The sequence below is a fragment of the Pteronotus mesoamericanus genome, unplaced genomic scaffold (assembly GCF_021234165.1).
Source record: "Pteronotus mesoamericanus isolate MK-2021 breed Mesoamerican mustached bat unplaced genomic scaffold, CSHL_Meso_final scaffold_21, whole genome shotgun sequence".
NCBI classification, from domain to species: Eukaryota; Metazoa; Chordata; class Mammalia; order Chiroptera; family Mormoopidae; genus Pteronotus; species Pteronotus mesoamericanus.
Genome location: NW_026555310.1, coordinates 17,546,352 through 17,834,709, shown reverse-complemented (window position 1 = coordinate 17,834,709; position 288,358 = coordinate 17,546,352). Strand labels below are relative to the sequence as shown.

The 288,358-nt window shown below is 39.7% G+C and overlaps 9 protein-coding genes and 1 non-coding gene across 15 annotated transcripts in view; 6 read left to right on the top strand and 4 right to left on the bottom strand.

Annotated features, from left to right (window-relative positions):
- Positions 1-11,815: 11,815 nt before the first annotated feature.
- LOC129085134 (60S ribosomal protein L31-like) lies at positions 11,816-18,774 on the bottom strand. Its single transcript, XM_054591529.1, has 2 exons — positions 18,703-18,774; positions 11,816-12,193 (listed from the first exon to the last, which is right to left on the bottom strand). The coding sequence occupies exons 1-2, from the start codon at positions 18,772-18,774 to the stop codon at positions 11,816-11,818; spliced, it is 450 nt and encodes a 149-aa protein (XP_054447504.1).
- Positions 18,775-26,180: 7,406 nt separating this feature from the next.
- Positions 26,181-41,675, top strand: SMCO2 (single-pass membrane protein with coiled-coil domains 2). The gene is made up of 7 exons (XM_054590893.1): positions 26,181-26,311; positions 26,928-27,077; positions 31,949-32,039; positions 34,864-34,920; positions 36,413-36,469; positions 37,691-37,866; positions 41,477-41,675. Exons 1-7 carry the CDS (start codon positions 26,181-26,183, stop codon positions 41,673-41,675), a joined length of 861 nt encoding a protein of 286 aa, XP_054446868.1.
- On the bottom strand, positions 32,873-32,976 carry LOC129085164 (U6 spliceosomal RNA). The gene has a single exon (XR_008530665.1). It is a non-coding gene; the product is annotated as a U6 spliceosomal RNA (small nuclear RNA).
- Positions 41,676-65,730: 24,055 nt separating the features above from the next.
- Positions 65,731-219,387, top strand: PPFIBP1 (PPFIA binding protein 1). 6 transcript variants are annotated; one of them, XM_054591299.1, is made up of 30 exons: positions 65,731-65,918; positions 115,824-115,917; positions 165,560-165,658; positions 167,303-167,508; positions 176,052-176,138; positions 177,718-177,831; positions 178,698-178,829; positions 182,916-183,008; positions 184,805-184,919; positions 186,615-186,647; positions 188,151-188,212; positions 191,845-191,929; positions 194,652-194,806; positions 199,391-199,506; positions 200,114-200,173; positions 201,441-201,501; positions 201,889-201,918; positions 203,709-203,880; positions 204,346-204,378; positions 206,491-206,641; positions 206,954-207,082; positions 208,609-208,759; positions 209,478-209,589; positions 209,709-209,797; positions 213,436-213,558; positions 214,330-214,455; positions 215,033-215,221; positions 216,473-216,652; positions 217,336-217,401; positions 217,543-219,387. In XM_054591299.1, exons 3-30 carry the CDS (start codon positions 165,595-165,597, stop codon positions 217,627-217,629), a joined length of 3,021 nt encoding a protein of 1,006 aa, XP_054447274.1. In that variant the 5' UTR covers positions 65,731-65,918; positions 115,824-115,917; positions 165,560-165,594; the 3' UTR covers positions 217,630-219,387. The 6 variants fall into 6 exon arrangements, with proteins under 6 accessions (XP_054447274.1, XP_054447277.1, XP_054447278.1 ...); XM_054591302.1 differs by lacking the exon at positions 186,615-186,647; XM_054591303.1 differs by lacking the exon at positions 204,346-204,378.
- On the bottom strand, positions 129,950-132,298 carry CUNH12orf71 (chromosome unknown C12orf71 homolog). Its single transcript, XM_054591528.1, has 3 exons — positions 132,253-132,298; positions 130,829-131,406; positions 129,950-130,283 (listed from the first exon to the last, which is right to left on the bottom strand). Exons 1-3 carry the CDS (start codon positions 132,296-132,298, stop codon positions 129,969-129,971), a joined length of 939 nt encoding a protein of 312 aa, XP_054447503.1. The 3' UTR covers positions 129,950-129,968.
- A 183-nt stretch (positions 219,388-219,570) lies between the features above and the next one.
- Positions 219,571-220,828, top strand: REP15 (RAB15 effector protein). The gene has a single exon (XM_054591305.1). It carries the CDS (start codon positions 220,041-220,043, stop codon positions 220,746-220,748), a length of 708 nt encoding a protein of 235 aa, XP_054447280.1. The 5' UTR covers positions 219,571-220,040; the 3' UTR covers positions 220,749-220,828.
- Positions 220,829-225,762: 4,934 nt separating this feature from the next.
- Positions 225,763-262,742, top strand: MRPS35 (mitochondrial ribosomal protein S35). Its single transcript, XM_054591297.1, has 8 exons — positions 225,763-225,914; positions 229,427-229,473; positions 230,624-230,791; positions 232,707-232,767; positions 241,095-241,234; positions 246,182-246,291; positions 247,953-248,022; positions 262,193-262,742. The coding sequence occupies exons 1-8, from the start codon at positions 225,803-225,805 to the stop codon at positions 262,460-262,462; spliced, it is 978 nt and encodes a 325-aa protein (XP_054447272.1). The 5' UTR covers positions 225,763-225,802; the 3' UTR covers positions 262,463-262,742.
- On the top strand, positions 252,377-252,775 carry LOC129085067 (nucleoplasmin-2-like). The gene has a single exon (XM_054591488.1). It carries the CDS (start codon positions 252,377-252,379, stop codon positions 252,773-252,775), a length of 399 nt encoding a protein of 132 aa, XP_054447463.1.
- Positions 262,743-266,673: 3,931 nt separating the features above from the next.
- On the bottom strand, positions 266,674-273,061 carry MANSC4 (MANSC domain containing 4). The gene is made up of 3 exons (XM_054590892.1): positions 272,833-273,061; positions 270,298-270,432; positions 266,674-267,347 (listed from the first exon to the last, which is right to left on the bottom strand). Exons 1-3 carry the CDS (start codon positions 273,059-273,061, stop codon positions 266,674-266,676), a joined length of 1,038 nt encoding a protein of 345 aa, XP_054446867.1.
- Positions 273,062-279,516: 6,455 nt separating this feature from the next.
- Positions 279,517-288,358, top strand: part of KLHL42 (kelch like family member 42) — a 15,356-nt gene continuing 6,514 nt past the window's right edge. Inside the window, exon 1 of the mRNA XM_054591296.1 lies at positions 279,517-280,397. Within this exon, the coding sequence (XP_054447271.1) occupies positions 279,523-280,397 (875 nt within the window). The 5' untranslated portion in view covers positions 279,517-279,522. The remainder of the gene's footprint in view (positions 280,398-288,358) is intronic.

Genomic DNA, 288,358 nt, shown 5'->3' with positions numbered 1-288,358 from the left:
ACAGAATAATCACACAGAAATGATTGCTGGGGAGACCGGCATAGCTGAGACACCTGGAGGTGGCCAGGAACAAAGGCGAAGGCTGAGGGCTATCAGTATCACCAGTATGGTACTTGCCACCAGTCCTCAATGGCCTCCTCTGCAAAGGACCCCAGAAGCTTTTCCCACTGAGGACCTCACCGCCCCTGCCATAACTCCTGTGGACTCCTACAGAGAGGGAGACACTGCTCTGTGCCCCTTTCAAGAAGGATCTGCCGTTACACTGCCTTGAGACCAGGGCCGGCGCCAACCTCCCCAACCCTGCACATACTCGGTACCCAGAGCCGTGCCCACTCCACTCTGACTGTGCTCCACTCTGACTGTGCTCCACCTCCACAGCTTCTCCACAAGCACCTTGCATGACAGGACCAGTGCTGTGGCAGCGGTGCCTGCACACCAGGCACCTGAGCCTCCACCTCCCCGGCCCCAGGAGCCTGGTCTCCCCCTGCAGGCCAGCGCTCCATAAGGCCACCAGCAGATATTTTAGCAGGAGCTTTGCAGGCCAGAAGAGAATGGGATGATATATTGAAAGTGCTGAAAGGAAACTGACAGTAATGTTCTACTGAGCAAAGATGACCTTTAGAATTGAAGAAACGAGTTTCCCATACAAATAAAAGCTGAAGGAACTCATTACCAGTATACCAGCCATACAAGGTATGTTTAAGGGAGTTTGAGGGAGCGCATACTGAAATGAAAGGAAGCTAATTAATAACAGAAAAAACATATGAAAGTATAAAGCTCACTGGTAAAAGTAAATATACAGTTAAATTTGGAATATTCAAATGTAATGGTAGTGGACAAATCCACTTATACTCCAAAAATGATTAGAAGTATTAAAAATAACTATATAATAATTTGTTAATGGAGATACAAGGCAAAAAAGATATAAGTTGTGATATCAGAAAAGTTTTGCTCTATCCCTTCACCCTCAAATGTGTTTCTGGTAAGCTCAGTAAGAGTAAGGCTCTTACTCAGAAAACATGGGGGGAGTGTAAATATCTAGAGCTTTTGTATTGTGTTTGAAGTTAAGTTGGTTTCAATTTAAAATACTTATAAATGTCTCATGTAAGCCTCACAGTAACCACAAAGCAAAAATATGTAATAGTTGCCCAGGAGATAAAGAGAAAGGAATCAAAGCATACCATTGCAGAAAATCAAATCACAAAGGAAGAGAGCAAGAGAGAAAGAAACAAACCACAGCAGTACAAAACAACCAGAAACCAATGAACAAATTACCAGTAGTAAGTCCATACCTATTAATAATTAGTTTAAGCGATTAATCGATAATAATGAACAATTAATAAATAGTGGACCAAATCCTCCACTCAAAAATCAATGGCTGCATGGATAGACAAGGCTCAACTCTAAGCTACCTACAAAAGATTCATTTTATCTGTAAGGACACGCACAGACAAAGTAAAAAGATGGAAAAAGATACCGCAGGCAAATAGGAACCAAAAAAAAGCGGGGTAACTAAACTCGTATCAGACAAAATAGACTTTAAGCCAAAGTCTGTAACAAGAGACAAGGAAGGTCAGTATATAATAAGAAAGGGGTCACTTCACCAAGAGGCTATATTAGCAAACATTTCTGCAGGCAATATAGGAGTACCTAGATATGGGCAGTAAATATTAACAGATTTGAAGCAGGAAATGGACAATACAACAATAAGAGACTCCAATACATGACTTTCAACGATGGATAGATCATCTACAGAAAATTAGTACGGAAACATTGGACGTAAACTATACATCAGATCAGATGAACCTAACAGATACTGCCAGGACATTTCACCAAACAAAAGCAGAATAAACATTCCTCTCAAGTGCAAATAGAATATTCTGCAAGACAGATCATATGTTAGGTCACAAAACAAGTCTTGACAAATTTAAAATACTGAAATATCAAGCATCTTTTCTGACCATCTGGTATGAAACTAGAAATCAATTACATAAGAAAACTGAAAAATTCACAAATTTGTGGAGATCGAGCAACATGCTTGTGAATAACCTATGGTGCAACGAAGAAATCAAAAGAGAAGTAAAAAAATATCTTGAAACAAATGAAAATAGAACCATACCAAAATTTATGGGATGCAGCAAAAGCAGTTCTAAGAAGGAATTTCATAAAAGTAAATACCTACATTTAAAAAAAAGACCTAAAAAATAAAACTTCACACCTCAAGGAACTAGAAAAAAATTTCTTGCTTCAGAGAAATGTACATTCTACTGCTGTTCAGTAGAATTTCTATAAATGTCTGTTATAGTTATCTAATATGTAGTTTAAGTCCACAGTTAGCAGAAGAAAGGAAATAAAGATAAGATTGGAAATAAATGAGACTAAAAACACAATAGGAAAAAGCTAGTTTTTGAAAAGAAACAAAATAGACAAAACTTTAGCTGGATTTCCTAAGAAAAAAAGAGTACTGAAAACCCGAAATAAAAGAAGAGACACAGCTGAGACAACAGGAATACAAAGGATCGTAAGAGGATACTATGAACAATTATATGCCAACAAACTGGATAACACAGAAGAAATGAATAAATTCCTAGAAACATAAACCTACGAAGACTGAATCATGAAGAAACAGAAAATCTGAATATACTTTTAACTAGTTAGAAAATTGAAACTGTAATAAAAAATCTCCCCCAAAAGAAAAGCTAAGAAACAGATGGCTTCACTGGTAAATTCTACCAAACATTTTAAAAAGAACTAATATCTATCCTTCTGAAACTCCTCCAAAAAACTGCAGAGGGAATATTTCCAAACTCATTTAAGAGGCAAACATTACCCTGATACTGAAGCCAGATGAGAACACACACAAAAATAGAAGCCAATTATCTGTGATGAACATAGATGCAAAAATCCTCAACAAAACATCAACAAACTGAATTCAACAGCACATTGAAAGGACCATACAAAATAATCAAGTCAGATTTATTCCTAGGATACAAGATGTTTGACATGTACATTTTACTTGTCAATTATATATCAATGAAAGTAGAAAAACTATTTTAAAATACTAAAAAAAAATGAATAGCTAAAGATGATGTGGTACATATATACAATGGGATATTAACCATAAAAAGAGTGAAATCTTGCTATTTGCAACAACATGGATGGACCTAGAGGATATTATGTTAAGTCAAATAAATCAGATAAAGAAGACAAATACCATAGGATTTCACTTATATGTGGACTCTAATAAAACAAAATAAAACAAAAACAAACTCACAGATACAGAGAACAAATTGATGGTTGCTAGATGGGTGGGGACTTGAGAGATGGATGAAGAAGGTGAAGGGATTAAGAAGTAGAAAACTGATAAATAAAAAATTAAAAAACAAATGGAATCACTAAGAAAATGATACATGTACACTTTAAGCATTTTGTTTTTAACCTGAATAGTAGTGTGCCCCCATTTGTTAATCTGAATGAGAACCAAAGCATTTTTAAGGCAATCCATTAATTGGAGTTCTGCAGAAATCTGTCAGTAATTTATCATTTGTGGAATCCAATTTAAGTTTCTTTTGATAAGCAACTGGACTGCATAATCCTACTAGATTTTAGTTTTAGTTTTAGGCCCTTTATTCAAACCTTTATAGCTGTACTGCCCGTAACTACTCTGACAAAAAGAAAAAGTAGCCACTTACATTTAAGATTTTTCTAAAGATTGGCTTTCATAAAAACAATCATTTTATTTGAAACTCTTACTCCCTCACTTTCCATCATTCACTACATTATGCACTGCACAACAGGCATGAACAGGTCACAACGGGAAAAGAGTCGAGGCCCCAGCGCTGCCCCAGGTCCGCGGCGCTCCACCCGGCCGCCCCCCGCCCGCCAGCACGCGCAGCCACGCCGCCGGGACAGAGGAGGCCCCCTCTGCTTGTCCGAGAGCCCTTCTCTCGAGCTCTGCATCCAGTCTCCCCACGCCTCAGGTACCTCAGCCTATCCTCTTTGGTCGTGTCAACATTTGCCATTTTTGTCTCTCTTTCCTGGGGCATTTAAACCTATGCTATTAACTCGTATGAAGACAACATCCATAGGTCCGTGTCTTTCTCCAGCGACCATCTTCCCCTTCACCCGCGGGTGTGTCGGAGCTTTTCTTTGTAACTTGCCCACACTTCCTGCTTTCACTTCCTCACCTCCAGGGACTGCACGTCTCACACCCTCCACGAAAACTCTCATCCAAGTTCTCTCTCGTAGGGATCGCCGTCGCTGCACACCGCTTCCTCCTCTGTCGAACCCGCCTCCCTCCGCTTCCGGGCCTTCTCACGCCTCGCTTCTCTCTCTGCTCTGGCTGTTCCGACACTAGCCGTCCTTCAGGCTTAGTCCCGGGCCCCGCTCTCCTACGCGGCCCCTTTTCTGTGACCTCCGCCCTCCTAGAGCTTCCTACCACCCCACTGCTTACGGTTCGTACCTCGGTGATCCCATCCTTCTTTCGCCTTAGCTCCAGAACTACATTCCCAACAGCCTAGCCGTTACATCACCTGTATGTTCCAGAAAGATCTTAATGTCCGTGTGTCCAAAATGTAACTCATCCCTTTGCCTTTCCTCCCCGATTAGCGTGGCCTCCCGTCTCCCTTATTTTCCCGTGTGGTTCCAGGATTCACCCAGTTCGTGAGCCAGGAACCTGTCCTAAGGCATCACTAACCCAGCGCGCGCCTCCTCCCACCCGTCCAGTCAGGCCCACCGCTCAGTCAGCAGTCCCCTGTCCATAGCAATGCCTTTACGTTCCAGGTGTCAGTTTAGCAAATAAAAATACCCAGTTAAGTTTTCATTTTAGACAATTAATGAGCAATTTTTTTTTTGTTATAACTCATGCACTCTTTGGGACATATTTAGATAAAAAAAAATATTTGCCGTTTATCTGAAATTCAAATTTAAGTGGTCCATCCTATATTTTATCTGGCAACTTTATCATAGGTTTTCCATTTTAATTACTCATACCACTGCCTTAGTCTCAGATACTGAAAAAGGAAACATAAGCTACAATTGCAAAACGGATAGCTTGCAACACAAGCTAAGTTCCATTTTTTAGAGCTGAAGCTCATTCAGACGTACGTGTTCCAAGAAAAGACAACTAAGTATTTTGACAGTAACTTGACGGAATCCTTAAGTCTCAAAAAGGCTGCTTACTGTTCCAGAAGTGTCTTAGGCCAGGCTGCCACAACAAAATGCCATAGGTTGGTGGCTTTAAAAAAAAATGCCCTTTTCTTACCGTTGTGGAGGCTGGAAAGTCCCAGGCAGAGGAAGAGGTACCCGCACGGCCCGCCTCTGCGGAGAGCTCGTTTCTGGCTTGCGGGCCCACGGTGGGAAGGGAGACAGAGCGCGCGCGAGCGCGGCGCAGGCGTCTCTCCTTATACCGGCGCCAGGGCCGTCCCACTCTCTGGCTCTCGTCTGAATCTAATTACCTCCTAAAGACTTCATCTTCAGACACCATCATGTTGGTGGTGAGGGCTTCCACATGTGTGTTTGGAGGGACATAATTCAGACTACGACACGGAAGTTTACCTAGTTTAAATGACCAGTCCCTGCCTAAATGGAACTTGCTAACTCACACCCAGATACCACCCCAAGATTAACCAGACTCCTAAGGTCCCCGCATTGGGACACTACAGGAACGTCATCAAGATGGTGTTCCGCTTTGCTCAATAAGGTAGATAAAATTTGATGAGGGGTTGCAATAATGCCATCATCTCTCTGCTTCCTAATTGTTAACGTAGCCTCTCTTCTCTCCCTACTTTTCCCCTTCGATGTTTGGTTTTCAAGTATTAGCTGCACGGCAGTCACCTGGGGGGTGGGGTCTGGAACTTGTTAAACCCAGAATGCTGGATCCGTCTTCAGAGCTCTTGATTCAATAAATGTAGGATGGAGCCTGAAAATGTGCCTTTCTCACAAGGTCCCAGGTGCTGCTGATGCTGCGGTTCCAAGGAGCAGACTTTCAGAACCTCTGCTTGACAGACTCTAGGCAATTGTCTGGGTTGAGGGCTGAGCAGTGCTGTTCAGGCGATCGTAACATGCAACATGCGGCAGCGCTGAGAACGCTGTTGTCATGCATTTCCGCACTGTAGCCAGTTTGCTCTTTTGAAAAGCACAAACCTCAGAAAGGAGCTTATCAGCCGAAAACACTTAATGGTGTCTCGCTGCCCTCAGGGTCACACAGTACACGGCCCCTTACCAAGTCTTAAAGGGCCTGCATAAGGCACCTTGGTCATTGTCTTATCGATAATTCACCCTGAGCTCGCTCCAACGACCTCCACCCCCTTCCTCCAACCACATGATTCTCATGCCCTTCACCTTCCACTCCCACACTTTATCTAACCGTTGAGCTGATGAGAAGAGAAGGGTGAAATTATCAACATCAGGATTGAAAGCTTAAAAGGACCAGGGGGGTTTGAAAGAAGAGAAAGAAACAGCAGGGTGGGGAATGGACCTTCTGTGTCCTGCACACTTGATTGCATGTTGGTTGTAAGGCCACTGGAGATCTTAGCCACTCTATAGGTCAAAACTGTATTAATCAACTTGAGGCCACATCCTCCTGAAGAGTTGTGCTAAACTGCTAACCTGAAGATGCTTTTGTTATAGATCACGCTACCTCCTACTTCCATGATCAGGAGCAGAGAATAATGCTAGTGTTACTGGATAAACCACAAATGTCTTAAAGATGTTTCTTTGAGTTATTCCATCCAAACCAAATACTTTGCTCTGGTCTTTGCATAAGCAACATTTGGATAAACAAACATTTTATGCTTTAGTTACCTTTATCTGTATAAGGAACAAAGTAATCCATCACCTGCTGCATGCTTATAAAAACATAATGAATACAAGCAATTTGACAAGATTTCTCAATTACAAAGAACTTCTCTACAAGAAGTAAGTTATTGAAATTAACAGTGAGTAATGCAGGTAATGGCTAATTTTATGTGTTATCTTAAATGGAGGTACCCAGATGGAATGTTTCTGGGTGTGTCTAGGAAGGTGTTTCTGGATGAGATTAGCATTTGAATTGGTGGACACCATGAAGTGGATTGCCCTCCCCAACGCAAGTGGACTGAGGATATGAATAAAACAAAAAATGGAGGAAGGAGGAATTTGTCTATTTTTTCTGCCTCACTGTTTAAGCTGGACATACCTTCTCTTATCTTTGGACTTGGATTTACAACCCTAACTCTCCTGGTTCTTAGGCCTTTGGACATGGACTGAATTATACCACTGGCTTTCCTGGGTATCCAGCTTGCAGACTTGGATCTTCTTATCCCAAAATTTATTATAAGGTATTCACTCATGTGAATATGGAGGATGAGAAGACGCAATGTGTATAAGAGTGTATATACCTATCCTGCTTATCAAGAGTTTTGATTAAAAGACTGACATAGGAAATAATAATGCTCTTCTTTCTGCTTTGCTTTCCTGGGAACCTTTTCTGCATAGAGGAAATTGGGTTTAAAAATCTATTGTGCCTTTGATGGAGTTAAATATAACACCAGAGGATTTATAAAGAATTAGTCCTCATCTGGTCCTCTGAAGAGGGAAAAGTTAAAACCCCTGATATAAATCCATTGAGTAATCCACTGGTAACACCAATATGTCTCACTTTGCTTCTTGCACATTATAATTCCATTTCTGTGGCTAGATATTTCCATGTGTCTAGCAGTAGAACCACAGGCTCCAAAAAAGGCAGCCTTCTCCTCTTGGAGACCCAGAAGAGAATGATCCCCTTTGTCTTCAATGCCTGGCTGCCTGGGCCTTGGATCTCTAGTTGAGCATCTTCCACAGGACTTTTCAGACCAGAGCAGCTGGCTCCCTGCTTCGGGCCCCCCTTCCCTCCCTCACCTCAGTCTTCCCATTGATGCAGTTTTAGCTCCTGGCCCCTGCCCCAACCAGAATAGCCTCTTAGGGCAATCTTATCAAATGCAGTGAAGAATGATCCCATGGACCTGGCACAGGGACACAGCATTCATCCAGGGCTCGCCCTGTTCCTCCCAGGAGAGAGGCCTGTGGAGGTCATTTCCCCTGGCAGCCTCGGCCTGTTCTACCTGAGGGTCATACCTGGTCACCTAATCATATTCTCCTGAAGGCTGTTGATCCTCTCTCTACTCCTGATTCAGGCCTTCTTGTCCCATCCTTGAGTATGAGAGAAGCATTCAACACCTTATTTCTTCAGTATGGGCCGCTCACACTACCCTCCACCCCCACCTCTGCATACAGGGCTGAGTTGTCTGACAAGCACCACTTGACCTGAGCTCTTTTCTTCTGATGCCCGGTGCTCACTGAGCCACTTGTGTACTCATCACAGTGGATGTCATCAATTAGCTGAGGCTTCTTCTTACTCAAGTAAGTTGGTTAGAATCTAAGACGACTAAGACTGCTAGGACAGTTACTGCAATATAAATTACATGATGGACGTGCATGTCAATTCACATTAATCTGTACCCCCAGGGATTCTTGGGAAGCCATACTTCAGCACTCGTAAATTAGCGTGCTCAGGTCTGTAATTCAGGGTCCTCCCAGACAGGGCCGCATTTCACATCTTCACCTAAATTTGGAACAGAGAATTCCCTAGTTACCAAGGGGATGTGAGACATAATGTTCATTGCTGGAGGACTGTTTCTATAGTTATTTAGAAATGGCACTTTCAGGCAACTTAGCCTGTCATATAAAACAAAATTAGAGGGAAATATTGAGGTAAAATGGGCTAAATCTTTCTAGGTGGATGTTTCTAGTCCTTTTTGTATCACAGGCTTCCAGCAGTGAGTACAAGTCCATGTCCATGAACAAGGTTATCTTCAGAGGGAAAGAACTGCTTCCGGAAATGATTTCTTGGGGGAAGAGAAAGAGAAATTTTAGAATATTTATGAAACACTGATATATTCTAAAGAATTCTAGCACTTTTTTTTAAATGATTTTTTTTTCCTTTTACTGATTCCAGAGAGAGGAGAAGGGAAGGAGAAAGAAAAGGAGAGAAACATTGATAGGCTGCCTCTTGCATGCACTCAAACTGGGGACAGAACATTCATCCCAGGTATGTGCTCTGACCAGGAATCGAACCTGCAGCCTTTTGATTTGCAGGACAATGCCCAACCAACTGAGCCACACCAGCTAGGGCAAGAATTCTAGGTTTTGATAAACTTTACAAATTGCCAAGCTGATTCTCTCATTCATCTTTTCTTATGTGAATAATAGAAAGATACAAATACAGTTATTTATTTTATCACTAACAATAGCTATTTACTTATTTGCCATTTTTTTCCTCCTTCAAAAATTCATCTCATAGTTGATTCCCATTATTTGTGGTAGTTATGCTCTGTAAAATTGCCATGAATGCTGAATTAGCAAATATTGACCTGTTGCTCCTATAGGAAATACAGGGTTAGGGACCTGCAAACCTCTGGTCACATTTTCATGAACCAATCGATACACAATCTTGTTATGTATGTGTCTCTATTTAAAGACTCCATATTTAATATAGATCATTGATTCATTAATGTGAAGTCCCTGCCAACAGCACCATAACTCATGCCTGAATGACACTTATCTAACACACGTTTTTCTATAAGGCACATTGCTGCTTTCTTGTGCAAAGGAACTCTAGACAGCACTTCAGCACTATGTTTGGGAGACCTTATAACAAGTGACAACAACAACAAAAAAACCCACAAAAATGCAGAAACATGGCACTGTATAGACCCCAAAAGGACACTTGTTTACAGTATAAGAGCTGAAAGGAGAAAACAGACCATCACCTTGTCTAACCTCCGCTGGGAGCATGTGGTCAGGGGACTCAAATTTTTCACTGCTCTGCGCAAGGTCACAAATGACAGCAAAAGTGCCAAGAGGATCAATTTTAGGTTTACAAATAAATTTTAGTGAGTAGGTCAATTTGCAAGTATGGAATCTGAATATGAGGATGACTATATATATTCTAGGTTCTCTGACTCCCTCTCCCTCAAATACCCTCATGCTTGCCCTTCTCTGCTAGAAGCCTCCAGGGTCTGCTTTCCTGAGGTAAAGTCCTTATAGGATCCCTTCCCCCCCACCCCTGGTCCGCCACCACTGTTAAAGTCACTTAATATCTATGACACTCTGCAGGGAACATATGTGAGCTAACAGGAACTGGATGCTTAAAGTCAATCACACTTAAGAGGTCATATTTGATACAGTTAATACCTGTTCCAGAGGTGTTTATGATTTTGTAAAATCTGTTCCTCAATGATATAGGATTAAATTTTTATAGAAAAATTGTGATTCTATTGAGTAGTAGGGTGGATACTAGGGGAAATGAGGGTAAAGAAGGCACATTTCTGGTATCATATAAGGGACCACCTACTCTGGGAACTGAAGCTTTCTTCCTAGGTCCATGGATGTAAAATGTGTCCTGTGAAGTCTACGGTTGTGGAGTTCTGTTTGATGCCAGCTGTCTCAGAGCACGGGAGCCCACAGTCGACGCTTCCTGACGTTTCCATGAGTATTTCAAGCTTCCATCTCAATGTCCAAGGAGAGACATACCTGTCTATCGGCCCCAAGTTTTCGACCAGGTGGGATTCTGGGGTTGAACATCCATCATATCATAGGAGATCCCTGGTCTTAGAAGTACTTCCTCCAGGAGCTGCCGGGATGGGGAAGTGTGTTCCAGCCTTTCAAGTATGGTCAAGATCCTTTACTGTGGTTTGAGATGGCTGTCTATTGTTTAAAGGTTTATCATTATAAAAAGATGATTCTGACCAGAGCCTGCTGAGATAAAAGCTGCTGCCCCATCCCGTGCTGAGGCATCTGAGTGTTATTTTAGTGGCTGTGTATACAGTTCTGTAAATCTATACCTTGGATTAGAGCCCAACTAAGGAATGGAACATTCCCTTGTATGTATTCTCTGAAAAACAGTCACATATGCTCAGACATGAAAGAACAGCAAGGCTGCCCATGGCAGCTCCCCGCATTGCAGAATTTCAAAAATGCCTGTGGCCTCACCAAAATGAACTGTCTGAACAAAAGGAGGTAGACAAAGTGAGAGGAGACTGGATGTTGGCTGATTTCCTGGCCTCTCCTCCCTTCCACCCCCAGCCTCCCTCCCTACAGATGTTTTCGCTGAGCTTCTGTCCGCCTTCTTGGCTTACTCTTTGGCTCATTCCCCAGGGAGCTGTATTCAAGCAAGTATGGCAGATGTTGCATAAATCAAGAAAAAAGATTGTTTTTTCCCTAGCTAAGTAATTTTAGTTTTCACTTATTTTTAAACAACACTTTTTTCCCCCTAACTATGAAAGTTGTCAGGCTCATTGCAGAAAGAGTTGGAAAATGCAGATAAGCAACAAAGCAAATAACAAAAAATAAGTGTGATCTCATCAACTAGATATAATTGTTATTGACATTTTAATTGGGTTTTTTTTTAGCCTTTCTCTGTGAGTCAGTGTGAATAGATTGTGTTTTCAATGGGATTATAGGAGATATACTGCTTTGTATACTGACTCCCCTTCCCCGCTCCGCCCCCCCCCACCGCATTGGCAATATATTCTAAACATCTTGCCATAATATCACGTATCTTCAGAATACCACTTTTTTAGAAAACAGATTATTTTTTTAGATAGTTTTTAGGTTTAGAGCAAAACTGAGCAGAAAGCACAGACATTTGACATTTGCACTCTGGCTGCCCGCACGCGGAGCCTCCGCCACCGCCAACATCCCCTCCACCCCCCCACCGCCATTTGTAATAGCTGTGCGTTCTCCCAGTACCATAGTTCCTTTTTCCCCCTTGTTTTCTTTTAATTTTGTTCAACATTCAGCAGTTAGTTCCCATCCACATTATTTGTAGGCATTTTAAAAGAGTGACAGGTATGTAAGTGACCCATGTCCAGAGCTCGTTTGGCGAATCTTCATCCTCATTACGTTTTCTGGACAAGCGCACCCGGATACGGACTGGGACATTCCTCACGTCTTTGGCCCAGGCAGCCTTGTTGAGGCCGAGAACATCTGGCGTTCCCATCTCCTTCATGGCAATTTTCCAGATCTCTCTGAGTGCCCGAGGGACGTGCTTCTTGAAACCCACTCCAGGGATAAGCTTGTGAATGTTGATAACGTACTCTCTGGTCACTACCTCGTTGATGGCGGAATGGCCCTTCTCCTCACGGTCCTTCTTTGCGGGAGCCGTTATGCCAGGCTGAAGTTGGAAAGAAATAAGCCAGTATCATAATTCTTTTAACCAATTTTTCAGGGCTTACATTCAAAATGCATAGAAAGCACTTAACAGCCAGAAGGCATGGACCAACCAATCAGAATGTCCAGCCAGTCAGACCAGTACTGAGTTCTGGATGCCCAGACTGTGCAAGATGTGAACCTTAGTTTAGCATTCGAATGGCAGGGAACTGTCGGGGGTACCCAGGAGACAGGGTGCGCTGGGGTACTCCCGGGAAGGGCTGTCACGCAGCACCTATTTATCAGTATCACAAAAGGTTTTCAATATTTGAACAACCCATATGGGCATATTGATGCAAATTTTCTGAATATTGGGATATGTATCGATATTATAAATAGAACAGCTATAAACATCATTACAGATAGTTTTACGCAGATCTCTGATTATTCCTACGTGCACCTTTGCTGAATCAAAAGATATAATACATTCATAGGGCTTTTATTTATTTTTATTTTTTTCTTCTCCCAAGAACATTTTTCATTGCTTTTAAAGAGAAGCATCTATACAAGAGAGAGGCATCAGTTAGTTGCCTCCTGTATTCACCCAGACTGGGGATCGGATGCTCCCAAACTGGGAATTGAACCCTCAGCCTTCAGGTTACAGGATGACACTCCAACCAGGCCACGCTGGTCAGGGCCATTCATAGGGTTTTTTGTAGGTAGTTCCAAATTGTTTTTCAAAAGTTACCACAATTTATGTTTTTACTAATCTTATCTTTAAGCAACTTTACTATTAAAATCTATATGCTGTGAGGTATGTTTTTTTTGCATCTCAGTTCCTTAACCCAGCAAATCTATTTAGAGGTATGTATGTATCTGAGAAAAACACTTTTGTATTTACAAAAATACTCTTATGAAAAGAGGCACATGCATGAACATTCACTGTAGTGTTGTTTATAATAACAACTCCCCCAAATTGAAAACAAATGAAATATTGAGGAACAGGGAGAAACATGAGAATCTATATTACGAAATAATATGCAATGATAAGAAAGATGAAGAAGGTTAAGACTGACATAGAAAGTTCTGAGATATATTGAGGGGAAAAAAGGAAGTTGTAGGACAGTATTGCAGTATGAGCACAGTGATGCTATATTAAAAAATGCTCAAATATGTAAGGTAAGATATATGTAAATATATATGTGTCTGAGAAGAACATACCTCAAAATATTGATATCTATGAGGATTATAAGGCAAGTAAAAGGTTTTCTTATTTTTTCAGTCTGTATATTTATGATGATAAGCTACTCTTTTTGTGATTTTTAATGATATTCTGTAATATGAAAGGTTTGAAGTAAGTTGTTTTCTTTTTGCCGTGTGTGCTCTTTTTTCCCCAGCAGAATTCTTTTCCCAACCCAAACTTTTAAATGAAATTCCAACATATCCATACAACCTAAAATTCGTACTGATCTAATTACAAGCCAGCTTCCAGAGCCTGAGACCTGTGCAGTCCTGCAAGCCCCACACTTGATTTAATGCTCTGCCGCCTGTGCCTTCAAGTTCTTAATAATTTTTGAATAAGGGGTCCCACATTTTCACTCTGCACTGGGCCCCACAAATTATGTAGCAGGTCATGACAGTAGATTAGACACTCCAAGAGTCTTGTGAGCTTTCAAAGTATCAGAAGCACTCATGAGCCAAGCGGGGGCCTGGGAAATCAAGGGGCCTGAGAAGCATCCTGAGCAGCCCTCAGTATGCAGGTTCCCTGGGTCATGCTTTTAAATGACTGCAGGACATTTAAATGCCTGAGGATTGCAGACAACTTCTGGGCTCAAGTTTTCACAATCAAAAGCACATCAACGCTAGCTACCTCTGTAGCACTTTCATTCCATAGCCTATCTCCCCAAACGTCCTCCTAATTTCTGTAGGAAGTCCTCAGGAGTACACATTAAATGCAAAATCTGCATATGATGTAATAAATACAACTTTTTAACCAGAACTTCTGGTTAGAAATGAAATGTAATATTTTGTTATCTCGCCCTAGAGGAAATAGGATGGCTGATGTTTCAGGTAGAGGAAGAATATGAGAAAAATCTGTATTCTACCTCTTTTTTAAAACATTTTTTTTATGGCCTACTTCCTTGGGCCTCCAATAATTCTGGTTTTCTCACTCTCTGTCAATCGAATTGTGAAATGTTTGAGATACGATTTTATGTGCAGGGAAGACTAATTGCCTCTCTGTCATGCAAACGAAAATGAAGTGAATCTTACATGCTTGTCTTGGAAAACCCACACCAGCAGCCCCAAAACCACTGCTTCCTTTTCTTACAGGTTGCTTAGAAACCTTGTATTCCTTTTGAAAACCTTGCCTGAAACTGTGCACGACAGGGATCCTCACTGACTCCCCGTTGCAGCCAGGCCTCTCTGCTTCCCCCGTGTCTTCCTGTTCTTCTCCCTTTCTGAAACCTGTGCGGTGCAGAAAGCTCACAAAAGTGTCTGCCACTCAAAAATAACCACTTTTATCCTTTGAGCGAAGAGCCTGAAAAATTATCTATGTAAAGAAAAAGATAGCTATGGCTATAAACAACTATTTACATAAATGTATCTTTCACCATTGCCTTCTCTTCTGTTGAATTGTCAAACATCAATTAAATGACCATTGACTAAAATACAATGAAATTAAGTCTGAAAAACCTCTCATCAAATTCAAGTTTGAACTCCTTACATTGGCATTTAAGACAGTTTGCATTCCCTGGAAAACTTTCTTTCCGATTCTTCATTTATTCAAACAATATTTGATTACAGTCGCACATACTAGGCAAAACTGTTTAAAAGTGTTAGAAAAGCTGCCCCTACCCCCGTGGAAGCATCCTCCCAACAATCCCCTTGCTCTGCAATCCTGGTGTGACCTCTGTATATGCCACTCAGCATTTGCTGTTCAACCTACACTGCCTGCTGTGTTATTTCTCTTTCCTAAACCGAAGGAAAAACTGTCTGACATCCTTTCGTCCTCTGCCTTATTTAGCATGGTGCCCTAGATTCAATAAGCAGCTGATGAATATTTGATAATAAAGACAGGGATGCTGTTACCACCACATAAGGAAACTTCACATCGATGTTTTATTCCTAAATGTCTGTGAAGCTGGAGACCCTACTGTCCCTATTCTTTCTCACTGTATGTGCTTTCTATTGATTTCTATAGCTCCACACCTGGCATGATTCTTGCTTAGTGTCTAATGGGAGAGTTTCAGCTACCAAGATTTCCCTTAATATATTAGCACACAGCATGGTTTTCCTCCCTCTCCCTCTTACTCCCTTTCTCTCCTTCTTTTCCTTTCTTTCCACTCTGTATCCTTAAAAACAGTGACTTGATCTTTTTTAAAAAAGCACGGAACACCAGGAGCTTCCCAGATGTAGACAGAAGAATGTTTTCCTTATCCTGGTGGCCAAGGCCTTTGGCACCTGAGGTTTTACACATTCTCTTCCCTTGGCAGTCAGTTCTCTTTTGTAGCGACTCCTATGTTCCAGGGACTGTACCAAGTGCTCTGTACACAATCATTCCAATTCCTATTCACAGTGAACCTGCAAGGCAGATGTTCCCCCATTTTGTTGGTGAGTAAAGGGAAGCTCAGAGACACTCGCAGATAGCTCTTCTTCCAAGCAAAGTTGAAAAAGAGGCACAATCAAAACAGGTTAGCTGATGTAACTACCAGCTTCACAGCAATGTTAGAGACTATATTAAACTACTACAAACCCCTTCAAGAAAGGTGCTCATGAAAGCTTCCAATTCCTTTGAGAATATATGTGAACACGTATTCACTCAGTCTTACCTTTACTTTCTGAAATCGCTAGGCCCTTAGTGAGGACTTTGCTAACATATTCAGGGCTTAGAGTTTTCACAGGGATCCAACATCTTTCCTGATACCAAGTGTCACATTTCAGGGTTCACTGGGCTGGGGGAGGGGGCTGGTGACAGGCTGGTAGGACAAGCTGGGACCACAGCCAGAACCTCTCTCTGGGGTGGGGCAGATGCTGGGGGCTAGACCCAGCTGCAGGCCTGAGAACCTAGAGATTAGGACACTGGGTGAGAAGAAGGGGTTCAGGAAAGCTCTCAGGGTCGCAAAATCCAGGGCGGGGCAACGGGGATGCCCCAGGACTGTGATTGCCGCTGTTTCTGTGAGCTTCCCCTGTGCCTGGAACTTCACAGTAATCCTGACACAGGGCTTCCCAGAATGTGCCTCATGAAACAGTGCTGAGAGCGCAGGAATAGATTGTGGGTCAGACAAGTGTGAGAAACAAAGTGTACTATTTCCACGCTGCCGAAGAAATGAGATGATTAGAGGCTCCTAAAATACAAAAATTAAAAAAAAAACTTTGCAATCAGGATGCCATACTGAAAGCATTTAGAATAAGAATATGTAATGAGCAACAGAAATGGCATCTATAGTCTCTGAAATTTTGAGACATTTTTGTTAAAAAAAGAAAAAGGTAAGATGGTCGCTCAAATACACAAAGCAAAGGATTTTTTTTTCCTTTCTACAAGAGGGAAAATGGGCAGGTTCACACACAGAAGCAAAGGGACCATGTAAAGGCAGAGCTTGAAGATGAAGAAATGTACCTTTATGTCTTGTTCCTCAAAGAAATTGTGAGCTCCTTCATGGAATGCCAAAAGGGGCATGCAAAACAGTATTTCACATGGCGAGAGCAATGACAGTTAATGGAATATAATCCCAAAGAATAAACAAAGGTCTGAATCATGGCAACCTGAGGACAGAGAGGAAAAATACTTCCTCTGAGCTAGAAGGGCAGTGGGAGAGGAGGAGGAAAACACAAGGGTGTTCTGAACGGACAAGAGGCTACACAGACGAGCTATTAGGCTGTGGAAAGGCTCCCATGAGGTGGCCTCGGTCAGCTCAGTGATGCGGGAGCCTGCTCACTGCTCTCGGAGGGAGCCAGCAGCATTTGGGAGCGGGCAGATGGAAAAGGCACCGAGCAAGACAGAAAACAGCTCTTGGGGCACATATATTTGGAGTCAACAAGAGATGCATAAAGTTATGCTGAATAAGAGTGAGGGCCCAATGCAAAGCGTAGTCGATACCACGGTGCTTCAGGGCATGGTCCCTGGAGTCAGTCTAATCAGGTTTGGGTTTGAATCCCAGATCCTTCCCTTTCTAAAAGGTGGTAGAAATTAAATTAGGTAATATTTGTAAAACACTTAAGAGAGTGCCTGGCACGTTGGTAAGCACACAGTAAACGTTAGCTGTTGTTGTTATTGCAGTTGTAGTGGAATCTTGAGATTTTTCTGAAAGGAACACGGGACAGCCAAAGGTAGGCTCACAGTCATGATACAAGATCTGAACCCAAGGCTGAGGACTGGCCCAGCAAGCACTGAGAGAGGTCACAAAGTGAGAGAGTCTGGACTCCTAACTAGGGAGGGAGTGCAGTAAACATCAGAAGAACAAAAGTGAGACATCTGAGTTTGAGTGCTTAGCTGAGGAAATATTCAGCATAATGACAAGTCTAAAATGTTGCCATAAAAACCATGGTTACCATCTAGGCATTAATTCAATTCCTTTGACAAAAATAATTGTTTTGAGCACCTACTATGTGCCAGCCATTTCTCTGGTGCTGGGGATACAGCAGTTAACAAAACACACCACATCCCTGTCCTCAAGGAGCCTGCATTCTAGCAGAAGCTTGACCTAAACTCCTTCCTCTTGTTACTGCCTTTATCTCCTCAACGAACCAATTAGTTAGGTATTTTCAAACTCACTCTTCAAAGAAATTAAACTTTGCCCCAAACCAAATAGCTAATGAATGACAAAACCAGGTTTCAAACAGCGCTCTAATTTTAAAGTTTATGCTTATAAAATCTGTTCTGTATTTCATCTCTGTGCTGCTGAATAATGTTGGTAGGTGAAGAGGAAAGCCTAGGGGTTGAGGGACTTAGGACCTGGAAGGTCAGACTGTTAGGCCCTTCTCATGAGTGCCGAATGATGGGAGAACCTGAGGCGCGGGGAGAAATGTGATCTTGGCCCTGGGGCCCTGGGCAAAGTAGGAGTGGGTTGCGGAGGGTGATGAGAGGGAAGTGTGGACTTCAAAGCTGAGTAGGTGACAGAGCCGTAAAGTAGGAGCTGCTCTGGCGGGCAAGATCAGCGGCTGCCTTTTGTGCCTGCTCAGTGGGGAAGGGGCAAGAGAAGTCCTGTCCTCCATAGTAGAAAGTCTCAGGGGCTTAGTTCTGGCAGGGAGGTGAAAGGGGCAGGCACGGCACAAGCAGCTGAGGTTGGAAGAGCATCCCAGAGCGTCCCAGAGCATCCGGCCCCGAGGCTCTAGATGGATGGACAGAGGGCTGGGGTGGGAAGGACTTAGTTTTCAAAGAATTGGCCAGGAAGCTGGGGGATGGCCTGGAGATGCAAGTTAAAGGGGAAGCAGGAGCGCACTGTCTCCCTGGAACCCTGCCAGAGGGGTTGAAGGGTCGCATGTGCCACATTCCAAGCGGAATGTCAATGAAGGCAAGTCCAACTGCAAACTTACCCGCCTAGCTGCGTACCATTCATAAATGGCCTCTTCTCTACCTTTGGGTCTGGGAAAAGAAGAATCTGGCATCACCAGAACTTTCTAGAGAAACTTGACTATTGCCAGTCTACCTTACTGAATTCAGAGGTATTTGTTATTCCCCAACTGAGAAGAGCAAGGATATTACCAGGTATATACACTATTTCACAGCTGTACCATCTCAGTGTGACCTTGCCAGGAGCCTACGGTGGCACCAAGTCCTTGCTCAGAGGAACCATGCTTTAAAATTCCTGAGATTCCCCAATTGCACAGCGATCAGGTATTGAAGGGGGTGATCTGTGTGGTCTGGCCTGGAGAAAAGTCCCACAAAATGTAAGTTAGAGATTTTCATCAGCTGTCTTTTAAAATAGTTGACTAGTTCTTTCTGACTAATGCTTCTCCAAATTTGTAATGGTAAAGGATTTGATGGAGTGGGGGGAAGGAGGAGGAATTCACTCCAGTTTTACCAAGTCGTTCTGGACGCCAGTGGTGTAAACATACGGGAATGAAGACACGGGGTGTAGGGAGAAGAGAGATGCTGGTTTATAAGATCTAGAGTGCAAGTACTTCTAAACTTTAATATGTAAATGAGTCACCCAGGATCTTGTGAAAATGCTGAGGCTGGTTCAATGGGGCCTGAGATCCTGTGTGTTTAGTCAGTTTCCAGGTGAGGCTGCGGTTGGTGTGCAGGCCATACGTTGAGTAGCAAGGACCTACGTTACATAACTGCTCTGAAGTTAGCTTTAAAAGATGGTGTGTTTTCAAGGTAAGAGGGCTATGAAACAATCCATTACAACATACTGGGTATAAAATGTACATGTACCAGTAGGATGATTGTAAAACCGGCAGCCAGAATTTGCAGGTTTAAATCCTGATTCTATTGTTTTCTAGCAATAAAACTTTGGGCAAATCATGGACCATCTGAGTGTCAGTTTCCTCATCTAAAAGAATGGAGGCAGCAAGATCTGCCTGGGCTGCCTGCCACACAGGGTGGGTGTGAGGGTCAAACGAAGCAACTCAGTAAACGTCTTTTATAAACTGAAGGTGCTGTACCTGTATAACAAGTATTAGTATTATTATTTATTATATTTTAAGCTAAAGAAATCTTACTAACAGCTCCCCTTTCCACTGTTTTTACTTTATTAGATAGCATTGCCAAGTGTTTGCATCCATCTGACACTGTGTTAAACACAACAAGGATTATTTGGTTTATTCTTCACAACTCTAATAATATTAGCAGTACAATGTTAGCCACATTTTACAAATGATGAAAGTAAGACTTAGAACATTAAGATTATGCTTAGGTGATCCCTGGCTGATATGGCTCAGTTAGTTGGAGCATCGTCCCATACACTGAACGGTTGAGGGTTCGACCCCTGGTCAGGGTATGTGCAGGAGACAACCAACCAATCGATGGTTCTCTCTCTCTAAAAGCAATGAAAAAATGTCCTTGGGTGAGAATTAAAGAAAAAACAAAAACAAAAACAAAAAAACCTTGACTCTCCAAAACTCAAGCTCTTGTTCAGTGTATTCAGTTGACTCATTGGGATGAACACTCAGCATCACAGAAGAAGGTGATGTTTAGAATAGGAGTCAGCTGACTGTTTCTGTAAAGGGCAAGATATTAAATATTTCAGGCTTTGCATGCCAGGTAGTAAATATTTTAGGCTTTGTATTCCAAATTTAGGTCTTGTGCAACTACTCAGCCCTGTTCCCGCATGACAAAAGCAATGGTAGACAATATGTAAAGGAATGGGTGTGGCTGTGTCCCAAAAACATGGCATTTACAGAAACAGGTGGCAGGACAAATTTGGCCTGTGGGCTCTAGTTTGCTGATTTCTGGTCTGGAAAATTGTGACTTGTCCAATATGGTGGCTATCTAAATTTAAACCTAAATTAAAAATTCAGTTCCTCAGTTGCATTAACCACATCTCAAGTGCTCAGTAGATACATGTGGCTATGCCTGGTATATCGAAGAGTGCAGAGAACATTTCCATCATCACAGAAAGGTTTATTGGAGAGCCCTGGTCTAAACCTTCTTTGGGGGTGGGGGAGAAATCTCTTACAAGTAGTTGTCAGGGCATGGAAGTTCTGAGTCCTGGCTTTGCTCATTGACCAGCTATATGACTTTAAGCAAATCACACCATCTCCTAGATTAGTGCAAATATAAAATGGGGACAACAATACCTTCCTCCCTGTGTTGCTGTGGGAACTTACTAAGGAAATATGTGGAAAGCCCTTGGTAATCTATTAGGAGCTACACTAACACAAGCCATTGGTAGGAGTCTAACTGTTACTTGAGATGTGAGAAAATGTATGGAGACAGAATTTGTGTGGGTTCCTGGATTAAGAGAATCGTATTTTCTTTTAAATTGCCTGATGGAAGCTACTGGGATGTCAGTTATCAAAATAAGGGCATCTTATTATTTGTACAGTATTCTAATTTTTGAACAGAATAGAAGTATGAAACCAGGCAGATCTCAGTGGTCATTCATCAGTCAGAGCTTGGAATTGCCTTCGTAACGCTCAACACCTTCAGGAAACAGGTAGAACTGTCCCGATAGGGGCTGTGATGAAACTGGGCAGGTCCCAGTGTCCTCCCTGAAAGAGACCAACAGCTTATTCTTTGTGAAGCTCCAAGCTAATAAGGATGCAGCTATCTTGTATCAGAGGTTCTAGGCTTTTTCCTTTGCTTCTCCTTCACAGAGGTCCCCTTTGCACCTCAGCCACTGTGGATCCTTACATTGGTCCAGGACAAATCTCTGTTTTGCCAGAGTGATAGACCAGGCCCTTGGTGACCTGAAAGGTTCCAGTATCTCTGTGGTTCCCTATGCCTCTCTCCCGGCTATAAATCCCGGCTATAAATTACCTTTCCTGCACAATATCACTTCCTTTCCCATTGGCCCACAATCCCCTCTGACCCTCAGGGCTCTGTCTCAGGGTCTTTGGACGCCCAGCTACTCCCCTATTCTAGGCCACTTTACTAGTGTCACTCTTTCGAGTAGTCAGAGGAGAGGTTTCTTCCTGGTCGGTGGGGGGTATAATCCTGATTTCCGTCAAGAACCAGGAGTTACATTTCATATTCTTTTTTTACAATCTTTTATATGAACTTCCTAGAACTTGGCCCACACCTCTCCTCCTCCTTTCCTGTTCCCATTCCCTTTAATTTTTCTCACCGCGGAAGGACGCTCACGTTCCCTCCTTGGCTTTCCAGCTACACTTGCCTCCCAGGCTGGAGCGAAAGTTCCTGCTCTCCACCCGCTGCTGACAGTGCAGACGGGTTAAACGTTTAGAAGAGTAATTTGGGGCTGTTTTCCTAAATTCTTCAAAATCTGTATACTATATTGCCAGTAGTTTCACTTCCTCGGGACAGGGAAGAGTCCTAACTAGAGATGCACTGAAAATGACTGAATAAGGATATTCATTACTGCATTATTCATAATAGTGAAAAATTAGAAAAAACCTAATTGTCAACAATAGTTACAGAATTAAAAAAAAAACATAGAATTTAAAAATGGAAAGCTATATACCAAAATATTAACAGTGGTTTTGTCTGTGCTTTTCCTGGGGTCTCTGTAGTTAGCCCTGGAGTACCAGTGATTTTTATTTTCTTCTTTGGCATTTTCTATTTTTTACAATGTGCATATATATATATTAATCAGAAAGAGATTATACAAATGAAGGTTCCCAACTCCCTAGCCTGGCTATTTTGCATTGTTTGCTAATATTTCCATTCGAGGATTCAAAAAATATGCATTTTTGTTTTTATAAGGGAGGATCATAATATTTAAAGAAAAAGTTCAGAACATGAACAAAGTTAATTGAAGTTTAAAAAATCAATTGTTGGCTTAATTAATAAAATCAACTTTAGCCAGACTACCAAAGCTGTCTTATCTCACCATCAAAACCCCGCCAAATATTCAGAAATGAGTACTACTTTGCTCTGCTCTTGCATTTCCTGACCCCTTTTACTGTTCTATGCAGCGTGGATTTTGGATGCCAAGTGAGTGAACAGACTTTCCTATTTCCTGCTTTTGTCTACATCTCTCACAAGCAAAATGTATTTGCCTACTTCTGGAGTCTGTTTATTCCAAAGCCTCTTATTGAGCATGCATTATAGCTAGGCATTGTGAAGTGCAGGGGGTGGGTATATATATGGATATATATGTATTTTTTTCATACATATCCATATATATACATATACCTCCTTTGCCCTCAGTGAGCACTCACACTAGGGGGGACTCAGACCAGGAAAGAACCATGTGTGACAAATGCATGCTAGGAGGAGCAGATGTGTGGCAAAGTCACGGCAAGAGCCGCATAGGGTCTGAGCTGCAGGACTCAGTTGTCAAGTTCCCAACTGAGATTTGAAGGAAACGCTGGATGGGGGTAGAGCATTTCAGAGAGATGGGACAGCACATGCAAAGACAAAGGGGCCAGAGAGAAATTGTGTCCTGCGAGAGGAAGGGTGAAGAAAAGCTATGAGGGGCAAGCAGGCAAGCAGGACACGAAGGTGTGGAAATAGTGCAGGATGCAGACAGGAAGCGAGGACCCAGTAAAAGCCAAGCGTCGATAAAGACGGATGTAAGGCACTGACTGGCAGCAGAGACGCCATGATGATGTGTGAAAAACGACACATTCAAAAGATAGGTATTCTTAGGCTTGGGCTCCAAGTGGGTATGACATGGGTAATAAAGAGGGAAAAGAATGTCTTCCTTGAAAACTCAAGAACCTCTTTGGGGTTCTATTAGAGGCATCTGGATGGATAGGGAGACCATATGCAAGGATGCGGAACCTGGACAAGGTAGAGGGGACAAGAGTTCATTTTTTTTGCTTGCTGAACTTGAAGTGCCTATGGAATATCTAAATTGAGACGTTGTATAAGCTCTTCAAAGAGCTACACACAAATAGAGAGCAAGGCCCCTCAGGATGTGTATTTCATGCAGCACACTTTTAGTCTCTTATTAAAAACATACACATCCAACTTTTTACGTGTTCAGTCCTGCAGATTTGTAAAGACCTTTTATTTCTATTTCCTGCCCTTGGACTCTTTTGTGTTACATTAACCATCCAAGTGGGTTTGTTGATGAAAACAAGAAATGTCATCATAAATTATTGGATATAGAACCCTAGAGATGATCCGGTCCAATTTTCTTATTTTAGAACTGGAAACAGCATTAGAGTGGTTAGAAGGGGGTTCAGCACCCACAACAGTAGAACAAAGCTGAGAATTAAGTCCCCCAATCTCCAATCCTTCTCTACATTGCAGTGTTTCTGCTGCTTGGGCTACCTTGTCAAAAGGTTTTGTAGGAAGAAATTGAAATTATGGATGCTTTGTTTTTTTCATGAGGAGGTAGTTAAGTATAGTGGAGTCATATAACAGTTGGAAAATTTAGCCTTGGTTTCTTCATCTATAAATATGACAATAATCCTTGTATCACTGGTGAGGCACCCATTGGCTGTGAAAGTGACAGTTGTAAGGACTAGATATTTCTTAATCTGAATCCAAAGCCTGGATATGATGAAACCAGCCATGGTCTTGGAATCAGAAAAACGAGTTCCAGTTCTAGCCATACACCTACTAGCCATATGTATCGGCTTTCCTTGGTTGCTGTAACAAATTTCCACAGCAAAAAAGTGTATTCTCTCAGAGTTCTGGAGCCCAGAGTTCTGAAACCAAGGGGTCAGTGGGGTCGCGCTCCCCCTGAAGGCTCCAGGGGGAGAACCCTTCCTTGCGTCTCCCAGCCTTTGGTGGCTCCAGGCACTCCTTGGCTTGTGGCTGCCTGTTTTCACACGACCTCCTCCTCTGTGTGTGTGCGCTTTCTTCTGCCTCTCATTAGGGCACTTGTCTTTGAATTTAGAGCCCACCCAAGTAATCCAAAATTATCTCATCTCAAGATCCTTAACTTGATTGCATCTGCAAAGACACTTTTTTGAACTAGGGTCACATTCCCAGGGTCTTCATATTAGGACATAGATGTATCTTTTTGAGGTGACCACTTAACCTACTGTACCACACGGGCTTGGGCAAATCACAACATGGGAATACGCAAAGGGGTTTCAATACCGACCTCTACCCACCTCTGAGAACTAAGAGGAATAGTGCACAGGAAAAAAATTTCTAAAGAGTTATGTGAATGTTAGTTATTCCTACTGACTTGGCCAGTAATTTATACAGAGATTGCAACAAGAGATTGACCTGTTCTCCTGACTCCAACTTTTCCTCCTTTCAGTTTAAAAATAGTTTTGCTGAAACACAAGAATTTTAGACCAAATTTCTTCAAAGGGAAGGAGAAATATTTCACAACATGGTTACTAAAGATGAGAAATGTTCAGAGATAAATCATTGTCAATTGTGTGATGCACAGACTTGAAATATCAGAAAATGCCTTGCATGTTTTTCTAGAACAAGGCAAGGAATAAAGAAACAAAGAAAGAAATTTTGTAGGTCAGATTTACAGAGTAGGCTTTTCCCTCCAAACTCTTTATTATAAAAAGAAAGTTAAAAGAATTATATAATGATTACTCATATTCTTACGTTTGTATTTTAAAATTGTTGCCATCAGTCACATCATCTTTATCTTTGTAAATACATGGAATATTCTGAACCATTTAAAAGCAGGTCTAAGACAGCATGACACTTCATCCTTGTTTACTTCATACAGCATCTCTAAAAAAGCTTTCTTCTACATAACCAAAAGACCATTACTGCGTTAGAAAAATTAGCAATAATTCTATAAAATAATCTAATATTCTCAATTCTCTCAATATTCTAATTTTCTCAATGAACCTCCAAATGTCTTTTCTGGCTGTATGCTTTTTTGAAAAAAAATTTAAATATGTTTATTGATTTTAGAGAGAGAAAGGGGGAGAGAGAGAAAGGGAAACATCAATTGGTTGCCTCCCATAAAGTTGTGCCCCAACTGGGAATTAAGCCTGCCACCTAGGTACGTGCCCTGACCAGGAATCAAACCTCCAACATTTTGGTGTATGGGGATGATGCTCCCACCAAATGAGCCACACTGGCCAAGGCCTGGCTGTATTTTTTTAAACCAGCATCCAAACAAGATTTATGCAATGCATTTGGTCATTGTATCTCTTTAGACTCTCTTAACATAGAGCGGTCCCATCCCCTTTTTCTTTCTCTTGATGCTGACTTTTTTGAAGAGACCAGTCATTTTATTTCAGTGGAGTGCTAGAGTCCATGGACAAATGGAGTTCTAGTTCTCATCAGCACTGAAAAGAGCTCTGTGTAGGGGACCTTGGTGTCCTTCCTTTGTCAATGGAGCAGGAGAACATGTCTGCTCATCTTACAAATGAGCCAGAAGGCTCCGGCCTCAGAGAGGGCTGTGTGCTTGCCCCCAGAAAGGGGCCATGGGTAGGCTAGAGGGCCCACCAGCACCTCTTGTAATAGCCTTTTTGCTCTGCTTTGTTTCTCTCATGGTCACTGTCAGGGTATGCTGGAGCTGGAGGCTGAGCATGACCAGGCCTCACGGCGTGAACAGGATGAGCAAGAAACACGTCGTGTTCAATGTGAGGATCCTCAAGAGTCCACATCTTTGCCATTGTCAGAGAACGTCCCTGAGCTGTAAGCCTTGACACATGCAAGAGGGAACTTGTAATGATGTTTTGTGGAGGGGAAAATGAAATGTAGCAGAGAACTTAGGGAAAGCCCGGAAGATTTAAAATCCGTACATGAATTGAACCATGAAGCACTCACGTGCACAAGTACCTTTCTACAAGTGCCAGCAAGAATGCAGAGTAAGGACATTTCTAAGGATATAGGCAGAACCGTTCACTCTCAGATAATCTCCTAAATATGATAAATATTATTATAATTACATTAAAAAATATTACTAGGCTCTGTAGACCTTTTTCCTATTGTATACCTCTCCATCCCCCTAAAATGCCCCCCCTGTCCTGAAATCAATACTTAACATTCACTCTATGCAGGAAAATTAAAAATATATCTATTTTTTACTAAATTTAAAATGGTTTATTTTCTCTAGCCTTGCAAAGATCTGTTAAAATGGATATCAAATGAATCCCCAAATTTCTTTCTTGAGGCCTAACTGCCTATCTGTCCTATTCTGGTGACAGAAGACGAGTAAGCAAACCAACTTGCCATTCAAAGGAAGAGGGTTTGGGGCCACGTGAGATGTTTCCTGTCTACCTTAAAACTGATCATAATAATATTTCTGCAGGAGTCAGGAGAACATGTTTTTTCAGCTACACCACTGGAATACACAGATGGGCCTACAAGTGAAAGAACTTGGAGCTGATCACATGGGCTGGATGAAGAAAATTAACAATATTATACAAAAAATAAACCTCACAGAAAACACAGTGAAGAGGTAATTGTAAAGTGCTGGGGTTGGTCAGAAAATAACTAAAATTTTCATAGCCTCATAAACTTTAGGAACTCTGGGTTTAAGGTGGTAAAGACTTTAGGAAAGTCTTTAGGTCAAGAAGTATAAAGTCTTATGATTAGAAGTTCGTGTCACACCTGTCAGAATGGCTACCATCAGTAAATCAACAAACAGGCTCTGAGGAGCATGTGAAGAAAAGGGGAGCCTTGTGCACTGCTGGTGGGAGTGAAGACTGGTGCTGCCACTGTGGGAAGCAACGTGGAGGTCCCTCAAAAAATTAAAACTGGACCTGCCTTATCACCCAGCGATTTCACTTCTGGTAACATATCCAACAAAACCCAAAACAGTAATTTGAAAGACTATAAGCACCCCTGTGTTCATTGCAGTGTTATTTACTACAGCCAAGATTTGGAAGCAACCTAAGTGCTCATCAGTAGGTAAGTGGTTAAAAAAGCTGTAGTACATTACAATGGGATGTTGTTCAGCTGTGTTTAAAAAAAGGCGATCTCGCCTTGCGTGACAGCATGAATGGACCTGGAGAATGTTACGCTATGTCAAATAAGCCAGTCAGAGAAAAACAAGTACCGTATTTCGTTTATACGTGGACTCTAAAGAACAAAATAAACTAACAAACAAAATACAAACAGACACATAGATACACAGAACAGACGGACAGCTGTCCGAGTGGAGGTGTGTTGGGGGCTGGGTGAAAATGTGAAGGGATTAAGCAAAAAACAAAACAAAACAAGAACTCAGGAATATAGACAAGAGCATGGTGATTCCCAGAGCGAAAGGGGGGTGGGGGACGGAGGGAGAAGAGGGCGAAGGGAGACTAAATGGCGATGGAAGGAGACGACTCCGGGCGGCGCGCACACAGTACAGTGTACAGACAGTGATTACAGAATTGTACACCGGAAGCCTCTATTATTTTATTAACCAATGTAATCCCCTAAATTCAATAAAAACAATAAACTAAAAATTAAAATGTATTGCTTTCTCTAAAATAAAAAAGAAAAGTTAATATCACAAAATCTCAAAGCCTACATCCAGGTTATATGCATCTTTTCTCTCGTAAGAGAATCAATTTCTCTTATAAGTTCTTTTTCTGATGCCATTTTAATAGATGTCAAAGGGAGGTCTTCAGGTCCCCAATGACCCTTGAGGTTTATCCAGTATTATTTAAAAGGATCGAACCAATTTGACATTGAAAAAAGATTAAAGTATATTTGTTTAATGGACCTCTGAATGTAAATGCAAAGTTTTAAGATGAAGCAGAAAAAATCAAATTGTATCTGTCTAATCACGGGTATACAGAGAATGGGCTTTGGAATCAGAGGGACCCAGGCTTGAACCTTGGCATTGGCATTTCTTGGATAAGTTAATCAACGTTTTCTAAATCTTGACTTTTATGTCATGTAAAAGAAAGGACTAATGACAACCACCTCCCTGGTGTCTTCTGGGAATTAAATAATCTTCTGTAGGTAAGGAATTTAATACAATGGTACAAAATGAACAATAAATGCAAGCTGTTCTTAGAAATAAATCCTTCTAGCCTTGCGAAGCAGCCCGCCGCAATCCGAGCCCTTCCCTGCGGCAGGGCTACTTTTCTCCTGGACGTTCTCTCACCTCTCCGTTAAATACCTTCACGTGGAGGTAAACGCCACCATGCCTCTCAGTCAAACATCTCTTCCCAGCAGCCTTCTCCTGACCATCCTATCCAAAAGAGCTCTTTTGTTTCTTCCAAAGCATAAATATTTGCTTTTTAGAAGAGCCTGTGGTTTTCATTCAAATCCTGTACGTTAAATTGTCTTCCTATTTCAAAAATCAAAGCACAGTTTACGTACAGTAAAGCCCCGTTTTTTAATTGTACGATTCTGCAAGTTTTGAAAAATGTTCCTAGTTGGACAGCCACCACACTGAAGATGAAGAACACTTGCATCATTCACCAAATCCCTCACGCCCTTTTGTAGTCAGCCACTGTCCCCGGGCTCAGCTGCTGGCGACCACTGATCTGCTCTCTGTGCCAACAGTTTTGCCTTTTCCGGTCTGTCACAGAAATGGAATTAGGCATGCGTAACCATGTGAGTCTCCCTTCTTTCCCTTAGCCTCTAATACATTCAGAGTCACCCATGTTGTCACGTGTCATCAGTAGTTTGTTCCTTTTCGTTGTCAGATAGTATTCCATTATGTAAATATACCACAGTTTATCCATTCACTAATTGCAGCACATTTAGGTTTTTTGGCAATTATGAATAAAGACACTATGAAAAGTCACACAAATTTTCAATTATTTGAATTTTCTTTTTCATTTTCTTTTCTTTTTTTGCTTTCCGTGTAGATTTTAGAATCAGTTTGTCAACTCTGCTGTGATTTTTATAAGAATTACCATTAATGTACAGGTAAATTTGGGAATAATTAATATTTTAGTAATATTGACTCCTTCAATTCATGAATGGAGTATAATATCTCTAGTTAGGTCTTTGATTCCTTCTATCAGTGTTGTATAGTGTCCAGTGTACAAATATCTTAGATTTTGAAAGATTTATGCCTATGTGTTTCATGTTTTTGGTACTATCATAAATGATACTTTAAAAATTTCAAATTCTAATTATTAACTGCTATTATATAAAAATAAAGTTGATTTTTGTATATTGACCTTGTACTTGTGACCCCCTTAAACTCATTTGTAAGCTTCAGTAGTTTTTGTAGGTTATTTGGATTTTCCACATAGATAACTATATCATCTGCAAGTGGAAACAGTTTTTTATCGTCCTTTCCAATCTGTATGCCTTTTACTTCTTTTTTAATTGTATGAGCTAGAATCTCTCGTACAATGTTGAATAGGTGGAATGGCAGACAGTGGACATACCTTATTCTCAGTCTTACGGGAAAAGTATTAAGTGTGATGTTACCTGGTTTGTTTGTTTTTTTTAAGATGCCCTTTCTCATATTGAGAACATTTCTTATATTTCTAGTTTACTGAGATGTTTTCAATATCAGAATGATCTGAATTTTTAAATAGTTTCCGATGTATTTATGAATCATTATTTTTTAAATTTGTTTATATGGTCTCTTGACATAGTAATTTATTTGGCTAATTTTTGAAAGCTGAACCAGCCTTGAATTCCCAGAATAAGCCCCACTTGGTCATAATATATTATCCTTTTTATATATTGTTGGATTCAGTTTAGTAAAGTAGAATTTTTTATGTATGTTAATGAGAGATATTAGCCTATGTTATTTTTTCTTGTAATGTGTAGTGTTAGTATAAAAATAATACCTCATAGAAAAAAATGGGATGTTTTCCGACTTGTTTTATGGATGAGTTTCTGTAGAAGTGGCATAATTTGTTCCTTAAAAGTTTTGTGGAACTCACCAGGAAGCTATATTGCCTAGAGATTTCACTGTGGTAAGATTTTTTTTTAATTTAATTTTTATTGTGGTTTTTTTTACATTACCTTTTAGTCCCCTTATAGCCCCCTCCCCCCAGCAATCACCACACTGTTGTTCATGCCCATGAGTCCTTTTTCCTTTCTGCTCAATCCTTTCCCCACAACGCTGTGGTAAGATGTTTATCTTTGTGCTACCTCTTTATTGACAAAACCATTCATTCCCTCTCACCCATCTCTAACCCCTGACACCAACAAATCTGTTTAATTATGTTATTTCATGAATATTACATAAATCAAATCATGCAATATGTATCCTTTTGAGATTGGTTTTTTCACTTAGCATAATTTCCCTGAGGTTCACCCAAGTCGTTGCATGTTTCAATATGTTTCAATAGTTCCTTCCTTTATTGAGTAGTAATCCACAGTATGGAGATATATATATATATATATATAGTTTGGCTAACCATTTCTCCACCAAAGGACAACTAATACAATTTCTAGTTTTGGGCTATTATGAAAAAGCTGCTTTGAACATTCATGTACAACTTCCTATGTGAAAATAAGTCTTAATTTCTCAGTTGTTCAAGAGTGAAATCACTGGGTCATATGGTAAGTCTGCTTTTAGTTTAGTTTTGACAGGAACTGCCAAATTATTTTCCAGAGTGGCTGTACCATTTTACATTCCTACCACCAATGTATGAGTGATCCGATTTCTCCACATTCTCAACCTCACTACAATTTGGTGTTAAAACTGTTTTTCACCTTAGCTATATGATGTTACACATGCAGTGATATCTCATTGTGTTTTTAATTTGCAAAGCTCAAATGGCTATTGATGTTGAACATCCATCCTATCAAGTGTTTATTTACCATCTATATATTTTCTTCATGAAATTTCTGTGCATGTCTTTTGTTCATTTTCTAATTGGAGAGTTTTTTAATGTTGAGTTTTGAAAGGTTTTCATACATCCTAGGTATAAGACTTTTGCCAGATATGTAACATGAAAATCCATTTCAGAGTCATTGGCCAACCAGAAGTTTTAAGTTTTAATGAGTCCCACTTTACCAGTGTTCCCTCTTATAGGTAGTGCTATTGGTGTTAAGTCTAAGATCTCTTTGCCTAATCATAGGTCCCAAAGATTTTCTGTGTTTATTTTCTAGAAATTTAACTAAGCTTCTATTTTAATCATTTTAATTTTCTGACATTGAAGCAGAAAATTAGTAGCTCTTACACTTCTTTACTATTGTCTAAATTATTTAGAGTTTTTTGTTTTTTTCTTTACTTTTTTGAATTGCGTTTGTGTCTTCCCATTCACTAGCCAACACAATCACTACCCAAGAGTCTTCTGATAGAGGAAAAGGATTTCATTTTCTTTAAGATTAAAATGATCTTTCTAAAAAGACTGTCCATTAGGTGATTTTTCTTAATCCACAGACTTAGCCCATCCTTTGGTCTCTTTGCAGCTTATTAAATGAGGTGACGTCCTTGGAGGGCCAAGTAGAAAAGTTGGAGTCACACCAGGACCTTGACCCTGATCGGGGGGCAAACATCGAGGTAAGCTGGAGGCTTGGAAAGGACAATCTAGGAGGTTGTGGGGACTCTGACACAGCTTGTGTTGTTGAACAGGTCACAGCAGGAATTAAAACCCAAATATAACCAGAGACATTGAAATAAAGAACAGACTGACAGTGACCAGAGGAGGGGGGGTTACAAGGGGGAAAAGGGGAAGGGTCATCAAGAAACAGGTATAGAGGACTCATAGACAAAGCCGAAAGTGGGTAGGATCGAATTGCGGGGGGGAATGGGAAGGGCGGGGGGAGTTGCGGGGGGGAAATGGAGAAAACTGTATGTGAACATCAATAAAATAAATAAATAAATAAATACATAAGAGAATTAAAACACATCTTTTGTCACAGGTAGAAAGGTGATCTGGTGGTCAGTTCTGAGTGTCTTTCACCTGGGTGCCACCACTTCTATTTTCTGCTGACATAAAAAGCCTAGACTTTTTAATTCTACCTAGAAAATCATTCAGACAAATTTGATAGGTATATATCTTGATGCCATCTTAAAATAATGATAAGTAACTTAAGAGAAAACTCTTCATCTTTGTATCCCAGTGCCAAACAGCACAAAGAAAGCAGGAAATGAATACTAATGAAGAATGTAAGAGATATATTTGTATCTGTCTTTGTTTCCATGAAGAGTTCTTGTGTTGGTTTTCACTATCACCAAAGGTTTCCTATTGTTTAGTCTTCTTATATTTCTTAGAGACTCTTTTCTGAAATAGGTTTAATTTTTCCCTTTAAAAAGAGTCATAGAATGTTGCTAGAAATTTCCAGCCTCTGCTTTAGCTTAAGCCATAGAGTTCAAATTAAATGGATTTGGGAAGAAGTAAAGGAGAAATATCTTTTTTGTGTGTCTTCTTTGCACAGGGGCCATGCTAATCTCTGGAGCGCTCCAATTATGGTACATGAGCTGCTGAAGTGAGCACAGAGAAATATCTCTTTTATTGTAGAAAAGAAACACTATTTAGACCCCTCACATATTAAAAGCCATCCACAGAACAACACAGATTTATTAACACGGAAAAAATTCCTTTTAATCGTGACACGGTCCAACGTTTTAAAGTTAGCAACCTCTTTTTGTGCTAGTTGAAAAGTTAAGAGTATTTTCCACTATCCTTGAGCTTTGGAAATTGTGAATTATGAAAAGAGGGAAGAGGACAAAGGTCAAGAGATATTCTGCCTTAGAAAATTCCCTCCAAAAGTCAGCTGTACTACAGGAATGTAGATTTCAGCAGGAGTTAGGGCTAGGGAGGGATGAAATGTTAAAAGAGTGAGGGCAAAGATAGAAAAGCACAAAAATAAATGAAAGTGAGATTAAAAAACAAACCAATAAGGGCTTGGGATAGTATGAAAGAGAAAGACATCACAAATGTGTATGGAGAATCTCTCTGGAGTTACACAGTGGAGTATATACTTTTTAAAAAAAATAGACACAAACTTAGAAATTAAAAGCATCCCAAATATCCATCAATTGATGTGTGGATAAATTGTAACACAGGTTGTATAATGGAATACTACTCCGCAATAAAGAGGAATGGCCTTTTTAGTCATCCAACAACATGAATGAATCTCAAATGCATTGTGCGCAGTGAAAGAAGCCAGGCTTAGAAGAGTACATGCTTCGTGATTCCATTTAAGTAACATTCTGAAAAAGGCAAACAATGGGAACAGAAAGTAGGTTAGTGGGTGCTAGAGTCAAGTGGGTAAACGGAGGAGGATGTTGACAAAAGGGCACAGAGAATTTTGGGCACAGTAGAAATATCCCCTACCTTGTTGTGTGGTGATTATATGACAGTATGCATTTGTCAAAATTCATGGAATTGTACACTTTTAAAGGTAAATTTTACTGTATATAAATTATAACCTCAATAAAGATGACTTTAAAAAAATAACACAAATTCTGTCCTCAAGAGATTTAATGGCTGATGAGAAAGCCTGCATAAAAGCAAAGGCAGTAATTTAATGAATAAGAAACTTTAAATATAATCGTTACAGTTACAAAGTCAGTAAGAATGGCTGTAAGTTTACTCTAGTGAAGGGGAAAATGAACATTGTTAGAAACAGATATGGGAAAATTAAGGAAGACATAAATTAATGAAGTTTTAAAATATCACATGAACTGGCTCCTTTATTTCTCGTGAAGAAATGAAATGACTGGGCAAGCCATAAAGGGAGCAGGAGGGAAATTTCGTAAACACGCACGCACGCACGCACGCACGCCCCCCAAACAAATGTAAAAGAGCTTTAAGAGAAGAAAAGGCCTGTGTGGTGGCTTTTGGGTGTTGTCTGATATTAAGCCCCCAAGTCCATGAAGCTTTCTGAAATCACCACTAGAACATCTAGACTTTCATTCTGAGGCTGACTCCCAATCTCAGTTATCTTTGGTAAGTACCGTGTAAGGACATTTTCTTTATAAACAAACCTGAGCACCAGTAAACTAGGATTATCTTATCCTAACTCTTTTCTAAATAATTAAATATCACAATTCAGGGGTTGGTAATGAATGAAGGGTGTACAATATACATTCTCTATAGCTGTTTGAGGGCAAACACTCATTACTGGCATACAACCAGCACAATGCCTAGCTCAGTGGCCTCTTACACAGCTGTGGCTAATAGTATCCTGTTGGTTTAAATTAACATTGATTTTTGGAGATCAGCACCCAGAACAGTAAAAGGGAAAAAAAAAGCTGCTATTAAATCTCAAACTTTTTGATCATGAATTAGCTTTCTTCTAAAAATCATCATTTTTTTTTTGTTTTAATTCCATACATTATTCTTCACAACTTTTGTTTTATACCCTTTGTTTTAAAGGAGAAGATCATGGAAATTAAAAAGCAGTTAGGAGAAATGGATAACAAATTTGTCCAGGTAAGAATGAAATAGCTTTATAATTAAGGGAGAAAAACAGTACTTCACAGAAGCCGCAGGTTTAGAGAATTTTAGTGAATGAAATCTAAAATTTGATGAAAGATAGAATTGTAGGCCTAGAAGGGAAGTTGCTGTCATTTGCCCTCATTGTCAGAAGAGAAAAGTGTAACTCAGAGATATGAAGTGATTTGCCCATATTTCCAGATGAAAAGAACCAGTCTTGTTCTTGCCCTCCCATTAAAAATATAAACACGGGTATATATTATAGTATATACATGCATACATTTATATATAATATATAAAATATTTAATATATCTTTTAAACATATAAATACATGTATATATTTTTTCTTTTAACAAAAGTAATGCGTACTTATTCATCCTAAACTTTTTCATATTAAAAAATGAAAAATAACCCCAAAGATAAACATGATGAACATTTTATTATACTCATATTCTTTCAAATCTTTTTATACATATATTTACATATTGTATTTTAATGGTGTTATGTATATTATTTTGCAACTTGCCTTTTTTCATTTAGCATTTTTTTCTTTAAAACATTGTATTCAACTAGATGTCATTCTACCTTTTCACTGTTTATTTAATGCAGGTTATGATTCTTAGATTTATTAAATTCATTTTGTTGGATATTTGGGGCTTTATAATTCATGTTTGCCATTGCAAACTATGCCTCAGAAACTCATATCTTCGCTTGCCTTGGCAAATACTTCTTTAAAATCAATGTCTAGAAATGGCACCTCTATCTAGAATCTGTCTTTCTTGAATCCCAGAGCACTGTTCTTCCTACTCTAACTCTGCTTTTCAAGTTATGCTGCAAATCTATTATGAGATGATTAATTTGAAACCTTTAAAACATTTTACTCCAGACATATGTGCAACTGGCATTCATGTCTTGGAAGGTGATGGTTTACTTTCATCCTGTTTCTTGATCTTACTGACAGAAACCAACCAAAGCCACCTGTTATCTCTACCTGACAGCCGGTAGGGGGTGTGGGAAGGAAGAGGGAACACAGTGTGTAGGGAGGGCTCTTTTGCTAAGCCATAAGGCCCAACTATTTAAACTAACATAATGAGGACTTACGTGTCTATATTCTAAATTTTAAAATGTTTAAAAGATATAAAAGTTTATTTTTTTTAGAAACACACACTGTTTCTCTTGCCTCGTGGATGGTTTTTAAGGAGCAAGAAAAGAGTAATAAAAAGAGAAAAAGATAATTTATTATAAACAGCTGTTGTATAAATTTATACTTTTAAAGCATTGAAATTAATTTTATTAATCTTTTGGTTATTCTTATAATGTATCTTGATTACACTATGAATTTGCTCTAAGAGCAAGGATTTTACTGAGTAAAAGCAAGTTTGATTAAAGCCACTTTACCACTAACTGGTATCAAAATGAGGGAGATTTTATTGTATAAACAAGAAAAATATAATTTCTATTTTATGCCAAATTGTGATACCTCTTCAGGCTGACGCTTGTAATGAAGCTCATGAACTAAAGGAAAAACTTGTTGCAAGAATAGAGGTAAGATTTCACAGTTACCCAAGTTCAAATAATTATAAAATGATTTTAGTATAAATACGGAGGTGATTCCTAAGAACTTAAGAATGTACCACATACTTAACTTTTTCTAATCTTGTTGCCGTCTTCTCCCCCTCCTGGCCTTCTGCTCGGGGCCAGCAGAACCTCTCACGGGTCTGGCGTACTCTCAAGCCCTCATACCCCTGGGCTGCTTCCACATCTCTACCTGGAGCTTATCCTTTGTGCATACATATTACCCATTCTTCAAGGCTCAGCTCAAATATTATCTCTTTCAGACCTTCCCTAGCCTTCCTTCGTCAGAAAAGTGACTCAATTTCTGTGAATGCGTGTGAATGAAACAATGAATAAATTAATTAACCTGTCACCTGCTTAGAGGTGCTTAATCATCCTACTTTCTAGAATAGATGTCCCCCACCAAACCTCAGTTACTCTGCCTCATCACCTTATTTATTTTCTCTTTAGCATGTATCCCTTTAAAAAAATATTTTAATTGATTGAATTTTAGAAAAAGAGAGGAAGAAGGGAGGAGGAGAGAGAAAGAGAAAGAGGGGGAAAGAGAGAGAAACAATAGATTTGATGTTCCACTTATTTATGCATGCATTGGTTGATTCTTGTATGTGCCCTGACTGGGGATTGTACTCACAACTTTGTCATATTGGGGTGACGTTCTAACCAACTGACCTACCTGGTCAGGGCTCGCATGTATCTTGATTTATAGTATCTAATGTGTGTGTATATATATGTTTAGGTTTTGTAAACACACATGGAATTCCTTGTCTAGTTTGTTAAAGAACACACATGCACTAGAATGCCTATTCCTTGTTTATTCTGTTAGCTATTGTATCCTAGAACAGTGCCTGGTAAGAGTTGCTCAATAAATATGTTCTACATAGATGAGCAAATTTAATAGATAAATTTAGGACAAGGATAATTATCTTTCTACATGAATAACCCAGCAAAGATTAGCATGTGGGTTTTGGCTCATTTTATACCATGGTGCTAACTTACTCTGTCATTGTGTCTCTTTCTATCAATAACAGGTGAGTACGCCTGCCAGTGACCTCCTCAAGTGGCTCACATGTGATTTGCAGTGTGGGCCCCTGAGGAGTTCTGCAGGAAAAGCACTCTGCATCATCTGTATTAAGACTGGCAAACATCTAGAATCACATTGAAAAAATGTTAGTTGATTGTTGTTTTTTCCAGAACTTTTGCAAGGACATGACTGTGCTGAATACAAAGCTGGGGACGTACCAAATGCAAGAAGGGAACGCACACTCTCGGAGTCCCACAGAAATGGGTCCGGAGGAAATGGAGCCCCTGCTTCTTCGGGCCCCACCACCCCCTTCAGGGCAGAGCTCTCCTCCTCGCATTACAATGTGGTAAGTCAGACAAAGAAGCTTTTGGGGGCTGGGCAGAGGCCCTAGTATATGTGAACTATAGTAAGATTAAATTTCTTCGTGTTAACTAAAAATTTGTTTCATCTTCTCTTATAAATTATTTGTGTTCTTAAAAAGTCATAGTATTTCTTATTTTAGATATAGATCCATTGCATAGGTATACAGATATAAATAAACATTTCTTTCTTATTGCTTTAGAGAACTCTATGTACAGAAGTCATAAAGGACGGTGTCTGCAGACTGATGCAGCCACCCCCATAGGGATGCACACCTGCTAGGCAGCTTTGCCAAAACCTGTTTGCTGAGCAGGATGCCTCGCCCTTGTACAGTACTAAAGACATACATACTTCCAGATTCTGCCTCTTTGAATTCGTTTCTAGAGATGCCGCATGGAATCATAGATACTCTGAGTCTATTCTGATTTGCTGGCCCCAAGCATCAACCCAGAGGGAATCTATGGCTCTCTCTTCTGTGTGTTCAGTCTCCCTTGCATGTAACCCTGACACAGAGCCCACAGCATATTATTGCAATTAAATTATTTTAAATTTGTCTCTTAATACTTCATGGGCTACTGGAAGGCAGAAATGTTGATCATTTTGGGACTTGAAATATAAAAGATGTCCATCATGCTCAACACAAATTAATAAGTGAGGAGTGATGTCAATAAAAATGGTGGAGTAAAAACCACAGAAAATTTTCTATTCCAAAAAATCAATGAGAGAGCTGGAGAAAAAAATGGTCACAATCAATTTTTTCAGAACCCTGTAAATTAAGGATTCCAGTATCCAGAATATATAAAGAACTCTTATAACTCAACAACAAAAAGGCAAACAACCTAATTTTTTAAATGAACAAAGAGTTGAATAGACATTTCTTCAGAGAAGATACACGAATGGCCAACGAGCACATAAAAAGATATTCGACATTGTTGGTCATGAGGGAAATGCAAATCAAAATCACAAGATACCCCTTCACACCACTAAGATAGCTATAAAAAGACCGACAATTACAAGCATGTGGAGAATTTAAAAACCTCAGATATTATTAGTGGGATTGTAAAATGGTGCAGCCACTCTGGAAACAGCTTGGCAGTTCCTGAAAATGTTAAATATAGAACGACCATATGACCCACTCCTAGGTATGCACCCAAAAGAACTGAAAATCTATGTCCACAAAACACCTGTACAATGAATGTTCACGGTAGCATTATTCATAATAGTTAACAAGCAGAAACAATATAAATGGCCATCAACTGATGAAGAGGGAAACAAAATGTGGTATATCAGTCCTGTGGAGTATTTCCAGCCATAAAAGAGAATAAACTACTGATATATGCTATGACATAGGCGACCATCGGAAACATTATGCTAAGTGAAAGAAGTCAGACACAAAAGACCATACACTGTATGATTTCATTCCTATGAAATGTTCAAAAGAGGAAAATCCATACAGATAGAAAAGAGATTGGTGATTGGTAGGCCTGGGGGTAATGGGAAACAGGAAGCAGCTGTTCATGGGTACAGGTTTTCTTTTTGGGGTAAGAAAAAAACGTCCTGAAATTGGATAGTGGTGACGATTGTACAAGCTGATGTTTAGTTTAGTAAACTAAACCCCCTGAATTGTACACTGTAGAGGATAAATGTTATGGCATGTGAGTTATGCTTCAAAAACAAACAGACAAATAAATAAGTGAATACCTTTCAATTATCACTTAATAGTGTTATATGGGCAGATTATGACCCAGTTGAGTTGGTCATCTTTCATCACATCATTACATCCTAGCTAAGATTTCCCAAGGCTTACACCAATCTCTTGCAGAGAACTGGAAACCTACTAGTTCCACTGAGCATATTTATACATTATCTTTTTGAGGAAGTATATTTGGCAGGCTCAGTCCATCATAATGTATCATTTTTGCTATTTTAAGCTTCAGAGGGTGGTCTCTTCTTAATATTGTATTACGCCCAAACCTTCAATCCTCTTATAGTTCTCCCCTGTGTATTCACCACAGTAATGTGAGCATTTGGGAGAAGGTTAAAGATTTTATGCATGTCAAGTCTTGACAGAGAGATACATAGATATAGTATTCAAATATCAAAAGAGTATTTTAATTCTCTACAGAAGATAAATTCAAAATAAATAAAATTATTAATGACTAATTTTTGGTTCTGTACATGTAATATCATAAAAACTTATTTTGATTTAGCAGCTATAATGTTTTACTAAGAAAAATGTCTGAGGCCTGACCAATGTGGCTCAGCTGGTTGGGCGTAGTCTCACAAAGCAAATGATCAGTGGTTTGATTTCTGGACCGGACACATACCTAGGTTGTGGGTTCGGCCCCTGGTCAGGGTGACCTAGAGTGTTCACCGTGGGAAATAAAAACTGAAGGATACACTTTAACAACAATAGCAACAAAAACAACCAAGCAAAATTTAAAAAAGAAGAATGAATGGAAGGAAGGAAAGAAGGAAAGAAAGAAAAAGGAAAAAAAACTTACAGGAGAAAAATTGTTTTCCTCTTAAAAAATAAATGTTAAATGTGTTTCTTTGAAAATGTTCCAGTTTATTATTTCTAAAATGACTAGTTTTAGAATTTAAGAATAATAATGTTTATTTACTAGATATGCTTTGGTAGTGAGCTGTTTTTATTTTTATGAGAAAGAACAGATCCACGTTTAGTGCTGCTTGAGGTCAGGACATCTCTGCTTCATGTTAAGGACCCTCAAAGCCTTTTCCTAACAGTGTTTTAAGAACATTGGTTCTTTAATAAAAGTGTGAAGTAGAAGCAATTATTTGTATATCTATCAAGAGACAGCCAGTGGCAACAATGCCAAGAAACATGGCTGAGGTTTATAGAATCCACTGAGTTGGAGCACACAAAATATCCATAGTAAGCTTTAACTGTGCTCTAGGTTTTCTCTTCTGAAATGTATTATAGATGGTAATTATCTCCAGGTAACTGGATCATCTGTGACATTTCTTGTCTTCCTGGTGTTTTTCTGGATTTTCCAGATCTCCTCCCCAAATCATGTATTACATTTATATTTAGAAAATAATAATGCAAGAACTTAAAAGCAAATATATAACATACATCATAAGTACAGCCCAGAAGAAGGAGTCCACAAAGACTTGGAAAAGCTTGTATTACCTTAGAAGAGCACGTCTGATGCCAGGACAAAATGGGGGATAGAGAAGGCTGAATTTCATTTGTCACATCTTATTTCACGTCCTGGGGAAAATCTAACTGCCCTGCAGCTTTATTTTCTCCCAAATAGTCATCATATACCTCATAGGTGAGGTAAAGAGGGCACTCGCCTTCAAGAAGAACATTTCGGAGGAAACAGCCTCACAGGATCGAAGGGTTCATTGTTTCACGTCTGTGGAACCTTACAATTGCAGTGCCAGCCCTAAGATGAACATCAGTGATCGTCAAGTCCAAGTTCCTTTTGCAGATGTCAACTGAGGTCAAGAGAAGTTCAGTTACTTAACTTGAAGTTGTAGCGCTACCTGGGCGGAGGAGCCAGGAGTCACTTCAGTGTGGTTTTTCTTCAGAATGTTTTTTTTAACACAGGTGTTTTCTTTTCTTGTAGGAAACGTGCACTGAGGATTTTCATCGTGTTTTATGTCCTCTCCCTCACAGGACTTTCATGTTACATACTATTGTTCGATGCTACGTTTATCTTTGAAAGGGTGCTCCCTGCAATGCTTGGGCGCCGCAGAATGTGGGAACTACGGGAGATTATTGTGCCTTTCTTAAATTTGGAGGTGGAAGACTTGTTACCCTCCTAAAGATACTGAAGTTCCTGTTACCCTACTGACTTTCTCCACAATAAAATTCTGGTTGTTCTTGTATTACGATGGTTAGCTTACTTAAAAATAAAATACTATAGGGTGTTTGGAAAAGGACATTGTAATCATGGGGAAATTGGTTGATCACAAGAAAAAATGAGAACAGTTTATCTGAGCACTTAAAGGCACAATGACTTCTTGAATCATTCCACACATTGATTAAAACATTTACTTCAAACCACTAACCTCTCACCTCTCCCAACCCCCAGGACACTGAGGCTGTCAAGTGTTAGCTTCCTCTGTTATTTCACCCATCTGAACTTTGATATCTCAGAAAAGAAAGCACAGAAGTCCTCTCCATTGTTTCCAATTTTACTCACATCAGACTGCGGCCATATTTTGGGTGTAGTAGACATTTCTTAGTTTTGCTCCCTAACATTCACTTATGTGTTTGGTAATAGCGCCTTAATTTTGCTTTGAATTAAGTGTCTTTCCCCAATGAACATAATTGTAGGTGGTCTTCCAGTCGATATCCCATGTTACCCTATTAATAAGAGTTGGAATACGTTGAATCAGACAATCTCTAAGCATGAGCATCTTAAGAACCATAAAAAAAAGGGAAGTGATTGGAACTTCGGCTTTGTCAACTAGCCTGTATCTTTTTCTGCTTAAGTTAGCCAGAGTTGGTTCTGGTGCTTATAATCCAAGGAAGACTAACTGATGCAGTAGTTTTGAAAGCCAGTCTGGAGCATTTTCATCCCTAATTTTGTAGGTAACGAGGAAATAGTAAACTTTATTTTCAATATGAAAAGTAATTATAATTGAATTTTGCAAGATTAACAGAACCGTAAAGCATAAATTGTGGCGGGAAGGCAGATGAAGTGTGAAAGATCAGTTAAAAAGCCATTCAGGTGTTCAGATGAGCGAACAGGGTGGGAATGGGAATGGAAAGGAGATAATGGGGGGAAGCAGATATTCTAAGGGCAGAATTTCTATGTGTGTAATGGACGTGGGGTGGGAAGAGTGGGGACAGAGATCATGGAACACAGTTCCAATTCTCACTTTTGAATGGATCTTGAAGAATGGGTAATATTTTCATGGCAGAGAGGAAGAAAAAGCATTTCAGAGAACAGATATATCACGAATTAAACAGAAGCCATAAATATAAGGCAGTCAAGAAAGCTGGTAGAGCATATTGCTGAATATACCGGTCTGCACCTCCTTTCAAAACAAACACTATGCCTTATTCATTTTTGTTGTCTCTTGATACAGTGATTCCAAATATTAGTCCTTTCATCGCATGCATCAGAATCACTTGGGGAGCTTTATACATTCGAGATCTCCAATCCCAACTCCAGTTATTTAAATTTAATAGAGTTAGTGTGGCATCCAGGAATTTTATTTATAATAATCTCCCCAGCTAAATCTAATACAAATGTAAACTTTGGAACCATGTCTTGGTGCACTTAGGACGATGCAGGACACATATTAGTCACTCAAGAAAAAAATTAAATTATGTATTCTTATCTTTGGGGGTCCCCCCACCTCCTCCAGTGTTCCATTTAATATTTGTTCAATAATTTACCTCACGTTTTTCCAGTGCCATCTTCTCAGCCCCTTCTCAGTAACCTTTATCCCTTTTACTGTCTTTTTGTTTTAACATTCCAGAAATCACCAGATCTTTCCCATTCTTCCACAGCAATTTTTCCCAGGTCAGTCGCCTTTCTTTGTATTTATAATGTTTCCATTCTGATAGGTCTTATCATACAAATGTATTACTGCTGGGAAGATCAGCTTTCATAGACTACGATTAGACATACAACTTCAGAAAAGAATCAACTCTAAATGCCACTTGTAGCCTGGTCTTCTACAGTCAGGAAACTCTGTCAGTTGCTAGAAATGCAAAATTTGCTTGTGAGTGGTTCTCAAGCTGAGATGTTCCACAGAATTCCACAAAGTGACATTTAACTATAATGATACATTTGAGGAGAAATTCTGATTCTTAAGATCAAGGATGAATTTCTTATATGTTCTATTTTAACAGTTTCCCTCAACAATTCTTAGGAGTCAAAGTTTAAGAACTACCATGCTATGCTATGGGCCAAAAAAATTACAATTTGGCTGAGATCCCATACAAAGCTAACCAAGGGATGGCCTGCTTTTGAGGGGAGGAGAAGGGCTGGGGGGTGAGTGCGGGGGTTTCCAGGACACACAGAAAGGGAAAAAGCCCGAGGCTCCGGGAACAATGAGTAAGAATTCAAAAGGTCTTGTGATGATGAGAGGATATGCTGACAGACAGATTTATACGAAGTCACAGGTAGACTTGTTTCCAGGTAAAGGGGACGATTCAGATTAATCTGTAGGCAAGACGTGGTATATGTTTTATAATCTTTAGGTAAATTCCTATGGCTGGATAGAGTACCGATGGATTTAAAAACCAAAAAGAGGCACTGAGGTTAAGTAGCTCAAATAAAGCTAAAAGTATTGCAGTACTCATGTAACACTGTGAAGTAAGGCAGGAAACCTGATTCTCTGAAAGACTAAATTAATATTTTACTAACTTTCAAGATATATTAGGCTTTTGACTAAGACAGAATAATTTTCCCTGGAGAATGAATATCTTTAAAGTAGGAATGATACTATTTTCACATCAATGTATTTTCAATTTGTCAGCATCTCAAGCTGGAAAGCTGGAACGATGTGCTACTCTACTCAGAGAGGGAAACATTTAGTAAAGAACTGTAATATTACGCTGGTATAAATGTCTACATGTGGTAATTCAGCTAACTACTTTGGTTCATGGGGTCTTATTTCAGATCTTTTAAATGCCATATTCAATTGAGTCGATGGATATTTTCAAAATCACTTACTAAAAATGTCAGAATCACTTTGCAAATATGGTCTTGGTTTTGTGACTAGGAAGGGAAAAAATGAGTGGTCACAAAATCTCCATTTGTCTTTTTTTTTTTTTTTTTTTGAGTGAAGACAGCTATGATGTAGTGAAAAGAGCTTTAAATTTAGATTCAAAGGTGAGCTAATCTGCTGCCAACTGTATGTTTGGTGCTGTTGACTAATTCTCCCTCCCCCCAGGGGACCCCAGCTCTCCTTCCCCAGCTGCCCAGAGAACTGGCTGCTGGGAGTTCACAGCTAGGATCCTCCCTTAGACCTGTCTTTGGTCAAAGAGACCTCTTTTACCTGATATTCTCCTCCTTTCCCAATGGTAACTTGCATTCAATGACTGATCCAGGCCAGGGTACTTTTCTGAAGGGCCATCCCAGACTCAGAGCTACTCATGGGATCAGTTAAAGTCACCAGTGCAAATTCAACTTCTCCCTCTGTCCAGTCCTGTTCCCATCATCCCCTTCACAAGTGATGATCTTGAGAGTGTTTCCCAGTAAACGTACTCCCAAGTCTTCATGTCAAAGTCCATTTCCTGGGAAACTTGACCTAAGACACCTGTGGAAATAAATGAAGATTAACCAAATGAGAACAAGCAAAGGCTCTTCATTACGAGCTCGCTGTGGCAAGGAAGTCAGTCACCATCACTTGCGATTTAACACAAACTCAAGGAAGGCAGAGAAGTGGGGAAGATTTATAGCAGAAAAGAGGAGGCCTCAGGGATGCCCTGGCTGAAGGCTGTAGCACAGGGAAGATATGGGTGGGCTAACTAGAAGAAGGGTGTCCTATATAGTGGTTAAGGGGGTATATTCAACTTTTTCTGGTTGTTCCTAACTTGGAAGGGAAACAAAAATAAGGGAAGCTGTCAATTGTTTACACATGTATAAATCGAGGAAAATATTACCTGCCTTATGAGATAGTTGGATTAATAGATTATTATGATTATTATTATAATTATCAATCACCTTGGACAATATTTCTTTAAACATTTGAAATCACGTAAGAACTTTGGTTCTGGCCTAATAGGGAAGAAATGAATTCGAGTATATTTCTTAATATATTATATCTTGAAGCAAAAATCAGTGAACCACAAATATTGACTCTTTTTCTTCTCATGTTCCACTCACAGTCTGGCATGAAATCTTATTTATTCTATCTTAAAACATATGCAGAATTCAAGGACTTCTTACCACTCCCTGATTCAACTGCCTTACAGGCCACCATTATTGCAAAAATCTACCAGTTTTCTCTTTGATTCTCCCTGATTCCCTCTTTGCCCACATAATTGTAGATTTCAGCAATCAGAGCGATGCTGTTTGTTTTATTCTCAAATCACATTACCTACCTGCTCTAAAACCCTTCAATGGCTACTTATTTGTTTTAGAGTAAAAGCCAAAGTCCTCGCAATGGCCTTGAACTACCTGTGTTTGGCCCTCCATGAGCTCTCTCACTTCCATTGATCATATCACCCATTTTGCTGCCCCCTTACTGTTCCTGGAGCACATCAGGCGCGCTCTTACTTCAAGGGCTTTGCCCCGGCTGGCCCCTCTCCCTGGCAGGCTCTCCCCTTGGATATCCATCCACATGGCTCACTCCCACAGTGCCTTCAAAGCTTAGCTTAAATGTCATCTTCTTGGCTATAATAAGACAGATAATAGCAAGTGTTGATGAGGATGTGAAGAAATTGGAACCTTGACATATTGCTGTTGGTAATGTAAAATGATCTAACCATGTGACTCAGCAATTCCACTCCTAAGTATATACCCCAAAGAATTGCAAACAGATGTCCACACCAACACCTGTACGTGAATGTTCGTAGTAGCATTCCATAATAGTTAAAAGCAGAAATAATTCAAATATCCATCAACTGATGAATAAATACACAAAATATAGTATATCCATTAGACAGGATGAGAAGCTAGGAAAATTCCTCGGTAAGTAGAATGAGGAAACTGGGAAAGATGGCTAAACAAACTGGCTGAACAATTTATAGCCAGCTACAGGTTACCAGGGCGGAAGGCATCAGGCAAAACTGGTGTCAGACCACGCCCCAGGGTGGCCTTTCCTCCCCTGGCATATCGTTGGGCATGCTGTTTAATCCCCTGACCTTTCCTCCCTGGAGACAACATCTAGGCCTCAGTTGTATTTCAGCTCCAAGTCCAGAAAAGTAAGAAAACCAGGTGGGAAACGCCAGGACCAGATGTGATGACTAATGACCCTCTGCCCTGGCACGGACCAATCAGTGGAGACATCAATCCTGAAAGAGCACATCTAGAAAAGCTGATGAATATTCTGTTGAGATCCTTCCCTAAAGACCTCCCCTCAACTCTCAGCCTGTAAACCCTCAAGACCAAGGACCCAGCCCGGGAGCATGGCTATGCCTTCCCCTCCTCCTCTTCTTCCCCCACGGGCATGCATCCCCTAAACTCTAATGTCCCCACCGAGACTTGTAAGACTTGCAGCCAGGAGGGCAATGAGCAGTGGCGGCTTGTCCCCGGCTAAGCCCCCAATTCTATCTCCAAGGTCCCCTGGTTCTCTGACTCTCCAGTGAGTGGACAGCAGCCCCGCCTGGGCTCGCTTCTTTCCTACAACATTTTTAGAGAACCAAAGCAGCCCAGCCTCGCCTCTCTCCTGGTGCTCCTTCTATCCTAAGCCCTTCCTTGTTTCACTGTTGCCAGCTTTACTAAACATAATCTCAAAATCGCCTGGAATTGTGTTGTCGAATCTTTCCTGTACGAAGTCAAGAACCCACACGCTACAGGCTGGGCAGAGGCAGACCTGCTCTGACCCCTCGGATAATATCCATACAATGGAGTATTATTCAACCACAAAAAAAAAAAACAAAAACAAAAACGAAGTACTGATGCATCTGCAATGTATACGACCCTTGAAAATATGATGCTAAATGAAAGAAGTCAGACACAAATGGCCACATGTTATATGAGTCCACTTACATGAAATGTCCAGAATAGGTAAATCCATAGATAAAATATAGTATTCTGGCATTTGATAGTGGTGATGGTTGTGCAACCTTGTGAATATACTAAAAATCACTGAATTGTACACTTTAAAATTTTAAGTTTTATGGTATGTGAATTATATCTCAATTTTTAAAAATGGCACCATTTTAATGAGACCGGTATGAACACCATGTTTAGAATTGCAACCTTCCCGTCCCAATCTTCCTAATTGCTCTCTTTGTTCTATATTTTGCCATAACTTCTAATATAATATATGATTTACTCATTTATTAAATTGTCTATCTGTCTCTTCCCATTGGTTCCCAAATTCCACAAAAGAAAGGACTAAACTAGGAATATATAGACACCACATTATTTTATATATATACATATAAAATCAGAAAGAACTCCATTTGAAAGTGGGAAACATTTCCTAAGAGTGACTATTTTGCTCTGAATGCTAAAGGCTGAAGAGGAATAAGCTATACCCAGGGTGGGGGAGCCAAATTTAAAAAGGGTAGGTAATCACTAAGGAGGAAAGAGACTGGATCTGCAAGAGGCACCACAAAGAGAATTAAAGGAAGAGAAAAACATGTTCCATGTATGGCAAGTGTGTTTCCCAGGTAGGACTAAATTCATTTATACAGACGATGTAACCACCCTGGGCTACAGAGGTGAGAGCCGAGTGGTGGGAACAATGCGCAGGACTTACTGGGGCCCAAGGAAGCAAAATTAAATTCGCTGGCTGGTGGAATTGAGCCTAAGCTGCACACCTTGGATTGGGACTGGAGCAGACAGTATCTTTCAGAGCCCTATGGCTGAGCCGAAGTAGAATGATAGAAACTGCCCGCAGGACATATAGTTTGCGGTGGGGATGGTGTGTTTAAGGGTGGGTACGTGTGAGGGAGGATATCCCCTATATCATTAGAGAAGAGCTTGTTAGTAACCTAAGAGATTAGTTTCAAAATTTGGCATACTGCATGAAATGTGAAACCATTTTAGTCTTTATTATAATTTCAGTTTTTGAATCTCTTTTTCTACATGCATTTTAGGAGTCATCAATATCCAATGTCACAGAATAGTTACATACTAATCAAGTGACACATGGCTTCTGTTTGAATTTGACTGCTTGGGATAATTGCTTTTTCTCTATTTCCCTTAAATCTGAAACTGATTTTTACTACCATAGACCAGTCTCTGAGTGCTTTTGTTTAACAAATAAAGCGAAATGCAGAATAACGCAGCAGTGCTTATCCAGCCACCGTTCCTCACATCCCTTCGTTATGTTCAGGTGTCTACCCTCGGCCTGTACGACTCTGCGTCAGACCTTAATTGGCCTAAACCAATCATAGTGACCCTGAGGGCCCTGAAACCTTTGCCAGTGATTGATTGGTTTAGATGTAAATATGTCATTCAATCCTGACCAATGAGACTCGGAGGTATATCTATTGGGGGAAGGGAGGTTTTTCTGGTCAAAAGTTTTCTTTCTATTAAAAAGAGACAGTAGGGAGAAAAGATTGCTTTTTTTCTCTTTTGGCTATCACTGTGCACAGATTTGATGCTTGAAACTCCTTAGGTCATCTTGCAACCGTGGAGGGAATGTACAGTCTAGTTTGGGCTTGTAACCATGAGGACAAGGCTGATGGGCACCACGGAGAGCTAGCGAGGGCCTGGGTGCTCAGTGGCAGTTCTGTAGAACGAATCTACGGTTCTATTGCAGGTACCTTCTTCTTGTGCAAGCCTCTTAGAGTCAAATCTGAGAGGGGAAAGTGAGTAGCTAAGGGAGGGGTGAATGAGATCATTACTTTTCAAAATTTGGTTTGCTTTTTAAAAATCATATACATATATAGGATTTTTTTTTTTTAAATTGAGTGGTTTTTTTTGTTGTTGTTGTTTTGTTTTCTTTAAGTGGATCCAGAGAAATCTTAAGTTTATTTATGGGTAGCTGACATCTTGAATTTAAATGGCAGCAAATAAAGGCTTTAATAAGTTTGTCATCAAGTACATAATTAAATGTATTTGAGTGAAATTTGGGCCTAGGGGGAGGATGAAGCTATCTGTGTTTGAATTAAGGGAGTTCTTTTGGTGATTAAACTACTGCTTTACCAAATGCTGATGTTTGTGTGGTTATTTTGCTTTCCAAAATAATACCAAGCAGTAGTGACTATTGCGACATTTGAGTTTACCTAATGAAGAGCACTTGACTAATAAGCTGTCTCATACACGGCCAAATGTCCTACTGATTGTACTTGATGAGGTCCAGGCCTTTTCAAAACAATACCAAATGTGATATTCTGATATTCTGCCCACACTGCACAGTTAATGCTCCTATGTGTGGAGACAGGATTAATTTGTTTCTCATTTTCACATTTTCTCCCTCAAGATATGATCAGAGAGGCACGAAGGGAAAAAAAAATCTTTCATAATAGATTAAGTGACTGAAAAACCCCTTGTTTTGGAGGATTTTTTGATGATACTAATCCCTTCAAAAAGTGAACAATGTTTTCTTTGCATTTAGAACGGTGCATTCTTACCTCTCAGATTGAAGTAATCTCTCCAGGTGAGAGTATGGCTGGTTTGAGGGGAGAATTTTTCTGGGGTTTCTGAGATCTTCACACACTTTGACACTCAAGCTTTCATATAGTTATGTGAAGGGTGTTGAGGAAAAGAGAGTAATGAACATTTTTTTGACTCCAAGACTATGAACATATCAACCCATCCCACCTTCCTTCAGTGGCTATGCAGATAAGGTTATACTTAGCTTTAGTGCAGATTATGTTCAGAAAAATTCCATCCTCTTTAGCGCAACAAGAGCACAAATGTAGACAATAACATTTATAACAGTAATAATTATTGTTATTCACTAATAATACAGCAACAGCAATACACGCAGTATAAAAATACTAATACATAACAGTCATGTCGTTTATTTTTTCTTTTTCTTTCTTTTAATACTCACCTGAGGACATGTCCATTGATTTTAGAGAGGGAGGAAGAGAGGGAGAGAGAGAAACATCGATCAGTCGCCTCCCGCACACACCCTGACGGTGTTTGGAACCTGTATCCCAGGTATGTGCCCTGACCAGGGATCAAACCCACAACCTTTTGGTGTATGGGACGACGGTCCAACCAACTGAGCCACCTGGCCAGGGCAAGCCATGTTGTTTATTAATGAATACTATGTTCTATGCACTATGTTAAGCACTTCATATATATTTTATTATTTAATCCTCACAATTACTTTATAAACCAGGTATTATTCATATCCCCATTTTTATACATGAAGTAACTGAGGCACAGTGAGGATAAGTAGTTTGTTCATGGCCCTGCTATAAATGGTGAAGTCAGGATTTGAATCCAGATCTGTCTGGCTGTAATACCTGCGTGACACACAGCCTCCCAAAATTGGATTCAAATATCTGTGAGAGCAAGGAAAATGCCATATTAAGCCCTTTATATGAGGGGGGACCCCCCAAAAACAAAATTTACTTATAGAACTTGTGTATTTATTCTTACATGTTTAAACTTTAGTCACCTTCAAAGCACTCTCCATTTGATGCAATACACCTATTGAGACTTTTTTCCCACCCCTCAAAACAGTTTTTGAACTTGTTGATTTTGATACTTTTTAGTGCTTCTGCCATTTTTTTTGTTTCACTTCTTCCACATTAGCAAAATGATTCCCTTTGAGGACTTGCTTTCATCCAGGGAAACAAACAAAAAAAAGTTTCTCTGGGTGAGATCAGGTAAATAGGAAGGGTAGGGCCCAGGGGTCATACCAGTTTTGGTCAAAAACTGCTGAGCACAGCATGGTGTGGGCAGATGTGCTCATAAATCTCCCATCATGAAATAGGCAAATCTGTTGAAAGAGTCTTAAAAAAAACTCACTGAACCTGAACGCAACCTCTCACAACAACACCAGCTGGTACACTGATAGAGACGGGATTTTGGACCACTCGCCGAGTGGGCCTGCCCTCCAGAAGATAATTTTGGTTTTTGAGGGGGAGTGGAATTTTTCCCCCTTGTATTTAGCATCTAGTATATCATTTAGAAGATAGCAAGTGCTCAATAAGTATGTATTGATGGATCAACAAACTAACATTTATCAAATGTCGAGTGCAGCTTCCACTGGTGCTAAAGTTTTCAGATACCACCTGCCACATGCCCTTCTCTGGCATCAGCTCTGCCATTGACCATTACTCCCAGGAGCCATATTGATGTACAGGTCATTGAGATCGGATTGGAATGGTCAATGGCCCACTCTTCACCCAGCCTGTGTGTGAGGCACAGGTACCAAGCTACTACAGAGGCTACAATCTTTTCTGTTTTCTCCACTTTGCCTACTTACCAGATTGAATCCCCTCTGGAAGCCAAAGCAATTCTAATGTCCAATTCTTCTCTAGTACTCAAAGCCGCTCTGCACCAGAGAGTGAGGTTGGCTCTCTCTTTCTCACTTCCTGGGCACGAAGCCTGCATTGCCTATCTCAGTCTGGAAACTTGTGTTCTTTTTAGCTTCTGGCTGGTGAACTAACTAACCACATGTTCCAAACCAGATTTGGTCTCATGATTTTTTTTTTTTTCCCAGTTTGGAAGAGCTTTTGTACATGTGATTGATAAACAAGCAAAGCAAATGGTTGCATTATTGCATTTCAAAGTAGAGATTTAACAGCTGGGATGCTATTGTCTGTAACAGCACATTAAAATAATATTGGCTGGGAGAATAAGGATGTTTGTTACCTCATGTGCTGAATGTTCTGCAGCTGGGGTGATACTAATGTTGGTTAATTAAGCAGCTCAGTGATATCAGTGTCCTGAATCACTTAAACCTTCACTTCCGTTCTCTTGGCTTTCCCTTCATGATCCCAAGATGGTTGTTTTTTTTCCCTCCAAACGTCTTCATATGACAACATGCATCAGAAAAGAATGGCAGTTGGGGGTGATCTTTTCCTGAAGGTCCCAGCAGATTTCCTCTTGGAAACCATTGATCAGTGTAGATCACAGGCTCCAATGAACCAATGACTGGCCATGAACTGCCACCCTTCCCACTCCCCTGTACTTGAGAGTCAAAGCACAACAAACACCCAGTTGTCACCAATGAAATTTCTTCTTCGAAAGAAATTGAGTGCCACACATATTTATTCTTCTTTTATTTTGCTTCACTTTATTAAGCTTCACAGGTGTGTTCCTCACAAATTGAAGGCAGGACCCTCCGCTGGCAAAAAGATTACAGTTCACTTTATTGCGAGACTGGCTTTGTTGTGGTGATTGGGAACCGAACTCTCCATATCTCTGAGGTATGGCTGTGTATGCAAAAGGTTAACAGTTACCTCCGGGTGGAAGGATTGCAAGTGATTTTTCTTCTTCAGGAAATTTTATGCAATAAACATGTTACTTTAAAAAAAAACACTATTATTAAATAATTTCAAACACAGAAAATTTGCAAGACTCTAATGAGTCACTCCCATACATCCTTTTTCCCAACTTACCAATATTTAATGTTTTGCCACAAGTTGTCTTATTTCTCTTTTTTCTAATTATTTGAAAATCTGCATATATCATTCCCTTTACTCCATAATATCTAAATGTATATATCCTAAGAACAGTAATATTTACTTACAGCACAACAGCATGGTTGTAAAATTTAGGATATTTAACATCAATATGTTAATTAACAGCTCATATCTTAATTTTGTCAATTGTACCAATACCATCCTTTATAGAAATACTTTTTCCATGTAAGTTCTAGTCCAAGACCGTATCTTACCTGTCATATATATCTCTTTAATCTTCTTCCATCTGGAAAACTCCCCCAACCTTTGTTTTGCATGCCACTGACATTTTTTAAAGAGTATGCCCTATGTTTCACAGGTTGTCCTCAATTTGGGCTTGTTTGCTGTGTCCTCATGATTAGATTCAGATCATGCGTTTGGGACAGAATATTACTTAAGTGGTGCTGTGTCCTTCTCAGAGTGTCATACCTGGGGGCATTCAAAGTTTATCTCCTCTTTTTGGGGCTGTTAATTTTAAATACCTGGTCAGGGTGTGGTCTAATTTCCCCACTGATGTGTGATTTTTTTTTTTAGTCATAAAGGAAACGTATTTTACAAAATAACAATTGTAAAAGATCACATTGCAATAACTGGGAAGTGAATTTAATGAAAAATTGTATGTCACATGCCCTCTTGTCTGTACAGAGGGCACTTATGATGCCCCATCAATGATACTGACTTTGAAAGACAGAGTGGGGCTTTAAAGCATCAAGCTGCCAAGAATAAGCTAAGGTCTGGAGAGCTAAAGTGACCTGCCCAATGCTAGTATCAGAGCCAGACCTAAGACCAGAGCATTCTCTCCCTGACCTGCCTCCCTTCCTTCTCCACTGAATCTTTGAGCCAAAGCACAACAAAGGCTTTCCCTGCCCAGCTGTCACCAAAGAGCTCTTTTCTTCGAAAGAAGCCTGGTGCCCCCACCCCCTCCTTGCCACTTCGTATTATAATACCCCCAGGTCTTCAGTCCAGATTCCAGATCTGTTCACATTAAAACACTATCCATGTCCAAACTGGAAATGGGTTTCCTGTTTTATCATTTAAATGAGTTACCTTACTCCCCGGTTATCTCTTGCAAACTTCTCACTGCTCTCCTCTCACAGCTCAGAGCCAGCAAAAGAATGAGATAAGAGACTACGCCATGGGTATGTTGGATGCATTCCACAGGGGTGCCTTTGTAAAACTTGCGAGTCGAAGAGTAATGACACCCCCCTGCCCCAGATGGAAACAGAGTCAACTGTGCTATTTTGAAAATTACCAAAGGCAGACAACCTGAGAACCTATAATTGCAGAGAGGGACAGTCTTTTCTGGCAGCAGTGTCTGTGTGTGTACGTCGTAAAAGGCAGTACAAGTCCAGCAGTAGATTCGGTGCCGGGAGAGCTGAGGCTTGGACCCAGTGCTATTGTTATACTAATACATTTCCTGGATTGCCATTTTGTTTCATGATAACAAGTACTGACCTTTGAATGCCTCCTCTTCTCTTACTGGTGATAACAGGAGCTGGTGCTACGTGCTTACAGGAAGATTTGTGAAGACAAATAGTGAAATGAAGCGAATTTAGTGGCTTTTCCACTTCCTGGATGTTAATGGCAGTGTGATGGGCTGAATTATGTCTCCCCCCAACCAAATTTATATGTTGAAGTCCCAATCCCTGGTCTCAGAAGGTGACTGTATTTGGAGATAGGATCTTTAAGGAGGTAGGTTAACATGAGGTCATTCAGGTGGGCCCTAATCTGGAAGGCCATGTGAAGACAGAGGGAAGGCAGCCATCTACAAGCCAAGCAGAGAGGCATCAGAAGAAACCAATCCTGCTGACACAGTGATTTTAGAAATTTAGCCTCCAGAATTGTGACAAAATAAATTTCTGTTCCTTAAGGCACCCAATCTGTGGTACTTTGTTATAGCAGCCCAAGCAAATGAACATGAAACCTTGGGGAAGTTAGTTAACCCTTCAATGAAGGATAAACTGCATAATTTGCGGGGCCAAGTGCAAAATAAAAATGTGGGGCCCCTTGTTAAAAAAAAGTATTAAGTCCTGGCCAGGTAGCTCAGTTGGTTAGAGCATCATCCCAGCTGGAGAGCAATACCAAGGCTGAGAGTTTGATCCCTTGTCAGGGCACATACAATAAGCAATCAATGAATGCATGAATAAGTGGAACAATGAATCTATATTTCTCCCTTGTCTCTCTTCCTCTCTAAAAAAACAATCAATAAAAAAAATTTTTTTAATTATTAAGATGGCGGGAGCAGAGTATTAAACCAAGTGTGGGCCCTCTAAACATGGTGTGCGCCTCTCACTCATGAAGCCAGTTTTGCTTCCAGACGTTAGGTTTTTCCTCTGGAAAGCCGTGACAATAATTGCACTTAGGTTTACACTTATTGGGAAGATTAAATCAGATTCCAGGACTAGGTTCTCAGAGAACAGGAAAGAGTGACCGAGAAAGGTGTTCAACTTTTCACATTTAATGTCTTGCCCAGGTTGAGCCCCAGAATCACAAGAAAAAAGTTTTTCTTTTTCTCAATTTTCAGTCAATGAGCCATTCGTCGGCGGGCGGTGAGAGTTTGTATACGGGGGCGGGTGGATCGGTGGGTGGGACAGAAACATCTCAGAGCCGAGACACTCTGCTGGGATGAACAATGCAGGTTGATCATTTGATATTTATAGTTTTAGAGTCTCTGCTGCAGGGCATGTAATTTCTTTCTCCTCTTCTGTCTCCTTGCTTGTTCCCAAGGAGGTATGTGCCACTGAAAGTGGCATGTGAACCCCAGAGCTTCCACGGTGCTGCTTGACTTTCTGACAAAAGTGTTATTATTTCCACACATGACTCTTTTCTTCTATAAATAAATAAAGCTTTAGAAGGCAACTGAACACAACCCTGATGTCTAAACTACAGCAGGACAAATAGAGCTGATCCTTCTAAGAGTGATCATCATTAGGAGGTAAAGAAAGTCTGGGGATTTTGAGTGGCATTTTGGAAGAGGGTGATTATTTTCTTTGACATATTTATTATTTCTAAAAGAATTTAGAAGCCAGTGGGTTAAAAGGATTATAATAAAATGCCCAATACTAATAATTTTTCAAACAATAATATATGGAAATAATTTTTATTGCAAGGTGAAGTTCTAAATCTTCTACTAGTTTTTCAGCAGACTTCAATTTTTTTGTCATTCAGCCTCTCCTAAGGCAGGGTTGCATCTAGGCTCCAGCTCTTTTTCTTCTTCACATGACGATGCAGTTGCTAAGTTACAATTTCCATTGATTGCCCTTTTCATAGCAAACTCGGATCTTTCCAAATAAACAAGACAGTAGCACCTGTCCTCCTACCAGTGGTCTCTCTTACAAATGTACTCAATTAAAGCAAAATGAGGCTGATAGAGGGAAGGTTTTTGTTTTTTAGTGAAACAAGAAAATGGTAGTAAGATATTCACTTTGTTCTCATTATAATCAGAACAAATCTAAACTCCTTCAAGAGCCAATGCAGTCTGGCTGCTGTTGTGAGAGGTGGTAGAAAGATAAAACAATATTCATGCCCTTTTTCTTTTGGTCTTTGTTCAGTGTCCCTATAATTATAGCCTCTTCCTTTTAGTTGCTTAGGGAAAAAATAAGGTAGAACAGGGTCATGTAATTAATATAATTATATTTAATTAATAAGGAATGATAATTACATGTTGAAAACTAATACATTCTAAAATTCCCACAGTGTGTGACACAACATACCACCAAGACAGACTGAGGCTGGGTCAAGGTAGTGTCACAAAGGAACATGACTTAGAGACAAACTCAATCTTTTTTTTTTTCATCCTCACCCAAGGATATTTTTTCATTGCTTATAGAGAGAGAGAGAGAGAGAGAGAAAGAGAGAGAGAGAGAGAAAGAGAGAGAGAAACGTTGATTGGATGCCTTCTTATGCGCTCCCCAGCAGGGAATCGAATCCGAAACCTGGGTATGTGCTCTGACTGGAAATTGTACCTGCAACATTTCAGTCTGTGGGATGATACTCCAACCCCACTGGCCAGGGCCAAACTCAGTCTTGATCACTAGGACATATTTTCAAAAATTTCACCTCTTTTCAGAACAAAAACACTTCATTTTATCACATATATTATTTCACTTGAAGTCATAATGTTAGGCTCTTTCAAGAAGCATGCAGGGGCGTCCAACCTTTTGGCGTCTCAGCCACGCTGGAAGAAAAAGAATTGTCTTGGACCACACATTAAATACATTGTGACACGTAATCACATGCACACAAGATCTCATAATGTTTTAAGTAAATTTACAATTTTGTGTCGGGCTGCATTCACAGCCATCCTGGCATGCATGTGGCCCACGGGCCCCAGGTTGGACACCTCTGTAAGTGCTGGGGGTACTCCGGGGGATGGGGATTAGTGTGAGACTACCTGGGGAATGAAAGAAATGCAGGAAACTACTGAACCATTAAGCCTCATGAGAACTGGAATAAAGTTAAGAGTTCAACATTAACTCTGCTAGTCTTGTAACAGCTTTTCTCTCTTCACAGACTCTAGTGCCGAACTGGGTTGAATTGTGCTATGTCCTAGCATGTGACCTTGGGCAAGTTACTTAAGCTCTTTGTGGCTTAGTTTCCTCATCTGTGAAATGGACACAGACCCACAGGGTTGAATATATTTAAGACATTTAAAATAGTACTAGACACACAGAAATTGGTGTTTCTTATTACTTATCATTTTTTTTATTACTGTTGTTATGTTTTCCATTACTCTCCACTCCCCTCACAGTGTTTATTGCCTCATGGTTCCAATTACCAGCTTTTCTATGTGTGACTTTTAGCATCTACCCTTTTCTGCTTTATATTTTACCAGTTACTGACTTTCTCCTTATCTCATTTTCTGTAGTTCATGCTTCTATTTACCCATTCTTCTGTTTATTGCTTTTACTTATATCTACCCCTTTGCTTTTTTCTTTGCTACTCTATTTTCTGGTTTTCTATGTGTCTTACTTCCACTGTTTTGAGAGAGGATTTGATAGGACCCCTTCATGACTATTCAGCATACAGCTCTGCTGAAGTTCCTGTGTTTATTTGTTTCAGGCTGTTGGTAAATTTATACTTGACTATACTATATTTTGATTCAGGTGGGAATCCATGGTCCAACCAGTACTGTTCAAACTAGCAAGGGTCTCCGAATAGTAACTGAGAACCTTGTGTGTAGAGAACAATCTTGGACTGTCAGAAGGATCCTGTGGGGGCACAGCATCTAGGGCTTCATGACTCCACTGCAGTACACTCTTTCTTTAGCATCGTTGCCATCCCATTGACACATGGAGAAAGTGGGCCTCAAAGATAGCAAGTAATCCCAAGTCTTACAACTCAAAGTACATGCAGTGCTTTATCTAATTTTACCAAAGAAGAGGTGCTATTTTTTAAATTTATTTCTATTATGTTTGTGGATTTTTTTTTTATACACACACACACACACACACACACACACACACAATGTGAGAGAAACATGAATCAGTTGTCTCCTGTACATGCCCGACTGGGGATCAAACCTACAACCTAGGTATGTGCCCTGAGTAGTGATCAAACCAACCAAATGAGCTACCTGGCCAGGACAAGAGGAGCTCTTTCTTATACTTCCTTTTATTAAGAAATGGGTCATGATCTTTTTCAGAAATGGCATCTTGCAATATAAAAATAGTTCTGTGGCTACTACGTTATGTCCACTTCAGAATTCCAGCAGTATAGAATCAAATGGAAATTACCTAAGGTGACATAAGAGGAAAGAAGTTTAAAGCATTTAAAAGACATGCTAAAGACATAGTTGTAACTTTCTCTTTGCTTCCTTAATACCCTGGCCAGTTTAACAAACCACAGTACTAATTATCTGGCAATTCAAATGCTACAGAGTCAGCATCCTTCAGTGGAAAGCCTTTTCTGGAGATAGGATTAGGAGGAGCAAGGGAAAGCAATAGAGAACTTTTTTTTTTTTTGTAGGATTTGGGAGGTAAGATGCTCTAGCTTGAGTATTTGTTAATCGAGCAACTTGTTTCAACTTGCCAGGAAAGTTCCTTTAATGGCAGTATTTATTTAAACCAGTTGTCCCATCCTTATCTTACATGTGTTCATAGCTAACACTCATTTGTCTTAGTCCTCTTAGAATTTTCTGCATTGAAGTCTAACATGCCATTTTAAAATGTAAATTCTAGTTAAGCAAAAGAATTCTGGTTAAGGATTAGGAGAAACTAAATAAAGCCACAGTAAATTAATGATTGTCCAGCTGAAAAGGTGAGTGGACTACAAATTAATGGATCGGTTAAAGGACTGGGAATCATATATGGCATTGGTCTAGAGAATGGGGTACACCACATGTCAGACGGGGTAAATTTTGATTAACAATGAGCCATGATATATTATTAGGTTGGCCAAAAGCTCATTTCTTTCCTTTTTCCCCCCAGATGGCTCTAATAGCACTTCTAATGGCTCTAAAGACAACTGTCTTTAACTTTATTTGAAACAATTTTGTCAGGTTTTACTGTGACAGCTGTCATATGAGCATGCATTTTAACCTATTTATTAAAATTAGTGAATTTTTGTGTAGCCATTTTATTATTGAAACTGGAAGAAAATATGCAACATTTCTGGTATAATATGCTTTATTATTTCAAGGAAGGTAAAAACACAATTCAAACACACACACAAAAAATGTGCAGTGTATGGAGAAGGTGCTGTGACTGATCGAGCATGTCAAAGTGGTTTGCAAAGTTTCATACTGGAGATTTCTTGCTGGATGATGCTCCACGGCCGGGTAGACCAGTTGAAGGTAATAGCGATCAAATAGAGACATTAACTGAGAACAATCAACATTATACACTACATGGGAGATAGCCAACATCCTCAAAATATTCAAATCAATAAAGTTATTGGTAAAAATTAAAAATGTGTCTCTTATTTTACAGGAAAAACCGTATGGACTTTTTGGTTAACCCAATTCTTGAAACATGAGTTTTTCTTAGTATTGTGGCCAGTGAAAGATAAGGTGGGAGTTACTGATTATGAGTAAAGTTTTCTTGCTGACTGAGCATGTTCCCAGGACCTTTACAGAGGTCTGTCTGTACACAGTGCATGTTGGTAGGAAGGAACGGCAGTGACTCGTCAATTCTGAAAAGGCCTGACGGTAAGGGGAAGGGTCTGGCCTGCTTGGGAAGAGTGCTGTGCAGATCATCTGCATGGAATGGAAAATAGGAATTGCTGCTGTGTATTGAAAAGGCTGACTCCCCTCTGTGTTGGCCTCTTTCAGGGTATAGGAATCAGGCATATGCTTTAGGAAATTCAATTAACTTTGTTTGTAAATGGAATTAATTGTTTAAGGGAATTTAATTTGTTTACGTTAGTCACAAATTGAACATTAATCAAAGACTATGAAAAAGACATAGTTTCTATTTTTAATTAATTTTTTCCATTTTAAATAGAATAATAAATTGGGGAAGCTGCCTGACTGTAACTAGATATTTGGATTTATCTGGCAGGTAATCAGAGAATAACCAACACCGTCTTGGTTACAAGGAAAGAGTGATTAAAATAAAACTTTGCTTGGTGTGAGATATTGGGTAGATTTCTAACGCGTCTCCATGGGCCAAAGGAGGAGGGTTGGATTCATAAATGATATCGGTGCTGATAGCTGAGTAGTGACTTAGTATCCAGCAAAAGGATATTAAAATTGTGTCTGGGTTATCAGCAATGCCATACTTAGAATCAGACAGAATAAGCAGCAATTTCCTTTAGAAGGAATTCTAAAGCTAAGCTTGTTTCATCTGAATCTGGGTTCATGATTTATACCATGTGTTCAACCTTCACTGTGTTTGGCGACGTGACTGGGATGAGAAAAATCTGAGGCACCCAGATCCTTGTGTTATGGGTAAGTGACTGGGTCCGGAGCAGGTCTGCCTTGGGCCGGCCTGTGGCATGTGGGTTCTTGACTTTGTGCAGGAAAGACTCGACAACACAATTCCAGGTGATTTTGACAGTACGTTTATTAAAGGTGGAGACCGAGAAACAAGGAAGGGCTTAGGATAGAAGGAGCACCAGGAGAGAGGCGAGGCTGGGCTGCTTTCGTTCTCTAAAAATGTTGTAGGAAAGAAGTGAGCCCAGGCGGGGCTGCTGTCTGCTCACTGGAGAGTCTGAGAAAAGGAGGCCTTGGAGAAAGAGTCATCGGGGGTTAGCGGGGGACAAGCCGCCACTGCTCATTGCCCTCCTGGCTGCAAGTCTTGCAAGTCTCGGTGAGGACATTAGAATTTAGGGGATGCATGCCTGTCGGGGAAGAAGAGGAGGAAGGGAAAGGCACAGCCATGCTCCCAGGAGTGGGAAGAAGAGCACAGGCTGGGTTCTTTGGTCTGGAGGCTGGGAGTTTGGGGCAGGTCTTAGGGAAGGATCTCAACAGAATAGTCATCGGCTTCTCCAGGTGTGCCTTTTCAGGGTCATGGTCTCGAATCATCAGTCAGCGCCAGGGCAGGGGGTCACTAGTCATCACAGCTGGTCCTGGCATTGCCTGCCTGGTTTTGCTGCTTTCCTGGACCTGGAGCTAAAATACAACGGAGGCCTAGGTGTTATTCCTCAGAAGGAGAGGTCAGGGGGGGTCTACACTGCATGCCCAGCGATATGCCAGGGGAGGAAGGTCACCTGGGGGCGCGGTCCAGCACTAGTTTTGCCCATTGCTAGACACCTGGGGCTTTCTGCCCTGGTGACCTTCTGCATCTGGCTGTAATTGTTTGGCCAGTTTCTTCAGCTGTCTGTCTCAGTTTCCCCATTCCCACTCACCAAATGATTTTACTAGCGTCTTACTATTCTGCCTCACTTTAACACCACTTTGGTCCAGTTCTTTCTGAATTTCTAAAGACCTGGCCCTTAGCAGGTTAGAAATTTTTAAACAAAAGATGGTATTCATTCATTTGTTAAATTTTTATTGATGGTCCATAGGACAACACATGGTTCTAAATCCCATAAAGGACACAAGGATGAAAAAAATTGGCACGATGCCCTCAAGGACTATAAGACACTTACAGTGTGGGACATAAGCCTAATTATGTCATTGTTTTCCATAATTGTTTTATGTCATTAGAAAAAGGGAAATCCGTTTACCAATGACTTACTATGTGTCAAGCAACATAGTAAGATTACTCATAGTAAGATTACTCTGTCATCTTGCATGACATCTAGTCAGATTCTCGTAACAACCCTGTGAGATGAATTTTAGTAGAAATAGTCAAAAATGGGAATATAGTTGTAGAGTCATTCAGTTTGCACAGTGCAGATATATGGAGCAGAGTGATAATAAGTTCAGAAAGGTTGGTTGAGGCCCTAGCAAGAGCCTGTGTGGGACTTTGTTCCTTGGAATAGGCGAGACATTCAAGTGTTTTGAAAAGAGTCTAGAGTAATCAGGACTGTGCTTTGGAGAATTGCAGCTGGAAGCCTGTAGAGACCAAGCAGGCAAATGACATGACCTTGATGAGCTGGGTGAGCCTTCCCCGGTATCTGCATCTAAACAAAGTACAGAGAGTGTCCTCATGTGTGTACCAGTTTGGGGGTGCGGGTAAATAAAACAGTCAATCTGCAATCTGCTACTCTAGAAGGCAGAACTGAAAGAGAGTGGATTGTGAATAGTCAATGCTATATGTGTGTGTGTGTGTGTGTGTGTGTGTGTGTGTGTGTATATATATATATATATATATATATATATATATATAAATGGCTTGCAGTCAAAGATTAAGAGGGAGGGGAGAAGATGGGGAGAAGGAGCCTGAAATCTGGCGCATGGATTCCTCTCTGACCCACTTTGGAACCCCTGATTTGAACACTACTGCTCCAGCCTGGGCCAGTTTTCAGCTTTCCTCTTGAGTCTTGTTTTTCCGGACTCCGATGGCAGCTGTTATCACTCCAGCTGTGGAGGGGATGGGAGGCAACTTCCTGTTATTCTATCCTGCCATCCCTATGGGGGTGGGACATTCCCTCCCCCATCTTCGGCTGCTGATCGTACAGCCTGAGCCTGAGTGTAGCCGTCCTGTGACTGGGGCTGGAGGAATGACTGGTAGCCACCCAGCCACTGTGAGAGAACATTTGGGAGAGCAAGGCAGTCAACAGGCACAACAGACAAGTGTGTCCCAGTCTGTGGGGAGGGAAGGATGAGTGGCTAAGGGGCAGGTTAAGTGGTTGGGGCATAACATATCTGAGAGGGTGAAGGGTTGTTGCATAAATGGTGGGAGAGCGAGAACAGGGAAGGACTGCGGTCAAAACGGAGAGGGAGAGAGAAAGAAAAAGATAATTATGGTTTCTGGCTGTAAGATTATTTGGGGTATCTGGGGTTTGGTTTATTTAAGGAATGCAGGGGCGTTAGAGGTGATATAACGATCCAATTTCTGTCCTGTATTTTATTGAGTTTTTTCTTTGAATTGGGTATAAGGAATACAAAGAGATACTAAGCATGGATGTTGCTTTTCAGAGTTTGGGAACATAGAAAATGTATATTGCTAGACATATATAACTATATATTTGCACATTTGTACAATCTCAATAAAGCTTACAATAACCTTGGATGTATTATCAATTCCATTTCACAAAAGAGGTAACTGATGGATGTTTTAGTGACTTGGCCAAGTTACACAGCAAGTAAGCAGCAGAACTGGGCAGTGGACCCCAAGCCCTTTTCCTGTCCACTGTAGTGCACGGTGAGGACAAAGGCTTTGATTAGGCATTGAGAGAAGGGCAGGGCTTAACACGCAAAAGGGGGTCAAGAAGGTATAAACTTCCAGTTATAAAACAGTCATGGGGATGTAAAGTACAGCATGGTGACTATAATTAATAATACTGCGCTATATATTTGAAAGTTGCTGAGAGAGTAGATCTTAAAAGTTCTTTTCAAACAACAAGAATAACAACAATAACAACAACAGCAAACTCCTACACGCAGAAGAGTGGGGTTTCCAGTTTGGCCAGGAGATGAGAATCAAGCGTGTTTCCCAGAACCGAAGTGGGAGATAAAGTGGGAGAGGTAAATAGATGCCAGATTAGGGAGACTTAAATGGCTAACCAAAATTGCGGAGAAAAGGGGGGCCTGATTTAGGGAGGAAGATGTTGATGGCAAAACCACTGTTTTTGAAAACTCATCTAGGAGGGGTGTACAAAGCTGGGGAAAAATGGAGTGAGAAGTATAAGGTAGGAGCTTGGAAAGGTGTAGGTCTGACAATGGTAATAACATGAAGGGGGTCTGTAAGAGCACTGGCCTGGGCCTGTGGAATTTTTTTTTTTTTTTTTTTTTTTTTTAGCAGTATAGTGTTGGAATGAATGTAGACTGTGGGCCATCGCTGCTTTAAAGTAAAGAGAAAAAATGGCTTTGGAGTCAACTTGATCTTGGTTTCAACTCCAATTCTGAGTGTTCTGGAGAAATTTACTTAGGTAACATTGCTGAGCCTTTGACTTTTAGGTGAAAATAGGGTTAATGATATTCACTTTACCCAATGGTTGTGAGGATTAAATGAGGCACAGTGTTGGACTCTTCATCTCTCTACAATTTTTGGCACAGCGGTGAAATGTATGATGTTGTCATCTGTCAAAAACAAACGATAAAAACCAACAGAAAGTCAGTAATTCATTGTACTTCCAGAAGATGATGGATAATATGCTACCTATACCTCATATAAATAGAGCCACTTTTCACCACTCATTTCTGCCTTGGAGCAGATAGGTAAATTGAATAAACCATCTGAGAATCTTTCTGTTCTGTTAGCCAAGGAGATTATACAGCATGATATCTGTCGAGGGTAAATTGTTAGTTAATTCTTAATTGATAGCTCAGTCTCTGCAATTGGTTCCATTCAACAGTAATTATTCTCATGTGGCTTGTTCAGCTCAATTGTGAGTCCCCCTCCTTTTCAGTTGTGCATGAAAACAGCAGCTTTAAAGGTTCTGAAAAAGGTAAATAGTAATTTTTCTTATTTCAGAGGTTCAATTTTATTTGCCTGGAAGCTCGCGTGGTGTGATTAATTTTCATCGCTAACAGCAAAAGCAGCCACATGGTCGGATAACGCTACAAGTTAACAATTCAGAGCTGGATCGCCTTTTCTAGCATTTGCTTTCCAAATTTTTCCGAAGTGTCTTTGAAGTTCTAAATTTCCCATTTACGGGAACAGCCAGGAGTCCCAAAATAAAAGGGTAGCAGAGTGAGCTGGCGTTTTCCTTTATTTGCCTGACTTAAAGCTAGCCATTTTCTGCTCCACGCACCGCCGGACTCGTACTTGCCCGTGACATAGAGGCAATTGTTTTTCCTTAAAAAGGGGGTTTGGGTGGGTTAGTTTCATTTCTGTTCTGGGATGTAGGAAATACGCCAAGAAAAGTTTAAAACACGACCCGCAAGGTTCTTCCCCGTACATCTCCTTTCCTTAGAGATAGCAGGAAAGGCAGCATTTTTTTTCCATCAACACCCACTTCCAGCCCTAGTCTGGCTCAGCGAGGAATGTATAAAATTAGTTGACTCCTCTGAGTGACGGTCCCCGGGCCCAATCAGCGGGAGCCGGGGCGCCGCCGGCCCCTCCCCCTTGCGAACGCTCTTTGGCTAATTCCCGCAGGGGGGGAGGAGAGAGAGCGGCAGTGGGAGGGGGAGGTACCTGGAACGGGGAGTGATGTCAGCTCCCAGCTCGGTGTCTGCCCGGATTCCTGACTTGGTGTAGGGCCCGGAGGGTGGGGACGGCGGGAGCGGGACGGGACTGGATTCAGGTTTGCTAGCCTGCGGCGGGGCCAGCGTGCTGGCGCTTTGAACTGCGAGGGAAAGCGAACCAGAACTTTTGGAACTAGTGCCGGCCGCTTCCACCCCCCAGGTAAGGGCATTTGACTCCTCTCAGACCCGAGAGGAGTGGCACCGTTGTGTGGTTGCTGCTGGGTGTAGCAGCTGCGCCTCCTCCTCCCCGAGTCGATTTCCTTTTCCTACTCCTGTTTTCCAATGGGAACGAGCGCTTTTGGGGGGTGGTGGTGATAGGGTTTAACTCCTGGGGCTCCCAAGTAGCCTCTGTGTGAAAATACCTCCAGGATCGATCATGTTAATGTCTTGTCTGTGTCCTTAGACCCCCCCCCATATACACCCTGGTAGCCACTAATACTTGAGAACCCCAATCAGAGAAGTGAGGGGGTGGAGGTGAATGGGTGGAGGGTGTTATTGAAAAATGTCATAAAAAGTTTATGAAGTATTGACTAAAAAATGGTGCTCTTTGAGAGAGAACAGAATTTTATTTTTTCAGTTCCCATGTGGCTTCTTACATAGTGATTTAAATGAAAGTATATAATTATTATTCTTATACAGCAACATAAAAAATCTTTTTATGTAGTCCAGTTAGGATGTAAGAAATTCACTTGGGGTGTATTCATTGGGAGCTTGCGGGGGTGGGGGGAGCGGGAAATAGTCTCTTGAGGCCACTGTTCTAAAACTCCAACTCTTAGACTCACCGAAAGGGTTTTGACCGATAATCCCTTTCGTTGCCAACTTTGTGATCTGAAGGGAATAGGAAGGTTGCTGAGAATCTTCAGATTTGTGTTCTGTGGCTGAGAAAAGGATGAGGACTGGTAGTTGTGTTCTCCGGGATCATTTTTAGAGAAGGGAGTTTTACCAGGGAAATATGGCAGAAGGCGTGGCATACAAACTCTTAATTATAGGAACATGCATTTTTTCAGCATGTGGGACCAAAACAAATCCTTCCTTTCAATATGAAGTGCAGAGAGCAATAGAATGAGGATTTCATTTAGTGTCCAACTTTGGTAACTAAGGAAAGCAATTGCCTGCCCGGAGGAAAAGATATTTTGAGAACTGGAAGTATAAAATTTTTATTTTTGTTTATTTCCTGTTTCAAACCTTTCTTTTTTCTGCTTGGAGATTCGTGTGCCCCGGTCACTCACTGGGTGTGATTGATTTTTCTGGGGAAAAAAATTAACTACAAACTGATTCAGAACTCTCAATTATTAGTGCCTGAGGCCTTTTTTTTTTTTTTTTTTTAATAGAAGGAAAAAAAATAGATGGGCTGAGGCTCCTGAGTCAGGTTTCCCTTTTCATTCACTACTGTTCCTCACAGTGAGGATCCCTCTGTTGCCAGGTCTGGGAGGAAACAGGCGTGGACTTCATTGTGAGTCAAAAGCTGCATCCCCAGTGCCTGAGCGAAGGGGCATTTCCAGGAGATGAGGAAAGAAGTCACCACATTACATGTAATAAACCCAGTCAGGAAGTGTGGAGGTGCAGGACTGTATAGATGGGTTTCTCTATCTTTCTAGCCAGATGACAATAAAATTTCAGAGCTAGAAATAAATGTTTTGTTTGCCATTGTTTATAAAACCACCTGGGTCTATATTGTTCTCAGTTTCTGAAAAAAATTAATTAGCACAGGATAGAAAAAGCAGGATTTTTGCAAAGGAAAGGTGTGCTTTACTGGAAAGGCCAGAGAATTTTGATTTTTAGTTTGTATTTTAGATTCAGAACAGAAATTTCCTAATGGCTCTGAAATACTGGTGGACAAGCGTTTTCTATTTATGTTCTATAGGAAGCACGTAAAACATACTGTATTTCCCAGTAGGAAAGAGAAGGAGGTGATGAGGAATTCCTGTGGGCTGGTGTGAGCTCACTGGAGCCCTGGCCGATACAATGTTCAAACTGGAGTTTGTAATATCCTGAGATGGAGCTGCAAAAACCAGTCAAGTAAAGAGTATCTTTAGGATTTTATCCTGATGTGCCAAATTCAGATTTATGCTTTTTCCCAAGAAACTAATCCTGGCCTAAGGACTTGAATATGCCAGAGCTTTAAATTTCATTAACAGGTTTTTGAGTGATAACAGTCATTTTACATACTTTTAACCAGTATTCCTCTTTCTTGGTCCTTGTCTGTGAAGCAGATGTGGTAGAGTAAAACATGGCACTTTTAAAGGACAAAACTTGAAAGATGTTTGTTACCGAGAAAGGTATGTTCGGATTTTGATTAAATTATCTTTGACCAGCAACTGTCAATAGTTCTGGTATCTCCTTAAAAACAATTGGATAATGGCCTTTGTGGACAAAGGTGGACTTGAAATGTAGGGCACACTGTAGTTCCAGATCAATAGTGCCTAATTTCAAGGGCATGATAGACAATTTTTGGAAACAAGTTCAGTGAGGGAGAGTGCTTTCACTGCGTCTGTAGTCTCTTTGTCACTCAGTACTGGCAGGAGATAAATCAGAACAAAGTCATTTTTTCCCCAGTTACTGACTAGCTGACTTCTTTTTAGAACCTGCCTTTCGTATTCATGAAATATTTGCATTTTTGTAGTTCATTTAAGTTGATTATGTTGGTAATGTGTTGCATTATAATGAACTTTTTTATTTTTTTATCTCTCATTTTTATAAGTACCTATATCCCGAATAACATATTTTTCAAAGTGCTCACTGAAGGACCTCATTCATCATTCCATCCCTTCAAAGATATTACATGTTTCTGACCTGATGTTAATTACCTTTCAAAACAATTGAGTGAATGAGTGACTTAATGAATGAATGTGCATTCATCTTTGGGTCTGTGTCTTGATTCTTTATTAAAGGAATCTTGCTTTATGGTGAAAACACAGGCAAGAGATGTTGCATAATGATAGCTTTTTAATTCCCAAAGATTTCCCTAGAAAGCCATATTAGTTTGGAAATGGAGAGGAAAAATATATCACAGTTGAGCAGCCAATTGTGAAATCTTTCAGGGAGCCATGATTATGATGATTAGTTTAACCATGGCTAAACTGATGAGTTTAAGTATGAGATTCAAAGCTATTAAGGTTAGTGACACTGGGTATTGTTTGGGGATAAAGAGAACAAAGTGTCTGCTCTTTGGCCAGCATTTACCTTCTGCTAAAGGTTGAGAATTTCATGCTCAAATCAGTCATCAAACTGTCCAAGAGTTGACGCTATCCAAAAACTCCTCTGGGCTTGTGCAGTTCCTTGCATCTGTAGTATATTATGTCATTTGTTTCTCAGATTCATTGCTGTGCATGTCAGAACCTTTTCCCTTGTCAAAAAGCTTACAATTTTGTCACATATGTCACCACCATAAAGAATGATCCTTCATTAAATGGCGCGAATGGCTTAAAAAAACTGAACTGAATTAACCCACCCTACGAAATACAGACTCTTATTTCTTCTATACTCTTTGTTTTAAATATAGTCATTATTGGTGCCACTTTGGCATTTGTCGATAATATTTCAAAAAGCCAAGTGGTGAGAGGTTCTTTTACTTCAGTATTTTTTTTCCAACTTAAAGGATCTAGAACACCAAACAACTGGATTTTAGATTTAAAAAATGGGCCCTTCTAGGAGTTTTAAGTTTGCACATTTGCTAGGCATTTTTGGGGGGAGAGGAGGGTCTTAGTGAAACATGTACCAGTCTGTACCCTTTGAAGAGCTTCTATTTCTGAAATGTGGGCTTGGAGTCAGTGGTTCACGTGGGTGTGTTGTCACAGTTTGTGACTGAACTTTGGTCATATGTGTCCCAGGAACTTGGTGTGACTCACATTTTGACTGGCCCACACACACATCCTTGTTTTTGTTGGCAAGAGGAATGAGTTCAGAATAGAAAGATCATTTAGTGGGTTCTGTATAGTGGTGCACCTAAAAACGTCCATGACTTGAAGGATTGTACAAACTCTAATTGCACTGAATGACAGCCATTCTGGCAAAGGCTCATGTCTCAAATATGTATCATGGAGGAAGAATCAAGTACTCTAATGCTTGGGCCTGTTGTAGGTTTTATGGACTCCCTGTGAATTCCACAATAAGGCTAAGTGTTTTCTCTTCCAGCTTAGGGAATACAAACATTTGACATAATAACAGATGCCTGTTCAAGGGAGCAGGTGTGCTGATTCCTGGTGTGTGTCTTTGTTAACAAGGGAAAACTTAATTTTACCTGGTGAAGGAGAGACTGAGGATGCTGTTTTCAGTAGCCAGTCCAGTATAAATAAGTGACCAAATTCTTTAGGTGAGCAAGACATAGGTAGGCCCATTGGGAAGCGTATTAACTCTTCCCATGCTGTGATGTCATACTGGGTTGGCCAAAAATTTCGTTTGTTTTTTTCTGTACGATGATTCTAGTAGTTGTCTTTCTGTTCATTCGAAACAGTTTTGTTAGGCTGAATTGTGAACAGCTGTCATGTCAGCATGCATTGAAAAAAACTTATTAAAACTGGTGAATTTTTGTGTAGCCATTTTAATGTTGAAGATGGGAGAAAATATGCAGCATTTTCTGCGTATTATGCTTTATTATTTCAAGAAAGGTAAAAATGCAACTGAAATGCAAAAAAAAGATTTGTGCAGTTTATGGAGAAGGTGCTGTGACGGATGGAATGTGTCAAAAGTGGTTTGCGAAGTTTCTGGTACTGTTGACACTTTGGCCAAGTAGTACTTTGCTGTGGGGCTGTCTTATGCTTTGGAAGATGTTGAGCAGCACCCCTGGCTTCTACCCACTAGAAGCCAAGAGCAGGAGATAGCAACATACTCAGACTATCCAAATCAAGAAAGTTATTGGTGAAAATGAAAAATGTGTCTTTTTATTTTATGGAAAAAACTAAATGGACTTCTTGGCCAACCTGATACTGTACCATATCACTAAATATGCCTATGTTATCTCGTATTTCTGTGCCTAGATCTAGCTCACAGAGGTCTTTTTGTCATCCTTCTCACCATCTGTAATATTTCACACAAATGTCACCTTGCCACCACAGAGTTGTATGAGGTTTTTATGAGGAAAGTTTACTGAATTTATTTTTATTTGGGAGAAAATGAAAACAAGGCTGAAACTCTATGACCTACTTTCTTAATATAACTTAGTAGTGTGAATACAGTTGCATAAATAACATCCCTGCATTTGTTATCTTTTCCTAAAGATATAGCTTCTCATGACAGTGCATAGTAAGAGAATTTTGTTTTGTTTGAATCAGAATTTGAACATGCTCTACTTTTTCTTACGAATGCTAGAAGAGTTGAATGAGCTTGTAGGTTCTCATCGAAATTTACCATGCAAAGTGAGCCATGGGAGGAAGGGAAAACGTGACAACTCAGAGGAAACACTTTGGTTGAACCTGTGAGTCTGCCAGGATGATTTGTGCGAAGTCACCTGGGACTCAGTGTTTTTCCTTAGGATCAGCTGCTTGGATGCTTTTGTAAAACTTTCACATTCTTCTGGCCTCTGCTCCCATTGGCATGTGACTTTGCACAACCTGGAGGGCTTTTAAACGCAGATTTAAGGTTCTTTTATTGCTTTCCTATTCTCAGGGTACCTTGATTCTTCTTAGGATGACTTGTGCTCTACATTGCCCTGTGGGGCAGACACCGGTAGATGCCCAACCTATTGCCATTCCACCCACTTCTTCCCGACAGCTGAACCCCTCTTGTTCAATTCGCCACCATGGCCAGTTTAAAAAAAAAAAAAAAAGCATAGTCCTGGCCAATGGTATGTAAGTAGCTGGGTGGGGCTCCTTTATAAAGCTCTTATTAGGGGATGGACTCTTAAGTGCCCCCTTGTTAGATAGACCTTTTGCTCTTTGTTCTTCTTCCTCCCTGCAACTTGGATGCTGTTTTCTAAGGGGAGAAGCCATCTTATGACCAAAGACAAAAGACTCAAGGGGTAAGCAGGCTGGGAAATGGATGGCATTCTGGAACTGCTGTACCAGACCCTCTCTGGCCCATCCCTTGGCTTCCTGTGAGAAAAAGAAAACTCAGTTAAACCACAGAAGTTAAATTTGTTACTTGCAGCCACATATGCTCTTAACTGAGTTTAAATTTTGAAAAAGTCATAGTTCATCTTTTCTCTAAGAATTAAATGGCATCATTCTATATGAGAAAAAAAAGGGGCGGGGGGGGGGAGGTTGGACTTCACCCTGCAGACTCTGTGCTTGAATCCTGGCTTTGCTATTTATTACAGTCTAATTTTGGCAAGTAATTTAACTTCTCTGGGTCTCAGTTTTCCCATCTGTGAAGCAGTGGTACTGATACTTATAGATTTTTTGTTTGTATCAGAAATAATTAGAAATTATTAGTAAAAATAATAATGGCACATTTGGCACATGGATTTTCAACAAATGGTGGCAGTTATGACTGAAGGAGAGAGTGTGGGGAGCCTGAAGACGGGGAGGCAAGTAATTCAACTTTAGATAGCTTCTCAGTAAACAGGCGGAATGGCTGAGTGGTGGATTAGCTTTAAAGCTGCAACTGCTTGCCTCCATCTCCTTGCCACTTATTTTAGCACCCGCCTCTTATCCTCAGTCCTGCTTGCCTAAACCAGAATACCTGGAGCTCTTCTGTTCACTAACTTTGGTTGAAAAAGCCAAGGATGTCCTTAGGAAAAATGGATTAGCATAGCATAGGAATGAAGGGAGTGGGCTCCAGAGTCAGACACACGTCGATTGGAATCCGTTGTCCTTACTAGCTGTGTGATTTTGTCTTCTGTGAGATGGGAATAATTGGGCGGTTATGAGGAATAAGTATGGTAATATGTGAACACTAACAGCTGTTTTCTGGCACAGAATGAGCCCTGGATCGATGACAGAAATTGTTATTATTTCATTAAACACTTGTTAGGCAATTCTTGGCCTTGCTATGAGGTTCTCTTGGATATGTAAGGACAAATAAAAGATGCTTTTTACCCTTAAGAACATTCATATGCAGGAGATTGTTCGGGGGTGGGGAGGAGAAGGAGATGACCCTCCTTATACATAATTGTAATAAAAAACAGATTTAAAATACTATTTAGCTGTTAAAAAGTTGAAAAAAAATATACTGACTTATACAGATGTTTGTGATATATATTTTAAGGAAAACAAGCAAACACACATATATAACATATTTGTTATATATGTAACATATGTAACATATTTGTCAATGCATGAAAAATTCCTAAATGGGGTAATTTGTGGGGGATGGGATTAGGATGGCAGGGAAGACGAAAGGGTTTTTTTTTGTTTTGTTTTTTTTTTAACAGCATACTAATGTCTGTTTGATAACACTTCATGCATTACTCTTAAAATGTAGAAAATATCAAAGTTTAAAAGTCAGTTGTTTTGGCCTTTGGGAGATAGGTGGGGAAGATCACTCTATGAACTAGATTTGTCATTTGAGCAAAGGATAAGGTTCCACTGGAGGAAGTGGGCTTTGCATGGGCCTTGAAGGATGAGTAGGAGATTTTGAGGAAACCTTGGGGAGGAGATGAGCACACTTGAGTTTAGAGCTGAGTATAGAATCTAGTAAGATTTAGAGGAAGCTTTTAGACATAGATAAGTGAAAGATCAATATTGTTTTAGAGGAAGATAAGATAAAAAGATCAATATCATTAAGAGAGATAAGATATACTGGAGCCAGATCTTAGAGGGTGTTAAAGAGAGTGACAAGATTATGCTTTAAGATAAGATCTCTTTTTGGTGTAAGGTGGGGAGGGATAAGGGAACTGTTGTTTTATAAAGACGACTGTGGATACAGTATGCTGGGTGTTAGTTGGGGTGCATGTGGCAAGGGGAGTGGGGGGAGAGAGGACATCCTTAACCAAGAAAGGCATATAAGCAAAAGTTGAATTTTAATGGGGAATATGACAAATTAAGATTTGAATGCCTGGAACTTGAGATTCTGTCACGACCCACAATAATCTACCTTTGTTTTCTCAGTGTGCAAATAGGTAAAATAATAGTACCTGTTTTATTAGGTTTTTAGGCGAATAACCACAGTGATAATAGCTAATGTGTGCATAGAATTTGGTATGTACCAAGCACTGTTCTAAGCACCTGATTTTAATTTAGATTTAATTTCTACCTCGGCTATAAGCAAAGATACTGTTATTATATCTATGTTACAGTGGAGGAATCTGAGGCACAGACAGGCTAATTGAATCTCCCAGGTCGCACATTGTGCGTGTTGGGCTCGGGATTCAATGCAGATACAGTCTTTAGGGTCAGTGTCCTTAACCTGTTTATATTACTGCCTCTGGCTTAGTTTTGTACTTGGCATGTTAAAAGCTATTAAGAATTGCTAGTGGACCTTATCCTCATGAAGATGTTAAGCAAGAATTTAGAAATTTAGGTTTGGAGTTCAAGGAGAACCTTAGATTGATGGATCATTTTTGAAGAGCTATTACATAAATAATGAGAGGAGAATGAACTTGCCGAAGAAGAGGACGTAGAATAAAAAGAGGAGGAAGTATAGCAGATCCTCCAATAATGTCATTTCGTTATAACTTTGATGAAGAAAAAAAATTTGATTCCTGGCTGGAGCCACTGTTGAATGGAGTTTGCACGGTCTTCCCATGCCTGTGTGGGTTTTCTCCAGTTTTCCGGCTTCCTCCCACTTCCCAAGGATTTCCTGGTCTGGGTGGGTGTGGGTGTGAGTGCAGCCTGCGATGGGAGGGCGTCCCGCCCAGGGTGGGCGCCTGCCTGGTGCCCTGAGCTGCTGGGGTGGGCCCTGGCCCCCTGCGGCCCTGCACTGGAGTAAGGCGGTTGGAAAATCATCATCTTAATTTTTATTCATCTTTTAAAAATGTTTGTATAGCTCGCGCTTATTTCAGCATTTAATTTTAGAAGTGTTTTGCACTTTTATTGAGTTGAGTGATATTTTTGGGACCAGAAATAAGCCACAGGAGCTTAACTCTTAACGTATCAATTAGCCTATGGTAAAACTGGTTGCCTTCTATGTCGCATGCCTAAAGTGGCAGTTTCCAAGAACCCGTTGATGACGTTGAGTGGGGACTTAGCATGGCCTACAGGGAACTCCTGACATTTAGACAAGGTCAGCCCAAAGAGAAGTTACTAGAGGAGGTGGAGCAGGAATGCGAGAGAAGCAGAGGATGATGGTGGCAAAGGGAAGAAGCGCACCCGACTGAAGAGGGTGGTCTGTGCCACCCAGTGCTGCTGACTCATTACAAGGTCTACTCTGAGAAACGGCCCCTGCCCAGCCGCCCGGTCATTCGGGAACTTGGAGAGCAGTTTCACTAGCACAGGAGGGATGAAATCCAGAGTGCAAAGATGGGAGAAATACATGGGAGGTGACGAATTGCAGGTGGCCCTGTTAGCCCAGCCTTTCAAGGAGCTGAACAGGGAGAGACGTGCTGGGATAGCCTGGTGTCAAGGACGGTGCAGGTGGAGAGGGTGATGTGAAAGACGCAAAGGAGAAGGGGGGGTGGATACAGAGTCTGGACGAGAAGGACAGGGATCGATTCAAAATCAGGTGGAGAGTGGCAGATTAGCCTTGAAATCCACAAGAACCTTCTTCAGATGTCTGGGAAGAAAGGACAGGGGAAAATAGGGGGAAAAAATGTGATCGGAGGAGGTAATTGAGTGATTTCACCTCAGGCAGTCTGCATGTTTTCAGTCTAGCGGGAGGCAGTGAGACAACATTTATAGACAAGTAACTCAGGCTCCCGAGAGGCAGGCTCTCGGGGTCCTTGGTACGAGGAAAAATGTGAAAGAATGACAGAAGCGTCTCATCTACACGACACAAACTGACACGTTTGCCAGGATGTGTCTCCAGGCGGGAAATTAATTGAAGTGGAAAGTGGTGGTACAAAAAAGAGGAGGAGAATGAAATGAGACAAAGGAAAACTTGACTGTATTTAAAGGAGGAATTTTTAGACAACCAGACTTAATGGTTTGCAGAGCAACTGCTCGGGGAAAACCTGAGCAATCCTGAGGGGTGAGAAGCCGCCTGGTTCTGGAACCACACCCTGGGTCTGGTGAAAACCGAACCGTCGAAGCACCAGGAACACTTTAAGGAAGAGAGTTGTCAGCAGAGAGCCCTCTGCATTAAATCCTGCCCCTCGTAAGGTTTTCTTTGGTCTTCAGTTTCACTGGTTATTTCAAGAGAGATCTCGAGTTGGAAAGACATTGGGTTGTGATGTTTCAGCAGATTTGCTGCTGAAATGACATTTGGGGGATGGGAGAAAAGAACTGAAGCACTTCGGTGATTAATAGCATGGTACTAAAAATCAGTGCCGTTCCCATCAACCCATAAATGGGTCTCTTGGGGGTTGCTTTGAAAGACATCAGGAAAAACTTAACTGTGTGTAGAGTATTTAGATAGCCATCATGTTCTTGAGTTCAGTGATTCTCCGTGGGGCCAGCGGTGTAAGCGTGGAGCCCAGTGTAAAATGAAAATGTGTGGCCCCTTGTTTAAGAAGCAGGAAAAAAGTGCCGTTAAAGTACTAATATAAAAAGCTTTTCCGTTTTTGTCTACAGCTTCCCTCTTGACTCATCATGAGTTTATTTGCTATCTAATGCCATTGTAAGTGAAGAAAAATTAAAATTATTAGCATGAATTTTACTGTTCATCTTTATACTGTACAGGGCCAGTTTGAAATGCATATATAAGAGCTTTAAATGTGCATGCAGAATTATTGAAACCACACAATTCTTACTTTGTAATTTGCATATGTCTGTGTATATTGTTCTTACCGAACAGGAGAAACACTGCACAAAACTCACCCACGACTTTTATTTCACTTCTTGATTTGTGCATTTTATCAGTCTTTAATTTACAGAAGGAAGGACTGGCGGAAGGAAGGACTAAAAGGAAAAAGAGCTATGGGTTTCTCTACTTGCTGTTTCCTTCTATGCCACCATTTTCGGCATAAGTGGATGGTTAATACAGGGGAGGTAACAGAGGTAAGAGAGGGTATGATAGGAATCCTCGGTTATTTGTGTTTCTTAGAGAGACATGGGTTCTAATGGGAAAAGCATGGCCTCTTGGAACTGCTTACTCAGTTTTTGTAACACACTTTCAGCTAATGTTGCCGAACTCCTATGCATCACGAATCCACAGAAATTCTGTGCTCACGGAGCAATGCCAACACTGTGTAGGAGACGGGCGGCAAGGGATGGTGTGGCCGCACACGTTGAGTGGGACCGCCTCTGCTCACACTCTTGCTCCATTGTCCCATTAGACATCCTTTACAAACACAGGTTCACAGTTACAGTTATCAAGAATCTCAAGACGATGACAGCAGGGCATTAAACCCACTGTGGAGTCTTTCTGAGCGTAGGGTTCTGTGTGACTACACAGGTCGCAGACCCACGAAGGTGGCCCTGTTCTGAGAAGTCAGAGAGGTCTTCTCTGAGTTCTTGGTACTGAGTTCAGGTGGTGTTCTAAGGTTCCTTCCCGCCCAGTGATTCTGAGATGCTATGATTCTTTCAATGCCCCTGCCTATTTATTGCCACATGTTTGGTATGTAGTTGGTTTTCGACATTGTACTTTGTGAAAGGAACTTTGTTTGCACTTAGTTAAGAGTTTTCTCCAAAACTCTTGATTACCTCTGGTTTTGTCTTATTTCTTCAAATAGATCACGAATATACATGTTGAAAGCCATGACTGTGCCTTTCTTGCGAGGCCCTCTTATCCAGCAGGGATTCAAATACTGTTTATGCGATGAGAGTAATGGTTCACTTGACCAGTATGTATTGAGGCCTGGATGAGGCTCATGGGCGCACAAAGGACACTTAAGTAGAAAAGATGGGTGTGTATCAGTTACACTGTAAGATATGCCTCCTACTGTGCACATTGACAATATAGAGTTTTTGATCTTGAGCTTTGGAGTTAGTGGGGCTTTCGCCGGGTCTGAGTTTCCTCATTTGTAAAATGGGGCCAGTAGTGGTACATACTTTGTAGCATGATTTTCAACAGGGTTGGTTTTGCCCTGGAGGAGCCATTCGGCCATGTGAGGAAATATTTTTGTGTGTGTCACAACTAGGGATGCAGGGAGGACTGACCTTCAGTGAGTAGGGTCCAGGGATGCTGCTAAACATGTTACAGTGCATGGACAGCCCCCCATGACAAAGAACTGTCCAGCCTAAAATGTCAGTTGTGCCAAAGTTGAGAAGCCCTACTTTGCAGGGCTGTGAAGATGAAACAAGCTAATGAATGCAATGAGTTGGGCCCACTTAACTGTTACTCTAAGAAAACCACGTTGAAGATTGCAAAATGAACTTTCGAGAGGCTGAACTCCAAAAGACTGAATTTCAGCAGCACTTGTGATACTTGCCAAGGAAAAGCCTTATGCTAAGGATTTCATGTTCTCCTGTTTAGGGGTGGCGACATACTCACTGGAGAGTGTGTGTTACACTGTGTACTAACATAGCTGGCATGGATTTATCTGGGCTGTAAAAACAATTATTAATTTTTAGGGTGTTTCTGGTAAACTTCCTGCTTGCTTAACTAGTTTGTTCTGTGGAGATAATTTTGGTATGTGCTTGTTTAAATCCTCTCCTGATGGAGAATGTTTTGGTTCTTCAGTTTCCAAAATATGTTTGGATAAGTGGGACATAAAAAGGTTTTGTTTTCACATCATGACACCTGATGTTTTTCTAGCCCTAGACTTGACACAAAGGCACCTTTCCTTTGCCACCTCCCTGCCTGCATTGCACAGTGCTTTGGTGTTTGTGGGCGTGGCGTGCAGAGCTGTTGGATTTCCATCTATTGTTTATTGTAGATTTTCAGTTCAGGTTGTTATTTAAATTTTTTGTAATTATAAAACTAATAGGTGTACCACATAGAAGATCTGAGTCGTAGAGAAAAAAAATACAAAAACAAGAAGTCATCAGTAACCCCACCACTCAAAGGTACAACTGCTGTGTGTGTTTCCTTTCATTCTTTTTCATTCAGATGTTTTTCCATATTTGACGTATTCTGAGTGTATGATTTTTGTGTTCTACTTTTTTTTACTTAACACGTTTTATTTGCCTTTCTCCACACTATTATAATATCTTACATATTATTTCTAAGAACTGTGAAATAGTCCCTCGATATTTGTTTCGCGTTTTAACCGATCCCATTGCAGAGCATACAGCGTATTTTCAGTACTTGATGAGTAACTTTATGCAGTGAGCATTTTCGGTATTTCAGGTTGTTCTTATCTTTACAGTGGATGATCCAAAGTGGAACCAAAGGGTGTGGCCGTGTATGGATATCTCGATCAATGTTTCTGTTAGTTGCTGAAAGTTTCTACTAAACTGTTGCTGCCATTAGCAGAGTGATACTTTTATTTTTATAATATCTGATAATTTCCAGAGGTATTTTGTTTTTCTTTTCTTTTTCTTTTATTTGCTGTTAATGAGATCAAACATGACTCTTGGCTGTATTTCCTGTTTTAAAAAAACTATTCATGTACTTTGCCCATTTTATCTATTGGGGTATTAGTAATTTTCTTGTCATAAGTTCTAGTTTATTTATTTCACTTATTAACTAATCCTCTCTCATAGTTACTGCACTTATTTTCACCTACCTTTTTTTCCTATTTTTTTGTTATGCCTTTTAATTTTGTTTTTAGTCATATAGAAGTTTAAAATTTTTATGTAGTCAAATGTATTGACTATCTTTTCCACCTGGGGCTTTTGACTGTTTATACTGAAATGCTGCTGGAAGTCGCTATACTGTGTCATCAGTGTTTAAAATTCTATCCCAGAATGACCACTAAAGAGTTTCCTAATGAGGATAAATGGGCTTCAAGTGCTTATTCTGTTGTAATATGGTCACCCACTGTATACCATGGAAAACCGCGCGTGCACGGGGGTGGGGCGGGGAGAGAGAGAAGGGGGGCGGTGGAAGGAGGAAGAGGGGGAGACGGAGAGAGGGAGGGGGGACAGGGAGAGGGAGTAAAGAAAATTCATGTGGGCCTGGCTCCTTTAATTAACATGCTTTGAATTTACTTTCACTGAGGGTGCAAGTGAGCTTCCTGAAGGCAGGGGGCTTCCACAGTATCCCAAAGGGGCAGAGTGTCGGGGACCAACAGCTGGGACAGACTGGGATTATGCCTGGCACAGAGTTGACCCACAACACTTTTTTAAAAAAAAATCTGTTTAGTGCCTGATACGGTAGACTGAGCAGAGACTATGGCAAAGTCCCCTCCACTCCTTACTCCCAGCATTTTGTTCTTCCAGGCTCTGGGCTCTGTCCTGCTCAGCCTCCTGCGGGCAGCTCCCTGCCCGGAGGGTGGGATCACAGGAACCCACCGCCCGGCTGCAGTTCTCCTGCTGCTTTAGCCAAGAATAGGGAGATAACAATAACAACTAGTGTGTGTTTGTTTTGCACAGCCTGGTTGGTCACTGGGGCCTTTTTAAGTGTTTCTCACTTCAACCTTATGAGGTTAAACACCGTTTTAATCTCCATTAATTTGGAGGAGACTACCACTCAATAGAAGCACAATTAAAATCTAGAGCTTCTGACTCCAGCACTGATCCTCTCTACTTAAGAAACAACTCTATCCTTGTAATTTCTTGGTGGTGCTATTGGGCCAGAGGGTAACAGTAACTGTTTGATGTTTTGGAGTCAGGCTGGAATCCCAGCATAGCCATGTCTAAACATTGCGACTTTATTATGATACTGACCCAGCCTGAGCCTCGGTTTTCTCACTAGTGAGATGGGAACGATGTATACCTTATAGGGATACCAGAAAGATTAAATTAAAATAACACATTCAAGCTGCCTAACACAGTGCCTGGCTCTTTCATTATGGGAACTCAGTAATGACTGTTTCCTAGCCTCATAGCTGAAAATGCTGCTGTTCTTTTTTCTTTAAAATTTTTTAGGATAACTGGTAAACCTGCCCAATCTTGTGAGCTTTTAGTAAATATTATGGATTCTTAAGTGCAAGAAGCATTTAAAAACAAAATCTGACTTACTTATTTTCCTGTCAGGTAGTCTTTCTTTCCTGTTAAGGATATCACCTGATTTTCTGCAATCCATCTGCTTGGAGAACTTTGTGATGAATCCCCAGTTTAGGACTGTTCTCACAGCCAAAATAAAACATGTATTGTCTGGGTGTTATGTAAAAACCAGAGACGGCTCTTTGGAAGGGCAATAACTCAGCCATTCCTTTACATGTAGTTGAGATTTTTGGCATCATTCGTGGAGTTTATACTTGGCCATGAATAATAAAAACTCAGGTAACTAAGCAGTCTTTAAAAGAAAAAACAAGGTTGTAGAAAATCATGAAAAAAGACAACGTTGTTAAATAACTCAGGAGAAAAGTTGTTGAGTAAATCTTCATATATATATAAATTTCTATGTATACATATACTATATATATATATATGTGTATATATATATATTTTAATCCTCACCAGAGATTACACCCACAACCTAGTATGTGCTCTGATTGGGGACTGAACCTGCAGCCTTTTGATGTATGGGACGATGCTCCAACAAATTGAGCCACTCAGCCAGGGTTAAATCTTCATATTTTATACCGCATATAAATTGGGTTAGATTTGATTGGTTTTATGCCAAATCTTATTAACCACATAAAAAGAACTCTATGTTTACTCGGGCTTTTCCATTTTAATAAATTGAGCCAAGTAATCATATGTGTTTTTTTCTTAGAATTATAATCCAGTGCAGTCTAATTTCTATGGAGTTAAAGATAACACCCTTTGGGAATCTTTAAAATATGTCTTGGACCTTATGTTTTTGTCCCTGAAGCCAGGGTTGCATTTTCAATAATACATCATCTTAGTATATTGGACTATGAGGAAGGTTAACATGGATGGGTCTTCACTGGGTTAATAACTAGCCTTCTAGTTCCTGTTGTGGGATATTAAGATCTGTTGCCCTATGGTTTTCCCACCCCTCCATCCTATTGGTTGGAATAGGAAGATAAGGATGACAGAGCCTTTTAAAATATAATTTATATAAATTCATGAATTAGCTGCATTATTAAATAATGCATGCCATATGTTTGTATGCTTTGCATAAAACATGGATACAGTTAAGGTTCAGTGATCAAATGAAATGGACATGGTTTCTAAGTTCCCTCCTATGTCCAGAGTTCAAGGATCAAAGTGAGTGAACTGTTGGCCAAATCTTGTGACTGTCGCAAACTGCGTGTAGGGCATTGTAAAATGCCACACCCGATTTTCATGGTCAGTGGACACTTTATTTTCCTGAAATTTCAGGCCTATCATTTAACTTTTTAATTTGCAGCCAGAGTGGACATTTGGGGGCAGAGGCGGTAGTAGTGATAATGGTGAAGAGTTTGGAAGGATAATATTGGTGCTGACTTGACTATTGATTTACGGGATACAAAGGACTAAAGACTATGCTTTGTGATCCTGAGATAACAACCCAGTTGAGCAGCCCTGTGCTAATCACTTGAGCCAGATCATTTTGGCAACAGCCCTTTGAAACAAAGTCTGAGAACCCAGCAAGTTTTACCAGGCATTTCTTGTTGCTGGCTGGTTGGCTAATGGAGTAAATTGAGTAATTAGCTCTCATTAGCACTCCCACAAGCTGTAATACATCCACCTGAGGCAGGGAGCTGCTTGCTTCTGTTTCTTAAGCCATGAAAACCCCTGTCTGACTTCTTCAGTCCAAGCATTTACGCACTGCAGAAACAGAATGCCAGCTGGGCTGGAGTGAAACCCAGCAAGTGCTGCAAATAACAGGAGCAAAGCCTACCCGCCAGGGTGGAAAGGCTGTTTCCTTAGAACTGTGACCGTGTCTAAGAAATCGGTGAGCTGTTCAAAGCTTTTTCTCCAACCCCCTTCTTGTGTATGTGACTAACATGAACCAGGTTAGTCACAGACATTGAATGTGGGTGGTTGTATAACTTGATCCCCTTAGCTTCTTGTCATTGTATTTCAGAAGTTGTGGTCTGTATCAACAGAGTGTGGATTGTTTTGAATGAGTGAGTGAGAGAGAGGGGTAGAGAGAGAGAGAGATCATTGATGGTGATTTGTGGCCCCTTTTTAGGACCACTTGCCATTGATAGTCCTTGTTCCTATGAAAGATCTGCAGCATGAAGGTGGGGACCAGAAAAGGAGAAGGAAGGAGACAAAGTTTTGGGGCTTTGCACACAAGCCTGGAGAAATATATAGAGAAATTGCAAATTGGCAGAATTTCATAGGAATGAACCCTGACCCAAGAATCTGGCATTCTGATCCCAACATCGATCAGTTGTGTGATCCTGGGTAAGTCTCTTAATTGGTCTTACCGTTGAGATATTGATACCAACCTGGTCCTCACAGGGAGGGCTGAGAGGGCCAAAGGAGACCATGTGTAAAAAGCTGTAAGATGTTAAGCAGTAGTATGATTTTAAGTTGAGTTTTTCATATGGAATATATTATCTACATTTTTAACATCCTGAACCTAAACCTCTGGTAATAAAGTACAGACAGTACACAAGTACCTGCTTTTCCTTTGACTTGTACTCCTGTGACATCTCTAACTTGACCCCTGTAACATCCCTAAAGGACCCTGTATTGGACTAGAGCCGGGATGACTACTGGGCAGTTCCTCGAAATTTTCTGGAAGATGCTGCTGCCTCCCAGGCAACGTGATGGCAGTAGCTCTTGATTCCTGCTCAGGCCTGTCTGCCATCTGCTTTCCCGGGGGTGTTGAGAATAATACCACAAAGTCATCAATAATCTATCAGCTCTAGGAATGGTTCCCTCTTATTAAAAGTTTGAAATGCTGGGAATAAAGTGTTCTGGACTCATTTTCATACTTCCATGTAGAGCTGTTCTTTTCCATTAGCGTGAGGGTGAAGATTTGCTGGGATTTGAGGTTATAAAGCATGTATGTCTGAGAGAGGGAGGGGCATACTCTAGTGAAGTTATTTTCAATCCTTTTCATCTCATCCCAAACATAAACTAATGACTAAAATGCTGTAGCACACCAAGGATGTTTATTTTTGCCAGTCTGATAAAAAAGGAGGTATCATTTTGATTGATTCACATCAGACAGCTATTGTTGTGTTGGCTGTTACCTCTTTTCTTTTTCTTTTTTTCTTTTTTTTTTTTTAAATTTGGTAATCTAAGGGAAAAGAGGTCAGTGCCCCTGACTAAATAGTCAGGTACTGCATGTTTTAAAAGTTATTGTGGCTCACCAGTCGAGAATCGCTGCTCTGATGGTTAAGGTTGAAAACCCCAGATCTAGCATCCTGTGCTTTGGTGTCAGTTTTTGATGCCACATGATGTTGTGATGTGCACACCCCTAGCGCGGCCCGGTTGACTGTGCTGGGTTGGTGTTCAGAAAGTGATCTAAAGTGATTATCAAAAATTTGTAATTTTAAAACTGAATCACAAGTATTTTTTCAAAGACTATTTTCGCCTTCATAGGACTTCTGATAGAACATGTCTCTGTGGGGTCTGTCACTTTCTCCGAACAAGTAAAGGAATAAGTTTCCCTATTTAAAAATTGCCAGCCATTGACTGGGTTCATGAGAAGCACACTGAGACCAAGAGTTGGGTGCTGACGGATTTCAGGGGTGAGGAGAGGGGGGCTGCAAGTTTGGGCAGAGGCGAAGCTGCCCTTATGGGGAGCCCTAGAACTAGGAAGGCTTTCTGGGTTGTCCGTAGGTGAGGCAAGGGGTTGGGCCTCTGTATCCCTGAATCAGCCAATTGTTGGCAGCCCCTTTAGAGATATAACTTTGGGAGAAGCAGGTCCTACAGCTGGCTAAGACCTTCTCTGTGAGCAGCCGGGGATGGGTGCGCTGGCCTGAAAATGGGGTCTGTGTGGAGCACACCAGTGTCTACTGTCCTGTCCCCAAAACCTAACCCTCTAAAAAAGAAACAAACAATAATAGGTAGCACCAAATCCCAGTGTATGGTCAGTCCCTTTATCTGCAAAGTTAGAAAGTTGGATCCTTCAGCAAAACTGAAGGAAGAGGTTATGCTCCTTTGTTAATGGTAAATCAAACAGATCCCTTGGCTCTCAAAAGTTTTTGAGATACTTGGGTAGTATTTCCACCTGATTATGGTTTGGTGGGGCCAGCTTCTTTCTGTATTTGTGAAATGGCTGACCCATAATTGAATAATTTTTCCCAAGCATGAATTACTGCTGCATGTTTAGACTGTTAATTATATGTGTACATAAATACAGTTGTTTCTGGGATGTTTAACTCATGTTGAGTTTATAGAGTTGATGGGTTATCACCACAGAGGACATACAAACCATTAAACCCAGAACTTCCCAGAGGACCCTAGGAATGGAGGGCAGATATGGGAAAGTATAGCTTCTGTCAAAATTCCAATGACCTGATGCAGTATTTCAGCCATGGGTAAGGGTAATGATTTAGGAATTACATTGCCACAGGATAAGTTAATATGCTTTAAAGAAATGAATCAGTGTTCTGGCATTTACAAAAGCCAGTTGTATTCAGCAAATGTCTCAAACTGTCTGGCATGGTTTGTAGGATGAGTGAACAAGGCCAAAGTCATACATAATGTCTCTCCCAACTGCAGATGAAGTCATATCTATGGTTCTCTTTCATTTTCTATTTTCTAGAAAGTGAAGGAGGCAGTGTGTTCTGCTGACCCATCGTCTCAGTAGTTTGAGTGCGAGGACTGGAGGTAGGGAAGTCCGATGATGTGGGCCTGGCACACAGCAGAGGTGATAGAGTGTGTGTGTCCTGACCCAAGGACTTCACTTCCCGGGAAGGCCCCCCGCCCCCCATGGAGCCCTGTGGCCTTTGCCTCAATCTGCATTGCTCCCCAGCAGCTCCGTAATGCCAAGTCATAGAACATGTTACTAACCTGTTTCCATGCCGGGTGCAGTGGAGAGAGAGACAGGTCACTGTCATTATGCAGAAAATGAAAAACTCCAGCTGCCATGGTGATAGGTTCTGTGTTAAAAACACATGTCTCTGAACCTCTTGGAGAGGTGTGATGATTGGTGATTGCATGTGAGGTAGATAACCTGCCAGCTGGTTTATTGTATTGTCTAGAAATGGGAGACGGCATAAAATAAAAAGCTCTCACGTTTTCCTCAGATGAGAAGGAAATTAGGTAGCGAAGGGACTCTGCTGCAGAGTAAGGCTGAAGGTGAGACGGTTGAACAGGTGCGCTTTGTCGTCTTGAACTCTTCAACTGGGTGATCTTCTCTCTGGGTGACCCTGGTCTCAGGTGATCCAAGAGTGCCAGGAGCAGACATCCTACCTGGGGGCAAGGGAAATCATGACATTGTGCACGTCTTCCTCTGGCTTCTCCAGCTTTCTGACATGCATGCACATGTGTGTTTATCATCGTTCTGGAGTGTTCAGATGAAGACTTTTCAAATAATGATTTTTCATCGTGACTCATGTCTTCCAAGGATATATAAAGAGTTCAGTACTGTGTAAAGAGAAATAACTCTTATTAGGAGAGAAACTTTTGAAGAACCAGAATTTTTTTTTAAAAAAAGAGAAAAGAAAAAGATGGAGGAAAGCTTTCAAGAAAAGGACCAGAAGTAATTTACAGAGTGGTGCCTGGTGCCACGGGAAATAAATCAAGAACAAGAGAAATAGAAAAAGGTCAAAGACGTTGCTGTGAAAGGGCTGCTCAGACTTTGAGGGCGCAGAACCTACTAGGCTTGGAAACCTACTTGAAACTCAGTCCACACAGAACCGCCCTCTCCACCTACCCCCTTTTGCCTCCATCCACCTGGACTGGGAGGATCTGACACACTCGTGCGGAAGATGCTGTTTGGCTGTTTGGAAGGTAAGACCTTGCAGTGTGGGAAAGCTACGCTTGCTTCTCTGGCTGGTGTTGCATAACCTCCCTGAGAAAGGACCCAGTGGTGGAGGACACAGGCTTTGGAACCAGGCAGACTTCTGCCACTTACCAAGGTCCGGCTTAAATGCTGGGTGTCAGAAAACAGGAATGCTGATGTGAGGGCGGTTATATTTCATAGGGTCATTGTGAAGGGTTTAGTGGAGTATGATGAAGTACTCAACACTGGGTGTTGATTACATGCCAGCAGTTACAACTGGCTTTGTAAAAAGCACCCTCTCTGGCCCCACTATACAAATTTTGAACCTGAGCGCAGGCTCAGCCGGGTGTTAGACTTTTTAAATGGCCCCATGTGGACAGTCATCCAAGGCCCTGGGTGGGCTGTTTCAAGCAGCTGCAGTCGTTGTGCAAAGGGCTCTGAGTGTCCACGCATTGCTCCCCCAGAGGGTTCCTGTGCTTAAAGCTGCTGATCTTTTCTGTAGGCTGCTCCAGTAGGGACATCCATGCGCGTTAGCTTAAAATGGGTCCAGGCACTATTTTTAAATTTCCATGGATAATGAGTTGCTCCATTAAATACATAGAAATATTTATTCACCTCCTAAGCACCCCCTATACATAAGACACTGGATACAAAAGGGTGCGAAATGCAATACTGTATCAATGCTGCCTATTGTGTGTTAGGGGTTTGAGTGATGATGTTATTTGCACGATTATGTTATTTGTGCTTTACTGCAACTCTAGCAGAGAAGGGTACTATCACTAGTTTTACAGAGGTTAAATAACTTGCTCAAGATCAGAGATAATATCCAATTGAATGTAAGATGCCATTAATTATAAGACGTTCTAATTTCAGTCATATTAAAATGTGAAAAATATATATATTTTTTACTTAATCAAATATAGTAAATAGTAGAGCCCAGAGTCTGTATGCTACTGCACTGCTGTTTGATTGCAAAGCTTGTGTTTTTTGTCTTTGTTTTTTTTTTTTTTTTTTTTTTTTTGCTCCCAACACTTCATAATGGCTTATCTATCTGGCCAATAAAGAAAAAAACAGGCACAGATAAGAGGACAGCTAATGTGTTAGGACTTGAAAGAGCAGCAATATGAATGCTGATTCATAAGAGTGTTTTAATGTCTATAATTACTCTGAAGTGAGTACTGTTATATTCTCTTTTTTACAAGCAAGGAGAGTTGTAGGTACTCTTCCATTTTCAAATGAGAACATTGAAACAAAGAAAAACTCTCAAGGTCACGTAGCTGGTGCTAAAAGTAAATTCCATACCATGGTACTTAACGTGTTCAAGTTTTATTACAGTCATGACGCCCCTGGTTAAGGCTCGGGAAGAATGTGAACTGATAGAGGGGCGCTCGTCCCATAGGAGCATCCTGGCTCAGGCCTGGGGTCAGGAAGAAGTCCCAAAGGGGTGGCATCTGAACTAAGAGGGGAATGTCCATCTCTCCATCCCCAGCCTCTACGATGCTAAAAATAATTGTGGTTACCCTTGGTTACAGGCCTCTGCTAGTACCATCTTTCTAACCTGGCACTAGCTAGAAGAAATGGGCTTTATTTATAACTTACATCATTTCCATTTCCGAAGAGCAAATGACACGGTTTAAAAGGATGATCAGAAATTAGACAGTTTGAAAACTAGGAGGATGGCTGCCCGGAAGTTCATGGAAATCCAAATAATGGGAAAAAGACCCCAAACACCTATTTGATGTCATTATGTAGTGTCAGTCAGGTGACCGGCCACGTACTAGTACTTTCTCTGCAGCGTTTAGGTCACGTCCTGCCTTCTCAGGTTCTGGGGGAGCCCCGTCGGCGCTCACACGCGGGCCGGCCAGTCTCTGTGACAGCGCCATCACTGGGCTTTCCATTTTTTCTATTTTTACAGAATTCATGATTTTTATTTCAAGTTAATGTGGTGCTAAAGGATGTGAAGATTGGGGGTCAGGCTGTCATCTAGAAGTAAAGCAGAATGTTTTTAAATGGATAGGTTTTCTGTCACTGAAAAATGCATTTTAATAGACTCTGGGTCATAAGTAGACAGAAATATTAGAAGACTTTGACCTAGCAATTCCACTTCTGGGACTGTATCCGAAGAAACCCGAAACACTGATTTGAAAAAATATGTGTTTGTTTCAGCACTATTTACAATAGCCAAGATTTGGAAGCAGCCCGAGTGCCCATCAGTAGATGGGTGGGTAAGAAAGCTGCGGAACTTTAAATGGAATACTACGTGGCTGTAAAAAAGAAGGAAATTTTAACCTTTCACAATAGCATTGATGAACGTGGATAGTATCGCTAAGAGAAATAAGCCAGTCAGAGAAAGACAGATACCATATGATTTCACTCATATGTGGAATCTAATGAACAAAATAAACAAAATAGAAAGAGATTCATTGAGATGGAGAACAGACTGGCAGCTGTCGGAGGGGAGGGGGGCTAGGTTGCTGGGTGAAATTGGCGAAGGGGTTAAGCCAACCCCCCCCCCAAATAAATCAAAACAAACCCCATGGAATCAGACAACAGTGTGGTGATTACCAGAGGGAACGCGGGTAGGAGCAGGAGGAAGAGGGTGAACGGGGCAAATGGTGATACAAGGAGACTGGACTTTGGGTGGCGAGTGTACAGTGCAGTGTGCATATGATGTATTGTAGAATTGTGCACTTGAAACCTATATAATTTTATTAACCAATGTAACCTTAATAAATTCAATTAAAAAAAGAAGACTTTGAAAGAGGCTGCAAAACATAGGATCCTAATTGCCGAGTAGCAAACTGCTTGATCCAGGCATCTGTTTGCCCCACCAGGAGCCTCTCTAACCCCTGGTTTCCTTATCTTTAAAATGAGGGCATGGGTTAGATACTACCAGATTTTGCAGGCTCTAAAATTCTTTTGACTGAAACATTTTGGATCAATTCTAACATAACTTTTGTTCTGACTAATTCACCAGGGGGGCCTGCCTAACGCCACGTGTTGGATTTGTTTATTGCTGACTTCTTTTATCAGTGAATTGAAATGGATGCTGTGTTTTATATTTTGATCACCTGCAGATTGCATTTCAAAGGGAAAGTGTTCTGGACATTTTTCTTCCACATCTTGTGAATAGAGAGCTTTATTGTTAACGCAGAGAATTGAGCTGCAGTAGGCTTTTTTTGGGGGGCGTCTGGATGCCCTTTTGCTGCAGTAATCCCTGATAGTCAACCCCCACAGCCGGCGTCCAGCCGCACCGCCCTGAACTGCGGTCAGGAACACTGACACCATGTGTAGGTTTATGGGAGGGGGCGTCTCGAGCAGAGAACAACTGTTTGGGTTGCTTAAGAGGCCCAGCTGTGCAGGGGAACATTGCGGTTGGGACTAAGGGACAGACAGGGCTGAGGATGAGAGAGAAAAAGTGCATTCATATTCAGCCCACCACACCCCAGGTGGGATTCTAAACGGGGTGATTCCAAGTCTGTGTTTCGCAGGGGGACAAGGTTCTCCTTTCCTGTGGTTCAAGGATATTTGATAATGCTGAACTTAATATATTGAGGCATGGTCCTGGTTACTTCCACGTGGGTCGGGGGTGGGCGGCTATGGAATATAATGATGAACTTGGGCTTGCAAGGGTATGAAGAGAGTGAAATTTCTTTAAATTGGTGACTGACAAGTCCGATCTCTCCCGCGGGTCTTCGACAATGCTGCCTCTGTCGTCACTCAGGCCAGCTGGGTTGGGGAGCGTGCTCATCGGGGCTGTGTGTGAATGCTATTTTATGCCCTGCTATGTTGCGTTCTTCTGCAGCCCTTTCTGGCTCACAGAGAGGTTGCCCCCACTGCTCTCTTAACTGTCCAGGGGCCAGAGAACCTTGGCTGCCCTGCTGGATAACCTGTCTGTCACATATGAACTGCCACAAATGAATTACCGTGCAGAAGCCAAGAATGCCCAGCATTACGGGGCTAGTAATCTGTATGACACGGGTTGGAAAAGTCCCTGGTCCTTGATGAGTTCTCGGTGAGCAGCCGTCAGGTTCTTTGGCTCTTTAGGGGACATTTTTTCATAGGAAAATGAAATTGATTCTATGAAGGGAATAGGAAACAATTCTTGTCTACAAAGTTTCTTTGGGATGATTAGGAAAAGGTCCCTAAGGAAATTCACTGATGACTTTGAGCCTCATACTCAGGGACTCAGCATGCACACCTCCAGGGGGTGCCACTCACATCGTTTATATTGCTAGCCAGCGTTTGATTCCCTTAGTGATTAATTCTCCATGCCTTTGAGAACATTGTCTGGCGTCCTCTCCTAGAACAGGGAGATGGAGCGGGCTGCAGACACTGACCAAGTGGTTTCTGCTTTTCTTCCCTCCTCCATGTCTTTGATTAACCAGAATACTTTCTGAATTATGTTATTAAAATATTTGATTAAAGAGGCAGTTTACAAGCAGCTCTTATAAAAAACTCTATTAAATTTATATAGGTGACATTGGTTAATAAAAGTCTATAGGCTTTAAGTGTAGAAGTCAGTAATACACCATCTGTGTGTTGCATTGTGTGTTTGCCACTCAGAGTCAGGTAGTCTCCTTTTGTCACCGTGTATTTGGCTCCCTTTACCCTCTTCAACCACCCCCTCCCCCCCAGCAACCACCATACTGTTGTCTATGTCTATGAGTTTTTGTTTGTTTGTCTTTATTTATTGCTTTCAGTTTTATATCCCACATATGAGTGAAATCACATGGTTCTTATTTATTTTTTTTTTTTGGCCTGACTTGTTTTGCTTAGCATGATCTTTTCCAGATCCATTCATGTTGTCACATAATGTCAGTATTTCATCTTTTCTTATGGCTGGATAGTATTCCATTGTACGTGTATATATGCACCCTATTACAAGCAACCCTTGCTAAGTGCCTTGGATAAACCGTCTGTCACAAAATTGAGCAGGGCAGAAAAAGGTGTCTTTTAGGAATGGCACTATTTCAACAAAAGTTAATTTGATACCACAGGCTGCTTAATAATACCCTTCTGGTTAACACTGAGTGCTTAGGTGTATATTACGGCAAATGAATTAAAACTGGCAACTTGCAGACTTTAGCTGGCATTCTGTTAAGACTGCTTTTAAATCCTGGAGACAATGCGCGGCCCGGGAGTAATCAGGATAACAGCAGAGACACCAGCGCTGGTAGGGAAAGCTGTCACACTCATTCCTACAGAAACTGTTTTGAACTGGTTAGTCCTTACTTTCCTGTTGCTATTCACCAGATTTCTCAGCCTGCTGAAGCTGTTTATTCTATTTAAAATGATTGCTTTATGGAAATTTGTATTTTGGTTAAACTTTGGTTAAAAAACGATGCGCACCAGGAAGAAATGATTTGGCATTTAGAAGCACTCACCACCCTTCTTATTCAGCGTTTTTATCAGTGACTGGGGGTGTGGTTGAAACAAAGCAGGGGTCGGGGTGGGGGGATAGCCGATGACTGTCAAAATTCGGAAAATAATCTGTACAAGTCGACATGGGAAAGTGAAGCTGGCAATGTTTTTTCTTAACAACAGCTATTTGTCATGTTGTCAATTTACATTTTTAAAAAGTCAACTAAAAATGGAGACGACTTGGTTTGACGAAAACTGCCTGGGGGTTGTAGTGGAGCACAAATGTGGAAAGTTAAGGACAAATCATGTGTAGCAGATTTAATGCAAATTAGTGTCCTCTTTCCTGGAGATAACATTCTTGTTGTGTTTGTGGGAGATCCTTTTTTAAAAATTATTATAAAAATTTTTTATTTGATTGATTTTTAGAGAGGGAGGGGAGAGACAGATAAACAGACATTGATTTGTTATTCCACCTGTTTATGAATTCATTGATTGATTTTTGTATGTGGCCTCACCAGGGATCGAACCCGCAACCTGGCCATATTGGGATGATGCTCTAACCAACCGAGCTACGTGGCCAGGACGTGTGTGGGAAATTCTTGTGCTGGACTCTATACACTGCATTTGATGCTGCCAGTCTGGAAGGTTTCCAATGTAGGGGTGTGGAAATAGTGTGACCAGAGGTCAAGATATTGTGTCCTATTAGGAGTGGTTTGAATAACCAGATCCTGATGTTCTCTGAAGTTAAGGGAGGCAAGACTGCTATTAGAAAACTTCTGTGTGGTTGCCAAGAGGAAGAGGGAATAGGCTTGTATTGATTGGTCCCTGAGGACAGTCTTCAGCTGGTGCTGAGGCTGGGGTGGGACAGTCCCTTCCAGTAACCAAGTGAGTCTAGCTATTTGGCGGAGGTGGTGGAATTCGTCACAATGCATCAGAAAATATTCAGGCTTTGAGAGAGCACTTGAATCTAGTGTTGGCTTCAGTCCTTTCAACAATAAGTTTCTATGATTTTGTAAAAGAGCCAGCTCCTCTTGGTTCTTTTCAAAATTTATTTATTCAGAGAGACAGAATGGTGGAAGAAAGGCATCTCTTTCCTGTGGGACAGGTCACAGAAAAATACAATAACTGCTTGTTTCTGATGAGAGCTGAGAAAGCTCTGGAAATCTCTCTAAACATGGCTTTTGTTGTTTCTACTTTACTGCAAGCCTGTCAGGACTATAGATTCCTTATTCCTTTCTTTAGTTCTGTGTTTTACTTGAGTGGGCTGAATAACAGTGATTATTATATGCAAAAAGGATGGCTACTATTTTTTTCTTGATGTGAAAGCTAAGCCTTGTTTTTCTTTTCTTGGCAGAAATTGTGCTTTTCTTTAGAGGAAATCATAAATCAGGATGGAAGGGGAAGAGATATTTTACCCCAGCTCTTCCCCCGTTCTCTAAGGAGTCACAGTCACGTGGCAGTGGGGTAGCACCGCAAAGGCGCAGTCACGGCCCCGGAGTCTTTTACCTTTTATCACGCTTGTGCTTTCATCATCTCAGGTCTTTTTTAGAAATCGCGTGGTTGGGGGACATGTCCCTGTTTAATGTTAATTGTCTTAATCCTACTGGCAAGTATATTTATTCTTTTAAGCATGTTGGGCACCACTGTACATAAAACTATGAATAGCTTATTTAAATCATAGCCTTATGGTTGAAAGAGGCTGTGCACTGGGGGAAAAACGTTATTTGTCAACAGTAAACTTACGTTGTGTTTAGAACTTAAATTGTGAAATGTAAGTTGAATTATGAGTGACGGAGACAGAATATTTTGAAATTAGCAATTAGCCCTCTGAATAAAACTGCTTCCTGAATATGTCTGTTGCTTTTGGAGTAAAGTATTTTTTGGCATAGTAACTTGCTGGTTTTGAGTCATCCTGTTGTGGTTGATACGCTAGTTCCAAAATCTGCCAGAGAAATTAAAGGTCCAGTGTAGGTTTCTGATTTCCTGCATGCCTGCCTGTCAGGTTTCTGAGAGACAGATGGCTAATAGGGCAATTTCCGTGGCCACCTGGGAGCAACAAAGAGCCTTAAACTTCATTTCTGTATTTTAATGAAACACATATATATTGAAAGACAAAAACATTTTATGAGACTTAATCTTTAACAATGTTTTCATTCTTTGCCAGTGATAACATTTGTTATCATAAAGTGAAAAACTTTGGGATATCATCAAAGAGAAGTTACCATGGTAATGCCCAGAAAATTGATAAAAGACTGGCTCTGGTGGGTTTGGCTTGCATTACTAGTTATACTGATTTTATGAAAGATTTGATAGAGGTTACATTTACAGCCGTTAGGAATTAAAAATGGAGTCGCATGTTTGTTGCTTCTTTCTCACAAGAATTGAATGCCATCTATTAATACATTAGGATTGTTGTCATTTACTGAAGGAACAGGAAACCCCCATTGTGCTTTGCTGTCGGCAGTCTGGACTGCTCTTGTTTTCGAGCTTTCTTCTCGCAGGCTACTTGAGGCAGTCTCAGCCCCCACAGCTATCCTTGACCAGGAGAGAGCAAGTTGGAAGACTGACTCACAGAATTGGTAATAAATCTCCTAACCTTTCTGTTTCAGATTTCAAACTGGTTACTTCTTGGAATTACTGGATTGTTGGAAGCTAATAAATTAATCTGTGTAGGTCTGCATTTCTAAGAAGAGTGGTTATTTTACATTTGCTCCAGAACATTTATTGGGAGGGAGGAAGAGAGAGAGGATAAGTGTCCCAAAATCTCAGTAAAGACACCCTTTAGATCTCCCCTGAGGCCGCCCCTCCTCCCCCCAAGAAAAAAGCAGCTTTGAGACAGGGTTAACTGAATTGTTCAAATGTCTTGGATTTCATTTGTTTAATTGCAAAATCTGGAATTGCATTGAGCCCTCTGATTTGATAATCCTCCGTGACTGGTTTCATATGTATTTTAGGAAAAAGAAAAGTGAGTCTATTTTAGAAATCTCTTACAGCTTATTTTTAAATTAATGAAGGACAAAGTTTTTTTATCCTCATGCTAACCGTTTTTGGTATCAAATTAAAGTTTTTAGGAGTAACATAAGAATAATTTGAAAAGTTTAAAATGTGAAGCTATTTACTAAGTACCTAAAATACTTGATGTAGGTGTTTACATGGGGAGATTTACTACTTACTGTCTTTTGAATGCCAGTTTCTTTGCTTATGTTATTTTTGTTAGTTCAGATCGTAAGTTTCCCACCCTGTAGACATTACATTTTGTGTAAGTGCTAAATGCCCCCTTACAGGTTTTATGTGAGAAATGAATGTTGCAGGTTTTATTGGGGACACACCTGGAATTACTGGAATGTGAGCTGCCTCCTTGAGCTTCCAAATCCTCAAAAGGTTCTTTTTCCCTTACAGATTCTAGATAGATTCTCTAATTTTGTTTGTTTTCTGATAACCCTGGGAGCTGAGGAACACTGTTGTTTAAGGGATCTCATTTTATTTGAAGCTCCATTCCTTTATTTCCTGAGTCAGTTCTTTCCTTAAACATGGTCTTACCATACTCCATAGGGTTTTAGCGATGCAGGGCGTGTGTTTGAGTGTAAGTTGACCTTTGAAATATTTTGGAATAAAATTATTAGACGTTTTATATTTTATAAATACTTTATTAGTGAGTTCACATATTCTGTTTCTCATACCTTTGTCTTTTTCCCAAAGACCTTCCAGTTTTTTACAAGCTTATTTGGTGTTTAGAACCCGTAACTTATTTTAAATGAACAGGGCTCCTTCCAGGAATTAGATCATACAGCCAAGAACTGACAGTGCTTATTTTCATTTTATTGCCATTCTCCTCAGAATGGGAGGAGCACAGAAAAGTGGGAATCTGCAGTTATATAGGCCGTTACACATCACATATCATGCAGACTATCCTAGCGAGGTCAGGAAATACCGTCCGCATTTTTTGAGGGTGGTTGGGGAAACAAGATCAGTATAGGCATCCTCCTCCGCCGGCCGCCCCTCACACAGACACGCTGCTTAGGCTTGAAAATAAGACCTGTGTGTTGTATGTGTGTTTTGCCTTCTGCAAAATAGACGTATAAAGGAGCATGTGTAAAGTGCACAGTAGGGCCTTAGTTAGGAAGCTGTGTTATTGGTAAGGTCTTACTGACATCACCAGAAGGAAAAAGGTGAAACTCAGTTAACTTAAACTCACCAGTTACCTATTTTGCTGGACGTAACTCATAGTCATAACACTAATTTTAAGCATCAAGTATGTATGAAGTGAAGTCTTATCAACGATGAATCCTAATAATGGCTCGTATAAGCTTAGTTTCTTTATTAAAAAATACTTTTTGATAAGATTTTCTCATGCTTCCTGAGGTTTGAGGAATGTGATGGTTCAAGAGGGAAAAAAAGCCAACCCAATAACACAGTACTAGAACTCTGTTATTTTACAATTGGATCACTGGGGTACCTATGGTATTTGAAAACCTAATTATAGTCATACCTCATGGAATAATTATAAGCTCCTCTTCTTCCAGACACAAAAATTAAATGGTGAAATTTCTACGCACATACACAGCACCAGTGTGGAACAAACCCTACTATTTTCCTACATGAAAAATAAATGTAATTGGGCCAAGTTGACATTCTAGAGAGGACACATAGACTAGGAGATGGTAAAGCTGTTTATTCCTCCCCCTCAGAAAACAAAACACTGTAATTGTCATCTAAACTAGAATGTTGAAGGCAAGTGGCTGAGGCTTTTCTTAATGATAAAATAAAGTCTATATAATATTCTTCATCTGTGGAGAGAGTTTGTATTGACAGGTAAATATTACATGTGAAAAACCTCACACTTTTGAATATTTTCAGTATTTGCACAAGGAAATTTGTCCTTCTGTAAAATACAGTATTGCTTTTTTAATCTTTGGAAAGTCTAAGGTTTTCCCTCCTTTATTCTCAAACAGCAGTCAATAACTGTGTATTTTAAATTCAAACTATTGGCTGGTTTAGACCTTGACTGAAAAACTTGAGCGGCATAAAAGATTACAGTTTGCTTGAGGAGAGGTGAGTTCACAAACCCTCAGGAATGAATTAAATGCAAAATAAATCTGTTTTTTGGGGGGTTTAGATTTGTTGTCCTTCGCTGCAAAACCTCATGGATTCCGTCAGTTTGGGTTATGGTAATTAAGTAGGTTGGACTGGTGTTATCTTTGAGAAAGACTTACCAAGAGTACATGAAAAGAAAAGTCCAGGTTAGCACTTGATCTGCATCCAACACATGCTCCAAATTACTGCATTTTAGCTGTTTTCTTAATGCAGGCCTGGCCTGATCAGTGCTTGGAGGTGATACTGACAGATACCACTCTTTGGGCTCTTACTATGAGCTCAGTATTGTGCAAATGCTTTACTTAGATCAAAGCAGCCAGATGAGGTGGGTGTTATTACCTCCATTTTAAGCTCAGTGCATTGGGCAACTTGATTGGGCACAAAGCCAGCGACCAAATCCAGCCTCCAGATCCGAAGCCCATAAGCCCATCCGTGCTCTCTCCCTGGGACCACTGTTAGGTTCACGTCTGTGCACCTGGAAACTAACTCCCTATCCTGTGCACCAAACCCTTTCTTTTAAATAATAAATAAGTAAAATTGGAAAAGAAAAGTTTATGAATAATCTCATCGTGAAGAGGTAGTTATTACTAGATAATGGTGTTTTGAACTTTAATTCATTCTTTATGGGTAAACTATGCCATTTTTATTGTTTTATTGAATATATTTGACATGCAGTGTAGTGTAAATTTAAGTTGTACAATGTGTTAATTTGACACATTTATATATTATAATATGATCGCCATTGTGGTGATATTTAGCACCTCTATCACATTGCATAGTTATCCTTTCTTTTTAGTGGTTGACATAATTTTTAGTCTCTTAGCAAGTTTGATGACTGTAGTACAATGTTGTTGTCAGTGTTCATTATACTGTGCATTAGCTTTCTATTTACTACTTGTTGCTTTCTATTTACTACTTGTTGCAAGTTTGTGTCCTTAGTATCAGTCTTATCTGACCCCTTCCTGCCATTTTTCTTGTACACAGAACCCTCTTATCTTCCTCAAAATGGAATCACATTCCAGCTCTTCAAAATGACACAAAAGCCCTGCATCATCTCCCAACCCCACCTTCTCTGACTTCTTTGATCTTTCCTCCTGCTCCTCTTCCCTCCTTTACTTTGCTTCACCCACAATTGCTGCCTTTTTGTTCCTCTAGTTCTCCAAGCACACTGTTGCCTCAGGAGACTTTCACTTGCTCTTCCTGCTCTTGGGATACTTTCCCCCAGAGAACTGGGTGGCAGCCACTCATTTCCTTCAGGTCTGTGTTCCGATGTCACCACATCGGTGCAACCTTCCCCGAGCAGCTTGTATAAAATGACAGCCCTCCTCTCTGAGCTCTCTGTTTCCTTACTCTGCCTTGTTATCTCCACAGTATTATCACTGTCTCTTATATTTTCACTTGTTTATTTGTATATTTGTTGTTTCTGGGCAGAGGCTTTGTTTTGTTTATTGCTGTATCTCCAGCAACTAGACAAGTGCCGGGGACATTAGAAATGCTCTGTAAATATTTGTTTAATAAAAGAAATAAATGAGAATGTGTGAAGATGTACACACATCATGCACTATCTTATACTTGGTATTTTGTAGTCTTATATGTGGTATTTTGTATTAGGACTAATATTCCATCATATGGCTATTTTATTTTTATTTTTAAAAAAAGACTATTTATTTATTTTTAGAGAGAGGGGAAAGGAAGGAGAAGAAGGGAAAGAGACATCTGTCTCAGTTGTCTTTCACATGCTCCCAACTGGGGCCCTGGCCTGCAACCCAAGCATGTGCCCTGACTGGAATTGAACCGGCGACCTTTTGCTTTGTGGGAGGGTTCCCAACCCACTGAGCAACACCAGTCAGGGCTTTATAGTTATTTTATAATTGAATTGTTGAGTTTTCATTGGTCCTACATGATTTGTTACCCTCAGACTGTCCTTCAGATGGCTTTGATTTTATTATTCTTTTACCTTTAATTTGCAGAACCAATTAGTTGCTAACTCTTTTGGGTTTCTTGTCCCTCCACTTTAAACATCAGTATTCTTATTCCTATTAGTACTTAAGCTGTTCTTTTCCTAAAGTCATAATTGTGCCATGTTTTCAGATATATTAAAGGAAATGGGCTTTTTAGACTGATAAAACTGGGTTTAATTCTGATTTTCTCACTTCCAGCTCTTGTGTTCTCAGGCAAGTTAATTTCTGAGCCATAGTTTTGTTGGTTATACAGATGGTATGGTAATATTTAGTAGAGTCATTTGTAGGTTGAATCAGAATAACTCGTGTGAAAGCAATGCCACTTCATTATTATACTCTGAAAAATTCAGGCAGATTAGAATCCTGGGGTCAGTACTCTTTTTTTCCCCACCTCAGCATATAAATGAATGTGGCAGGCATGACTCAAAAGGTGTCCTCCCAGGGACCCTGTCCTCTGGTTGTTCAGTCAGGTACTAATCTAGGTACTGCTGTGAAGGAACTTTGCACGTGGAATTAAGGTTAGTAATCAGCTGACCTTAAGGTAGGGAAGGTAGCCTCCATTATGCAGAGGAGTCCAATGGCCCTGATTACGTCTCTCTGACTCAGTTAGAGAGATGGCACAGAAGAGGGAGGCAGCTGAGAGGTGAGGCAGAAGGGGGAGTCAGAGAGACTGAAGAGTGAGAGGGACTTGACCTCTCACTGCTGACTGTGAAGAAGGCTACAAGCCCAGCGGTCTCCATATGTTGAGAACGACCCCTGGTTCACAGTTAGTGAGGATGTGGGAACATCAGTCCTACAGCCACATGGAATTACGAATTTTGGCAGCAATCTGGAAAGGAACACAGCCCTGTGGCCTCTGTGATTTCTGCCTGTGAAGCCTGGAGGGGACATCCAGTCCACGCTGTGCCCAGCCTTCTGATCCACAGAAACTGTGGGATAATAAACGGGCTGTTTTAGGCTGCTGAACTTGTGGTTGGTTGTTGTGGCAGCAATAGAAAACTAGTATAGTAAGTTTGAGTTTGAAAAATAAGACCTGTATGGGAAGGATGTTTGGGCGTAGCTGCTGTAAAAGACATTTCCTGATCTTCAGCAGTCACGTTTCTAAGTGAATGTTGCCTCGTGGAGCAGGGCTCCCTTCCAGAGGTTTATCTGCTAGAAAGATGGGAAATTTCAGTGGAATCAGTGAATGCATCCTTCCCCTTGATGAGCACTGGGGATAAAGGGATATTAATGCATTGCAATAGTCTAACACTCCTTTTTTTTTTTTTAAGCAACGTTTCCATCATAGCACTTCCTCATCACAAATGTTCTTGGATTACAGTTTATCTTCTACAGTTGATGTCCACCTTTTCAGGAAAGAGGTTTTGGCTTCTGGCCAAAATTTAGAAAGGGGACCTTGGAAACATTCCTGAAGCTCTCTGGAATTCCTGTATTCAGGAATATCAGATCTCCTTTCCACGTCCGTCACCTCTGTTCATAGCCAATAGTTTCAGTTCCTTCTTGGGTGTATACGATGAGAAAGAAGCTTGCATTTTGTGGACAGCTGGGCCCTTTTCCTTTCCCTTACCAGGAGCCCTTAGCGCACATGATTCCTCTTCATCCTTTGATATAACCATGAATTAGTTCATGCCTGGGCCTTTGGGGCAGCTCTTGAATGGCAATCCTGCGCCTACCACGTCTTCACCTTTTTAATAGTATACATGCAAAATATTTCACAGATGGCTATTTTCATCCCTATAATACTGATTTCTGTTAGCTTTATTTTTTAAACTTAATTCTTAAACTCTTAGGTTATCCAAGCAATATGTGCTCCTTGTAATATTCAAATTGTATCATATTAAAAATGGAAATCTTTCCCTCTACTTCCCCCTTTCCCATTTTTAGTCCTCTCTAATTAAGAGAAATTAAAAATTGTTTGAGTATCATCCCAGATATATACAATGGTCATACGCACATATGCATATCCAGAAATTTTTGTTGGCTTACAAAACTCTGTTGTACGATTATTTTGTTTAACAGCTTCTTTTTTTCCCCTCCCTAATGTGTTATGAAACATCTTTTTGTGTCTGTATATACAGCTCTCTATGTTTTACAATGACTACATAGTGTTTCATTGGACAGATATACTATATTTATTTACATTTAGATGGTTTCCAATTATTCATTAACTCTAAAATGTTACCATGAACATCTAGGTTCATAGATCTTTGTTTTTTTATCCTCACCTGAAGATACTTGTATGTTTATTGATTCTTTTTTTAATCTTCACCCAAGGATATGTTTATTGATTTTAAAGGAGAAGAAGGGGAGGGAAGGGGGAGAGAGAGAGAAAAAAAAAAAACAACCATCATTCTGAGAGAGAAAACATCGGTTGCCTCCCGTCCACGCCCGGACTGGGGACTGAACCCACAATCTAGGTTTCTGCCCTGACTGGGGATTGAACTGCATGCAGCCTTTTGGTGTATGGGACAATGCTCCAACCAACTGAGCCACTGGCCAGGGCCATAGATCTTTTTTTTGTAGAGTCTTGAAAGTGGAGTTGCCAGCAATGAGGTCTGTGTATTTAAAATGATGATAGATGCTGATAAACTGTCTTTCAATAAAGTAAATCAATATACAGTCCGTCCTATGATTTAGTAGATTCTCTGAAGGATACCCAAGAAACTCTTAAGGGTAGCTGATTCCAAGACGGGGAACCTAGGTATAAGGGGCATGGGAGACGGAAGGAGCCTTAATTTTTAGAACGAGTCCTTTTGTACCTTTTGAGCATTGTGCCATAAAACGCAACAACAGCAATAGCACGGTATTAGACGTCCTGTTTTCTCACAACTTTACAGATATGATGTCTTACCAGTCTTTTAGTGCATGAAACAGCAGGCCTCATTTTCATTTATATTTCTTTGGTTATTAGAAAGGTTGCTTTAGCTTCATTTTATTAAAGCTTAATTCACTTTTTAAAAATTCACGAATATGTTCTCATTGTAAAAACAAATAACTCAAGTATCGAAGGTAATACCTAAGTCCCCATCTCTGCTCCCTCGTGGCACTGCCACCCACAGCTTTTCTCTCCTGGAGCTGCCTGCCAGGCTGCCTGGTTGGGTGTAGCCTTGTAGGATTATTCTCTGCATTTGATATGTTGTTCGTGTGTGTTTCTTTTAAACATAAAGGGATTTAGGGAATATGCAGACCCCAAAGATTCAGGCACTGGGCAAGCTAGTTTTGAGCAGTGGGTTTCTCTCCTTTTTTTGTGCATTTGCTGTGTGAGACATTGAAGACTGTAACTTTGGACTTTTGATTTCCTTTCTTCCTTAAAACTTTAGATAATATATACAGCCCTCTGCATAAAAGAACAATGTGTCCTTTATCTCCACAATCGTATTTAAGGATATTTGAAAGGAATTCAAGTGTGTAGTTTAAAAATAGTCTTCTTTAATATTCACATGGCTCATTTTACAAAAACATAATTCTCTAAACTTACTTTATGATGATTTACCAAGTCTGGTCATGTTTTCACTTTTTTTTTTTGTAAGAGAAAATCTGTTCTGTTTTTTTTCTGGGAGGTGAAGAACATGGAGATGAGGAGACACTAACAGTAAATTTTTGCAGGACTGATTTTTCTCTATTTTACTAATTGTACTTTTACTTCCCTTCCAAAGTCATCTTCCAGTTTTTCCATTTAGCCTTTGATGTGTGTCTGTCTTCTAATATTTTTCTACAGATGACACTTTCAAGTTCTTGCCAGAAAAATTCCAGGAAAATCCTTTTTATCTTGTGTTTGAGGTCTCTCCCACCACCCTCCCTCCTCCAGAGCTGTTCCTTGTTCCCACGATGTCTCTTTTTCACTCTCCCAGGCCGCCAGCCCCGCACACTCCCCACAAGGGCAGGTGCTGGCCTGTCTCCCTGTTGAGGGCCCCGCCAGCACCTAGGACCTCCGTCCTCCTGCCTTGTGCCGTGACTGTGGGGACTGCCGTCTCCAGGCTGCAGGGTGCTGCCAGGCGACGTGAGGAATCACTGGTTTCCTCGGCGGGCTAATGGACGGCAATCATTTGATCATTCCTCTCTTATCGACTTCCTAACCTGTTTCCTTTGATCACTCTTTTTCCAGTGTTCAAGGCTCAGCCTATAGGGCTCACTCTCGAAAGATGACAGCATCTCCTTTCATTGAAAAGATCTAGGTCAGGAGCCACAAACTCAACTGCCGACAGGGCTGTTGAAATCACTAATATGAGTGAGGCGATACGTGGGGACGGTGGTGAACTGCAGGCTGCCAGCCATGTCTAAGGTGGGGGCTGCAGTGATTGTTGTCCTGTGGACTCTTGGGCCCAGTATTGTCCAATTTTCTGTTTTCTTTAGAAAAACTAAGTATCTAGTTTTCTAGGTGGAATCTCTTCAAGTTTAAATCACATTTCTTGAAACTCTGTGTAGGCCAACAAAACAGAGTTGGCAGCTTGTCATTTTGATTCTCAAGCTCTATTTTAATTTTTCAATCTAACGTGTGTCTGTATTTTCATTTACCTCCGTTTCTTTGATCGCTCGTTTTCCCTCCTGTCTCAGGTCAGTCGTTTCCTCTCTACCACCTTTTATTTATGTTAAAAACATTTAGGATTCCCCCTTTCTTTTCTTTCCTTTCTTCAGTGCTCTTGCCTGTGTTCTTAATATCCCGTCTTTTATTTATTCTTTTATATTGATTACATTAAAAAAGCAGTCTTCATTCATTCCCTTTACTTCTTTATTTCTTCAATCTCTGCAATATGTCTTTTGTTTTCGTGACTCTTCTGAGACTCTTTTATTCTTTGGATCCTATGAGTTATACTAACCTGAATGTTCCTTTCTGAACACTGCTTCTCTATTTTCACTAGTTCAGCTTGTTACACCCTAAATATGTTATTTCTCCAAGTGTTTCTCACTGGTTCTCTCTCTTACTTTTCATTTTGGTTCTGGTGGGCCACTGAGTGTGCTCAGCTGGTACATCAGATTCTACATATTCAAATGGGATTCATTATCCTAACCTCTCTCTCAACCCCAGCTGTTTGAACTGACTTAGATTTTTGTTAATGACACCACTATTTTTTTTTCCAGATGTTTGGGTTCAAAACTTTGAGGCCATCTTTGAGTTCTTTTTTACCTCCTCTATCATTTGAATCACCAGGTCATATTTTTTCCATCCAAACTATAGCTGGTATGTGCAGCTTCCTTTCTCTTTGACTTGACTCTCCCCTCACCCCCTTGCATCCATATTAATTTCTGTAAAACAGAACTCGGACCGTACCACTCACTGGCTCAGAAAACCTCAAATCCTCTCAATGACCAAATCTAGTCCCACCTCCTTACCGTGACTGGTAAGCCCTGGGTAGGGCTTGTAGGATGCCGCCGCCCCTCCCACATTTCGCACTCCATCCAACCAGAACTACGGCAGTTCCCCGAAGACCGCCCACCCCTCAGCCTCCATGCCCTGTGTCCCTTGCGGTTCTTTCTCATTGCGTCTTACAACGCTTCCTTTGCTGTTTTGAAATCCTATACATTGTTCAAACTTTCATCTTACCTATTATCTCTTTTTTAAATATTCCCTAATAACTGCTCTTAACTGTAAGTTATTTTTCCCTAGCATTTCACTTGCATCTCATGTTATATTATGTTAACGTTATGGATCATTAGTATATCTCTCTTGTCTTCTGATGGATTGTAAACTTTTTCCCAGAGACTGTGCCTTATTTTTAATTTTTTACCCTCTACAGCACGTAGCCCAGTAGTACGTAGTGAACACATAGTATTTAAATGAGAACTTTTATTAATAAGGCCACTGAATTCCTTCTAAGCAAATTAGAACCATGAAGTTTCGAGTGCTAAGGGCCGTGATTGGAACACGCTAGGCTCTTAGTCAAGGGAAAAAAAAATTCTCTGTCCCTCACTTGAATGCTTTGTAAACAGCCAAGAAGATTAGTTCCATGAGTGTTCAAGGACAGCTGATTCTGCCTGCTGTTTGCAAAATTTGGAAGATGTATTATCACACAGCAGGGGTAGTTTTGTTCAGAAGTACCATTTTAGACAAATTGGCAGAGCCTTTAGGGTAAAACTCAACTAGTAGTTGCTTAGAGGGGGAAGAAAAGAGGTGGCACCCCAAAGCTGAGCTTTAGTTTTGAGGAGGAGATTTTCACTGGTAGCCAGGAATAACAACAGTTAAAAAGGGATAATAATGGCAATTTTTTTTTTGAAAGCTTACTGTGTGCCAAGCTCCTCTTCTGCATTTTCGCTGAAATCTCACACAATAGGTGTGAAGTGTATCATCTCCATTTTATGGATAAGGACCCTGAAACACAGAGAAGTTAAGGAAGCTCATTGAAAGCCACACAGCGAGAGAGGGGTGGAGCTAGGAGTCAAAGCACACTGCTTGCTCGAGCCTCCACGACCCTCTCTGTGAGGTCAGGAGGCTACCCCAGCGGTCAATCGTTACTGTGATTGAAATAGTACTACTTTATAGGCCCAGGGTTCAACTTCTGTTTTTGCCCCAAAAATAGTTTTATAGAATACTTGAAAGTCATCCCTGTTTCTTTTCCTTATTACTTAATGTCAGCGGAATAGAGAAGCACGATGCTTTTGTTCATTGTTCCATGGAATATTTATATATACATATCTATCTATCCACAAGGGGCAGGAGAACAATTAACCAACCTGAATTTTGAAGGGGAGCTGATACATGTTAAATTATACTTATGAGTATAGTTAGTTTATGGGATACTCTCCAGGACAAACAACCCAGTTTCTTTAAATAATTTGCAAGGAGAAAGAAAAGAGATGTAGGGCAGAACCCGTAGATGAAGAAGTTCCTAATAGACCTATCAGCTGTCCACGGTGGTGGACCCTGATGAGAACAAACAAATGGTTTTTGAAAATATGACTTTTAAAAGACAGTTGCAAATGTGCCCATTGACTGGAAACATGATGGTATTAAAGTAGAAAAACTTCTCCCTAACAATAAGAATTCTTACTAATTTTGGGGGTGTGTGATAATAGTCTTGCAGTTAAATTACCTTTTAGAGAAATATACTGAAACACTCATAGAACATATGATATTAATATATGAGACTTGCTTCAAGGCGCTATGTGGGTGTGGGTGGGCGAGAGTGCACACAGGTGGGACAAGCTGGGCTGTGAGCAGTGATTATTGAGGTAGTGATAGGGGCGTGGTACTCATTGTATTAATCTACTTATGTTTGTATCTTTGAAAATTTCCATAAGGCAAAGTTTTGGAGAAAAAGTGAGCTGGTAAATTAAGCTTATGGTCCTATTTTAAGTCCATGAGGGTGGTTTAGCCTATGTGAGATTTTGTCCTGGTTCAATATTCAGACCAAGTAAATGTGGTGAGGACAGTCACTCAGAGCCAAGTTCAAGGTTATATCTCTTTATTACTATGGACAAATTCCAGGTTAAATACTTGTAAGGCATTGGAAAAATAGTAAAATTTACCTTTAATATAGCTTTTATTTCCTCTTAAAAGAAGGCACTGAACAGTAGTAAGCTCAAAAAGCCAAAGCCCACCCTGACCAGCACAGCTCAGTTGGCTGAGCTTCATCCTGCAAAGCAAAAAGGTTGCTGGTTTCATCCCTTTGGGGGCATGTGCCTGGGTTTCAGGCTCAGTCCCCAAGTCCTATTTGGGGACATGCAAGAGGCCGCTGATTGATGTTCCTCTCTTGCATATTTCTCTCCCTTTTTTCCTCCCCCCCAAAAAAAAATAAAATATTAAAAAAAAAAACTGAAGCCCATCTTTACATCATGAAGGAGGAGGGTTGTTGTTAGTGTTTGAAGGGAAAGAGGAATCATTGGTTACTGCTGGTCAGGCAGTTGAGCAAATGTAGCAAGCGTTAGCACCAGACGTTGTTTGTTTTTATCCCCATGTTTTCTGGGTCATGGGTTTTGTTCTTAATCTCAGGATGCACTTCTATATTTTTTTTAATATTTGACTATTTAAAATCAAGGTTTATGGGTAAAATGTTCTTTTCCTAGTAGTGACTTGATGCACCAGGTAGTTATGGACAGCTTAATTCTAACTGTTGATTATGCTTATTCACTCTGTTCACTCATTCCTGTGTTCACTTATTCCTCTGTTCACCCAGTTTATTTTCTCCAGACATCTCTTTCAGCTCCCTAAATGTGTGAGGATGGGAGGAAGAGTGGTAGCTGAGAGGCCCCCTCTGCTCTAGGAAGCAGGATGTTCTCCAGCCGCTGATGGCATGAAGGGTGGTGGTGATTGGTCACTTAGACATGCTTAATATATATTTCTGGTTACCATTGAGAATAAAGTTTCCCTCATGTTTTTATTTATATATGCATTTTCCCCTCTGAGACTGGGTTTACATTTTTTCCCCCTGAAAGTATAAACACTTAAATAAACTTGTATTTTATATAATATATAGCATTCATTTCTTTTATCCAATACGAGGTTTCTGTTAGCTTCTCTAATAAAAAGGAACCTCTCACATTATTCTGCCCATTTGTTGAAGGTGGAAACCTGAGGCTTAGACGGGGTAAGTACGTTGGCCAACATCATATAGCTACAGAGTTATATATGCACCTGAGATAGTAAAACACAGGTGGATCTGTTCCAAGTTCTGCACTCTTAGTCATCATGCTGCTTTGCTCCCTTTGACAGAAACATTACGTAGTCTTTATTGTAAAATATGAAGTACAGATAAGCAAATAGAAAAATCCCATTTATCTGAAATTTCACCACGCAGAGACAACCACTGTCAGCATGTTGGAGCCGATAGCATATCTTCAGGGAGCAGGAGGCGGAAAAGGTTCTGAAAAAACATGTGTACACCTTGCCCTTCGCTCCCCCACCCCCACCTCTCTCTGAAGATGTGCTTGGTAGCAGACATCTGTGGGCTCAGTGGTGAAGAGGAAGAAAAAAGTATTAAAAACCATAAATGGTTATCTTTCCTGAATTTTTACTTTGTTACAAGTATATTTACAAAAATCAATGACTATATCATGAACGGCCTGTGTGTCACTAACCATTGCTAACGACCCCTGCAACCTTGGTCTGCTTAATACGCAGTGTAGCTACTGTTAGATTCATGTAGATTGTTTCCATATTTTTTCATATAAATAACACTGTTGTGAAAATTATATACAAAAATCTTTGCTCATTTGTCTAATTATTTAGTTTAATAAATATGGAATGCTGAGTCAAAGGCTATTACGTTTTTAGGGCTTTTGATAACCGTTGCTAGTTGCCAGGATACCCTGGAGAGAACCATCTACCAATTTGGCCTCTGTTAAAGTGAGAAAGAGAACAAATAATTTCATGAGGGGGTGAAAAGGAGAAGAAAAGCTAGGGCATTAACCTTGGATGGACAGTTTGGAAGAAAATGGGGTTGCCTTTTACTGGGGTAAAACCTTTCATGATGGAAGTGAGCTGTATTTTGTCCCATGTAATTTTTTTTCTTCTTGTGAGTGGTCAGGGGTCCATGGGTAGCAAAACGTTAAATGTTTCGGCCTATATCCTTTTCCAGAATTGCAGTGATTTTGTCTTGATATTTAGAGAATTTATAGGTCAATGTGTCTTTCTGAATGTGGAAGCTGAAAACCAAATAGATATTTTAAATGCAGTTTTTATAAATGAATATATTCTATTCTAGTTTAAATTAAGTCTATAAAACTTCAGGGTCTTAGGTTGATTGACAGGATTTCTAAAAGGCAGTCACTGAATTAGACCTATCAGCTTTGAATATAAGCTTTGGGCACATCTAAAAGATGGTCTTATATTACATTGTTTTGAATGTCCTGCTATAAACCCATACACATACACACACACACACACACATGCACATACATATGTGTATATATTCAATTCTTTATAATTCAGTAGCTTAATTCTTAGGAAATAAATTGGCGAGCCCACCAATCCATTTCCTTCTAAAACACACATGTTGCAGAGGTCATGGCCCTAACCGGACAATGGAAATACGTCTGTTTCATGAGGGGCAGTTTACGGGGAGGTGTCCTCTCTGTTCCTGCTGGGTCAGCAGAGGCCGAGTTCATAATGGGGCAACCCGCTCCCCACAGCAAGGTGATCTCAGTGAGGTATGTTGGTTCTCGGAGCTCTCCTGGCGTGATGAAGTGTCATATACCAGTGGGTTCGAGTCACTATTTTTATTCAAATATTACACATCTCACAGTAGTTCAGAATGCTCTTTCAGAATGCTTGTAGGATTGAAGTGGTTTGACTTCATATTTTTTGGATGATATTTGTAATAATGTGTTAGTGACAAAGGTGGAAGGACTTGATTCTTTAGGGTTTGTTGGCTATACGGACTGCAGTTTTAGGGGTCCTGCCTACGTTTTTATCCTACATTTTTAACAGTGATAGGACAGATTTAAGAAGATTTATAGAAATTTTCTCTCTGAGGACGTGACTGACTACGTATATATAGTTAGTAATTTCTGATTTCTATTAAATTACCCTTATGCTTCAAGATGTGTGCAATTAATAGTGACATTTATTCTAAAGTTCTTGCCCCAAATTAAATTGAAATCCACTGTTTAAATATATTGTTAGGGAAATTTAACATTATATTCCCCTTTTTTTAATGTTTTAAAACAGTGTTACATAAAATCTTCACTATAGGTCATAATATTTGTCATAAAAAGATAAAGTTTAAAGTATTTGCCACAGAGAGTTGGTGTGCTAGGACAGGGAGCCATGTTTATTTCCTCACCCCCAGCCCCAGAATACCACCCTCACCACATGCAACTGTGATCTGTTTATTTTTATATATAAGTTTATGGCAGACTTCAATAATTTTATTCAATTCAGTCAAAACTTTAAAAGATTACTTTTGAATTCTAAAATTGTTCAGCATCTTTGAATTAGAATCCTTTTGTGGGAAATAAAAAAGAATTATTTGCCAATACTGGCAAAGAAGGCTATGCATGAAAACTTCAGAATTAAAAAAAAAAAGGCAAGCTATTACTAAGCACTACAAATATGACTGTGAAGTAACATGCTAACTTTAAAATATGTGGGCTTTATATGATGTCACATGTCAGGAGACATTGCAAATACTAAAATTTTGGAATCTTGAGGGAAATTTGACTATAATCAATTTGATTGTGGCATGAAAAATAGGTTCACTAAGGACTGTGGAACATCAGAGATGATCACATTCAATTCAGCTAATATGTACAACACAATGCTTGGTAATGTGGGAACACACACACAAAAAACCGTACGCTAACCCCTTTTAAAGCATAAGGGATGAAGTCCAAGCCCTTTGTTCATCCTCAGATTTGCAGATATACTGTACCATGTAATTTATTCAACTCTTTAATGCCTGTTTATTTTTTTGGCTAAGAGCCATCACTTTCTTGCACCTGCTTCACTTCATCTTTCCTTCTATCGCTAGCCCTAGTCATTAGCCTTGTTTCTGACCACTGCACAAAGAAAGAGGTTTTAAGTCAATTCATATGAGTTAATGGACAGGCAGAAAACAAAGCCATGTTGGAATACAGATGTTTATGGCTGGCTGGGCATTGTGTGACTAGCCAAACAGCCCAACCTCCTCATTTAAATTTGCCTCTTAGCTAAACTAGCATTACTTGTCAGAACCCTTGAACCTAAAATTTGACAATGCCAAGGGTCTATCTGAAAGAATCTATTCTTTGATAACAAAGTCTTATTGAGGAGGCCAAACATACTTGCAGAATATTTAAACAGTGAAAATCCGTATGTGATCAAATGCCCAAATCAATGGATGGGTTGAAATACTAAATGCTGCTGGCAATGAGAGAAGGGGAAGACTATGTAGGGACGTAATAGGAAAGGCTTTGTTATTTGAACAAGACATGGAAACTGGCTACAAGTTTGGTTTTCAGCATGGTAGCCATCAGCCTGACAATTTGATTGTAGCTCCTGCAATTCCTGTTTCTGGTCAAAGGGAGCCAGAATTTTGGATCCAGGTCTTTTGGGCTCTGAAGTTTCTAATATAAACTTTTATCCTGTGTGGTTGCTCTACAACTTTGTAAACTTAAGCACACTCTGTTTCCCCCCTTTTAAGGTCCTACCCAGTGATGGCTTGTCTCTGAAGTCTTTTTATGTGTCCTACTCGGAGTCCTGTAGTACTTTGACCCTTGAATGTGCAATCTTTAGTGTCATCTTTTGTGTACCCATTTCCTCGCTGGATTGTGAGAATTCAGTCCTCCCAGGAAATACAAATTGCATCCTACAATCTTTAGCACAGAGATGTGGCCACCTTCCCAGATGTGAGGTTGGTAGTAAAAGGGAAAATAGAGGAATACAGAATATGTATGTTGTCAAGAGGCAGGAGCAGATGTGATGTGCTAAAGAAAAATAGAAACAGGCCAAAAACTAGCCTGATTTAAAAAGATGGTTAAGACCATCTCTAACTAAATGTGAAGTTGGTGATGACGAATCTAGCAGTATATTTTCCTCTTATTTTATTTGGATCCTATGAAACCGTCTTTTAGTACAAAAGAGCACCACAAAAGAGCACTGGGTCTCATTTAGGTGACACATTTCCTCTAAACATCCTGAAGAACCTCAGGAAGTGGGGATGATTCAGCAGGAGGACCTTTTCCTGAACCATGTGACAGTTGCTATCTGGATAGAGCTCTTCTTGCCAAGCCATTAAAAATCTTTCCATTACTTCTGTTGGTGTTTGCTCAGCCTTTTCCCAGATGGAAACTAGGCAAAGGGTAAGACTAGATGGGAACAAATTTGGAAGATTTAAGGTCCCTCTGGTAAGCCTGTATCTGAAAGGCTTTTTGAAGAGCTGAACTGCCCAGAGAGGCATTGCTCACCAAGGGGAAGACAGACATTGGTCAGTTAGTTTGATTTTTTAATTACTTGTGGTAAAAAATAAAGAGTATTGTGGGCTTTTATATTCCCAATACCCCAAGATTAGCACTAATCTTAGAAATCAGAAGGGTCTTAAAACTCTATGGAAGTCCATTTATAGTCTTATTTTAGGTATCTTTTGTTTAAAAAAAAAAAGATTCTATTTTCTTTATTTAGAGAGAGGGAAGGGAGCAAGAAAGAGAGGGGAGAAACATTGATCAGTTGCCCCTCGCACACGTCCTGACTGGGGATTGAACCTGCAACCCAGGCATGTGCCCTGACTGGGAATCAAAGTGTCGACCCTTCACTTTACAGGATGACACCCAACCAAGTGAGCCACACGGGTCAGGGCTTGTTTTAGATATCTTATTTTAATCCTTTCAGAGGTGTACATTATTGTCTTTAACATTTCTAACCAGCATACCTTTTAAGATTTCATTTTATTATCTGCAAACTGTATAAAATTAAGATTATCATCAGTCTAGCACAGAGAGGAATAATACCCACTCTGGACTAAGGTTGTGATCCTGATTTTTTTCGCTTAATGGTGATATGGCCGCGGGCAAGCTATTTAACCCCTCTGCCTCAGTTTCCTCATCTATAAGCTAGGATAATCATTTCCTCCCCTCACAGGGTTTTAGCCAGAATTAAATGAATGACTTCATTGTTAATTTCCTTAAAGTAAAATCCTTAGATTAGTGCCTGGTACGTAAGTTCCCAGTAAATATTATCTACTATTTTATTGTAAATGAGAAAATTAAAGTAGCCAAAGATTAAATGACTTAGGTAGTTATCTAGCAAGATGACAAAGCCAGGATTAGTGTTTCTTATTTCGAGATTTAGTTCACTAACATGGCCGTTTCCTAGACCAGAGGTCAACAAACGTTTTCTTAAAGGGTCAGATCAAATAATAAATATTTTATACTTTTGTAGTCTTACCATCCCTGTTGCAACTGTTGAACTCTGTGTCATTACAAAAGCAGCTATAGACAAGTAAGTGAACAGGCATGGCTGTGTTCATAAAACTTTATTTACAAAAACCGTGGCAGGCCATCTGTGCTCCTGTGTTCAAACCGCTGCTTTAGATGCTTATGTCATACCTGAATAGAAATTTTGGATTTTGGTTTAGTTTAAAATATGAAATATGGCATTATTATTGTGAACAGTATAACTTCACTTCCTAATGATTATGTCTAATGTATTACTCTCAATGGTGATGGGCATGCTTTAGAATCTCAAAGGGATTTAGAAAATAAGCAGTAGTAGTAAGTGTGTTATCCATTGCAAGGGGATATGCAGAAGTCCTCTATTTAATGGTTTGGAGGATTTTCTTGGAATTTGTAATCTGAGGTTTGGGCAGGATGTTAAGGGTTTGTTTTTATTAAATGAACACAAATACAGACTGATTTTGGTTTTTGTTTTTTAAAATTGTAAGAAAAGATTGTGAGTCAGATAAAAGGCTCTTCGTAATTATCTTTGTCCTTACACTATGGGTTTTTCTGCTAAGAATGTTGTTTGCATGGGTTTGGATTCTTTTTATGGCTTATTTTTCGGTTTAATAATGCGTTCTTGTTTTTATGTTAAACTTGTCAGTGAGCCTTTTTGCGAGTGGCTGGCTGTGTTGGTTGGTTCATATTTACAGCTTGCGTCTGTCTCTGAGGAAATGACTGAAGTCTCTTGCATTTGATCAAAACTGTGTAACAAAGGACATCTTTGACTTACTTAAACAAGGCTCATGATGGAAACTCAAAAAATCTAGTGGCTTATGTTTATAAACGTTTTTCTGTATTCAGTCCTGGTTGGGTCAAATAATCGGAGCTTTGTGCTGAAGGAGGGATGAATATACCGGTGCCTCTTAGTGAAATGAATTCCTCTGGAGCAAATTCAGGCAATACTTCCTTGGAATACTGTTTTAAAAAATTTTTTTAATTTTTCATGGTGTTCTGAATTGGGTCTTACAGAACATAGGTTTGTGTTTATTCTTCTCTTTAAACGGTGCCACTGACTTTCTAGTCCCTCATTCCTAAGAGGCCTGGATGTATGTGAAGTATCTAGACCTTGCACATGTCACTGCTTGCAAGAGGGCTCATGGGGATTGGGGCGGGGTCTGGGGAAGTGACTGACTCACAGAAACCCGCTGGGCCTTGCCCCCTGCTGGAGCCCCTCGTTCCTCACTTCGGGAATATCCACAGGCTCTCCCCACCCTCTCCTCAGCCCCTCACTGTTGGTTCAGTACTGACGGAAGCATAGGTGTCCTGCCTACTGCTGCTTGTCCCAAGACCAGAGACAAAGGCATTGCGTAGGAAGAAAGAGAAGGCCTGGCTCCTGCCTGCATGGACCCAGGCTGACCTGCGTTCTGGGACCCAACCTAGAACTCACATTTTCCCGTAAAGGCTCTGTTAGGAATAGTGGTAGGATTTCCGTGGGATTGCTATTCTAGACCAGCTATATTATGAACTCATTGGGAGTTTTCTGCACTCTTTAATCACCATTTAGTTTCAATCCTTGCATAAGCAGCACAAGTAACCTCTTCTCTAAGCAAGTTTTGGATCGAATTATAAAAGAGAGATAAAGGTTAAGTTGCTCTTCCCACTACAGTGCACCCACTCACTCCTGCCTCCTTTCTCAGAAGCACCTATGGGAGAGGTTCCCAGACACTCACCTTGAAAACTGATGATTAATAAAACTTTACTTTTGGAGCACAAACTAATCTTAAAATCAGGCTTCCCTATGTATGCATCATAAATTGCTTAAAATTTACCTAGACTGGTGTTTATACAGGGGTGGGCAAGAGTAAGTTTACAGCTGCAAGTACACAAAACAGAGTTTATTCTTGTATTATTTATGACTATTGCATTGTTTGTATTGCAACTGGAAACCTACTTTTGCCCACCCCTCTATGTAGATCATATATGAAGCCAGCTTTAGGGGAGGCCGAATGGACAGATGTGAACCTGAGTTGAGAAATTCCTTCAAGACAATCTGTATTCTCCATTTGTGCCTGAAATTCCACTGTCAGTAATTCATTTTATTTTGGTGGTAAGCACCTGCTTTCTGGAGGGTGTTTTTTTTTTTTTTTTTAACATGAAAATGTCCTTAGGAAGGATATCCATCAAGTTGTTGGAACTTTGGAGCCGATCCTGTTTTTTCCCTACTTAATTAAACATCTGGAATCACTGAGTCAAAGGTGCAGCTAGAAGAAGGAAGCTGCTACACTCCTACTTCATTATTTTGTCTGGGATGGCCTGACTATGTATACATTTGAAAAGCACATGTGAGGTAGTATTTCTAGTATTTAACTTGGAGATACTTTGCTTTCTCATTTAGATGGAGGTAGTTCTGAAGTACTCAAAGAGTGAGCACCTCAAAAGGAACTTACACTTTCTAAATATTCCTTTACTACCAAAATTTATTTTATTACTATGATGGTGGGATTCCACATGTCCATGTATATACTGTTGGGACTTTTTTCCTAAGTATAGATATTTAAAAGAGATAGGGAGTCAATCAAAAACCAAGTCTAAAAAGCAGTGTATTATATTTCTACATATTGCTCCTGTTGGACAAGAAAATAATAAATTTCTTCGTTTTTAAAATCTGAACTAAATATTGTAAAATTGTGGCTAATTTATTCAACAAACAGTCATAGAGTAACAAACATGTATCAAGTACTTTGGGCTATAAAAATTAATGATGGTTATTTCAGCAGAAACTGAGGCTTCAAGGAACATTGAGGCTGCCCTGTAACCCAGGTCGTAAGGGAGAGTAGCGTAGTGAGGGAGAGCAGAGGGAGGGAGTGCTGGATGGGGAGGAGGGAAGGACAGAAGGCTAAATGGGAGGAAGTTAAATCAGCTAAATGTATTGGGCCTTAACACATTTTAAAAGTTTAATCACATATGTTATCTAGTTTGATGGTCTTGGTGTTTGCAGCAGCTTACCAGCTACAGATTTTATTTTATTTGTTTTTTGGTGTGCTATGATTTGAAATTAGTTTTAATTTATCTTTTTTATATTTGTTTCTTTTCAGTATTCAAGAACTTTATGGATCAGTTTGCTAATAAGTGCACGTAAGATTTGAAGAGCTGAAGAAAAAAATCAGTATTAAACCTGTCTTTTTTAATGTAAGTGAACTCACTCTTCACCATTTTTCATTTCTGACATCTTTAAAGCCTGCAGTTGCCTTTCTGTATACTTGGAATGTAATATTTTCCCAGTAGTAAAGTCAGTGTACTTATTATGTAGGTGAGAATTTATGACCCACCCCAATCTTTAAAATTTTAATTCCAAGACTAATATGACTGACATAGATGGCTGTAGAATGTAGGCATGTTGCGGCAGTCAAGGAGCAAATCATGTTTTGACACTGAGAAGGAAAACACAGACCTGGTAGCATGTAAAAAGCACCGCCCTCCCTTCAAATCTTCTATTGCTCTTTACTGAGACCATTTCAGTGCCCCATCTAACCCAGTGAAAGTCATTGGTCCTCCCATAATGACTCTATAGAAAAAGGAGGTGTTTTCATACAAGCTTATTTACGCCCTTTTTCCCAGTTTCTCTTGCTTAGTAATAATAATACTTAATTACGTATTGAGCCTGTACTGAGTGACAAACACTTGACTAATTAAATTCAGTTTTCATTCAATGACTGTTTTTTGAGTACTTGCCAAGTTGCCAGGTAGTGCCTTGACACCACAACCTTATATTATCCTCCTGCCAACCTTGCAGAGCAGGAGTTAATATTTTAGGTGATTTAGATGAAGATGCTGAGATTCACAGAGAGGTAAGAAGCGTGCTGATTGATGGTCACACAGCTCGTAAGTGGCAGGACTAGGGTGTGAGCACAGCGCCGTCTGACTTTCTGATGTGCTATATCCTAAATAGTGTTTGAAGCTTTTTCTGGTGCATCTCTCGGTAGGAGACTGGAAACTTCTGAGCTGTGCTCTTAATACGAATGTGATCCTCATCCTTCTAAACCTTAGCCATGGTCAGAACAAGGAACGAAATTAGCAAAACATCCTCCCGTGTCTGACGCGTAGCTTTGGTACCTGGAGGGGGAGTTAAGAGGACCAGTGTTCAGTCTCAGCTTTTCTTGGATTTCCTGTGTCCTTGAGATGTTTAACCTCCATGGGAAACAGCTACATGCTCTCCTGTCAACCAGGGAGGGCACACCAGATATTCTCCAGGATCTCTTTCAGTGAAGCTTTTTATGGAAGTAACTGGTACGCGGAGGAAAGAGTACAGATCATAAGAGGAAGACTTGATGGAATAATTGTGACAAAGTAAACAGACACACCTGTGTAATAGCACCCAGACTGGCAGAAAATCACCAGCACCCCAGAACCCCCCTCTCCTAATTCTCCCAGGAGTAGCCTATTTCCTAATTTCTAATGCCACACCAGTCGATTAGTTTTGCCTGTTTTTAAAGTTTATATAAATGAAATACAGTATACATTCTTTTGTGTCTGGCTTAATTTCCTCCTTAATGTTTGTGGAACTTGTTTAGGATGTTGCCTATAGTTTAGTTTATTTTCCTTTTCCTTGCTATTATGGTATTCAGTTGTCTGTCTCTTTTACAGTTGCTGGATATTTAGGTGGTTTTCCAGTTTGGATGTATTACAAATAGTGCTCCACTGAGTGTTTTTGTGCATATCTTTTGGTGATGATTGTATTTTGCGTGTTCAGGGCCCTGTCAGAAATTTAGATTGTACAGCCCTAGGGAGTGATGCTGAAATGAACACCTGCAAAAGCAGACAAGCTGATTGTAGGTAGTAGCCAGGTGATTTGTCTGCTTCAGTGGGCTGTGCTAATTAAGCATGAGAGGAGAGAGCAAGATGTTTTCACAGATCAGTTTGGGCTCTTGGCGAGGTGGAAGCCCTGTCTGATGTGTACGTGGTATGGTAAGGCTTGCTCCCCTGGCAGAGAAGAGCGCCAGGTACAAGGTGGGATTACAGAGAGGAAGAGAAAATAGATCCAGAAGAAAGAGGTGCCTGGGGTCCCCTAGAAATGATGAGGATATTTCACCAGTCACAGCAAGAGCCTGGAAAAGTGACAGCCCCGGGGAAGAATCAGCTTGTGAGACCTGAAGAGTCTAAGAAAATGAAAGAGAAATAAAAATGGATCCAAGCCGGCAGGCTGGATCTCAGAAGGAGCTCTCAGAGCAATTTCTAAACAAGCTTATTAAGTTTAACTTTTGTTGTAAGGGAGCTTTGTAAAACAGTGCCCAAAGTATGAACCTTGAAGCCAAGAATGAACTTAATAAAATTGCTAAACTAGGAAAAAGCTATTTCTTAACACAAATATAGGATTGATGTGAGTGTGTGGGCTTTGCTGTGAGACTGCTTTGCATTCAGATCACTGCTCCACCACCACCTTTCCCGTGATCCTCTGGGCCAGCTTCCTCATGTGTAAAATGAGGATTTTAACATGCCCACCTTATAGGTTTGCAGTGACAATTTACTGCAATTCTCTCAGCAGCGACTTTTGGGTACAATGCACTAGCACTAAAAATAGCCATTTTTCTGATCTTGCTACTGTTATAACCTGTTTGACTCTGTATTTGATGCTTTGCAGGAGTTTTCATATCATGTATTAAAAATATATGAGCTTAGTTTGCTTTTTAAATATGTCAAACACTAGCAAAAATATTTTCCTACTTGCCTCACCTTCAGCTGAAACTCGGAGCAAAGATGAAGGAAGTAATTGTCCTTGTGTCCCTGGCAGGTCCCTCCCCTGAGTGAGTCAGTGAAGACACTGGTTTGTGGAACTACTTTACTCAGTTAGTTGAAGGAGAGGCCAGTGGAGCTGAGATCCATGGGAAAGCTGGGTCATTTTGCACAGAGGAAAATGACCAGACATTTTATAAACCAGCGTCCTTATTTCCCAAGGGACTTCAGAGAGAGGCTCTGTGGGTGATTCACTACAGACCCCAGCCGTTGCAGAGCGAACATTCCAGTTGGCTGTGGTCAGTGACATCTTCCCACCTGTTAGCAAATTCTGAGTTAGCTGTTAGGGCATATGGTGTAGATTAAGCTTGATTTTGCTCTCAAAGAGATTAGGAACTAATAAATGAATAACCTTGTAATCTGAAAAGGAAACCATGTGAGTGACTTGAGTCAAAGAGAACATTTGACCCAAGACTCTGAAATTGTAGCTCTGACTTCTCTACTAGTTAGCTGTGGAACTTGAGGTATACTGCTTACCCTGGCTTCTGTTTCCTCATGTGGAAACTCAGGAAGTTAGCTTTGGTTGAGACTATGACACAGAGGAGCATTCTGTGAATGCTTTAAATGGAATGCTCAGTTTCGCATGTTATTTGTGTTTTCCTAAATGCTGGATTCTTTCACAGGTTTTTGTCTCAACTCAGAACTTTTTGTGACAGTAGATTTTGGTACTTATGATTAAGATATGTCCTAAATTCACAAAATAGTTAATATCCACAGCAGGAAAAAAGCACATGACCAGACTGTTTTGACTGATGTAAGGCTATGTGTGAGTATATATAATTCATTTTCATACCGCCATTTACTTTATCCATCTCTAATGCTCTATTCATTAAAGGGTGTATATGCTTATATGTACACTACATAAATATGCAAGGCATTACATATCAATAAGCGAGTATGGCACAGCTGGGTTATGAACGCTGTATTTGGCCTTCTCTAATGTCTCTGTTTAAATTCTCAGTTCCCACAGTGCAGTTACACAGGTGGCAGTGTCCCAAATAAAATTCGAGTCTGTTTCACCATTCCAGATGTTGAAGAAAATATTTATTACAAAGCATATTTTAAAATTAGCATTGAGCCCCGCCCGGTGTGGGTCAGTGGGTTGGGCATTGTCCCTCAAAGTGAAAGGTCGCTGGTTTGATCCTTGGTCAGGGCACATGCCTGGGTTACACGTTTGGTCCCCGGTTTGGGAGCGTAGGAGAGGCAACTGATCGATGTTCCCCATGCACACTGATGTTTCTCTCCCTTTCTTTCTCCCTCCCTCCCCCTCTCTCTAATAATAAATAAAGAAAATCTCTAAACAAAAAAAATAAAATCAGCATTGAAATTAAATATTGGATTAAATTGAGTTAATAAATTAGAGTAAAAACTAAGGAGTGTTATCGCTTAATAATGACTTTTAAGTTCTGACCTCTATCTTATACCCAGCAGTATCTGCATGAAGCTGATACATGTAGGAAAAAATTAAGATTAAACTAAAAACTTTGGAATATTTGTACTTTCCGTTATTTACATGTTCTGGCGCCTCGCAAAGAGAAAAGAATATCATTTGTCTTGGAGCACAGGCAACACCCTAGTTTCTCCGCTGTGGTTATTGAGATCCCCGGGGATGGAGGCAAGAGCTCTGGCCGTACTGCTTCTGAGGCTGAACGGACGCAGGTGCAAGACTGAGGCAGGACTTCTTATGTGGCTGCATTGCTGCCTCCTCTTCATTAGGCCAAGGAAGGCCATGGGAGTGTGCCGGTCATTACTCAGGCGTGCCTACCTGTCACTTCAGCTGGCCGTGCAGTGGTTTCTAAGCTGGCAATGCGTAGCGGCTGAGAAAATGTCACCCCCAAGAACAGCTCCACCATGTGCCCTCTTCTCGTTACCCTTCTAGAAATCTTCATCAGTTTAATTATTCTAGGGGGGTCGAAGTTTTCCACTCTTGACGGTCTTTTATGGATCAAACATTATTCTAGGCAGTTCATACTAAAAATTCTGAAAATACTGCCTGAGGGTGACAGTCTTCCTTGGACTTGTGTGTCACACAGGTGGTTTCCTTGGTTCATTATGACTTGAGACAGTACATAAATGAATGTCTTTTCATCATGAAACTTAGACAAGATTTTCTTTTTCATTTTTGCCCCTTCGGTAATCTCTCCCTCTCCTACCAAATATCTAACATCACCTTTACAATTGAAAAGAAATATAGTTTTGCTTTTAGAGCCATTCCTTCAAGCACATTTTTTTTTTCGTGCATGAGGGTGTGGATGGAGTTTGACAGCTGCTGAAGCTCACAGTCTTTATTCTCACCTCTTAGGAAATTGGCAGTCAGTGACTTTGGTTTATTTTTCTCCTTTCTACGGATATGCAAGCATGTCACTGCAGACACAGAGAAAGGCACGTTTAGCAAATAAATGATCAAAACACATGGGGGTGTTTGTGTGTGGGTGTGAGCACATACCAGATCCATACTGGACAGGTGGTGTGCTTTTCTCTCAAGTTGCCACGAATGTATACATTTAACGAGGAGGCCTTAGCATCTCTGGTGGTACTTAGTTATGTAGTCTTAGTAATTTTTTAAGGAAGGAGAGGGTTCAAGGGAATTTTGACTCTCACTTAGTGGATCTGTGGTTTAATCTTATGATATTTTGGGGGAACCAGGGTTCTGCCACCAGAATGTCAATTAGCCAAGGCTCTCTAGTGCTTTGGGAATGAAGAAGTGGGAGAAGGGATTTCAGTCATTCTTAAATCATTATTTAGCAAGGCTTGTGCATTATAATCAAAGAAGTGAGGCCGGGTCCCCAGGGTGTGTTCCGTGTTCCTTGCATACCGGAATGCTGTCCTCCTCAGCTCACAGCCCAGGGCTGGTTCAGCCAAGAGGACACTTAAATTAAGGGTGTGGCAATTTACAGCCATTGTAGCAGGATAAAGTCTTTAGGAAAAAAAATAATACATGCTCTCCCTTTAGAAACTGTGGTAGTTTTCAGAGCATGAAATAGCCTTGACAGCTTCCTGTGACTATGAACACACCTTAAACCGAGAGGTAATCCATTGGCAATGACCAACTCCTACATATAATACAATAATTGTATTTGTCTTCAGTGTTTCAGTTTGTATTTCAAAACACAAATTATCATCGTATATTCAACTCTTACTTGTATATTTGTTTTTACTTTATTCCTTTACCTTCATGCTAGTAATTATGTGCTTGGCTTTAGATGCATAGGCCATTTGACACAGTGATATTAAGAGATTTTAGAAGAAAGGTCATCAGCTGTCTTTCTGGGCTATTCTGAGATTTTGTACTATATTTATTTTGGATCCAGCTTTTCTTGCCCATGATTAGCTATTCCTCCTCCTTGCCTTGGCCTCTCATCATGCTTGGAAGCTTTTCAATAAGTCTGTAATTAGATGACTGTTTTGTTCAGCAAATAAACACAATGTCAACTTTGGGAGGGAGTCAAGAAGACAGGATGGGACTCTCCATCGATGCTTCTGGTCCAAATGTGTGGAATTCCTGGAGCAAGGACGTCGGCTTCCAATACACTGATGTCTGAAGGTGTTTCCTGCTTGGGGAGGTTGCCTTTACAAAGGGAAACATGTTTCCTGAGGCATTCTCCAAAGCTTTGGATGATTTGGTGGGACTTAAATTGTCTTGTTGCTTATACAGTTCTAGAAATTAAGGAACAGATTATTTGCTGGGAAAAGCTGGCTTTCTGGCTTCATGGCCTAAATTGGTCTTCCTTGGGGTTTGGCACAGAGCAAACACACCTTTTAGGGACTTTGCACCAGGTTGGGCTTCCTGTGTTGCTGGGGGAGGTAAACTGAGTGTCAGGCAGGAAATAAGGGGTCCTGACGAAGCAGCAAACCTTCGGGCATAAGTCTTCTCCCAGGATGAAGGAGCAACACCCAAAAGGACCTATTTACAGTGACCCATAGCACCCTCTGCCTGCTGACCCCTTGTCTTTCCTCCCCTTGTCAGCTGGCAGAGCAGCAGGCACTTCTTTGTGAAACGGTGTCCCAAGTGATTCTAGAGGCACAGAAAACGCCAAATTCACTGAAGTGCTGCCGGATCTGGAAAGTGACTTCTGTTTCCTCACTTGGTGGCCCTCCTGAATCTTAGAAGATAGAGCTGGGGGGAAAAAAATATCAGCATCTTCTGGCTGATTCTTTGCTCTTGTTACCTGATAGTATACAGTCAATTCTTACTATCATTTCTATTAAGTCTCCGTGAATACGGAAGTAGAGAGTCCTGAATCGTTCTTCCTGTGGGATATACAGGCTTAGGTTCTTTGAGCCCCTGCCAGCATTTTCTCAACCAATTAATATATAACCTTGTTTCTGTTTAAAGGCACCTTACTTAATATTATTGATTCATTGACAGTGAACTCGTGATACTATAATTCATGTCCATACAAAGCTTATCTAACACTTGTATATCCTGCATAAGGCACATCACAGCTTTCTTGCACTTAGAAACACTAGAAATGGCTCGAGGGCCATTTCAAACATCGAAATCACCAACAAAATGCACAGAAATGTGAAAAACAAGGACACCTGTTTATAGTATGAAAGCTGAACTGAGACAGGAAGTCGGAGCCTCACCTTATTTGACCTCAGCTGGGACCATGCTCACAGGCAACTCACACTTTTTGCTGCCCTGTGTATGTCTGTGAATGACCGAACGCAAAAGCACCACTGGTATTGATTTCAGGGTGACAAATAAATTTTAGTTAGTGGGCACATTCACAAATATCTACTGTATAATATAAAATAATACCAATTATTGTGGCAGGAACCACCCCACCGCCCAAGCTCAACTCTATAGTACATGTAGCAGACTAATCATTTGAGGTAAAAGTGAGTTACAGATTGGTGTTGTGACCGACATCCAGAACACATTTTTAACCTTGTGTAAAGTGAAGTCCATCAAGGAGAACTTGCCCACTGAGTAAATCTTGTTGTTGAACAGATGACAGTTAACACTCTGCCAGGCTTTGAACATCTAGAGAATAGGAACAATGTCTTGTGTATCCCCGTGTCCTTGGTATGAAGGGTAATAATGGCCAGTGCATAGTGGGACTTCAGTGAGTGAATGAACACTAAATGAATGAATGAAAGAAAGGGCAAGGAGAAACCTGCTCATGATGCCTTAAAGTCCACTTCAGGGCACCTTAGGAGCCTGATGCGTATTTTCAGCTTAGGTAATTTTCTGTCCAGGGTTCATGTCAGTGGTCCCTAGTTGTTGAAAACAGTAGTGTGTGAAGGTGGTGTAGCACGGGGGTGCGTGTCATAGCTGGGGCCGAGAAAGGAGCAGCAGCCATACTGAGAAAACTGCTTAAGGGCTAGAACAGGATTTGATTCTTCTTTCTTACCATGGAACCTGGTTTAAACTTTGTTATTTCTTGGATATTTCTGCTATCAGTTTCTCTCCACTTCAGTCCTTTTCCCACACTGCTGTTATGAGAAACGTCTCTCCAAAATACAGGTTTGATGATCCCCATCTCTTGCTTCAAAAACTCCATTCTTCCCATAGGATACAAATCAGAACGCCCTACTGTTCTGGTTCCATCTCTCCACTTCAGACTTCTGTCTCTTACCCTTGCACTGAAACACACCCTCTGCTCAAGCTAATCTGGACTTTTCACAGTTTCCCAAACAGGCCTTTTAGGACTTAGGGACTTTGCCAGTGTTATCAGCTCCTTCTCCCAGGTCTTTTTTATCTTCTGTGCTGTGTCTGGTGAGAGGCCCATCACCCTGAGTACGAGCTCTTCAAGGGAAGGCTTTATTATTCTCATCTTTGTGCACAGCCTCTGACACGTTACTATTCAGTGAACGTATTTAAACCAGTGAATCAATCTAAACATTATCTGGAGGATTTGGAAATTATTTCAAATTAAAAAAAGGATAGAATATCAGTAGACAAGTAGAAAGATGTGGCCCTTCTTTTGTTACTTAGCTTTGTCTAGTGTAGAAAACTGAGCTTTTCCACTCAGGAAACATCTATACCAGTGATTTTCAACCACTGTGCCACAAGAATTTGTAAAACATGCAATACCTGACTGTTCAGTCAGGGGCACTGACCTCTTTTCCCTGAGATTGTCAAATTAAAAAAAAAAAAAAAAAAGTGACAACAGCCAACATAATAACTGTGTGCTGTGAATGAAACAAAATTATACCTATTTTTTTTGTCAGATTGGCAAAAATATGTATGCTTTGGCGTGACACCGAATTTTAGTAACTTGTTTATTTGTGCCATGAGATGAAAAAGATTGTAAATCACTGCGTTCCCCTGCCCCCACTATAAACTTCCAGGGACTAGACTTAATTAAAATAGAAGCTAGTTAAATTTTATATGAGAGGAAATGACATTCAATTTCAGATATTATCTATTTAATTATTTCCTGCAGATTAACCATTTGTTTCAGCAAATGTTTATCATGGAGCTTCTATGTACAAGAAACTGGGCCAAGGGCTTTGGAGCATGAAAAGATAAGCAGAACACAGGGGCTTTTGTCTGGTGGGAGAGAAAGATATGGAAGCACATTTCTTTAAAACAGGATAAAATGCGCACTTACTACAGGTAGTGCTATGGTAGCATAAAGGGAGGTGAGGTTATCTCCAGCCTGTTCATTTCTGTAGGAGAGCTTGAATTTAACCTGGGCATTGAAGGGTCATTTGGGGGTAGGTAGGTAGCAGGGCAAAAGCGAAGGAGTAACATGGTTACGGTAGTTCCAAGGAGAGGGGACTGTATAAGCAAAGGCACTGAGGCAGGAACGTGCAGGGAGCAGTAGCACGAGACAAGTACTGCAAGGAGTGTGAGGGTCGAGGGGGGAGTGTTGTTAAATACGACTGGAAAAATATATCAGGTTCCCGTTATAGAGAGATTTAATGGTAGTTTCCTTGCGCTTAATTCTGTAGTCATTAAGAGTCATGGCAGATTTTTAAAACAAAGAAAGTACATGACAGCAACTAGCTGCAGCAAAAATTTGTAAGCACTTACTATGTGTCAAGCACTTTTACTAAATCCTCATTACTTTGAGGTTAGTACTATCAGTATAACATTTTATAGATAAAATGGAAAGCCCAGAGAGGTTAAGTAACTTTTCAAGCATCCGCTGCAAATCAGTGGGGACCTGGGGTTTGAAGCCAGGAAGTCTTGTATAAGAACTTGGGTGTTGAGCCTTGGCTTGATGAGAGGATTCATGGACACTCTGACCTTCCCGTACTGTTTGCAAAGTGTTTGGTGTATATGAATGTGTTTTAAGAAAAAAAAATCTAAGTCTGTATTTTTAATCATATAAGAGGTATGCACCAAAAAAGGATAATAAAGACCTTCTTTTCACCTTCTTTTCCTCCAGAGTGTTCAATGCACTGTGTAATGACTTTACACTTATGCTGCTTCTTAGGCTGGAAGAAGCAGAGCAATCTGGCCCTGCTCAAAATAAAAGGAAATGTCACAACAACTTGCGGGAATTGCTATTATAAGTAGCAAACTCTTCCTGATTGTGAGAAACAGAAGAAATGTCCAAAAGTTCTTTTGAAGGTAAACATGAGATCCAGGCCTTGAAACTTGTGATTATTTGTGGGCAGACAGCCTAGCTTTCCACTGGGCAAAAATTATTCTTTTAAATTTCAGCAAAAGCTAAATAAATTCCTGAAATCTAAAATGTTTTTGAAAAATGCCCAGATGCTAATCTGCTTTCAACTGGACCAAGTTGTCTTTTTACAGTGAGAGGGACTTATGGGGCGAATATGTATTAACCTATGAGACTGAAAATTCCTTGCAGCCAGTGGTGAATCCCAAGACAGGTGCCAGGATAAACGAATGAATGGAGATTAAGGTGCTGCTTGGCTTATATCGCTTGAGAAATCAAATTAATACCTAGGTTTTATTTAGGGTAAAAATTTTCATGCTTTAAATATGTAAATTTTAAAGATATTTCTATCACAAGTATGGCAAATATAGTACTCTATTTTAATAGTGGAGAGCTGGATTTCCTACTTAATGGATTTTTTCTTAGTAGTTTTCTCATTTTTCTTATTTTCTATTTTATGTTTTTTTCCTGGACCATTTGAAAGTATCTTATATACAGTCCGTATTTAGATCTTTCCAATTGTTAAAAAATATCTTTTATCATAGTTTTGTAGATTGATCAAGAATTCAATCAAAGATTATAAATAGCCATTGGTTGTCATGTCTCTTTAGTTCTCCTTTATGAATGGTCTCATCTTCCTGCCTTGTTTTTTCTTATTTGGTATTTCGTGACATTAACATGTTTTTAAAAGTCTAAGACAGTTGTCTGGAAGCATGCCTTTCAGTCTGGGTTCTTCAGACTTGGTTTCCTAGGGATCAGATTCAGGTTAAACCTAGGTAGCGAGAATACACTGCTTCTCTTCAGAAGGTTCCTGAGATGATGTTAGGTAGGCTCATTTTAATCACTTGGTTAAGTTGGTGTTCACTGGACATCTTCATTGTAAAGGTCCCTAATCTCCCCGATAACAAATAATATGTGGGATAATTCTTGGAGACCATATGCATGTTTTGTTCCCTACCTGTCAGTCATTCATCCAGTAGTTTTAGCATTCAGTCTTGATCCTTATGTGAGTCAGGTTATGTTCGTGGTTTGCAATAGGATGATTGCTGAATTTCTGAAGTCATGTTACTGGGCAAAAATTCTCCTTTTCATCCCCATCCCCATTTAGGAAAAAAAAATTAAGCCCCTAAGACAGGTAGCAGAAGAATTGATGAGAACAAAACTTGAAGCCAATTGTCAAAACATATGTTAATATTTAAAACGTGCAAAGTGTCTTTTACTTTTTTAGTGTGTTTTCAGGAAAGTTGCGTGAGTGAGGGAAAAGGGAGAGAGAGAGGAGAGCACGTGTGTGCGCATGAACGCTTAGTTTTGGGGATTTTGCACTTAAAATAATCTTTATTGATGCAGATGAGGAAAAACTAATGGCCATTCTTATTTCCTTCTACACTAAGACAATTCAATAATAATGAGATGAATTTTCATTCAGCAGTCACACTGTAAACAGATATTTGGTGTTTGCCTTCTTGTTTGAAAATATCCCAGAAGTAGTTCTTCAGGAGGCTTATTTGATTGAAATCAAATGGGCATCAAAACCATGGAATTCTTTTGAAAGGTAGGAGGGTAAACAGAAATTGTGTAGTAGGGAGATTTCTTGATCTAGGCTTATAATCCTTTTGGAAATTTATCCTAAGGCTTTTATACCCACCGTGCTCCTGACTGGCTCACTCAGTGACTCAGTGTTATCTGATGAGGATCTTATTTCACTTTTGAAAGCAGTGTTGTTCTCTGTTGGGGTCTTAGGGGGTAGCAGGACAAGATTGACTTTAGGCAATGCAATATAAAACCTACCCATCCATATTGAAATTAGAGAGCACCCTGCATGCAATATAAGTTCTCCCACTTGCAATTCATAATGAAAAGATGTTTATTTTTGAAGCACTTAACTATCTATCCTACTTAAACAAAACTATTCTTTAAATATTGGGGTAAAGACCTTCCCAGGCACTCTCTGTGAATTCATTTATAATTTGTTTCATTTTTCTTTTCAGTATTTTATAAGAGGACTTGGGACACTATTTTGCAGACCTAGGACTGTGCATCCTCTTAGCCATGAATTTTCACATTGTGCCCTTTAAGTCTGGAAAAAATGATTTGTCTCTGTTTTGCTGGTATGGCATGATCTCACATCTTCCCTCCGCCACCACTGCCCGCCCCCCCCCCCCCCCGCCCTGCCCCAGCCCACAATGGGATCCTGCTGAGTAAGGTTTAGTAGGGGGTGATTTATAAAACTTACTTTTTCCAATTCTGTTTGGTGAGAGCTGAATACTCCCTACATTTCCTTGAGAAGTGCTCACACTATGTTTCTGTCTTATCTTATGGCATTGTTATAGGCTCTAGATAGGCAGTACCTCACTAATTCAAGCAGCTGAGCTTTATGGGGTGCAAGGTTGAGCAGTTCACTTGAAGGAATTATTTTAGTTTTAAGTCTTGAGACAATGGATCCCCAAAACTTACTGGTTTATTAGATTAGCATGTGCCTGGCAAGTACAGTAATTCTGCAAGAGGCTTGAGGTTACAGAAAAGCCAGTGTCTTTCTGTGACTGCCTCCAGTGCACTTGATGTGTAGTGGGCCTCCTCCGGCCCCAGCCCCAGATATGTGACACAAAGCAGAGATCCCAGACACAGTCCGCATGCAGCCAATGGCTTCATAGTGTTTTTGACACCATAATGAGAAAGTGCTGAAATATTTCTTGTTTTTAAACACTTTGACTCACATTCTAAGCTGTAGGATGACAACGCCAAAGAATATTTAGCATTCCAGTTCTTTGCAAAGAATATTTATTGTAAGGGCTTGTAAAATACATTGCTTGAATCACAGAGGGTAAGTTCATACTTGTCAAGCAGGTTTAAACAACACTGAAAAATGTACAGGGTTTACTTATTTAGTGTGGGCAGTCCTTCAAAGCAGTTCATTTTAGTTGAGTTTTTCTTAGAGCTTGACTTAATTACTAGAGAAGGAATTAAAATAACAGCAAAACTGTGGTTACATGTGCTGTGATGGTAGATGCCATCTTTCTTTTAGGCATATCATAGTGACTAGTCTAAAGCAGCAAGAAGACTCCATGTATACTTGTTGAATTAAATTTTCAGCTTAGTTGCTAAATTCCTCTCGTCCCAGGTTTCACTGTCTGTAGTCACCACCTCACTTGGCCTTAAACAGATTGCCATTTTTTCTTCTTCCTCCCCCTCCCCCTCCCCCCCAACTCTATTCCTGCTCGGGAGAGAACAGATAACAACAACAACAGTACTATTTATGAAGTGCTTATATGATCTCATTTAGTCTCCCAATAACCCAATGAGGCACGTATCGTTGTCTTTCCCATTTCATGAATGAGGAGAGGCTGCTTAGAATGGGTAAGTAGCATTCCCAGGCCTCACATTGCTTCCAAGTGGGCCACTTATTTTATAGCCAAGGCAGCGCATGCTGGAACCAGCCAGGTCCCCTAGGAGCATCAGGACCATTGTCTAAACACCTGACGCACTGCCAGTTGAAGGCCTCCCTGATGGCTCAGTCCCTGCTGCCACTTGCTCAAGCCCCAGAAGGTCAACCCAAACCATACTGCCAAGCTGGGAATCTGATGGGTTGTACTATTGCCTTCTGAAAACAGGGGTTTAGGTTAATGGTAAAGTAGAATTAAATACAATAAGAAAGGGAGAGAGGAGAGAAAAAGAACACCTTCATGTTAGGAAGGATACTACTCCTTAAAATTCCAAGAGAATACATTTCCATCGTCTAGATAACATATATACCTTCCGTGAGCTGGAAGAGGAAGGTGGTGAGCTGGAAGAGGAAGACTTGGGTAACAAGAATATGTGTTTTGTGTATTGGAAAAAAAAAACCTGACGGGGATTGAAGAACAGGGGCAATCAATAAGTTTTAAAATCTGGCGACACAGGGTGTTCTAATTCAATGGATTCTTGAGGTTGGATTCTCTTGCTTCTGTGAAAGAGTCTTTTCTTCAGCGTTAGCTGACGGGGGTACTTGGTGGCTTTCTGAGGATGCTGTTGTCCCCAAAATGCGAGGACTTGCTGCCTTAGCCAGAGGAAGACCCATCTGAAGTTGAGACAGGAGAAGGCCTGTGTACTGGAGTGAGCGTCCTCCTCCTCCTCCTGGTGGTCCGATGAGCTTGAGGAGGTCTCTGCAGTGCTTGTTCTTTGGCTGCCACATGCTTGGCTTATTGTCTGCCAAGTAAATGAGTGATGTGTAAGTTACGTGTAACCTCGGCAATGTGGGGTCCATACTTACCCATTTATGCGGCTCAAATCCTTTTACCAAAAATAACCAGGCTGTAAATGCACAGTTTCCATACTCATTAATACTGTACTTGAACACACACACACTTTCTTGTTACAGATTGGTCATGATTGTTAGCCTTTCCTTTGTTTTCCTGTCCTTTTCTCTCCCTCAGTGGTTCTTAGTGTTTTCCCTTCAACTCCACCCTGACCCCTTTCCCTTTCCTTGCTGTTGTCCTTCTCTTGTTCCTGGCCATGTCAGACACCTAGAGGGCCACCCTGCTTCACAGCAGGTAGCAATGCTGCCTGCATCCCGCCCTGGCCCTTCCACCACACTGGTCCCCTGCTTGCCTGTGAGGCATCTCTGGGCTCACCTCTGCAAGTTCATGTTCCCGAATCTTTGGAGGATCCCGTGGAAACTGGATGACATCCTCATTTTCTGGTGGGCCGAATGTGGGCAAGTCTTGACAAGTGTCATGTTCATGATGACCGACCTGAGCCGTGGCTAGAGAGGTGCAGCCGGACAGCTGGACATCTTCCTTTTGAGCAGATTCAGGGAACACAGACTCATCTTCTGTGTCATCTTTCTGATTTTCTAGAAATTGCTCAAGCTTTTGCATAAGACCATTCAGTTTGCCGAGTGTCAGCTGTGTCTTCCCTTCAGGGCACTTGTTTGTCCACGGGTTGTCTCCATGTAGATCCCAGCCGATGTTGGAGTCTGAATGGTTAGAGCTCATATCAATATCCCAGGCCATGGTGATTCTTAGTTTGCAAAACTGCTCTGGGTCGTCCTGAATTTGGTCTTGTCGCTCCAGGAGTCTCCCTACACTTTCAGTCTGCCATGACCCTTGGAAAGGAGGGACAGAATAGACCAAGGGACCCTCGGCAGATCTGTCTTTGCAGGAGATTGTGTTCTCGTAGGAATAGGTGTCCTCACCAGGGTAGTAGCCCACAGAGAGGCTCAGGTTTGATTCGGATCTGTGGTCCTCTGTGTCAGCGCCGCTGCCCCTGGACAGCGAGTCCAACAGGGCATGCAGAGGCTCGGATTTTAGGTCTCCCTCATCCCAGGAATCTTCAAAAGAAAGAAAAAGTACCTGAGATTGGTAAGACGAAGAGGGGTGGCTGTGTATGTAAGCAGTGACATTATTCATTCCTTTTTCTATTTGGAACTATCCCACTCTGATGGAAGTTAATCCTGTTTTGCAATCCCCAAAGAAAGGGAAAAGGCGGCCCTCCTCCTTTAAAAATCTCTCTCTTTGTATAACAGTTCCTTCTCCTAAGCATCTTCACCTGATGCCTCACACCAGCTGTTTTAGTATGGCTGAAAGAACTTACAAAAGAAGAATGATCATTGTATAAAATTTGAAAAATATAAAAAATATAAAGATGAAAAATAAATATGCCTATGATCCCATTGTTCAGAGATAATGATAACCTCATAAAAACATTTTGGTGGATTTTCTTATAAATTTATCTTTCAATATATACACATATTTATACATATACATACTCCTAGTCACATACATATGTGGATATGAATGTCACATTCATTGAAACTGAGATTATTTTATGGCATAACCTGCAATAAACATACATTTGGGAATTCTGTCATTTTCAACCACTTTCTTTTTAATGACTATTAGGTGGTGGTTATTATTTTTAATAAATAAATATGCGGTAAACTCCCTTGTCAATGAATTTTTGTCTCTCTTTATATTCCCGTGTGTGGATTTAATGGATCAAAGATCACAAATATATTAAAGGCTCCTAATAATTGATACCAAATTGCTTCCAGAAGGGTTGTAGTCATTTAGATGCCCATCTCCCACCATCTGATGGCATTTTTTGGTCCAGCTTTTTCTGTGACGGCCCAGTAAGTAAGTGGGGGTGGGCCGGGAAGGAGGAGACACACACATACGTGCACAGTGCAGGCTCTGCTGTTCTCTGCTCTGGTGGCTGCCCATGTGGAATAGGTGCTACCAACTTAGTCCTAGATTGGATTTTCAAAATCCTTTAGCTCCTGTGTCTCAGTGGCTTAAAAGTCCAACAGCCAGAGGTCTGTGTTCTGGGACTGTTGGTTACCATGACAACACAAGGATCCATGTTATAGTTAGAAAAATGGAAAGAGAAAAAAGGGATAGAAAGCCACAAGAGCTACTCCTTGCTTCTAGAATATTCCATTACCACACCATCCCGGGCTGAAAAGGATCCCTCTTGAGGGCAGAAAGGTAGTTACTTCTGCAATGGCTATTACTTCCCTCTTATCATGCAGATGTCTAAGATGCTTCCTATTTCAAGGGAATTCAGAGCCTATTTGGTGAGATGGACATAAACACCCCATTGTAGCACCGAGAGGTAAGCGAGAGGTAAGCGCAACAACAGAACTTAAAAATAATGGTGTGGAAGGACACAAGGGGCTGCTTGTGAAGCCGAGGTTGAGGCTGGGGTGGGGGAATCAGGAAAAGCCTCCTAAGGAGGTTGTTTCTGATGTGTTTATGAGTGGACGTTAGTGAGGTGAGAAGCAGGGGCTTGGCTTGGGGGAGAGGGCCTCTCCGGCAGAGGGGACAGCGTGAGCAGGGAGCCTGGCGTGGGAAACCGCCAGGTGTGTGGCGAGATCAAGCAGGGGTCAGTGAGGCCATGGAAGCCCTTCCCCCACCCCACTCCCATTCAGCAACTTGGATTTTTACACTGTAAGCCTGCACTTGGGTGACAATGTTCATTTATCAGGCACCCGTCCAGGCAATTCAGAGTATATTGAAATACTTGACGTGGTTAAAACAAACAAAACGAAGCTTCCAGTGGCCTAGGCAGCATGAGAATTATTGGTTGGCTTTAATGAGAGTGGGATCAATAAGTTCGCACTGGGTTGAGGGATGAATGGGACGAGAGGAAGTAGAAACAGTGGGTAGAGGCTGTACTTCAGGAGCGTCTGAATGAGAAAGTGAGAGGAGGACGCGGAGCTAAGGTTGGTTTCCGTACCCTCCTCCAAATAGAAAAGAGGTAAGGAGTCAATACTGGGGAGAGGCCAAAATATATCGCTTGGCTGATCTGTTTGGGAAAAGTAAGGGTGGGATCCATGGCATCGGCAGACGGGTTGGTTGTAATAAAAAGAGTATGTTGTTCCATGATGTTAGAAGGAAAAAAAATGAAGATGGATGTGGAAAAATTTGGAGAGATGCATTGTTAAGTACCACATTTTCTTCTTTGAGTTTTTCAGCTTCTGCCTTATTCCTGAGATTAAATCCGCATTGTTTTTTATACCAAATCTCTTAGCTGGTTCTCTTTCTTGTTCTCCTTGTTTCCGTTACCTTGACTGTCTCTTCAGTAACATGAAGTGTCTTGGTCCTTCTAGAATTGCATTCCTTGTCTTCCTCTGTGCATACCTGCTCTCACCAAGCCCTCTCACCTCCCAGGCTGTCCTTTCCTTAACCACTGGCATTAACCCTTTCCTTCCAATGGCATCATGAAATTATTTGGGGACTGGTCAGATCATAACTCCTGAGTGATCCAGTCTGGTCATTTTGCCTTTGCTGCTGTGATATTCTCAGTGGATACTTCATGGGTGGAGATAGTAAATCTTTTCTTGTGTGTTTCCAAATATGCGTTTCTGAAGACAAATGTGGAATCGAAGGCTCTCAGTTGCATAGACTAAACCAAATACACCTTTTCCATGAGCAGTTATCGTGGCCAGTGTCATTGCAGCAGCCTCCAGGCCGGTCTAAACTGTGAGGCTGTGGGAGACTGTTCTAGGTCATTTCAGTCGTTTTTAGGAAGGGAATAGGGCATGCACTCAGTTTCCTAGGGATGGAGTGCGTGTGTACTTTGAAAAAGTATGTTCTTAAATTAACATTGCTGGGACCTGCTTTTGCTTTTTGCTTTTTGGAAACATTTTCAAGTTTCAAATAGCATTCAAAGGAACCTTTTATATTTTATCAAAAAGAGGCATGGCTTTACACACACACACACACACACGTGCGCGCGCGCATGAACACACTCATACACACACTTCATTTAAAATATGCAACTCAAATAATAAAAGTCCCTGCAACTCCTCTTCTGCCCCAGAAAAAAGGATAATGACTGTTAATGGTTTGATATATATTAATTCACTCAGACTTTCTTTTCTGGAAGCAGCAGTGACACACAGCACCCTTAAGATGTCATGTTGCAGACTGCAGTCAGTTCTGCAGAACAACCGAGCTTTCACCTCTAATAACAGACAGGGGATTTTAGTTTTCATTTACAGTACCCTTGTGTTAATTTCTTTAAGGCCGATTTGACTTGCTGGCCCAGCTTCTCTTGGATCACAGTCATATTATCCATATAGTATAAGCTGTCTCACCATTACCTTTTCTCTTGAAGCAGAGCCTCTTGAGGCTACATAATAAAGCCTCTTGAGGTTTTAAAATGATAGTATGTTGTGAATTTACAATGTTTTAGGCCTCAAGCCAATAACAGTGGTAACCTTAAAATTTGGACCATTTCCTAAAATCCATTTGGCCTGATGGGATTTGGAAAGCTTGTAATTCAGAAATTAAGCTGCTGTTATGGTTAATTTTATGTGTTAATCTGACTGGGTCTGTATAGGGTAGCTCAGATACGTATTTGGTTAAACATTATTCTGGGTGTGTCGGGAGGGTGTTTCTGGATGAGATGCACATTGGAATCTTTGGGCTGAGTAAAGCACGTGGCCCTCCCCGGTGTGGGTGGGGATCGGCCAGTCCTCTGAGGACCTGAATAGAACAAAAAAGCTAAGGAAGGGAGAATTCTCTGTCTGCTGTCTTTGAGCTGGGACATTGGCCTTCTCTTGTCTTTGTACTCAGACTGGATCTGGCATCTTCAGCTCTCCTGGTCCTTAGGCCTCTGGACTTGGACTGCAACTTACAGGATCAGCCTTTCTGGCTCCCAGGTCCTCGGACTCTGACTAGAGCAATGCTATCAGCTCCCCTGGGTCCCCGGCTGGCCGATGGCAGATCTTGGGACTCTTCATCCTCTATAACTGTGCGAGCAGTCCCTTATGATACCTCTTTTTAAAAATTCATATACACACACACATTTTTGTGTCTTTATATGTATATACACACATATACATATTTGTACTATTGTTTCTGTTTCTCTGGAAAACCCAGACTAATACAGCTACTTGTTCTTCATTTTTTGAAATTATGAAATATTTTTAACTATACAAAAAGAAACATCATGGGCTCTGTGATGTGATGCACTGAGGACACAACATCATTTCTGTGGTAGTCTTGCTAGTAATGCATACTCTTGGCCTAATAGTGAGACACAATCAGACAGACCGCAACTGTGGTTCAGCAGAATAACTGTCAAGTGCCAAGGTCATAAAAGGCAAGGGAATACTGAGAAACTGCTCCAGACTGCAGGAGACTAAGGAGAAATAGCAACTACATGTGCTGCGGAACTCTAGGTAGGATTATAGAATAGATGAAGGACATTAGTGTAAAACCTGGGGAGACTTCAATATGTGTATTTCAGTTAATAGTATTATACCAAAGTTAATTTCCTGTCCTGATGATTTTTGTGTTAAAATGTTAACATTAGGGTGAAGGATGTAAGGATACTGTATTTGTACCTTCTTTGCAAGTCTAAAATTAGGTCAGATAAAACTTAAAACTTAACATAAAAACGTAAAACTGAAGGCCCCCAGGACTTCAAAGGAGCAGATTCCCTTTTTTCCCTGCTGCTGGTGTGATCGCTATGCTGAAAACAATGTTTGTCTCATGCCTGCTTGGTCCCATTTTACCAATTAATATATTGTTTTACCTTTGAAGACAAAGACCATCATAAATATGAATTTATTTAATAACACTGAACTTTTAAAATGGTTTACATTTAAAAATGGTTAAGATGGTAAATTTTGTGTTTTGTGTATTTTACCACAATAAAAATATTTGAGGGAAAAAATCCAATGTAAATAGACTGGAAGGGATGCTCTTTAGAAAAGAGGAAGTCCCTTATTCTCATAGTTTGTTTTGTTTTATAAGAATTATTGTGACCAGGACATCCTTTTTCCCAACCAGATTAGCTGAAATATTTACTGTGTTTATTTTGAGGGGTGGGCAGAAGACAGGTACCATTTCCTATGCTCTGTTTATATGTTCATTCCCAAATAGACAAAACCTTATCAGAGCTCATGCACTTAATTAAAGGAGGATGGCAGTGAGAATAATGTTTTGGTGTAAGCAAAGTTAAAGGTTACCAGGCGTCTGCTAGGTGCTTTCATATATTGTGTCATTTCATTTTCCTGACAACCCTCTGAGCGGTGTATTTTCACCGCTGTCCTAACTTGTGTAGCTCAGCGTCCCCAGGTCTGCCCCAGAGTCCAGAGGCCCTCCAGCGCTCGGCCACCAACGCTGAGAACTGGCCTCAGCTGACTGTGACCCTCCTGGGCTGATGTGATTTGTCAGCAGTTGTAGTAGATGGGAACCACGTGTCTCCTTTTTTAACAACTTCACTTCCCAGTATTCTAGCGAAAACAATGTATGGGCCAACCTCTGCCACACGTACAAGCGTTTAATGGCAAGCAGGCCTTGGTGGGTTTTTTTTTTTTTTGTTCTTTTGTTTTTGTTTTTGTTTCTTTGAGTTGGGGGAATGGAGGGAGAAAGAAAGGGAGAGAAATGTCGACGTAAGAGAGAAACATCGATTGGTTGCTGCCCATATGCTCCCTCACCGGGAGGGAACCCACAACCTAGGCACATGCCCTGACTGGGAATCAAACTCGTGACCTTTTGGTTTGCGGGATGACACTCCACCAATGAGCCACATTGGTCAGGGTGAACAGCCTTGTTTTGTAAGCTCCAGAACTGTGCTGTTTCACAGGGTAGCCACTAGCCACATGTAGCAGTTATGTGTACAATTAAATTAAAGAAATTTTTTTTCAGTCATACCAGCCACGGGTCAGGGCACAGTGACCACCTGTACTAGTGGCTACCTTATTGCACAAGGCAGATACAATACGTCCATCATCGCAGAAGCTTCTGTTGGAAAAAGTTGCCCTGGAAGTTCCCTGTGCTCTGTCCTTTTGTGTGTTTGGGCAGCACTCAGAACGAAAGAAAGTTTCATTAGAGGTCGATGGGGCAGTATTCTAGCATCAAGAGTTAGCTAACTTGTTTGGATATGTCATCCAAAGCATCTAGAAGCAAAACTGGTGGAAATCTTCCACTGAGGGCATCATTTTGAAAGGTTTAATAACTGTGTTGGATAGAGTCTTATTTTTAGTTTATGTAAGCGTGGGAATATCTGTATAATACTATAGCCCACTGTGAACACCATTTAAGTTACGAAAAATTGTTGGGGCAGCCATTATGCTAAAAAAACAACCCTCTGGTGTTCATCAGAGAGAAACAAGTTGACTTGATTTTCTGTTTATGTGAGCTTTTAATTAATTATGCAAATGGTAGCCTTAGAAAAGGTTAAAAATAATGATAATTTTTGTTTCACAACTGGCCATTTTGAAAAATTGCAGACAGTATAACAGACTGAGTATACTTTGTCTCATTCAGTTTGTACATCAACCCGTTCCAGTAGGTTTTGCAGGTATTAATCTCATATGGAGCTTGACTGAGTTCTTCAAAGTCCTGTGGCTGGGGTATTGCCTGGTGGACCCAGTTCTTTATTTCATAAGTGAGAACTAGGTGCAAATCATTTATACAGTTGCCAAACATAACGTACAGCTTTTCTTATTTCCTAATGTCATAAAGGCTCATACATACGTGAGGTCAAGGCTGATACCAATGCCCAACACCAGAACCTATAGGCTTCTCCTAGCTCTCTGTTAGAGTACTTCCTGTATTTTTAAAAATTTTTTATTACTTTAACAACTGTGTCCCTACCAGATGAGTGCCTGTCAAGTTCTAGGCTACTTCTAGCAGCAGCAAACCCATTTTTAACCTGGCTTTGCTTCATCTATAAAATTGAGATGATAATGTTTTCCTTGCAGTGTTTGTAATGATTAGGGATTGAATGTCGTGATTGGTGAATGAGTGCAGGGTGCTTGAGGAATGCTTTTATTCCATAATTTAGGAAACTGAAACTTCTTCCTCTTTCAATGGTACCACTCTGGGGACAATATTTTTTTTCCCTTCTTTCAATTTTAAAATTTCAAAGGTAGCTTCATGTCCAACCATTGAGTATAAAACTCATGTGCGCATTTAATGATCATACTTGTTTTGTGTGGTTTTCTGTCTCCCCCGCCACTAGACTGGAGCCTCCGCCAGAGAAAGGCAAACCCATGTTGTCCTAGGCAGTGTCTATATCCGCCCGCAGGATGCCTGCCTGGTCGCTGGACTTCTCCGGGATTCTGGAGGTCATGGGGAACCACCAGTTAGCATCCTTTCCCACTGTGTTGCTTACAGGAGCTGCACTGGAGACTTTTCCATTTCTAGTATGTTCTCCTGTTGGGGTAGAGGTGCCCAGAAAGGGTCCTTTTCTGGGGCTAAGCAGAGGTCTGGTGAAGTGACTGTCATCCAACCTGGATGTTCAGGCACCACAGATGGAAATTGTTTTGAGGCCAGCAATTCGCCCTTCGGCCCCTTTCTCAATTGGGTAGACAATACGCTTGGTGGGAAAAGTTTTCCGCAAGAAATCTTTGGGGTAAAGGATGGGGAGGATGTAGACTTCCCAGATGCTCTCGGAGGAAACAGGAAACCACGGACTGAAGCATTTTCCTTTCCCTTACCTTAAAGGACTAGCAGTCAGGTGCTCAAAATGTGAAGACCTTTGTCCTAGTTCTCTAGGGGACTGAAAGGAAAGGGCCAAGGTGGGAGTGAGGGGCAGAAATCTAAGGAGACATGCTCAAGGTTGATTATCCAAGTGGAGTCCAAGAGTTTGGAGGCAGGTAGACTGGCATGCAGTTCCCCAGCTAACCCAATGCGAGAAAATATGGATAGGAGGTAGCCTACAGTGTCTTTCTTATATTCTGGAAAATCAGAAGGATGGTATGCAGTATCTGAAGAACAAATGAAGAATGAATGTGACTAGGAGCAGGAAATGTGAATGCCTATTATAAGTAATAATTCAAGTTAATTAGAAGGGAGCTAGAGGAAAAGCAGAATGGGAACAGGTGAGGCTGGGGTGGGGGTGGGGCCAGGGTGGAGGCAAGATGCAGGTTGGGTGTTTCTCTGCATCTCTCTGACCATTTATCCTCAGCCATTTCGGAGTTCCCACCAGTAGATGCTGCCTGTGGGTCAAAATCTCCTGTCCCTGCATCCCTTTCCACCTTTAAAGGTTTACCAGTGCTGAGCTTTACATTTCTCTGCAACCTTTCCCTAGCACAGATAAAGCTTTCTCTCCCTGTGCCTGAGGCTAAAGAAAATTAAGCTACAGGAAGTTCTCCACCTCTGGCTCAGATCTCCCCCAGCATCTGTGAATAGATGCTCTTGTGTGTCTGCACAATGGTCTCTATTCAATTATGAATCACTTGTGCATGTCTCCTTTTGGAAAATAGTTTGTTACCCAGAATTCATTTGTGGTGGCCTTCCAGCTTAGGAACTGGTTAATGAAAATGACATTGATTAATGAAAATGACATGGGTTAATGAAAACTGTAGGAAATAATCAAAGCTTTTTCAAATATTTGAAGATAAGAATAACTTTTTTAAAACTACAAAACCAATAATAGGTGATTATGGAAAAATAGAAGATACAAGAAAAGAAGAAAAAATATTTTTCACAGCCTACCAGAAACAAAATTTTAGGTGTAGAAATCAGATTACTAGTTGCCAAGAGCAACAGTGGGGAGGTGGATAGGGACCGCTGCATAGGGACTAGAGGGGACAGAAACCACCTCTGTCGGCCTTGTCCAGTGAAAGTGTAATTTGAGCCACAAATGCAAGCCAGCACCTTTGAACTTCCCAGTTTTGGTGGTGGTTACCCAACTGTGTACATGTATCAGAACTCGTTGAATTGTATACCTAAAACAAGGAGGCTTTTACGTGTTAAGTATACTAAAATTTTTTAATAAGAAACCAGTTTCTATTAGCCAGAATAAGCTAGTATAGGTTCTTCCCATGAACATTTATTAAAATTATCGCCTTAAAATGAAGCTCAGGTATGGAATTTGTCAATTTTTAGAAAAATAAAATTAAGAGCATTTGTACAAATCTAGTAATTTTTACAGACTTCAGATGAATGTGTCTGTTTTTCCTACGCAGCTTAGTTTAGAGAGACTGGTAAAAGTTTAATTACTGCTATTTACAAAAAAAGATTTGTATGTGTTTGACAAGATAAAGATGAGCACAAATTGTTTTGAGAAAGACCTTATACTAATTCTAGGAAAGAGCTTGCCTTTTCTGTTTCATAACTACTTCTTTTGCAATATCATTTTAAGTCACTTGTCTCTGGACGTCTTTCTGCTTCTGTTATATAACATACTTTGTAGTAACTATTTTGACAGTGGATCAGTCTCTCTGTAGGAATTTTTTGGGGGGGGTGTATGTGGGGGATGTAGCTCACGTACCTACTTGATAGGAGGAGGTTGTGGAGCATTTGGTTGTGGGGGAGTAAGTTAACTTTCAGAACTAAAGCCAGGAAATATTTTTGGTTGTAGAACTATGTGTCACTAGTTATAAATAATGTCATTTGCCATTTGGCAGCTATTTTGGTGTTTTCTTTTTACACCTAAAAAAAAAAAAATCCAGGTTTAAGTTTTGTTAAAGCTTATGGAAACATTGACAATTTACAAATTCTAGGAATAATAGGTGGAGAGCATATCTTCTAAATAGTCTTAAAGCCCAAAGTCCTGGACTAAGGATAAAAAGATAAAATTCATTAGTGCTGGAAAAACAATTTCAGAAGCGTAGTCTCAGGAAGGAAGACGCACTGTTAGCAAATTATCCCAGAGCATTTGTAGAGCACAAAGTGTGATGTCCATATCTTACAATTTGACAAGCTGTATAATACTTTTAAGAAGTAGACCCCTCGCCCTGGTCAGGTGGCTCAGCTGGTTGGAGCATTGTCCCAGGCACCAAAGGATTTCAAGTTCGGTCTCCTTCTCCTTCTGCGTGCGTACAGAGGCAAACCAATTGATGTTTCTCTCTCTCCCCTGCCTCCCCTCCCCTTCTTCTTTTCCTCCATCTGCCTCCCTCCCTCCCCTTTCCTGTGTTTCTCTCTCTCTCTCTCTCTCCCCCTCCCTCTTGCACTCTCTCTCAAATCAATAAACATATCTTCAGGTGAGGATTAAAAAAAAAAAAGTAGTAATAGATCCCAGGTTAAGAAGAACGTAAGCTCTTCTCATTTTGTTAGTTCAGGGCTTAGTTCAAGTGTTCTGTGCTCAAGAAGCAGTTAATCTAAGTCTGTTGTTTTAAAGATGAAGTTTGTCCACCTCAAGAGTGATCAGATTTCAGTGTGCATTGAAAATGCAGATCCCTATCCCCACAAATTTCTAGTTTGATAGAAATGGAGCCTAGAATCTGCACCCTGGGCTTGCCCTTGCCGGTAGACTCCTCCTTGAGAAACACTAATTTAGAACAACCAGTTAGACTTTGGTTAGGTTTTCTCTCTATACTAGACACTAGAATAAATGCAAATAAAAGGCAGGATTCCTGTTAGAACGCACTAACATAGCTTACAGCACAAGGTGGGATTCTTTAGTGGGACAGTTCGCATGAAGTAAGGAGCTCACAACCCAAGGACTCAGGGTATGGGCTGGACTCAGGGTAGCGGAGGTGAAACTGGGTGCCTGGCTACCCTGAGGGAGGGCGTGTGAGACCCAGAGCGAGGGTGGCATCTCTTGGGGAAGGAGCTTCACTTAGGTATCGGCTGCCATTTTGGAGCACCAAGGAAATTGTAACAGGCAAAAAAGATGTATGGAATTTAGGAAGCAGACAGGAAGGAAGTCTAATTGTCAGTGGTCCTTGAACTTGAGTGTGCACCAGAATCCCCTGGAGGGCGTGTTAAAGCCCGGACAGCCAAGTCCCACTCCTAGAGTTTCTGCTTCAGTAGGTCTGGGGTGGGGCCTGAGACTTTGCATTTCTAACAAGTTTCCAAGCTCTGCTGATGCTGCCGGGTCTGGCCACCACACTGTGCGATTCACTGCCCTTAGTGAATTTGGTGTCTTGATTGACCAAAAATCGATAGGTGAGGATGGGAACAAATTGTGGGGGCACGATGGGAAAGGGGGTGGTCATCCAGGTGTTAGGTGACCTAGAACTCCTATCACATGGGCTTATCTTTTCCCCCTTCTGAGATTTGTTTACTCTTAGGGCAACTGGTCCAACAAGAATACTTTGCCGGTGGAACGGGAATGTGGTCATTGAAAATAATTTGAGAATTACAAATCCTATATTCAGCCTATAGCCACAGTGGTTTTAAAACTCTGGTCAAAACTGTGTTTCTCAGATTTTGTGAAGAAAAATGTAAAAATGGCATCATATTTTAGTGCCAACTTTTACTAGAAGGCATATTAACCCGCTGCTCTATGGGAGCCTTCACTCTAAAACTGAACTCATGACCTGGTCTCACCCCTCAAACTTGCTATTCCTCTTGTGTTCTTTGTAAACCGCATCATCACCTGCCCAGGTTTTTTTTTTTCCCTGGACATCATTCCTTCTCTCCCACATTTTCTTCCCTGCAGCTAGTCATTCACGAAGCTCAGTCAGTGCCCTCTTCTTATCTAGCCTGTTTATTTTGCTGTCGTCATTTTATCTGTCCACCAACTCTCACCTGACCTTCCCACATCTTCTCCGGCTTCCTTCTGACTTGTCATCTACATAGGAGTCAGGAAGATTTTTTTTTAAAGAAACACGAACACATCAGATCACCCCTGTGGTAAAGACCCTTCAATGATAGCCCTGTGTACGTAGGATAATCTTTCCATTCTCAGAATGGCCCACACGGGCCCTGCCAACATCTTCCTCTTTGTTCTTTAAAGTCTGCACCACCAGACTACTCCACTGCCTGAACTAAACATGTATCAAACCCTCCCCTTTGCTGAGGTGATTCTACACCTATATTCCAAGGGTAGCCACAGAGGAGAAGGGGAATGTGGTACTAGTTCTTAGGGGGTGTTTGTGCAGTTAAAAAAATGGCGGCCTTCCAGGCAGAGGCAGCCCTTGCGCTGGAACAGACTGGGTCTCAGCCTCTACTTGCCAGGGCAGGGCACCCTGTGCAGGACACAACCTGCTCAGCCAGAGTGGTGACCCTGACTTGAGATGTCACTTGGTTTGCCAAAAAATTAATATAGGTCTATTTGCCCTATTTAGAGGCAGAATACTGGACAAACTTCTGGAAATCTCTCATAGCCTGGCGATGTAGTAATAATTGTAAGTAGAAAAAGGCTTTTACCATGAAACTATATAAATTGTTGTTTTCATGACTAGGATACCATGTGTGTGTCTTTCCAAGCCAGCATGGTGCTTGAAAATATGTCTGCTACTTGCTCGTTAGCCCTGTCCCATAGTTGAAGATCAGGAGTGATTTACAATCCAGAATGTGTTTATCTGCTAGCATCTAAGTTTGGAACTGAACCCTCAAAGCCTGCAGACTGCTGTGGTTTTAGTGTGTGGAGGAGGGCCCCCAGCTCACTGGAGTGGCATGACATTCTTTCATATGACATGTTTGCTCTTGTGAAAATGGCTTGAAGTATTTGAGACCTGGCAGGAGAAGAAATGGGAGGAGACCTAATTCTTGGTAGGCATGAGTCATCTTATAAAAATTTAAATTGAACATTTTATTAAGCAGTTTCACTGTTGGTACAAAACTATTCCTCAATCCTAGATTGCTTTGATGTACATATTATATATCACATGTCCTCTGTCAGGATCCCAGCATAAGTCTCTCCCTGAACAAACACTGGCTAAATATCATTATGATGATTTTGCGTTTGATTTGGGGAGAGTTTCGTTTCTTGCCTTTAAACTCAATGTTGGATATTATTATTACTCTATTTGTCTTTTTTTTTTTAAGGTTTATGGATATGCCAACATTTTATTTGTGGCAAGGGGAGTATAAGAAAGTATGAAATAAAACCACACATATTTAATGCCTTTGTAATTTCAAACACTAATGGACACTCTCTGCAGGTCATTGCTGCATCTCTCAGTAGGAATAGAATTTGAATCTGGGAGCAAGTAATCACTCTGTAAATGTTTGTTTTGATATTGGCGTTGCTGCATATGCTGCATCTAATAGAATTAATGTATCATGTTCCTTACTGGGCTATGAAAGGCAGTTGTTGAATGTTGTCACTGAAAACAGTAACAGCATAGCCAGCAGATCGTTGCCTATAAGACGTGTCCTTCTGTAAAGAGCTGTGGCTGGGTTTTCCAGGCCAGTTGCTCTCTACACTCTGCCTCGTAGGATGCCCTGTGCCTTTGTAAACATGGGTCCTCGTCCTCTGGGCAGTTGGTCGGCCTGCGGCTGCCCCAAATCAGTATCTCGCCACTTGTATTAATTGGCTATGGCTGCCATAGCAAAGTGCCACAGACTGGGTGTCTTAAACAATAGAAATACATTCTCAGTTCTGGAGACTGGAAGTCCAAAATCAAAGTGTTGGCAGGGTGGGGGTCTTCTGAGGACTTTGAGGGATGGATTTGCTCCAGGCTTTTCTCCTTGGCTTCCAGGTGGTTGTCTCTCTTTCTGTATCATCTTACTTGTGTGCATATTTCTGTGTCCAAATTTCCCTTTTTCTCAAGGACACCAATTGTCTTGGAATAGGGCTCTGCCTAGTGATCCTATTTTAACTTTATTATCACTGTAAAGACCCCATCTCCAAATAAGGTCACAATCTGAGGTCCTGGGGATTGGGACTTCAACGTAGGAATTTTGGGGGAGACACAGTTCAACCCATCAGACTCTCTGTAGTTGAGCTTTGATACAAATTAGCCTCAGCAGTCTAGCCATGTTTGGTTTGGAATGTTTTGTAAATCACCAAAAGAAATCTGTACGTTAGCTCAATTTTCACCTCTTTTCCTGACCCAGCAGAGCACCTCAGTGTTGGTGGTGCACGTTCTGCAGATAACAGCACTCTCTAGGCCAAAAAGTATTAAATGAAAACAAGTATGAGAGCAGCACCTTTAGTAAGGAGACTTCAGCCATTCCCTTTCCATCCAAATCCATGACCCACGAAATAGCTAACTTATTCCAAGTTCTGAGGATTTAAAATATAACATGTTGATGCATAGCGTGTTTTTACTTGACACTTGTTTGAGTTACACCATTCTTGCATATCCTTTATTTTCCACGTAAGCCTTGTTCAGCTGAGCGGTTTTGGCGCTCAGCTCTCCAGTGCTTTGGGCTAGTTGTTTATTCCACGAGCTTGCAGCTGAATTTCCTGGCAGGTCATTGTGATACTGTCCAGTGACTCCTGAGATGTAGGTTCTTGAGCTGAAGGATGTCTTCCTTTTCTCCTCGGGGCCTTTCCAAGTTTCTGGAAGCTTAGGCATCTTCCAAACCTCTTTTTCTGCAGACCCCTGGCTCCTGCCATACTTGTATGCTCCTATCCTTGCTTACCTCACCCTCTGTTCCCAAGTGTGTCATGTGTTAATGTGACTGGTATATATCTTCTTAGGGCTTCTGGGTATGGGTATTGAGGCCCTACTCAGATTTTGTTACTCCTAGCCTAAGAGACCAGGTTGAATGGGCTCTCTTCTCTTTCTACTAAATGAGTCAGGTTTTGTCTCTCCTCAAGGATATTCTAAAATATCAGCAATCTGTTAATAAAACTACTATCACTCCTGGAAATAGAATTGAGGGCTGGTTAGATACCACACGGCATCTTCATCATCTGTGCCTCTGAGAGTCTGTGAGTATGGAAGGAGGTCAGGTCCTTTCTGACTCTGTGTGAAAGGCCCCACTAATCGTTACTGTTAAGATGAAGTAGGACATAAAATTTCTACTAAATAAGATTATATCTCTCTCTCTCTCTAAGACAAAAGTTCAGTTCTCCTATCATTAAAGAGCCAACTCTCCTTTCTTCCTGCCCTTCCCCTCAGACTGAATACCTTCTAAATGAGGAGTTTCTTAGAGGTGAAAAGTTCTTGATTGGCTTAGGGGGATCCCACTCTGCTTTTGCCTCCTTTAAGAAAGAAGACTGTTGCCCTAGCCAGGCGGCTTAGTTGGTTGGAGCGTCTTCCCGTACACGAAAAGATTGTAGATTGGATCCCTGGTCAGGGTTTGTATGAGAGGCAATTGATTGACATTTATCTTTCTCTTTTTCTCCCTCCCCTCCTCCCCCCTCCCTCCCCCCCGTGTGAGAATTTCACAAGAGGAATTCTCATATGGAGTTGGAATGAGCATGTACATCCTTCCTCTACTTGACCTCTTGTGTTAAAAAATGATTTAATAAATGAGAATCATTTTTTCTACCACCCTCATAAGAGATGCATTGGTTGTTAAAATAGGCTTTTCTACCTCTTGCTAGCCAACTGCAAAGAAGTGGGCTACTTATTTATTTATTTGTTTATTTATGTTTAGTTGTCACCTGAGGATATGTTTATTGATTAGAGAGAGAGAGAGAGAGAGAGAGAGAGAGAGAGATATCAATGTGAGAAAGAAACATCAATTGGTTGGTTGTCTCTCATACATATCCTGACCGGGGATCAAACCCGCAACCTAGGTATGTGCCCTAACCAGGGATCACCCCTCAACCTTCTGGTGTATGGGATGATGCTACCACCAGTGGAGCCCCCCAGCCCAGGCTGAAGTAGGCTACATTTTTAACAAAACTAATAAACAGTAAGGACATCACCCATCTCAGGTAGGCTTTAAAACATAGGTTTGTACTCCAGACATTCAGTCTCGGACTGGTTTCTTTTTATTCATGGAGCCTTCAGCTATTGATTGTACCTAACAGGAAGGTCTGAGACCCCATCTCTCCAGAGTCAACCAGATAGTTTGAGAGGATCATCTAGATCTAGATTATTCTAGGGCCGAGGACCAGAACCCTTCCGCAAGCTGCAGCCCATGCTTCCTGATTGCCATGCCAGGCTTCCTGCGGGAGGAAGTCCCAGAGGACATGGCAGCTCCCACGGAGCTGCAGAGAGGAGCCCCAGCTTTCCAGCAACCACCTGGTTAGATTGGTGCTTCTGGCATTTGACCTCTCCAAAGAAGAGAAGCCTAGAGGATCCCACATGAATTTCCAAATTGACTAAAATACACTTTCCAGAGGAGTTCTTCCTTCCGAGCTAGAATATGAAGATGCTTTAAATATTTCACCCAGAGACCTGAAGTATCAGGCTCAGCAAGAATCTTTTGGCCCTTGATGTCAATCCTCTGAACTAGTTTTCCACTTTGACTTATGAACTGTTCTTGAGAAGTTCTACTTCCCTCCGACCTCCTCTCTTGTTGGGTTACAGGACAATGAAACTTAACTCCCAGTTCCTTCCCTTGAGTGAATAACTACCCCATCTTCTTTGCATACTTCGGTACAGCTCTGTTCCTTGGACCTTACTCCCCAGGGCTCAAACATTTCAGGTGGCTACTTGAGGTTTAATCTCCCTTCCCATCCCCTGGTGAGATGGCTTTAGCAGAGATTTGTCTCTGGCAGCAGCTTCTCACTTGTCATCATAGCCGGACTTCCTAGCTGCCGTTAAGTTTTTGCTTACACACTGTAGCCTCCAGCAAGTCAAGAAAAATGAGAGGCCTGGGGCATGTTAATGGTTCTGCATAGCTTTTGGAGAGCTTCTCTCTCTCGCTCTCCCCCCCCCCCCCCTTCCTCCTTCTCCCCCCTCCCCTCCCCTTCTGTCAGAGTCCTGGGGCACTAATGCTCCAGCTCACACAGTTGGGTGAGCACTTAATAAATGTTATTTGCTTTTCTTCCTATTTCTTCCCTGTTTCTCCCCCCTCCCCAACCTTTTTGTTTTTCTTCTTTTTTTTTTATACCCTTATCTTCATGGTTTTTTAGCATAATTTGTAGGGTAGGAGAGGATTTTATTCTTTTTGGTCTCCCATGAGAAAGCATTTATGGGACCAGTGAAGGGTGCTAAGCTCCGGGCTTCACGTAGAGCATAAAAGGTGGACACACGATGTCTGAGCGGGTACTGGCAGGGGCAGAAATCGTGGCTGCATCGTTGAGACCTTAAAATGGACCAGGCACATGCAAGGCACTTCACACATTTTCTCAAACTATTTTCTGAACTCTGCAAACTCAAAGAGCTGCTGCCTTACATTGAGAAGATTATAGTTATAAAATAAATCATGGAGTTGTAATGTAGAGCATAGGAATATTGTCAGTAATATCATGACACAACTTTGTATAGAGACAGGTAGTTTCTAGACTTACCATGGAGATCACTTTGTAAGGTATGTACATGCTGAATCTCTATGTTGTGCACCTGAAACTAATATGGTATTGTATGTCATCTATAATTTTTAAATAAGTTAATTAATGAATTACAAAGAAAAGGTTACAGTCCTGTGCTCTGACCAGTAGGGTAGAAATTGAAGGGGGACAGACGATTCCCGTCACCTTTGTAGGAGTGGGATTCTTCTATTTTGTGAAATACAGTATTATTACACCACCAGGTTTTTTCCCCCCCTCAATTTAGTTACATTGCACTAATATTCTATGGAATTTTTCTTATACTCTAATCAGTGGCTCTCTCTCCACTTTTGTTTTCATAACCATTTGTTTGTTTTTTTTAAGCCTTTTTTATTGAGGCATAATTGACGCATGCCATTTTATTAGTTTCAGGTGTACAACATAATGATTCAGTACTTGTATGTACTATGAAATCATGGCCACAATATGTGTAGTTAATACCCATCACCGTACACAGCTACAAAAATATTTCCTCCTGTGATGAGAACTTTTAACTTTTACTCTGTTAACAGCTTTCAAATGTGCGATATGGTATTCTTAACTATAGTCACCATGATGTGCATGACATCCCCAGGACGCACTTATTTTATACCTGGAAGTTTGTATGTGCCTTTGGACCACCTTTACCACCACCATCCCCTACCTCCCCCGCATGCTAGCCTCTGGCAACCGCCAGTCTATTCTTTATCTATGAGCTTGGTTTTTTCTTTCTTTTTTTCCTTTAGATTCTACATACAAGTGAGATCATATGGTATTTGTCTTTATCTCATTTCACTTAGCATAGTGCCCTCGGGGTCCCACAGTGTTGTTACAGATGGCAAAATTTCATTCTTTTTATGGCTGAATAATATTCCATTGGATGTTGTTTCCATTTATTAGCTATTGTAAATAGTGCGGCAATGAACATAGGAGTGCATATATCTTTTTGAGTTGGTGGGGTTTTTTGTTTTGTTTTGTTTTCAGATAAATACCCAGAAGTCAAGTTGCTGGGTCATATGGTTCTATTTTTAGTTTTTTAAAAAGATTTTATTTATTTATTTTTAGACAGAGGGGAAAAGAGGGAGAGAGGGAAACATCAGTGTGTGGTTGCCTCTCGTTCGCCCCTTACTGGGGACCTGGCCCGCAGCCCAGGCATGTGCCCTCATTGGGAATTTAGTCTGCAATCCTTTGGTTTGCAGGCCGGCGCTCAATCCACTGAGCCACACCAGCCAGGGCCTATTTTTAATTTTTTGAGGAACTTCCATTCTGTTTTCCACAGTGACTGCATCATTTACATTCTCAACATTGTACAAGGGTTCCCTTTTCTCCATATCTTCACCAACACGTTATTTTTTTCTTTTTGATGTCACTCTTACAGGTGTGAGATGATAGCTCATTATGGTTTTGATTTGCATTTCCTGATGATTAGTGATGCTGAACATCTTTTCATGTGCCTATTGGTCATCTGTATGCTTTCTTTGGAAAAATGTTTATTCAGGCCCTCTGCCCATTTGAAAATCAGATTGTTTATTTTCTATTGAGTTGTATGAGTTATTTATATATTTTGGATAATGAACCTTTATTTTATATATGATTTGCAAATATTTTCTTCCATTCCCTTGGTTGCCTTTTCATTTTGTTGATGGTTTCCTTTGTTTTGCAAAAGCTTTTTTTTTCCCCCCCGTGTAGTTCTACTTGTATTTATTGTGTGGAAGAATTGTTTTAATATAATTTTTTAACCATTCCAAAATATTATGAATCAGTTTCACAAGTACATATTGAAAACCCCATTGACGAACATTTCAGGTGTTGTTATAGTTTTGCTTTGTTTGAATCCCTTCTCTGCCACTTTGCAGCCATGTGACCTACTCAAGTGATCATGATCTTTGATGACATTTTTGGTGATGGGGAAATTCCAAATTGCAAAAGGGATCAGGTGAAACAGTACACAGAGACCAGTCATTTCCACGGGGTGTCATGAAGAGTCAGAGCTAGATGTGTAACTTATGAACGACGGACACAAGGATTTGGGAGGGTTGGATTTTTTTTTTTTTTGTTTTTTGGTTTTTGTTTTGGCTGGGAATTTTAGGTGCAGAAGATTTGCGGTATTTTATTAGTCGATGAGAAGGAAACTGAGGAAAGGAAGAGATTGAGGGGTGGAGAGTTTTCCCTTGACAGAAGGCTGTGAGGTAGGAATAGGCAAGGAAGTACACATAGCAACTTTAGATAGGGGAGAGTTCCCTGGGACACTCTGTATGGCAGACTATGAACTCATCTACTGAGATGAAGGGTCTGGAGGAACAGGAATGGATTATGTGAGAGTTTTATGGGAATTATTAGAGATAGCCATTATGAGGAATGTGATAGGGAAGGAACTAATGATGAATGAAAGGACTGTTGAGTAACATTAAGTGCCCAGTCAAGATTAGGTATCAGGCATTTGAAATGGAGCCAACCCCACTTTCTCTAGCAAGCAGTACTTGGTACAGCTAAATCAAGACATAGCAAGGGGTTTCATAAGGAAAAACACATTTTTAATACAGTATTCCTTTTTAACAGAAGGCAGAACCTGAGGCATCCTGAGATTAAGATAATTCACAGGTATTCAGTACATACTCACAGTGTAAACAGCAAAAATGTAAAAAGCAAGTATATTGTTCCCTTGCCTGTTTTTAAGCTCAAGCAAGCACCATGTTAAGTAGAATGTGTACCCCAGTCACTCAGAATATCCAACTTTGAGGTTGCCCCCTGAAAATACGACAGATGCTGTACTTGGCTGTGAAAAAAGTATGTCCCTGGCAGGTAGACTCACTTAAGTCCATGAGATGGACTTTATTGGAAAGCAAATGTGGAAATTGGGGGGTGGCGACTGGAGTGGAAACTCCTCAGTGCCTGGAACAATTCCTGGCACACGGTGGGTGAGCGATAAATATCAAATATATATATATGAATAAATTTATCCATGTCATTTTGAATAACTAGTCCTACCAGATATAATAAAATCTGGAAAATGCTGGTTATACTGGTCATTTGGTAGCCCTGCCCTAGCTATTCAATATATAGCTGTAATAAAAGCAAGCTTTCAAATTTGTGTCGAAACAGCTCAACATATTTATACTCTCTGCTTTTAGTCTGCCTCCCTCATTCCCTCTCCTAAATGCTATGGGATACCAGGACTTTTATTAAAGTGAAAACAAAATCAAGGTTGACGATCTAAGACCTAAAAGAGCCAAACAGTCCATTGATGTACCATTGTTCCATAGGCAGTACTGCACTGCATGTTTGGTGCTGATTAATGAATAATTTTGTTGGTGGTTATTCATTTGTTCATCAAACCTTTACTGAGCCCCATTCTCTGAGCTCAGCTTGACACAGAAATTACTAAAATGGGACCTTCATTCTTTAAACACCCAGTCTGATAGAGACAACATTCCATGAATGCAAGTTAAGTGAGATAACTTAACTTCCAGAGACACACCTTTTCCCTGGCCAACTGTGGTATCTAGTGGAGATAAGCAGTGGTTCCACGGGGCACCTTGATGTGCTGGCAAGATTCAGTGAGTTAATACATTAAAAGTACTGCTAATAGAGATTGGAAAAAAAGAAAAAGGTGCTATGGGAGTGCGTAATGCTGTCTGTGATTGTGGGCTTTGCTTGGATATTCCGCCATGACATACAGCTTTCATGTACAAGACCCCGGTGTTTCATTATGCTTTACCGTAAAGGATGGCAGGTGATGACTCTCTATGAATGATAAGTTCATAGTTCTTGTGTCCTTCCTTTGGTGGATGGGGAAGTACTTGTTATGCTTGGGGCTGGGAATGGGCAGTTGGTTGCCTTGGTAAATGGCCACTCCATCCATCTATGGAATAGGCCACAACCCTCAAGTCATTGTTTTTTCCTAAACGGTGTATCAAATTCTGTTAGCTTTTCTATCAAAATATGCACAAGGTGATAAGAATGTTGATATGTGCTACATAGGTGTGTGCATTCATCAGAACTCACCCAACTGGACAGTTAAGACCTGTGCATTTCACTCTGTATAAATTCTCCCCTTCTCCTAAACATCAAATACAGGAAGCTCTCCCTCCCCGCTCTCCCCTTCCCCCTCCCCCCTCCCCCGGGCCTTTGTATTGGCTGTTGTTTCTACCTGGACGCTCTTCCTAGATAGTCACATGACTTTCCCCCCACCTCTTTCAGGGCTTTGCTCAGTGTCATTTGTCAGGGGGCCCCTCCCGGATTGTCTTAGTAAAGTGGTAACTCCCTGCCGTTGCCTTTCTGTGCAAAGAGCAGCGCAGTGTAGAATTAAGAGAATGGGCCCTGGAGTCCGGCCGTCTGGCTTCACATCCACTTTCCAGCTGTATGACTTGGGTGCCCTTTCTGTGCCTCGGTTTTATCACCTATAAAATAGGAGTAAATATTGTGTCAACAAGGTTATTGTGAGGACTCCATGAATTAATACATGAAAAGCACTTAACCTGGTACACAGTAAGCTAATGTCACCTTTATCCTCCTTCCTTGCTTTGTTTTCCCATAATATTGATCACCATCTCATTTCCTGTACATTTCAATTTAGTTACTTATTTATGGTTTCTTGACATTAGAGCAACAACCCATTTTTACTTTTCCATTTTCCATCTTTTCTCTTTTTTTCTTTACCGTTACCTCATCACTAGAATAAAGCCTGGTATGTATCAGATACTCAAGAAATACTGCTTAATCAGGAGGTGAAGGAGCGAACAGGAGGGAGTCTGTGTACTTCGGGAGGCGGTGGGAAGGGTTGGGGCCGGGGCTGGTAAACATTTTCTGCAAAGGGCCAGATAGGAAACACTTTGGGCTTTGAGGGTTATAACTACTCAAATCTGCTGTTGTAGCATGAAAGCAGCCACTGATGATACATAGCAAATGAGTGTGACTCTCTTCTAATAAAACTGTATTTACAAAAATAGGCAGTGAGCCAGATTTGGCTTATGGGCTGTTGTTTGCCACCGCCTGGGTTGGGAAATAATTTTTGGCCTTACTTTCCTGGTTCTTATTACCTCTCCCTTAAGCATATCCCCGGTCATTTAAAACTGAAATATAAATCACTTGAAAAGCATTATTTTACCCATTATTACTTGGGTCAGTACTTGTTAATTGTACAGACTGTCCATATGTCTTTTAATATTTTAATAGTGAATAGAAATATTAAGAATATATTTTGTAGTTTCTATTAGATAATTTCAGGGCTCTGGTTTGATTTTTTTTCCCCCCAACAGCTGAAAACATATATGGCCAGAAGCATGTGTGCTGTAAAAGAAATATATGTTGACATTCTACTTCTAGATACAGCCACAGTGTAACTAACACTTAGTTAAAAGAGAAACCAACAGAAGTTACCCACTAGACAAAGAGTTTAGTTTTAAAAATTATTATAAAGTCTTATTCCTCCACAAAACTCTTCCCTAGCCCACAGTTGTTTATCACCCTTCCCCATCAACTTCGTATGCGGACAAGGGTCTTCCCTTTTTAAATGTCGTATGTTTTGGGCCATGTTGTGTGAAAGACAAACCGAAAATTTAGTACAGAATATATAGCCTTCATGGCTGTAACTGAAACAAAATGGATCAGAAATTATACTGTTTTGCTTCTGTGATGCATGGTGTAGTTAGACATGCAAGTAGTTCAAGTATATGACCGCTGTTACATTTTATACAACGAAAAGTGTTTTTTGTCTCACTTCTGAACTTAACCATATATTGTCAGTGTCAGTGCTAACAGTTTTCTATTTTATATTTAATTATTTTTTTTTCATTTGACATGTGTGGAGAGAGAACAGATCTGAAGCGTATTCTCCAGTTCTGGGGTTCTCTCACTCCTGTGTTGCTCCTTCACTGTCTCCGTCCATGGTCCACGGCCGCAGTTTCCGATCGAAGTGCATGTGGAGGACACGCATGCAGTGTAGCCCCCAAGAGCAGTGCTTCTCCAGCCATCTCTGGTGAAGGCCAGTGTTGTCTTTTCTGTCCATCGTAGATTGATTTCTTTCTGTAAAACTCAATTTAAAATAATTGATTGGGATAGAAAATTGTCACATAACAGTATATCACAGGAAGGTCCGATTGCTATAAAATTTTCTAAATACTTACTCTCAATTTCTGTACTTAATAGACTAGTAACAGTTGGTGGGCCAACACCAGTTCACAGATCACATTTTAAATAGCATGACTTTAGAGCAGCCTTTCTCAAATGTTTTTGACCCAGTGTGAGATATACTTTATTATATAGTATGATGTACTACGTATATATCCATGCCTACATAAACACACAGACTTTGAAACCACTGGAATGTCAGCTACCTAAAGGCAGAAATAGTTTTCTTTCTCTGCTTGTCGTTTTCACTGTTCTATCTCTATTACCTGGCACGTGGTAGGCCTTCGATATTTATTGCATGCAGATGTGTATGTATAACTGAAAAGAAAGTTTCACAAAACAGCATTTAACCTTTTTTTCTTGTTAAACACTCTGATGTTCTCTATTTTATTAAATAAATGTCTACGAAATTTATTTCACTTCCTGCTAATATTAGGGGCATGACCCACAATTTATAAAACGCTCCTTATAAGGTGCTTATATATAGGCAACTTATTGTCCTTTCCCTCCTTTTCGGAACCTTGACTAGAGAGCTCTTCTGTACTCTGTAGGATACAAGTCTGGCCCCGCATCCCAGAACTGCTTACCTCTTAGCCAGGTAAGGCTAGGTTGGTAGACTTGGGTAGGATACTAGGAGCCATGTGTGTCTACAGATTTTTAAGAACTACAGAGAAGAGATGGGTGAAGGTTAGGGTTAGAGCGAGTTGAAAAATTAGAAGTTAAAACCTGCTGAGGCCCCCTGGTAGTCCTGTCATACTGAAAACTAAGTTTGCAAACCCTTAGGAATAACATCATTCCAAAGTAGCCCGGCATATTGGGGTTCACCTACGTCTTGAAGAGCATGAAAATTCATCTTGTAAGATTGTAGATAGAAAGGGTGATAGCAATGATCAAGTTTATCTTAAAAGTTAAGGTGAGGAGATGGATTTCTGGCTTAATGCAGTTGAGAGGAAGGTCACACTCTGAAGCCAAAACACTGAATAAAGGGGTCAGAGTAGTGACATCATGAAAGTATGGGTGTTCGAGGAGCCCCTGGAGTGCAGCACCATGTGACAGGCCTTTGAAGTCCACCACACGAGGTACAGGGGATGCACAGATCCGGGACAGCCTCTGCGTCCAAGGAGCTCTCATGGTAGTCGAGGCAACACATACTGTGCAAGTAAGGCTCTCGTGGAGGTTGGTGATCCTAGTCACGGCAAACCAGCTGAGTGAGGCCTACCTACCAAATCAGGGAGAAGCACGCTTGGGAACAACGCTGGTTTTGTACTCAAATCTTCCTTCCTGAGTTACCTCGCACACATTCAAAACTTCTTTGTGCAAAGTACCAATAATAATAGCTAGGGAGAAATGGGACATTTTTTCGATTTATCACAAGATCTTCAAACTACTGAGAGCTAATACCTGCCAGTTTTTCAAATAGCAGCCACAGCCTTTTATTTAAGAAGTAAAGGATCTTGGCTTATCGTATGAACCTTTTTATCAACTCCTTTCTGGTTATCATTCCTAAATATTAATAGCACAGAGATGAGAAGCCCCCCCCTTTTTTTATCTTGTCTGTTTTCTCCTGTTGCTTCCTTTATTTAGATATTTACCAGCTTTGCCCCATCATTTTTGTTGCTCTTTGTTTCAGTGAGCAGGAGAGGTAGTGTTTGCTAATACGCAGTCATTCACACTCCCTGTTTTATGCTCTGCCTTTCAGTTCACTGTGAGAGGCTGGTCCATCCTCTGTGTTTGTGTTTATGCAGGTGGTTAAAATAACACGTATTTTCTTGTTTGGTTTGTAAATATTTGGTGAGCCCTTGGCATGCTTGAAGTTGTGATAGAAAAAATAAAATATATCATGGTCCAGGAGTTTGAAAATCCTATTATCTAAAGATATGAGTGAAAAAAATAAAATATTTTATTATGGAACATCTCAAATATATGAAAATATAGACAGAATAGTATGATGTTACTCCATGTACTTACCACTCACCTTCAACAATTATCAAATGATGTTTTATCTTTATCTTTTCCCTATTCCTTTCTCCTTTGTTATTTTAAAGCAAATTCCAGATATTGTATTATTTCATTCATGAATATTTTTCTAATCATCTCCAAAATATGAGATCTTTTAAAAAACTTTATTATAATGTAAAAATTAAAATAATTCCTTAATATCATCAAATGTAGTATTCAAATTTCCAGTCATATCATCAATATTTTACATAGTTTGCAGTTTGATAAAATTTTTTAATGTATAATATTAGATAATCACCCCGCTGCTAATATCCCCAACCTTTTCTGTTTTCCATACTTCCCCTGCCCCTGGATCCCCACTTCTTACCATATTTTCCTTTTCCTGTGATTCTGAATTGATTTTATCGGGATGTCAGCATATTGAAGGTGATCAAGATTTGGACTAGCACAGTGGGGAGGAGTAAGCATGTGATGACAGATATCTAGCAGGGAACCAGAACGCAAGGAGGATTGCTTAAGAATCTTAACACATTGCAGACACAGAGACTTAGCAGTTGAAATTTAAAGGGAGAGGTTTTTTGGGCTGAAACATCATTGCTTCTTCAGAGCTGTTATTTCTGGATTAAAAGGGAGAAGCAGGGACTGGGGAGAGGAGCTCTGCCATTGTTTACCTTGGTGGCTCATCCGGGTGGGGTTTGTTGTCCCAAGAGGAAAGACCACAGCCCCTTCAGTACTGCGATGGAGTGTGCGTGAGGGTGCCACGGACCGCTGGTAAAACCCAGGTTGGTGGGGCCCAAGGATTTACGTTCTAACTCACTCCCAGGCGATGCTGCTGGTGCAGGAAGCACAGCTCAATAGCCACTTGACAGTCCTTCCTATTCCCTTTAGGTCTCCATTTTTAAGATATTTTACCTTTTCTAAGATTGTATTGCTATATACATAGGAAATTATTGTGTGATTGATGAGCGTCCATAGAGAGCATCTGTGGGGAAAAATTTGTGAGAACTCTGTGGGTAATTTATATGAAAATATAATATATTGTTTTTGTAATGGCCACATAATAATATATAGCACTTCACTAGCCTTGCGGAATGTATGTAAACATTCTTTCTTCAATGAAGGATTTCATCTAATCTCAGTGAACTGTAATGTGTCTCTGGCATGAAATTAGAAGTTCTCTTTCAAACCTAAACATTTCACCTAAGGAAAGCTGAGGAAGCTAGGACAAATGTGACTCTTGCCAAACTTTGTAATTTTCTTAGAGCCTTTCTTTCTTTCTTCACAGAAGGACTGGGCAGCTAGCCTGACCTAAAACATCAGTTAGTCAGCAACCCTGCAAAAAAGTGTGGTTTTTGGCCAAACCTTTAGCCACCACACCCATGCTGGAACTTTCCCTTGTATTTGCCCCTTTCAAATCTGCTCTAAATGGGTCCTGACCAAGCTTGAAATATACCCCAAACTTGCTTCTATTGCATTTTTTTTGTCTTGTACTCTAATATGTAAATATTAATCCCAGGAGATTGCTTTTCTAACACTTTTCCAAACTTATTTTTATTAAGCCCTTGGAATAGGAAATCACTAGATTGAGGATTCCTGCAAACAGAGCTCATCTTCTCTGTTTACATCACAGGACAAGCAAGGGCTTTCTGCAGTTTGAACTACGACCTTGGATCCCAACCCAATCCCTTTGTTGTGGTAGTTGTATTTCCTGGTTCCTTTTCTTTCACCAAGTCATTCAAAAAAGTATATATTAGTTATTTAGAATCTAGAAATCAATTTGCTATTACCATTGGATGTTGAAGTTTCAATTTTCTAAATGGTTTTTGTCCACTCAAAAGACCAAATTATAATCAGCAGGTTTCTGGGTAAGCAAAGAATTAGATCAAAGGGACCTGAATATTCTGAGTCTTTTATTTTGGACCTCAGATCTGTAATTGGATTATTCATTATCCTTGATTTGTGATGCATTACCAGTATAAGTCCATGCATTCCTCCTTATATTAATTTGTTTACTTATTTAGTTCATTTTTAAAAATACAGTTTCATTTTTAATTTCTAACAGTCATTTGCATTTCTACTTTTTAAAATTTGAGATGAAATTTACATACAGTGAAACACATATCTCAAATGTATAGTTTGATGAGCTTTGACAAATTTATAAACTTGTGTAACCAACACCTCAATCAACTTACTGAACTGGAAGTTCCCTAGTATCTCCTTTAATCATTTGCCACTTCTTACAACTATAGTTCTACTGTATACCACCAGAGAGTGCCTGTTCTTGAATTGCATATGAAAGGAGTCATATAATACATATTTGTTTATGTCTGTCTTTTTTTGTTCAACATGATGTTGCGTGTGTCAACAGTTCACACTTTTCATTGTGGAGTAATAGCTCATTGTATTGGAATAGCATTTTATAGCATTAAATATGTGAGAATGCTCAGGGGCATCGTCCTCTCAGAAATGTTTTCAGGGATCTAGAAAAGTCTTTTTAAGAGCATGGGATTTTCTGAAGCCTTTTTATTTAGCCTTTCTATTTTTGAAAATACTTTGACCCAGCCATGACAATTGGCATAGCTTTATCAACACAGATGCTCACTCAATTAGGCTGCCTCGAAAATATCTCAAGCCATTGGCAAGTCAGAATTTTAATATACGTGGAAATTCTATTCTTAATATTAGTACTTTACCACTTCAGGTTTCTGTTCTTACTCTCCTATGTAGACCTTTAAACCCCATTTGGAATTTATTGAAACTTCTATTGTGGCCTTGCATATTTGGCCTATCATGGCGAATATGACATTGTAGACTTGAAAATAATGTATATTCTGTATTTGAATGTTTTGTTCTATAATTTGAATTAGGTCAAGATGGTTGATGGTGTTGTTCAAATCTTCTATATTATTACTGGGTGTTTTTTCCTACCTTGTCTACCATTGCAAAAGGTTGAAAATGAGGAACAGATGACAGATGAGACAAACAGAAGAGTAAACTTAAATCTAACCATGTCAACAATTATGTTAGCTATAAATTGACTTAATTTGTATAATTCTCCCTAATTGTGTGGGCTTTTTTTTTTAAATGAAATATCTCTCTTTCTAGTAATACTTCCTGATTGGGAGCCACTTTTCTTATGTTAATATAACCACTCCTGCTTTCCTAGGTTTACCATGTGCATAGTATCTCATTTTTTATTTTTTCACTGTATATTTCTGTATTAACAACATATATTTAAGTGTGCCTTTTTTTAACCCCCAGTCTGATTTTTAATAGTGTTTACTCCATTTACATTTAAAGTAATTATTTATATGACTGTTATTTTGCTTTTTAATAATAACTTTATTGAGATGTATTTCATATAGCGTACTCACTTGTACACTCATTTAAAGTGTACAATTCAGTGTTTTTTAGTATACTCACAGATATGTATATCCAACACCACTGTCAATTTTAGAACATTTCACCATTCTAAAAAGAAATCCTGTGTGCTTTAGCAATCACCCACTTATTTGCCCCAACACTCTCCCCAACACCAGCTCCACAAAACCAGTAATTTGTTTTCTGTTCCTATAGATTCACTGGTCCTGGGTATTTCATAGGAATGGAATTATATACGAGGGGGGACCCAAGAAAGCCGGAATTATCTTTGGGAGAGCGGGCCCCTTGTAGTACAGGCTTCCCCCGCTGGGTGAGTGTCCTAGGAACCCATCTGCATCAGTGTCCCAGCTGACCGTGTTGTGAGAGACTGTGTTTGACTTCAGTGAATTATTTTCTGAAGACTTTCAACACATTTTCCCATTTCATGATGGGTGTATTTATGAGTCCACCTGCCTAAACTGTGCAGAGTGTTCAGGTTTTGACTAAAAAAACAGCATAACCACCATGCCTCACTTTCCCTAGTCACCCAGTCTTGCCCTGAGTGACTTTTTTTTGTTTCCCCTGATGAAAAAATTCCTCAAGGGGCAATGTTTTGCTGATATGGAAGAGGTAAAGCAAAACAAACAAACAAACAAATAAAAACAAACAAAAACCCCCCACCAAAAAACAGTGGAAGCACTAAAAGGCATCAAAATTGATGAGTTTAAAAATTGTTTAGAGCAGTGGAAAAACCATCTTGATAAGTGTATTCTGTCAAATGGAGAGTACTTTGAAGGTGACTGAAGTTTAAACATGTAAGGATAAATACACAATTTTTAATAAATAAATTCTGGGGTTTTGGGGGGAGTGCCCCCTTTATAATGTAGTATTTTGTAACTGGCTTCTTTTACTTAATGTAATATTTTCAAGTTTCATACATGTTGATGTATTGGTACTTTTTTTCCCTACTTTTTTAGAGCAATTTTAGGTTCACAGCAAAATTGAATTTTGCGGAGTTCCCACATAGCCCTTCTCCTTAGTGGCAGCCTCCCCCACCATCCCCCACATCCCATACCAGCGTGATACCAGGTTGTCACCTCAACAGACCACCATTGCCACATCGTTGTCAACCAAAGTCCATAGTTTACATTAAGGTTCACTAAATTTGGCTGGAAAATGCTCCTTTCTATGGATATATGGTTGAGTTGAAATCTACCGTCTTTGCCATTTGGTTTCTGTTTCCCCCATTGGTCCATTGTTCCACCTTTATCACCTGTTGTATCAGTTGAGGATTTTATTAATATTCTACTATATCAGTCTACTTGGCTTTTATATCTCTTCATTTCAAAGTTTTCATGGATTACGTTATAGAGTATGGCACAAATAATGCCCCTTTTTTTTATTACAAAGCCATAAGCATGTAATTCTGTAACATAACAGTATCACACTCAAACACATCACATGACATTTTAGGTGAAATGTTCAAATTGTCATGAGAGACATTCACATACCCTACCAACCCCGCGCAAACAAGCCTTACTTCTGCCGGACCCTATATGTCATTAACTTACCGGTCTACCATGCGTTAATATTAAACATCTTTGTCTGTAATGTAAGAACTTTACCCCCTTCTATTCTTTGAACCAGTAAGACTCTGACTTTCTTCATGCGTCCCAGCCACTCTGCTCTGCATCGCGTGGACTGAGGAGTGCCCACAGGTGGGAAGATGTGTCACTGTGAGTCTCAGGAGTCCGATTGCCTCCACTTTCTACCTGCATTCGGTGGCTCTCTCATTTTTCAAAATCGTTTTTGTATTTTATACCCAGTGTTTTGTATTGCTATTTGTGGGACAGTTTGTTCATTAAAATCTATTCCACCATTATCAGAAGTGGAATTCCCATTTTGTCATTTTTAACACTATAATAAGTACTTTCACATCCATTACCTAACTCAAAAACTTGACAGCGACCGCATGTGCCTGTGTCTCGTTTGCAGTCTGTTCCCCTGTGTCCTGGCTCGAGATGGCCCTCACCCTGCGTTGCATCTTATCTCTCCCTTTTTTCTTTGCGGGTCTTTATATAGAATCTCTGTGTATTTCACACATATACTTATATTTAATTATTTTTAACTTTATAAAAGTTTTGCTGAATTTACCAGAGACTTTTTTACTTACTATTATATTACATAGATTTGTCCATACTGTACATAAGTTGCTTTAGTTCTGACAATTGTATGTAATTCCGTTGTGTGAATATTCATCTCTTATCATGTTGCTGGACATTTGGGCTGTTTCCACATTTTTGTCCTTGTTAAGAGTCCTCCTATGACCATTTGTGTATTGCTCATGGTTATATACCTTGGAATAAATATTGTTATATTGAAAATGAATGTGAATGTTTAATTTAAGCCCATTTTACATTCCCACTACCATTCTAGAAGAGATTCTGTGAATCCACATCCTCTCCCATACTTGATAGTGTTAGGGTTGTTTTTTTTTGCCAGCTGGTGAGATATAAAAGGGTTTCACATTTTCTTAAATTCCTTGCTATATGAAGCATCTCTTTGTATTTTTATTGGTTAGACATGTTTTAGGTCTGCTAATGTTCTCACCCCTCTCATTTTTTATTGGTTTGTAGGAATTCTATACTTGGAATATCACTGAACTTGACCACCTATACTTAACTACTTTTAATTTATTAAAGAGATCTTTGACCTTTGAATCTGTCATTCTCTTTGACCACCCTGTTGAATTTGCAGACCCCTCCAAACTCTTGACTCCCTTATCTTGCTCCATTTTTAGCCCTTAGCACCTACCACCTTTCCCACATTATATACATATTTATCATTTTTACTGTCTGTCATCTTCTTACTGTTACATGTAAGGTGTTGTGCAATATAGAGATCAAGAGTAAGCATTTATAAGCTTTTATAATAGTGAAGTATTGTCATCATAGTTTTATGATATGAAACGAAGGAATCATCTCTAAAGAATTGGAAATCTTTTTAAAAATGGGTTCTTCATTACTTTGAAAAGCATAACCTAGAATCTCATACTTCCATGCCAGAGCATTTGAAAGGCTCTGAACAGAACAGAGAAGAAATCAATAACCACCTGTCATACCTCAAAGTGTTCAGGCTCTACACAAAATATAGTTGCTAACAAAGAGGAGGATTTGTTCTTTTAATTTAGTGAGGCACTGAGAGTTTTTTCAGTGTAAGCATTACTTTGTTTTATTAGCATTTCCCATGTTTATAGCTGAGCCTGACATGTGTCCCTTTATATATACCTCACGGTATCTGGAGCCCTTTGAAGTACAACTTTTAAAATGAAAGGGAGTGCAAGCTACTTAATTATATGAAAGTGAAGTACTGTATGCTGTTCAGCCTAATCCTTTATGTTCTCAATTTTCACGTTTTAAGGTTTCCAGCCTGGAGTGTGATTATTAAATTTGTGCCCCACCTCTCTGGACTAGCTAAAGGTGCAAGTTAATTTTTGAGAACCACCTAGCTTTGTGACCTGGCGTGTTAACCCCCTGATTTCTGGATAACTAAATGTGTGCCTTGGGTACTTTTGTGCTGTAGTATCTCCACATAACATGGTAGTGGTACTGTATACCTTCTGAAGTGAGTAACGTTCTGGGAAATTCTTAGATGAAATCTATAGGAACTACAAACTCCAAGTAATATTTCACAGTGATTAAATGGCATATAATTAAAATGAATGCACATAAAGAACTGATCCAAGAAGCTGTTTATCAGAACTGTAAATATGTTTGTAAAAATAAAGTGGTAAGTGAGATCTGGCTGCTTGGAAACAAAGGGCAAAGGTTTCTGTTAAACAGCATACCCTTTATTTCCCAGGCATTTGTTACACAGTACCGCAAAGTAGCAAGAGCCTTACTTAGGCCTGTTGGGAGAATTTATGTGGGTACTTTACCTGAAATGCATTAATTATATTGAAAACCACGTAATTTGACTTTTTCCTTCTATGACCAAATTTTTTGCAAGGCTAGTTTCAATCTTTTTTTTTTTTTTTTTTAATGGATAAAAGAGTGAGTAGATTGTGACAATTTCAGCATAAACCTATCTTTCACCTAGAATCAGATAAACAAATTTAATATTGTAGTGGAAATCAGATTTTGGTATATTTACTTGCCGTGTTTCCTTACAAAAAATCAACAAACATTTTTGATGTCATCTATAAAAGGAGATGAATTTGTCCATGTTACAAGGTTGTTGTCATGATTAAAGATTACAGATAATTTCACTAAATGTGAGGGAATACTATAGACACTGAATACATGGTAGCTATTGTGACATTAAAAAATAGCAGTAGATTGATGTGTGTTTAGTATACAAGGTCCATACAGAAAGTATCCAGCCTTGTACTATGAAAAAGAGACATTTATTGAAGAAGATACAAGAAACAAGAAACATTGTTCATAGGACAGTGACACCTCAGTCCCCTTCAAATTAGGCACCTTGTGACCTCACACAGTTCTCCCAGTTGCCATCAGCTGCCCCCTCGTATTTTCCTGAATCTTATCAATGGTCTGGAATCTCTTCCCTTTTAAAGGTAATGTTAGTTTTGGGAAAAGCCAGAAGTCACAAGGGGCCAAATCTGGGCTGTAGGTGGGCTGAGTCACCTGGGTGATTTGATGTTTTCCCAAAAAACTCTGCATGAGAAATGATGCATGAGTGGGCACCTTGTCGTGATGCAGCTGCCAATCACCAGTTGCCCATAGCTGTGGCCTTGTGAGTCATCCAGATAGTTTCCATGGAGGAATGTTCAAACTTACTGCAAAAAATGATACAGATTCGTTGCTATATTCAGTCATTTTGAATGCAGCAGTCACACAGGACACATGCTCACCAGGTGCACCTACCACCCCCACTGACTAGTACAGTGAAGTTGTCATTGTTCATGCGTGTGCATTCCAGTCCACTCTCCTTGGCTGCCAGGTTACATTGATGTGGCACAAACTGTTCTCATTATATTAACAAAGGCTGGACTTTTTCTGGACAGACCTTTCCTGGACACACACACAGTGGGAACCATTTTCTTAGACAAGTCTTATGGTAATCCTTATACACAAAAAAGGCAAAATTGAGAGAGTAGAGTTCGGGTGGGTCTGATTCACGCAGAAAGGTCTTGTGCACCCAGCATTCCTTAGGGCCCTAAGCAGGGCTCCGCAGCCACCCCGAGGCTCTTCACGGAGACCTCGAGTTCCACGGAGTGCAACACGGGAAGCATTCTGCTGGATTTTAGACACCTTGAGTACAAGAACGGAATCTTACTTATTGTATTAACTGACACAGGCATAGCATGCGGGCTTGCTGTACAGTAAGTGATGATTGGCCACAGCTTGTAAAATGATTCAGTTAATTCAGCCCTACTACTTCGGTAGTTCTCCATATTTGCCTGCTAGGTGGAGTTACAATTTGAAGTTGAGTTCTCAAGCCTGCCAGGAAGCATGTGTCATTTAAAGGATGTAGTGACAACATCATTATTTTTTCAGATCTAGGTTGGAATTTGCCCTTGACAAATAGCAAAATGATGAGTGATGCCAGTGACATGTTGGCTGCGGCGCTGGAGCAGATGGATGGTATTATAGCAGGTAACCTGCATCCTCTGAAAGATGGAATTAGGCCATTTAGTCTGCTGTCGTGGCTTTTTTCATACCATTGTTATATTATTACCTTTCCACTCTCTTATTTTCATTTATTGGCTTTCTCCAATGCCTTCAGGTTGTCCCTGGTGTCATCTTTGACTCTCTATTTCATTTTCTTCCAGAATGTGTGTGTGTGTGTGAGAGAGAAAATTTTAAATCCTCACCTAAGGACAAACCAGTTGATTTTTAGAGAGAGAGGAAAGGGGCGTGGGGAGAAAGAAACATTGGTGTGAGAGAGAAACATCAATTCGTTGCCTCCTGACTGGGGATTGAACCCACAACCTATGTATGTGCCCTGGCCAGGGATCAAGTGCACAGCCTTTTGGTGTATGGGACGATGCTCCAACCAACCAAGCCACCTGGTCAGGGCCAGAATTTTTCTTTAAAAAAATTATATTTATAAATACAATTGACAGTCAGTATTATTTTCTATTAGTTTCAGGTGTACAGCATAGTGGTCAGACTGTTACATAATTTACAAAGTGATACCCTGACAATTTTAGTAGCCACCTGGCGCCATACATAGTTACTACAATATTATTGACTATATCTCCTATACTGTACTTTACATCTCCATTATTATTAAGTAACTACCAATTTGTACTTAATCCCTTCACCTTTTTTACCCAGTCCCCACACCCCCATCCGCTCTGGCAACCTTCAAAATGTACTCTGTATCTATGTCTTTTTCTGTTCTGTTTGTTCATTTATTTTGTTTTTTAGAGTCAGTTGTTTGTAGATATGTATTTATAGCCATTCTCCTATTGTTCATAGGAGAAATGTTTGTATGCACTTGCACCCACATTCATCTACAAATATACACATGTAGCCCTGGCCAAAGTGGCTCAGTTGGTCGGAACATCATCCTGTAAACCAGAAGGTCACATGTTCGGTTCCCAGTCAGGGCACACACCTAGGTAGCAGGTTTGGTTCCTGGTGGGGGTGTGTATGAGAGGCAACTGATCGCTGTTTCTCTCTTACCCATAGATGTTTTTCTCCCTCCCTCCCCTTCTCTCTAAAAATCAATAAGCATTTTGTCTGGTGGAGAAAAATAAAGATTAAAACAAAAAAGCAACTGCCATGCTATTTAAGAAAATGTACATATGTAATTTGTTGAACTTCTTCAGAGATTTAAATTCTGGCAAGTTACCTAGGAGCTGGCCCTCTTCCCTTGGAAACTGTGCTATGCAATTTCCACCTCAATGCACAACTTGTTTATAGGAAAGTTAAAGACATTATGGTCCCTAAAACTTTGTGTTTTTTGTAATGCATGGCTCCACCCAGACTAATCCCTCTTATCCCTTCTTGTCAGCACATCTTACACCACAGCCTGCCATATTCTTACTGTACCACACAATTGGTGGCCTGCCTGTTAGCTATTTGAACATTGATATTTACCATCAGTTATATGGTTTTTATTTTTGCACCAAATAACTATGCCTTGGAGAGATTTACATGATCGAGTTATCTTTTCCCCGGTTCTTGCTTTCGTTATTCCTCACTGTGACTGGACTTGCTTGCCACTTTCAGCTTTGGTGTGTTATCTGATATAAATCCTATTACTTTCTCTGCAATTTTTTTTAAACCTAGGTTCTAAGGCCCTGGAATACCCCAATGGAATTTTCGATTGCCAGTCTCCCACCTCCCCATTCATGGGAAGCCTACGAGCTCTGCACCTTGTGGAAGACCTGCGTGGATTGTTAGAGATGATGGAAACAGATGAGAAGGAAGGCCTGAGGTGTCAGATCCCAGATTCAACAGCAGAAACGCTCATCGAATGGCTTCAGAGTCAAATGGTAGATTTCTCTCTCTTTTTTAAAAAAAATTTAATCTTTATTATATATTTTTTACATTACCTTTTAGTTTCCTTATACTCCCTTCTCCCCAGCAATCACCACACTGGGTGGATTTCTTCATGTTACAAATCCCATGCCATGAATCTTCAGTTGCTTATTCAAAAATTTCGGACATAGAATAGCCAAAGTAGAACAAGAAAAAAATTTACAGAACAAGTTTGCCCTTAAGATATCCAAATTCCCTTTTGACTCTCAGGATTGTTTTTTAAAAGTGTTATTCATATACATTTCCTGAGATCTAGCAAGTCACCTGATTATTCTTATAAAAGTGGACTAGGTTTTTGATTGTGACCGAATGACCTACTGTGGCTTTGAACAGATAGTCCTAGAAGAGAAAGAACCTTGCACATAATAGATGCTCTCTCAGTATTGGGCGGTTTACTGTAAGAGGACCCAATGGGAGTTCTAAGTAGGCAGTAGGGTGTCTAAACAGACACTCAAAAAGCAACAGAGGTTTGTAGCAGTATTTGATATGAAGTGCCATCTAGTGGTGTATGGCAGTCATTTCCATTCCAGTATGCAAGTTACGTTACGCAGCTGGGCTTTAAATACTTGTTTTCACTGAACAGTGAGGTCTCTTTCTAGACATTCTTCTCAAAAATTGATGACATGACGGATCTGCCCTTTGTCAGAAGACCATGGTAAATACTATAGTTTTAATATGTGTCAAAGACATAAAATCTAAAGATCACAAACACATATTCAAGGGGAAAGATAGGAAAGGTGTTATTTTTAAGTAATTAAAGGATACTCAATTTTTAGGAGTATATATTAATAAGCTTATCAGTTAACTGTTTATGGAAAAGCTAACAAACATTGTATGAAAGAACTAAGATCTACTTTGCATCTGTGATAGAAATGGAAGCTGTTTGCTTTGGGAACCTTAATACTACATCTTAGGGCTAAAACATGTCCACATGATGTGACATAAATACTGATGTTTCTGTCTAGTCCTGTGCTGAGTGTTCTTATGTCCCCAGCCAACATGCCTGTTTATTTTTTGTCATTTTTTAGTAGTGGTGCATCTACACAAACTTGACAGTTGGAAATATTTTATATTTTGTTATTCATGATACCTTATTATTATACTTTATATTTGCTTTGCAAACTTTATAGTTTCTTCCTAGAGATTGAAATATCCATGTTTTGCTGATTTTCTTTTTTTTTTTTAGAATTGTTTTGTGCTCTAAATAAAACATTTTCTAGCACATTCCTTAGGTTGTTTGTACTTCCCATTTCACCCCTTCTTTACTCCATATTTTTCTGATTGTCCATCATGTAATGGGAAAGGAATTTATTACTGTAGAAGAACCTATTCCTAACCCACATCCAGAAGTTGCCAAGGGCATCCATAGCTTAAGGCTTCCTGTGGTTGAGTTTTTAATTTGTGTCTAAAAACAAGCATAGTACAAAACAAAATCTATGTCCAAAAGCATTTCCACTAACACATGTTCAATCTGTTCTGTTAACATCTTTCTGCAAAAGAGTAAAAATGATGATGATAATCTGAATATAAATCAGCTCTTGTCCTTCACTCCTTTTTCAGAAACTTCCCAATGATAGTCACATCTCGCTCAAAGTAAACGCTGGATGCTACTCTTACAGGATCACAAGGCCTTATAGGAATCATTTCTCATTAGTTTTTGTCTTCATGTCTCATTATGCTTCCCCTCTTTCACGTCACTCTAGGCACAGTAGCTTCCTCACTGATTCTCATACATCCTTACAGATTCTCAAACATGCTGGGCAAGCTGGCTGCCTGGCTTTTGCGCTGGCTGTTCATGCTGCCTGGAAAGCTCTTTCTCCAGATACCAGTGTGGTTAGTTTTCTCATAGTCTTCCGATATTTATTTAAAAGTTGTGCTTTCAGAAAGGCCTTTTATGGCCACCCTCGCTAAAATTTTACCTATTCTTTGTTTTTATTACGTCTCCCTGCTTTAGTTTTTTCTTAGCACTTAGCACTTTCTTACGTACTATGGATCTGCTGTATTAATGTCATTTATTTTCTGTCTCTCCAACTGGAATGTAAACATCAAGAATCAGAGAATTTTGCCTTGGAGTTAGGTTACAGATTACACATTCAAGGTTTTTTCAGACTGTGCAGAAGTGTCCACAATATTTTAAAAATTTTACTTATTTTTAGAGAAAGGGGAGGGGAGGAAGACAGAGGGGGAGAAACATAAATGTGCGAGAAACATAAATGTGCGAGAAACATTGATTGGCCGCCTCTCAGGCCCTGAGCCGGGGACCTGGCCCACAACCCAGGTGTGTGCCCCGACTGGGAATCAAACTGGCGACCTTTTGCTTTGTGGGACATTGTCCAATCCACTGAACCACACTGGTTCGGGCGTGTCCACAATATTTTAGAAAAACTTACTATTAATAATAGCTGCATAATTAAGATTTCTTTCATGTTTAATGATGGCTAACTTGAGAGTACATTACTTAAGACTGATGCTAATTTTCTCATTAGTGCAACTGCACATTTGCAGTTCTAATTATTATTTTGCCTGGGCCAGGGAGATGCCCTGGTTTCCTGTAGGATGCAGGTTATTCTTTTACTACTAACTTCTGCTCTGTGTTTAATGGTTTTATAGGGGAAGCTGGATAAGAAAACAGAAAATAGTAACACTAGTTGCCTGTTACAGTGAAGAGATATTAAATCTACAAGAATAAATTTGTTTTAATAGTGTGGCTATAGCTGTAGCCTTCTGGAAATGAATAACTATTTTTTTAAGATTCAGAACTTTAAGACTAATATTAACAATGCTTTAGCAAACTCCAAGTTTAAGAGGGCAAACAGAAAAATATGTTTGTTTGAACCAAGCAAGTGATTCTTGCTTACTTTAAGTCTAACTTGATGAGTCGCCCTAATGTTTTTTTCCAATAGATGAAACTGAGAGGTTCGTGACCTTGATCAGGTCATGAAATCCCAAAAGTGTCTGATTATTTGGCATTTGTAATTATGAGGCAATCTCAAAATCAGCAGAGATTACAAAGATACAGTTTTCAACAGAGTGAGTGAAACTGCTGATGGTAGTAACTCCAAGTCAGGCGTCATGACCCATGAGATAAGTAGAGTATAAGTGTGGGGAATGAAGAGTTCTCTTCTTGCTTCTGACCTGTTAAATCAGCACAATAATGCTATCTTATTTCTATATTTTAAAAAACTAAGTTTTACTCAAAGTGTACCTTTTTAAAAAAGTTTTTGCAAAAAAAAAAATATTCATAAAGAGTTCAACCACGGGACAGGCTCTCTCCAGGGCGGCTGGCTGTTCTCCCCAGTCTCTGACTCTGAGCCACGCGGCTCATTCCAGGCCCGCCGTCCTCCGGTCCCTGCTGTTCTCTGACCAGCTTCTCGTCACATGTGCGCCTTGGGGGGATGTTTTCTCAAGCCTTGGCCCATCTTCAGATTGCATCCCATGTGTGGTCACAATGATATGAGTTATGCAGCATCTCACGGAGACATCCTGGCTAAAGTTGAAGCTGTCTTCCCCTTCGGCTTCTGGTAAACATCTATGAAAAGTATGCAGGCACAGGAAAACAAATGGACCGAGCCAGCAGAATTCTCAGTTGAGAGAGGCCAGTGCAGTGCGGTGTGATAAGTGAGACAGACACCTTCAGTGAAATCCCAGGCTACTGGTATTTGTATTCAATAGAAAACAATGTCTCTTCTTTTATGAAAGTGAGCTAAGAAAGAATAAGTAGCAAGAAAAATAGGGACAGCATTTTCTTCTTCTCATGTTATGCTTCCCAAAGTTGAAGAGAGATTCTTTTGCTATATTTGCATCCTGTCACATAGCTGGCTTTTCAGTAAATATTGAATAAATTCATGAATAAATAGATGAAGGGATGCATATAGTACACAACTACAATAGAAGTTGGGCTTTAGCTTCTAGGAAACTCCTCTGTCCTTCTGTAACTCAGGGGACTTTGGAGTGTACCTGTGACCAGGATAATGTAGTCTCAACGTGTACTCCCCTCCCCAGGGCAGAATCTTAGGTCATGGGCATGAAAATAGGCCAGAAGGCGTTCAAGCTCGTCTTCCCTAATCAAGGTGTGTAAAAGAAACTCTTAGGAAACAATAAAGAAATCTCTCTAACTCACCCTGTACACATTGGCTGCGGATGCACAAACGAGGAGGTGTGTGTGTGCCTGTGTTAGCTGTGTAACAGGATAGCCACCGAATCTTCGCAATTGATATTTGGGCAGCAGATACCCAAATTCTCCAAAGGAAGCGCTTTCGGGCTAGTTCTCATGTGACTGTCAGGTGAAAGCACTTGTCATTCGTTTCTCTTGCCAGCATTTCAGCTGTAAATAGTTATTTTTCTGGAGAGGTGAATCTCCAGGGGCTGGCCTACTGCTGTGAGGCTTCTCGCTCCGGAGCACTTATTTTTGCTCCAGTTGGCAAGTTAGTGGAGAAGAGGCTATCTATTTCTGGAAAATGATCACTGAGAAAATTTAAACCCAGAAAAACAAAACCCAGAAATAAAAACCGTAGTCTGATTTTGACCACATCTGCAATCTTGACTTGGAAAGTCCAGAATATATTCAGGCTTATTCCGAGTTTCACTCTTTGATGCTCCTTCTGACGTTGAATAAACCGATGCCTTTTCTGGGAGAGGGTCATGCTTGGGCTTTTGGGGTGTAACGAAGTATGTGTGAGATTTATTTTCCCTTTGGTTTTCTTTTTGTGCAGAGATCATGAGATTTTGGAAAAAAAATAGAGGGCTTCCTGAAGAGGTGTCCCTGTTGCCATGGCATCTTATTTCCTCTTTTGAACTGCAGTAGAAACGTAGGAGGGGAAAGTAAGTGGGCGATGGGCAAGGCTGAGCTAGAGTCAGAGGCGCTGTAGCCCAGGGACAGCGGCCACTCGGGAGGGATGTTCCGCTGGCCCCGAATGGCAGCGGTATTGCCCTGAGATGATGATTTTCAGCACAAGGGGAGAGGCTCGCTGCCACGATTTCGTCACATCACATAAGAGGACAGGGCAGCAGAGCAGAGTCTCTGCCTGGCTTCATTTCCAGTACCTCTGGTGTCGCGCTCTTGACTCTGGACAGTAGGGTGTGAGATGCCGTATTGTAGGGCTGGACCCAATGAAATAGGACTACAGTATTCATGGTCGAAGGACTCAGGCCTTATCTCAGTCTGTCCTCCTAGTGCGGTGTTGACTGGAGAGAAGGCACTAAAATGTTTGCCCTCCGTGGTAGAGATATTTGTGTTAGATATTTCTTTTGGTAGCTAGAGAGAACATTTAATTAAAGGAGCTTCCGTGGACTGTGTTTTACTTTCCCTTTCTTGCTACTGAATTTTAAAGACTAGAATCATGAAATCAAGAGTGTATTGGTGTAAAGTACATGATTTTGTAGCCATTAGGTTACACATCTGAAACAGAGAATATTCAATGTAAACTAATTAAAAAATAAAAGAAAATATTTATTTTAAAAGATAGCAATAAATAGCAAATGGATTGACAGAATATATTCATAATAAAACTAACGACACAGAGTCGACGTAAAAAACAAATTATAAAACCTACACCTTACAGTACAGCAAAGTAGTTAAGAGTGTAGGATTTGGAGTCAGGCTACTGCATTGTTGCCCTGCGTGCAAGATAGAGTTATGAGACTTAGAGGAGATAATCTCCGTAAACCATTCAGAACATTGGCCTGGGTTATTAAACACTTAAGCACTTTTTAAAAAGTGTATTCAGTGTGACGCCTGCTGTTGTGTAGGTTCACCTGGATGCTGTAACTGACATGTGAGGGAACACATAATTGAAGGAAGACTTTATACACAAAACTCCACTGAGGTGGACCTTTGGGAATGAGGAGAGAGGAAGACAGGGGAATACAGTCCACGCAGAAGGAATGCAATCAGTGTGAGACAGAGTGTTCTGTGTTCTGGGCGGTTTTGAGTGATCTGGTAGGGAGAGCACGGGAGCTGGGAAAAGAATGGAGGTGGCAGGCTCTCTGCCTAATGGAATTTACCTCTCTCTAGCATTTTCATGTTGGCAGAAATAAAAATAAAGGTGTGAATGGAATAGACCTTTGCCTACTTGAATAAGTCAATACGGTGCTTCAAAAGTCTATAACTACTTCTGTGGTAGTGCCTGAGTCTGGCTTTACATCCCTATAGTGACTTTGAATAGCTTGGTTGGTTAGAGCATCATCCTGATACTCTGAAATTGTGGGTTTGGTCCCAATCAGAGCACATACAGGAATCAACCAATGAGTGCACAAATAAGTGGAACAAAGAATCAGTGTCTCTCTCTCACATGCGCATATGTGCTCGCTCTCTCTTTCTCAAATCAATAATAAAAATTTTTTTAAAAATACTCTTAGCATTATGAGCATTTGTAAATATCAATACACTGTTGAGAAACGCGAGCATTATCATTGTAAGTCAAGTTTTAATATTTGTTACTCTTTTAGGATAACTTTGTAGAACTGATTTTGGAACATCTTGTATTTCTGTATCATATGCAGTCGCTTCATGAAACACTTCTGGAACTTGCTGTAGAAACACTTCTAATCTTACTCTAATTTACTTCAGGCAGAAGAAAGATGACTTTTTTTTTTTTTTTTGTATCTTCACTGAGCAGAAGTCTTTTCTTTTTTCCTACTTAATGAAATGTATTTGTTTATAAAATGTTGCTTGCCTGGGGATTTAAAAGCAGGTGCCTGCTAATATCCTTAATCAAAATGAGGACTTTAAAGCTGTGGAGGGCCAGTCTTGGCACTTGCTTAGTTTGAGAGCATGCATTATGCATCCTGGCTTTTTTCCAAAAAGCTGTCTTCAAGAAGTTACATGAATTTCATTTCATGGTAGTCCCCAGGGATGGAAGTCGTCCAGGCCACTCCATCAGACTGCTCATAATACTTGTAATTTAATTCTGGGTACTTCAGTTTACAACATGAGCAGAATTATGCTGCGGTGGTAGTGGCGCAGGTATGTGGTCAAGCAGCTGATGCTAAAATTTTATCCGTTCTGAATATACATTGAACACTTACTAAATTAGCTTCTCATTTTTTTTTCCTGTGGCCTCATGGGAAATATATCCAGTGTGTATAGTTTTTAGAAGAAACATCCTGAAATTTTCTTTTTTGTTAAAGCTCCTTTATGTGGGTTTTTCTGCCCCCTCCCCCCCCAAACACATAATTTTTGTTATTCCCAGAATATATACTGGAAACTGCATTAATTGGAAAGGTAGGATAACAATACCAGTTAATTCTGGAAAAATAATAGATGTCACATCAGATGTGACCTGGTCGTTAAAGATGCACAGTTTATACGTACTCCGATTCTAAATCTGAAGTTGTTACTTGCTTTTTTGATTGAACTCTGGGTGGCTCCATCTAACCACTTGGGACTCCACTGGCTTCTATCTCTGTTGTATTTGAATGGGGAATCAGGAAATTCTGTTGGGATTCCATATTATATGGTTGTGAACTATTTAAATGAGATAACAAGGGACATATCACATATACTTCTGTATTTCAGAATGACATTTTTATGTTGTCTGCTCTTAGCCTTTTCATGTGTCTCCTTAATGCCTTGTATATGTAAGATGACTGAGGGGAAAAAAAAAATCTCACTTGCTTTCCCAATCTCTACTTCCTTTAGCATTTATACCATGCAGGACTATCCCCAGGCCTGATAAAAAGTGGCGGGGAGGGGTTTGGAGGGAGGGGAAGGAAGAGTGAGCACTAGTCTAAGCAGAGCGCTGGGCCAGATGCTGTGGGGGTCATGGGGTGACTCCAGTTTATAGACTCTGCTCAGGAGCTTGGCATCATGTTATCATATGAGCAAGCAAACTCAAAAGAGGTAGCTAATTCAGGTTGGAAAGTGATAAATCTCTAATGAGCATGGCTAGTCGGTGATGCCAGGGGAGGTCATTGCGTACTGAGAGTTTAGGCTTTTGGGGTGGGGGAGGAAGGGGAGATTTGACCCCTGATTTGGAGCCTGGAGAAGCAGGAAGAAGCCTGTGGTATAAGTTGCCCCTGTTGTCTTCCTTTAAAGGGAGACTTTTGCAGTCCTGGATGTGGGTCTTTGGGAAGAAAGTGGGGGAACAAAAGGACACCTCAGATCATTCCCACTATCTCCACTCAGAATTGGTGGCATTGAGCATTTGGGGGAAAATAGGGGTATTGTGCCTGGCCACACGCTCCCAAAGCTTTGCGTGCCCCAGGCGTGCAGCTGGTGTCAGTGAATATCAGTAGCTGCTGTTCTTTCTGGTCGTTATTTTCTGCTTGACGAGAAGTTGTTTGGTTTGGTGAAAACATGGCTAATGTGTCCATCTGACCTACGTTGAGGTAAATGAACCAAGCTGTATTGTTATATTTTCTATCAATGGCAGTCCATCACAGCTGTGCTAAATCCAGTTCAGCTTCCTTAGTTTGAAAACAGATGCCAATTTTTACTTACCCGCAGTAGTTCTATCTCAAAGAATATCATCCTTATCCATATTACTTCCTTTTTCAGACCAACGGACACCTACCTGCAAATGGAGATGTGTATCAAGAAAGGCTAGCACGTTTAGAAAATGACAAAGAATCCCTTGTTCTCCAGGCAAGTGATTTTTAAATGTTGTTCTTTCTTCATGACATACTTCCAAAGGCCATTTGAAATTGGAATGACCAATTCAGGTGCTTATAGGAGCTAGACTGCTAATAGACAGAGTGCAGAGGGCTATCTGTGCACAATAGAGAGTGGTGGGGACTGCGGCAGAACAGGAGTGTGCATACGCAGCCTAGTGTGAGCAGCCCTTGGTCAGCCGCAGCCTCCAAGGGCCAGCCTGATGACGGGCACAATGCCGTCTGCTCTGATTTTTCATATGTAGCAGAAATTCTGAGTTTATACTATATATAATTCAAATACATACTCATAAATCTGAGTAAGTACTTCTGCACCTGAATATATATTTAATATTTCAGTTGAACAGTAACACCATGGGCTAAATAAAACAACGTGAGCGGTAGAGTCCTATTTGTAGGCTAACTTTGAGTTTTCTTTTTCAGAATGTTATTTTTTCCCTTCCTATTTACATATATATATATATATATTTTTTTTTATTAAAGTAGAGTTGACATACAATATTATGTTAGTTTCAAGTGTACAATGTAATGGTTCAACATTATATGCCTTATGAAGCGATCACCACGATGTCTCCCAACCATCTCTCACCATGCAATGTTATTGCGACATTGCTGACTAAATCCTCCATGCTGTACACCACATCTCCTTGATTTTCTTGTTTTATAACTGGAAATATGTACCACCTAAATTCCTTCACTTTCTCACCCATTCCCTGACCCTCCTCCCCTCTGGCAGCCATCAGTTTGTTCCCTGTACCTATGAGTCTGTTTCTGTTTTGTTTGTTTGTTTTGTTTTCGCAGACCCCACATATAAGTGAGATCATATGGTGTTTGTCTTTCTCTGCCTGACTTATCTCACTTAGCGTGACACCCTCTAGGTCCATCCGTGTTGTTTTAAATACTTGACAAATATTTTGACTTTGGTATTTTGAGCTAAGTGAAGTATGTTCACCAGACTGGTGATCGCTGGGGGAAACGCGGAGATTTGCAGGAAGCCCTGCGGATGAGGGGCTAACCCAGGGGCTTCTCCTGGACCTTTGAGTTACACCCCGGCTTCGAACACATTTGTGGGTAATGTGCTCATGAAATATCTCAGGGAATCTGAAGTCTGTGGAGGCTTTTCTTTATTTCTTATGAAGTCTCAAACTTGAATAGCCCTCGATAACTTCTCCTCTAAACATTAACTCCATTTCCTGTCTTAATCTCCAATATTACCTCCCACCCCAACCCCTAAACACTTCTCCTCACGCACCGAAAAAGATAATTTGTGTACGCGCTTCCTCTCTCAAATGGTTGATACGGTTTTAACCTACAAAGCATTGCACACCCTCAGTCAGCCCTAACTTTCTTAAATACTGAGTCAGAGTCCTCAGATCAGGAGGCACCACACAAATAGGGGTGTGAAGGGCTGCTGTCTTCTAATTCTCAGATTTTTTTCCCTTTCTGTCCAAACGAGTGGTGACAGTATTCCAATTGTTGTGTTTAGAGAAGTAAAGTTTGCAGTGGGACCCAAGTTCTCCCTAATCCATTGTAGTGTTTTGCTCTAAATACAGGTAAGTGTGTTAACAGACCAGGTAGAGGCCCAGGGAGAGAAGATTCGAGATTTGGAGTTTTGTCTTGAAGAGCACAGAGAGAAGCTGAATGCCACAGAGGAAATGTTGCAGCAGGTATGTACGAAGCTGGCCCCCAGGTGGGATTTTCCTGCTGAATTATTTGCAATGCTCCATTTATATGCCGTGTTTGTGCTGATGGAGCTGTAAATTCCGTGGTTCACTTAGCCGGGCATATTTTAAGTACAAACCTAGAATAGCAGGGTCCCAAGTTGCATAAACACAATAGAAAGTGCTCATGCAATTAGAATCTGAAATAAAATAATAATAAGATAACATGTAATTTTCTTCTTTATGTTTTCATGGGGTTTCCTAGCTCCCAACCATGAACATATTTGATTAAGAAAAAAGATAAATACCATATGTGACCTTTATTAGGGAAAAACTTGTACACATGCACTGTGCTCACATGAGAGGACCTGTAACACAGCTGGTAGGGCACACACTGGAGCAAGACTGCTTGAGGTTTGAGTCTCTGTGTCCCTGCGCTGCCTTTCCATGCTGTGTGACTTTGGGCAAATTCTTAACCTCCCTGTTCCTTAGCTTCCTCGTCTATTGAGCAAGGGTAATTCATGAGACAGTTCTCATGAGTTACTATCTCATAAGGTTGTTTGAGGCTCGAACCACTAAATACATGTCAGAACAGTGCCTGTCATGTGGCCAACATTTCATTATCATCATCATCAGTGCTATCATAATATATCAGATTTATATATGTGTGTATCTAGATAATATGTCTCCCCAATAAGCAGATGTCTGTTTAGTTCTGCTTAATGGAGGTTAACTAAAGTGTATCTAGTTCGTAAGGAATCTTCATCACATCCTCTATTTGATAGTTAACTAGTTTGCAGTCATAGAGGCACATCCACACGTGGCTGTTTATCATAAAACAACTTCTGAATATGTCTCTTAAATTCTAATAGGAGCTTCTGAGTAGGACGTCCTTGGAAACTCAGAAGTTGGATCTGATGGCTGAGGTATCGAACTTGAAGTTAAAACTGACGGCTGTAGAGAAGGACAGATTGGATTATGAAGACAGGTTCAGAGACACGGAGGTAAGCGGCACCCTTTCTCTCTGTCCATGTTCATATGCATACATGTGCGTGTGTATGTGTGTCTCACACACACATACTCCTAGAACAAGCTCAATTTCCCTGGAGGTGTGAGGTGTGCCCTCACTCATCTGTGCTGCAAGAATAATTTTTAATTACCTTGACTTTTTTAAATCATTAAATGCTAATGGCTAAATTTTTATTTTCAGACTTCTTTAAAAAAAGATTTTACTTATTTATTTTTAGAGAGATGGGAAGGGAGGGAGAAAGAGAGGGAGAGAAACATCGACATGTGAGAGATACATCAACCGGTTGCTTCTCACACGTCCCCAACTGGGGACCTGGCCTGCAACTCTCGTGTGTGCCCTGATGGAGTTAAACAGGCAACCTTTCAGTTCACAGGTCAGCGCTCAATCGACTGAGCCACATGAGCCAGAGCAGACTTTTGATATGAAATATTAATCCTTTCATTAGCCTTTAGAAGTACTTTTGATGTGAAGGCATTTGAAGCTTCTGTCTGTATGTCTGTACATCTATCCATTCGTACTGGTTTTCTTCTTTGTGGAAATAATGGGTTTAAGTGCATGATTTTACTATTTAGTTATTACTTAGGCACACTTGACTATTTACTATGTAATAAATAGGTTTCTAATTATGTATAGAGAACATGATTTTGTTATAGAATCATAAAGATCACAGATTTTTAGAGGTCATTTAACTTGACCTTCTACTTTTGGTCTGTTCCACACAAAAAAAATCATTCCAATTAAATAATGGTCACTATTCTTTTATGAAATTTAGGGTAGAATCTACAACTTGAAGCCCATTTTCATGGCCAGACATACTCGTTTGTTTTATTTCATTAATCCAGTTCTTCTACTTTGTTCATTTGCTTATTGTTTTGTTGAGGAGGGGCGCGCATACATTTGAGATTTATTTGAAAAAAATATAAAAGGCTGCAGAAGTTCCTTCTTTGCTAGGGCCATCTCTTCTTCTCTTTTTTGTTTCCTCAATTGGTATGTGGAGAGATGTCACATTGGATTAGCAAATGGGTACCAAGAAGAGAGAAGAGTAGAAAGCATGTACTTCTCCCCCGCTCTTCTTCATTTCAGACATTTATTTCATGGTGACTGCACCCATTACAATATGAGGTACATTACATGTATTTCCCACTGTTTGAAAGCCCTTCCTAGGTTTGAATTGAATGAAGTTTATCCCTTTGCTGTTTTTCAAAATTAAAATGTCAAAGATCTAACTATAATGGAAAGTCTTGTTGCAGGTATTACTTTCTCAGTAGCAAAAGGAAATCCCTAACTTGGCGCATGTTTTAATTGTTTTTTGTCAGTCAACCTGTATGAGTACATTTCTAATTTGATTGATGCTGGGGCCTCTTAGAACTTAGGACATTACCCAGTTTCTTTACAGCTTTTGCTTCTGTGCTTTAAGAATGCTTCCCCTTACTGTCATTCATAACACAAAAATGGAATTCAGTCACCAGGTAGGTGGCATGGTGTGGAGCCAGCTCTGGTGCAGGGGAAGAGGTCCACTCTTTGGTGACTGAGAGGTGGTCTTCTACATTATATACACAAAGTTTAGGGGATGTCTTCACCTGCATGACTGTGGGTAATTTGGATATGAAATGTTAACCAAACATTGGGACTAAATTGAAGTAGATTTTTGTGATTTTTTTTTTTTAAGGGGAGAAAAGATTTTATTAAAGTATCATGCATACGTATATTGTCCATTGTTAGGTAATCTCTTCTAAAGTAGAAGAATATAGATATAAAATATTGATGGTGTCATTATTAGGATTTTTTGTAAGACCCTTGGGATTGTCTATATTTTTATAAAATTTTTTTCTAGTGCTTCCTTGCTTCAGTCATGCATTCTCAGTCAAATGCAAAGTGATCTTGTCATCAACTTGAGTAAATTCAATCCCTGATAATTTTCTAATAAATATTTAACACTGTTGTTAAAATGTAGAATGAACATACCCAGAGATTATGGGATTGTTGTTAAACTTTGTTATATATGAACATAATTAAAATAGTCTTCATAATTAAAACTGAATTGAATATACTCATTTTCCTAATATTGTTCCCTTGATAAAAATAAAATGTTTCCCTGGCTGTTTCATGAATCCAGAATTCTTTAACTTTGTCTTAGAAGTTTAGATTATTTGAGATTAAGTTATAAGAATATATTGGAGTGGGAGAGAAGTATAGATACTTCCGAAGACAGGGTAAAAGTCTTGGAACCTTGGAAGACTGAGACCTGTCTGTCTCAGAAACTGCTGGCAGGAGATGGTTAGCATCATTCAACAGTGCCCCCTTCTGGTAAGAACACAGATGTTAGAAACTGAGTCCACCCTTTCTCTAGAAACGAAAAGGGAGAGGTAATGTGGATTTTCTTTCTGAAAAGGACTGAACTTCTGGTAAAAAATTAGTTGGAAATAATTTGTACTTCACTGAAGTTTCATATTAAGGAGCTAGTTTAAGATTTTCCAGCTTGAGTTTTCATGAGAAGATACATGAAACATTATTTTAGGTTGGAGGTTTACTTTCATATATACAAGTTTGCTACAAAGGATAATTGGGTAGGTTTTCTTTTTTAAGTAGGAAAAAATGGTCTCAATTTATAATTCTGTTTTCTTCAATTGTTTCTTCTTCTTTGCAAGTTGCTACAAAATTTCTAAAGGAAGTGGTAAAGGAATCCAAAGCTGTTCTTAACAATGAGAAAATGGGAAAATATATGTTTAAAAGGCTAGATTGATGAATAATATGAGTCAAGAACTCATATTATTGCAAGGATGATTAATAAATGGGAAATAAATGGAAGAAACAGACCTTTTTCTTGAACTTGTAGATAAGAAATCACAACTAAAATGTTATTAATGATGTCAAATAGTTCTTGACTTCATTCATAAGAGGAGAAAATACACATCCTCTTATTGAAACATTGTATTAATAATATTAATAATTATTATATAATAATGCTAGGTAATAATTTTAATACCAGAAATACTTCAAAACAATAACAATTTAAAAGCCTGTGAGTTTTCTGGAAAATGTATTTCATCATAGCGTCCCTTTTTCCAGCCGTCCTGAGGTTCTACTTACAAATTTAGATTAATTCTTGTTAACAGAGTTTTATTTCTTATGGCATTGTTTAATTTTTTTACTGGTATTTTTGTATAACTCTATTCTATCATCCATGAATTTGTGGCTCATCTTTTAAAAGAGATGAACAAAAACACAGTAACCATTATCAGGGCATTCATGGCTTATAGTTAAAAAAAATCATCTTCACAGAGTATTTGAGCCCTTTTTTGGAAAAGTTGGTATTTAGTGTTCTCATTTAATTTTTTTACTCTTGTGGCTCTGAACAAAAAAAATATATCATCATTTCTTACAATATTTAGACAACTTTATAAGCAAATCAGTTTCTTTAAAGGTGGCAGTAGAAAAAGTACCTGATTATATTTGTATTATGAAAACATTAGGATTGCTATGTTTTTCATTTTCCAAATATAAAATTACATTATGACACTGAATATATTTTCAGATAACAGGGCTCTTATCTATCCTCAGGTTGAGACTCTTTGGTTTCAAGGATTTAAATTTGATTTTATTCTCCCAGATTGATGAACAATCTGTTCATCATTTGTTATAGACAAATGAAGAAATTATAAAAATATTTTATATACAACCACCATATCACTGAAAACACTCTAAAACTAACTGACTTTACTAAAGAAAATTTCTCTGCTTTATCTTAAAAGAGTTTATATAGTGAATTTTAGTCTAGAAATATATGATCAATGATAGTAAGTGATTAGCTACCTTTTTTAATCAGAATGAGTCACCTTTTATTTTCATGATCCCATCATTTTAGACAGAGGCATTAGGAATTTAAAGCAGTGTTTTAAATGGAAAGATAGTTCTAAAGGAAAAAAACTTGTATATATTGGTCTGACCTAACTTACGTAAGTTGAACCAGGATTTAAGATTCCCAAACTGCTATTTTTGATATTTCCTAATATATTTCCTTGTTTTTTTGTTTTTGTTTTTGTTTTTTTTTTTTGGACAGGGGCTCATGCAGGAGATCAATGATTTGAGGTTAAGAGTCAGTGAAATGGACAGTGAAAAACTTCAGTATGAAAAAAAGCTGAAATCAACCAAAGTGAGTTTTCTCAATGACAAAAATTTTTAAGCAAATGACTCCACTACTTACCTGTGATAAGTTATATAAATGCAATGTGTTGTCTACTTAGTATATGATAAAGAAGGCATTTTTCAAGTGAGTGAAATTCTTCTCTAAGTTGGAGACCTTGATTTAAGCACTATTCTGAATAAAAACCTGGATTTAACTAATCTCATAGAACATAATCTGTCATTTCTCTTAATTATCTCACCTCCCTTATAAACTGATACTGTTTTCTTGGTTATTTAGCTTATCTTTTTCTATCTGTAGTTTTCTTTCCCTCCTCTGTCTCTCGACCAGTCTTTAATGGCCAAACTTTCTAGCATGAAAATCAAGGTGGGTCAGATGCAGTATGAAAAGCAGCGGATGGAACAAAAATGGGAGTCGCTGAAGGTGTAGTAGACGCTGGGTAACGGGGGCCCACGGCTTGTTGCTTTCTGGCTTGCATTGCTTTGCTGTGATGGTGTTCTTAGTAGTGTGTGCATTCATTTTGTCTGTGTCACCTATTTTTGAAAAAATGTGTAAAACTGATTAAAGGGACAACATGATCCTTAATTTGTTTTTAGGAACATATGAAATAATTAGTGAAAAGTAATAAACAGGTAAATAAAAGTATGTGTTTACAAATTAAATCTCACTCTCTTAGACTATCTAAGATCCAGGCTTGGTAAAATAATTGCAAAGATCACCTGTGGAAGAATTCTGTTACCTACCAATAGCAGACATTGCTTTCTTCCTTTGGGATTTTCTCGAAGGTATTCAGCAGTTAACTATGGCTGTGGATGCAAATTACTGCTTAGAATGATGCACAGTAAGAGCAGGGTTGCGCTTCTTGCCAGTGCTGCTGAAAATTTCTTGTTCTTGGTATTCACTCCTCCTGTAAGTAAAAACTTCCTAGTTTCATTGAAGAACTACATCTTCTCATAGTACTAAATGTAATAAATATCCTTAGAGACTGAAAATAAAATTATTAAAAATAAAGGTGCCTCCATAAGCATCACATGGAATTATTTTCTCTGTTAAATACAACCAGCAAAACTTAAATTTGCTAAAGCTCTCTACCAAAAGGAAGCTGGAAGTTAAAACATTAGTAAAAAGGTAGAACATGAGATGCAGGATCTTTAATAGTTCTATAGTTTACAAACAAAAGAAGACTTAAAATCTGTTTTCTAAATCTATTTTTTTCCATTGTTGTAGGAAATTCTGTCTGTTTTCTTACTAATGAGGATAAATCATTTAGTCCAAAGGTTTGGCTAGTTGTTCAGCACCTGCCACCTTACCCACTGATTAAGCTCTACCTTGTCCAGGGAACCTTAAAATACTGAATAAATGTCAAGCAAGTCTTTCCAATTTGCATTTTCCAATTTATTTTCAATTTATTCCAATGTATTTTCCAATTTGCATTTTATTTTGTTTTTATGACACTGAACATCTAATTCGATTATCTTTTTTGATTAGCTTGGCCATATTTTTAATTTAATATAACATATAAACCTTAGGGCTAACTTTAGTCCTACTTACACTTTAAAAGATTTCTTTTTTAATTTGGTTACAAAGAAACTTGAAATAATTATACCGTAATTATTATAAATTGGATTTTAATAATTGTCTTGCTTCTTGTTTATCATTGCCACTGTCTGATTTCTGAAGTTTGTGTCTCAATATTGTGGTTTTTTGTTTTATCCCCAAAAACTAATTATTGATTTAAGAGCATACTCTATGATATTCTCTTTTATTCGTAATCAATTCTTTTTAAATGAATTTATCATTTGTAGGATGAACTGGCATCTTTAAAAGAACAACTGGAAGAGAAAGAATCTGAAGTCAAAAGGCTACAAGAAAAATTGTTTTGCAAGATGAAAGGAGAAGGGATCGAGATTTTTGATCGGGGTAGGAATATATATTTAACATTGGTTATCTTATTTTTTAAAAATCCTCCAAGATCTACAAAAGAAACTGATGTTAGTTGATGTGCAGTTTTAGCATCAAAGAAAAGAGTAGCAGAAGCCAGCCAGGCCCAGGACCACAGGGCACCCCCCCACCGCCCCAGACTCTTCCCGGTGTCCGGGGCTGTATAAACTTCTTCGGCTGCTGGAGAAGGGCAGCTCTGCACTCTATTGGGTGTTTATTTTCAATTACTGATTGTAAATTATCACCGTGAGAGAGTTCTTGTCCAAATTGCAATGTAAGGGAGTGTCAAAAAGAATTAAAAGGAACCACTACTATGTCCCAAGATTATTTTTCTCCAAGCTGAATTTGAGACAACTTAGAGATTTAGAAACCTTGCCTGCCCTGTTGACAGAAGAAAGGCTCTGTATCTGTAGAAAAAATTAATGAAAATTTCTTATCATGCAGTGAGCCTTTCATCTTCTAGAAAGCAAAAATAGGCTAATTCTGTTTTTGGAAAAGTACATGACCTATCCAAAAATTGTTTTCATAATTAAGGAGGTTTGTCCTAGGTTCGTGTGGACTTAATTTTTAATAATGTAGCTTATATTGATAGAAAATAACGAGAATGAAATGTGTTTTTCTGAATTATATTTGGAAATATAAATGCATGTAACATTTGAGAACACTAGGTCAAATTTAACCTTTCTTTGTTGTTACAAATGATGACTGTGGCAGAAGCAACTTCTAATTCATTTCAAACAGAACAAACTTCATTTAGTCTAGCTTTGGTACATTTTTATCTGTTATGTGAACATTGGTTTCATTATTGACTGTTCAATGAGGGGCCTGAATTAGATTACCTCTCAAGTTGTCTTGGCTCTGGAATACCCTGCTTTATATACCTGTAGATATTACAATTCTACATCCATCAGAAAACTTAATTCATCAAATGTGAAGGAAAAGGATTTTTCTTCTCCCTCTGTAATTTGGCATATGTAGAATTGTATGTTCTTAAAGGACATTCACAAACAGGTCATGTGTTTAGGATTTTAAGGAAAAAATGGAACCATAGACTTACGAACTAAAAGTTATGTTAGAATAGTGCTACCCAAAGTCTGATCCCAGGACGGGCACCTGTCTGTGAATGGCCTGTTGCCAGTGCACAACCAAATAAACACAGGGATTGAGTGAGAGCAAGTGTTTAGAAACGTCTCAGCAATTTCATGTTGACATAACATCTAACTGCATGATCCGTGGACTCATCACTGAACAGAAGCTGCACCATTTTGGTGTCATTGAACCTGAGTGGTGACAGAAGCAATGTATGAGTCACGTTCAGGAGGACCAAATATCGAACTGCAATGGAAATACAAAAACAACCAGTGCAACATTAACTGGCTTTTCATCATACTGTGTTTAAGGAGCACTTGTACTCCATAGGCCTAATTTTAATGGGAGACAGTCAAGGTTCAGAAAGATGAAATAACAGAGGTAGCAACTCAAATTGGGGTCTTCTGGTTTAATTACTTTGACCTCACACGGAGCATTACGAAGTGTGATGCCAGTCCTGAAGTCACAGAATAGGTTAGAGTCTCTTCATTTGGGGGAAAACGAGACAAACTAATAGTGTTTTTAAAAGAATATTTATTGTTGTAATGTATGCTAACTTCCAATTCAATGGGTTTTCCTGCACAGATGAAAATTTTAAAAAGAAGCTCAAAGACAAAAGTAAGGTTTTTGGTGTATTTCCATCAGCCTTTACTTTCACCAAAAGTAATACTTAGACTGTTCTTTGCATGTGTTTTTAAAACATTTCTCTCACCAAAAATGTAAAGTTGCTTCATCAATAAGCTCTCCATTTCTTCCGATGGTACAAAATAGCGGGTAAACAAACAATAAAAACCCAGGAGTAAAAGATCCTTTTGCAGATTGTATCCGATTCGGCCTTTTGCTCCAAGGAGACAGCAGGGCGCCCAGAATGGTGGAGGGGAGAAGACCTTTTCCCTGTGGCCTGGGAAACACAGGGTCAGAGAGGAAATTAATGTTTATACTTTTATGAAAACCTGCTGTGATTGAGGGTCACTACAGTTGAAAGATCGTTTTGAACTTTGCTTTTGCTTTTCAATGTTTTGTAGCACACTTTTTCACTGAGATCTACTTTAAGAGTTTTTTTTTTTTTTTCTTTTTAAACAAATCCTCTTGGTGTTACAAAAGAGATTGTAATTATTTAATTGCATTGAATGATCCAGGCCATTTCTCGGAGCCTGGATAATTGAAGGCAGCATAAAGATAAACCCTTAAAGGGCTCTCTCCTCCAGACATTGAATTCTTAAGTCAAGGGAATTTGCCTAAAAAAATTTTTTGTTTTTTTTACAAAGAGAAGAAAAGAAAGGCAGTTTCCATGGAATATGCCTTAATTGCAAATGGTTGTATCAGTCCTGAATGCTGGATGCATCACTGTTTTAAAAATGATCTTCAGTTTTCTTCTCACAAGGAGGAAATTTTAGCTTGATTTTTTCCTCTGTTTTCAGATTGTTTAATTTGTGATTTCATTCTAGGTTAACTTTTTACCTTTAGAATCTTTGCTTTTTATTATTAAAGTAACATGCTTTTGTATTTGAATATCTAATGTTAAGGAAAATCGCATTCATCTTAGTTTGGCCTTTATGTTTTAAAATGGAATTTGGAAATGAAGTTTATAGATGAAGCAAAGTACTTAATATCCTTCTGTATGGAACCTACAACCAGCTTCTGAGCATGACTACCCACGTAAACATCACATTCCATCAGGCTCTTACCGTTTGTGTCTCCATCTTGGTTATAACTGAATATCATTTTGTCTGCTTTTGTCATTACATGCACTTTGTTCATTGCTTTTACCCACTGCTTTATTGGTTTCTTTTTTGAAAAGTCTGTGTTTTTATCGTTATAGCCCTGAAATTTCATCTTAATTGTTCTCATGAAGGTTTTGTTGTTGCTTTGAGAGAGGGTAGTTAGCTCTCACTTAACCTTTATTTTCTTTCTGGAATGATGACTATTCAGGTGAGAGAGAAGGTGTTCATTTTTCAGATTTTCTGTAAAAGAGTAGGGATGGTAAATTTTAAAAACAAACAAAACGAATCAGTAACATCTTTGCCTTAAAACATTTCAATCTGAGGAGTCAGTAGCTTCTCGTTACTGTCACACATGTTAACTAACCTGACCTCTGATATGATGTTGTGATACTTTCAGATATCGAAGTACAAAAAATGAAAAAAGCTGTGGAGTCTTTGATGGCAGCAAATGAAGAAAAGGTATCTAGGTGAAATTTAAATATTTATTTGTGTGCATTATACGCCATTTTGATCATTCCATGCGTTTTCTTGAGATACTGAAGTTTGAAAGAACACGCTTGATATCCTGCTTAGCCTAAGGGGCAAGTGTTCTCCCCTCCCTGCCTAGGTGCACACCCTGGCAGAGGTCGCAGGTGGTGGTGTGGCTGTGCCCAGGCGCGGAGTCCAGCTGTGCTGGCTTCCCTGATAATTCTCTCTCCCCTCCCCCCATGAATTCAGAAAATGTTTGAGCTGTCAAGTCAGTTCTTTATATTCAGGAGACAAATGAGAGAAAAGGTATAGTACATAGTGCATCCTTTCGGCAGTCACTGGAAATTCTGGGCTGCTATATGAACTCTGAAGGAGGCAGCCCGCGTCAGCTTTTAGCTTCCTGGTCATGTTGATTTTCTTCTCCATAGATATTGTTGGGTTGGCCAAAAAGTCCGTTTACTCTTTTCTGTAAAATAAAAGACACATTCTTCATTTTCACCAATAACTTTATCGATTTGGGTATTGTGAGTATGTTGGCTATCTCCCACGTGGTATAGCATTGATTGTTCTCAATTAATGTCTCAATTTAATTGCTACCATCTTCAACTGGTCTACCTGAACATGGAGTATCGTCCAGGGAGAAACCTCCTGCGTGAAACTTTGCAAACCACTTCTGACATGTTCAATCAATCACAGCACCTTCTCCATAGACTATACAAATCTTTTTTTGCATTTCAGTTGCATTTTTACCTTTCTTGAAATAATAAAGCCTAATATGCCAAAAATGTTGCTTATTTTCTTCCATCTTCAATATTAAAATGGCTACACATTCACCAATCTTGATAAGTTTTTTCAAATGCAGGCTGATACAATACAGCTGTCACAACACAGTCTCACAAAATTGTTTCAGATGAAGTTAAAGACAACTAAGCACTACTAGAGCCATCTTACGGACAAAAACAAATGAACTTTTTGGCCAACCCAATATTTCCTCCATACGCCTGACCATTTCCACATTGCTTGTCCCTGCTCCCCTGAGCAGTGAGATACCAGAAAAAGAGGCACAGGTGCCACAATATCAGTATGGCCTTAGGCTTTGTTCTGGCTCTGATGGCCCAGTGCCACGCCTCTAGGAGTGCGGTTCCCCCCGGGTTGTTTCTCCTCCCTTCATCCTGCTAACAGCGGGGATGCAGTTACCCTCCTAAGGAAATGTGTTTCTCCATGGCTGTCCTGGCCAGCGGTCCAGCAGGCAGCAACCGTTGGGTCCAGCTCCTGTCACCAGAACTGCTCTCCTCTCGTGTCCCTAAACGAATAGAACAAGGAGGCATTTTCCCAAGAAAAGAGTAATTTGAAGGAAGTAAAAATCAAGCAATGCCAAAGAAGTCGGTCTTGATCTTTTTCTCCCATGATAAGTTTCTTTTTTCTAACTCTTGCCTACTTTGTTTTACTTGCTGATTTATTTTTGCCTTTCATTCTCTAATTTGTTCTTTATTGGAAACAAACTCATTGTCTTACCCACCCAAAAATAAACAAACAAACAAACAAATAAATTTCTTGCTAGTCTTTCCTACTACTGAATGAAAATATGTCATTAGCAAGCTACCCACATAGCCTTTATTTGAAAAAAAAATTCACTGTAATTGATTTTGTTTTAATTTCTCCCTCAAAAAGCAACAATAACAAACATGACTCCCAGTGTTGAATGAGGGCTCTCTAGATGCTCAAACTGCTGTAGGCGTACCCAGAGTGACATAACATTTTGGTGGTTTCAGAAGGCTCCAAGAGGGCACATTTGAGCAAATTCTGAGGAACAGCAAGAGTTGTTCATCAGGAAAATGAAGGCTTCTAGGCAAAGGATCCATGAGTGAAAACGTTTCAAAATCAAGGCTTGAAACAGCCTAGTGCATACTGGGAAAGTTCGGGAACATGACATACAGGTGGAGGGGTGTATGAGGTAACCACAGAACTGCAGTGAATGGTAGGCCACCTTGTATGCTACGCTAGCGATCTGGAGTCTTAGGTTGAAGGCCATGGACAGTGACATAATTAATTAAATAGCTGTTTTGGAAAGCTAACTCTGGTGGCAGGGTGGAGGCAAGAATAAGGGAGGGTGGAAGGAGTGGAAAGAACAGTGAAGAAGCTGTTAAAATAATGTAGGTGAGAAATGAAGAGGGATTGAAATAAGGTAGTGACAATGAAGTGTTAAGGAGGGAAGATATTTTAGAGAAATTAATAGCTTGACAAGATTTTAAAACCTTTGGATTTGAGAGTAAGTTTCTGGTTTGGTCAATGGGGTAAATGACGCATGTCCTGCCAGAGTTAAGGGTATCCAGGCAGAGGCCGAAGTACTGGGGGCAAATAATGAGCTTCATCGTAGACACATTCAATTTGATATGTTCATGGGGCATTTAAAAGGAGATTTCTCATAGAAAGTTGAAAATAACTCGCAGTTATAGATTAATACAGAATTATAGTTTGGTGGGGAATGAATCTCATCAATTGTAGGAGAACTATAGGGTTCATTGTAGATTGGTGGGGACTAAACTGCAGTTGATGTATCAGCTTCTGCTCCATGACAAATCATAGTCATTACTTCTCATGCTTCTGTGGTTTGGCTAAGTGTTTCTTCTGGGATGGGCTGGCTTAGCTGATCTCTACAGTTAGCCAGTAACTGGGATGGGGCTGGATGGTGTCGGATGGTGGGACTCACATGTCTGTTGATTGACACACTGGCCTACGTTGGCCCCAGCTGAGATGTCTCTTCTCCAAATGATCTCTCATCCTCCAGTAGACTCGCCTAGGCTTCTTCACATAGTGGCCTCAGAGCAGCAAGAGAGAGCAAGCCCCAATGTGCAAATACTTTTCAAGCTTTTGCTTAAACCACTTTAGTTGATATCCTGTTGGCCCAGGTGGGTCAGATGGTCAAGCCCAAAATCTGTGAAAGAAGCTAGGGAGCTCATCTTTATAATCCACCACTGTGAGGGCGTGGGAAACAAGAAGAGGGCAAGGGACAAACCCTCAAAGCTCTATATTTCATTGTCTGGGTCGGGTACATGGTAGGGGTTATAGAGGTAGAATATCTGGTCAAGGGATTAAGAAATAAACACAGAAGAAAAGAAAGAGTGGAAAGAAAAATAGAACAGGAAGGGAAGACTGGAGTCAATCAAATGCCAAAGAGAGGTCAAATTAGAAAAACGATAAAATGTCTTTAGTAAATAGGACTCTGATGACTAATTGGAATGTTTTGAGGAGGGAAAAGCCAGGTGGTGATTAATGACAGCTGGTAAAGACAGCAGGTGCAGGTTAGTTTTTCATGATTTGACAAAGAAATTAGAAGAGTAATTAAAGTTGATTTTCTTCTTATTTTTTTATATCTTATTACCTTGTTTTGTTTTTGTTTTTTAAAGATGGCAGCTGAAGGATAGGATCTCTAAATTTAGAGGTACTTTTTCTATATCTCTGATGTACGTAGGAAAACTATTCTAGTTATTACATGTTTTACTAAAGTTTAGAAGTATTCTTTGAATAACGTAAATAATTCACGTCTACTTATCTTTGTGTTGCAATTACTTTCAGTGTTTTAAAATCATAGTATTAAAGATGATCTTTTATTTTATTAATAGGATCGGAAAATAGAAGATCTTCGACAGTGCCTGAACAGGTACAAGAAAATGCAAGATACGGTATTACAGACCCAGGGTAAAAAAGGTAGTGTGGCTCTACCTGTTTTTCCGCCTAACTTGATTTTACATGGTGGTGATCTTTCTTATTTGGTCTCGGTTTCTTTCGTGGAGCATACCCATCACCCCAAATTAGATACCTCATTCATTCGTTTGGCAATATCGTTTGGCATATCTGTTCTCTGCCTCGAGGTACACAGCCTCAGAGCATGCTGTCGTCGATTGGTTGGTCACGGAGAGTCTCTCTGAGGAGTCCATTAGACAGCATTCCAGAGAGAGAGAGTGCAGCAGCACAAGCTAGAACTTCCTTTGTGGGTGTGAGGGGATGCAGAGAAGCTGGTGTGTTAAGAAGCAAAAGATCAGTGTGACTGGAAGGTAGCGATTGGGTGCAGAGTGAGAAGGGCTCACAGAGGTGACTGCCAACTACATGAGGAGCTTTGCTCTTTCTTGGCCTGAGGGATCCACTGAAGAGTCTCAAAAGCTAATGCCATGCCCTTTGTAACAAACAGCCCATAGTGGGAGAGAGCGATGTTGGAAGGAAGGAAAGCTATTTAAGAGACTCTTGCAGTATTGCAAGTGGAAAGATCTGATGGTACTGACTGGAATTACATTTTGGTGTTAGAGTCAAAGTGATGATGTTGAATTAGATGAAGAGAGTGAAGAAGAGGAAAGAATCAAGAAAGATCTCTGACTAAAGCAACTAGGTGGATGATGGTTCCGTTTACCAAGATAGAGAAGCCTAGGGGAGGAACACTGGAGTGCTCAAGGGGGATTGTGTTCATCTCTGAATATGTTTAGTACACACACACACACACACACACACACACAACCCCTCTGAGACATCTAAGTAAAGATAGTTATGCAGTTTGTTGTATTTAGTACCATTTTATCTGTAGGTGGGCCAACCAGTTGTCCTCAAATGTAGGAAAGCTTTGGGAATCATTCAAAATGAAAATGTTGAGGACTTTAAAAGTTCTCTTGTTTATTAGCAATGCATAGAGAGGGATTATTTGCTCTGGAAATTAGCAAGTCTTTTGGAAGGTACTCCTGAAACACTCAAATTATGAAATTTTAATGCGTTTACAAAGAAAATCCTGCTTTGGACCAGAATTTCTGAAAGGGGAAAAAAAAGGGCCTTCTTTTTGTTCACAGGGTTTGGCATATATTAAGACTTTATAAATATCTGAATGAGCAAGTATACTTCTGATTATCAGTATTGACGTGTGGCAGTTCTCATCACTCTGCATTTCTATATCCTCAAAAGAGCTCTTTTAAGGAATATTGCAAATTTTCAAGTAGTTCGTTTTTACATAGGCATAGTACATAAAATGTTTAATTTTATAGAATCTCAACACTGTAATTTTTGTGTTTAAAAAACAAGGAAGAACAGATTAATTCCTATAATTAGGCCACATTATGAAATATTTTAAAAGTAGGGAAAGGGGTAAAAATCAGTTATAATTATGCTGGCATAAGCACATAAGCACTCTGGGCGTTTTTATGTGTTTCTTTCTAATCATTTTTTCTAAGCATATAAATGTGTAACTAAATGAGGTCGTTTTAAACCATGTACAACAGAATAGATTTTCATAAACCATTCAAAATGATGTCCTATTCTGCTAAAGAGTCATATAGCAGTGATTTCTCATTAGGATTTATAATTTATATTTATTTAGTTAATTCTTATACAGTTCTAATAAAACTAAATTGTAATAAAATTAGAATGCAAGTATGAGCCCTGGCTGGTGTGACTCAGTGGATTGAGCACTGGCCTGCAAACCAAAGGGTCGCTGGTTTGATTCCCAGTCAGGGCACATGTCTAGGTTATGGGCCAGGTCCCCAGTAGGTGGCGCATGAGAGGCAACCACACATTGATATTTCTCTCCCTCTCTTCCTCCCTCCCCTCTCTTCTATCTAAAAGTAAATAAAGTCTTAAAAAATGTTTTTTAAAGTCTAATTAAACCTAATTTAAGAAGCTATGTTTAGTGTAACATCGCTAAACAAGCATATGATTTATCATTTTGTATTCAGAGATCAGTTTTAAACATCATTCTTTGTGTTTTTTTAAAAAGAAGTACCTGCCACTGTGTTGTTCAGCACAGGTAATCCTTTTCATTTCTGGAGATGTGAAAATTCTCCAAGTTGCTGCTTTGACAGATATATGGTTGCTTTTCCTCCTTAGGCTGTTCTTTCTGCTTTAAAATGAATGGAAGAAAAGGGTCCTCTTGAGGGATCAAGAGGTTGTTATCTCTTTTTCTCCTTTCTATAGTCCTCCCCACCTTCCCTGCTGCCACCCCAACCCAGGAGCACAGTAATGATAAAACTGAGTTGTTTAAATGGTGACTCTGTGCTGTTTGGAATCAGTTTGTTGTACCACTGATATTCCTTAGCCTGGTTATTTCTAAACTGAAATTTGTAAAGCCCCAGGTTTTGAAACAGAATTACAGGAGGGTTGTTGAACTGAATTAACTTTTAGTTTCAATCTTGTGAATCTGTGATTGCTCCTGTCAACACCATTATCAGTTAATGCCACTGCTGGGTACTCAGGTGGCCCAGAAGTCCCTGGGCCTCTCAGGTGCTCCAGTGTAAGGTGTTTCCCAGGTCCCGTGTTGTTGCTTTTCAAGTGATGCCAGAGGTTGACTCTGGTTTTTGAGGATCAAAAAATTTTTTTACATTTAATACATTTGGGATTCTTTTTCCAAAAGTGAAATGTAAATGCAAATTTGCTGTTGTCCTTTGTCTTTTCCTAGGCCAAGAGGGTGACTATGAAGATCCGCTCACTTCCAGCTCCTTCTCCACTTTGCTGGATGTGCAGGGTTTTAGTGAACTGGAGAAAAGCCTGTCATCTACGCCAGTAACGGGCTCTCCCAGCCGCGACCCATTTAACGCAAGTGTTCCCGAAGAGGTATTTATAGACTCGCAGTATTTTCTTCATCCTGAAGAGACTGTGCCGTTGAAAGTTAGAGGGCTGTTGACAGCACGAAAGACATGGGCTTTTTCCCTCAGTCTGATTGTTGACTTGGTTCATTCTGGCAGCTTTGTGTCCTACAGGTTGTCACTTGAAGTGTGTGGGGGGGTTTTCCCTTCTTTTTAATAAATGCCCTGGGCAGTGTCAAAACTGCTTATATAATTCAGGAAAAACATACGAATCCGTTGGAGAGATGTGTCATCTTCAGTATGGGATTATAATCTACATTTTAAATACGCAGGGAAGAAATAAAGTGGCAATAAAGTGAGATTACATAAAGAAGTTGATTTTAGTCACCTCCGAAGGATGGTGGAATAAAACTTCCCTCTGACTTTTTTAGCTTTGGAAGGAGCAACTGGAGGGGAATAAAGTTGTAAACTATCTACTTCATTTTCACACCAAATTGCCACCAACACCTGTTGCCGTTACCTGTCGCACACCACCCCGAAACTTTGTGTTTTGAATGACAACACTTATTTTGCCAACGGATCTGCCATTTGGACGGGGCTCAGCAGGAATTTGGCGGCAGCGGAGTGGCGTGAAGTTGGGTGCTGAGTCACCCGAAGGCCACTCATTCGTCTGTCCGTTGGTTGAGGCTGGCTGTTGGCTGGGACGCCAGCGGAGGCCCTGGCAGGAACCACTGCGTGGTGGTGGCTGGGTCCTGAGGATGAGCATCCCAAGCAGAGGACTGGGCAGATCTGTATCACCTTTTGTGACATGTCTCAGAACTCACGTGGCATCCCTCCTCCTTACCTGCAGGCCGCTGAGATTCACAGAGAGGGAAACATCCACGACCTCTTGATGGACAAGTGGCAGTATCACAGTGGAGAGACACATGAGATGGGCTATATTGGTGCAACTATCTTTGGAAAATAGATCTGCCCCTCCACCCTCAGGCTACAATAGTTTACATCCCTCTCCCGTGCGCCGTATACCCACCCCCTCTTTGAGAGACCCCTTAGTCTCATTCCAGTTAGGCACCAGCATTGCAGGCCCTTGTCGTCCAGATCAGGTCAAGACGTAGGTGGACCTCCTCAGGTGAATCTTCTTGGGCTCAGCTTCTTGGCTACCAGTCCACTCAATTTTAAGAACCAGGAACTTAACGGACAAGCTCTCTGTCCCCCACACACCGGACATACAGTAGTGGGATAGGTAGAGCATAACTGTCCCAGGCACTCTCATTTAAAAAAAGGGGACACAGGAGGCACACAGGTGCCACTAGGTCATAGTACTTCCAAAATCCAGCCAGGTGCCTGGTTCCAGTTCCTTTATCAGGACTCAGTCCTCTGGGCTTTTGGCTCCTTCCTCTGAGTCACCTTCCCTTTTCCACAAGAAGGAAGGTGTATTTGCAGACTGTAGTTTTCTGTAAAAGTGTCCATCTACATCCAAAGCCTTCCGTAATTTTCTCCTGTCTCCTCCCTTTTAATCTAATTTGGTACAATGTTTTAAACATTTAGAATTTCTTATGAATCAATTTGTTACTCCATTAGATATAAGCATATCCACAAATACCTTCCCAATAAGCCTGTCTCTACCTTAGGTTCCCTGTAAGGATAGTGGGGACATCCCTTTATTTTTAGAGTTTTAGATCTTTTTTAAGGGTTCAGTGAAACAGAACCACCGCATATCTTCCTGAGATCATAGTAAAGCCACACGCATGTCTTCATTTTAAGAGTGTTTTCCTGACAGCACCCTGAATCCATTGCTTAATTTTAATGATGTGTGCTGTCTGGAAAGACAAGGAATGGGAAAGAGTTTTGTTTTTGAGCAAAACAACGCTGGCTGCCTTATGTTTACCTGTCCCTTCTTTGGTCATCTCTCTTCTCTACCATTTTACTATCAGTAATGAGAGGAAACCAAATGGCATCTTTATTTTTTACGTCTATTACTGATAATTACATAATGAGAAAGTGAAATTTGAATTGAATGAAAATGAATTCCAGGAGAAAACAATGAACATTTCTCTCTTAAATATAAGAGAGGGCTAAATTACGTCATTCACATGGAATTAGCCGGCGAGGGGATTGGTGGTGAAAGGGTACACGTTTCCGGTTAGAGGATAAATAAGTCCTGGGGATGCAGTGAACAGCCAGATGACTGTAATGCACACTGCTGTGTGGTGCATTTGAAAGTTGCAAGGCGAGTACATCCTACAAGTTTTCATCAGAAGGAATATAAGTCAATGCATTATGCTATAAACTTGAAACTTAACCAATGCTGCATGTCAGTTCTCTGTCAATTAAATTGAAAATAAAAGGGGGGGATTAGTTAAGGAGTAAGATATATTTTAGAGGGGGAAAAAAATCCCAATTGTTAAGTATACATTTATAGTGAAGGGAAAAGTTTCATTCGACAGCCATTGAATGCGTTACATTCATAGAGAGAGGCTGCTGTTACATGTAGGATATGCCCCGATAATTTCATATCCTTAAAAAAGGTCTTTGCTAGGTGCACTGTAGTTTTAATGACAGATTTTTTAGTCTGGGACAAGAATGATTCAATGAGGATTAAGGGTGTTCAGCCACATTTTTAAAGAAAAGCTGGGAGGGAGATTCAAAGTTGGATTTAAAGCCCTAAAGTTTGAAAAGAAATCAAGAAAATCAGTCTGCTAGTGGAGATTTTTTTTCCCCCCTGATTAGGCACCCAAGGAGATAAGAACTTTTGGAAACAGGAAGGATGGCTAAATTAGTCATCCTTCCTGTTTAAATTAAAGTTTCAAACTGAAAAAGAAATGGTAGTGAAATAACAGCAATATGACTTGCTAAAGAACAAAATTCGACGGAGTAAGTTTTAAAGTACTTGTTGGCTTTACTCAGCAATTCATGAATCCAGCAGCATCCAGTCTAGGAGACAGAAAGGAGACCCAATTAGCTCTACAACATGAAAGGCTTCTGTAGAAGGGAGCAGGAACAGGGAAGTCATATGGGCATTTGCTGATTGGCTAAAGCAGGGTTACTTTCCTCACATGGAGCAAAGGGAGGTCTTGGAGTCCAGTTAGGTAACTTGTGGGAGCACACAAATAGTGATTGGTTGACCTAGGCCTTCCTCTTCTGGGATGGCTGAGCACAGAAAGGTTGTTGAGTTCAGGTTTGCTGATGTGGGGCTTAGCATGAGCCACACCATCTTCAGCCCAGTCTGGTTACTTTAACAGACTTCACATTTGATGAACTTTTATGGTGTCAAAGGATGAGACCACCACTCAGTCACTGAAACAAAAATCACGAAGCTGAATTTATTGCTTATTTAAATGAAATCTGTTGGTCAAGGACATTCTCTCCAAGCTGATCATTTGTAGGGTTTTTAGGTGCTTGGAGCTCAGGGCTGAGTGGGCTTTCAGAGGTGGGAATGAGTCGACAGCAGCAGTCTGGCGATGAGAAGGTGAGATGGTTGTTGACTGGGTGGCATTTAGAAGTGTGTTTGCTGGTTTGATTCCCTGCCTGACTGACTGGCTGACTTCTAGAAGTGAATCATGGATTGATTGACTTGTAGCAGTGAGTCAACTCACTGAGATGAGTTTTGTTTATTTTTTTACTGGAATTTTTTTTTTTTTAGTGTTTCATTTATTTGTTCATGATGTGGCCTACAATCTAACTGCTCTATGGTTGTCAGAAATTATTGAATACCAAGAGTATACAAAGTCTTTCACTGGGTCCATCCTTAGGCTACACAAGGCATTTGTTTGGGAAAATGTTATGTGTTTTGTTGTTGTTGTTGCTGTAATATTGTTACTATTAAGGAAAGTGTTTTAAGTGGTGTAGCCACACAGTACATTATAAGTTGTTTTAATTAAACTTTCCATCAGTTCTATTAATTGAAGTTAGCTTGTTCATACATAGAGTAATAATTAACTGATTTGACCAACAATCTATTTTAGACTCATGGAAACTAAAGTGAAAATAGTGCTGTGTTTACATAGCATTTTTACCCAAATCTCATCATAAATCATTGCAAGCCTATAATGTAACATTGTCATTCTATTTTTATTTATTTATTTTGTCCTCACCTGAGGACATGTTTATTGATTTTAGAAAGAGGGGAAGGGAGAGAAACAACAATGTGAGGGAGAAACATTGATCAGTTGCCTCTCCTACATCTTCTGACCAGGGACTGAACCCTCAACTTACTCATCTGCCCTGACGGGGAATTGACCCCAAGAAGACCCTTTAGCGTATGGGGTGATGCTCCAGCCAACTGAACCACACCAGCCAGGGCATCATTCTCATTTCACAGAGGAGAAAACTGATGCTCATTTAAGTGACTTGCCTTAGGCTGTGTCAGAGCCAAGACCTCAACCAGGGCTTGAAGCTGTTAGGATTTACTGTAGTATTAACTAACTTAATGGTATTTATTATGTCTTACAATATTCAATGTCTTATTTAGAACCAAGTTCAAAAATTACCTTCCTCCAGAAAGTTTTTTCTGATTAACCTTTCTAGATGTTTATATCCTGAATTTTTGTTACTCTGTGGCTTATGTTTTGTTTGATAGATTAATTTTTGACTTTTTATTGTTATATTACAGTTCCATACCAGCATCTTGCAAGTTTCAACCCCTTCATTATTACCAACATCTAAAGGCTTGGAAACTTCTGAAAAAGCAAAATTGCCTCCTAAGCCAGAGACTTCATTTGAGGAGAAGTATGTCATTTCTGTCCTGATGTTGCAAACAACTGTATAAATGTTTAGGAAAGTAGACCATACAAAAACAAGGGTGCTTTACAGTTACTTATAGACATAGTTTTTCACCCAAAGAAGCAAGAAACAGCAAGACTTGTACCAGTGAGCCAAAATCAGTTCTGCATCATTCTAATAAAATGTGTGAAGCCAGAAGGAACTGGAGACGAGGCTGAGTAGTTGTGGCAGTAGGTTAGAGAGAGAGGGATTCTCCAGAACTTAGGTTTCATATCCTAGGTGTTGGGTGGCCACCAGAGGGTTGCAGATAGAACAGTAACAGTCATGTGACTGAAGCTACTGGGACAATGGCTACAGAGGAGACAGGACAGGGATACCAGAGTTTCTGCTCAGGCAACTGAGGTTTTGGAGGAACGTATTCCCAAATTAAATGCCTAATCTTATAGTTAGACAAAACAAAATAAAATGGAATATCCAGAAAAGAAAGAGAGAGAAAGAAACATCTTCTTTGCACAATTGTTTGTTTTCACAATTCTGCTCACTTAGAATATGTATGGTCTTTTCTTCATGAAGTTCATAAGTACTTTTTTTTTTTTTTTTTTTTAAATTTTAGTGATGGCAAAAGAATCCTTGGTGCCGCTGTTGAAACTCAACTGTCTGATAGTAGTCTTTCGTAAGTTTTAAGTTATTGAAGTTAAAACATGTGATTGGTACGTGGGAGAGAGGAAGCTTCTTTTAAACTAACAGTGACCAACGTTGAAAGTGAACCACCCTGAGGCTCGAATGAGCGAAGGCAGCGGTAACGCCTGAGTGGGAGGTGAGGGCGGGGGTTGTAAGATAATGAAGAAATGCTTGCTCATTACGCGTTGTCTCGTGTCAGGTTTCCGTGGGTCACGGCCGCCTTCACCAGTTTTCATCTGAAATTCAGTGCTTGTAATTTCATCTTTGTGTTGATATTGATAAAGTTTAAATCTCACGGAAAAAAATCCCAGAAAATGATGTGATGGCTGGAGAGGCTGCAGTGGTTTTTTGCACTTTCAAATTGATAAACTGACCTTATATCTATGTTTATCCAAGTTAAAGTCTGGATTAAAGTAGGAAAATCTATTTTTCAAGCAGTATTCAAAGATGAGATCTTTTTTCACCTTTATCTTTTACTTCATTTGGTAGTCGACACTTCTAGCAACTTATTTACACATGAGTACCTGAGAAATGCCTTTTAAAAGTTCATTTGTATATTTATACTTTTTCTTAGAGCAAAAGGTATTACTTTTTTCTCTTTTTTAAACTGGTCACATAATTCCTACCGTCAATTTTGAGTAAGACCAGCTCTGTAAGACTGATGCTAATTATGTGAGAGAGAATGTCTCTGGTGTTTACAGCCACTTGGCCTGCTCTAGGGTAGCAAGTGAATTGTGTGGACAGCAATAGGGCTTCTTCTATTGTGCTTCGATCAGAATTATAAAATGAAGTGCTCTGTTAGACTCAGAAAATTGATTCTTTTATGAATTGGCAAGTAAACTTAATTGTCATCCCTTATTTTAACTGGAAGGGTTCTATGTAAATAGTACAGGAGTACTTAAAAAGTTCCCGACTTAAATGTATACATGCAAAGGACTCAGCACTAGGCTATGGAAAACACTGGTTTTAATTTTCAAATATTGACATCACAAGGATGGTCCTAAGTGTTTTTCCAGCTACTCAAACATGTGCAGGACATTTAGAGTTATTGGCAGGACAGTTAACCACCCCTGCTTTTAAAAGAACTAAATGTTATAATTTACTTAAGCACATAAGTGACTGCCTGAATCCAGAGTTTCTTTTATTACCAGGATTCAACCCACACACAATTTTAGATTCTTTCCAAGATATTCTCCTTAAAAACAGTGGCACCAGAGCCACTTGTTATTAATTCTAATTATTATTATTGTTATTTTTAGAGCTTCAAGTCTGCAAAAGTCTAGCAGCCTGGGCAACCTGAAGAAAGAGTCATCAGATGGGGTTGGTTCTGTGTTTTTTTCCTGTCTGTTATCCCAAGAAGAAACTATTTAGGGATCTTCATCTTTTTTCATTTTGCGAATAAAACTCTTAAGAAGAGCTTGTGGTTTCTCTAACGGAAAATTGTTAGATACCATGGTTAAGGATAAATATCAAGAAGTATGATAGGAAGGATTGAAAGTAGTACATAAAATCAAAAATAGGGACTTTAATAATTAAATATTGTCAGAACTAAATGAAACTCAGATTTTTTTAGTTGGGATATGTATATGTATTTATATGTGTGTATATGTATGTGTAAATTTATTTTAATTTATGGAATCGTATGTGACAAATTTTGAACATATAAAGGATTCCTATAATAACCTTAACTGCTGTTGTTTTGAACAGGAAAAGGAGTCCATTCAGAAGCCTTCAGAGGTAACTTTTATATCTAGATTACAATGTAAAAATGTTTTAGATTTCTAATGCATCCAGTAAACCAAAACTCCCAGAAACATGCTAAGTGAAAGAAGCCAGGCACAAAAGAGCGCATCTTACATGATTCCATGTGTGTGACATATCCAGAATCAGTAAATTCGTGGAGACAGCACATTGATTGGAGGTTGCCAGGGGTGGAGGAGAGTGGAATGGGGAGAAACTGCTTCATGGGTAGGGGATTTTACTTTAGCGTAACGGAGGTATTTTGGAACCAGATAGAGGTGGTGGTTTGCACAACATCGTGAGTGTACTGAATGCCACTGAAGTGTTTACTTTAGGAGAGTTACTTTCATGTTATGTGAATTTCACTCCCATAAAGTTATTGGGAAAACAAAAACAAAATGCCAAACTTAGACCTCACAGAAAGCCTATCTTAGATAGCCAATGGTTTATTTTATAAACAACCTTGTCCACCTACACAGGAAACGCTTGCTATTTTAAAGGCATCGTTGACATGGGCTCTGGTTCTTCATTCCTCTGATTTTCACTCATTTACCTCATAAAGGTTACTGTCTGGTAGACAGGCTACTTCCAGCTGCAGTCTCTTGACTGTTGGCTTCCAGTGCTGTGAGTCATAATGTAGGTATAGCTGACGAAGCACAGACAGTGGACACAGCTATAATGAAAGTCATCTTCTGTTCTCTTTGCCTTGCCAATTCAGTAGTTGAGTGATTTTGACATTGCTGTTAAGCCACTAAATCTTAGCATCTGTAAAGTGGTAGTTACTATGAGCCGTAAAGTTGTAGAGTAAAAGATCCAACTACCTTAAGCCTATGTCTCCTTGCTCTTCTCTCTACCTGTACTAAAAAAATGAGAGGACAAGAGATGTTAGAGACGTGAGAACATCCAAAGAAAAGCATTGTTGTATAATACTGAAACCATATAAAAGACTGCGTTACTGTAATTGCCAGTTCAAATAACCAGAAAGCTCAAAAAATAAGCAATATTGAAAAGCATGATTTAATCACAATTGAAGTTCTTGATAAAGACCTTGAAATATTGTAGAAATCTGAAGGAGCTTCTGAATCAACCAAGCAAAATTTAATTATAGCGAGTTTAGTTTTAGTTAAATATATCTGAATGTATCACAGTTTTTGAAAATTGTTGATCAAATATGGTAACTCCCAAGCAAGATATGAGTATATCCTAGAATCTCATTTCAAAAATATATTTTAAACAGTTGCTGATTATACCTTTTACTATTATTCTTTGAGAAGAATATATAAAATAATTGGAGTACAGTCTTCTTATACTGCCTGTATAGAAGCTTGGGATTAATGCTTGCTTTGTAGAATAATTATATTATACTGAGCTTATATTGATGTGGTTATATTATAATGAATATAAACTGTATTATAGCCTAATCTACATCATAACTATTGGAAAAGTAAGAAGTCTGTTGCTATTTTAGGTTTTTATCTCCATTTTTTTGGAGGAATGAGTCAAATAATATTTGAGAATTTATCTATCTATCCTAATATTTAAAGTCCCTAATATTTAAATATATGGATTATAGATAGGTTAGTGACGAACCTGTTTTTGCTGTTGTTTCTTAAGTAGCTTTCAGAATTGACTTTTTAAACTTCTAATGTGGCACCTGATATTCATAATCAACTTATTTATTTATTCTTTTGAATAAAATCACATGTGTAACATAGTATTGTGTCTGGCACATACTGATAATTACGTGCATTAGTGCTATGTTTCATTTATGTTTACTTCTCTCTCAGGATAAAACTCTGGTAGGAAGCAGCCCATTTGGGAGCCTCCCTCCCAAACCTCCAGGACACGATGCCTCTGCGGATGACAACCCCTTTGGCACTCGAAAAGCCAGATCTTCCTTTGGTCGTGGCTTTTTTAAAATAAAAAGTAACAAGAGGACAGCAAGTGCACCAAACTTGGGTACGTATGGCCAACATGCCTTTGCCATAATTCTGTCAGAACAAGGAAGAGATCAATTTCTTTCCTTTCCTTATTCATGTATTTATACATTTCTCTTTCTCATAAATGAAGGTGAATGACTTAGGGGGAAAATGAGCAAAAAATGCTTCCGTGGATTTGAGAACGTGGTATGAAGGTAGCCCTGTGCAGACTCTCACCCCGCATTCTCTCCTGGGGTGTAAACAGAAGACCTACAATCATGATTCTCTCTGACTTCATTATAAACTGCTTTCCCGTCTGTTTTTCAAGTGGATCAATTAACCCCATGTTGACACTGTTAATGGAGTCTGCGGGAATTCCAGAAGCCTGTCCTCCCGCTGTGTGTATTTTGGGAGTAGGAGTCTGATCTGTGTTTCATTTTGTCATTCCCCTGTGTTCTCTCCATGGGGCTGCGTGTGATTGTGTGCGTTGTTGGGATACCTGAAGATCGTAAACGAAGTGCCAGTGCACCCACCTTAGGTACCGTACCCCTGCATGCCAGCCTTGGCCAGCACCGCTCTCCCAGCCGAGCTAATCCCTGCTCTTGGCATCTGTGATCTCTAGAAAGCGAGCTGGCAGCAGTCAAGAAATGAAGTTCTCTACTCCAGAGTGTTCTTTCCACCTTCTGCTAAAGAGGACTCTCAGTAGAACCTTTGCTTCCAAGCAGAAATGCTGTTGTGAGCAATGCTAATGCCACCTTGCGAGCAGCTCTGGGGGATCCGGAAGTGCACAGTGTCCCTCGGAGCGCAGGGCGGGCATGTCCTGGCATTGTGAAGGCCGGCTTTCACCCCTGCGGCACAGTTCCTCTCACGCTCACTCCCAGGCACTGGCAGTTCCTTCATGTTTCCGTTTTCCCCAGCCTCAAAGAAAGAACGGTTTTTCACCAAATAGGCCTCTGGAAGACATTGAAAATGGTTTTTTAGACTTCTCTTAGGGGTATGTTCTTCTGACATTTTATTGCTTTGAAGATAGAGGTAACATTCAGCCACGTCACAGGTAACTTTACCTGTTATTTGAGGAGTTGCCCCCAAAGTGATTTTAGGAGGGGAAGCTCAGTTTTCTTCTTTAAAAGAGAAGGTACAGAAGGAAAAATAAAATCCTACAAATAAAAATGAGATGCTTTTAAAACGAGGGCAACATTTCAGAGATGGCAATACCCACCAAGGCTGTAGCTTTTGGATGGGAAGGCCCCTTTGGGTTTTCCTGGTAGGGCTGTTACCTTGTGCAGGTATCCACACATTTATTCACATGGATCATCAAAGGTGACTCCTCTCTCTTTGTAGCCTTAAATGTCTAGAATGAACACTGGAGGAATCAGCTAAACTGATTCAGACAACTATTTTCAAATGTTACCTTTCTCGGAAGAAAGGTATCGTCGATGCTAAGAGGCAAATGCTGCTTACTATAACCTATAACCACAGCTCCGCTTCATAGAAAAGTCAACCCCTGCAACCTTTATATCTTTCTAAGACACTGCTCCTGTGATTTTTGTACAGCTTTTACTTTCCTCTATAAAAGTGTAAAGTCTCTCATTAAAGAGTAGTAGTTGTATTTGCTAGTGCAAGATCACCCCATTAAGGAACAGCTAAATGAACTAAAGTAGTTAATGCTTGGAGATCTGGGAGTAGCAAAGTTGGATGTTATTTTTAAGGCAGCATCAACAGGCGCTAATTTTATAACAAAAGGAAAATTTATTCATATTCAGTTCATTCTTCTCTCAGTGCCTAGTATATAATAGGTTATAAACAGAAATAAATTTATTTAGTAAAGAATTGCCAGAACTTGGTGACTGATTTGAAATATATGTCAAAGGTAAGGAAGGACTGAAAAGAAAATGACAAAGTTTGAACTGGAGTGCAAGAAGCATATTAATTAATATTAATGAAATATTAAGGAAATTAAAGAGAAGACTCAGAAAAATTGGATGGAAACTTTGCTGAGTCTAAGATGTTCCTGGCACACCAATTTGGAAATATATACAGAATCCAGATACTGAGGCTGGGGAGAAAGACGAAGTCCAGAGATTTTGATGCCAACTGCTCATCAGTGAATGAGGCCATCATTTAGTGCTCAGCATAGAGTGGATGAGCTTGTCAGGAGATCCTGCTGAGGGAACTTAGGAAAGAACCTTGGAGTGGCATAGAGTGGAGTGGAGGATGAAGAGAGAACAGGGTGCTATAGCAAGGAAGGAACTATCAGATAAGAGATCTAGGAGAGGGTCACAATAAGAAGCTAAAGGAGACGATGAGTTTGAAGGATGTAGGAGAGAGTCAACAGTGCCAAATGGTATAGCAAGATGGAGGATAATTTCGTTATGAGTTAAATCACTCAAGAAAAGAACATGGCAATCGTATCACACCTTTGAATTTCAAACGAGTTGTAATTTTTAAGTTAATTAACTTTATACACAATTGACTGTAGAGTAGACAATACATTGGTGTCCATTTTTAATATTTGTAGGGTGTTCTTTGTAAAGCATTGGTACATAGACCAAGAATTCTTACCTGTTGTTAAAGCCAAGAAGGTTAACATGTAGTCATGTTCATTTCATATATTAATATTCATTGAGTTTGTATTCTCTTCTTGGGATAGCTGAAACAGAAAAGGAAACAGCCGAGCACCTAGACCTGGCTGGTGTAGCTTCTCGGCCAAAGCATTCACAGGGCAGCAGTCCCTTCCCGATATCTCCATCATCTCCAGATTCCAAAAAGAAATCCAGAGGCATCATGAAACTCTTTGGAAAGTAAGTAGCAGAGTGAACAAGTGGGATGGGCTTTGTGTTCTATGTTGCTCAAATATAGGAATAAATGGAAAATTGGCTGAAAATGAATATGAAATTGTAAAGCTATTGTGTTCCTCTACTGGAAGGAAGATTGTAATTTGGGATTCATTAACTCATTGGGTCTCAAAGTTTAAATCCAAATGTCTATTTTAATGACATACAAAGAGGAGTAGCTCAGATGTATGCACCAGTTGAAAATATTCTGATTAACTGTAAAGTCTAAGGCCTCTTCAGGTCTAATACAAGGCGATGTATGATGTATCTTCTCTTTAGACTTAGGAGAAGTCAGTCGACTACCTTCAACCCAGATGACATGTCTGAAACTGAATTCAAAAGAGGAGGGACGAGGGCAACTGCTGGGCCCCGATTGGGCTGGTCTCGAGATTTGGGACAATCTAATAGGTAAGAATGGCCAAACTAACGACCTTTTGCGAGTCTACCCAAACATTAGGGTCTTGTGAGCAACTGCGATGTTAGGATTGTTCCTGGGTTACACAATCAAACTCATTGTTTACTGTCACACCTAGTGGAAGCGTCTGCCAACTTTAGAGCAGTGTAATTTGACAGAGGTTCGTGAACAACTGTACAGAAGATGTGGGCTTCGTGAGCTAGGTGAAGAGTCATAGCTAAAGTGTCTACAACATTTGTACTAGAATAACTATTGGACTTAAATTTTCAAAGAAAATAATTATACATACTCTAAAGCATACCCTTGCAAAGATGGGATCAGTGTAGTGTTTGGAGTAGGTTCTAGAGGCAGAATGCTTGAAGGCAGAATCTGATTTCTGGCCTTACCACTTCCTATTAACTGGGATACCTTGAACAACTACTTTCATCCTCTGTGCCTCTGCTTCTCATGGTATTAATTAGTACCTACCCCCCCTGCACCTGCCAAAAGTAGTTGTTATGTGTGCTAAGTATCTCGCAAATAATAACTGTTCAATAAATATTAGTGACTGATGGAGTCCGAAAGCACTTAAAGACATCAGTTCTGTCAGCAATCTTAAGTTTATTAGATTAATTAATGTTTAATTAATAAAGCATTAATAACTATATAATGTTTTATTTCTTACTACTCTTAAGAACTTTTCCTACACCCTTCTCACAGTTCAGAGCTGGTTTGGAACCACTATACTGACCTGCTGAGCATGAAAAGCTTGGGGTTGGCAAACACATAGCAGAAATCATTGATACTGAATCTTTTTAGAGTGATCATGGGCCAGAAAGCTTTTAAAGCATGGTCCCTCCCACTCTGGTGGAAGACTGAGCTTCATCACCGAGGAAACTCTGTTTAACTTACTTCAAATACTTAGCAGTCTCATTTGCCATATGTTCTCTTTGTACACAATGGAGGACCTCCTTGTGCTAATAAAAAAAAAAAAGCCTTGTTTATCACCTCATTTTTTTTTTTTTAAACAGGAATACTATTTGTGCGTCAAAGAACACAGAAATTCGCTTTGATTATACGTTCTTATCCTCAGTGATGGCATATTGCCCTCTTCCCATTGATTACTCTTTGGAGAGAAACCATAATTCTGCTAAAGTTAATTTAAGTTTGACTTGAGTTTCTTTTAATCTGACCTAGTGTTTTCTGTTTGGGAGTTCAATCTTCAAACAATATTGGTTGAAACTTATACAATGACTAGATTTGTTGGTTCAGCTCTGTCTTCTGTAAAACATGTTTTTGCTAAACCACATTGAATTTTTTGTGGTTTCATTTGAAATGAAGACCGTGGTCTTACAAGGTCACCTTCAACTCCAGTGCCATTTCCTCTTCCAAATATGTGCTGATAATTAAGCTTTTCATGGTCAAATGTGTATCACCAGGAAATTCCCATGTCTGTTGAATATACAGTTCAACCTTGATGATAAGCCACAACATTGTCTTTGAGTTGTTTTTCATGCAATTGTTCATTTTCTTCCTATAGTGACTTGGATATGCCGTTTGCCAAATGGACCAAGGAGCAGGTTTGCAACTGGCTTGTGGAACAGGGCCTTGGGTCCTACCTGAATCCTGGCAAGCACTGGATTGCATCTGGCCAGACACTTTTGCAGGCTTCTCAACAAGATCTAGAGAAGGTGACTGCTTCTCTGTTTTGTTTACACAATGAATTCTGAGAGAGAGAGAATATAAATGCGGGATTGTTTTCTACGCCATAAAGTGGAATGGGGGGAGCCAGGAAGCACTCTTGAAAAAATCTGGGTTTCCCGCTTCACGCTTATTTTATTTCATGGACTAAAAACAAAGGACCTGGTGGTAATGATCCCTTATGAAACACTTAAGCCACTGGACATTTTAATGAAAAATAATTATATAGCCATAATAATAAATCTTAAGCTCATATTTCTCAAAATCATTTTGCGGCTTTATCATTAGCCCATCTCCCCAGTGTAATATATGCAATTCAACTTCACTGTGCAAAAGGAAAAAAAGAGAAGAGCCCTATATTTTATGTTCTATTATTTAACATTTCTTCCCCATTACTTCCTAATGATTTAACATCTTATACAAAATAAGAGTAGAATTCCTGTTATGCTTCCTATAGTTCCAGTCTTGCAAAGGAAAGAGCCTGCTAGTAAATATCTCACACGCCACTAAACTAGCTGCAGTGATTTTTGGCTTTCTAGGGGCCTTTTGTTCAGCAACTTTTTATTAGCCTGAGTTAGTATTCTGATTTAATGTAATTGTTGGCTCATTGATGCTGGCTTCATTTTGGAGGAATTTGCATCCTTTGCCAGTGGCATGCAGCCCATACTGACAGAATGGTAAAGCCAGTGTTTCTGTTTATTATTTCAGGAACTTGGAATCAAGCATTCACTTCATCGAAAGAAACTCCAGCTGGCATTGCAAGCTCTGGGATCTGAAGAAGAAACCAATCACGGAAAGCTAGATTTCAACTGGGTCACTAGTAAGAGGTTTTAAATTCTTAAATTTGTAAATAAGTAAGTAAATGATGCTGCTTTTTCTCTTTCATCACAGGCACAGGTTTTCTCTGGCATGTCAATGACACAGATTTCTCTCCTTTAGGATGGTTGGATGACATCGGTCTCCCCCAGTACAAGACCCAGTTTGATGAAGGACGGGTGGATGGGCGAATGCTCCATTACATGACCATTGTAAGTGATTGTCACAAGTGTATGTCCGTGATACAGTCTTTTCTATAAGTCAACCAGGCAACTGCTCAGCTAGCTGCCTGCTGAGCAGCCCGGCACCGAGTAGACAAGAGTCACACACAGTAACTATGCGGTTCACTCAGCTTTTATTGAATGCAGGGTTCACCCAAAGTAGAACATCAACATACATTAATATCCTACTCACACTGTAAGAATCCAAGAGAAATATAACACAGACACAGCAGTCAGTGGGGGATAACGAACTCGAGTCCCAGAGTCTCAGTCTGCAAGTCAGGAGGACAGCAAGGTGGGCATGCGAGTTGTCAGCGTCTTGCAAGGAAGGGTCTCCGGAGCCAGGTGGGCAGCAGGGCAGGCGAAGTCCTCAGGACAGCAGGGCAGAGTCTCCGGTGGCCAGCTCCCAAGGAGGTCAGTGTGGCGTGGAACAGCGCTCTGGTGTGTGGAGCTCAGCTGTCTCAGCAGTGGTCTGGGACCTGCCTCGGTTATACCTTGAAAGTGGCGTGCTCCACCATTCTGGGTCATTCGATAAATGTCTTGGCACCCCTGGCGGCAAGTGGGGAATTCCCCCAGGAGCCTATGTAGGGGTGGGCCCGCACTGCAGACATGGCTGTTCTGATCACATGTGCAAATATCTTAAGTGTGTCTAGTCACCAGATGTGTCTGCTCTGACTTAGGTAGTTTCTCTCTTGAACCAAAGTATCGTGGCTGACTGGCAGCCATCTTGGTTGACATGAGTGACTCCACTTTGTATATTTTACACTATCTTGACCAGACCAATGTCATTTTATTGGTCCAGCTCTCCACAGTGATTCACTCCTGGGGTTTTTCTCAGAAAACTACAGGAACAGAGTAAGCAAAATAGTGTTTTCACCGTGATTCCACGAGAGATTGAATGTGTTGCTTTACCTTGAGGAGAGAGGCAGGAATATTTCCTGTTACATTGAAGCTGTGGGATTTGGCGGTTGCAACAGCCTGGGGTAATTGGAAACCTAATTTAAATGAAACTGTCCAGAAAGTTGATTTTCTGTATATTCACCATTGTAGACATAGAACTGTATATTTTCAATGGGTGAATTTTTATGGTATGTGAATTATATCTTATAAAGATGTTTAAAAAATAGAGTGTGGAGTTCTGAACCCCTGGCAGCTTTCTAAATTACATATTCCTAGATGCAGTGACCACTCAGAAAAGGCTCCTCTTCTAACCTGAAATCCACAGGGACTTGTCTTCTCCCTTCTCTCCCACTTTGAGAGCTGTCACCTGGCACTCTCTCACCCTTCCCACTTCTGTCCAGGTCTGCTAGGCCAAGGGTCATGGGACAGACAAGCAAGGAGAGGTGGGCTTTTACCCTGACTCCATTATATGTAGTTTCATATGTCCAGCCGTCTGTCCCACGGGTAGAAGGGCTTTCCCCTACTTCATAACAGGGGAGAGATGGATTCCAGGAGAACGTATTCTGGATTCCATAGTACTGTTATTTAAATGGTTTTAAACATTTAAATTTAATTTATTTAAATTAATTCAATTATTTTAAATGGTACTTTTATTCAGAAGGTTTTTTTTTGTGAGTGAGGCTGTGGGCTCAGCTACCATCAGCATCTCCTTTAAATAAGCTGGATGTTTCAAACAGCTAACTTAAATAGGAATTTTTCAATGTTAAAGAAACTTTGGAGGTTAGCTGATGGGATTTGTTTTCTTCCCTATCATTGAACCAAAGTGCACATGTTGGTGGGCACATCCTCCCAGGTAGTGTAATACCTAGGGTGTAACACTAACAGGCGGTATGTTGCGCATTGACTGTGTGCCGGGCACTTTACTCGTATCAACACTGAAGTCTCAGCAGTCCTCTGGTTAGCACTCTTATTATCATCAGTTTTTAGACGAGGAAGTGAAGGAATCCAGAGATCGAGTAACTTGACCAAGTTTCCATAGCTACAGAGTAGTAGAAAATCACACAGCATTTGAACCCAGGCTGTTTCCAGATACCTGCTCTTCACAGTCACAGCTCTGCCTGGAGCAAGTTCAGTAAATATTTGCCTGCATATCTCGGTTTAAGTATGTTCTCCTGGGAATGGGAGCAAATTCAGGCTTAACATCGTAACAGGTATATGCATGACTTTTATGGCTAAAAAAGAATAAATTACCTAAGAAAATTAAGAAAGTTTGACTCCAGAAGTTCTTAGTCATAAAAAAAATCTCTTTTAACATGATATTCTGGATTGGATCCTTAAACAGAAAAAGGACTTCATGGAAAAACTGTTGAAATCTGAATAAAGTCTGTAGTTTAGTTAATTTTATTATCTATGTTAGTCTCATGGTTTTAATGAATATATCACAGTTACATGTTAACATTAGGAGAAGCTGGGTGAAGGGTATATAGAACTCGGTACTATTATTGGCAACTCTTCTGTAAATCTAAAATTACTTAAAAATAAAAGATTTTTTTAAATCAAAAAAGTGTTTTGATTAAAAAAGGAAATGGCCCCTAATTTTAAAATCTCTTATGCTAAAATAATGAACATTTTATTTATATTATAAACATTTTGCATTTTTTAGAAAATCTGATAGACTCTAAGTTGAAAATAGCCCACATGGAAATGTTTTAAATGGATGCCTCAGTTTTAGGTTAAAATATGTTAAATGTCCTTTCTAATTTATAAGGCACTACATTAAGAAACTAACCCAGAAAAAATTTAGAAAAGAATTTTTCCTCAGTTAGTAGCCTTTAAGATTTAAATTGATAGCCTAATATTTTAAAAATATTTTTATAATAATTTTTTTTCTTCACAAGAAATGTGTTATCAGTAAGGTGTGCCTAAAATGGATATTTGCCTTGCTTATTTTCTGGGTGTGTTGGAAAAGAGACTGGTGCTTATCTTGATACTACCTCCCAAATCACCTTTTAAAATAATTTGTTTGGGTGTGTTTGGTATGTTTGAAATGTGCCCAAAAATCACACACTGGTGAAAGTTATTCCTTGAAGGAATTGATTGGTGATATGTGTTGATACTTAAACTTCATTTCTTTACACTCGGCTCTCAACAGGCCTTTGTTTTGGTTGACATAGAGTTTCAAAAAATTTCTACAATGTCTGCTAGCTAAAGCGTAAAAACCTAGAACTAGAGATTTTCCTGAGGTTGGGGAGATAGTAAAATGTGCTCACGCCTTTTCACAGGTTTTTTAAAAAAAAAACTGTGATGTGTTACTTAGCTCAGGAAAGCAAGCCTCCCTCACCAGGGAACATCGCTTGCAGTTAGCTCTCAGCTTTATCAAAGCAGGCCACCTTTGGTAGGGACCTCGCCCGTGCTTTCAAATCGGCTTTTTCCCCAGAACCAGGGGGTCCCACAATTGTATCTCAGAATGTCTGGAAGAGAGAAAAATAGGTGGGAGACAGTTCAGTGAGAACATAAATTTTGCTTTTCTTATATATTGGGGTCCTGGAGAAGATTTTTATTGGAACAAGAAAAGGTGCTCTGCTATTAAATAAAGGCTTCAAACACAATGACAAGTCCTCGGGGACTGTTGGTAGAGGGGCTCTGCTACTCTTCTGGGGGTTTTTTCCTGAAATTTCCCTGAGGAGGTCTAGCTGCTCAGAGAGCTCGCTTTCTGTTCTTTTCTGCAGGATGATTTACTGTCTTTGAAGGTTGTGAGTGTGCTGCATCATCTCAGTATCAAAAGGGCCATCCAGGTCCTAAGGATAAATAACTTTGAACCAAACTGTCTACGGAGGCGGCCATCTGACGAGGTAGCACCTTAGGTTGAAGGTTACATAGGATGCGCTTTCCATGCATGGGACTGTGGGTGCAAAACCAAGACCCATTTCATCTTGGAGCCTGCAGGGAGGGCTTCTGGTTTCCTCTGAGCCCCAACTCCAGCCTCACCTGGGCTTTGTTTTCCTATATTCCTTCCATTCCTCCCATGATGATTCGACCTGTGTAATGGTAGCCAAGGAATGTGTTTTAGCTTCTCTTCCTCTTTTTTCCTGAGGACATGCTCATTGACCTTAAAGGGAAAGAGAGGGAGAGAGAAAAGGAGAGAAATCAATGCTAGATAGGAACATTGATTGGTCGCATGCACCCCAGCAGAGGCCAAACCCACAACTCAGGCATATGCCCTGAGCAGGAATCGAACCTGCGATCTTTTAGTTTACGGGATGACCCTCCAACCAACTGAGCCCCACTGGCATGGGCTCCCTTCCTCCTCCTCTTTAGTGTATTTTATTTTCCTGCCTCCTTAAGCCAGGGAGTTAAATATCACTCTAAAGACTTGCTTTCCTAAAGTGCTGCTCTAATGATGTATAAAAAAAGAGCTTGCAACTTTGTGACATAAATTTTTTCAAAGGGAATGCTAACTTTTTCAAAGTTTGCGAACACTTTTTTACCCTTTCTCTAAACATTTACTGGGATGTCGAGTATCTCTGTTCTCGGGGGCAGACTTCTAGACAGAACATGCAGGCGTAGTATTTGGAATACCATAGTCGATGACTGAAGCTCTCGGCGGTTCTTTGTTCCCGTAGAATAGCACCACCCCATCAGAGGTGCAGCAGTGGACCAATCACCGAGTGATGGAGTGGCTGCGCTCCGTGGACTTGGCAGAATACGCCCCCAATCTCAGAGGCAGTGGTGTCCATGGTGGGCTCATGGTAAAGCACTGTTTTAATTTAAGCTTGACTTCTTACCATTTTGTCTCCTTTAGTCAAATGAGTAGGAGATTACCAGGTTACTTGTTATAATCCTGAAGTTGTCTAACCCAACCCTCCTGCCCTATTTCTAGTGAATTTTTACTTTCGGAGTATTTTTTCCCTTACTTTTTACTATCGTGTAACTCTAGATCAGATTTAAACCCATGTCTTTCATTGCCCCCTTTTATGTTGGATAATATGTGGCTTCTGGCTCTCATTTGATCATGTTTTAAAGCCTCTGCAAAGATACAGATCGTATTACTGCAAACAGATGTTGCAAAAAAGTTGAATTCCAGAGACACCCCAAATGGAATGCCTCAGAGAGGCATAGGCCCTGACTTAGTAATGTCTGGATGTCGGGACTGGCTCCACCTCTCATTAGCATGGGCAGGAAAAGAAAAGATTAAAGTCCATACTCTGAGTACCTCACTGAGAGGGTAATTGAAAATAACTTAGTGAAAGAGTTTTGCAAATTATAAAGCACACCGCAGACATGTGTGATGCAGGGTACCTTATACAATCTTTGTTTTTCTTACAGGTTCTAGAGCCTCGTTTTAATGTAGAAACAATGGCTCAGTTACTGAACATCCCACAGAGTAAGACCCTGTTGCGAAGACATTTGGCCACTCATTTCAACCTTCTGATTGGCGCTGAGGCCCAGCGCCAGAAGCGTGATGCCATGGAGTTACCAGACTATGTGCTTCTAACAGCCACTGCCAAAGTGAAGGTTGGTTCAAGCCCATATCACTTAATGATGGATTAAACCACAAACTCTACAGCAAAGGCTCAGTTCTGACTTACCTGGCTATCCTATTTCCTGGGATTTACTAAGTTTTGTGGATGGGTTGAAGGTATATGCACCTTAAGTGTAATCAATAAAATGCAATTTTGAAGGTTTTCCTTCTGGGGGAATTTTTGCTAAAGCCATTTATTTTATTAGAGTTTACAATAATAAAGAACATGGTGTTGGCTTTTGTAATTGAAACATTGCCAAGGCAGAGAGCCTATGACTTGGGCCCAAATATTGATTGTAGTTGTCCTATTTTTGCTGTGGATCAATCAAGTACAATAGTTGCATTTCTCCTCAGACAGATTCAGCTTGTCTGGCATATGATTGACCAACCTTGCGTGTTAGGAAAAAGTAAACCAGCAAAGAATTGTTATTCCTAGTTTGCCTGGAGTCATATGCAGTTCACATTAATTTTTCTACTTTTAAATCATTCCTCTGTTCTGAGTGTTGTTATCTCAACCAGTTTAATGTGGATATAGGCTTTATAGGCTCCTTCACAATATCAAGTGTTGTTTTTTTTTTTTTAACCCCCTCTACTTTCTTGACACTTTCTCTTCAGCCTCCTTTCTCCCTTAAAAGACGTGCTGGATTTGAAACCTCTGAGAGATTCTGTTCTCTATGAATTCTCAGCATTGGCCTGATCACCATGTTAACAGTCTCAGTGACTAAGGTGGAGTTTCTCTTCTAAGTAACACTGGAAGTTTTCTCTCCACAAGAGCAGAGGCTCTTTGGGTGGTTAGCATCCTGCCATGGAAGCATAACAGGCATGCACGATAATCACAGCCTCACCCGAAAAGAAAATACAGTAAATAAGGGCCGTTTTCTTTTGCTGATCTTAGAATGGAAAGTCTTGCAAAATTGAATGTAGCCCTGAGAAATCTCATTGCATTAAGTCACATTTAGGCAAAACTATATTTGCTTATTTGCTTTTATCACTGTGACTTCCCAGCTACTTGGTGTGAATAAAGAGAACAAGCATAATTTTCTGAGATTCTTAACAGGGATCATTAATCACATTTGGATGCATCAATCATATGCCTTGGTTGCCTTTGTTTTTGTTATACAAATTTAATTATTCAATTGCTTTTTTTCTCTATGATGAAATGAAAAGTTAAATTATGTATGTTCTTAGTCCTTTGTTATTTGAATTTTATCAAATTCCTGGATGTTTTTGTTTTTGTTTTTAAGCCAAAGAAACTTACCTTCAGCAATTTTGGGAATCTGAGAAAGAAGAAACAGGAAGATGGGGAAGAATATGTTTGCCCAATGGAACTGGGACAGACATCAGGAAACATGTCTAAGAAAGGACTTAAACCTGGCTTGGACATGCGCCTGTATGATGAAGATGATTTGGACCGGTTAGAGCAGGTAAATACGACATTATTTACCTATTTTAAAGTTCTTCCAACATTGAGACACTAAATGGAAACTTTTTGTACTGTATTTACTAAGCAAGGAAGTTTTCTTCAAATTCTTAAAAATAAAAATGCTTAAAAATAATAAAATAATGGTGAAAACACTTACCGATTGCTTACTTTCCCAGGCACTATCCTAAGCACTTAGCATATACTAATGTTCATGGTCACCCTAACACATAGGGAGTATTTTGATCTTACTTTCAGAGATAAGGACACCGAGGCACAGAGAGGGAGGAAAGCTGGGACTCCAGCCTCCAGGCTGGCCCCACACCCTGTGCTACTTACCTGTGTTATCCTGTCTCTGGAGTAAGGAAATCTGAGTATACAGCAAGCTCATACTACTCAGCCTTTTCAGTATGAAGGCATGGGACCAAATATTGCCCTTTAATCAATAACCCTTCAGTGCCATTGTTAATATCAGAGCATTTAGTCTAGATGTGCCAGTAAAGTGTTTCTTTTACATTTTAATATCTAATTACAGTAGTGCTAGGAGATTATCATCAGAAGTGTTCTATTGCTCCTATCCCATTCAGTGCAGCTTGTATCATTTCTTCTTGGACTTTAGTTCATTTTGCCGTACTTTCCTTGAAATTGTGCTAACAAGTGTGTCACGTTACGATATGCTCTTTGCAGATGGAAGACTCAGAAGGGACAGTGAGGCAGATAGGTGCATTTTCTGAAGGCATCAACAACCTAACAGTAAGTTTGTGGAATGAATTTAAAATCTTATTCTAAAAATTTGGTTGAAAATAATCCCCAAGGGTCTGCATGGGTAGCGGAGGATGTGTCGTTCTGAGCTCGTGGCTTGCAGCGCGTGACTCCCGTCTCCTTGTTTTCTAGCACATGTTGAAGGAAGACGACATGTTTAAAGATTTCGCTGCCCGGTCCCCCAGTGCCAGCATTACGGATGAAGACTCAAACGTCTGACCGTAGCACCTGGATGAGCAGTAGGAGCCCTTGGTCTCCTTCCACTTTATCTCTCAAACGCATTATATCCAACAAACAGCAGATTGTATATTGTTTAGTGATCCAACTTCTACTCATGTGGAAGTGGGGATGGAAAGCAGGGGATATGTGCCTACGTTAAAGCTGCCGCGGAAAGTGAGACACTGGTGAATGAGAGTATAATTGTTTTTCCTCTATTTAATGTAAAAACCTGTGATATATTCTATTTAAAGTATTGCATTTAATATGAGTACTTTACCATAGTGTTTCCCAGTCACAGTCACAGTGTGGAGGATTTGGGAAAGCAGTAACCCAGAGGTGGCTGATTCTGTCACGTCGGTGTGGCAGCCGGTAGCCAGTGAAGCAGAACTTGGCAGGCTTTCCAAGTCCATATGGGGAATTTCTCTAAGCAGCCAGCGTGCCCACCGAACGCCAGCCACACCTCCACTTGCCTCTTAGTGTCCTATTTTTATATATTTTTCTAAGTGTATGTATATATTTAGTACATAGAACATAGAACTTTTATTTTGTGACATACATAAGGAAGATGGTAAAAAAAAAAAAGATCACACTGAAAAAAATACAATGTTCAAAATTTTGATATGCCAGCTGGTTCTTGGGCAGGTCGGGATGATCTTTCTCCGCAACCGAATTTTAATGATGTTGATCATTCAGACTAGATTAGTATATATGAAATAACCCTTTGATGACATATCACAAAATGGTTGGTTAGTTTTTTAAGAATTTCAGCCTTAACCTTGGATTCTTTTAACTCATAAGGAAGAACTCGAGGGACATTTAAAATCTAGTAACTTGAATGCATTCAGAAGCTCCCCCAAAATTTGTAGAAATCATTTCTGAAGAAACCAAACCAAAGCAAAAACCTTCACAGTATTAAGATTCTTATTTTTCTCTTTGCTAGATATAGCATTACATCAAAATAGCAACAGCCTGACTAATATTATTACTTCTCAGGCTATTAATGAATGGAATCTTTTTTAAAAGCTGAGTAATTTGAGCATTTTTTTTTTCTCAATCAGAGTTCAATAATTCTGAGGCTGGAAAATTAGCTTTACAATGGCTCTATTGTGGTGATAAAATGTAGTTCATGTTTTTCTGTAGCACAGGGCTCAAGTAAATATTCTTTATAAAGAAAATAGAAAGCTGCAGCAAAAACTGTTACTGTGTTTATTATTCTTTTGAGGAGTTTTAGAAATATTCTCTTTTTCATCCAGTACTACATCAATGCTCATGAGAGTCAAAAGTGGTAAAGACAGGCTTCCACAAATTGGCATGGGGCAGGCAAATCATCGTATGCTAGTGGCCTTGTCAGCTGCTGTATTTGAATGCTAGTGATACGATCATTCAAGTTATCAGCAAGTTACCAAGCTTTTCTTCAAGGAACCTATAATGCTACATTACTATTTATTCATAACTGAAATGATTTGATGCTAACAGTAATCTTTTGCTCCCTACCATTCATTATTAGGTAACTGTATTGGACTCTCAGTGTACTTGTGTTGTATTTTAATGTGGATTTATGTCACCATTTGAGAAACAATTTCTTATTCAAACCTGGTTTAAAATACCAGGAGACTGTTACAGATGCCAAATAGTCTTTATTCAGGACATTGTAACATAATTGACGATATGTGATGAGGTTAAAACTTTTTGATGATATATATTTTACTTACAAAATACTATACACTGCTGGTGTCACCATATGAAAAGAAATAAAGTCAGCTGAGAACTGCTTCATATTTTTATTGTCTGTTACTTTCCTTTGTTCAGAATAACCACTAAGCTTTAATTCTGATACAGATAACAATAAGCTCTTTATAATCTCACTCCGCATAACGCTTGCGAGTGGGGTGTATAGCGCGTGTCAACAGGAGGCATTCGCAGTGGGGCTGGGGGGCGAGGAATCGTGGCAGGGGGTCTTGGAAAAGCAGAGAGAAATGACTTGCAAATTTGAAGAAATTAGTTGTAGGAAGTGTATGGTTCTTTAAAGAATTAAATGCTATTTGTAATTTAACTAAAATTTGAAAAGATGAAACCTCTCTTGGAAAAGATAACCAAATATTAAAAGTAGAGTGAATATAACTAGAGAAGAACGGATGTTTTCTTGTGAAAGTTAATAGGTGTAACTTAACGAAGTGGCAGGAATCTGTATGAGCACAACACACCCAGTTGGCAAACAGGGAGACCTATTTGTTTAGCTGTATGTATATATGCTTAGTTACACCAAACTAAGTAAGCTGCAGAGTTAGAAAACTGAGACAACATTAACAGATGTGACTTCACTGCAAGACTTTTACTCCGAATAGGAAGTCGTCCTGAACGAGGTTCCCATGCTTGACGTTTGGAAGCAGTATTGATTGGGTGCAGAGGAAATGGGACAAAAACCATCGCAACCGTTGGCTCTGAACGATAGCAAAGAGGCTCTCAGAGTCTGTGAGGTGGTCAGTGGAGCTATAGCACACGCAGCTGAGAAGCTGAAGGAGTATCTTGGATTTGAAGACGCTCTGAGCAATCTGTGCCCAGCTCCAAGCACTCTGAATGAGATCTTCTTAATCCACTTTGTCACTTTCTGCCAAGAAAAGGGAGTTGATGGATGGCTCACCACCACCAAGATGACCAAGCACCAGGCCTTACTGTTTGGGGTGGACTGGATTTGGACCTTTTGGGGATCCGATAAGCAAATAAGGCTTCAGCTGGCGGTACAGACTCTGCGGATGTCTTCTCTTCCTCCTGTGGAATCGAAGCCTTGTGAACTCTCCAATCCAGAATCCAGGGCAGAGGAGTCTTCTGGGAAGAGCAGGTTTGATAAGCTGGAAGAATTCTGTAACTTGATAGGAGAGGATTGTCTGGGCCTGTTTATCATCTTCGGTGTGCCAGGAAAGCCGAAAGACATCAGAGGAGTTGTCCTGGACAGTGTCAAAAGTGAAATGGCGAGGGGCCATCTGCCAGGAAGGAAGGCTGTGGCACAATTTGTCCAGGAAACTGAAGACTGTGTCTCTATCAGGGAGCTGCTTGGAAACTGTCTGAGTAAGAAAGATGGGCCGAGAGAGGTGGGCAAGGTTTACATTAGCATCCTCTGAACTGGATTTGTGTGATGAGACTGGACCGTAAGATGAAAAGAAAATGACATTTTTACTCTAATACACAAGCTTATCCACTTGCATCATCCCAGCATGGGATTCCACCCTCCCGTCCCTCCCCGCAGTGAATGAAAATTGGGTCAAAATGTATTAGTGTCATAATTATGGAGTGAGGAAAACTTTTCCCATATTGTAGGGAAAACTGACAATTCTGTTTAATCTTTCATTTATTTACTCAATAACAAAAATGGGACAAGAAGATAATAAAGTCACCCTTAAAGTTTGATTTACAAAATAAATAAATACGTATCTTTGAAATAATGAGTCCAGCTCTTGAAAGTGTAAAATGTATGTTTACAGCTGTGGGTGGGAGAGGGGTAGGGTGAGGTGGTGTGTAAGACTATGGCACAGGTTTAATTACATGTACAATACTAGTTTCAATTCAGGACTACTAAGCAAAACCTCGCACTGCCTTGTGACCGCTGCCCTTGCTCTCACGTCACCCCGAACTGCTTTCTTTGCGTAGACAGGCCCCTGGTGGGGTTCACATTGGGATCGGCTTGAGTGTTGGCTTTGCCTGTGATTTAAACAGTAACCCGTAGAACAATCCCTTTTAGTAATACTTAACATTTGTTTAGCCTTTGCAGTAAGGATAGTGTATTCATATATAAAAACCATCTTTGTTCAAAATCCTGGGGTTAGAACAGTTGTATAGGGGACGAAAAATAATTCCCCCCCCTATTGTTCTAGAAGGTAGAAGCAAGCAGTGCTTAGTGGAAGTATAAATAGAAGACAGGTTCACTCACATGATTGCTAAATGTCTATTACATGTTAGGCCCTATCAATCCAGCAGGAAAAAAAGAACTACGTCCCTGTTTTGGGGGGAGTTTCTTTCTTAATGGTAGAATACAGAAAAGTATATGTAAATATATTTTAAATGCGTATTTAAGAAATATAATGTGTGCTGTAAAGAAAAATAAAGCATGCGTAAGGGGATGGAGAGTGAAGGAGGTGCTCTTTTTATATGGGTAGTTAGAGAAGGCCTCAATGAGAAGGGGATGATTAACCAGAAATCTGGATTGAATCAAGAGAGAGAGAGGGTACGTGCAGATATCTGGAAAAGTGTTCTAGGCAGAGGGAGCTGCAGATGCAAAGGGCCAGAAAAGCAGTGTATTTGTTCGAGGCGTAGCAGAGGAGGCTGGTACAGAAGGAGCAGGGTGAGCCGGGAGGAGAGTGGTGGCAGACAAGATTGGAGAAGTAGCAGCAAATAGATGCAGCAGGTCGTGCCTGCAAGGACCCTGGGTTTTATTCTGGGTATTACTGGGGAGACAAATGTCTTGATCTGGTTGACCCTTTAAAAACCTCATTTGACTGCTGGGTGGAGACTAGACTTTAGGGTGGAAAAAACAGAAGCAGAGCCCAGGGTGACAGGTAGGAAGCTATTAAGGGAAACCAGTTGAGAAAAGGGTGGCGTGGACGGACCACAGTGGCAGAGGAGGAGGGGTTAAAGATGTCGGATTTAGAAACAGTTGAAAGGAAAACATACGGCGTTTGCTGATGATTGGATGAGAGATATGAAATATATCACAATTAGAAGGTGGTATTTCCGAATTTCCTAAATATTAAGAATAGATGCAAAGGGAGAACAAAATTTGCCTTTCACATTCCTTTGTTCCAGGAAACCCAAAGTTCAAGGAAAGCATTTAAGCCCTCTGCCTTCCGTAAGTGAACACGAGTAGGCCCAGGAGACACCTCTTGAAGTTGTTAAACAATTACTCCTACTTTGTTCCTAGGGTATAATATCCAGTTAATGTTTCTGTGGTTTATAGTGACCCCTGTCTGCAGCAATGCTGTGTAGAGTGAGCTATCAAGAAGTTGTACTATAGTCGAGTATTCAAACTGGACTCAAATGTGGTTTGAGTCTCGATTTTCTTAAATCTAGTGGCTTAACTCTGATTTTTTTACCTGTAAATGGGACTGACTGCAACTAATTCAAAGAAGACAATGCTTGTGATATTTTCTATACTAAACTGTAAGCTTACAGAGATTTTGAAGTCTGGTACAAATTGTAAATATTCATGTTATATTTACATGACATGTAAACAGCTGGATAATAAAAACCAAAGACTCAATGTATTTTTTTTAATTAAAATAAAAATGTGAAGCTTTTGTTGATGTAAAAAATACTGTACTCTCATTTGAAAATCTGCATTCTGGTGTAAAAATTAAAGTATAGAAGCGTGGAAAGTGAAGTCTTCAGGAGTCTCACCGCCACCTCCACACCCACGCCCTCCAGGTAGCCGTTTTCCCTTCCAGAACCTGCACTGTATATTACAGATGTTTTAATACAAATGGAATCATCAGATCCATAAATGTCTTTTAACATTAAAAGCTTAACTATATATTGTGGACATTTTTCACACTAATAGATTTCTATCCACTTGGTTCTTTTTAAGGCTTACATTACTAGTTCTCAGTCCTGTGTGCATATTAGATTTACCTGGGGAACTTAAAAACAAAAACAATAAAACACTAATATTCTAAATACACCTATACCAACTGATCAGCATCTCAGAAGGAGGGGCCCTAAGTGAATATTTTAGTATCGCTTGAGATAATTCTATCAAACAGGTCTAAGATCCAAGTATCTAAGTAGTACTCTGTATTGTCTATATCGCAATATATTTAACCAGTACTCTTTCAATGGGTATTTAGGTTGCAAAGTCCATCCACATACTTGGATATTTGCATATTGTCTATTTACCATGTTTGTGAATTGACATACTTTGTTCACTTGCTATAATTAGTTTTGATTAAATAGCTCTGATGGAAAGTCATTGGATTAATGTAGGTTTTAAGTATAATAAAAACCCATTATAAAAAACGTTAATATTTAAAATTGTTCTACACAAGGACTAGCTACATAATTTGTGGTGCCCAGTGCAAAATGAAAATGTGGGGTCCTTGTTCAAAAATTATTAAAAATTTCAAGACAGGAGAGCATTCAGCCAAACAGGGCTCTTCTAAGTACAAGTTGCATGCCCATGAAACCAGTGTTGTTTCTACAATATATTGGGTTATTTTGTCATGAAGGCTGATGAAAAGATTTACATAATGAGTAAGTGAATGCACATTAAGATCTTTTCCAATTGAAGAACTATGTAATTCTTAGTAACTCCTTTGTACACAATGGCACATGATTTACACCCTTTACATTGCATAAACCAGGTATTATTTTTGCCTGTTAATAGCATTACAAATGGTTTTTTAACTTTTAATGTAGACTTAACTTTATTGTCCCTGAGGCCTAGGAAAACAAAAAGTAGTTCTCTAGCTCCACTAATTCTAATCATATCCATTGACTTTAATCTTAAGGAAAGAGTAAAACAAAAGACAGAAAGCATAGGTAGGTAGACTGAGGACCTAAGTCTCTTAACATCTCGCTCAAAAATTGAGAATTCTCTGAAAATAAGCTAATTCTATAATGATTCATACTTGTTTTTCTCCTATATATATACTCCAGAGAGAAAAGGTGGCTGCTGTATTGACTCTGAGCTTGATTCCAATGCCGCAATTTATATTATGCTTTCTGAAATATAACTCAATCACAACGGTCCTGAGGAAGATACTATTGTCCTATTTTCCTTGAAATTGAAGTTCCAGGATGTTAGGTGGACTTAGCCAAAATCATACAAAAGCAGAGCCTGGATTCAAACTACATAGTCATCTGACTGAAAGGCCATGCTTTTAATCTTAAAAATAGAGCAGAAGGGGAAACGTAAAGATAGAGGCAGAGGTTGGAGTGGTGTGTCTACAATCCAAGGATTGCCATGTATTGCCAATAACATCAGAAGCTAAGAGAGAGGCATAAACAGATTCTCCCTCTCAACTTCCATAAGGAACCACCACCAACCTATCCAATACCTGGATTTTGCAGTTCTAGCCTCCGGAATTATGAGAGAATACGTTTCTGTTAAGTTGCCCAGTTTGTGGTACTTTGTTACAGCAGCTCTAGAAAACTAACACACCGTATGTCTGCTTTGGAACAATAATGGGATAGTAAGAGGCCAGAAAAGATGAGAATGGTGCTTGTTACAAACATTTGTCTCTATCATGCCACTTTTTCCCCCTCACATAATTATTGATGCCCATGGCGCACTGAGTGCTCACGGGAAGGATACTCTTGAGACAAGCCGCACACTTCTGCTCTGCTGGTTGTATACTTGCCAAAGGTCACTTGCGTTTGTTCCCAGTCCTTGTTATTATAGTTTTGTACTTTGATTAAATGTTATACTTACTGGTTGGAAAAACGTAGATGATAATTTTATTAAGGGTTGGATGCTAATTCAAACCCATGGTAAAAAAAAAAAATTAGAGAACTTACTAAAGAATGACCGTTATTTTCTAAGTCCTGATGAGAACTTTTAGTCATTCTAACCTATCTACAAACGAGCTAACCAAATCATTGAAAACAAGTTACATCCTATGAGCACAGGATGCTCACTGTATGCCAATATCATACCCAAATGTTTGTTTATATTAACTTGATTAGATTCACACAGCCTAGAAATGGCGAAACCAAGTTTTACATTCAGGTATCCTTTGAACTACTATCGGATATTGCCTCTCCCCTTAGAGTGTGTCAGTTGCACTAGCTGAATACTTTTCTTAAGCCAAGAAGGTGTAGAAAAACCGCAATCGCAGCGGAGCAGGGCGCTAGGGTAGACCCGGCGCCGGGTGAGGTACCGATCAGACCACACCTTTCTTCTGTGAGTCACATTTCTCCCACCCCTTAAGACCATTATTTGCAATTGTCTTTGGACTGACTACTTTTTTTAATCGTCTTGTGTCCTTTTCTTTACTTTTTTTCCACTTTTCGGGGCGCACTTCTGAGTGCGGACCTGATTTCCCAGACCCACGAGTATCCTCTTTCTACGTCGCAGCGGGTCCGGCAAAGCGGGCGCGCATGCGCGGTAGCGGCTTCAGGCCCACCCCCTCCACCTTCTTTGACGCGGAATCGCGCTTGTCCCCAGCGGCTTGCCGTCTTCGCCGCCATGGCGGCCGCCTCGCTCCCCGCATGGCTGTCCCTGCAGCCGGGGGCCAGGACCCTGCGTGCCTTCTCCACCGCCCTGTCCCCGACCACTCTCGCCGGGAAACCAAGCTCACGTGAGTATCTGTCGCGTACCCTCCGGGCTTTGGGAAATGTGAGAGGGCGGAATGTCGGATCCACGATGGCCACCGAGGTGGCGGAGCCAGGGCTGCCCGAAGGGAGAGGCCGGTACGTCCTCTGCCAGCCTGTCGTTCCTGGCCCGCCTAGTAGAAAAGCCGTGTATGTGGGTCTATTCTCTACGCGCGTGTCGCCCCATTCCTAGCCGCGGATTCCTGCTTCTGGGTCCCCTGGGCGCTACGAACTTGCCCGCCCCCTCTCCGGGGACCTGCGCTCTTGGGTGCTGCGTCCCACAGTCGCTGGCACAGGGTCTCTGTCTAGTTCCCGGTACTCGGTACTGTCTTGGGTAGTGTTGGACTACGGATTTTTCTGAACGCTAAGGAAAACACACAGCTGTCCCAGAGCAAACTACAGCTCTGAATTCCAGGCCCAGTTATGCCACCCAATGGGATGACCTTCATTCAAACAGACACTGAATGACCTTCATTCAGATAATACGGACGCATGGTTATCGTTCTTACGCTGGAGGAACTTAGTGAAAAAGACATTTGTTAAACAGACTGTATGCAGTGTGAAGTGTTGTGACAGACGCCGGAATAGGGTAACATGGGAGCATGGGGGAAGAGCCTGCAAGAGTCAAGAAAGTCTCGGTCCAGGAGGAGGCATGTCCAGTTACACCCGTTGCTATCTGTGCTTCCTTCTATGGGATTTTTAATCTTAATCCTACTAACAGCCCAATCGAGGCCACCATCTCTCATTTCTTTACTGGTCCTCATTTCTGCTTTTGCTCCCCTACATTGAATTCTCACAATGGCCAGAGTGAAGGGATCAAAAAGCAAATCTTACCTTGCCATGCCCTTGTTCAAAATCTACAAGTAGTTTCTGATTGCTTTTAGATAAACGATAAATTCCTTAATGCTTTGTAGTGTCTCTTCATAGTCTTAACACATGTCTTTTCAATTTTTCATTCACTCTTTCATTCTACAAATGTTTTAACTCCTACTACATGCTACACAGTGTGCTAGATACCAGGACAGAGCAAAGGCCCCTCACCTCATGAAGTTTACATACTTTGGGGGAAGTCAGACTATAAACAGATAAACTAGCAGTACAATGTAAGGTGGTGATTAGTGCTGTGAAGAAGAATAAAGCAGGATGTTGAGAATGATGGATTGGAGGAGTAGTGGCAATAGGATAGCATAGGACAGGATAAACAGTCTGTCTGGAAAGACCTCCTTGGGGACGTGACTTTTGAACAGAGCCCAAAACTATACTGAGATGAGGGGAAGAGGAGGCAGGAAGAGCACTGTTGGCATAGGGAATTACAAGTGCAAAGGCCCAGAAGTGAGAATAAGCTTATGGATGTGATCTAGGAACAGAAAGAAGGCCAGCATGGCTGGAGCTAAAGTAATCAAAGAGAACAGTACTATAAGGAATAGTAGTATAAGTACTCTAAATAGTGGCCTGATCTTGTTAGGGCTTATGGGCACTTGGCTTGGATTTTATTTTAAGTTTGGGATCACACTGGAAGATTTGAACAGGGAGGTGATGTAATGTGATTTAGGACACTTAAAGGATCACTAGGTGCTCTGTGAAGAACTAACTTTAGGAGATAAGAGTGGAAGTCAGGAGATGAGTTTGGAAGCTGTTGTAGTACAAAGGAGATGATGGTGATTTGGACTGAAGTAATATTGGAGAAGGTGGTATGGTTGAATTTGGGACATACACAATCTGGCACAAGTAATGCCCTCTTTTTTTTAATTACAAAATCATAAGCATGTAATTCTGTAACATAACAATATCACACTCAAGCATACCATATGACATTTTAAGTAAAATGGTCAAATTAAAACTATAAATTATTACACCCATATTACCCTACTGACCATACTCAAACAGGTGTTACTTCTGCTGGACCCTGTATTTTGAAGGTAGGGCTAATGGGACTTACTGATGGATTTGATATGGGACTTGAGGAAAAGTCTCAAGGAAGCATGTTAGAATTTTGTCCTGAGTAATTGGATGAATGGCAGTATCATTCACAGGGATTGGGAAGACTGGAAGAAGATCAGGAACTCTGCCAATGATGTGTTGTAGTTAGGATGCCTATTAAATATCTCCAGTCTCTTTGCTCAGTGCGCTTTGTATTCTACCCTGAAGTTTCAGCCATTTTGAATTTGTTTGTTTTGATTTTCCACTTTCTCTTTTTCTAGAATACTTTTTCTCCCTTGCTGGTTCTCAGGGCTACGTCCTGTTCATCCTTAATGTTTTAGCTTCAACTTCAGAGAGATTTTCTCCAACTACTTGACTAGGTTTGGTCCCCTGCTATATATTTCCATTAATATTTATCATTGTTTATTGAAATTACTTGTTAAATAGTTAGTTGCCTTACCTGACAGAGTCTCCTTCCTGTGGGAGTAAGGATTGTGTTTCTCTTGTTCTTTGCAGCCTTCCTAATTTCTGGTATACAATATCACTCCAAAACTTTTGAAGGGATAAATGAAATACTACTGAGGGGTGACTAAGAATTTATCAGAAGAAGAAATGAGGTGGGGAGTGAGACGAGGACCGAAGTCAGGCCGGTGGCTGGGGGAAGCGTATTTTAGGCAAAGAGAACCTAAAGTTCAGAAAGACGGAAGGGTCTGGTACTGGCAGTTCAGTGTAATTGTGGGCCTTGTGAAGGGAGATGATGCTAGAGATGTGAAGAATATGATGTCTTTAGACAGCTGAAGAGTCTGAAGTCTTGTATGCTATGTTACTGTCACAATTCTTGGTCCTTAGTTTTCTTGGCTATAAATGACCTATGAATAAGGATAATGATCGTACTTACAGTTCTTGTGAAGAATAAGATTAAATGAGATAATGAGAAGCATTTAGCACAGTGTCTAGCATGTGAAAGTGCTCATTAAGTAGAATTATTATTATTTTAAAATAGTGACAGCTATTTAGAGAGGCATAAGATAAAATTTTAAAAGGTAGATACTGTATGTAGGTAATCTGCCCTCTTTTACAGTTAAATGATTTATTAGGAATGGCTATGATGTTTGTCATTGTTGTTATTGTAGCATTGGCAGTTCTAATATACAAAAGAGAAGGAAAAACTTTAGAGTTTTCTCTTTTTTGGTGGAAAGAAAAGAATATTTCCAAATATGAGCAAGTATACTTAAAATTAGAACATTTCAAACTATCAAGACACAAAAATTTTTATTTCTAACTAAATATTTTAACTTGGGGAAGTGAGTTTGACTATGAACCTTAAAATTTATTGAAAATATTTAATATTTCTTTAGATGATGATTTCACTTTATATTTTAGCAACTGGAATTTTCTTAACTACCTCTGATTTTTCATTTTCATTAAGATGACTTTAGTTCCTGAGCTTACAGAAAATGGATTATTGTTCCATTGTTTTGTTACCGAATGCCTTAAATTGCGTTTGAATTATGGCAGCATGATCTGTGTTGAACGACTTTCCTATGAAATTCTCTATAACCATTGTGTTGTCTTTTAGGTACAACAGAAAGAACATCCAAATCTGAAAGGCCACTGAGAAGAAAGGTAAACAATTAACATATTTAACGTATACTGTCTTAATGGTTTCTGAAGTTCTAAAGTGAGGCAGGTATTCACAGTGAGGCAAGGGGTACAGCCCAGAAAGGTTTCATGAGGGGACGTTTACCTGGTTAACTACCAGCCTTAACTCTAGTCTTGAATAGCTTTGGGCTGACCTTTGTCAGCACCCTGAGAATGGATCTTCTTTGCAAGATGGACTCACCTACATATTCCCAGGGAATAAGCCCTTAAACCGGAATATAGAATTATTTTTGATGATGCTTGTAACAGTCATACAAGCTGGGATGTGTGTGTTAGTGTAACTAGTTTGTTCTCACCCTGTGGACATCTCTCTGGAAAAATCCAAATTATACTGTCACTTGGCAGGAAGTCAGAACAAAGGCATATTAGTTGGAAGTTAAATGGCATCAAATTATACTTGTCTAGAGTAGTTATTTTCTTAGGACTACCACCAGCCTCCAGGACATACTACCCTAGTTTCTATATTGTTTAGATGAGTGTTGCCGAATTTTGCCACTTTAAACCACATTTTTGTATGCTGGCCATCACCTTTTATTGAATATATTTAGCATTTATATGCATGAATTTTGATTGACTAAGCAATCATGTAGCTATTCCCTGGGCCTAGGAAATACATAATTTTTTATTATCTATTCATTCAATTAGTTTAACCTTAATTTATTTCCAAGTTCATATTTTTTATTTTCCTTATTTCATATTTTCTTTATTTCCAAGTTCTTAGTGCCACCTCATGTACTGACTTCCATCAAAGAAATTTTAAAAATTATTTCAAAATATATCGTTACTCACCCCCTTCATAAACAGAATGTAAAAAGTTTGCTAAACTCTAAGTAAATAAATAAGATAGAGACGTTATTAGTAAAGGAAATGTGCTTTTAAAGGGGATCCTTGCCCCAGAGGGTTTGAGGAGCTGGTGCAGAAATAGGTAGATTTGGTGTTTTGTTTTGTTTTGTTTTGTTTTGTTTTGTTTTCATTTGAATAGCAGAAGCTTTGTAGGAGGTCAGATTTTACAAAGATTGCAGTTCTGCTAAGGTTCTCTTAACTGCATGTTTTTTCTTTAAACTTAAAAAAATGTGTTCATGTTTAAAGTATTAAACTGTTTCATGTTTCTTAGGCACTACCTCCCAGGACGGAGAAAATGGCTGTTGACCAGGACTGGCCTAGTGTTTACCCCGTTGCAGCACCATTTAAACCCTCCGTAGTGCCTCTTCCTGTTCGAATGGGTTATCCAGTAAAACGGGGAGTGCCCATGGTAAAGGAGGGGAATCTAGAACTTCTAAAGGTGAGATAAGTTGCTGGTTCATTGGCTGAGACAGATCTAAATAAAAGGAGATCTTCTTCCCACTCCCATTACCCCGTTATGCTTCAGGGTTCAGTGTATAACAGCTTATTGTGTTGTAGTTTAATTTTTTTTCCAGGGAATAATGGATGTTTTATTTTGATTATTCATGGTAAAGAACACTCAAAGAATCCTAGTTATTTAAGAATGTAATTAATTGGTCCTGTGGCTTCCCATTTGGCTTTTTCCTTTCTGTTATATCTTTCCTGTATTGTGTCTTGCAAATGGAACTGAGAAAAGTGAATAATCTGATTTGATATTGAGAACTGTGGAGATGAAGGTTCCACTTGTAAAAAAGAGATTTTTAAACTTTCTGTCCAGAAAGGTAGACTGTTATTTAATATTAATGTTATTGTCCTTAAACTTTATTGCTTAAGGCAAAATAGGTCATATTAAATGTCTCCGTTGGTAGTGTCTACAGTTACTTATGAGCTCTAGGTTTTTAAAGAAAATATAAATATGATTAGCCTAGGAATGCATATCTTAGATGGTTTTCTTTCACATACAGTGGAATTATCACCAACCAACTGTTTTCCATTAAACGAGAATGCTCTCAAAATACCAGGAAAAATTTGATAAAACGTGATGGTAAGAAAATGAGACGGAGATGGTAGCCCGGAGAAGGGGCTGTCGGCTGGAGGCACGGGCAGTGGAAGTTGGGAAATGGGAATGTTTCAGGAGAGTCACAAAACATTGAGGAAACATTCAAATGAAAGAGGGGCAGTGAACTTAGTTTTTTTAAAAAAAGTCTTTGGAAAATATCACTGGGTGAGAGTAGCGGTATTTTTGTTATAATTCTAATGGTTGTGAATGGTATTTTAATAAATATAGAAATGTAAATATTTAATGCATGCCATCCCTTTTAAGAATCATCTGTATGCTTAATCCAATGGTGTGGCTTATTCCCAGTGAGTGCCATTGGATAAGTTTACTCACTGAGCTAATATATGCAAAGTATATAGAACAGTGCCTATATAAATGTTACACAAGCATCAGCTATTATTTTTTTCTGTTCAATTATTTTAAATGTCCAGTTTAATTAATTTACTTTTTTCTTTTATGATGTTAAGATTGTATTTTATGTTTCAAAAATAAAACTATAGAAAAAATGAAGCCTCCTAGTCCATAGTCCCGGTTTTCATTGCCTGTTTTCGCTTGATTAAACATTTTCTGATCAACACTTAAGATTCTAGGCATTATGTTTAGAGTAACTTTTTTGCTTGTTCAAATTTTTCTTTCCAAATGAGTCTATTTAACTAAATTTTCTCTTAAGTTGTTTAACATTATTTAAGAAATTTCTAGTAAATTTACTTATTTATTTGAAGGAATTAAATCTCTGACCTTTCCTAAACTTCCCATTGGCTCTGCGAATGATGAGGTAGCCTTTTAATATATCAGCATATAAATATTCCCAACTTCATTCAATTGTTCAGTTAACCTTTGCTAGCAATCTATTCATTCAGTTCTAAAATGTCTATTAAGTACAGAGTGGAAACTGTATCACAGTGCTAACTATCTAGGGCAGTTAGGATGATTAAACAATGATCTATGTCCTTAAGTGCTTTCAGTTCTGTAAGGGAAATATATACACCTATAGATTTATGGCAGGAAGAATACTATAAAAATGATGTGTATTTTTTTCCAGTGTTGTCATTTTAAGATACTTGGTACTGAATCTGTATTTCAAGGAATTTATTTCTTGAATTCATAACACTGTTGACATGGAATTAATACTGTAAAAAATGATCACATTTTATATAAGGCTTGTTGGGCCTATGATTTAGTTGTATGAACAAACTGTCTTTTTTATGTTTTTAAAACAGTTGGTTAATTTATCCTTCAAATTTATCTACTTTAGATCCCCAATTTTCTGCATTTGACTCCTGTAGCAATTAAAAAGCACTGTGAAGCTCTTAAAGGTAAGTGGTTGTTTTGTTACATAATTGACTTTGTGCATAAAATTAGGAATCTCTTTTCTAAGGATAAAAGGGTTGATTTAGCAAGAGGACATAACGTTTGTAAATATTTAGGAATATTTATGCACTCAACATAGGAGCACCTAAATATATAAAGCAATAGTAACAGAGCTGAAGGGCAAAATAGACAGTGATAAACTAATAGTAGGGGACTTTACTGCTCCACATTCAGCAATGGATAGGAAAAGAATAAGGGAAATAATAAGGGAACATTGGGGTTTAGCTACACATTAGACCACATGGACTTGACATTTATGGAAAACTTCATTCACCAGCAACAGCAAAATACACATTCCCCTCAAATACATGTGAAAAATTCTTGAGGACAGATCATGTTAGGCCACAAAACAAATCTTAATAATTTAAGCAGACTGAAATCATACCATGCAACTTCTCTGACCATCGTGGCATGAAACTAGAAATCAATTATAAGAAGAAAACTGGGAAATTCACAACTATGTGGAGATCAAACAGCCTGCCCTGAACAGTGGGTCAAAGAAGAAGTCAAAAGAGAAATAACAAACAATCTTGAGACAAATGAAAATGGAAACATATCATACCAGGACAGCAGATTTAAAAAAGTCGTTCTAAGAGGGACGTTTATAGCAATAAATTCCTACATTAAGAAATATGAAAGATCTCCAATAATCTAACTTTATATCTTAAGGAACTAGGGAAAAAAAATCAACCAAGCCCAAAGTTAGTAGAAGAAAGGAAATAACAAAGATAGAGTGGAAGTAAATGAAGTAGAGATTAAAAAAGACAATAGAAAAGATAAATAAAACTATGAGCTGTTTTTTTTTTTAAGATAAAATATGCAAACCTTTAGTTAGACTCTCCAAGGACAAAAGAGAGCAGATTCAAATTAATAAAATTATAAATGAAAGTGGAGACCTTTTAACTGATAACAGATACAAAGGACCATAAAAGGCTACGCAGTATAATTGGAAAATGTAGAAGGAATGGATACATTCCTAGAAACATGCGATCTACTCTGCATGAATCATGATTAAATAGAAAATCTGAACAGACTAATTACTAGGAAGGAGATTGAATCAGAAATCAAAACCCTTCCTCCAAAGTCCAGTACCAGATGGCTTCACTGGTGAATTCTAAACATTTAAAGAACTAATACAAATTCTTTTCAAACTCTTCAAAAAATAAAAGAGGTGGGAACACTTGCAGATTTATTTTCCAAGGCCAGCATTATGCTGACACCAGAGTAAGACAAGGGCCCTGCAGTGAAAGCGAATTACAAGCCAGGATCTCTGATGAACATAGATGCAGAAGTCCTCGACAGGATATTGGCACACTGAATTCAGTAGTACATTAACAGCATCATATACCGTGATGAAGTGGGATTTATTTCAGGGTTGGAAGAATGGGTCAGCATCTACAAATCGGTGTGGTACACCACATTACTAAAATAAAGGATATAAATTATATAATCATTTCAGTAGATTCAGAAAAAGCATTTGACTAAATTCAGCATTCTTTGATGAGAAAAACTCTCAGCAAACTATATACAGGGAATGTACCTCAACATAATAAAGGCCACACACGACAAAGTCATAGCTAATGTTGTACTCAGTGGTAAAAAGCTGAGAGCTTTTCCTGTAAAGAGTACAAGATGAGGACAAGCCACTTTTATTTAGCATAGTAGTAGAAGTCCTAGCCAGAGCATTTAGGCAAGAAACAGAAATAAAAGACATCCTAATTGTAAAAGAAGAAGTAAAATTGCCTCTAATTGTAGATGACACGATATTGTATATAGAAAACCCTAAAGATTTCGCCAAAAAATTGTTAGAACAAATACATTCAGTAAAGTTGCAGGATTCAAAATCAATATATAAAAATCAGTTGTTCCTATATACTGACAATGAACTGTCAGAAAGGTAAAAGAATAATCTCATTTATAATTGCATCAAAATAGTAAAATACTTAGGAATAAATTTAATTAAGGATATGAAAGATTCATACAGCAAAAACTGTAAGACATAGATTGATCAAAGAAATTGAAGAACATAGAAATAAATAGAAAGATATTCTGTGCTTGTGTATTGGAAGGATTAATATTATTTAAATGTCCATACTGTATAGCTGTCCAAAGCCATCTATAAGTCTGTGTGATCCCTATAAAAATCCCAATGGCATTTTTCACAGAAGTAGAAAAAACAATTCTAGCATTTCTGTGGAACCACAGAAGACCCTGAATAGCCAAAGCAATCTTAAGAAGAATAAAGGTTGCAGGCATCATACTTTCTGATTTCAAATTATATTAGAAAGCTATTTTAATTAAAAGTTATGTTGTTGATATAAAAACAGATCAGTGGAACAGAATAAATAGCCCAGAATAAACCCACTCGTGTATGGCCAGTTAATTTACGCCAGAGAGGCTAAGAATATATGGTGGGGAAAGGATAGTCTCTTCAGTAGATGATGTTGGGAAAATTGGATAGCTACATGCAAAGGAATAAAACTTTAGGACCCCTGTCTTACACGTAACAGAAAATTCAACTCATAATGGATTAAAGACTTGACTGTAACACCTGAAACCATAAACTCTTAGAAGAAAACAGGGGATAAGCTCCTTGATACTGGTTTTGACAATAATTTTTTTGGATTTGACACCAAAAGCAAAAATAAATGAGAGATTACATCAAATTAAAAAGCTTCTGCAGAACAACAGAATCCATCAACAAAATGAAGATAGCCTACAAAATGGGAGGAAAGATTTGCAAATCATTTATCTGATCATGGATTAATACCTAAAATATATGAGGAACTCATACAGCTCAAGGCAAAAAACATGTAGCAAAAAACCAAATAACCCAATTTAAATGGGCAGAGGAACTGAGGGAGACATTTTTCAAAGAGGACATACAAAGGTTCGTCAGTTACATGGAAAAGGGTTTAATATCACTGTCACCAGGGAAGTGCAAATAAAAATACAATGAGTTATCACCTCACACATGGTAGAATGGAGATCAGCAAGAAGATGAGAGAAATGTTGGTGAGGATGTGGAGGGAAGGGAACCTTTTTGCACTGTTAGACTGTAACTTGGTACAGCATCTATGCAAAACAGTATGGCATTTGCCCAAGGAATTAAAAACAGAACTGCCATATAATTCAGCAGTCATACTCCTGGGTATTTATTAGGAAGAAATGAAATCACTATCTCAAAGAGTAACCTGCACTCCTGTGTCCATTGCAGCATTATTCTTAATAGCCAAGATATGAAAACAACCCAAGTGTCTGTTACTAGATGGTTAAAGAAGAAGTGATGTATATATGTGTGTATATACATTTGTATGTGTATATGAGGTCTGTCCAGAAAAAGTATTAGCCATTGTTAATATAATGAGAATGGTTTGTGCCACATCAATGTAACCTGGCAGCCAAGGCGAGTGGACCGGAATGTGATGTGTGAACAATGATGACTTCACTGTACTAGTCCGTGGGGGTGGTAGACGATGTAGTGACGACGTTGTGAGTGAGCATGTGTGCTGTGTGGCCATTGCATTCAAAATGGCTGAGTAAAGCAGTGAATTGGCATCAAATTTTGCATTAAGCTTGAACATTCTTCTGAGGAAACTATTCAGATGATTCAGAAAGCAACAGCTATGGGCAACTGCTGATAGGCAGCTTTATTATGACAATGTGCCCACTCATGCATCATGTCTCATTCAGAGGTTTTTGGCAAAAACATCACAACACCCTGGTGGCTCAGTACCCCTTATAACCTGGATTTGGTGCCCTGCAACTTCTTGGCTTTTCCCAAAACTAAAATCACCTTTGAAAGGGAAGAGATTTTGGACCATCGATGAGATGCAGGAAAATATGAAGGGGCAGCTGATAGTGACTGGGAGAGCTCTGTGAGGTCCCAAGGTGCCTACTTTGAGAGGCACTGAGATATCATTGTTCTGTATACAGTGTTTCTTATATCTTGTTTCTTCAGTAAATATCTCCCTTTTTCATAGTACATGGCTGGATACTTTCTGGACGGTGTGTGTGTGTGTGTGTGTGTGTGTGTGTGTGTGTGTGTGTGTGTGTGTGTAAATATATATCAATAAATGGAATGTTACTCAATTTTGAAAAAGAAGGGAGTCTTGTCAGTTGTGATAGCATAGATGGCCCTTGAAGACATTACGCTGTATGAAATAAGTCAGACAGAGAAAGACAAATACGGTGTAATGTCACTCTTGTGTGTACTCTAGAAAGCCAGACTCAGAAACAGACTAGGAATGGTGGTTTCAGGGCCTGGAGGGCCTGGGGGGGTAGAGGGAAAGGGAGAGAATGGTACAGGGTACAAACTTCCAGTTTTAAGTTTGGGGAATCTAATATACAGCATGGAGATTATAGTTAATAATACTGTGTTTTATACCTGACTTATTCAAAGACTTTCATACAGCACATTCAGAAGCGTAGCAATATATTTTATTGCTAAGTGAGTAGATGAAATTTGCTAAGTGAGTAGATCTTAAATGTCCTTACCACAAAAAAAAAAGTAATTATATAATGTGCTACAGGTTTTTCCTAAGCTCTGATGGTAATCATATTGCAATATGTAAGTGTATCAAATCAACATGTACACCTTAAACTTCTACAGTGTTACATGTCAATTAGATCTCAAGGAAGCTGGGGGAAAATATCATTTCTAATATACTGTATAGCATTATATTCTGAATCATTGCTGGTTTCTTCATTTTTAAGGATTTTTAAATTGTTTCCAGTGAATTGTTAGATGTCAAACATGCAAAAAAAATTTCTTTTGCAGATCACTCTACAAGGCGCTATGAATGATAAATACAGTCATAAATCAATCCTTGTTGAAGTAGATAAGGGACTTATTGTTGAATTATAGAGAGCACATACATAAAAGGACTGAAGAACATATTTCAGGGTGTTGCCAATAGACACAAATCAGTGTGATTTAAATTGACAATAGTGAGGAGGATGCCGAGTAGCTGAAGAGTTAGTAGGGTCAGTAATGGGATACTTTGCAGGGAATAGTTATTTTGAAGATGTTTAAAATTCTAAAGAAATCCAAAGTGATATATACATGTGGTAACATCAAATAGAAGAGGTGGTAATGAAAAGCAATAGTCTCATGCTGCTTCTCCTTTACCACCCTGAGATAACTCACTGTAGAATGAGAGAATACACTCATTCTAGAAGTGTTCTCTTACTCATTGTTTAGATGTGATAATAACTTCCAGAGTGAGTGAGTGAGTGTGTGTGTGTGTGTGTGTGTGTGTGTGTAATATTTAACATGTACATACATACAAGGAGTATATATATTATATATAATATACACTTTATATGTAGTGTGTGTATATATATAATGAAGTAATCACTTGAATATTATACTTCTAGTTCTGGATTTATTGATCTTGAACAATAGCTGTTGATTCCTAGATATAAACATAGATTTCACTCACTTATCCTGCTGTTTTTCCTTCCAACATCCATGGAGCTGAGGGCAAAGAACATTTGTTCATTTTTTGCTCATGGTTTTATGTATGTTTTCAAAATCTGTACATACTCCGATTTAATTTCTGATCTGATTTGCATTGAACTGTATTTAGAATAAGCCAATTTGAATTGTTTTAGGTTCACAGCTATTAGTGATTGATTGTATAGTTTAATTTAGAAGTTAGCACCTTTGGGTCAAGTCTGAATTTCAAACTGATTTAAACATGTATAAATGCTCAGTATACTTGTTAAGGCTTTTCAGGAAGGAAAAGGAAATCTAGAGACACTTTATAGGTAGCCTGAGTATGCAGGAAAAAGAAATAGGATCGTGAACATGATTATAATGAAAGTTTAACTTTTGGGAGAGCATTCCATTCAAAAGTATTGGGAAGAAGAGAGAAAGAGGTCTTGAAAAGTAGGAATAATTATCTTAACTCTTGAAATGAGAGAAGAAAGGAAGTCTCTTCTGTCTCTTCATTTATATGGTCTTCTGCTTGGGGACATTAGGATGCCTTTCTCTCCCTTGATTATAGATTTCTACAGTATATTCATTAGTGCCTGGAATTAGACTGACACCGATCACTGTTACAGATTTGTGCTCCATTTGGCACAGATAATCTATCCTTTTTTAATCCTTTGTAAATCCAATTGACAAATGTACTGATAAATTCCATTCTTTTCCTTTTTAAACATTATTTTGAAATGTGCATTTATAACCTAGAAACTGGTTGTTGTAATGATATGTTTTTGAAATGCTTCATAGTTTTTAAGTGTAAGACTTTCATACAGCACATTCGGAAGAGTAGCAATATATTTTACAGTGTTTGAGTGTTTTAATCTTTCCTTAATTTTGCCTTTACATTTCTGCCAGCTTCTGGATTTAGATTGTATCTTCCAAATAACTCAGAGGCTTTTCAAATATTTCTTCTCAGTTTTCTTTCAAAGTAGGTCAGTTTAGATTTTATATCTGACTTGCAGATGGAAAATCTGAAGCCCAGGAAAGTTAGGTAATTTACCAAAATTTTAATAATTAGTGGCAGAAGTTAAGTAAAAACCAAGGTCTTCTGAAGTCTCCTCATTTCTCTATCAGATGAATAAAAGCTAATAGAGGTCTATTAGGTACTTTCCAGTTGGCTGTATTCTTTTAAACATGTAATCAGGTCATTTAATATAAAGGCTGTAATTATAAACTAGTGATTGAAATGACTTATTCAAAGTTAAGAAAAAAAGAAAAAGATTCAGTACAAACCCAGGAACTCCTAAAATTCCCCAAACTAGTTTCTTTTATAAAGTGTTTGGCAGTGTTGCATCTTAGTGTAGGATGTTGGAATTAGTCCATGATAGGAATGAAATTACCTCAGTAATCTTGCTCTGTTCATTATATTTAAATGTCGAGTTGTTCTTAATTGCAAAGATATTTCTCCCCACCCCCCAGGTATTTGAATATTGATCTCTTAAGCAGGGTGTTTAGGGAATGGTGTGAGCTGTATGCATTTAACTTGCTAACATAGAGTTAGCTCCACATCCTGGAAAGTCTCTCTAACCCAAAGTGACGTTTTGCTGACTGATACTAAAGTCTAAATGAAAGCTAAATATAGTACCAACTGTAAGAAAATTGTGAGCTCAGGAGAAATGTATTGGCAAAGCATCTTTCACTGTTCCTTAGATCATCGTCGTCACCTAGAAGAGCTCCCATGTCTGCCCGTGATTATGACGGGCCTCTCCTGCAGTCCTGCTTTTCTGGAGAAAACAGGGATCTGTGCGGTCTGACGTGTTTGACCTACAGAACCAATTACTTGTAGCTGTTCTTAGAATGAGGCTATTTAAGGAATGAGATTTCCACTGGGGACCCCAATAGTGCCCGAAGTTTTTATCCCAAGCTGAGAGCCCTCCATCCCACTGACTTGGTAGGAGTAGAGCAAAATGAAATCAGCTTCCTGCTTGTGGAGTCCCCTCAATACTGATAGCTCTGAGAAGCTGGGAGCTATTTCTTTTCCTTCTAAAGTTTGTTTGCGGGTCTTTTTTTCCCCCCTTCATTTGAGGCCTGAGTTTACACCTCTGTGCTATGGAAATAGATGGTGAGCCATCTTCCCGCTGCTTAGAATTTCTCCTTATTTTGGCCCAGGTCTCAGACCCAACCCCACTCCTCTCTAGGCTAGCCGAATTGCCAGAACATGAGGACAAGTCTGCCCCAGTCCCTCAGAAGTCACATAAAGAAACATGAGCTACTATCAGGACCCTTTTAAGGATTACCTAGGCCTTTGTACCTGTTTCATCTTGAGGTCCGGAACTTCTGAAAGACTGTTGACCACATCCCGGTGTTCTCTTAGGGCTTTTTTAGAGCTTCTTTCAATTCTCTTAAGCTAATCTTTAGTAACTTTCATTTGAGAGTGAATAATATTTGCTGCCTTTTCAAAAACAATGGTGCTCTGGGCACTATGTACTGTGTGGTTTGGGTTGGTGAGGAGGAATTAAACTGTCCCATAGCAGGTATGTGCAAAGCTATTAAAAGCTTCCATCAAGCCCTTTTAAATTAACATACTGCTGCTTCCCACCAAACCTGAACTCGTCAAATCATTCTCTTAGTTAAATTCCGTAATGGAATTCACCTAAGAAGAAAAGGGATGAGGGTTGATATGTCTATAAAGTGCAGAGTAGAATCTGTTCTTCCATTTCATGTAAACTGAGAGTAATCTCTTTCAAGAATTTCTTTTTTTTTTTTTGGTATGGTAGCACACATTACAATGAGAACTTACTTGCAAAATTATAATTGAGATAATTTTTTAATTCTCAGATTTCTGCACTGAGTGGCCCGCTGCATTAGACAGTGATGAAAAATGTGAGAAGCATTTTCCAATTGAAATTGACACAGCTGATTATGTTTCATCAGGACCATCTATTCGGAACCCCAAAGCACGAGTAGTAACCTTAAGGGTAAGAGATAGTTAAAATAAAAAATTATTATAGTACTTCAAAATAGCATTTTTTATATATTATTATAAAACTGATACATGTTTATTATAGAAGATTAGACAACATAAAGGTCTTTTAAAGTGTAAAATAAAATTACTTATAATTCTACTACTTATAAATAACCACTGTTGACTTATGAGCTCAATTTAGTACAGGTGCTATCAGCCTTTTGTATATTAATGGAATGATGCTATATTTGATAAGTTATCTGCTATTTTTCACTTAATATGAATTAAAAATTTCTCAAATATATTAAATATTTTTTAATATTATATTTAATAGCTGCATAAGATAGCATGTAATTGAAGGTCTGTCAGGGGCCAACACAGTGTTCGAGGCTGGGTGTGCTGTGTCATCAATCAGGTATGGCCCTTTACCTGAGACTGAAGAGGGAGATATGAACAAATAATTCTGTAACATAGATCTACCACAATTTGTTTAAATTATCCATATTATGAGATCTTCAGGCTTTTTTTTTTAATTATTAATTTTGGAGAGAGAAAGAGAAACATCGATTTGTTGTTTCACTTATCTCTGCATTCGTTTGTTGCTTTTTGTATGTGTCCTGCCTTACCAGGAATTGAACCCACAATGTTGGTGTATTGGGATGATGCCCTAAACAACTGAGCTACCCAGGCAGAGTGACCTTCAGGCTTTCTAACTATTTTTTGATTATATATATAAAATTTTTTTAATTTTATGTTGTAAATTCCTGCAGTAAATGTAACAAATACAATGCCAGCAGGTTGTGAGAGAGAGAGCCTGTTTTTCTGTACCTTCACCAACTGACATATTATTGTTAACCTGTCAATTTTATAGGTAAAAAAAATATATCGTATGTACATGAAAATTTGTCTTTTAATTTTAGTGAGGGTGAGAATTTATTCTTTTGCAAAATGCTTTTTTTTTTTTTTTTGTTATTTGCCCATTTTGATGGTGTATTGGTATTTTATACTCATTTTTTCTTTCTAATATTAGCTCTATTGAGATATAGTTCACGTATTGTGGAATTTACCCTTTTAAAGTATACAACTCAGTGGTTTTTAATATATTCATAGAGTTGTGCAACCATCCCCACTGCCTAACTAAGGCCAGAGATTTTCATCACTGTAAATGAAACCTGTGCCCATGATCAGCCTCTCCCCACGGCCCCCTTTCCCCCACCCCCAAGCCCTTGTCAGCCGCTGATCTACTTTGTCTCTTTCCATTTGCCAATTCTTGACATTTCATCTAAATAAGTCATACAGTAAGAATACTCTTATTTAGTAAAGTGCTTTCAATATCTTATCTGTTGTAGCATGTAACAGTTCTTTGTTCTTTTTTTATTGCCGAATTTTACTAATATGCCGTATTTTTATTTATCCATACACCAGTTGCTAGACATTTGGGTTGTTTCCACTTTGTGCCTATTACGAGTAATGCTGCTGTGAACATTCATGTACATATTTGTATCGACACATGTTTTCAGTTTGTTGGGTAGTGTAGTTGCTGGGTCATATGGTAATTCCATGTTTATCTTTTTGAGGAACTGCCAAACTGTTTTCACAAAATGGCTGCATTATTTTAAAGTTTCACCTAAAATGTTTGAGGGTTCCAATTTCCCCACATCCTCACCAGTGATTGTTGTCAGAAGTTTTAGCTTTTGCCATTCAAATGGGTGTGAAGTGGTATCTCATTGTGATTTTAGTTTACATTCCCTTAATAACTAATGCTGTTGAGCATTTTTTCATGTGCTTATTGACTGTATATCTTCTTGGGAGAAATTTCTGTTTAAATCCTTTACCCATTTTTTAATTGAGTAATTTGTATATTCATAGTTCAGTTGTGCTTTTTATACATTCTGGATACCAGTTCCTTATCAGGTATATATCTTGCAGATATTTTCTCCCGTTCCATGGATTGTCATCTCACATTCCTGGTGGTATCTTTTAAAGCACAAAAATTTCAATTTTGATGAAATCTAGTATGTGTAGTTTTTCCTTTTGTCTTGTTTTTTTGGTACCCTATGCAAGAAACCACTGTTTAAGTCAAAGTGATGAAGATTTAGTCAAATGCTTTTCTTCTAAGAGTTTTATAGTTTTATCTCTTATGTTTAGGTCTATGATTCACTTTCAGTTAATTTTTGTATATGGTGTAAGGTAGGGGTTCAGCATCTTTTGCATGTGGATATTCATTTGTCTCAGCACTCTTTGTTGGAAAAACTGTTCTTTCCTCATTGACTTGTCTTACCACCCTTGTCAAAAGTGGTATACTTATTTTTTAACTTTTCACTTGGCTACTTTACCAAATTCTGTGTTTTAACCTTTTATTATGAAAAATTTCAAACGTATGGAGACATGGAGAGTGTAGTACAATAAACATACATGGCACCTTAATTTAGTAATTAATATGTTGGCATTTAAAATATTGAGTGCTGCATGTACTAACACACATGCATCTAAATGTATTTTTGTGGTTTCAGTTTAAGTGTTTAAAATTACTAATATCTGACATTTTACACTAAGACCTCTATAAATTGAAGAGATTTTCTTACATAATTCCAATGTAATTAATGCAGCTAACAAAAGTTTGAATAATTCCTTAATTTCATCATCTACAGTATCTGCCCCATACTCCAATTTCCAAGGAAACATAAAGGAAGATCAAGTGAATTAGGAACAGGTAGCCAACAAATAGCAAATCTAGAAATCAAATCCAATTCTTAAGTATAGTTCCAGAGTTCCTTAACTAACTGCACTATACTTGTAAATAGAGAAAATATTTCACATATTTAAACATTGTTGAATTTATTTAGCTCTTTTAAATATGCACTTTTGAAAATATACATCTATAGTAACCACAGCCTCTTATGATTTGAAATGTCAACATTGTTTTGGGGTTAATAGTACCATATTGATTCCTTAAAATACAGCAACTTGACAAAAGAAAAGCCTCAGGATTCTTTTGAATTTTGGAAAAAGAATGATGATGAATGCCATTCAACTTCAAAATCAGATTATTGTCCAGGTTAAAGACTATAGTTTTGCAGTGCCATTGAGTGCTAGCAGGTGGCGTGAGTGCACCACACAGCTGTGTCTGAAATAGTTCTGAGTTTTTGGCATAAACTCTGTATAATTTTTGACCATTAAAATGTTACTGTGAGCATGAGTTTTAAAGTAGTTGTTACAATAATGGTCAGCCTTACTGCCATTTTCTTGGACTACTTCCCATATAAAAAGCTAGAACACTTCAATTTTTCAAGTGGTAAATTTTAAAATGTATTGTTAAACAACATGATTTCACTGAAGGGAGTTTCAAAAGGAAAAACAATCTCTGTATTTTCATTATCCTAGGGTAAAAACTATTTCTTCCTCTCCACTGTACCTATGAATATGTGCATATGTTCTCATAGTTACCATAATGTATGTCCATTTTATGATTTTCTTATAAATCTCCATATTGTTAATAATCAGAGTTACAAAATTACTTATTTTATCCATCAAGCTGTTAACCTGGTTATTAACACATCCACCCCCCTACCCCCGGCCAGGGACTATGATAATTTACATTGTCTTTAACATATAACCTTTCTATTGGATTGATACTTAATAGTTAATGTTCTTACTACTTGTGGTTTTCAAGAATGTGTTTATATTTATTTGTTTTCTGTTTTCTCCAGTTCAAATAAAAATTCACAGTGTATATCCTTGATCTTTGTTTTCACTTACGTATTCATTCAGCAAATATGTGTTACATGCTTTTTAAGGGCTAGTCCATTGCGCCTAGAACAAGATAGACATCTTTCTTACCCTCAAGAGTTTGCAGTTTAGTGGGGAAAATGGAAAAATAAGTTAAGATCTTTTGCTGTAGTGTCTTGAGGGGAGTGCAGGGTTATTTAGAAGCTAGAGAGAAGAAATGGGTGGGATTTCAAAATCCTATTTAGCCTTTTTTTTCTTCTTCAGACTGTTCTGACTATTTCTTATTCTTAAAGTTCTTCATGGAAAAATAATCTGTGGTTTTACCTTACTTAACTGTATTCTAGTGGCTGACTTGTTTTCTGGTGTCAGGCCTATTTATCTCTAGATAATGCCTTCAGCCATACCATCACTCTCTGCAGATTAACATGTGTGTTTATTTAGTGTATCATTTCCCAAAATATGTTTTAAGGAAGAGTAATTTCATGAATTGTCCCTTGAAAAGTGGAATCTGAGGTCAAATGAATTTGGCAATCATTACATAACAGCTCTGAATCTTGACATTTCAGAATGTTTATTAGCATATTACCTCCTCTAAGAAACCCTGCTGTAAAGAACCTAATTTGACTTAGCACTTCCTGAATGTATTCAACAGACATAGCCTTTTTAAAGAAATAATTCTTCTTGGCAGGCTGTGGGACTAGTGTTGTCATTTTGAGAAATACTGAACTGTATTATTTCAAATGTTTTGATTTTTTGATGCTATATTCCAGCCTCCATGAGAGGTCACTAGCTTTTACAATAAATGCCCCTAAACTAGTTGGAATGGCATGGGTCTCATAATTACATGGTAGAAATTTCTTAAAGTCCTTATGTTTTATCAATTACTGTATTCCTATATTCCAGCTTTACTTATACTAACTGAGTTTAATTCTATTAGGTAATGCTACTCATAAGCACCCTAATTTCATTTATTAAGAGCCATGCCACTGATTCTTTAAAGAAAGGTACCAATGTCCAGAACTTTCAAAGAACACAAAACAGTTCACTCCCCTCTTTTTTCCCATGAGTAAGATCCTGGTGCACTCCAGATGCTCACTCAGTATAGAAAGGAGTTTGAAAAGGTTTCTTTTTGCTCATTTTAATGGTAATTTAAATAGCATTACTACCGTTTTTTATTAAACAAAGTATATGAAGTAATCTTTTTCAAATAATTTTTTCTTATAATTTTAAGGTTAAACTTTCCAGTTTGAATTTAGATGATCATGCAAAGAAGAAACTTATTAAACTTGTGGGAGAGCGATACTGCAAGACCACAGATGTGCTCACCATCAAAACAGACAGGTAAGGAAAGAAGAGTTGAGTCCCTCAGCCCCATGTGTTGTTTCGTTGTCCTCCGGTCCCCTGGCCGTCCTTTTTAAAGAAATGACATGGAAAAGAAGGAGAGCCTTTTATATCAACTTACATTAGCTTTATTAGGTCAAGAGAAGTTGCCTAATTTATATTTTTAGTCTCCTCACCCCAGTCTACTGTTGCTGAGATCTTTATATACATGCAGAGGCTTGCCTTGATGGGTTAACTTATCGGTGTGGTTTTTAACCTTATTTTAATAGATCCGTGTATTAAAGGGAAGATGTTAGAAGAAAAATATGATTTGCTAGTGATTAATGCTTAAACAAGCTTTATAAAGTCAAAGTGGATGAAAACCTTGTAGTTCACAATTAAAATTATTAAATTAATTGGAAATTTAATTTACCATTGTGTAAATAAGCAGAATAAGCATAGAAGTTCATAAAAGCAGTATTAAATTTATCTTATATGAACTTATGAATTAGGTAATTTGAGGTAAAGGTTATTGGTATATTTTTACTATATGGTTATTTTATTTCTAGAATTATGCTTCGGCTGTTTTTAAATTACATCAAAATATAAAAGACCTGCCTTTACAGAAAAGCAAGTGGTTAGATATCCTCTCTCCCTCCCTGTCTGTTTCAGAGCATTTGGAGGTATCATCCTTAGGTTCATATCCTGCTTAGTGGTGGACGTAGCATGATATACGCATGAGAGGGCTTCAGTGGGGAGGTGCGGAAAGCTTGGGAATCGTGACTTCAGATTATTACTGTCGGAGTGAAAAAATAGATTTGAAATGTATTAATAATATATTTTTTGCTATCTTTAAAAAATGTGAAATAATGTTTTTAGTTAGTGCAACTTAAAAGATACATTTTAAATGTTATTTGAAATTTTATAAATATCTGACAATGTTGCTTTAAGTTTATAAGTGTCAGTCTGCATATATATTTTATGGTACCAACTATTTAGAATACAGAATTATTAAACATAACCAAACATAAGCATAGAATAAATAGACTACAGTTAAAGTTATTTGTCATATGATGGTTTTATTTTATATTTAAAGAAATTGGAATTGTTTTCTTCTCTGTATTATTTTATCAATCTAAAAATTAAACATGCCATCTCATATTTACGTACAAGTTTTATCTAATATTGGGCCGTTAGTTCTATTTTAAATACAATGGCAGCAATACCTCATTGCATAGTGTAGCTCATTTTTAAAAGAACTGGCTTTGAGAAAATCAAGACGAATGTTTAGATCAGCATCAGTCATCTGTCTGTCTCAGTTCTTTAAGTGAATTCCATGTATATGCTCACGCCGTCCAGCCGATTCTTAGCTCTGAGATGATAGACACTTGGATTGGACACATCATATTAAAAATATTGTAAAGCTATCATCAGATACAAATAACTTCATTAGTTATGAAAACAAAGAGATACTCTAAATAAAAAAATTTTTTTAAGTTTTCCTTAATATCTACAAACAGTGAATTACATAGACTGTTCTTCTAAGGACCGAGTTTTCCTAGAAAAGGTACAGAATACCTGAACATAAGTTATCTTCTGTATTTAGCATTTATAAACTTGGCAAGTAATTCTGTGTACTGAATTTTTAGAATTTTGACTTCCTCCCTCTCTCTCTTTTGAAGGTGCCCTTTAAAGAGACAGAATTATGATTATGCAATGTATCTGCTAACAGTTTTATACCATGAGTCTTGGGTAAGTGATTGTGAATGTTTAGTCGTTTTGTCAGTGTGAATCCAGATGATGTCTTAACCATTCAAAAACAGTAAGTGTGGCAAGCAGTCAGTCTAATGAACCACTGGTTACACCGAGCATGTAGGAAATGTTATAGATATAGCCTCTCCCGGCATTGGAAGTGAGGGTCTTGAAATAGGTTATGCAGTTTGCCTCAGGACCTTGCAGAAATCAAGTGACTAAAATGCCTTTAAAGCTCAGAGTTTTTGACTTCTGTTTGAAGATTTAGAGTATTTAATTTTGTTGTTTATCTGCTTGACATTGGCTAAAAGTTGTCAAAGTTATGGAAGGATAGTCGTCATCTGTATAACTTGAGAATTTATAATTCATACTGTTATTCAAATAAACTACAGAACAAAGCTGCAGAACTTTATAGAAAGGTATTTTAAATTTTTACTAAAATGTGTAGTTAACATGTAGCCTTTCATGTAAACATTTCACTGGTATACAGTAGAGACAATTACAGGCAATTAATTATTTAAATAGTATTAAAAATATTTTTTTGTGTGACAGTTTTAGATATGCATACACATTTATAAGGAAGATTTTGCTATATTTGATCATCAACACATCTGATTTAAAGTTGGTAACACGTTTAGGTAACGCAGAATTTAAAATTTTATTCTTAAAAATTAAAATAACTTTATGCATACAAATTAAATTTTTTGTAGCTTGCCCAAGATAAGCGTGGGACTCAATAGCATCTCATATTAGGAGCATATGAAGGAGTGGAGACAGTTGGAAAGAGTCACTTTTTAGACATTCAAAGAGTTTCATGGAAAAGAGAGGGTGAGATTTGCTTTTCATGACTTTAAGCCGTAAAGTTTAAGGGATATAACAAGGTAGAAGAAATAGTGAGACAGACTTTAATTCGCTGAGTAAAAACTTTCTGAGTCATCTAAAAATGGAGTGCCTTACTCTACTAGGTAGAAAATGTTCCTACTTAGTTGGGGATATGGATAAATAGTCACATTAAATGGTCTTTGGAACTCCTTCCATCCATGAGATACTATAATTCTGTGAACACATGCAGCCTCTGAACTGCTCACATCATTTCATTGATAATAATAGAACAGTTGTAGCATGAAAGGATGAGTGAGAATAAGAGAAAATAAAACATTGTCACAAGGTTAGTAAAGAGCAAAAAGTAGCTGGCGGCTCTTCTTTTCTTTTGAGGTCTTTTGATTATCATAATGCATCTGGGTTTTCTAGTTCCTGGCTTCGGGAGCAATGTGATTGTAGCAGTTAATCTCTCCTGTCAATGGATTTTATAAATGCCTTCAGTGTAAAATAATTAAGTTCCCTTTTAAACCAGCAGCATGGCTTGCCTTAGCTACAGCCCCATGACTGATGCTTACAGAGTTACTACCAAACAATAAAAGCCACCCAACTTTGAGTCTCTTATTTTGCCAGCAGCCTATAAAATGAATTTTCCCTAAGGGAAATGATAAGCATAAATAAATTCAGTGAAAGTTGACTTATTGGATTCTTTCTGTGGTTCCATGACATAGAATCCAAACAAGCTTTTATTCTGCATTTACACAAAAAGCCTTTGATTTTTAATTCTAATTACTTTGATGCCAGATTAAGTAGCCACATACAACTATTCAAAACAGATATTATGAAAGAATTCGTATATTAAACTTGGCTCCTGATCCTTACTAAACAAGTACCATTGGTGAAGAAGCTATAATGGCAGATGAGCTGTGAAATTTGCAGAGCCGGTGGAACGGAATTTTTGTTGAAAAGAAATTTTTTTTTTCCTTCACCAGCATGAAATTCATACTAGAAATCGATGTTACCACCTCGTATTTAGTCAAATATTTGAAGAGTCCCCTTTTAAACCATTCCTGTATTAAAAAAATTTTTTTTTACTTATTGATTTGAGAGAGAGAGAGAGAAACATCGATGTGAGAGAAACATCGATGGGATGCCCCCTGTACACACCAGACCAGGGATCAAACCTGCAACTAGATATGTGCCTGGCTGGGCGTCAGACACACAGCCTTTTGGTGTATGGGACGATGCTCCAGCCAACTGAGCCACCTGGCCAGGGCCATTCCTGTATTTTTTAGGTTAGTTTCAGAGCATTTAATACAAAAAAGGTAAGCTTGCCTTGATTTCTTAGCTTTTTAAACTTTCCATGGAGGTTACGTCTAAGTAATGTTGAGAGGAAAGTAGTAGTTTTATGTATCACACAGTTACTGACCTGTCTCTGGCTGAAGACCCCAGGAGTTTACTAGCTGAAGACCCCAGGCCTGAACTGCAGCTTCAAAGTTTCAAGGTGTTCAGTATAAGGAAGGTACTGTTGTGTACTCTTCAAAACACTTTAACTCTAGAAGCCTCAAAGTACGCTTCAAAAGACATAGACTTCACAAAGCATAGACTTCAGGCATAGAGGCTTGCTTTGTCATATTTCAAAGAATGATTATGGTCGTGCTAGGAGGGTGGTAGGAGACAGATACACATCAGACATTTATTCTTTAGCAATTCTAAGAAGCGAAGAGACTTGTAGAAATCTGTTTTAATATTACACGTTGTTAGCATAGGAATGAATTAAGCTTTACCTTTGGAACCATATAGCCCTGGATTGGAATCCCATTCCTTGTCACTGCTGTTGCTTTGTCAGCCATTTCACCTCTGAAGCCCATTTTTGGATAGATACAGGAGAACGTACATGAAATGTCTGGAAAATAGTGGGCTCTCAGTAAATGGTGGCCTAGTAATATTGTTGTTAATACTCAAATGAAGAAATCTTAGAATTGTAAATTCATGTATTTCCAATTTCTGTATACAGCTTACGTTTAATTTGACAGAGACTTTATACGGGGAGTGAGATCTGTACCTTGTTGTATTTAAAGTTTTAGAACATGTATTCTACTCACATTCTGACGTAACTGATAATAACAAAACTTCCTAAATTTTAATTTTGCTGTATGATATTATTTAAACCTTCTATAAGTGACCTGGTTAAGAAATGATCAGATGAAATATTTTACAAAGTGATTTGTGCAAAATGTGTAGACTAAAACACAGGCACTGGGGAAGAGAGAAAAGCACTTGCTTTAGAAAACAGAGAGATCGAAAAATCCTAAGTCAAGGGTCCTAGGATGATTTTGATATTTAATTTCTAGTGGTTGCTTTTTTAAATTTGAAATTTTTGGTTATGTTATTTGGATTTCATGGTAGTCTTGTTGCTAGTCAAAAATATATCTTTATTCATTCACTCACTGAAGCACACTTAGGTTGTTTCCCTATATTAATTATTATAAATAATGCTGCAATAAACATGGGGTGCTGATAGCTTGAGTTAGTGTTTTTATTTCCTTTGGATAAACACCTAGGAGTGGCGTTGCTCGATCAGATGGTCTTTCCATTTTTTATTTTTGGAGGAACCTCCATACTGCTCGCCTAGGGGCTGCACCGTCTGCAGTCCCGCTGAGTGCACAAGAGCCCGCTTTTCTCCACATCCTTGCTGCTGACACTTGTTTCTTGTCTTTTTGATAGTAGTCATTCTGACAGGTGTGAGGTGATATCTCATTGTGGGTTTGATTTGCATTTCTCTGATGGTTAGTGATGTTGAGCACCTTTTTATGTACCTGTTGTCCCTCTGTATATGTGTCTTGGAATAATGTTTGTTCAGGCTTTCTGCTCATTTTTTTAGCCTGATTGGTTGGGGTTTTTTTGCCATTGAGTTGTATGAGTTCCTTATATATTTTGGATACTAACCCCTTAGACGTAGCGAGCCCCTTCTTTGCCTAACTGCTACTTTGCCTAGACAGCGACTTAGACTGTTTTATTTTCTATATTGGCCACAAGGGCACTTGACGACAAAGTTTGTCTTAGTCTGTCAGTGTTCCATGAAATGTTTCCTGTGTATGTTTTTGTTCCATGTATGTTTTATCTTTCTAACTAATCATAAAGCCCTCGTTAGTGTGCCTCTGACACTAGATTTTGTTCTTCAGAGTATCTAGCTCAGTAGTAGGTCAAAACACTTGAGTTTAATAACAGCTATTGAAACTTACATTCTTTTGGATAGCCATAGACTTTTGAAGTGATTATGAACTCTATAATAGAGTATATAGCTTTTGTACCTTTTTTGCAGGAAGGTGACTTTTTGTAACCAAGCGATGTATGTTATTAAACTTTTTATAAAAGTTAACATTTTGCATAATAAACGGTTTTTAAACAAAAAAAAAAGGGGGGGGGCGGGATGTGGCTGGCGTGAGAGCCCAGAGGGAGTGCTCCGAGGACGGGCCCAGGGGGGACTCGCACCCGCGGAGCAGCAACGCGCCCCGCCTGCTCCCCACGCGCCATGAACCACAGCCGCACCACCAGCATCGCCGACAGGGCAGCGACAGCCACGCTCTGGGGCTGTGAGCTAAACCAGGAGAGGCGCACCTGGACCTTCAAATCGCAGAAGGAGGGGAAGCAGGACTGTAAGGTGTTCCTCAATACGGTTTGCTTGGGGGAGAAAGCCAAAGAGGAGGTGAACCTCGTGGAGGTCCTGTCCCCAGCAAGCCAGGAGGACAAGCGGGCAAAGCCCGTCACCATCGCCTCTCTGCAAGCCTCGGTCCTGCCCACGGTGAGCCTTTCCCTGCAGGCCCGCCGTGGGTGGGCTGGGGGGGGCGGTGCGCCGCCCTGTGGGGCAGCAATGCAGAGAGGAGACGAAAGGCCCGAGCTCAGCCCTGCTTCCATCCAGCCCGCCCTTTAGTAGCTGGGAGACCTTGGCGGATCCCCTCCCAGTAAACAGGTGTGCTTCCAAGCAGGACGAGCCCTTCCGTGCTCCCCCCATCACACCTCCGGCTGAGCCACAGCGCCTCCCGCTCTGACCACAGCTCCGTGCCTCTCGGCCCCACCCTGGGCCAGACCACCTTCGCTTCTTGCCCCGGTTTAGTGCGGGGCCTCCTAACTGGTCTACCTGCCCTAATCCTTGGTCCCCTACAGTCTAGTCCAGGGCTTGACAAACAACAGGGTTAAATCCAGCCCACTGCCTGTTTTTGTCAATAAAGTTTTATTGAAGCACAAAAATGCTTATCAATTTTTCAAATTTTTTCAAATTGATAAGTAAATTGACAGTAACAAATAAACTCCCTTTTGAGTAATGTAAAATAGAGCATACTTGTTAGATGTTAGCAATAATTAGATTACTGGTATATATTGATCTATTAATAAAATTATTAATGATTAATATTTATGCCCAATTTTTTTAGAAATATCTTTGCTAGTGTTACTAACTGATGTCACCTCAGTAAATTTAACAAAAAAAGAAAAAGAAATACCATTGCAACAATTTGAGCTGCTTAATTTTCATGGATGTGTGATTTGAGTTATGTGTAGATCAGGTTTGTTTTTCATTTGATTATACCTTTTTTCAAATATTTAAATGAAAAGTATTCAAATTTCATATTATTCTGGAAGGTCTCTACACATGTTTACTTCTGTGAGTATATTTCATGATGTTTACTTTTGACAATGTTAATAGAATTTGAATTCTAGAAAATATTGGCTATTCTTAGTAGGATGCCAATATTTCAACGTGAAATATTTTTATGCCTAAAATTGTTTATGAACTAGTTATGCATAAACTGATATTACAGTGTTTATTAAAGAAAAACAACTAGTTAAACACATTAATTGAACTCCCAAGATGAGTCTGGGTATCATGTACACCAGTAACATGTTGTGAAGAATGCTTCCATGCTACCTTTTACTTGATTCCAGACAAATAGCACATCTGGCCGTTGTTTTCAAGGTGGATCTGTTGTTGCTCTGAGAATCGGTTGTGTCTCTGTTTCTGACTTTTTTTACCTCTATGCTATTTCAAATGATCATCTTGGATGAATACAAAAGGAAACCCAAAATGAAGTGTGAGTCGGTGAGGAGTTGTTACATTTTTAAAAAGTGCCTTAAAATAGTATGTTTTTGAAAAAAACATAAAAGCATTTGGTATGACCACCCATTTTAAATGCATGCTAACCTTCAAAATCAGGCATCAAATAAATTGTCTATTATGATCTCTTCATTATATACATTGAGAAATTAAGAAATTAAGGATTTAAGTACTTTGCCCAAGTTTGGAGTTTACTAGCTGAAGACCCCGGGCCTGAACTGCAGCTTCAAAGTTTCATATTCTTTCCATGGCATCATATTATTTAGTTTTGTTCAACTTTGGCTACTATTACAAAATATTATGAAATAAAGAATTGAAATTAAACCTGAATGTTAGTTGCTACTTTGCTCTCTTTTCAAACTTAACAACTGACTAACTGAAAATTTTTTTCCCTCCCTCCCTTCCCTTCCCCTCCCTTCTTTCCTTCCTTCCTTTGCTGTCTTATTTTGGCTGAAATACTGAAGGCAATAAAAGGAAGGGAGTCTTAACTCAATCACCTGGGAGAAATTTAAAAAATTATAGGCAGGATGTGTAATGGCAAGTTCATTTTTGTCCAACTTGCCATGATTCATTTATTTCACCTTTTGGAGCACCATTTTGTACCTAAGAAGGAATAGACAATGGTTATGCAGAGAGGCCACAAGAAATTCTTTTAGAACTGCCAGAAAATGAGCAAATAAAAGCCAAAAGGAGAAATACATGACTGAAAGGGGAAGAGATTAATCCAAAAGAAATTTTATCTACATAATCTGTTTTCTCTGGGCTTGCATCATACTCATCTGTGAAGCTTTTTAACACTAAAGATGCTTAGACCCTATAGAATCAAAATCTCTAGCGATGAGACTCAGGCTTGTTCATTTTAAAGGCTCCATGGGTGATTCTGGTGCTGAGCTCTGATTGTGAATAATTTTTGAGTGTTTTGAGTTGTTAACAAACTGATTAGAGGTTGGTATATCTCTTTTAAGATGATTTTTTTTTTACATGTATCTAGTATCAGCTGAAGGCGTGGGATGGAAATTTCACTGAGAGGTCAAGAAAATGGACGTGTTTGTCTACCTTACATACATAATTTTTTTTTTTAGTTGTTGTGGTAGATGTTCTAGATTCTTGAGTGGGATGATAATACAATGAAGGTGGCACTTTTCATGTTTCTTTGCCTTCAGGCAAGACTTTGTTTTACCTCTGATGTTCAAGAGCCTACCATGCACTTAAAGGCCTTTAGAAAAGTTTGTATTCTTTGCCACCCAGTGGCTGAAGTCATGAACCTGAGTATTATACTGTTTTCTTTCCTCACACTCTCTCCTGATATCTAATTAGTCACTATGTCTTCTCAGTTTTAGCCTTTCAATATTTGTTAAAACTGTTTTCTCCTGTGTATCCCTACTGCTACCACCCTAGTATGGTTCTTCATCCTCTACCTGAAAAACTCTGATAACCTTATTTTGTTTTAAAGATTTTATTTATTTATGTTTCAAGAGAGGGAAAAAGAAGGAGAGAAACATCGATGTGTAAGAGAAACATTGGTCACCTCTCACAAACCCAAACCGGGAACCTGGCCTGCAACCCAGGCCTGTGCCCTGACTGGGAATCAAACTGGTGACCTTTTGGTTTGTGGGATGACACCCAACCCACTGAGCCACACCAGTCAGAGCTGTAATAGCTTTATTGATTTTCCTGTCTCATCCATCTTCCATGTTGCTGTTAAAGTAATTGTTCTAAAAAACAAGTCTGTTGTGTCATATTTTTTTCATAAAGACCTTCAGAGGTCCCCATTACTTAGGATTCAATCTAAACTCCTTGGCCTGTCTGTTCACAGTCATTTGCCACCTCATTATCAGCTACTCAGGAAACATAGGTTGTATATCCTATACCTCAGCCATGATGAACATAATATGTGCGTTCATAATTTTGCATATGCTGTTCTCTTTGTTTATAACCTTTTTTTCAAAATATCAGCCTCAGAAATCCATATGAATCCTTTAATAAACCTCACATGTTACCTCTCTTAAATGTTTCCTGTCTGTCTCTCCCCTTCCCCTGGGCCGCCCCCGCCGCCCGCCCCCAGCTTCTTCAGTTAGCATTCCTTTGATTACTTTTATGGTGATTGTCCATGTGCATGCCTGCCTAACTCCACTAGACTCTGACTTCACTGAGGACAAGGACTGTACATTTTATTTATCTTCATGTTTCTAGCATCTAGTACAATGTCTGGCATATCAGCAACCAGTAAATTTTTCAGAAAAAAACTGATCTAAATTGAATTGAATTCTTGGCATATTAAGTTAAAAATTTAGCCGTGTTAACTAAAAGAATGGGCAATAACTTTTTGTTCGTTATGCGTATTTATCTTTTTCTATTTTTTCTAATTTTCAAATAACTAAGGGTTGTTTTCATGGTTAAACTGTTTTCCCTTTTATAGCACAATGCCTTACTTGTAATCATGAGAAGTGGAATATTACTATGATTCATGTCCTAGGCAAAGGGGGTTGTAAATAAGATGGTAGAAAGTGACAAATATGTGTTTAGTAGAACAGATATTTCTTTGCTTTCTGTTACATGACCATTGTATGAATTAGCTGTTATTATGTTTTTCTTTGTTATAAATTTAGGCTTGCAAGGGCAAGAAAGAAGAAAGCTTCAAATTAAATTATTCCTTTGTTATATAAATTTTACAATGTTTCTGTGTTCCTTGGGACATGTTGTTTTGCCACTAACAAGCAGTAAGATTTGGGGCACATTTTTAGTTGCCCTGGGCTTTAGTTTCCTGGCCTGTAAAACATATGGTATACCAGTGTTACCTCGAAGGATTGCTGTGAAAGTGAAAGGAGTTAACATAGGTAAGGTGCTCAGAATAGTAAGTATTCTAGTAGCTATTCAGATTCATCCCTTGCCCCTTTCTGAACCAGATCTTTATTCAGTTCCCTGGCCTTTCTGGGCTCTTTCCTTCATTGGGATCACAGTTTTCATCTGACTGGCTTCTACTCAACTCCAAGTCTCCTACTAGACTGGCAGTTCCAGGACAGCGTGGTGTCTGGTGCAGTAGTTCTGCAGTCAGTATTTACTGAGCGAATGAATGAGTGAATGAATCGAGCCAGCTCTGGAAAAGAGAACAGAATCATGTGGAATGGAAGGTTGCTTTCACTTGGGTTACTGCAGTCAGAGCAGATTCTCTCATTGTGGGCAAGGGGGAAAGGAGAGACTATATACTGTATATATATATATGTATAATATCCACCCTTGTAAACTAAATGGTGAAATTATAAATATTCAGTGGTTGAAGTGTTAAAAAAAAGACATCAGAATCTTTGCCTGAATGATGAGCTTACAGTGATTTTTTTTCTCCCGCCCCCCCCCCAGTATTTGCTATTGTTTACACTTTAAAATTAATTACATTTCAACTACACTTCAGAAAAAGAAACTCAAACAATTGCCCACTTTCAATCCTGGGTGGTATTTTAGAAGGAAAAATTTTGAATGTGAATTATGTTATAAATTGTAAGAAAAACCTAATGATAGCAGTGTTGTAAAAATGGAGTTAGAAGGACACGCATGATGTATTGCCAGTATTGACGGGTTATGCTGGGGTGGTAGACTTACAGCTGATTTTCTTTCCCTTTGCTTTTCAGCAATTTCCACCTTCTCTGTGGGAGATGTATATGTGACTGCAGGCTGCTGATACTGTATCTGAATTCAGCTCTAGATGATTATCCCTTCAGCATTCATCCTTGTTTTTAGGGGCCCTTCATGAACTTTTGCTTAAATACATTGAAGTTAAGAGAAAAATACTTGTTTTTTTTAAAAAAGAAAACTTCCAAAAAGACTATTTAAAATCACATAAATGTAAAAATCTAATTTCAAGATTGTTATTTTTAAGTATGACATTTTGGAGATACTGCTTATTTAAAAATAATACTGATCCAGTTTTTAACTGTAATATTTCTAACAATGTGTCATTTCTAGAAATGTCTGCTATATATTTTAATCTAAATCAATTACATTTAATTGTTTCCCAAGTTTTGTTCTTTCCCTCTTTTTTTTTCATTCTGTACCTTCTCCCAGGTACAGAATGTTAATTGTCTTGTATTGGGTTGGCCAAAAAGTTTGGTTTTTTTCTGTACGATGGCTGTAGTAGCTAGTGCTTAGTTGTCTGTAACTGAATTCGAAACAATTTTGTTAGATTGTATTGTGACAGCTGTCATATCGGTGTGCATTGTAAAAAAAAAAAACTTACCAAAATTGGTGAATTTTTATGTAGCCATCTTAGTATGAAAGATGGAAGAAAATACACAACATTTTCAGCATATTATGCTTTATTATTTCAAAGGTAAACGCACAACTGAAACAAAAAGATTTGTGCATTGTATGGAGAAGGTACAGTGACTGATCAAACGTGTCAAAAGTGGTTTGTAAAGTTTCGTGCTGGAGATCTCTCACTGGACGATGCTCCACGGTCAGGTAGACCAGTTGAATGTGATAGCCATCAAATGGAGACATTAATTGAGAACAATCAGTGTTATACCACTCAAGATATAACCAACATACTCAAAATATCCAACTCGGTAAAGTTATTGGAGAAAATGAAAAATCCATCTTTTATACAAAAACCCATATGGACTTTTGGGCCAATCCAATATATGCTGATGAACTCTAAACTTTCTTATCATCAAGCCTGTCTCCTGAGCACCATGTATTAGTTGAGACCCCCTTGTCGTGAGTCATAGAAACTCACTCAAGCTGGCTTAAGCTGAAAAGATACAAGGGCAAGGATCCTACAAAAGCTCAGGAATGGGCAGGAACAATGTGAATGAGGGCTGTTTTTATTCCCTGGGCCCTGTTAGTCTATAGGCAACTGCCTAGTTTTTTTTAAGACTGATTTTCTCTCCGACCCCAGTCTATATGTTGGAAAACTGTGACTTTCACTGTTTCAGAATGTATAGGACTGGTCACCCCGGGGAAGGGGGAAGGCAGAGGTGAGGGGAGGGGGAACAAAGCAACAAAACTAAAAACTAAACTAAGCTAAATTTAGTTCTCTCTTTGGATTCAAACCCTAAGGGAGGGGCTCTGCTTCAGCTGAGCATTGTCCAGTAACTGTGGCCAGAATTCTGGGCAAGATGATACCAGGGAAACAGCTGTGGGGCAAATAATCAGCACACAGGAATTACTAATTGATAGAATGAATAAATGGAATGAATGAATGGGCTGACCTAGGTTAGGCTCTCATGAATCAAAATACCACAAACTACCACAATACTGTGGTTATGATTTTAGAACAATACTTATTTTTTTAAGAAAAAAATTAATATGGATAAAATGACAAAGTCTGAGGTTTCCTTCAAAATAATTCAGTGAGCGCACGGTAAGGGAGCAGTGCTTTTGCATATATAGACGTATGTATAAAACAAGATTGGCTGTGAGTTGACTGTTGAAACTGGATGATGGAGAGTTCATAGTGCTATTGCCAAACATATACAAAAAGTATATGTTTGAAATTTTCTACAGATTAATTGCAAAAACAAAATTGTATTTAGTAGAGTTCACAGACTTATATAAATGATTAGCTTTTAAACTGAATTTTGTTCCAGTGTCAGTATTACCATGTTTGAATAATGATGTTTTTGTTTTAGCCAACTCTGGTTTTTATTTCTCCTGAAGACGAATTTCAGCACATATCTAATGTGAACCAGCAAATGTACTTTTTGCCTAAAATGTTGGATACAAAAACAGTTTTTAGCTAGGGTACCTAGAGATGTCTAGCCTCTCTAGTACTGCCAGCGTGTAGTACTCGAGAAAATGTTTATGGAAGGTGCCCCATAGCAGTCACACGCCAAAAGGGAGCTTTGTCTGTTGAGCTGTTTTCTTGCAATGTGTTTGTTTGTTGCTGGAGGCTCCCCTATCATTTGAATTTTGCTGATTGTATCACTGCAGTGTAATTTTAAAATTGAAATAAGTGAAGGAGGAGGGTGATTGCTCCAGGCTCACCTGGCCACCTGAGGTCTGAGGGAATCAATATTATGGCACACTTATGACACACCTTGGCAAACCAGTGTAGAATTGTATATTCAACATGTTGGGGAATACAAAAAAATGTTGGAAATTATTAGTGTATTTACGTTGGTTACTTCTTGTTTAAGCATCTATTTCAAAACAGTTAAGAAAATCTTGATAAATCTAGGTGAAGCCCTGGCCAGGGTAGCTCAGTTGGTTAGAGTACTGTCCTGATACCCCAAGGTTGCAGGTTTGATCCCTGGTCAGGGCACGTACAAGAATCAGCCAATGAATGCATAAATCAGTGGAACAACAAATTGATATCTCCATCCCCTTTCTCTCTCTCTCTCTCTCTCCCCCCTTCCTCGCTCTCGCTCTCACGCTCTCTCTCTCTCTCTCCCCTCTCTAAAATCAGTAAATAATATAAAATATCTGGGTGAAACATTTTAAGCCACTTAGTCTTTATTAATCATATTACTCTATTAATACCAACTTATTTCATTAAAAATAACAATTTCTTAATTACTTAGTCTCTGGTAGTCAAGAATGAGATAGATTGACTATTTTACTTAATGCTTTATAAAATGTATTTCTTTGCCTCTTAAATATAGTTCATTTGTAAATTAGACTTATGAAAAAACTATGACATTGTCTTGAAACATTTAAGGCACTTTTAAGAGTAGGTAGGACCATTTATTTAAGGGGCTGACATTTATTTCTTCCCCAGATATTACAGAAAGAATTAGATGAGGTAGGGTAATTTTGTCAGTAATTTTTTTTACATGTACAAATTCAGAATTTGGCTGTTAGAAATTATTTGCCACAGTGTCACGTGGGCAGGAGGGCAGGAGTTCCACATACAGCCGTTCCCCTCAGCCAGGCCTGAAGTCCCACCAGATAAAATGGGGTCAGAGAGTTGATTCTCAACCAGATAAGATATGTCTAGAAGATACGTTGAGACGCTGTCCTCAGCCATAAATTAAGTATAGGGAGCTGTGAGTACAGATACCCTACATTGGCTAAAGAATTTAGGGGTCAGGGGAAACCTCCATCCTGTTGGTTTCTCTGGAAGGAACGTGGGTACTTGGCCTGAGGATGACAGGAGGGTTTCTTTTTGGTGCGGGTTTCTGTGGTAGGCGAGCCCCTCCCCCAGGCTTCCGCGGCCTGCCTGGGGTTTGCTGAGTCAGTGGCAGCCCCAGTGGCCTGTTTGTGCTTGGCGGGGCTCCTCTCTGAGGGACAAACCTCCAGTGGTGTTCTCTCCCTTCACGGGAGTGAGGGTGGAGGCGAGGCACGGTGGAAACTGCTGACCTCGGTCTTAGTGCTCACTGAGTTCTGAGGAGCCTTGGAGCCCCGGCCTCTCAGGCTGGGGTCTCTGTCAGGAGGACTTTTCAGAAAGAAATTATTCCTGACAGTCAAAAAATCCACCTCTCTCTTAATGCTTTAAAATGTTATAACTTTGGAAGTTAACACCTTAAAGGTCTTAAGAATAGTAGAAGATTCTATAATAGCCTACAGCTCAGAATCTAGTTCTGTGTTAATTTGGAAAGAAAGTGGTTGGTGTTCAGTACTTCTTTGAACCAGAGCATACTACCTACTAGCTGCATTGCTCGATTTTTCACAAAATGTTACATCTTCATTTAAATCATAAGGTTGAATTATATTGCTGTGAAACTTACCAGTGTTCCCTAGAATAGCTTGGTAATAATTTCTGTAAGAAAAAACAAGTGGTAATAAAAATTATTTCCATTACAGGAACAGAAAAGAAAGATAAAACCAAAACAAAATTCCAGAATATATGATGTCATTATGACCGAAAATCATGTATTACACACATACTTCATATTTTTAATTTCATTATAATAAGTGGTCTTTCCTGTTATCCCCATCGGCATGTTACAAAGATAAATACAGCCTCCGCTCTCATTATTTTTAACCACAGAAATGTGAACTGTTGATGTGTTAGAGTTTAGGGACTAGGAAGCTGAAAAGAAAAGTTGAGTTTTATATATCTTTTGGAAAACAGTATTGCTTTATAAGTGGACTTAGAATGAGTGGGTGGTAACAGAGTGTTCACCTCAAAGAGTGTGCAGCCCTGAGCGGCCGACGCTGGAGGAGAGCAGTGCTGGGTAAAGCGCGCGTGCAGAGGACTGACCCGGGCGGCTTGCGTTTGTGCAACCCTTTCTTCCCCTAAAAACCCCAGCTTCACCTTTGGGTAATATTTCTCAGAATTCAGAACTTGTTCTTGCCTTTCAGAAAACTGAGGAATGGGAGAAACATAAGACTGAAGCAGACATGGAAGAGTATGTATGGACAAATAGCTCCTCAGAAAAAAATATCCTGGAAACACTTCTCCAAATTAAAGCTGCGGAGAAAAACGTGGAAGTAAATAAAGAAGAGCTCCTTGGTACTAAAGAAGTTGAAGATTACAAAAAGTCGGTTGTTAGTCTTAAGAACGAGGGGGACAATGAAAACACCCTTTCTCAGTACAAAGAAGCAGTGAAGAGACTGTTAAATCTGACATGAAGTATGTACAAAAATATGCTTGATTTAGTAATTTTGTGATCGATATGTAATTATCTAGTTTGATATAAAATTAAAAATGTTAATAAAAACAGTTCTATTTCAGAATTAAAATTATTCCTTTTATACTGATGCACAGTGGCAATGATTATTCATAAACTTTCTTCTTTATACTCTGTGGCAGTTAGACTAATTAGATCTCTGATTTCTTCTGGTTCTACAGTGTATGATTTTACTTCTACCATAACAACTTCAGAATTTATATATATATATGTATATATATAATATAGTTGTTTTGTTTCTCTACAAAGGAGCATTTATTGGATGCTTCTGAGCTGTAGTTTTGGTGGTTTGGGAAGCCAGGTTTGCCTCACTGCAGTCTACCCAGTGCATTTTGCAGATGCCAGTTCTGATTAGAAACAGGTCGTTGGAAGTAAAAAGTTGGTTCCATTCATCTATTTTGGGGTCACTCTATGTTGATTCTATTCTGTTTAGCATCTTATTTTCTATTTTCTGGGCCTCATTTCTCCAAGCCCAAGTCTGCAGAGAGGTGGAAATGGAGATTAAATGGTTTTCATCTATTGATCCTCCCTCCTGTCCCGTTCACCCCCCCCCCACCTTAGATATGCAGCTGAAGAAAGATGAGGTGTAAATAATGACTTTGAATTTAAATGGAGTAAATGAGAAAATGACTGCTTCCCTAAGAAACCACCCATTCCATTTAGCTGGCAATTCAGTATATTTAGGTATATCTGTAAGTCATTTCTTACTACTTCTGAAGTTGTCCGCATGTGATTAAAATCAAAATAAATGAATTATTGAGTTTATTTGCCTGAGACTTCCTTTGCCTGACAGTTAGACATAAATGAAAGCCGAAAGGAATATCAAAAAAATTGCACAGAAGATTTCTATAAATTGAAGGTATGATTTGTTATTAGCAAGTCGGTAGGTTAGAAAAGGACAACAGGGCTGTGAATACAAAAAAGGAGAGAGGTATGTTTCATTGGATGCAAATAGTGAATGAAAAGCAAAGTAAATAAAACTGAATTTTTAGATCAAGGTTAAGGCATACATAAGTGTATTGAAATGTATTTTTTGAAACACATATAATTAAGGAAAACTCGGCTGCAGAAACAGGACTGAAAGAAGGAAGCATTTTGAAGGAACATGTGAAGAGGCTGTGAATTTGGATAGTCTGTCCTGTAGCAATAATGCAGTGCAGAGACAGGCGGGGCATAAGGATGTGTAATAAAGAATTTGACCTTTCCCAAAGGCCTGCCTCTTCAGCTTCTGGGAGGTAATCTGTGTCAGACCTCACAGAGGTGTCTTTGTTTAGGGCTGAGCAGCTCACAATGGATTTTAGGGTGGGGCTGGCCACACCCGATAATTTTAGGCGTGCCAGAAAAACCAACTGTGTCATCCTTGAGTCATCTGGTAAATCAGTCCACCTGGCAGCTGAGATCAACTACCAGGTCATCAGTCAATCATACCTATGTAATGGAGCCTCAATAAACACTTTAAAACACTGAGGCCCAGGCAAACTTTCCCGGTTGGCAATACTCTGGGCGTGTTCTCAGACCCTGGAACTGGGAGAGTAATTCGTCCTGCCTCCAGGGGTGAGGGGAGTTCACCAGAAGCTCCAGTGTTGAACCTTCCTGGTCTTCATCTTACACGCTTCTTCCCTTGGTTGATTTTAACCTGTATACTTCCTTGGACTGTAATAAACTACAACAGTGAGTGTAACAGCTCTCACTGAGTTCTGTGAATTCTGGTCAACTGTCCCACCTGGGAGTAGATCAGGGAACCCTGCCCCACCGCCGACTTAGAGTTGGTGCCAGAAGTGAGAGTGGACTGTGCCTGCAACCTTTGCAGTTTGGCTCACTGACCTGACGCCTCTCAGACACTCGGTGGCAGAACCTTGGGGCTGTAAGAGTAATACAAACAGCCTTAAAAGGTACCAGTTGCTGTCATTGTGATTTTAACCTTAGTTAAACGACACTGTTTGCCAAGTAGATTTTTGAACTATTCATTGGCCCTTAGAACTATTCATTGGTCCAATATATACAATGAACATTATCATATTCATCCTTAAACAATGAAAATTCTAGGGGACACTTTGCTGTATTGATAGGCAGTCACTTCTGACTTCAAACTTAAGGTACGTAGCTCAGAAGTTGCTTAAACATGTTGGCAAATAAGTCAACCTGTTTTCTTAATTGTAGGGTGCTTTAGCTTGCTCTTTGCACATTTTCTTTACAATATTGATGAGTATTTCGTAATACTGGACCATTACAGACTTAAAGATCTATGTAGAGCGTTGGGAGAGATTTTGGTGTCATGGTTATTTCCCAAATGGGGGTAACAACCTTAGCCTTAGTTGTTGACTGGGCCCTGATATCTTTGTGTCTTAAGGTTTTGAGTTTAAATTCTATTCAGGAGCTCTCTTTGGTCCCCTTTACTTTCATTGAGGATGTAGATTCTAGTCCCAGTTGTGTTTGCCTTTTGGCTGATGCTGGTCTGACTGTCTCTCCAGTCTTAAGTTTACTTAGTTTATCTGATGGCCAAAGGTAGGGGCTGAAAAAGAGAAGGAGTCTGAGTTTGTTTTCTTACAAAGTTAAATACATTTTTCCCAAACTACAGTGATTTCTATGAAACAGTATGAACTTTAAGGAGTGAGTAAAATTCTGAAAAACTCCAAGGAAGAAAAAATTTTCTTTCCCCTAGCCGCTCTAGTTTGTTGGGACACTTAAATAATTTGCATACATTTGAAAGAAGAGCAACCTTTTGAAAGAATGTACGTAGAAATAATTTTTAAGGACAGCTTCCTGAATTACTTATTTAAATACAACTTAAGGATAATTTAAAAGCTCCTAAATAGCAGGGGCTTTTTTTTCCCTAATGTACTAGGAAGGAAATTGAACAAATTTATGACATTATTATAAATAACGAGTTAAGGCAAATTGATTAATATTTTTAACTCTTATTTACGGTTAATATTCTGAGTGAACAGTCCTATTTTATAAACCTTATAATAAGATTTTCCCTTCATTCTTTATGATTATGCCTGTCTTAATGTCTGTTCTCACACTGAAGAGTTTCAGGGCGCTGGCCTGCGAACGGAATGGTTGCTGCATGGTTCCTGGTCAGGGCACGTGCCTGGGTTGTGGGCTGGGCTCCCTGTTGCAGGCATGAGAGAGAGGCCTGATTTGCTGTTTCCCTCTCTTTCTCCCTTCCTCTCTCTCTAAAACTAAATAAAATCTAAAAAAAAAAAAAAAAAAAAAGTTTCAGGGGTGAGATTAAGGGCCTACTGTTTAAGATCACTGGAGACTTAAGTTACAATTTTTTTATGAGTCTTAAGATTTAGGTACATCTGGTATAAGAGGTGGACAGAATTGAAATACCACGTGCCAATATTTGCACCTGGGTAAACAGTGTATACAAATAAGAGACAGAAACTGAAACTCCCAAGCTTTATTCAACAGAAGTCATCGTAGAACTCAAAGATCTCCGTGCCACAATTACTGAAGGGAGTGTCATCTTAAGGAAGTGAAGATGGTTTGAGATTGAGAAGGATTAATCAAAGATAGAAAACTATATAAAAATCAGGAAGCACTTGCTCATGGGTTATTAACTAATAATTTACAGTGCTCTTTTGCTCAAACCACTGTAAGATTTTATTAACATGTAACAATAATTTGACCTTGATGGGAGACAGATAAGATGTCACAGTATTTTTCTCCCTGTATCTTTTTCCCCATGCTTATGACTAGAGGTTTTTAGCCTAACAGTGATTTTGACAATGGACTTTTGAACAGCTTGCCAGTTAACTCCTGGCTTCACTTTCTTATTAGCAGTGTGACTTCAGACAAGATACTTAGTCTCTCTTCTCCTCAGTTCCTTCATCTGAATAATGTGATTATAATTGTATAATGGTTAATAATATACATAACTCAGAATTGTACATGTACAGCACTTAGAACTACATCTCACACGAAGCTTAATAACTGTAGAGGGCAGAATTTTGGAACTTTGTACACTATTCAAAAAAATGAAAACAATGAAAATGCAGTTATGTTTATGAAGCATTACCCTTTTGTAGAGATCGGTAGGAGTGGGCAGCCTATGCAATTATTTTTTTAAGCAAACTGCCCTTGTCTTGCAGAAAACTAAAAAGGAAACTCTGGAGAGCTTACAGTCTTTTACAACTGTCACTATTAAGAGCTGTCCTTCAGAATGTAACTTTTTTGAATTTGCCTGGATCCTGACTTTCTCTGTCCTGGTTTATACTGGCCCTGCTTCTTTCGACAGCATCCAGATACCAGGATGACAATACAACAACAAAGAAAGGTGACAGAGGTACAAAGGGCCACGGGTATCAGCCACATCTTTGAAGTCCCAGATGTCCCATTAGGTGTTTCGTTTTCATTCTCAGATGTGTGGTTTCTGCTGTTGTACCCTTTGGTTTTGTTCAGCAATTGCTTGTTGCTGTTGAGTTGGGATGGAATGGGCATGTGAGAAGGTTTTGTGTCTAAGGGCACAAAGAAAGCAGAAATAGTCTTGTTATCTGGATTGCTGATGAAGTCGGCACTGCGTGACACCTTGTTGACCTTTGTGGCAATGGAATCATTCTGGGAAATGACCCTTGCCCAAGAATCTGTGGTCAATGCCTTGGAGTATCTGGTATGGCTTGCATTTACAACCAAATCTTGACGTGTGGTTGATGATGGAGCCTCTACTGATGGTAGCATTTGGTTTATCATGGTGGTTTGTTGTTTATCTAAATTCATAGCTTTTAGATTTCTTAGTGTGTCCCATCTATTAGATGAAAAACGGGTATTTAGATATGTGGGAGGTGAGTGTCCAAAAACCAGCAAATCTGGATCTATACCTGAAAGGTAAATAAAGCATTATTCGTTTTATTCGACTAGTATAGCCACTATGGAAAACAGTCTGGCAGTCCCTCAAAAATTAAGAATCGACTTACCTTATGACCTGGCAATCCCTCTCCTGGGTATCTACCTGAAAAACTTGGAATGTATATTCGCAAAAATATATGCACCCCTGTGTTTAACAGAGCACTGTTCATGGTGGCCAAGAAGACGTAGAGACAAGCAAAGTGTCCTTTGATAGAGGACTGAATAAAGAAGATGTGGTGCATATATACAATGGAATACTATTCAGCCATAAGATGAAATACTGCCACTTGCGACAACATGGATGGATCTTGAGAATATTATGCCAAGTGAAATAAGTCAGTCAGAAAAAGCTAAGAACTGTATGATTTCACTCGTATGTGGACACAGACAGCAATATGTTGGTTGCCAGAGTGGGGTGGCAGGGGGCTAATACACGGTAACAGAAGGTCATTTGACTTTGGGTTGTGGGCACACAGCCAACATTCAGATCTTGTGTCATAGAAATGTACACTTGAAACCTATATGATCCTATCAACCAATGTCATTTGGATAAGTTTAATAAAAAATAAAAATATGAATAAGAGAGAACCATGAAGTACAGTTTGGAGAAGTCTTGGGATTTGCTGCCATGAATTATTGAACTATGATAATTGCTCACTTCAGAAAAGCTTGGAAACATACTGGGCACATTTGAACTTAACTGTCTAGGACACTTCCTGTTAAGAATGGGTTTGACTGCATCATGGAGAGCACTTCCTGTCTGCCAGGGCCTTGGGGCAACAACAGTGAGTGCTAGTGCAAGAGCTATGGACACAGGAACCATCTGAGATATCTTATGGCGTTTTTAAATAAAGAAACAAAAGAGGGCCCAAGCAGTGTAACTGTATTCAAAATCATGAGCAAAGCCCTAAATCTCATCCCTTTCCTGTACCTGAGGGTCCGGCCTTTGTCTTCCGTGTTTTCTCTCTTCTTGAAAACTAACCCCTTTTCCTCCGACTTCAGACATGTGTAAATACTGCTTTGACTTTCAAGGGGAAGAAATAACTGAGCAGCTTTCCAGTTGTCCTGGGTATGATGTCTGTCCCTCCCTCCCTTCCCATGCATCCCAACATGCATTTCTTTCCTTTCCTTTCTGCCTTTGTGTTTTTTTGGGTTTTTTTGTTTGTTTGTTTGTTTGTTTTGCCTTCAGTCATCTTGTTTCCATCCTAACGATTCTGTCAAAATTGTGCTTCTGAGATAATCAGGAGTTTCCTCATGTCCTGATCTCTTGTGTCTCATTGCTTTGGCTCCATCTTGTCTTTGATAACAGCTGGCCACCCATTCTTTTGAAATTCTTCCATGACTCCTAGGACCCTCGAGTGTCTGCCTCTATCTTTTTTTTTCTTTGTTTTGCTAGTTCTCTTCTTGGCCCCAACTGGTTGTGCGGTTTCCACAATCTGCAGTTCTTGGCCTTCTGCTGTGTTTTCGTTGCATTTCATACCCACTCCCTCCAAGAAGCCTATTCTCATCAGCTGTCACCACTACATTAATGGCATGCACCATCAGTGTTTCTCTCATTCTTGAGCTCTGATCTCATTTCTCCTGTGTTCTATTGGGGGTGGACACCTCGCGTCATCACTGAATGTCCCCCAAGCCACAACCACTTTGTCTCTTTGTTCTACTCAGAGGCATCACTGTCCCATCAGCGCCCATGGTGGAATCCGTTCTGCAAAGTGACATTTGATTCTTCTCTTCCTATATCCAAAAAGCAACTGCTATCCAATGCCTTCCCAATATGCTGAAAACCATCCCTCCTCTTCGCTGCAACTCCCATGACCTTGTCGAGAAAAAGCCTTGACTATATTTCCTAACCTGCCTGCTGCATATAATGTTCTGAGGCTAAGGTAACCATACACTTTAATGATGGCATTTTATCATTTAATACTTTTGTTGGTTTCTAACCCCACTCTGCCCTCAGCCCTTTTGTTACCTGGCCTACCCTTCTTGCCTTACCTATATTTTTGGTGCAGCCCCAAAGGTGCCCTTTATTGTTGCCGGGCCAGTTTTATTAGTTTCCCGTGGTATAATACAGAGCTAGTCTTGCATTTTCCCTGGAGCCTCTGAATCATCTAGCTTGCTTTAGTCCCCACTTCTTTTGAGCCTTTGGACTTGAGGCAGTATCACACGTTACTGTGTCTAATAATGCCGTGCACTAATTGTAAGACCTGTCGCATCAACTCGATCATAAGGGACCGGAAAGCAGACACATGCTGCAATCTTCTGCACTGCTGAGCACAGCCTGGAGCATTAGCTGTTCAATAAGTACAAATTGATAAATTACCTCTGTTGTATTTTGATGATAAAAACCTATTTTTTCATGTTTACTAATTTACACGCTGAGATTGTTACATATCTGGGCAAAGGGCACTTAAGTTTTTTGTTTTCTAAAATAAAATACACTGGTTATCTTGGGGCCAATGATATACTAATGTATGTAAGTGATGGTGCATAGAATCTGTATATTCAGTGTCAATTGTCCCCAAAACTGCCAGTAAGCTTATTGTTGTTGTTGTTATTATTATTATTATTTCTTAGTGATATCCTTAGCAACTGCAGTAAAAATGCCTACTTTGGCTCTTGCTGAGGACACTTGAAACAAATGAAATATAATGCTTAACATCTTTTTCAATGACTTGATTTGATATCATTTAGAATAAACTTATCATTGCTGAACTTACCATTGCTGAACATGTCAAACTAAAGAGAATTTCCTTTTAGTTTTCTATCTTGGATGCTCAAAACTTTTCTGCTCTGAGAGAATTCACTGAAAAATAATGATTTAAAGATTCACACATGGCTACTGCCAGCCAATTTCCAGATTATGCCTCCCCTGGGATATTACCCACATTCTTCAAAAGACAAACAAAACGCACAAATCCTTACCGTCTGTTACGGTGTACAAGACGGCACTGGCTTCAGGCTCCAATATGCAGCTCTCCATTGTTGGGCAGTGAATGTGGAGGCAGTTGATGTCATCATGAATAGGATCGTGGTAGAAGACAGCCAAGTTACAGGCCACTGAAAGGGAAACAAGCAAAGTACCCCTGCAGGCGGCCCTGATTTCTACAGGCTGATGAACTCTGATAACACATTTCTTTCACGAACATTAGATTATCAGTACTCTGCAGGGCTATCGTCAGACCTTTCACAGAACACTATGAACTACAGTAACCACCCTTTTAAAAGAAAGTACATATGTATCAAATATACACATATGTATGTAGATATGTACACACATATATCAGATTTCTAGGTGGAGTGCCTTCTCAGAATGCGGAAGTAGTGGAGTCCCCCGGAGTCCACTCTTCTGTTACATATACTGTGACAGAAGAGGGAAAAACAGGGCAAAAACAGTCATGACTACATTATTGGGAGAGGCCAGATCGTGGACAGGCAGCTGGCCTTGACCCTGCCTGCAGGTGTGCTCTGGTCCCATGTTGCAAAACGACATCCGATGAACAGCCTAATCAGTGTCCTTCAAGGGGGAGAGGAGTCGACAGTTCACGATGTTAGCATTTGGATTTTAGTGGGCAGGAGTACAGTACTTGCTCATCCTATCTCCCTTTTTTCTAAGTAAGTTTGCTCCTTAAAATACATCCTGTTATTTCTGGAAAACCTTAAGTCACCCTTGTTAAATGCACATCTTTAGTCAATCCGCCGGAAGTGCAACATATGTTTCCCTGCTGCAGTGCAGTAGAAACCAGGTGATGGGAAAGATCCATTAGCCAGAAGGCATCAACTTCTTTAATGAAAGAAGGTTACGGAGCGATTGCATACGATTACTAGACCTGAGAGACGCCTAACGCTTGCTGTGGAATACCGTCGCTGAAGGTGCACTTCCCCTGCCTAAGGTTAACTTCGGGGAGCCGCACCCCCCTCCCCATTACTCCCGGGATACCCTGTGTTTCTGAACGCTTTTCTAGTAGGAGAAAGAATAGGACAAACGTCAAGAATACATTGTTAATACATTTTAGGTCACAAACATCCCCTGAGGCTGTGCTGCAAAGTTTAAGCGGAAAGAATAAAAGGTATTCATTCAAATTCAGACAAATTTCTGATAAGAAAGTTGATGCTGTAAGGAACAGTTTTTTAAAAGTGTTTTATATTCCCCTGTGTGAACATTTTGGAGTCCCCTCTGAGCAGGTTAGCTAGTGCAGGATTGTGGAATTTGTAAGTTCTCTGGCTTCCAGCTAAAAACTGGGAAGTGTGCTTGTGCCCTTTCTTCTGGGGAAAGGCACAGCTTGAAGCTACAAAGGCTCTCAACTCAGGGAACTCTCCTGGACAGTGCCCTGACATTCCAGAAGCCATGGCCTCCCTGGGGTTGAGGGGTAAATTGCTGCCCTGAGAAAATGCTCAGGTGGTACTGCCCCTCCCCCACTGCCCCTCAGTGAAGGTTTGCAGAATTAGAAGCCTCCCTAAGGTGAAAATCTGGATTGGCTACCTTTTCAAAAAGATTTTCCTTTAATAAATTAATTCCTCTCTTCAGTGCCTGATTAACTTCTGAGGACTTAGGCTGTGACAGCTTCTCACACTGTGGTCTTTTGACAGTTTATTTATTTTTTTATTTTTTGACAGTTTAGTCTCTCTAAGTAGCTCCATTTTGCACCCCAGAGATCTTGCTTGCATAATTCGATAGGAGGCACAGGCAATTTATAAGTCAGAATCGACAAAGAGGATTACTTTAGAGTGTTGTTTTGCTTTGTTGTTTCTTTCTGACTAGCTTTAAAATCTTGGAAGAATGAAAAACAAATGAAAGAAGTCTTTAGGTAATTGTAACTTGACATTCTGTAACAATGAAATATTTTCCTAAGTGCAGGCTTTGGTAGTGTTCTATGGATGATATTAAACCCTAATTCCGGATTTCAGACAAAACATATCTGTTAGGATATTTTGAAAATTAATCTTTCTTTCTCCCCTCCTTCTTCCTCTTTTTTCTATTTGCAATATAGCTCCCTATTTGTTTCAAAATAAGAACCACAATCTAAATTCCTGTTCAGTACATCCCACCTTTGGTCATTGAAAAAACTTGAAATGATACTAGTATCACCAAAAGAACTTTGAAAAGAAAATTATTACGAACATGTTTGAAATTAAATATGCTCTATTTGGGGCTGTAGGAATATCATTAGTTGGCACCTGAAGAAAGATTTTCACTTAGCACTTCAGAGAACGGAGGGCCCGGTTACCCGTAGGCTCCATAGCATCCTGGGTCATTGCCAGGTTTGTAAACGGAGCCACACTGTCCCCAACTGCAGTCGGTCCAACGTCTCTCCCTCTTCCCTCCTCTCCCTCCTCTCAGGGCATCTATCTTTCCTAGTTGCTTCCAACTGTTTACTGGACCCTCTGCCCAGGACTCCTTACTTAGGTCTTCATTTTGGAAGTTTCCTCTTATTTTTGCTCAGACATAGTAACACTTACCATCCTTCCTAAGGCAGCAGCTCCTACTGCATTTCTGGCCCGTGCTCTCTGTGTAGTATCTCAAGAACTGCGCACCCATCTTCTGAGACTCCTCCAGGTCGAGCAGAAGACCTGGGAAACGGCGGATCCAGCAGTCTCTGTAAAAGATAGTGGGGGAGCAGAGAGCGTCCGCGGTCCAGCCCAGGCTCAGGAGCAGTATCACGTCTGCTGCCACCACTGCCACATGCATTTCCTTGGTGAGAAGATTCGGCAATAAATCTGACTTCTAGGCAGAAGCTGGAGCTGACCATCACGGTTTAGGACAGTTTCTGGACTTCGGGGCTTTTGCTAAGTAAGGGACAGCTGTCTTGGAACTCTTCTAGAGGGTCACTTTCTAGAATTTCTTCCCAGTTGAGCCCCAGGTGAACATTAGACTCGCTGGCGTTAATTCTGTACAGTTTCCAGGCCATTTCAATACTTTGCCCCTTAACCTGTTAAGATGTGGATTCTCTCCTCTTCTTTTCTCTTTTCTATGAAAGTGGATTGTCACAAACACCTTTTACTAAGTAAATATAAAGACAAGTGGAAATCCTAGCTGAGAGTCTTTCTGAGGAAAATAATAGTTTAGTCAGTTGACGTCAGATAAAAGAAGGATCCATTTCACCAGAAACAAGACATCATTTTGTAAGGAACTTGGGACTACAGATTTTTTTTTCAATTATCTCTTATTTTTTCTTGAATTTAAATTTTAGTATTCAGGTTCACTAGAAAACCAGTTTGTGCACTGGTTTGAAATTTTTGTTTTTACTAAAAATAAAAAATTTTGAAAGTAAATGAAAATGGAAAGAAATGAAAATTAAAAATTTTAATTTTGCTGTGATTTTGAAAACATTGAATATAGATCATGGCTACTTGTCAGGCCCAGGCATATTTTGCCAAGGCCAGCCAAAAGCTTTCTTCAAAGAAGACCACGAAGATTCAGCAAAAAGAATGACCTAATAATGAGGATGGAATATGAATAAGGAGTGTAATTCGCAGTGAAAATTGTGAAGAAGTTCAGATTGGGGGTTGTCTGAGTCGTTTTCTGATATTCATGTTTGCAAGTTATAAAGTAGCCGTCTTGGTAAAGCCCATCCCGAAAGACAGTATCTCTGATTGAAGCAGAAGGATTTGCTAAGGAGTGTGCTTTAGGAAAATGACAAAATGTTTTTAAACTTCTAAGTATTAATAAAATTACTTCAATTGCAATGCCAAACATTTGAAAATACATTAGAGGCAGTGGAAATGGCCTCTTATGTTCATGAAGATTGTATGTTTTATGTCTCATGATATCCAAAATGACATTAGTTCAAAGCATAAAACTGTTGCTTTTTTTATATCCATTTTATACAAAACATTAGTGGCAATCAGCTTCAGGCATAAAGTACTATATTACTCTTTTCTTTAAAAATTTAAATAAACTTTTCCTATCCTGTGGTCTGTATTTCTTTCCTAATTTTTTGCACAATGGCTCATTCACTGACTCGACACAAATATGTAAACATTCTTTGAACTTTCATCTCTCTACCTGCTCTCTAATAGCCTAATTGTCTCATGTCTTGATTTTTAGAAACATAAATATTAGTTATCTATAATAAAGAGGAAAATATTCAAAAGACTGAGTAGCTTTAAAAACAAAACAGTCACTTTCTTCCAAGTAAAAATTGTATCATGTATTAACTCCTAACCTTACATAAGCCACATAAAATACACTAAAAACGATAAATATTTTATTCTAAGGAGCTCATAGAGAAGCTTCAATCGCTTACCTGCTAACAATCTGACTTCCATCTGTTCTGAGAGGAAAAACAAGGATCCTAATGGCAAAGCAAGAGACAGATGAACAAAAAATTACTCCATTTTTCTATGAGATTGCAAAGCTGCACCCTGGGGACATAAACTGGAAAGTCTACTTTCTAACCTTCTAAACTTCACATCTTTCAAGTCACATTAAATGTAGTTTCTTTTGTGTGATATATAATTCCTTGAAGTTCTCATGTTGCCTGAATGGATGATGGAACAATCCACAATTGTTTCATCCTTTTGCTATCGAATGATGTTCAAGTGAAGGTCAAACTTGCGTTTTAAAGATCTACAAATTCCAATGTAAAAGCATGCTTTAAAATTTTAAAAACAATTTGGTAATCGCATAAACATTGAGCCTGGAAATGAGTGACTTTTTAAAGCAAAGTACTTTGAAAAGTGGAGATAGACAGGCCAAGGGCTGCAGGGCGGAGGGAGGAACACCCAACCTGCCGCGGTAGGGGCCCAGAAACATCTGGTTGCAGAATTTGTCCCTGTGACATGAAATTGCAGAAACCAGAAAGCAACTACAACTCTGCATGAAAGGCTAAACAGCTTTTGTACAAATTACATCAAATACCCAGATTCATTGCACGATTTGCAGTACAGTGATATATTGTACTTATTTCCCAAAGGGCACTTTTGAGAGAGGGTTCAGAAATTAGATTTCTACCTTAAAAGCTGCTCATCTTTCCCAAGAGCCTGATTCAGTAGCCCTGTTGTTGGAAGCAGGTTTCTTATTTTTGTAAGGAGGTGCCCCAGGTGATTTCCTAAGATGTTTGAACAACACTGACATAGGTGATGGAAATAAATGGAAGTTTTGTCTCCGTGTAGATGTTCAACCTGATTTAAATAGAGCCATTTTAGGACTGATGTGCTACTTTTAACTGATTTAAATTGCCCCATAGGCTTTAATATAAAGAAAATTTGGTTTTGATTGTTAAAAAACAAAAAAGTTATTTTAGTAATATTGGAGGGACTAAAAAAATAAAGATTATTTTTAAATGGTAGTAAAATAATAACATAGGTTTACTAAATTCAAAAGACATTTGAAAAACAGTCAATATTTCATCGTTTTTTAAAAGGCACTAACTATATTTCTACTTAACAGTTTAATTTCATCACTTGATAAAATTGATGTAAATTCTTTTAAAGAAATGGAGTCTAAGAAATTTAAATGCCATTAATTTTCTCAAAGTGTTTTAATTTTATTAAATTGATGTACCTTCATTTACAAGATCCAAACCATATAGAAAAGTACAAAAAGAAATAAAAACTATTCAAGATCCTATAATCTTAACATTTTGGTAAACATCCTTCTAGATATCTGTAAAAAAAGGATATATATACACAATTTTACATAAATGGATTCATACTCTTCTAGAACCTGTTTTCTTAATCTCGTATAAATATGTATATTAGAGACACTAATATATAAAAATATAAATATGTAAATATTTTACATATGTATATAAATATATAATATTTTTATAATATTTGATATATATTAGTGTCTCTAATATATACAAAATATATATAATAGTATCTCTAAAGAATGACATCTCTTCATCAAAAGTTGTAATAGTTCTATGGTATTTCATTCACCATATGTATGTAAATTTGCTCTACACCTCAGCTTCCTCAGTTGTACATCAAAACAGCATTGTAGTCCCTGGAAAGCCTAGCAGTGCATGGCATATAATGAACATCGTGACATTCAGTAAATGTTAGCTGCTATTATTATACATTGTTTTTCCAATGTTTTATTACTAAAAGCAACATTAAAATAAACACTTGTACTTAGATTTTTTCCCATTCTAGGAAAAAAGGTATATTTTCCATAATTCTTTTTTAAATTAAAAAATATGTTTATTGATTTGAGAAAGAGAGGAAGGGAAAGAGAGAGAGATAAGAGAGAGAAAGATCAATTGGTTGCCTCCCCTGTGCATCCTGGCTGGATTGAAGCAGCAACCTAGGTACGTGTCCTGACGGGGAATCAAATCCTCAACCTTCTTGCGTGCAGGACGACGCTGCAATCAACTGAGCCACAACAGTCAGAACTATTTTCCATAAATTCTTAAAGAAATACCTTAACTCTATGTTTGGCCATTATTTTAGTCTTCTGTAAAATAGATCATGATGTAAAGTGCTTGAAGTTAATCATAGTTACCACAAAGTGCGAGTTCAATGATCAGTCAATAACAGATCTATAAAATTATGCCTCCAGTTACACATAAGCAAAGTTTTCATGAAGCTTAGATAGAAATAGTATTTTTGGCCTTTTGTAAGTAAAATAATTTATATTGCTCTTCTAGTGTAACAGAAAGCTTACTGTGTGTTTTGAAAGTGACGATCTTTGAAGACTCTTCCAATCCTAAATGATGTTATCGTGTCAGGGCCAAAAAGTTTACAGGATCGGTGCCGAGGATTGTCAAACTAACACCCCAGATTCCCTCTCAGAGTTGATCTTGCTCTGATAATGTTACTGTGCATGAATTGCTTTTCTAAAGCACATCATTCTTTGAGCGTGATTTTTTTTTTTTTTTGGTCTGTTTTTAAAAGGCAAGAAAATACCAGTCTGAGGCATATCTATGACAGTTGGGAAACAAAAGCATCTATTGGTGAAAGATTCTAAAGCGACCGAGGAGAGACTAAGAGCCTGTTCTTCTTGTCTGACCCACTGAGCCTGGCATTGTCACTGATGGAGGCACAAATAAATCCCAGGTCCTAGTCTCTTTGAATCGGGGGCACCTCTCAGCACAAGTTCCCCAGCTAAATGCCTAATACTGGATATGGCACTTTATCTTCCGAAAGGGATACCATGCAAAGAGTGGCCATGCAAAATTCATGGTCACTCACCCTCAAGGAGCCTTAGCATGTCTCACCTGCACCCTTGTTGAGGAAAAGTGTGAGGTCCATGTGTGAATGAAATTTTTATCAGTAATGATAACGGCCAGGTGAAACAAGGTGAAAGGCTAGTTTTTAATAGAATCTAAGGAAACTGAAAGAGGCAACTCATAAATTCATCTTTATTTCCTTTACTTTTCTCAGGGGCCCAGAATCTAGTAGAATTTTTGTCCGTGTCTTTAAATTTTACTTCTTTATTCATGGTGTATTATAAAGAGAATAATGGATGACATTACTTTACTATGAAGCAGCAAATTTACATAGAAAGGAGCACAAATAGAACCAAACAACGTGTTGGAAGAATTCCTTTTGCAGATATGGCATTCTTCTCTGGTTAACTTCCTAAGATAAAATGTTAATCACCACCTGAGTTTATCTGCTGTCTGAAATAGGGGAAAGGTACTCATGAAGAAGGTGTTATTTAACAACTTGTCATTCAAGAAGAAAGCTGAAGCTTGTAACAATGAAAACGAAGTCCAAACGCAGACTGTCTCCCAAGTTAAGGACTATTGTAATTGGTTCTCAAACCTTGGTACGGGAAAGTTTTCAAGGATTTTTTTTTGTAAGATAAGAGTGAACACAACCTCTGCTCCCACCCAATCCTACCCCTCCCCAGGATTAATTCTTATCTTATGGCAACTCAAGGTCCTTCGTATTATTTGGCGTGAGCTTTCTATCCGCAATATGTGAGAAGATGGGAAAGAAGTAGTCCTTCCTTAAGTAGTCCTCAGAGAGGAGTGGAGGGGAGGGAAGGATTAAAGGGTGGCAAGAAAAGCCACCTCTGTAGCCAAATATGAACAGAAGTGACCAGACCTTCTGCCCAAAAATAATACTTCATAATGGCCAGCCGAACCGAGCCGAAATAGGGAAAGCAATGACTTTCCCATGTGTCAGAAAATATTTTAAAAGAAGGCACGCAATCTAACTTTAGTTGAGTTGTACTTCTTTCTTTTAATAGGACACATCGGATAACGCCCCGCAGCAGCAAATACAAGCTCCCCTGCTTCCCCATCCTTTATATCGGGTGGACCCCAAGCTCTGAGCCCCGCAGAACCTGCTGCCAACTGGCTGGACTTTCTGCAAGATGGCTCCTACACAATGAGCCCTCCGGACTCAGCTCTAGGTGCCATCAACATGTCTGGAGACAGCCAGTGGGCCGCAGTCCCCAGGGACACGAAGCGGGACTGGGCCAGATGGGTGATCCCAGATGTGATGCCTTTTTGACTCCCTGGACGCCACACTTCTTCATCCTTTCCCCCCCACGCCCGTTTCTTTTGCTTTTTGCCTCTTCCCCACTCTTTCGGAGAGGAGTGTGGAAGAAAAGGCAAACTGGCTTCATCTCGCCTCCCGTCCCCCAGCGTGCATCGCCGCAGACCCCCGCAGGCTGCAGAGCCGCTACGCCCGGCGTGCAGGCAAAGCAGCGGGCCGCGCCTTCCCGCCTCCCCGCCTCCCGCGCGGCTGCCGCGGAGGCACGCGAGGCCCGCGGCCTGCCAGACGCCCCGGGAAGCCGGATCCAGTCCGCAGGTCTGGCGGACCGCAGGGGTCCTGCGGGCGGAAGTGCGAAGCGGGGCGTGGGAGGAGGCTGCAGGCTGGGGGCTGGGATACCCTCCCGGCTGACGCGGCCCGGGACAACCCGCGCGAGGACGGCCGCCGCCTCCCGCCGCCCGGGGCGCGCCGCCGGCCCTTTTTTGGCGCTGAGCGGGACCAGAAGGGCAGGGACGCCGCTCTCGGGGAGCTGGACTGGGCCGCCGCGCCCGGGACCAGGAGGAGGGGCTGCCTCGGGGGCGCCGCCGCGACCCAGATAGGCCGGGCGGGCGCGACAGGGAGCGGGCGGCCCTTCACCGGTCTCCTCCTGCGGGCGCCGTGCCCCGGCGCGCCCAACCCGGAACCCGGCGAGCGCGGGGGCGGGGAGGCGAGCGTGCAGAGCTGGCGGGCACCCCCGCGGCCCCCGGCCCCCCAGCCATGTCGGCGGAGGAGATGGTGCAGATCCGCCTGGAGGACCGCTGCTATCCAGTGAGCAAGAGGAAGCTCATCGAGCAGAGCGACTACTTCCGCGCCCTCTATCGCTCCGGCATGCGCGAGGCCCTGAGCCAGGAGGCCGGCGGCCCCGAGGTGCAGCAGCTGCGCGGCCTCAGCGCCCCGGGCCTGCGCCTGGTGCTAGACTTCATCAACGCCGGCGGGGCCCGCGAGGGCTGGCTCCTAGGCCCGCGGGGAGAGAAGGGTGGGGGGGCGGCCGAGGAGGAGGAGATGGACGAGGTGAGCCTGCTGTCCGAGCTGGTGGAAGCGGCCTCCTTCCTGCAGGTCACTTCCCTGCTGCAGCTGCTGCTGTCCCAGGTGCGGCTCACCAACTGCTTGGAGCTGTACCGCCTGGCGCAGGTGTACGGGCTGCCCGACCTGCAGGAGGCCTGCCTGCGCTTCATGGTCGTCCACTTTCACGAGGTGTTGTGCAAGCCCCAGTTCCACCTCCTGGTGGGGTCTCCTGCTCAAGCCCCAGGGGATGTCAGCCTGAAGCAGAGGCTGAGGGAGGCCCGGATGACTGGAACTCCTGTCCTCGTGGCCCTGGGAGATTTCTTGGGGGGACCCTTGGCCCCTCACCCCTACCAGGGGGAGCCCCCGTCCATGCTCAGGTATGAGGAGATGACTGAACGTTGGTTTCCGCTGGCCAACAACCTTCCTCCTGACCTGGTGAATGTCAGGGGTTACGGGTCTGCCATCCTGGACAACTACCTCTTCATAGTGGGCGGGTACAGGATCACTAGCCAGGAGATCTCCGCTGCGCATTCCTACAACCCCAGCACCAACGAGTGGCTCCAGGTGGCCTCCATGAACCAGAAGAGGTAAGCACCCAGCAGAGCTCTGCTGCTTTCTCATTCGTTCACTTGATTATTAATTAATTCCCCTCACATTTAGTGAGCAGTCCCAGGAGGTTGTGCTGAGGTGGGAATGACACCTTTAGGACTGTGGTTGGCCTTGACCCTGGCAAAGTTCCCAAGGAACTAAGAACTTTGAAGGAAGAAGACGCCCCAGAGAGTCAACTAGCTGAGTAGTTTCCCTGCAGGTATTGTGTCTTTAGGCAAACTACTTTTTTTTTTTTTTGCCTTCATCCCATTGGGGAGGAGGGGACACATATTTTGGTTTCCTAGGATACTTAAAACAGTTCTTTAGTATGGCTTTTATTTTTACTTTTTTTATTTTTATTTTTTAGGCTCTGATCCTCATAATGATGACACATTGGGCAGTAACCTGTAGTACTGACTTTGGGGGACTTTTTGTTGTTAATGACTTTGAAGCCTTCCACACTGAGGCACCAGTCTATTATCAGGAGATAATCATTAGGATTATATTAGTATTACCTGTATAGGATTGCCTTTCTTATTTTTTATCTCTTTTTTGCATCTTCTCCGCAGACAGTCATACTATTGACCCAAAGCTTGCGTCTGGAAGTGGTTACCTACACTACTAGAATATTACGATCCACCTCAACCGTCTCCCTTCCCATCCTTCAAAACCCTCCCAATATGAACTTGGGTGACTTGAGGAAAGGAAGAGAAGACGAGGAGATGGGGTGGGGTGGGGTGTGGTGAGAAAGGAGTCAGGAAAGGGACAGGAAAACGAACACAACAGATAAAGGAAGAGGTGGTAGGAGATAAAGATGGTGGGGACAAAGATGGCCCCATAGCCATTCAGAAGTGGGGAGAAGAATCAACGTAACCCAAGAAAGGTCAAGAATACCCTTTCTTCTAGTCCACCTGTCTCCATCTTCATCCCCACCGTGCTCCCTGCCCTGAAGTATGGAGCAAGGAGTCGGGGACTTACCGCCTGTCAAAGAAAGTCTTAACAGGAATGAGAAAGTACACATATTTACTTCACCTGAAGGGCTCCCCAGGCCAGTGGGGAGCACTAGCTTTATTTCTACTGTAATAGAAAATTTATTTTGGTACATGTTCCTTTTTTTTCCTGATGATTAAAAATATTCTCGAAAACTGGGAAAATGGAAAAGAATAAAGGAGTTTAAAAGCTATCACTCCTACTCCTTCCTAGGGGTAACAACCATCTGCATGTTAGCGTGTTGTCTTTCAACCCCATTTTAGTGCGTTACACCAATGAGATGATATCATGTTTAACATTTGATATCAGAAGTGTTTTTAAACAAATTCTAGCCCTGGCTGGTGTGGCTCAGTGGATTGAGTGCCAGCCTGCAAACCAAAGGGTTCCTGGTTCGATTCCCGGTCAGGGCACATGCCTGGGTTGTGGGCCAGGTCCCCAGTAGGGGGCATGGGAGAGGCAACCACACACTGATGCTTCTCTCTCTCTCTCTTTCTCCCTTCCCCTCTCTCTAAAAGTAAATAAATAAAACCTTCAAAAGAAACCCGAACAAATTCTAGGAGCTTTATTAAAGCAACAAAGAAACAATCAGTGGCTGTGAGTGGTACTTAGGTTCATCCTCGTAGGAGGCCCAGGAGGTTGTCTGCTGCCTCTACTCACGTGTCTCCAGCTTTATCAGCTGGTGCTCAGCATACCTCCGTGAGCTCCACACCCCCACACAGTGCCTCTCTTTTCTTTCTTGATCAGTAAGAAGCTAGGTCTTTTTCTTTTTCTAGGAATACCCCTTTGTCCCCTTTGGGAAAAAAGAGTAGAGCCTGAATACATGTTTAGAAAAATTGCAGATGACATGGAAAACTATAGAGTAAAAAATTTCTGTGTCTAGGCATACTTTTACATTACAAATACATATTAATATTTATAAATAAATGTATATTCACATTAAAAAGTAGACAACAGGAAAATGAATATATGTATGATTGATGTACATGTGAGGTGTATATGTAACTTATACATGTATATTTTTACTGAAGTTATGCTGAGTATTATAGCACTTGATATTTCCACTTACCATGACTGCATCTGAGAGTTCTTTTCTGTATCAACAAACGTAGATCTACCTCACTCTTGTTAATGACTATATAGTATTCCAGCCCATGGATATACCATAAAGTAATTAGCCCTTCCCTTATATGTGAACATTTAGAGTACTTCCATTTTCCATTATAAACAGTGCTATATTGAACATCTTCATATATGTGTGTATACCTTACTAGGCATATGTGAGTTCTGTATAGCAAGTTCCGGGAATCCCTGGATAGGTGGCTGGTGTGAATCTCTCCAAATGAGAGTTGGTTCTTTTCATGTAATTATCGGTCATTTTTATACTTTTGTAAGTGGCCTTTGCCAATTTTTAAAAAATTGGCTTATCTTTTTCATATTTATTTTATAAGTTACGCTTATGGATATCAGTCTCTTCTCTTTTAGGTAATGCTGCACATGTTTTCCCTGCCTTTATTTTACTATAAGGTTCCAAATGCCTAAGGTGACCAAGGACAGTGAGTGGGCATAATGATGAACCAGAGAGCTACTGCCCCACCACAAGAGGGCTCCACCTTTCAGCCACTGCTGGTTATTGACAAATGGAAGTAAGAAATGGTGTTGCCAGACAATTATATATCCTGATTTTTTAAATGTTGGCAGCTTACTCCACTTAAAAACAAACAAACAATAAACAAAAACAATAAAACTTTGCAGCCCAACAACGTGTAGGCCAGCACTGGCCTTGTGAACTTCCAGTTTTGGAATTCAGGTTTACAATGTATTGTTATATGAAGATATTTACAATTTTTAAAAAAGATTTTATTTATTTTTAGAGAGAGAGGAAGGGAGAACGAGAGGGAGAGAAACATTAGTGTGTGGGGTTGCTTCGCGTGCGCCCCCTACCCAGGACCTGGCCCACAACCCAGGCATGTGCCCTGACTGGGAATCGAACCAGTGACCCTTTGGTTTGCACGTTGGCACTCAAACCATTGAGCCACACCAGCCAGGGCTAAAACTTTTTTGTAGACAAATTTGTTAAGTGTTCTATGAGCTTTTTATCTTGCACAGGAAAGAACTGTACAAGCTAGGTATATATAAATACTCATCTATCTCATGATCTAATTTATAATTTTGTGTTTTTACATTTAGATCTGAATCTTTTGGAGATTTATTTTCATTTAAGGTATAGCATGAGGTTGTATAACATATATTCTAAATATCCCAAGAGTCTCAATCCTTTTTGCTCTGATTTGCAAAACCAGTTATTACATGCTAATTTTCCTGTTTTCAAATTGGCAGATTGGCCATTCCTGCATTGATAACACAGTTTTAAATTACGGTAGCTTGGTAATCTATGGGGTGGGCAAAAATAGGTTTAGAGCTATGACAGTCTTTAGAGTTAATAAGACTAATGTAATAATTATAACCTGTATGTCTTTCTCCCATATGAATAACTATAAACTGTGTTTTATTTATTGTCTGGTAGAACAAAGACCTCTTTGTTCTGTTTTGTTCATTTTAATTCTCTTGGCTATTTTTTGCACATCTTCTTCAGATAGGATTTAAAATCAGCTTGTCAAGTTCTTTGGGGATTTTGATTACGATTGTGTAATATTGATAGAATAATTTAGAGAAAGTTTCACAGTTTATAATACTTTACAGCTTGAAAAATGGTTTGTGTTTCTAGGTCTTTTTGTCCTTTGGGAAAGGCTTTTCTTTTTAAAAATATTTGTAGTCTCTGTATATTTATTGTTAGGATCAGTCTTAGATATTTTCTAGTTGTTCAGTTTTTCCTACACAGATACGTTTTCCATTATATTTTCTAATTGGATACCATATTAGAGTTTGTACCCTTATCTCCCTCATCCTTTGGCTCAGATCTGACACACTCTCAAGCAGGAGTCCCTTACTGAACCCTCAGTTGGGTTCAAACTCTGCTCCCCTAGCAGACTTCCACTTGTAATTGAAATGTTATCTTAATGTTTGTCTCTCTCCCTTCCAGTTCGGATTTATTTATGGAAGAGGGTATTTTTTTTTTTAATCCTCACTTGAGAACATGTTTATTGATTTTAGAGTTGGGGGAGAGAGAGGGAGACAATGATGTAAGAGAGAAATACTGATCAGTTGCCTCCCATTCACGCCCCAACTGGGGACTGAGCTCGCAACTTGGATATGTGCTCTGATTGGCAATTGAACCCACAGCCTTTTGGTGTATGGGATGATGCTACAACCAACTGAGCCACCGGGCCAGGGCGGGTCCAATTACTTATTCAGTGTTTATGTATTCCTACTGTAAAGATGGTGTCCAAAAAATAATAGCTGCTTGCATTACATGGTTTATTGACTTATGACATATGTTTTTACTTTATTGTAATAAGAGCCAATGTATAATTTTATATTATTTTAAAATATAACATTATAGTGAACATTTCAATCTTATAACAGTCATTATAGATATTTAGAATAGCTGAAAAATAATGTGTAACATTAAATTGAAAATTTAGTCTGTGCCAACTACTGTTCCTACTACTTTGCGTGTACTATCTCACTTATTCTACACAGGGGCCATCTTAGGCAGGTTCTCATTTTACAGAAGCAGAAACTGAGGCACAGAAAGTTAAATAGATTGCTTAAGGTGTGTACTAAATTAGTAACCAGAATGTAAATATCTATTGAATATGTGTTACTATTTAGATTACTTACAAGTTATAGCTTATAAACTGGCAATGACCATCTTCATGCAAATGTTTAAATTTTCCTTTTATAAGTTGTTTTCTTCCAAAATATGAAGCACAGATATTTTATGGTACTGCGCTGCTCTCAAAATTTTATCACGTGCGCCTCAGTTTCACCACCGCCTTTATGTCCAGCATTTTTCTTGTCACCATTGGATAAACAAAAAAGATGACATGGTTCCTGCTGGAATTTGTAATTGAGTTTATGTGATGAGACAAGTGAAAATGAAACCTAGTTGTTTCTGGCCAGTGCATCCAACACAGGTTCCGGAAGCACTGGGGGAAACTTAGAAGCCTGAGTAAAAATGGCAGATTTTACACACCGTTTCACGTCCATTTTGATTCACTGCCTTTGGGATGTATATGTACTGTTTTTACTTTGACAAAGGGGTCACATGCAGAGCAGCTTGCTCTCCCTGGGCACGGAACAGTGTGATGACCCCAGAATCTTAATTAACGAGGACAGGCAAGAACCCTAGGATTAGGGGATGTCGTAAAGCCTGGTGCACCCTGGGGAATGTGGTGCTGTGTGACCAGCAGTGTATAAAAGAGAAACGGTTAGTGCTGTGCCCACACACTTGAAAATGGCAACGGGAGCCCATCAGTCTTTGAGAGGCTGCTTTCACGTCCAGGTAGGCAGCACTGCCCAGTGGTCTGAACGTGGATTTGATCTCAGGAGTTGTTGGGACAGAACTCTTCACATGTAAAGGCTTGTGTGTCCACAGAATTCCTTGCTTCCCCTCCTTACTTTACTTGGTGATAACTTGCAGAAACTGGCCATTGTGGCCACCGTCAGTTCATTAATTTCTCTGTATCTGATGTTGCCTCTTGTCCCTCCCATTGCCCTGTACTTCTGCTCTAATTGGAGTTGGCTGTGTGCTCCTTTTCTGCCTGTGAATATGGCAAGGCTGGGAGAGGGACAGAACAAACAGCAATTTCCTGGCAGGAGTGGCGTTAGAGTTGTCAGACTTGGCTGTCCCCTGTTCTCTGAGCCACAGCTTAGTATTTTAGAGCATTTCTAGAGACATGGAACCATCAAGAGATTGTGTCCTCTATGGTTAATGTTGCAGCTCTGTTCACTCCCCTGCCCTCAGTATAATTTTGGTCAACAGTTTAAATTGCTTTGTGCACTGGAGTTTCTCAGAGATGGAAACAAACTATCTTGTTTCCTAACTTCTCCCCTCATCCTGGTTTTTGGGGGAGGTTAAGATGTAGGAAGGTGGCAGAAAATAGGCAGCTGGAGGGGAAAGAGGAGACAGAAGGACCTGGGTGACCCCCAGGCTGAGTGGTTGAGAAAGGACTTGAGAAGGGATCGAGCCATTTCTAATTTTCACTGTAACGGTAACAAGCTTTCTATGAAGGAATTCCTAGCAATGGTTTACATCTCTTGAGCTCTTCCTCTGGGCAGTGTATTGTGGTCAGCACTTTAGTTGTCACTTCCTCTTTCATGCTCAAAGCACCTCTGTGAGGTAGGTATTATTATTGGTCCTATTTTCCCAAAGGGGAGCTGAGGCTCAGCAAGTTGAACGAACTCACATACAGTCACAGGGCCAACGCTCTGTGCCGCTCAGACTTCTGTGCCACGCCTTCTGCCTGCTCTTATAACCAGCTATCCTCAGCCATTGATATTCTGTTTGTCATGGTTTATGTTACCTAGCTTTTAAGGATTTAAAGAGATTTTTATTTATTCTAAGTGAAGTGGAAATGAAATCATCTAATTTTTCTCACTATTTACTATAAGTCAAGTATGTAGCTACAACAAACTATCTGGTTTTAAAAATTCTTTTTACCTCCTGAATATATTATGTCAGGGGTCAGTATTAAGAAAAACACTGCAGAGATCATAATTTTAAAAACAACTGATAGCTTGATTCATACCTTTACCATTCAAGAAATGAAGAGTGGAAGAATTATTTTCAAAAAGTTGGAAATGGGACGGTGAATGGCAAGAACTTACAGATGAGAGGGCACTTTGTACAGAATCTCAGAGGACACTACAACCAGTAACGGTTGCAGCCGACAAATGAGAAACTGACTCTCTTGAAGCTGAGACATGGAGGCTTGTGACATGCAGAAAAGCATTCCTCCCATGTGACCTGTTTCCGCAAGTGCTACCCTCTTTAACTCTTACTACCTGCACATAAGGGTTACAAAGGGTTAAGTCTTTTTAGCCTTTCCTATGTGTGACCGGAGGCCCTCACAGGCGGGCAAACTGAGGCTCAGAAAAACTGAGAAGCAGGGGCTTATCCAAGGTCACATAGCTGTTGAGCAGCGGAGCTGAGGTTTCCCTGTACAAACCTGGGCTCACAATCCGTAGCAGTATGCCTCCTCATTAAGTGGTCTGTTTTTGGGTGGCAATTTCATCTTAAAACAAATTCAGTCTTGAAAAATGTTTCCCTGGTCTTCAAGTGAATTCGAGCATGTTGGGGTCTGCAGAGATGGCACTTACTTTTAACTGCCTATTCATTCAGCCTCAAAAAAGAAGCCCCTTGCATCTTTGCTCAGGACAAATGATTATGCTGGATGAATCCTAAAAACTGTTTTGATCTGACAGAATTTACTATCTGTGTACCTATGGGGAGCAAAAACAAATTGTGGGCTGGTGAAATTTAGTGCTTATTTACAAGCTTTATTTCCTTTGGTTCCCCAAATTTACGCACATGGAGAGGGCATCATGGTCAGATTTTAAGGACCATTGGCAGCAGGAAACGTAAGCAACATGAACCAGGGACCCCCCAGTAACTGCCACCTCGGTGAGGTCTGTTGGCATGAAAAATTGAACGTCTGGCTGGGTTTAATGGACAATATGGGCTTCTTGATGAAGAGTACTCTATTCACCCTCTGATTTGAAAAACAAAACTAAACTAAAGCTTATTTAAGTATAAACATTACAAGCACCTTTAAAAACCTGAGTCACAATGCATTAGTGTTTGTTCACCGCCTCTTAGGAGATCAGGCATGGACTGCGGTGCGCTGCTGCTGCTGCTCAGCCCGTCCTCTTACGCACCTTTTCATGCGGAGCCACTATCCCCATTCTTTCTTCAGATATTGTTACTTTTGAAGAAATCATTGTGTTGGCTTTAGGTGGCCTCTAAATTCATCTGGTCTGGCCCCTTTTATTTCAGATACTAGAAAATGGAGGCATTGGAATATTAATATCTTACCTCTGTGCAGGACTTTGTGATAAACTGTTCGCT

Bases quoted from the DNA above. Each gene is read 5' to 3' on its own strand.
- LOC129085134 (XM_054591529.1), bottom strand. From the start codon at position 18,774: ATGCCAGATTCTTCTTTTCCCAGACCCAAAGGTAGAGAAGAGGCCATT. The intron at 12,194-18,702 runs GTAAGTTTGCAG...TTCCAACTTCAG, and splicing joins AATGGTACGCAGCTAGGCGG to CCTGGCATAACGGCTCCCGC.
- SMCO2 (XM_054590893.1), top strand. From the start codon at position 26,181: ATGCTGGAGCTGGAGGCTGAGCATGACCAGGCCTCACGGCGTGAACAG. The intron at 26,312-26,927 runs GTAAGCCTTGAC...ATATTTCTGCAG, and splicing joins TCAGAGAACGTCCCTGAGCT to GAGTCAGGAGAACATGTTTT. The intron at 36,470-37,690 runs GTAAGATTTCAC...TGTTTTTTCCAG, and splicing joins AACTTGTTGCAAGAATAGAG to AACTTTTGCAAGGACATGAC.
- CUNH12orf71 (XM_054591528.1), bottom strand. From the start codon at position 132,298: ATGGGCAGCCACCAGAGCAGAGAACAGCAGAGCCTGCACTGTGCAC. The intron at 131,407-132,252 runs GTATGTGTGTGT...TTTCTTTTGAAG, and splicing joins GCAGAGCCTGCACTGTGCAC to ATTCCTGGGATGAGGGAGAC. The intron at 130,284-130,828 runs GTCGGTCATCAT...TTTACTTGGCAG, and splicing joins CCTCTCTAGCCACGGCTCAG to ACAATAAGCCAAGCATGTGG.
- PPFIBP1 (XM_054591299.1), top strand. From the start codon at position 165,595: ATGATGAGTGATGCCAGTGACATGTTGGCTGCGGCGCTGGAGCAGATG. The intron at 207,083-208,608 runs GTAAGAATGGCC...TTCTTCCTATAG, and splicing joins GATTTGGGACAATCTAATAG to TGACTTGGATATGCCGTTTG. The intron at 216,653-217,335 runs GTAAATACGACA...TGCTCTTTGCAG, and splicing joins ATTTGGACCGGTTAGAGCAG to ATGGAAGACTCAGAAGGGAC.
- REP15 (XM_054591305.1), top strand. From the start codon at position 220,041: ATGGGACAAAAACCATCGCAACCGTTGGCTCTGAACGATAGCAAAGAG.
- MRPS35 (XM_054591297.1), top strand. From the start codon at position 225,803: ATGGCGGCCGCCTCGCTCCCCGCATGGCTGTCCCTGCAGCCGGGGGCC. The intron at 230,792-232,706 runs GTGAGATAAGTT...TATCTACTTTAG, and splicing joins GGAATCTAGAACTTCTAAAG to ATCCCCAATTTTCTGCATTT. The intron at 232,768-241,094 runs GTAAGTGGTTGT...TTTAATTCTCAG, and splicing joins GCACTGTGAAGCTCTTAAAG to ATTTCTGCACTGAGTGGCCC.
- LOC129085067 (XM_054591488.1), top strand. From the start codon at position 252,377: ATGAACCACAGCCGCACCACCAGCATCGCCGACAGGGCAGCGACAGCC.
- MANSC4 (XM_054590892.1), bottom strand. From the start codon at position 273,061: ATGCATGTGGCAGTGGTGGCAGCAGACGTGATACTGCTCCTGAGCCTG. The intron at 270,433-272,832 runs GTAAGTGTTACT...TTTCCCTTTCAG, and splicing joins CTGCTGCCTTAGGAAGGATG to TGGCCTGTAACTTGGCTGTC. The intron at 267,348-270,297 runs GTAAGGATTTGT...TTTACCTTTCAG, and splicing joins CTTGTACACCGTAACAGACG to GTATAGATCCAGATTTGCTG.